General features: G+C 51.5%; 6 protein-coding genes and 1 long non-coding RNA gene across 34 annotated transcripts; 4 read left to right on the top strand and 3 right to left on the bottom strand.

Moving 5' to 3' along the window:
* Positions 1-12,757: 12,757 nt before the first annotated feature.
* Positions 12,758-15,792, top strand: LOC101976419 (alpha-1-acid glycoprotein). Its single transcript, XM_040286205.2, has 6 exons — positions 12,758-12,913; positions 13,302-13,444; positions 13,638-13,708; positions 14,318-14,425; positions 14,576-14,679; positions 15,620-15,792. The coding sequence occupies exons 1-6, from the start codon at positions 12,800-12,802 to the stop codon at positions 15,728-15,730; spliced, it is 651 nt and encodes a 216-aa protein (XP_040142139.1). The 5' UTR covers positions 12,758-12,799; the 3' UTR covers positions 15,731-15,792.
* A 1,472-nt stretch (positions 15,793-17,264) lies between these two features.
* On the bottom strand, positions 17,265-61,914 carry Akna (AT-hook transcription factor). 8 transcript variants are annotated; one of them, XM_078048033.1, is made up of 24 exons: positions 60,469-60,868; positions 60,130-60,178; positions 57,969-58,115; positions 49,194-49,558; positions 45,686-46,743; positions 44,082-44,156; positions 38,916-39,072; positions 38,204-38,358; positions 36,044-36,103; positions 34,996-35,123; positions 34,431-34,602; positions 33,846-33,988; positions 33,557-33,763; positions 32,547-32,775; positions 31,618-31,724; positions 30,729-30,937; positions 29,206-29,368; positions 25,821-25,997; positions 25,112-25,221; positions 24,371-24,517; positions 22,561-22,656; positions 21,115-21,288; positions 20,780-20,972; positions 17,265-18,327 (listed from the first exon to the last, which is right to left on the bottom strand). In XM_078048033.1, exons 4-24 carry the CDS (start codon positions 49,444-49,446, stop codon positions 18,096-18,098), a joined length of 4,245 nt encoding a protein of 1,414 aa, XP_077904159.1. In that variant the 5' UTR covers positions 49,447-49,558; positions 57,969-58,115; positions 60,130-60,178; positions 60,469-60,868; the 3' UTR covers positions 17,265-18,095. The 8 variants fall into 8 exon arrangements, with proteins under 8 accessions (XP_077904159.1, XP_077904161.1, XP_077904160.1 ...); XM_078048035.1 differs by lacking the exons at positions 60,130-60,178; positions 60,469-60,868 and adding an exon at positions 61,825-61,914; XM_078048034.1 differs by lacking the exons at positions 60,130-60,178; positions 60,469-60,868 and adding an exon at positions 61,319-61,400.
* LOC120889872 (uncharacterized) lies at positions 55,078-62,331 on the top strand. 2 transcript variants are annotated; one of them, XR_005734062.2, is made up of 4 exons: positions 55,078-55,216; positions 58,009-58,131; positions 59,228-60,248; positions 60,847-62,331. It is a non-coding gene; the product is annotated as an uncharacterized LOC120889872 (long non-coding RNA). The 2 variants fall into 2 exon arrangements; XR_005734061.2 differs by having other exon boundaries at positions 58,009-60,248.
* Positions 62,332-64,558: 2,227 nt separating this feature from the next.
* Whrn (whirlin) lies at positions 64,559-145,510 on the bottom strand. Of its 16 annotated transcripts, none has more exons than XM_078048039.1 (13): positions 144,044-145,509; positions 121,594-121,815; positions 115,407-115,532; positions 84,256-84,458; positions 83,166-83,202; positions 82,013-82,225; positions 81,152-81,361; positions 78,414-78,446; positions 70,273-70,344; positions 68,590-69,127; positions 66,384-66,562; positions 65,731-65,853; positions 64,559-65,377 (listed from the first exon to the last, which is right to left on the bottom strand). In XM_078048039.1, exons 1-13 carry the CDS (start codon positions 144,659-144,661, stop codon positions 65,195-65,197), a joined length of 2,757 nt encoding a protein of 918 aa, XP_077904165.1. In that variant the 5' UTR covers positions 144,662-145,509; the 3' UTR covers positions 64,559-65,194. The 16 variants fall into 16 exon arrangements, with proteins under 16 accessions (XP_077904165.1, XP_077904163.1, XP_077904167.1 ...); XM_078048037.1 differs by having other exon boundaries at positions 66,384-66,565; XM_078048041.1 differs by lacking the exon at positions 115,407-115,532 and having other exon boundaries at positions 66,384-66,565.
* Positions 145,511-198,379: 52,869 nt separating this feature from the next.
* On the top strand, positions 198,380-206,639 carry Atp6v1g1 (ATPase H+ transporting V1 subunit G1). The gene is made up of 3 exons (XM_005320882.5): positions 198,380-198,551; positions 202,065-202,165; positions 205,848-206,639. The coding sequence occupies exons 1-3, from the start codon at positions 198,470-198,472 to the stop codon at positions 206,019-206,021; spliced, it is 357 nt and encodes a 118-aa protein (XP_005320939.1). The 5' UTR covers positions 198,380-198,469; the 3' UTR covers positions 206,022-206,639.
* Positions 206,640-215,176: 8,537 nt separating this feature from the next.
* On the top strand, positions 215,177-250,092 carry Tmem268 (transmembrane protein 268). 5 transcript variants are annotated; one of them, XM_078048055.1, is made up of 11 exons: positions 215,177-215,295; positions 215,776-215,931; positions 216,284-216,362; positions 219,980-220,167; positions 224,051-224,160; positions 226,262-226,369; positions 227,413-227,562; positions 231,040-231,150; positions 233,273-233,353; positions 234,203-234,385; positions 237,352-250,092. In XM_078048055.1, exons 4-11 carry the CDS (start codon positions 220,059-220,061, stop codon positions 237,529-237,531), a joined length of 1,032 nt encoding a protein of 343 aa, XP_077904181.1. In that variant the 5' UTR covers positions 215,177-215,295; positions 215,776-215,931; positions 216,284-216,362; positions 219,980-220,058; the 3' UTR covers positions 237,532-250,092. The 5 variants fall into 5 exon arrangements, with proteins under 5 accessions (XP_077904181.1, XP_077904182.1, XP_077904180.1 ...); XM_078048056.1 differs by having other exon boundaries at positions 216,289-216,362; XM_078048054.1 differs by lacking the exon at positions 216,284-216,362.
* A 4,238-nt stretch (positions 250,093-254,330) lies between these two features.
* Tex48 (testis expressed 48) lies at positions 254,331-260,640 on the bottom strand. Its single transcript, XM_078044983.1, has 5 exons — positions 260,625-260,640; positions 258,266-258,397; positions 255,871-255,996; positions 254,909-254,960; positions 254,331-254,804 (listed from the first exon to the last, which is right to left on the bottom strand). Exons 1-5 carry the CDS (start codon positions 260,638-260,640, stop codon positions 254,546-254,548), a joined length of 585 nt encoding a protein of 194 aa, XP_077901109.1. The 3' UTR covers positions 254,331-254,545.
* Between the last annotated feature and the right edge of the window lie 21,493 nt (positions 260,641-282,133).

Genomic DNA, 282,133 nt, shown 5'->3' on the forward strand with positions numbered 1-282,133 from the left:
TTGGGTTCTGATTTCTTTCTTTCTTAACTCTCTCCTCCTTCCCTGGGAAGTTGATGCATCTGAACTTCCCAACCTTTTCTACCTAAGAGAAGGAACAGGTCTCGAGCAGTTGGCTTTCTACTGGGGACCGGAGGTGTTCAAACCCGCCTCAGCTGCCCCACTGCTCAGCCTCCTCGAGCTCCCGCTCTGCCACCTGCCCCAGACAGCAGCTCCAGGGGTGCCCTGCCCAGGCCCAGGAGCTGTACCACAGGGCTGGGATGCCTGGTCTGGAAGGCCTTGAGACTGCCAGATCCAGGGCACGCTCCACCCTATTGCATAGAGGGCGACCCAAGCCCAGAGCAGAGCCTGGGTCACAGGGGAAGGCGAAGGCAGAGCCAGGGCCTAGACCCAGCACCGCTGGCTGCTCTGTGAGGTGCACTGACCAGAAGCCACATCCAGAGCTCGTTTAAGCCAGGAATTCTCAGCCTGGCCCCAAACCTGGGAAATCCAAACCCTGAGGCCCCATGGCCTGCGCTGTGCCAAGCCCCTTCGGAAGTTTTGGTGCACACCAAAGTCCCCAGGACAATGGCACTGTGCTATCTCCTGAGGTTTCCGAGTGGTGCACCCCTATCATCCCTGTGGCTCGGGAGGCTGAGGCAGGAGGATCCCGAGTCCAAAGCCAGCCTCAGCAAAAGTGAGGCACTAAGTGATTCAGCCAGAACCTGTCTCTAAATAAAACACAAATTAGAGCTGGGCATGTGGCTCGGTGGTCATGTGCCCCTGAGTTCAACCCCCGGTGCACAAAAAAACAGAAAACAACCAACCAAACAAACAACCAAAGCAACAACAATAAAAAAGTCTTGAGAATGGAGAGAATGTTCTTTTTGTTTCTTGGACAGATAATCAGAAACAAAATTGGGCTGGAATGGCCCATTCCCTCACCCATTCCTGAGACCTCCGTACCCTTGTGCCTTCAGATGGTGGCCTGGGGTCTCAGTGTGCTTCCTGGGTGTTTCCCCACATCGGGGGTGAGCCGTGTTGGGACTCTGGAGCACAGCAGTCCAGGTGGCACCCGGCTGGGGGGTGGGGCAGGACCGGGGGGTGCACCCCAGTCAGCATCCCGGAGAGCAGACCAGCGAGAGGGACAGATGGGAAAGACGAAAAAAAAAGCTGTGGCACTACGATCACTCTGGTCCCCGATCCGCAGGCCCTGTGACCTGGCCAGTGAGGATATTGGGGCGAGGCCAGTTCATTCCTGGCAGGGACAGGGGGCAGGCTGGGAAGGACTTCCTGGACCAGCAGTCCCCCAGGTCCCCATCTCCTGTTGCACAACAGGGGCACCCAGGAAGGGCCTGTGTCGGGAAGTACCCAGGGTGGACTCCCCAGCTGGGCTGGCGCCAGGGGAAAGCCCAGGTGGCCCTGCAAGATCTGTGCCCGTAGACCTGTCCAGCCACAGCGACCAGCGACCGGATTCTGGGAAAGTGAGGGAAAGAGAGCGAGAAGGGAGGGGCTGGCCGAGGAGCAGTCTGACGTCCTGACGGGCCCAGCCCTGGGCGTCCGGCGGAGGCTCCTTCTCGCTCTGGGCCTCAGTTACTCTCTGTGAAGTGGAGACGGGGCCCTCCCCGGCCTGCCAGCCACAGAGGGGCGGGTTTTCCTAATAGGAGGATGAACACGGGGAATGGGTGACCTACCTTCAGCTGCCTTGCGTCCTGTCAAATCCAGTCCAGCCCAACAATGGCCCCCCGTAGATGACCAGGGCTGCAACTCTGCAGGCGCCACGTCCTGGTACTGTGCGGTGGGACACGCTCACACTCGATGGCCTTGCAAGTGACTCTGGCCTTTCACCCGAGGAGGCTGAGTCTAAAGAGGCCACATGGTCCGTGGCTTGAGCACATCTTCCTGCCTGCTTTCTCGGCCCAGACACGGCGCCCGGGCCTCCCTAACTGGGATCCCTGGCTTTGCTCACCTTCCCCCGTGGTCGTCCACGTGGAAGGCGGGGCCGGATGGACCTCAGACTCAAGTTCAGAGAAAGGCATGAAGCGGCTTTTTCAGAGGGTGCATTTCCCGGGTTACCTGCGGCTCACCTGCCGTGTGGTCTGTCACCAGGTCATTGTGCCTTTCTGAGCTGCCTGTACAATGGGGAAACCACCTGCACCAGGTGCTCGTGCCTCTTGGTACCTTTAAAAAGAGACCATAAGCTGCAGTCACTGTCTTGCACCAGCAGAGCAGGCGCCTGACTCCCCCCCCCTCCCCCCGCCCCGGCCCCAGCTTGGCATCAAAGTCAAGGTGACAGCTGTTCCATCAGTGGACCTGAGAAGGAAGTTTGTTTCATGTAATAAACAGTTTGCAAAAATGAACTCTTTAAATCTTTAGGACAACTGAATGAAGTCAGCTTAATATTGTCTCCATTTTACAGGTAGAGATATTCAGGCCCAGAGCAGTTAAGAAACTTGCCCAAGGTCACACAGCTAGCAAATGGTAATGCCCAGGGGATGCTTCATCACCAGCCTGGACTTCCCTGAGGGTTTTTTTCTCTCTCTTTGTTTCCCCCTGAACTTTTGACATTGAGCCCAGGCCGGATGGAGACATAGGTGAGGAAGGGCTGACCCTGGAGACTGCAGAGACCCTTAAGAATCCCAAGGATGAAAGTAAGGAGAAGGGGCAAACTGAACTGAGCCAGGGTGGGCATGGGGTACACTTGGGAGAACTGTCTGCACGACCTCTTGGGTGGAGAGTGAAACCCCCAAAGGGCCCTGAGCAACAGTGGGGACAGCAGGGAGCCTCGTTCCTTCAAGGGAGGCACTGGGGTTACTCAGAGTCGGGCCTTGGGGAGCTGGGACTCCCTCTGCTCACCCCTCCCCTTGGATTTCTGCCCATGAACCAAAATAGGAGCCCAGAGATGTTAGTCTAAATCCCTAAGCATTAAAGTCAAAGTAGATACATAAAGCTGATGGTTTCAAATTAAGCCTTAGGAATTCAATTAATTAAATATTTAAATCTTGTCCAAAAGGTTTGTATAACTGAAGAAATTTAAGAGGATAGCATTTAACCTTTGGTGGCCAACGCCAGGTAACTGATTCATGCTGATGGGTGTGCCCTGGGCCTGGCCACAGATTCAGGAATAATGGGAATGGTTTAATATTGTAAAAGGTTTTTCAGCGACCTTGTGCAACAGCTGCAAATTCTGCCTATTTTTTAAAAAGGAAGATGTCCCCAGTGCATGCTGAGAGGAAAGATGTTATAGTTAAAGCTTCATCCCGGGGTTTCATAAACTGACTTCCAGACCACTCACGTATAATCGAATCAAGCCTTTATTGAAGCACACTGGTGGCGGCTGACCAGAACATAAAGCTGTTCCCCTGATCAGCCCCGAACAATTGCAAGGGCGCTCCTTATAAGCCTGAAAACTGCAAAAGGGATGTTTGGGGGTCCAGCCAATGCAAGCAAGATGGGTTACAGAAGCAGGAGAGTGGGGTCAGGCAGAGGGACGCTTAGCTAATCACAATTAGCTCGGTCACCCCAGTTACAGAAACAGAGCCCCGTTACCCTAGTTACAGAAACAATGTCCCATTAGGTAGTTCGTGTTCTTAAAGGTTTCTATAGCAAAAGGAAAAGAACCTCTTGCCCCAGTCATGCCCTTCTACTTGGCATGGTTGTGTACAGGATGGAGTCTTTGGCTTGACTGTCACATCCCCACTGGTTTTAGCAGGTTTGATGTCAATCTTGCCCATCATTAGACCTCGGTTTTTTTCCCACCTTCCTGTGTCTAAGGGACCACACTGGGCTCCCAAGACCATAAGTCGGACCTCACCTCCACTCTTGCAGAGAGAGTTCTTAAGGGGCAGGGTCCTGCAGTGATCCCAATCAGGAGAAGGACTAGGGGCCCAGCTATGGCTGAGACGATGGTAGTCAACCAAGGGGACCATGAGAATAGGTTTTGGAACCAATGGCCTGAAGCTTCTCGCGCTTTCTTTCTTTCCTTTAACCTGTTTCTCACTAGTGCCAGACTGTCCTTTAGTATCCCAGAGTGGTTTGCATAGAAACAACAAATTTCCCCTAGGGCCATACAGAGTCCTCCTTGTTTTAGAAAGACAAGATCTAGACCCCGTCTGTTTTGTAAGACCATTTCTGCCAGAGAGTCTAGGGTAACCTCGAGTTTGGAGATTGACCTTTCTAGTTTTCCTAAGTCTATATCTATTTGGCAGTTGAGGGACTTAAAAATTTCCAGAGCCTCTGATAAGAGCTGCAGTTCCTAAAGCCGTAGATCCAGCTATTTCCAAATCAGTTAGGAGGGGAACTAAAATGGGGGCAGCCTGTCTGTGTCAGTTAATCAGTGGGCCCTGGCCTTGTAATAAGACCAGGTGTGGGGCTGGGGTTGTGGCTCAGGGGTAGAGCGCTTGCCTACCATGCATGAGGCACCAGGTTCGATCCTCAGCATCACATAAAAATAAAATAAAGACATTGTGTCCACCTATAACTAAAAAATAAATATTTTTAAAAAATAAGTCCAGGTGTTCTTTTCCTTTTACTCCATCAAATTAGTAGGTTTGAGGAAGTAGATGGATTCTGATACATAGTTCAGAGCTCTTGATAGCTTGGAGATTTAGGCAAGGAGTTAGTCCAGACGTGCAGGAAAACTGAGTTCCCTAGGGAGAAACAAGAAAGTATGGCTCAGTGGTTGATTGCAGTGGGACCCCAGAAGCACAATTTTTGGTGAATGGGGAGTTGTCCCACTTATAAGTTGGGCTGTGGAAGCCAGTGTCTCCTTCTGGGAGATCACCCAGGGTGATCTTGGGCGCAGTTCCCCAGGCACATCTTCCTGAGCCAGACATAATTGTGAACATCTATACTGACCGTAATTTCCCCTCTAATGTTAGGGACCTCCCACTGCTGTAAGGAAAAGGGACGATGACCGTTCTTGCTGCTTTGAGCTGAGAGGGGGCCGTGGGCAAGCAGTCTGGAGTCCCTTTTTAGGAATTGCATGGGTCAAGGAGTCCATGGTAAAAATCTGGCTCAGGAAGACCAGGATGTAAATTCACCTGGGGTGGGCACTTCTATGAGAGAAGCAAAAAGACATGAGTGCTGAAGTAAGATTCATACACAACAGCAGTTGTAGCATCTGGAACCTGTCCATGAATATCATGAAAATGACAGGAATTAATAATTGTTTACCCAGGATGTGGAAGACCTGAGAAATTGACCAGACTCAGAGGGCAAGAGCCAAATATTGGTTTTCTTGACCCCTTTATTTTAACCTAAACCCCCATAACAAGGCCTAACAAAGCCTAATAAGGTCCCCTTTTTAGGGAACATAAATCTTTAACATTGTCAGAATTATCAGGAATGTAGACACGACATTTAGTTAAATTAGTTAATGTCATCTGATTTTTGTAAAAATACCTTTTTGGCATGACCTCTGTGTTCAGTAAAGATCCCTTTGTTACTTAGGGTTAGATAATTATATTAATAAATATTGATTACCATCTACCTGTGTAGGAAGTTAGGAAGATCTGTAGGCCTTAAACTGACTAGAAACTTTTGACTCTGGCAGTTTTTATTGCCTAAGAATCTTTTTTTTTTTTTTTTTTTTGTCTCCAGTCTTACTTACTGTTGGGGATGTAAATACTAGTGTACATCTTAAGTTACATTAAAATAACTGTTGTTTCTTTTTAAATGTCCAGGAATGGCTGTGCTTTGGTTTTAACTGTTTTTGCTAGGTGTTTAAGACAAGGCTGGTCCAACTGACCTTGTTCCTATCTATTGGTAAGAGTCAGCTGAGTTTCCTTGGAGGACATTCTTGGGGAACTTGTGAGCAGCATTTTAGCTCTGTTAGTGTCATCTGCATTAGGATGGGTCACGGTCTTGCTGACCATGTGGCTTCCCTTAGAAGCATTAAGCATGTCTCCCTTTTTCAATGACCTCCTCTTTTGCAGCATGCACATTCATTGGCTTTCTGTTCTCCAGGGGTCTCATTAGTCTCCCTTATCTGGAGGTTATGTGGTCCTGAGTTGCAAAGCTTTCCCCCTGTCCTGGGTTCAGGCTGACTCAGAGGGCAAGAGCCAAATATTGGTTTCCTTGGCCCCTTTATTTTAACCTAAATGTTTAAGTCTTGGCCTTAAACATCCAGCAAGTCAGTCTTATCAGCCTTAAACTAAGAATACTGGGCTTTAACTTTAATGTTTATAACTTTACAGTTTTTTTTTAACATAACGCAATATCCTTATTTTATTTATTTTCAGAGAGAGAGAGAGAGAGAGAGAGAGAGAGAGAATTTTTCAATATTTATTTTTCAGTCTTTGGCAGATACAACATCCTTATTTTATTTGTATGTGGTGCTGAGGATCGAACCCAGCGCTGCACCATGCCAGGTGAGTACGCCACCGCTTGAGCCACATCCCCAGCCCCTTTATTTTATTTATTGATTCATGTCATGCTGAGGTTTGAACCCAGTGCAAGGCAAGGCAAGCACTCTACTGCTGAGCCATAACTTTAGCCCCTTTACAGTTAGTTTAATCTATTTTAATTATTATCTGTCTACAGAAGACAGCTTAATATCTCAAATTAATTTAGGTTGTGTGTTCATGAAGTATTACTCTGTAAAACATTAACAGGCATCGGTTATTGTTAGTTGTGGAGAAGGCTGAACAAATATTAGCTTTGCTTGTTTGCCTCAAATCTGAACACTCAACCCCACTCACTCAAGGTCGAACACTGGACTCCCACCCGTCTGTTGCAACGGAAACCCACATCTGACCCCTGCCCAGTCTGCCCGAAGGCAGAAGATGACACCCTTAGCAACTACTGTACGCCAACAAGGCAGCTTGCAGACACACAGACCCCATAAGATTTTGGCTATAAAAACTCTCTCCTGCCGGTTCCCCCTCTCTTTTCCTCTCTCGCTCTTTCTCTTGTCTCTTCTTTTCCTGTTAATCAGACTCTGCCACAATAACGGTCTCTTGGTTGCTCTGAGGGTCGCCGTCACTCATCTTTCAGTTATAATGAAAATACAAAGTGAAATCAACAATAGTAAAAACGTATTTAGCTTGTACATGATTTTGAACCTTGGCTGAGTTATACCTTATATTTCCTATTTGAGATCACAGTAATCTTTCCAATAAAATCAGTCTTTTCAAATCAACTGAAATCTGGCCCACTGTGAAGTCGTTGTGACAGGCTGTAAGGTGGGAGGCAGAGCCTTGGGCAGGGCTCTTCACAATCTTAGGTAAAGTGCTTTGGTACTGAAGCTGAGCTTTGTCTCTCTCTTTAGACATCATTCTGTAAAGTTTAAAGATATTGTTTCCTGACTCTGTGTGAATGTCAGCTAACACAATGTGACATACATCTGAAACATGAATCAAGAAAAGGCTGAGAGCCCTTGACTTCCCTTTTGTGTGAAAAAGTGGCAAAAATGTTTTATAATATTGACCTTTAAACAGGTCAGACTCTCATTACTTTTTAAAATACCTTAAAATTTTTATATCCCAATGTAAAAGGTAACAAAGTTTGGTACAAAACATCAAAATAGTATAAATAAATCCCCAATAAAATCTATTATCCGTATAAGTGTAAAATGACCATTATGGACAACTTTAGTTTGGAGAATACCAGATAAAATGTTTCTTTAACCCTTTTACCTTAAAGACTTTACTGAAAGATATGAACACATGAACACATTTAATCTGTAAAGAAGAGTAATGTACCCCACTTTTAATGATTTCTTATATTAACCAAGGTTAGCTTTTAAAGAAAAATCTAGACTCCGTAATGTAGGGCAGTACTTTAAAATAACAGTTGCTGTTTAACCACAGATGTACAAACCTTAATTTATCCAAGATTAGTTGCTCTAGAGAATAAAACTTAACAGACACAATGTAATTAATATTTTTAGAAGTTTTTGTCATTTTAGCATATAAATATATCAGAACATTAATATTTGTCTGTAGGAAAGACCTTGTATAACTTTAACTATTTATGTTACATATATAATCAACTTAGTTATATATAAACCTTCTAATATCTTTTATCTATAGACCTTCATATTATTTAATTAGACCCTTTTATTGTTTACTTAGATGTATTATACTTTACCACATAAAGAATTTTTTACTGGGAAGCATTTTTTTTTTACTAAATATATTCTTATATTTAGAACCTTTTAATAATTTTTAATCCATTGATCCTTCTTTCTGTTTATACCTTGAAATAACCCTTATAAATTTCTGAATTTAGATAAATTAATCCATTTTAATAAGATGAAATTGTTATTTACAGTATTTTAATTGAAATGCAGTTGAAACCTCTTGACTTCCTGTATGTAGAATTATACCTGCTGGACTTTTAACTTATAGAAACCTTGTTTTTATGATAACACAAAATACTTTTAAATTTTTTGTTAATTTACCAATTTATGAAAACGCCAACATTGTTTAAGTATTTTACCTTATGGAATTTAAGGAGTTAAGAGTACTTGATATCATATTTAACAGTTAGCATTTTAACTTTGTAAACCAATTAGATGTCTCTAACAAACACATCCATGATTAATTTCATACATGTCAGATCTAATTCACGTATTTTTTTAACAAGGTATCAGACAAGTGCATTGAATAGCATTAGTAATTTTTTTTTCTGTTGAAGAAAAATCCTAGAGACAATGAATATTAGATACTTTATAGACATTAACATTTTATTAACAAACAGCTGTTTGATCACCTAGAAACAAAACTGTGTATTAGTAACTTTAAAGACAGTTGTACTTTTATTTATTTTCTCAATTTAAATTGAATATTTTAAATCATATTAACCAAAAGTATTTGGATTCATTTTTTAAAATTTTTAATTCTAATTTATGAGCTCATATGTCAATTTTTGTTACCAAATATATATAAACACGGCAATACATGGAGACGGACAGTACACCGTGTACCCACACAAAGCAAACAGACAAACAAAAGCCTTGTCGGTTTTTTTTTTTTAAATCTATTAGATTGAATAGTTAACCCTTGTAAAATGGCATCACAATAAAGCAGAGTGTAATCAGAAAAAACATAGTAATCTACGAATGTCAGATCAAAGTCATGAATTTAACAAACATAGAATTTTAAAAGTTTTCTGACGTTTTTCCTGAGGTGGTCCTGTTCATTAAAGCTGTCCTTATATTTTCTATATCATCACATTACCTACTATTTAGTCAAGAAACCAGGACATAAATTGTTATAGTTAAACTTTGTCCCGGGGTTTCATAGACTGACTTCCAGACCACTCACGTATAATCGAATCAAGCCTTTATTGAAGCACACTGGTGGCGGCTGACCAGAACATAAAGCTGTCCCCCTGATCAGCCCTGAACAATTGCAAGGGTGCTCCTTATAAGCCTGAAAACCGCAAAAGGGATGTTCGGGGTCCAGCCAATGCTAGCAAGCCAGGTTACAGAAGCGGGAGAGTGGGGTCAAGCGGAGGGAAGCCTAACCAATCACAGTTAGCCCAGTCACCCCAGTTACAGAAACAGAGCCCTGTTACCCTAGTTACAGAAACAATGCCCCATTAGGTAGTTCTGTGTTCTTAAAGGTTTCTGTAGCAAAAGGAAAAGGACGACTTGCCCCAGTCACGGCCCTTCTATTGGAGTTACTAAACAAAATGGACTCACTTTGGCTTGACCATCACAAAGGGGCTTTCGGGGTTATTGGGAAAGCACAGTTGATAATGCAATCGCACAGTTGACTAGGAAGAGGAGTCTGAGCGCTGATTGATCTTCTCTCTTCCACCAAGTTTGCTGTGACCTCCCTGTGCCCTGAAGCCATCTCCTAGGTCAGCAGCAGCGCCCACTAACCACCAGGCAGTGGATAGGGTGTGGGAGGTTGGTTCGAGGACAGCGCTGAGGGTAGAGCGTGGTTTCCATAGGGCCTGAACAGGGCTGGTTGTAAAGAGGCTGTTCAGGGGTACAGGCCACTCCGGGCAGTACCAGGTGCCAGATCCCGAGAGACATGCTTAAGTGCTATGTAATAAAGTGTGTGTGTGTATATGGGGGAGCGTGAGAGGGGAGAGAGGGCACTCAAGGGCCCTCTAAATCTCTGGGTGCTGAGCAGGAGCCCCTTAGTCCAGGTCTAACGGTGGTCCTGCCCCCACACGGAGCTCAGCCTCCTGGCAATCTACAGTCTCATGATGCCACCATCACCTCGCCCCTGGACCCCTGCGACAGCCTCCCCGCTTCCTCTGCCACCCTGTCCTTCCACGGCAGGCAGACAGGGCCCTGCAGCAGCCGGGGACCCAGCGCACTCCCCAGCCCGGCTCCGACCCTGCAGGGCTCCCCCAGCCTCTCCCCAAGTCTGACCCCTGACCCCATCCCCCACCACAGGCCACCTGCTCCCCCTGGGTCTCCCCTGCTCAAAGCCAGGGCATTTCCTCTTTTCAAGCCTCAAAATAGAACAAAGCCAAGCCAAAAAACAAACCCACCCAGCAAAGATTAAAATATATATATATCCAGGGAGACAAGGAGGGAGGGAGGGGAAAACGGGATTTCTGGTTGTCCAGTTCTGACAAGGACGTGAAGAAAGCCTCGCCTGGCGTTGTCAGCCCGTGGAGTCACTCCTGGTTAGGGACTTGGTTTGCCTTTGTTCTGTTTGGAAGAGTTTTTTCCAGAATCAACTTTGCTGAATCAGAATCAATCAAACGTACACATTTATGGTTCAATGAGTTCCACAAACATCCCGATGTGGGGTCAGCCTCGCTGACAATCCGAGCACCCCCACATCAGGAAGTTGTCTGGGGCCCTTCTCAGTCACGGCTTTACCGTAGGCCACCGCGGTGGGCTTTCTCTCAGCGCAGATCTGTTTTGCCCCAGAACAGCAGACAGAGGACATCAGACACCAGGTCCCGGGAATGTCGGCCGCTCCATCGGCATCAGGTGGATGAGATTGGTCCGAGTTGTTTGGGCACCGGTAGTTGGTTTATTTTTATTGCTTGCAATTCTCTTTTGTAGAAAGATGCCACTCTGTCTTCCTGGTGAGGAGCATCTGGGTATTTAACTTGTGGCTCCTTGGACACGCGCCGCTATGAACTGTCACGCACAGGACACTGTCCGTGACACACTTTCTTTCTCTTGGGCAGTTCAGCAATTTTAGAAGGCAGTTTTGGTCACTCTGATACTTAACAGCAGAGGGAAAAAGAGGGGAAAACACGAAATGCCATCGATGGGAAGAAAGGGCAACATTCAACTAGAACGCAGGAAGGGAATGGAAATCTGTGCCTCTTTAAAAATTCTAACTGTGGGGCTGGGGTAGGGCTGTCGGTAGAGTGCTGGCCTCGCATGCAAACCTGACCACAAAGTGGAGAGGTGACAAATTACTGGACATATATGAAATGAACAAGAAAACAACTTGGCAGGGACACCGTGACACCGTAACAATGCCTTTGGGGCGTACTGATGTATTTCTATGGATAAGGACTTGGCCTCATGAGGTAGAGATTCAAAGGAGTGAAGGAGTCACTCAGTCCATGATATTTGCAGAGCATGGCCTTGGCCCAGGATTGAGGGGATGGTAGTGAAAGAGGGGGTGCCTGCTTCCGTGGCAGGAGGTAGGGGACCCTGGGGAGATCATTCCCTGCTTTTTGTTTTGGGGGTGGTTGAGCAATGCATTCACTGAAGATGTCAGCCAACTCGGTCACCTCTTTTGGAAAAGTCCCTGCCTCTAGTGCGGCGTTGGGGGTCGCTGAACCTTTGCTCTTCACAGTTGTTACCAGGTGCACTTGGCACTGAATCCGATTGTCCTCGGCCCTCCCCTGAGCGCCTGGTACCCCACGTCTCCAGAAACTCTCTAGCTGCCTCTGGTGTTGGATTGATGGCTGGATCCACCAAGTCACGCAGCTCCTTGGGCTAAGAATTGGGGAGCAGTAGGAGTGCAGTGGCACCCCTTTTCTCCACAGAAAAGTCTTATCTGGGCCTCTCCAGAAATCTCCACCATGGCTGATTTTAGGACTGTCTGCAAAAGAGTTCAATGTAGATAAACTTCCTATTTTCGTGTCGCCCTGTTTTACTTGGCCACTGGCCGGGAGGAAATCAGCACTCCAGGTGCTGGACACCCCCTTATTAGTTTTTCACAAACATGTGTCCAGTGTAGTAGTTTGTAGAAATGTGTAAACAAGGCCTCTGGCCTTGAACTGGGCTTCACAGAGATGTCTACATTTCTGATAAGAGAAGTTACAATTGGGCTCCACGGTAACAGCTGGCAGGGGGAGGAAAGAAAGGGGAGAAGAAGCTCTCCCCTTCTCAGGTGCTGTCCTTGAAGGGTTAACTTGCCCAAAACAGTGATAGAAAAAGCTGCTTTTATGTGACCTTCTGCAGACTGTGAACTTCTGAGCCCCTCCCCCTACGTGCTGGGTATAAAGTTCTGAAACTCCCTGAACTCGGGGTTCAGGGGATTGATTGATTACAGCCAAAGCTGTGCCCTCTGAACCTGGCTGCAGCCAAATAAAACTGATTCCTGCTGTCTTGGGCGCCTTGCCTCCTCTGTCCCTACAACAGGAGCGACTGCTGAGCGGGTCCCTCTGTTGACATGTGCTCAAACTTTGTTGGATGTCACTCCAGCCCCACGCGCACCTGGGCCTCGACTGAGCCAGGCTAGGGTGAGCTGGGCAGGTGAGGCGGTCGCTGTCCTGGCCTTGGAGGTGGGACTCAACAGCTTTGGGGATTTCCCAAGCCCTGGCAGGATTGGGTCACAGCCATGAGCCGACCTTTGTGGCTCCAAGAGCCCCTCCCACATTTGTTAAAAAGGTCGCTGCGCCCTCCTGCCCTGAGCTCTGCCAGGTGCCTCCTGCTCTCAGCATGGCGCTGCCCTGGGCCCTCGCAGTCTTGAGCCTCCTGCCACTGCTAGAGGCTCAGAGCCCGGCCTGTGCCAACCTCACGGCCAAGCCCATCACCAACGCCACCCTGGACTGGGTGAGTGCCTGGGGCCGGCCTTGCTCTGGGGCCAGAGGCAGCTGCCTCCCCTCTCTGGGCCCTTCTTTCTCTACTGGCTGGGGTCAGCCCCTTACCTCTGGTGCTGCCCTTTTCTTTCCTGGATCTGGGATGAGATTCTGACCAGCCTGGGGGACACTGGTCGCCTCCCCTTGCCTCCAAATTCAGGAGCTCCAAGGCGAAGTCCCTCGGCAGGCTCTGTGCTGAGCATGGCGAGGCCCACCAGGGGGAGGACTTGGTGAGCCCAGCAGTCCCCAACCCCCAGGGCTTCAGTCCCCTACTTGCAGAATGGAGGGTCACCTCTCCCCGAGGCTGGTTGCTGCCGACCTCCAGAGATTCGGCTCAACCCCTGCGCCTGCCCCCTCCCCAGCTCTCTGGCAGGTGGTTTTACATCGGCTCAGTTTTTGTGGACCCCGCGTTCAAGCAGATGGTTCAGAAGGTCCAGGCCTCCGACTTCTCCTTCACCCCTAACCTGACCCAGGACACGATTCTGTTCCAGCAGTACCTGAGCCTGTGAGCCCCGCCCGCCCCCCCCACTCCAGAGGCCGAGCCCTCAAGCCCGCCCCTCCCCTCTGGGCCTCGCCTCCCCACGGGGAACGGGGTCTCCGGCTCTCCTCTCTAGCAGCCCCTTGCCGCGGCCCTGGGGTGGGGACTGTCCCTTCTTGAGGGCCATCTTGTTTCTCTTCCGCCTTCCACCTGGCTTTAGCGAGGACCACTGCGAATACAACTCCAGTGTCCTGTGGGTCCATCGGGAGAACGCCACCCTCTCCAGATTCGGTGAGGGCCTGTCCTCAGGTGGGAGGGTGTGGAAGGGGGTGGTCAGCCTACCGACGAGGGTGGGACTGAGGCCCCGGAGACCTTGGGCACAGAAAACAGAAGGCGGCTCTACCCGCCATGTCCCCCAGGTCTGGTGCCTGGGCGCTGCAGTGAACACAGGCACTGTTTAAATGCGTTATGAAGTGAGCCAGTTTCCTGCCCACGAGTAACCCCAGGAGGGCATTCGAAGGGATCAGATGAAGAAACAGGGGAACAGAAACATCAAGGACTTTTCCTGAGATCACACAGCTTGTAATTAGAACTGGAATCCCAGTCTGGCCCCAGACCTCCTCTCTCTTAAGCCCCTTCTGAAAGTCTCTGGAAGCTCAGGTGGAAGCCTGCACGTCCCCACTACCACCAGAGATGCCACAGAGGAAGGGCACGGAGTGCTGTGGGGACACAGCTGGCACCACTTAGCAGCCCCAAGCCCCTCTCTGGCCTCGTGTCCCTCATCGGTGACAAAGGGACAGACTCCGGAAGCCCTGGCCTATGTGGGGCTCCCATCTGGCTGCGTCTAAGAGATGGGCAGTGGGACCCCCTCCCGTCTCACCTGGGCCCTTTGTCCTGCAGATGGGGGCAAAAAGATCGATGCCCAGCTTCTCCTCCAGGACTTCAACAGCACCTACTTACTGGCCTTCTCGATGGACGATGAGACCAAGAGGGGCCTGTCCTTCTACGGTGGGCCCCCGCAGCCCCAGAGCCCCCCGCCCCAGCCTCTCCCTCGGTGCCCATCCCAGAACCCCAGCCCCGCCTGGCCTCCCGCCTGGCCTCCCGCCGCCCCGAGCTCCTCACCCAGGCCCTCACCAGCCTGCCTGTTGCTCCTCGCAGCCGACAAGCCCGAGGCCACCCCTGAGCAGCTAGAAGGGTTCCGTGAGGCGCTGGAGTGCAAGGGCATGGACAAGGCGGAGATCATGTACACCGACTGGAAGAAGGTGAATATGGGGGACCTCGGGCAACCCCAGAGGTCCAGAGAGGGAAAGCTGCCCACCAAGGTTGCACAGCCAAGCAGATCCCCTGCTTTTAAGAACCTGCCCTCAAGCTGAGGCAGCTGAGATTCAGAGACTAGTGGGTGTGAGATGAGAGCCCGGGGGTCACCAACCCTGCGAGCCAGCTGGACACTGGAGCCGAGAGGAGGACTTGAAAGGCTAGCGGGAGAGGATGGCCGCACCCTGGGGTGGTAGGTCCAGGAAGGAGACACAGCGGAGAGGAGGAGACGAGGAGCACCTCCCACACCCCAGGCTTGGCCTGCCCCCCGTTTCTACCACCCAGCCCATGGGGAACTGGGGTCATGGTCTTCAGTGAGGCCCCGATGGCACGCAGCCCCGGGCTGCGGTCCCGAGTTTTGCTGTACGTGAGGGTGGGCTGCCCGACGGCGCCGCAGCTCTGCCTCCAACCTGCGTTCATTGAAAGGCGTCACTTACCATCCACAAAATCACCAAGCCCTGAGCCGGTGACATGGGACCTGACAGACCCGGAGATTTCCATGACCAGGACAATAGAACCTCGCTGTCCATCCTCCACCTGAGACCCTTCCTCCCCTGACCGCCAGTAGTGGGTCCCGGGGTTTCATAGACCCACCACATGAGCTGCCCCTCCTGCCCCACTGCCTGCCCCTCCCCTCCCTGGCCAGGGGACTCCACTGGGCATCTGGCCACCCCAGCCTCAGCAGCTGCATGGGCAAAACAGAGGTGCCCACAGTCCTGAGCAGACCAGCTGCCGCAGCCTGGGCCCTGTTCTCGGGCCAGCAAGCGGGGGCGCAGGGGCAGGGCCAGCCCCAGGGCCTCTGCTGGGGAGCCATAGAGCGGGGCTGGTGCCGTGGCCCCAGGAGACCCTTGCACCCCGTCACTCGCGGCCCTCCCTGCCCTCTCCCAGGACCAGTGTGAGCCACTGCGGAGGCAGCACGAGCTGGAGAGGAAGAAGGAGCCAGAGAGCAGCCCCAGGCCACCTGCTGGGGGTCACAGCTCAGAGCCCCCGGCACCATGACCACCCCATACCGGCCTCCTCGGTCACAGTCCTCTGCCTCAGTAAAGTTTCTGCTTGGGACAGTTTGCTGGTCACCTGCGCGTTCTTTCATGCCCACTCATTTCTTGGTGGGAAAGTCTGCCCCGAGTGGGGCCTGGCTGAGCCCCAGCCTGGCGGGAGGAGCCGGTGGACGTCACTGGGCCCGGTGCTCTAGGAGCCCTGCTCAAGGAGGGCTCCTCTGCAGGGGGACAGGCTTCCTAGGAGGGGTATCTGCGCCCATCTAGGAGGATGGGAAGCTGCAAGCCCAAAGGGACACATTTCAGGAACCAGAGACAGAGGATGAGGACGACAGGAGGTGGACAAGGGGTGGAAGGACCCTGGCCATCCAGGGAGGTGGGCTGGGCGGGGCCAGGCTGGAGGCAGGAAGGCCCGAGCAGAGGCCACAGAGGGCATCCTGGCAAGAGGCAGCACCTGGGCCGGGCAGGGTGGGTGACGGGAGGACTCGGGCCTCAGCCAAAGGGGCGGGTGTCTCCTTGGAAGTGTCCTCGGAGTGCCCCAAAGAAGACAATGACACCTGGAGATGAAGGTACTCCCCAGAAGCCAGCTCACATCTCTCTGGAGCCTTAGGTCAGGGCCGTGCCCAGGTACAGACAGAGCAAGCACCTGGGGTCAGGAGTCCTGCAAGAAGCCACCAGGAAGTCACGATGGGTGGCCTCTTGGATGTGAGGGTGGCAGACCTCTCGGTTGGCAGAAGGTCGGGGCTGGATTGTTAAACGACCTATGCACACAGCTGCCCACGCCTTCCCGAGGGGCAGCTCGGGATGCCCAGGCCCAGGGCTGCCCCCAGCCTCCTAAGACAACAACCTTGCTGTCCCTCTTCCCAGAAGCCATGGCAACAGCATCCCTCGTCAACAGCTGGACACGGCTGGCCCATGGCACTGAGACTGGGGACGCTGCCCTGGGTCCCCAGCTTAGGCCCCCCCCATCCTGATGCCCCCAGAACATGGCAGAAGAAATGGCCTCTGGCACGCGAGATCTGGAGGCGCAGAACCAACAGGAAAGGGTCACTCTCAGGGACAGGCCTTTTCCAACACTGCCAAGGATCGGCTCAAACCTGAATGAGACCTTGGTGCTGGCGGGCAGGGAGGGGAGACTAAGAGGTGGGGCAGGCCGAAGGAATGTCACTGCCCATTAGGACGCCTGTGTGGAGTTCAGGTCCCGGTCTAGCAGGGGCTCAGGAGACAGCAGTTGTTTCACTACTAAAAAGAGCACTGGAAGGAGAGTCCAGACTCAGGCTTTTGCTGTGTGTATCTCATAACCTCTCTGGGCTTAGTGTAAAGAGGCTTGGCTTCACAGCCAAGGTTTATGGCTTATGGTTCCAAGACAAGTGGGGACAAGCTGCAGGAACAGAAGCCCGCAGGAGGAGGCAGAGTCAGAAAACTCTCACTCAACAGGTCCCCTGGGGGAGGGACTGGCTGGGTGTCAAGTCTTCCCTCAGCCACACGCTTGACTTTAGAAATCACGGATCCGTGACACACACCACAGACGCAGGCCATTTGGGAATGTGGGCGGTTCTTTTTTGGTTGTCCTTTCTATTTTTTAGATCATTATTCATTCTTCTTCATTTACTCTTGTAACGAAAATAGACTTTTAAATGCCTCAAATATACAAACATCTGCCATGCACACACATTCCAGAACCCGAGGGCACTGCTGCAGGGCGGGAGCCCACAGCCCGGCTGCAGGGCCCCGGCTGGGGCCTGGCAGGGAGCTGGTCACCAGTCCAATGCCACTGAGATCCTAGGAAGGGCCCAGGCCTGGGGCGAGGTGCAGCGAGCCACTGGCGGGTGGCTTCCCAGGGCTCTGGGAGGTGTCCTCAGCCCAGCAGGCCTGGGGGGAGGCCTCTGCAGCCCAGCGAGGAGCTCAGACGCCTCAGAGTCCACAAATGTCCCACTGCCCAGTCGCCAGGAGCAAGGCCTCGGACAAGGCCCTTCCCAGAGGTGGCTGGTCACAGGCAGGGGACAGCTCTGCTCCAGACAGCCTGGCCTTTCCCAACGTATCTGGCCTTGTAAGGAGGCCAAGACCAGGGTGACTCCCAGGATGAAGAGCGCCTGGCCATCTGGACATAAGACACATGTTATTAGCTGGAGGTGGACAGAGCAGGAGAGGAGAGTCCCAGAGGCTCTGTGGCCTTGCTTGCAGCACCTGTGGACGGGGCTGGTCCCCCGGGAAGCTACTCCGCCTCCCAGGCTGACGCTGCTCCATCTGAAGGTACTGGGCAGGGCAGGTCCTGGCCCCCTGAGGAGGGGCCGCAGGGCTTCCTGGGCATCAGTGGCTCCTGCCTGCCCTTTGCCCCGGCTCCTCCCCATCTCAGAGACTCTAGGGAATCAGAAGAGGCAGGAGTCCCGCAGGCCGTGGGCCTGGCGCAGGTCGGCCGACAGCGAGCGGGTCATCCTCCGGGTGGTGGAGCGCACGTCCTCCGCGGCCTGCACCGCCTGGTTCAGGGCCGAGTGCAGCTCCTCCAGGTCATCGGGGTCCAGCTGGATGGAGTGCCGGTGTCCCCGGTGTGCCCGCAAGGAGGCCGTGGGGACTGAGGTAGGCACTGTGGGTGCGAAGTACCTGGGGAGGGAGGGGGCGCTCATTAGCACAGGCAGCTGGGCACCGACCCCTTCCACACCCCTCCGTGCTCGGCACACCCACGAGGAGGGCCGAGGCAGGAAAGACGCACAGCCCAGTGCTGGCAGGAACTGCGGCCAGGGGACCCTACCGCGCTGCTGGGGGAAGGGGAGCATGCCTTGGTCCTCTCCTCCCACAATTCAACAACCTGCAGAGCCGGGCTGGCCTCCTTGGCACCAGTCGGCACCGTCACCTCAGGAGCAGTGAAGCTCGGGAGTTAGTGAATGAGGGGACAGTGTCACACACCTCAGCAGAGGCCAGCGGAAACGGCCTGCCCCAAACCCTGTTCCTTCTGCTCGGCCAGCTGCAGGGCCCAGGAACCTCCCCACTCAAAGCCTCTGATTTCCCCCTCAAATGGCCAGAGTGAGCTGACGGGAGAAGTCAAGTAAGGAGCTCGAAGTGCCAGGCCAGGGAAGTGCTCTGTCACGGTCAGCTCCCGAGGCCCAGGGGCAGGCTGGAAAGGGCAGGCTGGAGTCGCCCCAGACCTGATGCCGAGCATCTGGAGCTTGAGCTAGTTAGGGAGCAGCCCCTGCTGACGAGCGGCTCTGGCCTAAGCATGGATGGCAGCCCGCACTCCTGCCTCTGGGGAGCTCCCTGCACCCCACCTTCTGCTTACTGGATGGCCAGGTTGCCAGAGAATTCCCCCAAGACCCTCTAGGGCAGAAGCCCCTGAAAATCCTCTGGGTGCAAAGCTCTGCAGTGGGATGTGGGGGCAGTGGCCAGCAGGTGGCAGCACAGGCCAAGAACGTTCTAAATTGCACCAGGCACCACTGAGCACGCCCAGTCCTGCTGCCCTGCTCCCCGCGCATCAAGAGCACTGTGTTGCTGGCCACCTCGGCTACCACGGGCTTTCTGGGCATTCCTTCAGCTGATCCTTGCCACAAGCCATCTCACACAGGAAGAAACGGAGGCACAGGGGCCTACCAAGTTCCTTGGCTACCACTGCCCCCCAGCTGCTCTCCTCTCCCCCATGGCCCACCCAGGCTGGAGACGCTGCCTGTCTGGCTAGTTTTCCCCAAAGGCCTGAGCTGGAAGGTGGTGGCCTCAGGAGCAGTAAGGAGACCCAGGGCTGCCCGGGGGGCCACAGTTCCAGGCAGAGCCTTTACTGCCATCAAGTAGAAACCCAGCAGGGGTTTGCAGCCCTGTGCTAGGCCCCGGGCAGGCAGAAGGATGCGGCCAGGCGAGGCTCCTATGGGCCTGCCCAGGCTCGGCAAGACGCCCCAGCACAGGACGGCCTCCTTGGGGAGGCCCATGGTGGACGGCACCTGGGTGTCTGCTCCCGCCAAGCGTCAGCCCACAGCGTGACTCTGCCCTCGCTGCCCAGAGCATGGCCACAGAACGCTGGCTGGCTTGTTTCACTATGGGGGAAACTGAGGCAGAGATCTAGCTGGCGACGGTTGGGACGAGAAGACAGGTCTCCTAATTCCAGGGCCCAGGCTTCCTTCCCTCCACAATCCTGCAGAAAAGCTGCTGAGCTCATTTTCCTTCTGACTAATGACAATATCGAGCATCAGCAATGTCGTCTGGAAGGACAAAGCTCCTGTTTACTCAGTGATGAGCTTGTGCCAGCACCTGGGGTGACTCCACCGACACCCCACTTGTCCCCACACAGTGCACATGGCAGAGACCACTCCCCACGGACAGATGGCAAAACTGAGGCTCAGAGGAGGCAGCTTTGCCCTGGCTACGGGGCGAATGTGGGAGAGGGGACTCCAGAGCAGCTCTGCCTGGCTCCGAAGCCCGCCCTGCTGCACAGCTGCTCTGCCATCTCGGTGGCCTGTCCTCCAGCACCTGGCAGGAGCACCTCCCGGTCACCCAGAAACAAGGTGGGTCTGGGAAGCTGCCAGAGCTACAGAGCTGAGGGGATGACAGGGAGAGGCAGGGACCTCCTGGAGGTCACCCAGAAGACAAGCCAGCGGCACTGAAGACATCGTGGACTTTGGTCAGCTGTCAATGCTAACGTTGGCTGGTGACAAATGTGCCATAGTCACTTAAGATGTCAGAACAGGGGTTGTGGGACCTCTCTGTTCTATCTACTCAACTCCCCTAAATCCAAACTGCTCTAAAACAGGAGTCAATTGAAAAAACAAGGGCGTCCTCATGCCTTGCTTGGCCTCAAGGAAATGGCCAAGTCCTGGAGTATAATCAGGGGACATTAGGAGGCTCCGGGGGGCAGCCTCCTTCCTTGCTGGGTCCCCAGGGCCGAGCACTCTCCTACCCAGCAAGCTCTTGGGGTTTGCTGAGTGACTATAGGAGTGCCAGGTGTGGCAGCAGGTGGCCACCTGGGACGGTCCCCAGGAGAGCCGAGCCTGCTGCTCAGCCCCATATTGGGGGCTTCTTCAGTGACTGAGACCGAGGCTGGAAAAGTTGGGGTGGCGAAGTTGGGGGTTCTTACACAGTGGCTGGCGGATAAGGCATGATGGGAACCGAGGGGACGTAGGTGAAGGCCGGGGGTCCCGGTGCTGAGGGTGCAGCTGCCAGGTACCACAGTCCAGGGGGCGGCCGTGCGGGCGAGGGGACCCGCTGGCTCCTCTGCTTGGGGCTGGAAGCCACAGGTACATTTTTCCTTGCGGTGGCCTTTTCTGCCCCTGTGGGAAAACACCAGGACACAGCTGGCCACCCGGCGTCCTCAGCTGAGGATGGCGGTCTGCACGGCCCTCCCTGACCCCAGGCAGGGCCTCCCCTGGGAACAGCTCATGGGGTCCCATTCACGCCACCCCCTAAACTCACCCCTGGCCCCCAGGGTAGGCAGAGCTGGGGTCTGGCCACGAGCAGGTTCTGAGCACTTGTCCCTACCAGAGCCAAGGCCATCTCCCTCTGGGAGGGACTCGACGTGGCCACACAACGGACATCGGAGGGCCTCAGTGGCAGACAGTCCCTGCAGCTCCCTGGTGGCAGTGGTGTCTGGAAAAGGACAGGAAAGGATCCTGTCTAGATCATCAGACCCAGAGCCCCCCCCACAGGCCCCCAAAGCACCAAGCTGCTGTCAGGAGCCACCACAGAGAGACCCGGCAGGATGGTAGCAGTGCACCCTGCATGGGCCAGGCGCTGGCGGGGGCCGTCCTGCAGCCCCAGCCCCACCCACAGGCTCCGGCTCTTCCTGTTCACTCCCCAGATCTCAGAGCTGGGAACCAACACTCATCTCACCCCCCCGCCTGGGCTCTCCTATCGTCTGTCCCCTGCATGGGAGTGGCCAGTCTGGACCTCCAGGGACAGGGTCAGCAGAGACTCGTGGAGCAGGAGGCAAGGGCATCGGCGCTGCTTCCCTTGCAAATCCCCAACTCCGTATCTAGTGGGTTCCAGGGCCGCCTGCCTCTCCCCAGGCTCAGCCTGGCCCACACGCCCTCTGGGGAACCCCTGTGCCCAGAGAGTGCTGCCCCAGCCCCATCCCAGTTCTGCCACTGGCTGCTTGTGGACAGGGCCCAAGGCCTGGCAGGAGTAGCTGCCAAGTAAATGAAGGAAGGAATGGAGGGCAGGTCGGGGCCCTCAAGTCATAAAGTCCTGCAATGAAGTCTTTGCTACTTGTAAGCTGTGTGCCACTGGGCAAGTTGCACCATCTCTTTGAGCCTATTTCAGGAGGTTCAAAATGGACATAATGTAACACTTCACTGAACTGTGAGGGTGGACGCAGACTGTGCACGAGAGAGCACAGAGGGCTGTGCAGATGGCAACTCCATCACCACCAGCGTCCCTGCTTAAAAAGCCTCAGAGACCGTCTCTTTACCCTCTCCTTTAGACATGGAACCTGAGGATCAGGAAAGTCAAGGACCTGGCCTAAGGCCCCACAGCAAGCTAGTGGCAGAACTGGGACCAGAACCTGACGCTTGGATTCTCAGGCCGCCACCTTCCCCATCCCCTGTAGCTGCTGTGTTGGGGAAGGGGGAGGGGTGGAGACAGGAGGGGGAACTACTGCTGCCAGCCGGTCGGCATCCATGCCTGTCCCTCAGGACTTTTCAGGGACTTTTAAAGTCCCAGAAGGTGGCTTCAGACAGTGGCTCCAGGAGCAACAGGGTGGTGGCAGGTACCTGGCAAGGCTGAGAAGCCCAGGAAAGTCCCATCCTTGCCTGTGCCCACCACCCTCCATCTGCTGGGCTCAGGGCAGGCCCACAGGGCCAGCCACAATGGCCCCCAACAGCAAGAGGCTGCAGGGTGGCCACCCCAGTTCCCATCCCTTACCTGTGTCCTGGGATCTGATGGGCTGACTGTGGGGACAGGAGGCTGAGTCACTGCTTCTTGGGGCAGTCTTGGGGGACAGAAGGTGGTATTCCTGGCCTGCAGAAGAAACAGGACAGTTGGCATCAGCCCGGGTGGGGGGTGCAGAACCGGGAGGAGCCCACTCAGGGACCTCACCCCTTCCTTCCAGTAGCTTAACAGTTGCCCCATGTACAGGAGTGAGCACACGAGTGTGTAAGACTCATTAAGTGTGTGGGGTGAGCTCTCTCCTGACTCCTTGCTTCCAGGAGTGGCCGCCTGGCTGTCCCCACATGGAGTGATCAGCACCCCAGGCTGCATTGGGGTCTGAGACGACACTGCTCCCCAGGGGGACCCTGCTGGTTTGGCCCTCAGTGGCCCAGGCAATTCTCCTTGTGCTCTGATTGGTTGTGAGAGGGGACAGTCAGGGGGTGGTTTCCTGGCTTGCTGGGAGGACCAAATGGGCAGTATCTGTGAGGTTTCCACCCAGTACTGGCAGAGGAAAAGCTCTCAATGCCTCTAGAACTCTGGGCAGGCTCTCAGATCCACACCACCCTTTGTTATGTGGGTCCCTGAGTCTCAAGGACAGACCTTCTGTGGGCCTGAAGCCTTGTGAGGGGCACGGGGACTGCTTGCTCTCTGACAGCTCCTGGTAAGTCTCCAAGGGCAGGGGAGGCCATTCCTGCCTCCTTCCAGCACAACAGGGAGCGGAGGGCGGTGCCCCTGCTGCCACAGCTCACTGTGAAGGCTGGCTGGTGCCTCTGCTGGGCAGCCACGCTCATGCAGATGGGAGCACGTGCATTTTCTAAATGTCAAGCACTCTGAAGTGCTACTAGGTGTCACCTGAGCCAGGTGCCCAGTTCACGAGAAGCAGAGGCCCCTTGCAATCAGAGGGCAAACCAGACGCCCTTCAGTGCTCATGCAACACATGAGGTGGCAAAGGAGATCATAGACCTCTTTACCATTGGCTGGCTGAGCTGAAAGGGCACCCCAGAACCAAGCACTGGCTCCATAAAAGGGGGGCCTGGGACAGGTTTGCTCAAGGAATGAATGAATGAACAGATCCCTATGTCAGGGAGGCCATGCCCCTGATGCTTCTCCTATCAGAAAACAGCAGAGGCCACGCCCCTGGTGCTCCTCCTATCAGAACAGAGCAGAGGCCAGCCCCTGGTGCTCCTCCTATCAGAACAGAGCAGAGGCCACACCCCTGGTGCTCCTCCTGTCAGAACACAGCAGAGGCCACGCCCCTGGTGCTCCTCCTATCAGAACACAGCAGCAGCCACGCCCTTGGTGCTCCTCCTATCAGAACACAGCAGCAGCCATGCCCCTGGTGCTCCTCCTGTAAGAACACAGCAGAGACCACGCCCCTGGTGCTCCTCCTATCAGAACACAGCAGAGGCCACGCCCCTGGTGCTCCTCCTATCAGAACACAGCAGAGGCCACGTCCCTGGTGCTCCTCCTGTCAGAACACAGCAGAGGCCAGGCCCTGGTGCTCCTCCTATCAGAACACAGCAGGGGCCACGCCCCTGGTGCTCCCCCTATTAAAACACAGCAGTGGCCACGCCCCTGGTGCTCCTCAGAACACAGCAGAGGCCAGCCCCTGGTGCTCCTTCTGTCAGAACACAGCAGAGGCCACGCCCCTGGTGGTGCTCCTGTCAGAACACAGCAGAGGCCACGCCCCTGGTGCTCCTCTTATCAGAACATGGCAGATGAGATTTGAGGGGTGAATGGAAAAGGTCTGGCCATGGAAGAGCCCTTCCCCTGGACTGCATCCACCCACCCCAGCTTCACCCACCTGTGTACTGGCCCCGGAAGGAGACCCTGTCGGGACGTCTGCTGCTGCCTGTCCCTCTGATTCCCTCCTGAGTGGCCCGGGGACCATTTTCGGAGCTCCTGTTCTTCCCAGATGACAGCTGAGGGGAGGGTGGCTCAGAGTCCAAACCTGGAGTAGAAAGAGGGGATTTAGGGGGGCAGAGGTGGGGCCCAGCTGGAGGAGTGAGCTCATGGCAGGTTGTGATCCTGAGCTATCTCCGGGGAATACGGTCTGCACCTTGGGACCCTGGCCTTGCGCTAAGCCAGTCCAGACACACTGGGGTGCTGTCCTGTGCCTCTGCAGCAATCCCGAGAGGTAGATGCCATCACCACTGCAGTCCCTTTAACTGCTCCAAGGGAGTAGCACCCCAGAGAGGATGATGTGGTGACAACGTGGTGGAATCAGGGACTCAGATCCAGGTTCCTTTAAGCATGTCCCCACACTCTCTAGGCCTCAAGGTCCTTATGTGCAGCACATGTGCAGGATGACCCCTGAAGTGCAGGTCCCTGAGGTGACGTCTGCAGAGCCCTTACGGCTGCCCTGCACAAAGCACGGGCCACACACAGACACGCACCACAATTCAGAGCATGGTGACAGCCACAACGGATGCACAAAGGACTTCCTCCCGGTTTCCTGGAAGTTCTGCTGCTGTGGTCCATGACCACTGAGCAACATGCCCAGGATGTGGCCTCCAGAAACCAGGCCTAGCCAGCACTCACTTACTCAGGGACATTCGGGGCACCTCCCGAGGCACTGAGGAGGACCTGGCTCGCCGTCTTCCTGCAGGTTGCTCTGCACCTTCAGGCTCCCCGGACAACCGCTCTGTGGATTTACTAGCAAACGGGAAGGGAAATAATGTCACTGGATGAGGTTACGCATAGCCTTTACAGATGGCCCACAAAAAGGCCATCTGGAGAACTGTTTATTGCACAACGGGAGAAGGATAATGTAGAGGAAAAATCAAACTCTGTTGCCAGTCTGAGGGACAGTTTCCTCATCTGTCAAACAGGGATAATAAGAGCACAGGCCTCTGATGGCTGTTGGAAGGATTAAGGAGATACTATCCATAAAACCCTTAGCCTAGTGCTCTCCACTGACACACTCAAAAGAAGTGAGTTGATTTTATAAGTTGTCTTCACAGATGCATGTCCACTAAATGAGTACATGAGAATCCTGAAAAAGGTCTAGCTCCTCAGCAACAGGTAGATTCAGGGATATACTTTGCCTCATGCTTTATTACTAACACATAAGCTTAGACATTCTTTTATGCATCAAATACTCTACCACGAAAACTGTGAGTGCATGAATGATGGACTGAGAGAGGGGAAGGGGCCGTGCCTGCGTCCCGTGTCTAGGTGAGCCACAGGCAGGCCGCATCTATCTTTGACAGGTGCCCCAGGGACAGAGATGAGGACAGAGGTGGGTCACCCACCTGCCACAGTGGGAGCCCCAGGTGGCTGAGGAAGCAGCTGGCCGGTCCTGAGTCTGGGCGGGGTGGTCACAGGCAGTCGTTGGGTGCGCCTGGCTGCCCTGGTGTGGCCGGTGCAGGCTGTCCTCCAGTTGCAGACGGAGCCGGGACACTTCTGCCTGCAGCTCGCGGATGGCCTGGCTGGCGGGGGAGAGACAGAAACGGAACAGCTGCACAGGACTGGAGCTGGAGGCGCCCGAGGGCTGCCTGGATACGGTGGTCTTGTCCCTTCCTGGCAGGCACAGGGGCCAACTCTGCTGCTGAATGATTCTAGAACTTTCCTGTGCATCCCCTTTTCTTGCTACGCATCTGGACACCTGAGTTCATGTCCCTGTGCATTCTGTGAGCAAATCAGAACCTTCCTTTGGGGTCGGCCTTCCTAACATGCAGGGCATGAGCAGCTGTCCTCCAGATGGTGAGGAGGAGGACGCACAGGCCAAAGGTCTGCCAAGGTCTCGGCTTGGCACCAGAATCACGAGCCACCACACACCTTTGCAGGTTCAAACAGCAATTCTTTATTCCCGCTCTCACACCACCTCCACACAGGTCCAGGGGCAATCGCGTTCTGCCGTCTCCCGCACAATTCACCTACTCCACGAGGCTCTCTCCAAATCCCATTTTAATCTCACGAGAACTCAACGGGAACAAGCAACAGGAACACCCTAATCCCAGCAATAATCTTCAACCTCTAACTTCCCTAAAACCCATTATCTTAAACTGGCAACGCCTTAAACTCAAGGAGCCGGTTACTTCCTCAAACCTGATCAGCTCTAAACCCGGATCCGCCTTGGTCCTTGAGCAAGGTCACCTTATTAAAGCATGCATGCAATGTCCCATCGAATGTCCTCTAAGCAGCATGGGGTACGCTTGGCAAGGAAATTTCGATGCGTCATTCCTACTTGGTAATGGCCCTCAGCATCAGTCCACTTTACAATTTCCTTCTGATCTGCGCTGGCCCTGGACTGGCCTCCACCCCCATCTCTTCTCCAGAGAACTTAACTTTGTAACCTGGCCTGACTCCATTCTGTCCTTGCTCAGCTGCAACATTTCCTATGTTCCACTCTCTGCTTCCGGCAGAAGATGCTTGTCTATCTGTGTCCTCAACCCTCAACCACTGGCAGGCAGGACCAGGCTGTCCCCATCTCCTGACGTTACTGAGCTGGATCCAGACTTCAGAGGGAGCAAAATATCATGTGTACACAAGGGGACATCAGGTGTGCCCAGCATGCTGAGCTGGAAGGGTAAAGTGCCCGGGTAGGGAGACGCAGGGTGCACCTGCAAGGCCTGACCTCCTTAACGCCCTCTATGACCCCTGCGAGACCCAGGCACAGCCCGGCTCTTGCCCACGGCTATGGCACCGAGCGCTAGTGCCAGGAGCAGATGTTATTGTCTCTCTCCTATCATCCCCTGCAATGTAGGGCCTACTCCACAGGCCGCCCCAGCACGATGGCCACCAGCCCCACCTCTCAGCCGGCAGAGACCCCTACCCACAGTGTGGCGCTGCAGCCCGGCTCGGCATGCTCCTCTGGGCTGATGCACACTCTACGCTCGCTCTGGTGGCTTCCAGGGACTGCCCTCAGGGTCAGTTTTTGCCTGGTGGCCCTTGGACTCCTGGGTGTCTCCCAGTGCTACCTCCAGCAAATTCAGGTCTCCAGTAAGTGTGGAAGGTGGCACCAGAGACCTTTCTCCAGCTCTGTCCCGGCCAGGTTGTGTGTAATGGGATTGGGTCTCCATGACAATCCCCAGGGAGACCATGTTGGCGATTCCAAGGCAAACCACGGGCGGAGGCGGCCAGAGCCAGGCTCCTGACACCGTTAACCCCTCCCTGGAAGGCGGCCCCCTTCTGAGACCTGGGTTTTGGACACACACTGGGGCCTCACTTCTCCTCTCTGGGGTTTGTGTCAAGATTTGGGGCTTCTGACTTAACTCTTTGGTCACCGCGCCCCAGCTGGCACTGAAATTCATCTTCCCCGCAAACCTACCCTATCCCTGCTCAGTGCGTCAGTAGCTGTAGGCATCCAGAAGTCGGAGGGATCTGTCTGGATTCCCTGATCACCCTGAACCTAACCAGCTACTGAGTCCTGTGGCTCAATGGCCGAAGCATCACCTCTCAGAAGCAGAACCAGCCTTCCTCCCTCCGGACCCTGGCTGGAGTCCAGGCCTCCCAGTCCTTTCTTGCTGGGAAGCTTCTCCTCCCACCCTGGTGGCCCAAGACCTCATTCTAAAACAAAAACTCCACCTTCAGCCCCTTGCTGTCCTCAGGATGGGCCCCAGTCCCTCGCAGAGGGTTCCACCAGTGCTTTCTCTGAGCCAAGCCCCCATCCAGAGTGCGACCCGACCCACGGCCTCTGAGGAGGAAGCTCTGAGCAGGGAGTCCCCCTACCCTGTCTGCTCAGCGCCCACCAGCTCACACTCGAGGGCCCAGCTGTCACCAGCAACACTTCAAAGGTGACAGGCACCCTCTCACCTTCAGGACTCCGTACACTCTTCCCTGTGCCAGCTGTCCCCCTCTGGGTCTCAGCTGACACCATGTCCCTCCCTGCAGCTCGAACTCGGCACTGTCTTAGCCTGGGACCTCTCCACTGTGTCTCCCATGCTGGGGAGCGTGGCCTGCTCCTCTCCATCTCATGAGACAGTGAGCCTTACAAGGCCGAGGACAGGGTCGTGTCCACCATTGTGTCCTCAGGGCCTGGCATAACACTGACACATACGCTTCCAGGCCTTGGCAGGGACCAGCGTGGTCAACCCAGCCCTAGACACCACTGATGGTGGCTGGGCCCTAATGTGCACACGGGGAGCACGACTGAGTGGGCCATGGGGCCCCAGGGGTGACTGCAGAGCCACCTCCCAGAACACTGAGGCAGACACCCCGTCTAGCAAAGGCCCGGGCCTGACCGCAGGTCAAGAGCAACGAGGGAGAGGGCGAGGCCTGAGCAGGCTGCTGACTGCTCTCTCCTACCAAGGAGGAGCTTGGCAGAAACTGCCGAAAACAGAAAGAGGGAGAGAGGGAGGAGAGGGGGAGAGACACCTAGAGAGAGACAGAGGGACAGAGAGAGACAGAGGGACAGAGATAAACAGGTGTCGTGGCTCCTGAGTTCACGCAGCGAACGAGCCACCTGCAGAAGACCCCTGCCTGAAGGGTGGACCCACCCTAGATGTTGGGGGGGGGTCTTGGCCCCAGGCAGGTGAACCTCTCGGCCATTCCAGGAGGTCCCACAGAAGCAGCCCTGTGCTGGCTCTGCCTGGCCCCAGCCCGGCCCCTTGGTGTGAGCTACAGGGCCCCCGCCCTGTCACCCCTGCCCCCTGCCACACAGATTTGGGATTCACACAGCCCAAGTGCCTGACTTACTCTCGCCCAGTCCTGGAGAGGATGAGGTTGGGAGTGGTCTCTGGAGATTCACAGGGCAGAGGGGCAGCTGCGGGGGCTGGGGTGGGGGGCAGGCTGGTCGTATTGCTGGGGAGCAGCTGCTCAGAAGTCCGCTTTCGCCCCTCGAACTCTGAGCCAGGGCTCACTAGGGAGGCAGAGAGAGGACAAAGTGAGCGGAGGCAGAGAGGCCACCAGAGGCTTCGGCTGGGTAGAATGTGGTGGAACACGGCAGTGAGGTTGGGAGATGGCGTTCTGCAGAGGCCCCAGAAGTTCCTGAGGTGGCCAGTGACCCGCTGACCTCAGACCAGAGGGCTGGTCTATTCTGGGAGCATGGGGTGCTGTGCTGGGCCTTTGGGCTGCTCTGGCAAGAGGCCCCCTCCCTGTTAGCACACTACCAGGTCCCAAGGGGTCACCTGGGCCCCCTTACTCTGTCACCATCTCATCATGTTGTTCAGGGACAAGCTTTGGGACCTCCATGTCCCTCTGGAATCAGTCACACATTTACTGTGTATGGGAAGTGCATGACAAACCCCGACCTCTCAAAGGGACAGGGACCAAGGTGGACACCTGGTGCCCTTGGGACATTACCCAACAATATATACAGGATACTGTTGACCCATGGGACAATCTAGGTGAACCTTCAGAGAATTACGCCAAGCGGAAATGCCAATCAATCCCAAAAGGTTCGCACACCATCTGGTTCCATTTAATCCACATTCTCGAGATGACAAAATGATCGACGTGGGAAGAGGTGAGCGGCTGCTGGGAGCCAGGATGGGGCAGGAGGGGACGGGCACGGCTATCCAGGGCCAGCTGAGGCTCTTCCTGGCCAGGGTGATATTGCCGTCAATGCCGACAGCTGCTGAGACCCTGCTCTATGGCTGTGTAGGATGTGACCCCTGGGAGAAGCTGGGAGAGACACAGGAGATCTCGTGTATTGAATCTTGAAAGGGCATGGGAATCTAGAGTTTTCTCAAAAATCAAAAGTTTGATTAAATTTTTTGTTTTTAAAGATGAACCAAAAGAAGAGGCAGAGTTCATCTGAGGTGTTTCGAGTCCCAGGAGCGGGGCGGTGGCTGGAAGGGGCTTGAGTTCTGGGGTTCTGATCGTGGTCTGGGTTCAATTTCATTAATGTATGATTTTTTTTCCTGTATGTTTGTTTTATTTCAGTAAAAAGATTGTGTGTATCTTATACAGATAAAAAAATGAATCGTGCATAGAGTTTACAGATGTGGAATGTGTTCGTGACCCAATGTTGAGGGAAAAGAGGTGGCTGCCCTTCACCTACAGGATGTCCCGTTTCTGTTGTAAATAAACACGCGTCTTTACCAGCACGAGAAACAGCTCACAGGTCTTTCTTTCTCCTCTCTGTTCACCCCACCTGTAATTGCAGATTTTCCTACGACGAACCTGTGTACTGCTGTGTATCCTAAGGCACTCTCCTGTCCTTTGATTTTTCTCTCCGTGCAGTTTGGCCCCACCCAGCTCTGGCCACCCAGACTCACCCATTTCAGCGGCCAGCACCCGGTCCAGGTGGGAGCTGGGCTTCCTCTGCTGGAGAGGACAGCTCTGGCTGGAGGGGTGCCTCTGGGCTCGGCTCCTGGGTGTGCTGGGCTCAGAGGTTCTTCTGGGGACCAGAGGACCCCTGGCCTTGAGGTGGGAGGGCCCGTCACGGGGTGCAGAGGCTGTGAAGCGCTGGGCTGTTCCTGGGTGGCTGGGGACCAGGCGGGGACAGACACATTGAGGTTCCACCACGAGAGGCCTCAGGCCCTGGGCACCCAAACCCCACCATGTGCTAAATCAACAGCTTCCCAAACTTTGGGACTTGTGGCCTCCACACCCTGGTGGTACATCTCCAAGGGCACAGCTGGTCACACACCCTCACACACGCCCCACAGCACACCTGCCACACGTGCCTGGGAAACAGCTTGATTTCTGTTGTAGACAATATAAAAGAATGACTCATCTGTTCCTCACGCACACTTGGGACCCACTTTGGAGGCCACCAGTCTGCATGGTGACCCACGTCTCCTCTGCCCTTTCCCTCTCCTTGGGCTTCCCACATGGCCACCCCAGTGCCTCTGTCCCTGGCTCTGTTCACCTCACCGTCCCCACTGCGGTTTTCACTCATTCATCCGTTCAGTTGTTTATTTGTTCAACAAGTACCAACTTCTAGGACTGCCACTAATGGGCTGAGTGACAGTGGGCAAGTGGCTTCCCCTCTGAGCTTTTCTTCCCCTCTAGCAGTCAGATGGCAATAAAGGATGAAGCGGGGTAAAATGCAGGCCTGGGACACCCAGAGCCCCGAGCCCTGTGCTGGGCTGTCCTGGGCACCGGCATCCCTGGCTGTCCCAGGTATGTGCACTGGGGGACAGGGGGGCGGTCCTGGGATACCTGCTGTGGGTGAGTCGGTGCTCTGGGGTCTGGTTGAGGGGTGACACTCTGCTGGTTTCTGAGCCCACGAAGCCACTGTCTGTCTCTGGGGATGCCATCCAGGGCTCCTGAAAGAGGAAGTGTCCCTCTAAGTCGGCGGAGTGTGCGCAGGGCCCAGTCGGAAGCCCCTCCCAGGTGCTCCCACATCGCATTCCAGGCCTCGGGCCCAGGGAGGCTGCCCCGCTCTCACGGCAAGGCCCAGGGTCTGAGGGTCCTCTGGCCCTGACAGGGTCTCCATCCCTGAGAGGACCCCCAAGTTCAGCCTCCCTGAGGAGCAGCAGCCAGCGCTCCTGGGACAGGCACTGCGGCAAGGCAGGAATGAAAGGAGGGTCTCATCCCAGAATGTACGGCAGGGCCAGAGATGCCCCGGCCTCTCCTGACTGCAGACACACTCAGGCCCACTGCACTGGACAAAGACCCCCCGCACACGTGTCCCACTCTCCGGGCTCCAGCAAGGCCCAGAGAACATGAGTGATAGGCGCAGGCCCCCAGTGACTCCATCTAGAGCAGACGCCCGGCCACAGGCTCCTCGGGTGACAGGAGTGTGCGCGCCTCTGCTCACATGTATCAACCATCCTAGGAGAGGGCCTGTCACCTAAGTCACATTCCCACAGTGTCTGCGACCCCTGCCACAGAGTGAGAATAGCTACTTGATGGTGCAAAGGGCACAGAGGCAGGAACTAGCCAGCTATGACACAGCCAAGTTCCCCAAAGGAGGAACAAGAGCTCTAGCTGGAGGGACGGTCGGGGGTGGCCCGGGGCCTAGGCCCTGAGTGACAGACAGGACCGTGGCTGGCAGAGACAAGAGCAGCAGGCACTCTGAGGAGGCCTGGAGGAGAAGCTCAGATGGCCCAGGGAGGGCCCGGGGCCCCTGCAGTGAGGACACTCACCTCTGGGCGGGGCCGGCCAGCGTGGCGCAAAGACTTCTGTGGCAGGTGCTCGGAGATGCCGCTTCCCTCCAGGCTGGTGAGACTGCTCTGGTGGTACGCGTGGGCAGGTGGCACGGCAGGCCCCAGAGGAGCGGCTCTGGCCTTGCTCAGACCCGATGTGTGCCCATCTCTGGTCGTGGAAGTCTGGAAGCTGGGTGGTTTCCCGGGTACCCTCTGTTCTCCGGCCTCCCTGGAGAGAAGCACAGCGTCTCTGAGCCCTGACAGAGCCAGGCAGCCAGGCCTGGGGCTGGGCCTGTGCTGGGAGCCAGGCTGGCCGGGGAAAACTCTGCAGTCAAGACACCCGGGGTCCCCTCCTACTTCTACCACCTTCTCACTGAGTGGCCCCGGGCAAGGCACTTCGTACCTTTGAACTTTACGTTTTTTAACTGTAAAATGAGATCCCAACAAAACCCACCCGATCCACCCCAGCAGAAGTTCTCTGACAAATCAATGAGGTGAAGCAGCATTTCCTAGACCTCAGGATTTTGCACCCCATTCTCCCCACACCAGCCAGGGCTCCCACAGACTCAGAGACCGAGACCACTGCTGACCGTGGAAGGCCAGCACTCACGTTACACACAGAAACTAACTTTGAAAATAAATACCAAAAAAACCCAAAAACATGAAAACCATTCTATTATGGTTGGATCCTCGGCCGCTCAAGGCTTGGTCTCCTGCTCCTGTCTCTCTGACTCTCTCTCCAAAGGAAGACGGGTGTCCAAGACAAACAGCGCGAAGGCTTTGTCCTTGCCGTCATAGATGGTCAGAGGGGAGGGATGCTACTTAACACTGCCCCCGTCCTGCTCGGAATCACATCCCCCAGCACCCACACGCCCTGCACGCGTCCTCCCGCTGTGGAGACCGGAGGGGCTGGCCACGTCCACCCTGAAGAGCATGCAGCAGGCTTGGGCAGCAACCGTCTCTGGTTTCAGAGCAGGGGTGGGACATGTAGGGGAGCCCTGGGGACTTACTGCAGAGGGGCCCTGTGATTCCTCTCCACCTGCACCAGGTATTGCCTTGGGACAGCCCTGGTGGCTTCGTCCCTCCCTGGAGCTGGAGCTGGCCCGTCGACTTCCAGGGTGCAAGGATGTTCCTCCTCTTCCTCCTGCTCCTCCTCGTCCCTCTCCCCCTCCTCCTCCACCCTCAAGGCTTCAGGAAGGGACTTCACACTGAGGTACCTGCAGGACACACAGCAGGCAGTGACCTCACCCCAGCAGGACAGCTGAGACCCAGACCAGCCTCCCTCCTGGTGGTGCTCACCTCTCCAGGAGGCCGTGGAAATCCTGCTCCACCTGCAGTTCCTTATGTTTGAGCAGGGCTGGGAAGTCTGGAGGCCTGTCCTCTACCTCAGTGCCACCAAGACTCACCTCCACATTCGTATGCAGCGGGCAGGTGCCGGTGGGCTGAGTCGGAAAGGTGGGGGGCAGAGTTAAACACGGCTTCTAAGTGTCTGCCTAGATATTCTTGTGCTGGATGCTGAAGAGTGAGGTATATGAGACTCACTAGCCAACACCCCATTATGCGTGTGCCTGGCCCGTGTGACACTCAAAATTGCTGCCATGAATTGAGCAGCTACTACAAGCAAGCACCATACAGTCAGTGCTTCTCAGCAATTCCCCAGTCCACAGCGGCCCCTACAGACAGATTACTAGGTCAACCATTCAGAAACCTCTGCGAGGGAAGAGGTCACCTCCCGCCCTCCCAGCCCTGCTGAACCTCTATCCCATGTGGCACACACTTCACACACACGTACTAAAGAGGTCAATTGGGAAACGAAGCAGCATCCCAGTGTGCCCGGGCAAAGAGGTACCTCTGGGTAGGGGTCTGGAAGACTGGCGTGGGTACCTGTCCAGAAGGAGCGGGTGGGTACGTTGGCGGGTGGGGGAAGCGCGTGGTGGGGGAAGTGTCCAGAGCCGAGTCGGACCCCGCTAGCTCAGGCCCTTGCTGGATGTGGTCCATGTGGCCCTTCAGCTCGTCCAGGCGAATGCCCAGGTGGTAGATCTCCACCTCCAGCTCCCTGGGGTGGGGAAACAGCGGCACCAAGAAGCTGGGCATCAGGGACGAGACCCCAGGGAGGCCCCTGAACGGGCCACTTCATGTCACCAGTTGGGTGACGTTGAGAGCTGAAATAAACAAGCCGAGAGAAGACTCCACGGGAACCAGGAGGCTTCAGCCCAAGTCCCTCCACTGTCCCCAGGCTGCCCCTCAAGGCCCAGTGAGGGGCTCAGCCCTCCTCCCAGGCCCCCACTGCTCTAGGCTCCAGAGCTCGGCCATCTGGGTGTGTCCTGACTGGGAGGACTGCTCTCTGCTGCTTGGTGTGCGAGTTGTGAGGCTGAAGTGACACCCTCCTGGTGACCCAGGGGACCCAGGGGCCTGCCCCACCTGTTTCCTGGGCCTCCTCAGCTTGTACCTGGCAGGATCGAATTTCCCAGTGGTCCCCTTGGAGCTGGCCAGGGGCGGAGCCAGGTGTGGCTCCCTGCAGGCCTGCAGGTACTCCTCCTCCAGGGCCGCATGGGTGGCCTTCAGCTGCTGGAAGCCCTGAAACCAGACCAGCCAGGAAGCCCTGAGTGCCCAGACCTGCAGCTCTGTTCTGCACACAGGAGCCCCGGGGACTGCTGTCCCAGCCCAGGCCTCTGCCCTGAGCTCTCTGACACCAGCCCAGGAGGCAGAGGCCTGACTCAGAGCCTGGGCACCACCCTGCCTGGGCAGACCCTCAGGGACCTGAGGACCACACAGTTGCAGTGTCCAATGTACCGTCACTATGTCCCCCTAAGAATCACACTCGAGAGACTCTGCAAAACTGGGTCTCAGAAAATGAACCTCTCACCCAAGTCCTAGTAGCCCATGATGACAGATGGCACGATGGCAGCACGCTGCCCGTGATGATGACCAGCACTGGCTGAGTGTGGCCTGTGCTGAAGCACCGTGTCCCCCCCGCCCCCCAGCTCCACCACAACCCCAACCAGAGGACAGTTTATCATCTCACTCAAACAGGAGGCAGCTGAGGATCAGGGAGGTCACTGAAGTTGGTGACTAAAGGTCACAGTGACTGAGTGAGTGGCGCAACCAAGATCTGCACCCAAGCGTGGGCGTCAGGAGGAGCTGGCTCTAGGCTCTGCTGCCCAAGACTGTGTGGCATTCTCGTAGCTGCTCTGGGCTTTAATCCCTCCGTAGTTAAATAAGGTGATGGCTGCAATTGCCTTCTGGGTTTTTATGAAGATAAAATAACGGACGTCGGGGGTTTACCATGGCGCCTGGCCGGCCAGGCTGTGGCTGATAAGGTGGTAAGTCCTGTGATACTGTGACCACTGCCCGGGGAAGCTAAGCAGGAGTTGTTCGCTCTAAAAGGAACCCTGTCTGGGACTCTCATCGGTAATGCATTAAGAAGCTGCGAAGACTGTGCTCTGGGGACAGAGCTGTCTAGTGGCTCCATGGGCATCTCCTGGACAGGTCAGTACCTTAAGCTGGTCCTGGGGTGTGAGCTGCCCAGCCTGCACCAGTCCCTCGAAGGATTCTACCTGGACATTGAGAGGGGAAGAGATGTGTTCCGTCAACCCAGAGCCCTCTGCACCTTGCAGACCTCCACGCTCCTCCACGTCGCACTTCCGCCTGCAGGGCTGGGCCTGGCCTGGGGACGCGGGGTTTCTGTGGAGCAGGAGGCAGGTCCTGGAAACGGACTGCCACGGGCCTTGGCCAGGACACCTTGGGACATCTCAGTGGAGCCTGCTGGAACTTCCTGACAACAAAGCATACTCGGTCCTGTGCGTGGGTCCCAGGGACGGCGTCTATGGCAGCCCGTTGAGGGGTCAGACTGTAAGTAGCCTAAATACCTGTCCATGGACAGCACGCAGACCTAGGAGGAGGGGGACATGGGCAGGGTCTCATGTTTAGACACCTTCAGTGTCAAATCCAGGTACCGGACAGTGTTTCTAGTGCACTGCCCTCTACAAAACACATAGGAAACACGGGAAAAAATGGGATGACGTTTTCTTGTACAGTTGTCCCTTGGTTTCAGTGAGGGACTGGTCCCAGGCCCCCAGAGATGTCAACAGCTGAAGATGCTCAAGCCCCTTATGTCAAATGGAGGATTTGCCCATGACCTTCATCTTCCCCTGTGGGGGGGAGACGGCCTTCCCCCTGAACAGACCCTCTGAGCATCGGGGGTGGGGGTCTACACATCCCAGGTGCATCTATTTCTTCACAAATTGTTATTTGTATTTTTTTTACCAAAAAAAAAGAAAGAAAAAGAAAAAGCAAGGGATTATTTGGGGTTCGCTTTTAGGGAGTCTCTAGGAGATCAGTATTGAAGCATGATGCAGAGATTCATATAATTATACTAAAATATGTCATGTATAAATTAGAAATGTACTATGAGTTACACGTACAATTTAAAAATTCCTTAGGAGTCATGTTAAAATGTCAAAAAAAGGTAAAATAAATTTTAATAATATATTTTATTTGACCCCAAATACTGCTTCAACCTGTGTTCCATGTAACAGATGGTGGGGGGATTTATGTCTCCTCCCCACACTGTCCTAGAGGGCTGGTGGGTGTTCTATGACCCTCTGCTTGTCTTCACTCAGACCATCCCATGTCAAGACCCCAACAGTCACAGGGGCCAGCGGCCTGTGTCCAAGAGTGCAGCCCGGATCACAAGGGGTCAGCTAGTGGCCAGCGCTTGCTGGCATGGTAGCTGACTTTGCTTTACGGAAAACACACAGGATGGGAAGCAAAGTCTCTCCAGCCAAGGGACCAAGAATGGTGGAGATAAAGAGGAACGGGGACCTTGAACATGGTACCCGAAAATGGATGCGCCTGGAAAACACCGCGGCAGCGTCAGAACTCATTATGTGAAATGACCAGAGCGCAGGTGAGAAGCGTGCTGGCCGGGACTGTGGGGACAGGGAGGTCTCACAGACGGGATGGGGATGTTTCTCTGAGGAAGGGGTTCTACGGTCCTGGTGCAGGTCGTGACTGCATTTCCATTTTTGCCTTGGCAAGGGGAGCTCAAGGCCAGGGTGGGATTGTGGTGAAGTGCTCAGGGTCCCACGGAACACTTTGCTTACTCATTTCACTAAGTTCCTATGTTTTTCTCCCCCCTTACTTCCTCTCCGCCCCAGTTTCTTAACTTCCTTTTTCAGAATGTGGTTGAAACGTTAGGTATTTTCATAAGCTGCTTTAAGCACTTTTGGAGAAAGGCCAACTGTGTATTTATTAAAAATCCTGCAAACGATTCAGTGACTTGGAGTGTTTGATGAGATACTGAGACCCTGTGGCGGTGACAGAACTGCTTTCAGTAATGAGGTGAACCACGAGGGGAGAGGCACGCCCTGTCACCCCTCCAGAATTCTCAGAGTGGAGTCTCGCTGGGCTCGAGGGGACGCCTGGAACACACATGCAGGTTTCTGGCGGGAGGCGATGCCGAAAAAGAAGGTCACGGTTGCTGGGGTGATGGGGAGGGGGCTGCAGCAGTGTGGCTTCTAAGCCAGGACAGAGGGTCGTGCTGGATGGAGCCAAGCAGACTCAGCGCAGGGGCAGGGGTGAGGGCGGGCATCCTAGAGGCCTCTTGAGACCTCAGGCAGTTAAGTCCTGCTGGGGCAGAGCTGGGGGCTGCTCACCTTGGCCAGGAACCGACTGGTCTGGGAAGCCAGGGCCTGGGTCCACCCCATGGAGGACCGGTCCTTGGTGGTGCCCTGGCTCTCAGGAAGCCACCCTGAGGCAGGCTTGCTAGCAGGCAAGGAAGGGCTCAGGGATCCTTGAGCTGGCGGCCACCCTGAAATACAAAGCCAGGGGCACTGAGACCAAGGACAGTCCTCACGGGCAGACAGTGCCCAACCCCAAGGCCACCACAGCTGGGCCAGCTGGGCCCTCTTCACCGTGGCTGAGGAGAAGCCTGGGCAGCGGGCTGCCCCATCTGCCTGCGAGAACCAGGCCGGAGGTGCCCAGATGGCTCGGCTGGGAGGGGCAGAGCTCCAGGCTCCGGCTCAGGAGGACCCAGGTTCCGGTCCGGAGCCTTCCCCTTCTTGCAGTGCGACCTCAGCGTGCCCCACCTCCCAGCCGTCCTGGGTGACAACAGTGCAGGCCTCAGGCCGACGGGGTGACCCGAGACCATCATGGCACAACAGTGCAGGCGCTACAGGAACGAAGCTCTGTCACAGCTCACCCACCGCCACCGAGATGTGTCTCCCCAGCTGACTGCCTCTTCAGGTCAAAGGGCCCAGGGAGCGCCTGGCTCCCTCCGTCCCCTGCCTGAGGCCAGTGCCATCTCCCTGGCAAACCGAGTCCCCCAGCAGAACCTCAGGCGGGAGCCTGCGCGCACTCCAGACTCACCTGTAGCCCCCGGGGCCTGGGGCTTCTCAGAGGGACCAGGCCACCACTCCACAGAGCAGGGCTGGGGGATGGTGAAGGACAAGGCCTTGGTCCCCTGGGGCATCATCCCCACCTGGACGCTGTGGCTGGGCTGGGGCGGGTCTGAGTACAGGTTCACCTGAGACAGAGGGAGGCGGTGCAGTCAGGCAGCGGACTCACCCGGGAGTCCTCAGGCCACTGGCCTCTGCCAGGAGCCCTGGCCCACCTGGTGATAAAGACAACCAGGGAGGCAGCAGGCCAGCACTGTGAGCAGCTCACGTGCCCTCGTCTGCTTTTTACCGTGGTCCCCAAAGGGAGGCAGGACGGGTAACATCACCCCCAGTTCCTAGAGGAGAAAACTGAGATTCAGAGAGGTTAAGTCACTTATTCAAAATTTCCAGCTGAAAAATCCGTGGACTAGGATTATGACACTGTTTATCTGACCCCAAAGCCCATGGTTTTCCACTATTAACAATTGTTAATAATGGCATTAATAATGTAATTATGCTATATAATATATAATAGTCATAATTATTGATATTTTTAATTAAATAAAATATTTCCAACAATTATTATTATATGGTTAGTGAATAGCAATCAATGGATGTTTGAATGAAAGAACAAGCCACCAAGTGGGCAAACGAGTCCCCTGCTGTAGCAAATTGCCACCATTTGAGAATGGATTTCATGAGCCCCGGGAGGAAGTCTCTGGAGGGAGCACTGACCAGGTAAGACCATCTGAAGCTCAGTGTGGTCCATGAAGGAGCTGTGGTCCATGAAGAGTTTAGAGTTGGGGTACCAGGGTCTGCTTCTGGGAATGGGGCCGCCTGAGCATGCCACGCCCACATGCTCCCATGACTGCCACGGCCTTTCCTTCCACAGCAGCAGTGCTGGGCAGCCGTGGCAGAGATGGCAAGGGCCACAGAGCAGAACCGTCCACCTGGCCTTTTACAGAGTTTCCAGCCCTGGCTTAGTGCACATGCTCGGGAGTCACAGCCAGGTTCCTCCCCATACTCCCCAACCACACCCCTGGGGGTCCTAGAGCTAATGTTTCCAGGCATGAAGTAAGTGCCCAATAAACAGCGGTTCCCACCCTCACATGCATTGTCACCACGACTGTCATGATCGTCATCATCACTAACATCATCAGCACCACCACCACCATCATCACCACCATAATCTTCATCATCACCACCACCATCTTCTTCACCATCACCATCACCATCATTACCATCTTTAATAGCAACACTACTACCACCACCACCATCACCACCATCACCACCATCATTACCCAACCACCACCACTGTCACCATCACCATCACCACCACCATCATCACCATCACCACCATCATCACCAACATCACCATCACCACCATCACCATCATCACATCATCACCATCATCACATCACCATCATATCACCATCACCACCACCATCATCATCACCACCATTATTACCATCATTTACCACCACCATCACCACCATGATCACCATCACCACCACCACCATCATCCACCACTACCACCACCATCACCACCATTATCACTATCACCTTCACCACCATCATCCACCACTACCACCACCATCACCACCATTATCACCATCACCTTCACCACCACCACCTTCACCACCACCACCATCACCACCATTACCATCATAAATAGCATCACTACCACCACCACCATCACCACCATATCACCATCCCCATCATCCCCACCATAACTGTTCACGTGGCCAGGGTGGAACAAGACCCTGGAGGAGCTATACTCCAGTGCTGCCTTGGGCCCCAACATGATGTCGGGTGGGTTATCACGACTGGCTCCCTGCTGCCCCAAGGTCAAAGGCAGTTGAAAGTGGGCCGATGGGAGGGGGCTCCCTGGTGCCCAGGTACACAGCTTCTTATGCTCCTGTTGCTCTATGGGTCCTGGAAATCTAGCCCACGTGTGACTTGGCCCTATGGGTCCCCCTCTACCAGGCTGAGCCCCACCAGATGAGAACAAAGCTGGATTTTAATAATCCCCTCGCCATCTGCTCAGCCCTGCCCCCGCCCACCTGCGCCTGCAGGGGTTGCCCACAGCACCCCTCTCCTCCTGAGGTGACCCAAATCCCAGGGGGGCCCAGCCCTGAGATGCCTTCTCTCCTCACGCCCATGCCACCCCTTCCCCAACCCCAGACCCCACCTGGGGAGCAGCAGGAAAGTGTCCTGGGGGGCCAGAAGAGCCCAAAGCAGAGGCCCACAGCCTGTGCAGATGCCCAGAGGAGGTGGGGAGTGGGCGAGGGGGTGACAGCTGCAACCTGTCCCTCCTGGGACACGGAGACACCGCCCCTGGGGCTAGAGCACCCCTTTCAAGCCGACATCCCATGCTGCTCCCTGAGGCTGGGCAGAAGGCTCCCTGAGGGCTTCTGGGCAGGGTGGGCAGTGAGTTTGGGAAACACTGGGTTAAACTCAGGAGCATTCTCTGCACAGATGGACTCCTCCAGCCTTCAGAATGCTAATGGGCCTTATGAATGGGGTGGGAGGGGAGGGGGAGGGGCGGGGGGAGGGGAGCTGCACCCTGAACACAGCCTCCTGCCCTGCCCCCACCAGGGCTTCTGGACCAAGAACACACTGTGGGGAAGGCCATTTATGTCATCCCTTACTTCCTTCTGGTCACCTCAGCCCTTCTACATCCCCTGCAGCTGAGATGGAGGGACCAGGGCGTGGGGGAGGTGGTGACAAGGCAGCAGATGTGGTGATGGCCTCACACACTCTGGCCAGAGCCCAGCAGACTCCTGGCCATGCTGGTGCCCGGCCCGTGCCACATGGCCCTGGGCGCCCAGCTCCAGATCCTTTGAGGTTTCCAGCCCGGGGCTTGCCCCTAGCCGGTGGCTTCCCTGCTGCAGGTCCTGGGCCTTTACTCTGGCTGTGGTCCTGAGGTGTGAACAGTGCCTCTGGGGCCAAGTCGCAGGCTCTGTAGACCACCAGGACTGCCTGCAGCGAGCGCCGCTCACCATCCTCATCACTACCGCCTGCCTCCACCTGCCTCATGCCCAGGCCTACCCGCCATGCCAGGGTGCAGCAGGCTTCCCAGGATTTGGGGGGGGGCACCTAGAATGTGCAGACAGATGTCACCTCCCACCTTTGCCTCTCAGGCCAGCTGTGGGAGGCTGAGCAAACCTCTCCCCGGCCCAGCCTCGGTTTCTGCATGTGGAGACATCAGATGAGACGACCCTGGGCCCAGGCCTGGCACCTCTGACCAGTTTGGCAAGTGTCGCCTTCCTGTGGGTCCACACCCGTGCCCTCCCACAAACTTCAGGCCTGGTCTGGGCGGCCACAGGTTGCGCCAGCCCCCTCCCCCATGGGCTCTGGGCAGGGCAAGGGGCTCAGCAAACCCTAGGGAGTCACAGCTGCTGCTTAGCCCGAGTGGCAGGATTGGTAGGGGGACTGGGCTCCCTGACGGGGCTCTCTGACCAGGGCTCTGAGCAGGTGTATTCTTGGAGGTCTCCTGAGTCTGCAGAGCAGAGTATACAGGGTCCAGAATGAGGACCCTGTGGGACCTGGGGCAAGGTCTCCCTCACTCTGGGCCCGTAACCCCTGCGGCTGGGACTGGGCCCAACTCCACGGTGCTCTCCCACGGCAACCATGAAAGCAAAAAGCGGTGAGCTACGCTGAGCTGCTCCCAACCTCTCCTGCCTTTGGTCCTGCCAGCTGGACACCTGACCAGGGCTTCAGCCAGGCAGCCCAGTGCCCACGGGAAGGCCCCCGAGTCCTGGGTCAGGAACACCCAGGAGAGGAGGTCCTGGTTGCTCCCAGTGTCCACCCAGCCCATGCCCCTGCCCAGCACATCCCTGGTAACACCCCCTAATCCTGCCAGGTGGCTGCCATGCACGCGCCAGGTCCGTGCCGCCATGCTCACCACTTCCTTCAACCAGTGGGGGGAGGGGAGGAGGTGCTGCAGCACCCGCCTGGGCCACTTCCGGACCTGCAGCAGCCACCCCCCAGCTGGGGCCCAGGTTTCCCAACCTGTAAAATGGGGCTGCTGGCAGCTTTGGGCCTGGTGACCAGTTCCTTTCTCCTGGGACATTCTGGGTCTGCAGCAACTCCTGTCCCTTCCATCCCTGGGTCTGGCTCAGCACTGGGAGGGCCTGGAGGAGCCTTAAGACCCGGGCCCAGGTCACTGGCTCCCAGAAGGAAGGTGTGCTAAGCCCCTCTTACAGATGCGCCCCACCAGGGCAGGGTGGGAAGGGACGCTCCTACCCTAGGTGGTGGATGTGGGTCCCAGAACAGGCCTCCTCTCTTCTCTCACTGTGCCACCTCCACCCACACGCCCAGAAGCACCTCTAAACATGAAAGCCACATGTGGCAGGGGACGGGGCTGCAGCCCAAGAGGGACAAGCCGTGCAGGAGAGGGGTGCACCCACACCAGGTGAGGGGCTGCGTCTGTGCCCTGTAGCTGCCAGGCCTCCACGGCAGCCTTGAGGGGCAAGAGAGGACAGGCAGACAGCAGGAAGCCACCAGGCCGTGACAGCCCCCACTTCCTGCCTCACCCCAGGAAAGAGGAAGGTCCAAGAGCAGGATGAAGCCTCTTCCCAAGACAGGTCGGAGCTGGATAGCACAGCAGCCTGTCTCCAAGGGACAAGTCTGCCCCACATGGTGCTCAGTCTCTGTTGGGTGGTGGGGACCGGATGTGGAGACCGGATGTGGGGGAGAGGGCAAAGGTGTGACCCAGGAAGATGAGGCCCAGGAAACAAGCACCGGGGGCTCGGAAGAAATTCTGTGCTAGTCCCTCGCGTCTCAGAGAGCCCGAGTTCTCTCTTCAAGGTCACACAGCTGATTAATGATGGAGTCAAGAGTCACACCCCAGGCGACTTATCCCAAAGCTCATCTAAGAAGAAAAAGGCTTCCAGTGAATTTCCTGGTTGCCCCACAGTCTGCATTCATGGTATCTAAGCTCATCAGCAGTGAGCCCAGGGGGCAAAGTCATGGCCAAGGTCACAGAGAGACTGAGGTAGAATCAGGGCTGGGCTCCACTATGCTCAGAAGGGACCACTGATGTGGGACTTTCCCTTTTCTAAAGTGAGGCAGGAGGTGGTGGCCCCTCCCTAAGACCATGAGAAAGTGCCCCCTCTTAGAGGACTCGGACCCCTCCACCCAGCCCACCAGGTACCTTGGCCCCGAGGCGCAGCTGGTCGATGGTGTTCTCGGCCTCTGCATACTTGGTGAGGAGCTTGTGGTAGTCCTCCTGCAGGAAGGAGAGCACCACGGTCACACCAGGCACGCAGCACCCCGCCCTGCGAGAGGCCCTGGCGGCTGAGCCCCTCCCTGGAGGTCCTGGGTCCCTGGAGCAGAGTTCAAGGTGGGAACCCAGCAGACATCTCTGGGTGATGTATGTACAGACCCCCCCACGTCCAGATCCTGGGGCACAGGACAGCAAGGCCAGCCCTCAGGGGGCCATGGTGGATGCACAACCCTGCCAGGGTGGCCCTTTCTCTCTTCCTTGTCCAAATCCCCTGCCCAGCTCTGTGGGGTGGGGCCGCCCACCTTCCCACCGGCACGGCTCCTGGTGAAGCAGCCTGTGCTTCGTGACTATTTCAAAATCTGGCTGAACGGGTCACCCAAGGGTCCCTTGGTAGAAACACAGGAGACTCAGAAGTCACAGTTTCATTAAATCAGAATCATCTGCCTTCAATGATCAGTGTCAGTGGTCACCTCTGCAGAGTGAGAGGAGCCCACTCAAGGTTCTGCAGACAGGTCAGGAAAAGGGCAGATGGGGCCTCCTGGTCTTCCCCACGGGAGCCAGACCTTGGAGACCACCCGTGAGAGGCAGGAGTTTACTTTTCAGAAAATTCCTGGTCATGAATGCAGAAGGAGTGGCCATATGAGAATACTGCCATTTTGTCACCCAAATAAAGGGCTTGGTCAAGGGCACGACTGTCGGGCTGCAGACACCACGGTCAGGCCTTCCCTGGAGGGGGCAGGCAGGCCTGCGGGGCCGTTTCGGGCCACACACTCCTTCCACGGAGCCTGGGCCTCTGGCACACAGATGACGGTGGCCCAAAAAAGCATCTTGCTCAGATGGCCAGTGGCCCCACGAGATGCCCGGGTGAAGGTGCAGGATGTGGGCAGCTCCCGGGGGCACCAGTCTCCCATAATAAGTTCTAAGGAAGAAGCAAGAGGACAGACATGGGTGGAAAGAGAATCGAACAGAAGGGAAAGAGAGGACGCGGGGGGAGGCCTGGACATGGGGGAGACGTCAGACAGGAGCTCCTGGGACCACTCCCTGAAGGGACCCTGAAGGACCTCAAACTCACTGAGAGGGACACCGCGGGGCACACAGACCAGGGGTTGAGAGCCGCCTGGGTATCTGAACCACGGTGCCCAGGGTCTTTTAGGTCTCACGTGGCATGGCGGCCATGCTCAGGCAGGTGGTCATTACTGAGGCACTAAGAGGTGAAATGACAGGGGGCAGGGGGTGTCAGACACAGATGGAGAAGGCTCTGGCAGCTGCCGGGGCGCACAATGTGGCGTCCACTGTACGATTCTCCCCTGAGTGTATCTGGGTTTCTCCCAGCAGGAGTTGGCCACGGCAGACGTGAGCAGTCCTGGCTCTTTCTGACCAAAGGGCTTAGGTCTGCCTCATGGCTCAGGGGACAGCTCTCCCACCGCTGGCAGGGGACCCCTGGCCAGACCCAAGGCTCCCTATCCCTGCCTGCCTCCGTCATAGCCAACAGGTGCCCGGGTGATTCGATCCTAGGCAGGAGCCCCGCTCACCTGGAGTTGGTGGACCAGCTCAGTGGCCTGTTCGGGCGTCTGAAACTCCTGGGGTACCCTGGAGACGGGGTGGGCAGGAGGTGGGTCCTTGGCCAGGGATGCTTCTCCACTGCTCAGCAGCACCTCCTGCACGATCTCGGCTGGTGACTTGAAGATCAGGGGCCCAGTGGGGCCCTGAGGCTGCCTGTTATGGCTTCGGGACTTGGGGGGGCGGTAGCTCTCATCTTTGGGAAACCTCACTCGCGGCCCCACCTTGGAGAAATCAGGGAGCGGGTGGTTCAGACGCCCCCGGCCATACTTGGGGGCATCAGAAGAGGAGTGGTTGGCCAGAGTGGCTCCGTGCCTGGGCAGAGACCTGTCCTTCTGAGCTGGCCTAGGCCGGGGATTCTGGGGGCTGACGGAGCCAGTGAATCGGGAGGGCAATGGCTTAGGTGATGTCTTCGTCTGCTTCCAGGCCTGGTCTGCAGGCCGTGACAGGCTGGTGGTAGCTCTTTTCCATGTGCCTGCAGCGTTCTGGGGGCTCTGGGCTGGTGGTGCTAAGGGGTCCTGGAATTCTGTGGGCGTTGCCAGAGCAACACTGCCTCCAGTTCTGTCATCTGGGTTGAGGTGGTGGCGGGGGCTCTGTGGCAGGTTTTCTGCCAGGGTAGTGGGCTGGGGGACATCCGTCTCTCTCTCCCAGGAAGAATTAAGGCTGTCACTGCTGTGGCCCAGGCTCACGGTGCCACTGCTCCAAGACCTGGCACAGCCAAGTTCAACAGATGGGTTGACCTCAGAATGTTCTGGAAGGTGGCTTCCACTGGCTTGTTGGCCAGAGGCCACCCAGCCTCTGGCCTGAGCCTGCCCCTGGGCCACAGCGCAGGTGTTCCCGCGGTGCTCTGAGCTGAGAGCGGCCTCCTGTCCCGGCCGCGGGGGGCTCTCCCCAGGGTCCTGAGCTTCAGGACTCCCAGGGACTTCATCTGACTCTTCTTCGGTCATGTTCAACTGACAGTCCTGCTGGGGGAGCCAGTGGAGAGGCAGGGTGGAACTTTCTGGGCTGTCCACAACCTCTGCTTCAGGCTCTGGAAAGACAGTCATCTGTCACTTAGCGGGGGCTGGTCAGGCTATGTGACTTAACCCCACGTCACTTCAACCTCCTGCTTTAGGGATGGCAAGAATCCCGACGAGCCCCCACAGAGCCAAGTCCTTCTGGGATACCTCTTCAATCTCCAGCCGCAAACCTGGATGGCCACACCCCCTGCAGGGCCTCCCATCTCAACAAATGGCAGTGCCACCTACCCAGCTGCCCAAGACAGAGGCCTGGAGGCATCTCCGTCACTTCTCTCCCCCTAATGCTCCTACTCTGTCACCTGGCCCTGCCCCATTACCTCCTCCAGAGCTCTCAAACTTGCTGATCGCTCTGAAGTTCATCACCACCACTGTGCCCCGGCCCACATCCTCTCAGGCCTGGACATTGCAGTAGCCACCTGCTTACCTCCTCGGCCACACCCTCGTCTCATCTGCACCTCCCTGTGGCTCTAGGGCAAAAGCGGGCCTTACGGCCCCTGCCACTCGGACCCCACTGGCTCCACTGACCCGTCTCTCTCCATGTTCACCTAAGCCCTCCCTGCTCCCAACCGAGCCCCTCGTTCCCTCCTGGGTGCACACGCTTTGCCCTCTGCAGGGCTCCTCCCTCTGCCCAGGGAGTGCCTCCTAGTCGTCCTTGGGCACCAGCTCCACTTGGCTCCACAGGGAAGTCCTGAGACCCCACCACGAGGTCACATTCTCCAGTGTACACTCTCAAGGGGCGGACGGCTACACTTTGTGGCACCCATCTCAGGGGCTGCAGCCCTGAGATGTTTGTTTGTGTCACTTGCTCATTAATGAAGGTCCCTAGGACACTGTAAGCTCTGCGAGGACAATGACAGGCACGGTGGGCACAGTTGCATTCATTGGCAGAACAGGTGCTCAACACCCGGCGCTGACTGGGGAGAAGGAAGGGGAGGAAGGTCATGTGCGTGAAGCCCTAAGGCAGAGGAGTGGCTGGATGACTATACAGTGGGTGCTCAGGAACACCCCCACCCCCACCGTCACTGTCCTTGTCCCCGTCCCCTTGTCACCCCTGTCCAGCCACCGTCTGCAGTGTGCTTGTTAAGCACCTGCTCTTTCGTCTTCTGGGATAGAAGAGTTTCATGAGTGACACCAAGAATATGCTCTCTGCTCTGGCTGGGCACACCCTGGTCACCCCATGTCACTTGTACCTCCCAGGCTCATTCTCCTCCCTTGACGGCCGCTTTAGAGCAGCACATCTGAGGCCCAGAGGCATAAACTTGCTCTTGGGTAACTTCAGAGAAGCCCTGGACCTCGAACCCAGGCCTGGCCGTGCAGTCGACCTTGGAGCCAGGGTTCACTCAGTTCCTCTGACCCCTCCCTGGGGCCTGGGCGAGTCACTGACCTCTCTGGTGACCGTATTCAAACTGGAGGCCTGGCCCTCCTACCTGGCAGAGCAGGGAGTGAAGGGAGGAGAGAAGGCCAGGCCCGGTCCAGTCCTGTGCCCAGCACATGGGATGGACCCAGGGACATGGTGGCAGCTGTTACATCATTGCAGGGGTCAGTTACCATGTGGCCCCAGGAAGGGACGCCTCTGTCCTGTTACACAGGGCATCTCAGTCCCCATTCCCTGAAGGAGCCCAGATGCCCACTGAGCAGGCATGCAGGGCACATCGGGCACAGGACACCCTGGCCTAATGGCTCCTCTCCCACCCACAGGGGCTCTGCTGATGCCCAGGGCCCTGAAACGGGCCTTTCCGTCACCATCTAAGTGCAATCGCACCATGTGTCAAGCCCGGTGTCCAGCGGCACCGGCACCCCCTTCACAGATGGGGAAACCAAGATCAGGGAAGAGTCCTGGCAGGAAAAGCCCGGGGATGGTCTGCGGCGGGCTTGACGCGAAGGGAAACGAGGACCACCAAGATGGCCACACTAGCGAGAGTCCAAGGCCTCGAGGGAACACAACCCCTGCACCAAGCCTTCCCACCACCAAAGGTGTCACAGACCAGGTGTTCCAGGAGGAGCTGGTGACACCGCCATTTACGATCACACGAGAAGCACCAGGACACCTGAGGCGTGGAAGGTCCCGCTGTGGACACCCACCGTGGACCTCCAGGCCAGCGTGAGGGGTGGCTTGTGGCAGTGTGGGGAGGGCGGAGGACTTAACAAGGGGCAGGTGACAAGGAGCACGCGGAACGCTGGTCCACGTCCCATCACGTCTGCACATCCGCGCCCAGGGAAATGGGGATTCTCCGTGGGTGGGATATGGAGCGACAGTTCATTTCACCTCTTTTTTGTGTTTGAGGGTCTGGTGCCACATGCAGTGTCACAGCTAAAGTCGTTTAAGGTCTTGAGTCATAGATTTTATATTATAAAATGAAGACTTTCAAGGCTCCCGGACTCCCTGGAAGCCGGGATGTTTTGGGGACAAGACACCCTCCCCACACCGCCACTGAGGGTGGGAGTGGGGGGTCAGACTCACCTTCTCCTGAAGACCCTCCTGACTCCTGCGGGTCTGGGGCCCACTCCAGGGGTGGCAGATGCTGCTGGGCCAGGCGGAAGTCCTCCAGGAGCTCGGGGCTGGCGGCACTGGGGAAGGGCCGCCCGTCTCCCCAGCCGCGAGTGTTAATCCTCTCTGCATCCTTTTCCTCAACCCAGGCCCAGCGCCGCCGCTGCTGGGGCCCCTTCCCTAGGCCCGGCCCGGCCCAGTGGACCTCAGTCCCCGAGCTGGCCATCAGCCTGGCTCGGGCTTCACCTCCGCCGCTTCATCTTCAGGAGACAGAGCTGCTGCTGGGGACCCCAGAGTCACCGCAGGCTCTTCTCAGCACCAGCCATCCTGCCTGTGGCCTGTTGAGGACACGATCAAGAGACAACGTTATTCTTAGAGACTCCTCCTTGGTTCAGAACAAGAGCAAGTCACCAGGAGGACTCAGGGGCCAGCGGGCCCTGTCTACTCCCGCTCCATCCTCTCGAAGCTGCAGGACCTTGGGAGAGACATTTTGTCTCCACTTGCTGTACTGGTCACACTGGGATAAGAACCTCCTTCTAGGGTTTTATAAAACTCCCTGGGACACTAGATAAGGGCACCAGCGGCTAGCACACCAACCACAGGTGTCTGGTGTCACTGTTATCACTGGCCATCCAGTGACTGTCCCTGTGGACCAGGGTCCACACACAGGCCCTGCTCCCTGGAGGACTGGCAGCCTGGGGGAGCAGAGATGCCCAGGCCAGCACAGCTCCAGGTGACAGGTGGTGACTGCCATTTATAATGGGGAGGAGAATTTAGGTTCAAAGTGGGGAATGCTGAAGAGATCATCCCAGGGGGTGAACTAATTGAAAACAGGCGCCCAAACAAACCCAGGCCCACACCTGTCCACAGCACTGGGCACAGCGGCCCAAGGGTGGAAGCGCCCGTGTCCATGGATGGACGGATGGGTAAACTACGTGGGGCTTCAGCACACAATGAAGTATTAATCAGCCACAAAAAGGAATGAGGGGGCTGCAGTCTTGACACTGGTCCCTTGCACCATGCGAAGTGAGGGGAGCCAGACACTGAAGCCACACGGTGCACCAAGCCACCTACAGGGGTGTCCAGACGGCAGGTCTACACACAGAGGGGAGGAGGGTGGGGTGGGCAGGGGCAGGGGAGAGAATGGTCCAGAACTGCTTGATGGGCAGGGTTTCCATTTGGGATGACAAAAGTGTTCTGGAAGTACAGAGGAGGGCGACCGAGTGCAGTGGACGCACTAAATGCCACTGAACTGCTCACGTAGAAGTGGTTGATGTATGTTCTGTCCATCTCACTTCGATACAGAGGAAAAAACTAACAGGGCATTCCAGACAAGGGGACCAGGGGACACAGGCCAGGGCTGGAGGGACAAGCCTGGCGGGTGCTGCCCTGGACAACGGGAGGTTTCCCACGTACTGGGGTGACTTGGGCCTGGTGACATTGGCAGCAGGGAAAGTGGCGAGGGAAGGGGTGGCCAGCCCCAGGCGGGCCTCTCAGGTCCTGTGTCCAGCACAGAGTGTGTCCCAGTGGGCCTGGGCAGTTCCTCTGGCTGCTCTGGGGGAGTGAAGCAGAGCAGGAGGCCTGGCCAGAGCTGGCTGTTGGGATGGACCCTGGTCAAGGGGATGGTGGCCCGAGGAGGCGCCTCCTCTCCTCCCCTTCTCCCTCTGCGCTTCCCGCTCTCCTACATCCAGCCCCTGCCAGCGCTCCCTGGGAGCCAGGCCTGGAGCGCAGGGCCAACAAGCAGGAGCACAGCCCTGGGAGCCCCCGGCCCTCCACCCTCCACCCCGGCCCTCCACTACGGGGCAGCCCCAGGCTGGCTCAGGAAAGGCCTGTTCTACAGGTGGGAGGACCAGCCCAGAGAGGGGAGGGGCCTGCCCCGAAGCCACACAGGGGTCCGGCAGGCCAGGAGGAAGTGGGTCTGCAGCCCACAGCCTGGGCTCTCCCCTCCGTGCTGTGGCCAGGGGGGTGCAAGGACAGGCCCTCGAGACAGAGGGCAGGAGCCTCGCTTCATTCAGTTGAGAAAGTGAACAGGAGGCTATTTCTGGACACAGAGCTCCCGAGGGAACAGTGTGGCCCAGGAAAGGCCAACTTCTCAGGACGGGGTAAGCACAGGAATGACCCTCGGCTCGGCTGCTGCCCCAGCTCGGGGACAGGGCCCCACGGCTTCTCCTTCCTCCTCTCTGCCCCCAGTGCGCAGCCCCAGAATTTCTTCCCTGTCACCCCTCGGGCCGCCCCTCAGCCCCATCATCCCCACCACGTAAGATGTCCCCACTCCGCCCGCCCGGCTGGACACGTGACATCTTCTCTGCCTCCCCTGCTTCCTGTCACAGGTGAACTTCTTTCAAATGATAAAACCGAAGCTCAGCAGCTGGAGCTGGGGCTGGGGCTCAGGGGTGGAGCGCTTGCCTGGCACGTGTGAGGCACTGGGTTCCATGCTCAGCACCACATGGAAATAAGTGAACAAAATATCTAAAAACCCTGAAGCTCAGCAGAGAATAGTGATGTGTCCAAGATCACCCAGCTGGTCAGTGCCGGGCACAATTTGTGACCATCAGTCCTGGCCCAGTGGGCTACTGATTTTTATTTTTGATCATACAACCCATCAGTAAGAATATATTTTTCTTATGACTTCCCGTATATAACCTTGTGCCAATATACTACATGTATTGGATGAAATATCTCCAAAAGCGGATTTTCAGAAAGTTCAATAGAAAATAAATGTTTGAACAGACGTGCTAGTCCTCCTGTTCCCATGCCTTCGGCAGGAACTGTGGGCCTCCGGGATTCCTTGGCAGTGACCTTGACCTTGAGTGTGTGTGTGAGGATCCTCTGGGCATGCGGATGCCTGGGTCCAACTGCAGAGAGCCCAGCTCTGCCTGGGGATGGCCAGGAACTGCACCTAGCCAGGCCTGGGCAGGGCCCACCCTCGGAAGCTCGCTGGCCTTTCCTGGTTTCTGCGACACACAGGAACAGGGGCAGCAGGTGCTGCCCACTACCTGCTGCTTCTCCCTCTGAGCCCCCTGTGAATCTCACTGTCACCAGGAAATGCAGCACATCAGAGGCAGCTGCTGTCGCTGGCTGAGTGGAAGCTGACCCCAGGAGGACCAGCCCTGTCAGGACTAAGGCCCCCAGGACTGGACCTTCAGGCTCAGGGTCTCCAGGTGCTCTGGAGAGACCACCCCTCTTTCTGCAAATCTGCTCCCTGTCTCCATGTCACCTCCTCAACCTTCCACAGACCCCTGTGATCTTTCAGTTGAAAGATCAGCCCAGGAAGGGGCCCGGGGAGGCGTGTGGTTTTTTGACTTTTTAAAGGGCTTTTTTCTAACCCTGCCTAGAGCAGCCTGACCAATCACAGAGGCCTCTGTGTGCACCAAGAGGAACATCCTGTCTTCTGGGATGACTCAGTCACTGCAGAAATCTCACTGTGACCAGGGGACGCAGCACGTCAGAGGCCACTGCGGTGGCTGGCTGCAGGTTTGCACCTGCCCCTCAGGCCCCCTGCGTCTGTGAGCCTTCCCTGGGCAAGACCTGTGTCCACCACGCCAGCCACAGCCCTCAGTGCCACTGAGCCCGGCACCCGCCAGTCAGCTAGTCAGTCAACAAGCACACAGCAGTGCCCATCATGTGCTGCCCAGTGGGCATCAGGTGCCCGTGCTGCTGCCACTCTTGGCCTGCATCTGGGCTGAAACTGTCCTCACTGTCACACAGAAAGCACCACGCCCTGGCTGCTGAGGGCATGGCCTTGCTGGGCAAGCAGGGAAGCAGGGATAGGGCTAAGGACACCTCAGCTCCTAAGGGCCTCAGAACTGTCACCCCCCACCTCCCTCGGGTCCCATTTCAAAGGACCAAAGATCCATACTGAGCGCCCGGTGGGTACCAATCAATTAAGAAAAAAAAAAATCCTGGGACTTCCTACCTCCTGGAGGCCAGGCACTACTAAAGACACAAGGAGCTGGGCGCAGTGCCCACGCCTGTCACCTCAGTGGTCCAGGAGGCTGAGGCAGGAGGATCTCAAGTTCAAAGCCAGCCTCAGCAAAAGTGAGGCCCTAAGCAACTCAGCGAGACCCTGTCTCTACATAAAATGGGGCTCCATGGTCAAGTGCCCCTGAGTTCCATCCCCAGTACCCCCCCACCCCGCCTCCGCCAAAAAGACACACAAGGAATACAGAAAAGAGTAGAAGCTTTCCAAAATTTCATACAGGATAGGAAGGGGACAATACAGAAGGGTCACTGAAGGAGGAAGCTTTGGGGTGGGCTTCGGGGACAAAGCAGATTTAGGGGAGAGCGAGGAAAGGCATTCTGGGCAGAGGGAACAGCACAGGCAAAGGCACGGGGTCCAAAGCATGAGCTGAACTTGAGAACCAGAGGCAGGGTCCTCAGGAGACAGAGGAAGGCAGGGCGCAGCAGACAGCCTCCAGGGGGGCATGGTGGGGTGGCTGCTCTTCCTGCCAAACCTGAGCTAGAAGCCGACCCCAGGAGGACCAGCCCCGTCAGGACTAAGGCCCCCAAGGACTGGGCCTTCAGACTCAAGGTCCCAGGTGCCCTGGAGAGACCACCCCCTTTCTGCAAATCTGGTCCCCATCTCCATGTCACCTCCTTAACCTCCCACGGACCCCTGTGATCTTCCAGTTGAAAGATCACAGGTCAGATTGCTCTTCCCCACCACCCACACAGAGGGGCTCTCAGCCATTCCAAAACTGAGTCCCCCCTCCCTGGCTCGGTGGCTCGTGCCACCCGACTCCAGGGCACTCCTGTGCATACGCCCATCCACGCCTCGTACCTTCTGAAGCCCCTTCCGGTCCAGCCAGGGACAGCCCCTGCTCTCGCCCCACCCTGACTCCTCCCACGTAAGGAAACAGAGGCGCAGACAAGCAGCCATGGCGAGACTCACAGCCTGAGCCAGGGTGCTCTGGCGCGAGGACCGGGGAACGGCGGCCACCAGACTTGTGGGGGAGCAGGAGGAAGGGGAAGGAAGACTCCCTGGCCCAGCCCCATAGCCAGCAGCCGGGTCCTGCAAGAGACCTGGCCACGGAACTCAGCAGCCCGGTCAGTGGGCAGGCACAGACCACTGCTCTCCAGGGCTGGCCTCGGGCTGCGCAGAAGCTGGTCCTCAAAGAAGTATGGGCCACCGCCTCTGAACACACCCACTGCCCCCAGAGCCCTGGAGCAGCAGGGCTGCGGAGAAAGAGGAAGGGGCCCTGGTGTCGGGGATTCTGCCCTCACCACCCCTGGGCTCTCTGCCTGCCCTTATGTGGCAGAAAGGGCCACTCCTGGGGGGACCCCGCTGCCTCTGGCTGCTCCCCACCCCGCATGTCTGAGGCCCCTTGGTGACCCAGAGTACCAACTCGGCATGTGCAGGAGGGGACGCCCAGGCACAGAGGGAGAGCACATCCAGGTTCACTGGACATGGGATCCAGGCTGGGCCTGGACTCTTGCACCCCGAGCCAGAGGAAAGCCCTCAAGTCCACCCTCGCCTGGCCCGGCCCCCCTAAGCCCGGGAGAAGTGGTAACAGCTGCTGCAGCGCAACTTCCTGGCTGGGCTGGTCCGGGCGGCTGTCCTGGAGTCTGCTCCCGACTGGCCGGTCCAGGGAAGCCGTCCTTCCCGCCAGCCCTCCCTCCTTACCTCACTGGGGATCCACCGTCCTGCAGCTGGGGCTCAGAGGAGCTGCCTGGGAGGCCTTTGTTGTAGGGAGCCCCCTGCTCCGTCGCACCCTCACCAGCCTCTGCCAGGCAGCCCAAGCTGCTCACAGACAGCATCTCTCCCCACCTCTCCCCGCCCCGTGCAGCTGAGGCCACCGCCTGCCTGCCTCCCTCGGCAGGAAGCGCCCGCCTGATTTCCTACAAGTGTTTGTCAGAAGGAGGGGTTCGCGGTGCAGAGCAGAGCCCAGGCGTTTAACCCCTTGCAGTTCAACCGCGGGTCTGCGCTGCCCTGGAGAGGTGCTCACCGGATCTTCTGATGTCACGGGCTTGGGACCATCTTACACACTAGCCTCCAGGTACAGACTGGGAGACTGGGGCCCGGAGAAGTTTAGAGGCTTGGCCAAGGTCACACAGCTGCCAGGGAGGAGGCCTGAAGCCTCTATCCTCTGCTTGCTTCTTCCGTGACCCCTTCCCTCCCGTGACCCCTTTCCTCCCGTGACCCCTTTCTTCTCGTGACCTTGGCCGACTATACAGTGGGGGCTTAGATTGGATGCTCCCTGGGGACCTTCCAGCTCCAATACTGTTTTCTAAATGACAACGGGATCCAGGCTGGGCCTGGACACTCCCGAGGGGGGCGTGAGACTCCTCACCTCCGCTACAGCCTCACCCTGAAGTGGCCACAGCCACCATGGAGGTAGGGACCTGGCTGAGCTGGTGCATTTCCCTGTTGTCAGTGCCCCTGGGGGGCTCCCCAGGGGTCCAGGCACAGATTTATCCAGTGGCCCTGCCATCCTTCCCCAGGCTGCCCAGCAGGCGCCCCCTGAGTGCGCCAGGTGCCGGGTGTATGGCACACACAGTGCAGGTGGAGCACTGACCCCTGCCCTGGGGACACACAGCCAAGAAGCTAGAGAGGTGTGCAGGGGACAGAGTGGGGAGGCGCAGGGTGACCAGTTCTGACACCGGGGCTCACCCCTGAGCAGCAGAGTCTGCCTCTGGTCACCCGTGACTTCCAAGGTCCAGGTGGCTGGGACTTGTCCTGTGGAAAACCTGAGGGACGAAGAGCAGCAGGCTGGGGAGGAGGCCTGGGACGGGCAGGAAGGGCTGTGAGAGCCACAGGGGTGGAAGACGGAGCAAGCCGCAGGAGGGCCACGGAGAGCCGGGGCCACGGAGAGCCGGGGTCGGGGGGCTGGCCCGAGGCCAGCGGGGCCAGCCAGGGGGTCAGGAGCCACGGTGGAGAGGGGCACGGGGTCAGTGGAGAGGGGCAGGGCTGGTCCACGGTGCCAGCTCCCAGTGCTGCCCCACCCTCTCTCCAGAGAGGCTCGAGAAACCAGCAGAACAGTCCTCACAGCTGTCCCAAAGCCTCCAGGTGACGGACAGTGGTGTCCCCATTGGAGAGAAGGCAGTCCCAACCTGCGCCCAAGTCCCAGCCCCACTTCCTGCTGGCTGTGACTTCTGACCTTCTTTAAGCCTAAGTTTCTGGCCATAAAGCAGGGCTAGGAGTAGCCACCTTAGAGCTGAGGCGACACCCGCCGAGCGCAGGGCAGGGGACCCGGAGCAGCTCAGCCCGAGTTCAGTGAGCTCACTACCATTGCGGCCAGTGCTACTTAGGCCCAAGGCTCCTGTGCCCTCCAAGGGCTGGGCGGGACGGCCTCTCCTCCAGCTTGGCACACCGTCCCCAGCAGTGAGTGTCTGCTGAGGGGGGCTGGGGGCAGTCAGTGGGGAGCGTGGCAGAGCCGGGCTGCACAGGCCCCTCTCCCAGCCCGCGCCATGGCTCCTCTGCCTCTCACCCACATCTGGCTGGCGGGCTCCAGGCCCAGCCCCAGCCCACCATGGAGCTGAGCCAAACCCCGAGGAGGCCCCTGTGGGCCATTGTGAGAGAGGCGGGCTCCCCGACTGCTGCCAATCACCCACCACCCTCCCTGCTCATTAATGCGGCAGCCCTGCCAGCCAGGCCAGGTGGCTCCTCCAGCAGGGCCCACCCCCCCAGGCCCCTGGATCAGCCAAGCCCCTCTCAGGGGCAGCCTTAGCACTGGGGTGCAGGCTCTTAGAACCCCAAGCCTTGCTGTCCCTCGTCCCTGCCCTTGCTCACACAGCCTAGGGCACACCCAGGACACGGGAAGCCACAGCTGCTGACCCACTGAGCCCTGGACAGCCAACCCTCACACCTTGTCCTCAGGCCGGGGGATGCGGGGCAGCCACGGGGGGCTTCACTGCCTCCTGGGGGAACTGGGGTGGCAACCCCCGACCTGCTGTGCTGCTCTGTCTCAGGCCCCTCCCAGGCCTGCAGCCTCCCCCTGCCCTGGGAAGCCCCCACCCCCAGTTCACCCACCCTCCTGCCGAGTTGCTGAGCTGACCCCAGTAGTTAAAATCCACAGGGAGTCAGGTGAAGGTTTCAGGAGTGTCCTGGAAGTCCAGAGCCAACCCCACCTGGGAGAGCCAGGACAAGAGTCTTCCCTTCTTAGAACCAGGATTTAGAGATTCTCTCTGAGGCCATCGGAGATTATCTTCTAACTCTAAACCTCCGGGGTTCTTCGATATATTTGCCCCACGGGCAGCACGGCCATGCCGGTGGGCAGCTGCAAGGGCACAGGGCCGGTGGGCAAATGGAAACTGCAGGTTTCCCTCTGGAAGCTGTGTGGCCTCAGGAAAGTCACTTAACCACACTGAACCCCAGATTCCTTTATCCGTAAAATGGATACTGACTTTCCATGGTTCTGAGGATGATAAATGAGGTCATGGGCCTACGGTTGTTGGCCAAGTGCCCACAGCAACTGCTCACAAACGATGCCTTTGGTCTTGGTGAAACACTCATGTGGCTTGGTTTTGAATCCCATATGCTAAAAGGCACAGCCCACCCTCCCAAGGGGAGGGAAACGCTGCCATCTCCTGGTTCCCCCAAACTAGTCCTGGGGGCTAGTGACCCAGCTAGAAATGATGTCCCCACCCTGAGTAGTTCAAGAAGGGAGGAAACAGGCCTCCCTTGGCTAACTGAGGCACAGGTCACAAGGAGGATGGGCGCCCGTGTGCACCATAATTAATGCTTTTCAAGAAATCAAACCAAAAAAGTGCATATACCAGGACGCACTGCTAACAGCAAGGCTTCAATACCTTGTTAATTCTCCTGCGTGGACTCGTTTTCACTTCTCAGTCCTGGGCCAATCCAAGGTGGCAGATGTTTCACGGGTGAGGAGCCCGGACTTCAGCCAGGCAGTCCAGATCCAGAAAGTGCCATCTCCATCACTTCATGACGGAGGCCTGAAGAGATGAGAAGGTTAGAAACAACCTCAGTGTCCAACAAAAGGGGATTCATGAAATGAATTCTATTTCCACTCAAAGGGATACTCTAGCCACCATGGGCATGCTACAGAGGAATAAAAATGGGGTGAAAAATCATGATGCGTTCAGCAAATGAGCTGGATATAAAGTGATACGTATCAAGTCTGAGTCCACTAAAGGGAAAGAAAGTACAGTAAAACATGGAAGAAGAGAGGGAGACAAGGAAAAAGGGAGAAAGAAAATGTTTACAGAGATTATCGCTAGGTGCGTTGTAGGGAAGTTCACCTTTTCATTACGCATATTTTCTAAAACTAAGTTACTTGAACATAAGCATCAGATGAACATCTACTATGCTTGGAACACCTCCCCCCATCTTTCAAGACCTGGGGTGTGTTCCTCCTCAGTGTCCCCACCTATGGGGGCTGGGGAAAGGGAGGGCTCTGGGACCTCAGGGCTCTGGCATCCCATGCCTCCCACGCCTCCGCCGTCCAGGGTCTTGTGCACACTCTATGCACACACGGCCACTACACAGCAAGCACATGGTCATGTGGAAATCACAGAAAGGAAAGGAGCAATCAGCTCCAGTCCCACCCACTCAGCATTCTGGAGCATGACGAGTTGTGTCATTGGACCTTCCTAAGTAATCATGCATGTGATTGAGGGGAGAAGGCCGGAGAGGTTATATGACTTGCCTGAAGTCACACAGCACACTAGGGGCAGAGTTGGTCTGTATCCACAAATAATTATCCTCCAGATTAATTCCTTATTTAAAGGGGCTGAGTGGAGCCCCTAGGACTCTGACTCCTCCCCCCAGTCGTTAGTCCTTGGCTGTGATCCCAGGACTCCAAGGAGACTGACACTTGGGCTCCCATTATGGCTTTGATCCCTGTCTCTCTCCCAAAATAGGGAGGTGCTGGCAAGGACCTGGGGTTGGTGTGGGAGCAGCCCTGGGGTCTCATTTGGCAACCACACTGGAGTCTGGCTGCACCTGGCAGGGGACAGCAGGAGTGGGGAGGAGGGTCCGGGCAGGTGGGGCAGGATAGCCTGGGTCCTGAGCGGGTGGTTCAGACCTCAGCTGGTTTTGCTTGCAGACCTCTGATGGCCTCATCAACACCCGAGGACGAGGCTTCCCTGGGGTGAGCAGGGACAGCAACAAGAGGATGTGATTCCACTCGGGGCACAAGGGGCCCGCATGGAGCAGGGCTGCTGTGAGTCTCTCCCAGCGCCCCCTGAGCTCAGCCTTCAATGCCTCGCGCAGGCTGCTGGGTAACTCTCCTGGGACACCATCCTGGTCAGGCATTTCGCCTGTGAAAGACCACTGAGGGCTACGGTCACCTGGAGGCTCAAGGCCAGTCATTCTGGCCTGGAGTCTGGGCTCACAGCAGTCTCCTCCTGGGCCAGGGGGCCACCACTGTGACTCACACTATGGACTGAGCCCCATGGCTCTCAGGCTGCCTGACCAAAGTACACTGCTGTGGGGGTCAGGCCCCTGAACGACCAGGAACCCCCAATCCCAGCCACTCTGTAGAAGCAGGGCTGGAGGTACCCCTTCGGGCACTCTGCATACAGCTATTGAAAAACAAAAAAGGACAAGAAAAAGGCCCCTGGTGTTATTTACTGATTTCCCTAGTGTACATACCTCACCATGGCCAATTTCAAGGCGCCAACATGAAATTACTGAACACAGCCCTGGGTAGAGGGGCACCATCAGCTTCCACACCCCTGCGCATCCCAAAGTCAAGACAGGATAACCCTAGAGAAGAGCTGCGTGACTTCAGACTTAACCTCTCTGAACCTCAGGCTTCTTGTCTGTAAAATGGGGGCAACAATTACATCTACTTCAAGGCAATATCATGAAATGAAATGTCAGAATCTAGTAGGGCTCTGTACTGGGCACTGGGGAATGACAGTGGGGACAAAACAGAGGCGACCTCCCGCCTTCCTAGACCTCCTTGCAGTAGAACCCAGGCAGAGGCTAGAAGCCAGCACTCACTGTGGTCAGAAACATTGTCGTCACCGTCCCTTCCTTTCTCTGGGCTGACCTTGGAACGTGGGAGCAGAAGCTGTCCAGGATGCCAGATGCCACCCACTCCAGCCTTAGGAGGTGCTCAGGTAAGCCCTGCCCTGCCCATCTCACAGAAGGGACAGCGAGGCTCTGGGAGCTGGAGGACCTGGCACTCAGGGGCCCTGTGGAGGCTTTAAACTCCCTCTTCCTCCTGCTCCCTCCTGGGGTGCACTGAAATGTCCGTGGCAAAGGGGTTCCCAAAATACCCTCCCAGCCGACAGCTCAGCCTGGTCCCGCCCCAGTCGCTGGAAATCCCAGCCCCTGCACCTCGGGAGGCGGAGTCTGCGGGACGGTGGGGGCTGATGAAATCCCCTTGAAACAGCCTCAATCACGTGTTTCAAATGCAAACCAGCTGGCCTTTGGGAGGCGTGGGCACCTTCTTCCTCCCACGAAAGAGCAAACACTGCCTGTGGGGAAAAACCCGAACGCAGTCCCCAGAACACCATAGGTTCCATCCCACTGACAGTAGGTAAACCAGACTTAGGGGCCCGCAGCCCCCGCCCCCAATCCACGGGCACCAATTCTGTTTGCCTAACAAAAAAAGTCAAAAAGTGAAACCCACCAATTCCACAGGAGGCACCTGGAAAATTGTTTTGGGAAGTCCCTGTCTGTATCTAATCTTAGCCCTTTATGCTTCATTTTCAGTCCATTCCTCCTTCTGATCTACAAGAACAGAAGAACAAAGTCTCTTTTCATTGCAGCTTCTTTTCTCAGCCCTAAAATAGCTTGGGCTTGCTATCAGCAACGCTCCTTTCCAACTTTCTCATTCAGAAGCAAAAGGTTTTTAAACCTGAGTAAGGATCTGCTCCACGCTGTCACTTCTTTCAACTAAAGCCTGGGAAAGGAGCATTGGAAAAGTCACGTCCAAGATCAACCCAGCAAGCAGGCTCTGGTTTTGCTAGCGGCAGGCGGCCAGTCCCAGGACGCTTCCCCGCAGTGCGCCCTTGGGCAAGCTGGCCTCCTCTCTGGGCCTCCGTCCCCTGGTGTGTACCAAGAGGTGACTGGCCTTAGTTCTGCTGTTCGTTCCGGCTCCTATCACTGTCCAGACTGCCCACTGCACGCTAGGCCTTGCTCTCCCTCCCTCCCCCTGCCAAAAAAAAGAGGAAAAGAAACTTGCGTTAGGCGTCCGGGGAGGGAGCGCGGCTCGGAGCCGCCGGGCTGCGCGGGCCGTTGCCGGGTGAACCAACCTCGCACAAATCCCACAACTGCAAAGCCCCACCTCCCCGGTAACCACAGCGACCCGGGCCACGCCTCCGGCCCCCGCAGCCCGCAGCCCGCCAAGGACCACCCCCGGCTCCCCGGGGACCCCTTCGCTCCCTGCGATCGGCCCAGCCGGGGGCAAACGGCCGACGCCCCCACTCTGCGGAGGTGGAGACTGAGGCCCGAGGGCGGAGACGCGTCCCTGGGACCGCGCCCATCCCCGGGGCCGCAGTCCGTCTCCGCCCGCGGCGCGCGGGGTTTCCGCGCGGGGTTTCCACGTGGGGAAGACCCAGAGCAGCGCGGGCCCTGGGGAGGGAGCCCACCGCCGCGGCCCGGCCTCCCTCCCCTTGTCCAGGCCGAGAAACTGAGGCCCGCGAGGGGCCGCGCCCGGCAGGAAGCCCCCAGCTCCTCCCAGCGCCTCACCTGCTGAGACCCGCGCGGGAGGTTTCCTGGAGTTGAGCGGCAAACAAAGGCCTCCAATCCGCGCGCGGGGCGGGGCGCGGCGGGGCGGGGCGGCCGCCTCTTAGCTCCCTGCGGCCGACCCACGGCAGCGGGAGGCGGGGCCTGGGGCGGGGCCTCGTGAAGCTCCACCAATCACAGGGAGGCGGCTGCTGCGGCCCGCCCCCAGGGACTGGGACTCGGGGGACCCGGCTCGCGGCTCGGGACTGAAAAGCTCACTTCTGGTAGGCTGCTGCTTCCGACTGGAGTGCCCCGGGGAGTCCCCGAGGAGATTATCGCACGGAGCCACCCGGAGGAAGAAATCACAAGCTTATGGCTGAAATAGGCTGCTTAATAACTAGCAATAAACTTTCCTGGGCCAGAGAGGGACAATAACTGCCCGAGATCGAGATCGCGCAGTGACTTCAGGACAATACTGTCCCCCCAAAGCGCACCTTGAATAATGGCCGTATTATAGGGTGTCAAACTGAACTAGGCTCTTGTGTCACTTACTGCCACTGAACTGCCACAAATGTGACTCATAACCTTCGAGACTCTTCACCATCCCCTCCCCACCTTTGGCATCATGTATAAAGATGTCAGGGCCGCAGGTCCATGGCCTGGGTGGACCTCTGACACCTCCTGCCTCCCGGGATTATTGGTCCTTTAAAAGACACCAGGGCAGCCAGGCACGGTGGCCCATGCCTGTAATCCCAGCTGCTTGGGAGGCTGAGGCAGGATTGGGAATTCAAAGGCAGCCTCAGCAATGGGGAGACGTGCTAAGCAACTCAGTGAGACCCTGTCTCTAAATAAAATACAAAATAGGTCTGGGGATGTGACTTAGTGGTCAAGTGCCCCTGAGTTCAATCCCCAGTACCAAGGGGGGTGGGACACCAGGGCAGGTGTTTGTCCTGGGGCTTTGTGTTGTGGAAAGAGCAGGCCTGGGCCTCGGGCCTCCAAGTCCAAACCTGCCCTTCCTATCTGTGTGCCTTGAGCAATTTGATCTTTCCAAACCACCTGAAATGCAGCTTTTGGGTTTAGAGACCCACAGCAGGGAGAAACCCATACACCCAATGGATAGCAGCACTAGAGTCAGGCCCAGGAATTCTGGAGGGGTCTGTCCGTCTGTCCCCTGATGGTTGGACCAAGTGAGGAGATGGTGGATTCAAGGCAGGGACATCACCACCGTGCTGGAGTTCACAGAGCAGGTCACATTGCTAACCAGTGACCTTGGAGCTCTCTATTCAGCATAGGCACACCAGGGCTTGGGCCCCGGAAGTATGGCATTCACAAGGCCAGTGGCTCCTGGAATCCTCTCTCCAGGGCCGATGTTGGTCCAGAGATTGAGCCCCACATGGCATCCCACCTCCCCTGCAGGGAAGTGGCACTGTCCCCATGGTATCAGTGTCCTTCAGTTGCTGTGACAACTACCACTTTTGGTGACTCTGAACAGTATGCATTTGTTCTCTTACAAAGACAGGTCAGAAGTCCAAAGTCAGGACCACTGGGTGGGTTCTCTGCAGGGAGAAGCATCTGGCTTCTGGCTGTCCATGGCCGCCAGCACCCCTTAGCACCTGAGTCTGTCCTTCATCTTCAAAGGGTTCTGCTGCACCTGCTCCCCTCAGCCCAGCCCCTCTCCTCTTCTGCATCAAATGTCCCTCTGAATCCCTCCCACATCTGCAACTGCTGGCTGAGGTGCTGCTCCCAGATTCCAGGAGTGGGGATCTAGTTCTTGGGGGGGAGGGGTCTATTATTCAGCCCACCCTATATATTATAGGACCTTCGGGGCTCAGGTGAAATCACTCGCCTGTGACCATGGGGTTGGCCCCCCTGCAGTGGGACAGGGCTATTACCTGCAGTGTAACAGACCCTGCGGGAGGGAAAGGGCAAACAAGGCTCCTTGAAAGGGCTGGAGCCTCAGGTGGTTTGCCCAGCTGGAAAGGGAACGGGGACAGCTAAGAGTAGGATTTTGAACAAGACCCTGGAACCAGTGCCCCATAACTACCTCACCACCACCCGGAGCTCTGGACAAAGGGCTGGGCAAAGTAGGACTTCTTACACCTTTCCTTCACCAGACAGTTCCTGGACAGGAGGAAATGGGCACTGGGGCTGGCCCTGAGCCCCTACACCGTTTCCTTCATCCTCCCCAATCTGAGCCTCTAACACCCACTGCCCTTGACTGCTGAACTGCTGGGCCCGAGCCGGCAGGAGACAGCAGAGGTGACTGGGTGTTCACCGCCTCGCCCAAGGACCGGCAGGCACAGAAGCCCAGCCCTGCCTTGAGTGGCTACCACTGCAGGTCTCCTTTGCACTCCAGGGTCCCAGTGGGTAAAGCGGAAGCTGTTCCTGTCCTGCTTCCCCTGGGAGCAGCTCCCTAATAAATCACTTGCATGTAAATCCTGGGCTGAGTCAGCTTCCGGGGGAGCCGACCTACAGCCAGAAATCCGTGCTTGCTGGGTTCTGCATCATGCTATGCCTGTTTTACTCTAAAAATATTATTTCTACACACTTAAGTTTTATCCTCAAACCTTCAAGTAAGTGCTTCAAGATGCAGGTGAGGCTTGGGTGCCCCTGCCCACCCGGCCATGTATCCCAGACTAAGCCATGGGGCAGGGGTTTCAAGGTGGCACTGTGCTTTCCACCTGTCCTGCGTACCCCCTCCACATCGAGCACTCAGAACCCAGCCACCCAGGCCGACCACACAGCGCTCTGGCCCTAACCTTGTTCAGATTTCTTTATTGAAAAATTAAAGTCGTAAGCTCTGTATATAAATACACTGACCCTGCTGGTCATCTGCAAGGCCTCCGGAACAGGCTGGGGGGTGGGAAGCTGGGGCTGTGGAGTCCCCTGGAGTGCGGGGAGGAAATAAATAATAAATACTGTGGGGAGAGGAGCCAGGAGGAAGGGTGTGAGTGGGGGCGGGCTTGATGCTTGTTTGTGGCACTGAAGGTCCTGCAAGATGCCCCCGCAGGAAGCCGTGTCTGAGTTCTCCTGTGTCCTTGCTCCGGAGGCTCAGGCATCTGGGGGTGGGCTGGGTGCTAGCTGGCTGGGGACAGGAGTGCCACCCTCCAGCCAATGGAAGCAGGCCCTCTGCCCTTCCTCTTCTGTCTTCCTTCCCAGAACCTCTCATATTGAGCGCCCACCGGGTCCCCGGCACCCCAACTCTGACCTGCCATCTGTCGGCCTTGCCCAGTTCCCTTTTCCCCCAGTTCTGGTGCAGTGGGCCAGGAGGGAGAGGGGACGCCTTCCTGCCACCCAGGCCACGCAGCCCCTCCCCCTCGAGGAGCCTGGGAGTGGCAGGACAGGGGAGGGACCCGGGGCTGGGCAGTAGTGGGAGGCCGTTAGGCCTCGGCCCCTAGAGCATCACATTGAATTCGGTGACCAGGAAGTCGATGTAGTCACGGTCCTTGGTCTTGAAGGCCTCAGCGATGATGCGGGCAGCCTCCCGATGCTCCTTGCCCCGGAGCGTCAGCCCGTTCACTTCCAGGATCACGTGGCCCACCTTGAGCTGCCCACAGTTGTGGGCCGAGCCGCCTCGCTGCAGGGTGAGACACAGGGCAGGGGTCACCTGGGGCACCTGAGCGTTAGGCGGGCCTGGCTCTGACCACCCCCTGCGCAGCCTGACACTGCCAACCAGCAGCCACCCCGGCTTCTGCTGCCACCCAGCACAGGTGAGGCGAGCTTCCCAGGCCTGGTCCAGTGGGCCAGAGCAGAGTGGGTCGATGTCCTCCTGCTGTCCTGCCCACAGCCCTCAAGGAGTCCCAAGTCCCAGTGCCAGGGCAGGGGCTGTCCTTGGATGCTGTCACCTCAGGATAGCAGCAAACCCCCAGGGATCCTGTGATACGGGCCCTCAGGAGTAGAAAGATGGTCAGCAGGGACCCTTGGGTGTACCTGAATGGTGACAATCCTAGGCAGGGGCTGGCGTGTGTTGGCGCCACCCTCGATGGCGATGCCCAGGGTAGCTGCACTTTTCTTCACGCGGACCAGGGTGGACGTAGGCTCCAGGAGTCCAGGCTGCAGGTGTAAGGAAGGTGACCGTTCTCAGTGGACAGGCCTGGCTGGGGACAGGGCTGGGCCAAAACACACCCCTGGGCCAACAGGGTTCAGACTCCATCCTGTGTGGGGAGCCTCCAGTGTGCAGTGGGTATCCTCGGCTCCTGAGTCCCTGCAAACCTGGGGCTGACTGCCCAGCGTGGCAGGGACTGGAGTCCAGGCTGTCTGACCCAAGGCCTGTCTCAGCCTTCAGGACACGTCAGAGCAGAGGGGAGTCCCCTCAAAGGTCCTGGACCAGCCTCAGCACTCAGTCACCCAGGGCCTCAGCACTCAGTCACCCAGGGCCTCAGCACTCAGTCACCCAGGGCCAGGGCAAAGGTGGGATTTGAACTGGGCCTCCAGGTACCCGGAGAACCCCTCCGAATATCCATTCTCTGGTGATGGCACTCACCGCCTCCCCGGTGGTCCCTGCAAGCTGCACCCTGTCCCTGGGGCCTCCCATTCTGCACCTGGGCACCTCCTCTTGACCTCGGCACCACTCCCCCACTCACCGGCTTGGTGGCCCCCTCGGTGGCTCTCTCCGTCCGCGGCAGCTCCTTGCTACTCTTGTTCTTGGTGGAAGCCATCTGTCTGCCTCTGCCTGGGGCACTGGCCTCCAGCTCTCCGGCATCCACGCCACTGTCCTCACTAAGAGTCTGCCCACTGTCCGAGAGCTGGGAGAGCGTGGAGGCTGCTGGGGGTAGGGACAGGAGGATGGCAGCAGTCAGAGAGGGCTTCCTGGAGGCGGTGATGGAGCTGAAGGCTGGAAGGCGGGGGGAATTCTCCAGGCAAAGCTGGAGGGAGGAAGGAAGGGATGGAGGGGAAGGGGCAAGGACACTCCTCACCGCTCCTCCTCCCCTGGACCCTCTGCCCTCCAACAGGTCCTGGCCTGAAGGTCGCTACTCTGGGGCCATCTGCTGACCTCCCAGTTCTCAGCCACTAGTAAAATGATTAAAAACAGGTCAGCAGACAGACTCAGCCCTCGGACGTAGGTCGCCTGCTTGGTCCTGTTGTTTATTTGTAGTGAGGGACTATGTATCCAAATTAGGGGACCTGAGCCGGGTGTGGTGGCACGCCGGTGATCCCACCCACTCACGAGGCTGAGGCAGGAGGATCATAAGTTCAAGTCCAGCCTCAGCAACTTAGACCCTGTCTCAAAAATTAAAACAAGATGGGGTGGGGCTGACAGTGGTTGAGCGCTTGCCTAGCGTGTGTGAGGTCCTGAGTTCCATCCCCAGGACTGCAAAACAAACAAAAATTAGGACATTTCATGTTAGAAAATGTAGAAGTTTTTAATTTCTCAAGAAAAAAAAGGATGGTCTGCCACACCTGGCCTGGATCCCAGCCCCAGAGGGGCTTGAGCTAAGTGGCAGGAGTACGCCCTCTGGCTCTGAGTCCCAGGGACAGCTGTGCAGGCGCTGGCCAGGATCCTAGCCTCTCTGAGTCTCACCTAACACAGGGGTAGGAGGCCTGTGCTGGGAGTTACCATAAAGACCAGAAGATGGAGAGCAGGTGGGCTGTCAGGAGAGAAGACTCACGCCAGACTGGCCCTCAACAGCTGCTGGCTCTAGCCCAGTCTCTTCACATGTAAAACGGGGCAATGACAGCACTCTCCTGTCTGGGCTGCCGGGGGTTAAGTGGGTTGATGGTGTAGGCAAGGCCCCGGGAGGGACAGTGGCTGGCCCTGGCCCATGGGAGGGCTCAGGAGCACAGCTGTTAGCTCTGATGCACACCCTGCTCCGTGCCAGGCCCTGACGCAGCAGCGGAGAATCCACCAATCCTGCCTCCTCTCCCCACAGCACCCCCCCACCGCTCTTCCTGACCTGCCAGCCCTGCATGATACATGGGGCACTGCAGTCCCCCACTGGGCCTGCTCCCTTCCCCATCCTGAGCGCCCAGTGTCACTCCAGCCACAAGATGGCAGCAGAACCCAACAAAATGTACCCACACCCTCCATCTGGAGACCCACCCAGAGCCCGGCTCCTCCCAGCCTTCACCTCCCGGAGGCTGGATGACCCTGGAAAACCAGGGTCCCCAGGTCCTGGTGGCTGGCCTGCTGGGTGTCACTGTCTTTAGTCTGACCCTTCAGTGCCAGGTCAGGAGCCCTGTCAGGGGTCCAGAGCCTGCGACACACACCTGGACCCCCGCACGTACTCCAGGGCCAGGCCATGGGGGACAGGAGTGACAGAAGCCACCGTCTTCCACAGGGGACAGGAGTGACAGAAGCCACCCGTCCTCCACGGGGGACAGGAGTGACAGAAGCCACCGTCTTCCACAGGGGACAGGAGTGACAGAAGCCACCCGTCCTCCACGGAGGACAGGAGTGACAGAAGCCACCCGTCCTCCACGGGGGACAGGAGTGACAGAAACCACCGACCTCCACGGGGGACAGTAACAGAAGCCACCTGTCCTCCACGGGCTCATTCTTCCTGGAGGGGCTGGGAGGAGGGTGCGGGCACCAGCACTGGGGAGCTGGGGGAGGCGCCCACCCCCTGAGCCACCTCGAAGGGCTGTCGCTGTGGGCCCAAACGACTGTGGGAGGCTGAGGCTCGACGGGGGCAGCTTGTCCAGTGGCAGAAGCAGGACTCAACCCCAAGTCCAAGACCACCAGGCCACCTTACTACTGGACCTCGGCTAGCAGGCCCCTCAGCAGGCACCTGGGCCCAGCGAGGCCAGGGGCCCAGGTCCAGAGCCCGCCCAGCCCGGGGCCGCACTCACTGCGCGTCTGGGGCAGGGCCCGCACTTCGTTCACGTCGGGCTCGCTGTCGGGCCGGTGCACCTCCACCAGGACGAAGTGTTGGTTCGGCTGGTCCAGGGGGTCGGAGGGCGAGGGCGGCGGGAGGCAGCCCCCAGCTCCTGGGGCTTCTGCCGAGGGGCTCCTCAGGTGTGGGGGCGACTGGACCCGAGGGAAGGGGCCGATGGGCTGCTGGGTGACCAGGGCCAGGTGGGCATCCAGTGGCCTCTTGGAGCTGGGTTTGGCCGGGGAGACGGAGGCGTAGATGGGGGAGGAGGGCGAGTCCTGGGTGGAGGGGGGCCCTGGGGAGGGTGCGGCGGCCGGCTGCGGGCTGCAGGTCTGGGGTGCGGAGAAAATGATGCCTGAGTGCGAGGAGGCGGAGGAGGGGGGCTGGGGGTCCTCCCTGGCGGGCTTCCTCGGCTGGCTGGGCGGGCGGTCCTGGCCTGGGCCTTGGCCCAGAAGCGGAGGGGGAGGCGGCAGCTTGGTGTGGGGCAGCTCCTCGGAGCTGGGCTTGACGTCGTCCTGCCAAAAGACCCAGCAGGAGTAGAAGGAGTCAGAGCCCATGGCGGCTGGGCAGGGAGCAGGGAAGTGGGTGCCGAGCTCAGCGCTGGCCGTGCTGCCCTGAATAATGCAGCAGCCCACGGGAAACTGTCAGGCATGGCAGCCACCGAGGAGCGAGCGTCGGGACCTTGGCAGGCGTCTCTGGGGACTGCGCGGTTACCTTTGGGAATTGGAGCTCTTGGCGTCGGCCAGGGATTGTCACAGGCAACAAGACTTAATTAGAGGAGGATGGAGAGGACGGACACACAAAAAGGATTTCCTAGGCTTTTCCTTTTAGGGGATTGTCTTGGCCACTGGAGATGGGAGGTGAGGTAAGACCGGAGAGAGAGAATGGACAGAAGGAGGGACACACGGCTGTGGTGCTGTGTGGCTCTGGGCAAGGCACGGCACCTCTCTGAGCATGTCACTGGGTAACAGCAGAGTAGGTGGGGATGTGGCTGGTGTTGGCATGGCGGGCAGCAGCTGTGGACCCACAATTCCTTCTCCCTCTGCCTGGGCAGGAGCCAACACTCGCCTGGCTCTATGGCCTCGCGTGCACCGTTCTAAACGATGTGCTTCAGTCAGTTAATCTTGCCACAAACTGCTGGGGTAGGTACTGTGTAATCGTCCCCATATCACAGATGGGAAACCAGAGGCACAGAGAGGCTAATGAATTTGCCCAAAGTCACACAGTCCATGGAGGAGGTGGGATTCAAACCCAGGCAACCTGGGTCCCAAATCCAGGCCATTCAAAAGCCACCTGGGTCAGACACACACAGGTCTCATGCTATAATCAGCATCCACGTCCAGCCGAGGCAGAGCTTAGGAAGGCTCATTCACCATGTGCCCAGTGCCTGGACGTGCATGACCATGTTCAGGTAACACATCGAAAGCAAGGTCCCCGGGCGGAACCCCTGGGGTCAGCGCCTGCCCTGCCCACAGTCACCGTGGTGAGCTACCGCGGCCCTGCGGGAGATGGTGGAGGGGCCCTCGGTGCGCAGGTCTGCAGACACAGCAGAGGCCCTGTCCTCCCGCCTTCCCTGTGTCCTCTCCTCGTGGCTGTCACTAAGAGGAGCCCAGGGGACACCCGAGGGACAGGCAGGTGGAACAGGGCCAGCGGGGCTTACCACGGACACGTCGGGGAGCGTGTTGACGCCGCCCTGGACGGCCTGGCCCGACTCCTCCAGGTCCAGGGTGTTCTGAAATGGACAAGAGAGCGAGCTGAGCCACCAGAGCCAGCGGCTCCCGGGAACCACGACCCTGGGCCTCGGCACTGGACGAGCTTCGCCTTCCTGACAGCCGCTGTCCTCTCTATCTGACCCCCGTAATGGGGGTCGGTTTTCCCGCCAGTCCCTTTGAAGCCGGTTTTCCTTGGGGACCTTCTGGTCATTTCTGGCCTCCCTGGACCACCTGGAGATGCACCACCGATGAACAGAGTCCCAGGGCCGGGGGAAGGCCCACGGCCAGCAGGAAGGACAGGGACATCTCACTCCTTCCTGTCTTAGTGGTCTGCATCCCGAGGGGTGGCCTAGGGCTTAAGTGGACCTGACTCACGTTCCTTCTTCCCTTTCTTAATGCTCCCTAAAGTGACACTGAGCTGTCAAAAGGCCATCTCTGGGGACCCAGCAGAGGTCCCCTCTGGGCTGGACTCAGGGGGCCGTTTCCATCCACAGAGCTCGGGATGGCCTTGAGCTTCTGTCACTGATGGATAACTTGGGGTGTCAACTGTACTGGCACAGAGAAGTGGGGGGTCCGTGGGGTGTTTCTCGAAGAGATCAGCGTCTGAAGCAGTGGGCTGAGTGCCGCTCACCCTCCCCAGGGCTGGGGACGTCACCAGTTTGTCAAGGGCCCCAGTGGAATGGGGCCAAGTTTACTCTCCGGAGCCGGGAACCCGGATTCTCCTGTCCTCGGGTCTCACCGCTGGGTGCTGGGATGGAACCTAGGCCCTCGCACCTACGAGGAAAGGGCTCCCACACGGGGCCACCCCCAGCGCTCGCTCGGCCCTCAACCTCCGCCTGCAGCACCCTCGGATCCTGGGCCCTTGGACTTGGAGCTCCAGCCCCGGCTCTCTAGGGCCTCCACCGTCACAGAGCCCGTCTTGGCAGGGGGCTACAGGTGCCCTGAGGGTTCTGCTCCTGGAGAGCCCTGACTAACGAGAGGCCCTGGAGGCTGAGCAGGCTCTGAAGCCCCAGACTGACCCCAGGCTGGGCACAGAGGAGGTGGGAGACCCGGACACCAGGTGGGCCAACGGCACCGGACACCTGGGGGAAGGCGTGATGGGGGAAGGCTTCCTGGAGAAGGGGGCACAGGTCCAAGCCGGGCCCAGAGGAACCATGGGTGTCTCAGACAAAGGAAAGGGTGGACGCAGAGGAGGGGACGGAAAGTGTGGAGAATCTTTGCGCAGCTCCGTGAGTCCAGCGTGGATGTGCTTGGATGCCAGCCTGAGGGCCGCCGGTTGCCATGGAGACAAGGTCAAGTTTGCCTCTTATGGAAATTCCCTTTGCTGGCCGCCCCCCGACTCCTGCAGCCACAGTGGAACACCAGGGCCGGTGCGGGGTCTTCACGTGGCCCTCGCGCCCTGCCTGGCTGTCACGAGGCACGCGCTGCTCCCTCACCTCTAAGATCCCACTCCCAGGTCACCTCCTCAGAGGGGGACCACCCACAGAAAATCGCAGCCTACCCCTGCCCTGCTGGCCTCCTCTCCTCGCTGACCCCTGCCCCCCAAGCAGCCAGGACGTAATCCTGGAAACACGAGTCAGGTAGCGTCTCTCCCTTGCTCGGGGACCCTGGGCCAAACACCACGCCCCCTGTGCCTCCAACTCGGCCCTGTCCTGCTGCTCCTCCAGCACGATGGGACCGTCCCTGCCCTCGCCACCATCCCGTCCACCCTCCTGGCTTTGCTCCTCTGTCTGACCCTGATCGCCATGGGGTTTGACTGTCTGTCCCTCCTGCTGAAACACAGCTCTGAGACGGCAGAGTTCGGATGACCTGGTCCCCTCAGTGTTCAGAACAGCGTCTGCTGGGTAAATATCCATCAAGTTAATGAGTCGATGGGTGAGCGGATCGGCCCACCACCCTAGGGAGCAGGCCCGAGTGGAGGCAGAGGGGGCTGCAGGCCACTGTGGGAGCCTAACGTTGGCTTCAGGGAGGGGTTCAACCTGCAGGCGCCCTGGGCTACAGGCTGGGACAAAGACACGGGGGCTGTCCTGCTCTGGGGCCTCTCCGGAGCCTTGGGGATTCCCTCAGTGGCCGGGCAGGCGTCTCCCAGTCAGCGAGGCGTCTGAGGGAAGCTCAGGAGGGGGAGAGTTCTGGAAGGAACGCCCGGGAGCCACGGACCTGGACCCGGGCAGGCTGGGCCCTGGGCGCCGTTCTCCTTTAATTATCTCATGAACTTTCCCCAGGACCCTGAGGGGTGGCCCTGGAACTCTCCTGGTCACATTTGCCACAACTAAAGCTCCGAGAGGGAAGTGGCTTGTCCCAAGGTCACGGCAGCAGGCCAGGTTTCTCAGCCAGGTCTGGGTCAACCCAAGGCCCATGATGTCCAGCCCCACGGGGGCATCGTGGGAAGGAAGGGCCTCTGAAATGAGAGAGCCCAGCCGCCGCTGGCCCTGCTGTCCAGGGCATCCTGGGGCCAGGACAGAAGGTGGGGATGGACGGGGGGGGGATGGACGGGGGGGAGGAGGAGGCAGGATCCCGCCTGGGAGGGAGCGGGAAGTGGGGCAAGCGGCAGACAGGTTGGAGCCCAGCCCTGCCAGACTCCATGTGCTGAATCCAGACGCTCAGGAGCCCCAACTCCCCGAGCCATGTTCCTTGTGCACCCGAAATAGCTGCAGACAGCAGGCCACGAGCTCGGGGGAGGGGTCAGCAGAATAGGCTTTGAGCAGAGGCTCAAGGTCAGAGTTCGTGCCTGGGCCTGGGGCACTCCGACCACTACTGGGGGTCCCTGCCCCTGCAGCCCCTGGGGCTTACACCAAGAGTCACACTGAGTCCTTCCCCGTGGGACCCTTCACCCACTCTACAGCTGAGGCAGCTGAGGCTCAGAGAGGGAAGGTCATCTACCCAAGGTCACACAGCAAGGACAGGGTAGGAAGCCAACTCCTATCTAGTGCCGGTCTCTACCTTCCAGACCAAAGCCCTGCTTCCCACGAGGGCCAGGACACCTCCAAGCCATGTGCCTGGTCCCCCTCCCTCATCCTTGGCTGGCGGCTGTTCACAAGGCTCCCTTCCTTCCCAAGGGGAGACCTCGCCTTCATGCCTGGCTGGGCCCAGTCAGAGCCCAGCCCCCCCGAGTCTGGTGTGGGGCAGCTGAGAGGGGACAAATGCCAAGTGAGGAATGGTGACAACCCCTGTTGACCCTGCCGCGCACTCTCGGGGCTCCGCAAGTGGAGGCGGGGAAGGCTTTGCTGGGACAACGTCCAGGCCCAGGTGCTGCCCGGGGCCACCTCAGCAGGAAGAGGCTGAGAAAGAGTCGCAGAAGCGGAAGGCTCTGGGCAGCCTCCACCCGAAGCCCCTGAGGCAGGGGGATGGCGGGCATGGCCAGGGCGCTGCGGCCTGTACCGCTCAGACCCCCTCCTCCTGCTGACCCGAATCCTGCCCCCGCCTGGCCCTCCCTGCTGCCCGGGGAAGGAGGTCTCAGTGGAAACTGGGTGACCCAGAATCTCCAGAAGGTCAGGGCTCCAAGGGCCCCGGGACAAGTGTCGGAAACTCGTCTCGGGAGGGAGGGAGGGAGGGACGCGGGGACCTGAGAGCCCGGCAGGGACATCAGTCCGTCTTGTTTCCACTGACCTCTGACCCCAGGGCAGCATTCCTTCCATGACACCTGGAGCCTCCGCGCCTCAGGGGAACCGGCCTCTGTCCCCTGGCAGAAGTCACAGGTGGGGCCTACCTACCCCCAGGTACTGCAAGAGTCACAGCCTCCCGCTTGCAGACACACTAGAAGCTTCCGCACAGTGACCACAGTGTTTCATCACAGGGTTGGGGTTGGTGCCCTTTCCCAGCCACCTTCCCTCAGGCTCTGACCTGGTGGAGACTGTGCCTGCGTCCCTGTCCTCAAACCACTGCAGATCCAGCAAGGCCCTGCCTGGGAGGCACCGTCCTAGGCCACTTGCTCTGGTGAACCGCTGGATCCCCAGGAAGGTGCGGAGGGCCCAGGCCTGGAGCAGAGTGGCCTGTTCCACTCAAGAGGGAAGACACGCGGCAGCCTCGCGGGGACGGGGGCCAAGAACTTCCTGACACTGGGAGGCAGGGTCAGCCGACCCGATGGGTCCCTGCACACTGGACAGTCACAACGGCCTCTCGGGTCACCCCGTCCTCCAGGCCCTCTGCACATGGAAGGGGGCATCTTAGATGCAAACAGCCCTGCATCGCTTACTAAAGACTCCTCAGGAAGCCGGGACCCCAGCACCTGCTGCTCCCCCGCCCCTTCTGCCCAGCAGTGCCCACACTTGGGCCCCAGTGGCCTCTTGCCCTTTGCAGTGGCCACACGCCTCCCAGCTCAGGTCCAGCTCCAAGCCGTCCTGCCCCAGCTACTGCCCTGCTGACCCCCAGCTTCAGATCTTAGCTGGGCCCCCTGTCCTCAAGATCCAGGCATCAGGCCACGCCTCAGCATGTCACTGCCCAGGGTGACCTGGAAGGAATGAAGTGGACCAGCCTCCTGGGGCGGGGGCAGGCCCGGCAGCTGCGGGGGTCTGAGCTGCCACACCCTCGTGGTGCCCCAATGAGGAGGGAGGCTCAGAGACCATAAGGGGCCCGGCCAACACAGCCATGGCCAGAGCTCCCTTGCAGCTCCCTTGCAGTTCCCTGCAGGGCCAGAAGGCGGGGACAGAGAGGCTCCAGGGCAGAGGCCCTGTCCCAGCACCCTGGAGGCCCTGGGAGCCTCTATCCAGGCACATTGGAGGCCTGGCTGCAAAGCCTCCCAAGTCCAGGTGGAAAAGTCTGAAGTCTAGACAAGACAGGGTCCCAGCTGCCATCCCTGACCTCCACGGCATCTGCTCAGGGTGTAGGCCTGGCCTTGACCTCCACGGTCTTTCTCTACGGTCCTCCTTCCAGCTCACGGGGTAGTGAGAGGACGAGCTCCTGCGCCTTGCCACTGTGAATCCACTGACCTCACTGAGCAGCCCTCAGGTGCTGGGTCTTCTTAGCCCAAAACACAGAAGTGGAAACGGAGGCTCAGAAGGCTGTGCCACCTGCCCAAGGTGTCCAGGCTACTGTCATGGAGAGCCGGACCTGCTGGTAGGATTCTCAGTCTCAAGAGATGAAGTCCTTCTGCTACAGACCTGCTTGCCCTAAGTGGAGGATTCTAGAAATGCTGGGCAGAATTTCTTTTACAGTCTGCTGTCCCAGCCAACATCTGTTTTGTTTTCTTTTGGCCCTGGGAATTCAACTCAGGGACACCCAAACAGTGAGCCCCATCCCCAGCCCTATTTGGTATTTTATCTAGAGACAGGGTCTCACTGAGTTGCTTAGCGCCTCACTTTTGCTGAGACTGGCTTTGAACTCACCGCCCTCCTGTCTCAGCCTCCCGAGCTGCTGGGATGACAGGCGTGGGCCACTGCATCCGGCTGAGCCAAAATATTTATGAGGGAAAAGGATATTGTTTGGAAGTTGCCCCAAAAAAAAAAAAAAAAAATGCTCAAGGCTGCCTCTCAGTTGGACAAATGGAAAGTACACGCCATCTGTCCCCGGGCGGCTGCATCTGATTTCCTGTGATCCACAGCCTCTGCTCGGAGGGCAAACGGCTGTGAGTGAACCTCGTTTAGCCTGGGATCGATAACGGACCGCACGACCCAGGGACGGCAGGCAAACAGACACTGGCTCCGCTTGGGACAACTGTCTGGGTATCTGGCTACCCGTGACCCAGATACCTGAAGCTGCCATGTGCTTCTCAATGCCAGAGCAAAGGACATTTTCCTAGGACACGGGAGGCGAGAATGTAGAGGACGATTCTGCAGGTGGCCGGGGGCGTGGCTTCAGTGAGTTCCTGCTCTGCATTTCCTGGGTCCCCACTGGTGCCAGGCCCTGGGCTGGCACCCGCGATGCAGACGGGAAAGATGGAGCCCCTGCCTGCACCCACGTCCTCCGTGCCGACACAGCAGTTACTGCAGCAGAGAGGAAGAGCGTGTGAGCCCCAGGAGCTCAGGGATTGGGCCACGAGTCAGAGATGTGTGCGGCTTTCGTCCCTTGACGGTGATCTGTTGGTCAGCATTACTGAGGCCAAGAGCTACAGGCACCCAGCGATGCTGCCGACGGCACCTGGCACTTGAGGAGGACTAAACAGGGCTCCGACCTCCTTCTCCCCCCGCAGGATGCTGCAGCCCATGCTCGGAGCACGGAGAGCAGATGGGGTGCAGCTGTCTCCTCGCCGTGCTGCTCTGAACCTTTCCCAGCACCTCTGACACAGGGGAGACTCAGACTGCAGGGGCCGCAGGCTCTGCCTCGGGTGGAGTGGGTAGTGAGTGGGCCGAGCTGTCTGGAGGGCACACTGCTCTGCAGGGACAGTGTAAGGCAAGGCTCTGGACACCCAGGACAGGCCCTGGCCACCTGCAAGAGGGGATCAGGGGGAGGAGCTTCCATCCTGTGGCCCTGCGTGCAGGGGGCCTGGCTGCGCTGGGTGTCCAATCTGAGATTTGTCCTATAGGTGTGCAGAGGGAGGGGCTGCCCAGGCAGCAGGGAGAGCTGGTGCCTGCACAGCCCACGGCCACCTCTCTTAGGGACTCAGGCTGGGTAGCCTTCCTTCATGACCTACAGACCTCTTGGCCTGGCTGGTTCATGGGAACAGACCTGTTCATCATGGGACAGATCCATGCTTGTCTATTCCTGATGATGCAAGAGATCAGGCCAAAACTATATCAGACCATTCCAGTCCCTGCTCTTACCTGCTCAGAGCTCTCATGCTGCTCAAAGTCAAAGTCCCCAGCATATAATCTGCCTCTCCTCTTCCCGGCACTGACTCTGGAGTGTGCTCAGGCACTCTAGCTCCTCAGGGCCTTTGCACATGCTATTCCTGCTCTAAAAATTTCTCTTCCTCTAGATGTGGGGTGGCTCTCTCCATCACCTCCAGTCTTACTCATGTGTCCCTTCCTAGCCCCACGGAGTCCCCTTCCCTGCTCTAAGTTTCTCCTTAGCACCTGTCACATAACCTGCTGCGCATTTTCCGTCATCCACCTGGCTAACTGCCTGCGATTCCTGCTCATCTCTGGATTCTGCAGGGGGCAGGGCTCCTCAGCTGCTTTCTACCGACTCCCCAGCACGGAGGGCTGCGGAGAGCACACGGCAAGCACTCCATCAGGATTTAACAGAACGGAAGGAAGAGCAGGAGGAGGGGAGGAAACATGACAGACAGACAGACAGACAGACGGCTGGTGACTCTGAGCCAGAGGCTGGAGAGGTCCACCAGGGAAGCGCCTCGGTCACCAGGGCACCACTCAGAGGCGAGCGGGCCGGGTGTCGGAATCCTCCCTCCACCTCTTCCCTAGCTGTGTGACCTCGAGCAAGTTGCTTTTCCTCTCTGGATTTCTGTAAAATGGGGGTCATAGCTGTGCCGGCCACTCCTGGATCCTGGGAGGGTGCAGAGGACACAGACGGAAAGCCCTACACCACAAGAGCTCTCAGCGGAGGTCAGCTCTAAGGTTGATAAAAGAGCCTTGAATTAGTTACGTGAGCCAGGCTCTGTGCTGAGCAGCAGGGGCTCAGTGGTGACCCCAGACATGGCTGCTGCCCTCCAACAGCTGATGGTCAAGGGAGTAACTGGTCAGGCCTGCAGAGATTGGAAAAATACACTAAGAGCCATGACAAGACTGGAGGAGCCAGGGGCTGAAAGCCACCTCTGGAGAGTATCAGGGAAGGCTTCCTGGAAGAGGTGGCACCTGAGCTTTGCACTGAGACAGGTTGTGTGAGGTGGAAAGGAGCAGATTCCAGCAGCAGCATCGCCATATGCAAAGGCCAAGGGGTGTCTCCACAGCAAGGCCCGACACTGTCATCCTCATTGTGACAGATCTAAAGCTGAGCCCAGAGAGGCGAGACCACTTCCTGAGGTCACACAACAAGGACGGGCTAGAGCGGGGATTTGAACAGAGTGATCAATCCTCACTCCAGGGCCTGAGGGCACCTGGTGAATGGATGACCAGGAGAGACAGCGAGCACCAAGAAGAAAGCCCAGTCCCCAGCAGGGACAGTGCAGACAGAGGGGTGGCCGGAGGGGCCAGAGCCCCCTACCTCTGCCCCTGGCTAAGGGACTCCCACAGTCCCCACCCGGCAGGAAGGACGGTACCTCCATCAGGTCTATAAGCCACAGCAGCCTCTCCTGGGGCGGAAGGATGGGCAAAAGGCAAAAAGAAAAATACATCAAATAAATATGAGGGACAGGCCGCCACGGCACCCCCGCCCCAGGCCCACGCACATGCAGACGAGATTCTCCCCCCCTTCCAGCTGGGGAAGGGGGGGGTGAGGGAAGGGCACACCGCTCCCCACCCCTCCATCCTGCCACGAAGGAGATGGGGTCCCTGCTGCTCGCAAGAAAGATGCTTGTCCATGAACAGGGACATGCTCCTCCCTGGGGCAGGGCTGGGGTCCCTGTCCCTTTTGGCAGGAACAGGTTTAGAAGAGCAAAGTGACGTGCCTGGGCTCCACCGGCTCATGAAAGGCAGGTTCCCTGCGTGGAACCCTCAACCAGGGGAGGCTGGCTCTGGGGAGGCCCAAGCCCCGCGGTGCAGAGACCATAGTGCAGAGAAGTGGGCTCCTGGCACTGCCCCCATGGGCAGCCATCAAAGGGGATGGCCATCCGTCACCTGGTGCTTTCCAGGGGCCTGGGTGCAAACCCCCAGGTGGCGTGGAAGAAACCACACAGGTCGGGAAAAACCTTGGCGGCACCTCTGGGCCCTGGCAGGCTCTCTGCTTCCATGGGCCCCGGGTAGCCTTCCACTCAGTCCTCCCCACAGCTGAGGGACGTGGAGTTATGACCCTGCTGCAAGGGAGGACACCGAGCACCGGGAGGCCAGCTGGCCTGGCCGTGCCCTGCAGCCTTCCCTGGGAGTCCCCCCGGGAGCCTGGGAGCTTGCCCGGGTCTGGGAGTCCCCATCCTGACGTGCCCGTGCTCCCTGCCAGGACGAGGACTCCAAGTGACAGCTGTCCTGAGTCCATCCCGCCTCAGACACAGGAGCCTCACGTCCTCCCCTTCCATCTGGCCCCCACAACTCCCTGCTCCCTGTGGCCTGAGATCCAGCAGCTCGGGGGGGGGGGGGCCCATGTCCAGTGAGTGACTCTAGGCAGGGAAGGCCCGACTGTCACAGCTGGGGTCCAGAGTGGCCGGAGGAAGTGCTTGAGTAGGGGAGATACCCAGGCCAGGCCAGGCCGCTGCTGGGCCCCCTGCGGCCTCTCCGCCTGCCCTCCAGCCTGCCCCGCCCTTGGTCCCAGGCTGCTGTAGCCATTTATGGCCCCTCAGGCCATTTATCCAGGGGAATCTGAGGCCCAGGACACCCAGGATCTAACCCTGTGACCCTTGCCTCCTGGACCAGGAGGCATCCCAGCCACTCCTTGGAGCTCTGGTCCCTGATTCCAAAGGGACCACTGCAGAATGACAGGCTGTGGTTCCCCGGGTTTAGGAACAGTGGCTCATGGCGGCTGAAGCCTTCTGTGGCCATTTCTGTGGCCCATCTCATGGAGTCGGACTCAGAGAAAGCACAGCCCCGTGAGCCAAAGTCCGGCTGCTTGAGGCCATGTGTGCCCAGGACCAGCTGCAGCCCTGTCCCACTCCGGAAGTGATCTGCTCCTCCAGGAACTCAGAGCAACTACGTCCAGAGCCCTAGAGGGACGAATAGCAACTTCCAGATCCCCTGGAAGGGCGAGGACCTTGGGATGAAGGTGACTGAGGATGTTAGAGAGGCAGGTGCAGGAGCAGAGGATCCCTCAGAGCCCTGGAGCTAAAGAGAAGTCACACTGGGCGTCTACGAGAGACAGGGGAGCGGGCGACAGGGCCACGGCTCACCGATGTCCACTAACCACCCGTGTCTACGACCTTGGACCTGCTGTCCCCGGTGAGCTCTCATCTCCCTCCACAGGGACCCATGACCCCGTGTCCTCGTGGTCTGAGATTCCCCTGGTAATGGCTCCCAGCTCAGCACCTGGGGGCAACGGTGCTGAGAAACATGCCTTCCCCTTCTATCCTGGAAGAGTGGGGAGGAGGGGGCAGAGCCACGCCACCCTGGCCTGGCCCGCCTGGCCTGCTCCTCCGTGTGGATGGCCATGACCCGTGGTCTCTGGGAGGGGCAGAGGGCAGAAGGACTCTGCCTGCCTCTGAGCACCCTGGGCCGGGCACAGAGTCACGTCCCGAGGTGTCCAGATGCTGTTCTGTGGGTGGGGCAGGCAAGTCGGTAAGCGGGTCAGGCTGGGCCTGGGGCTCCAGACAAGGGGTGGCCTCTGGATCCGAGTCACCGTGACCACTGCTGTTTACTGAGTGCTCACCCTGAGCCAGGCACAGCGCCAAATGCTGTGTCATCTCTTTTAGATCCCCCACAAATCGTTATTGTATGTATTTTTCTCTTTTCGGTACTGAGGAATGAACTCAGGGGCACTCGACCACTGAGCCACATCCCCAGCCCTTTTTTGGATTTTATTTAGAGACAGGTCTCACTGAGTTGCTTAGGGCCTCGCTAAGATGCGGAGGCTGGCTTTGAACTCGCGATCCCCCTGCCTTGGCCTCCCAGGCCACTAGGATTACCACTCCTGGCTGTATTTTTTTTTTTCTATTTGCCTAATGACCTTTGTTTTAACCTTTCCCCCGGACTCTGGCACCCAGACGGAGAGTCCCACTAGGCCTGCTCGGCCTAGCGCCCGTGCCTGGCATGCTGTAGGCGCTCAGCAACCATCAGGCTTCTAGAGACGAACAGACCAAGGCTCAGAGTGACAGGGCACAACAGGGAAGCAATGGGGCTGGGACTGGAACCCGCCCGGTTCACCCCAAAGCCACCGTCTCCACTCTGCCCCGATCTTCAGGCCAGGCGGGGGGCTCACCCTGGCCGAGCTGACGGTGGTGGAGGTGCCGTGGCTGCCTGTGGACGAGCCCGTGTCGCTGTAGGAGACCAGGGAGTAGGTGTCCCCGGCCCCAGGGCCCGGCGGCTGACGTGCCTTCATGGACTCGATCTCCCGCCTCAGCACCAGGTGATCAAAGCGGTCCAGGTCTTGTGGGGAGATGGTGCCTCTTACCTCAGAGAGGACAGCAAACTGGAGGTGGGGACAAGAGAGGCACTCAGCAGAGCACGGGCACCAGTGTCCTAGTCCTCTCAAGTGGCCTGCCTGAACCTTCTATGGCTCCCCAGTACCCTCAGGAGAAAGTCCAAACACACCTTTGGGCAGACACAGCCCCCTCCTCTGACCCCACTTCCCTGCCTCGTCCTCCTCCTCCTCAGCATAAACACACACGACCCTACGTCCCTGAAGACGCCATGATGTCCAGGCCACGAGGCCCCTGGCTGGTCCCTTCCACCCCAGCACCCTCCCCCTCCAGACCCTGTCTCCCGGTCGCACATCCTGCACGCCCTCCCTGGGATCTCGTCACTGCTTCCTCTGTGCAGCTTCTGAGCCTCAGACGGACTCCTGCGGGAGCAGGGTTGGAGGCTGGTATGTGGCAGGGTCACCTGCGGCTTGTCACAGTTCCTGACAGCGGGGAGGGGCCTGGGCATTGCCAGGAGTGTTCCAGGACACCCCACTGCAGACTGCGGCGTCAGGGTCCCAGTCGGGCCCTTGGTCTGCTTCCCCGGGAGCCGTGAGCCTGCCGGGGGGCTGCCTTGGTCATCGGTCTCTGCCTGCAGCTCAGTGGGGCCCAACTCCTGGGAGGTTGGGGGGGGAAGGAGTGGGGACAGGGAGGCAGGTCACCTTGGCGTGGGTGTTGAGCAGCTCGAACAGGGCCATCACGAGGGCCTCCACGGAGACGCTGCCGCGGCGGTACTCGTCCAGGTAGTAGGTCATGGTGGCGCGCTCCTGCTCCGACAGCAGGTGCCGGGCCTGTTCCTCCAGCAGCACTCGGGTCTGGTTCCCCAGGCTGCTCAGCGTCACCTGGGAGCCGGCTGGGCCCTTATAGAATCCTGGCTGGAAGACAGGAAGGTGGAGGCCTGGGACTCTGCAGACTGGGGCCAGAGGCCCGGCCCCGCCGCAGTGCCCCTCCGTGGTCTCTGCACACCCAGGCACCCGGACAAACCCCACTGTGTGACCTAATCAGGGGCAAAGAGCCGCACAGCACACGTCATCCCACTCAGTCAGGCGCTGTCGCCAGGTTCCCCTTTCCTCCTCCAGGTCTCACCGGCCCCCCAGGGACACTGGGGACGCCAGTAGTGTCTGTATTTCTACAATGTAACTCAGGTCCTCACCATCCCCCCCCACCCACGCCACTGTCTCCTCGTCACCAGCTGAGCTCAGCACTGGTCCCTGGTGTTCACTATCACCTGCTCAGAGCAGCTGGTACAACGTTGTCACCATGTCACTCCCTGCTTAAAAGGCTTTCAGGAACTTCCCAGGACTTGAGGTCAGAAGCCATACCTCTTGTCATGGCCCAGAATGCCCCGCGGGACCTGCCATCCTGCCTGCTGTCCTCTTGTTCCCCGTCCAAGCCTGCTCCCTGCCTCCGGGCTCGGGCACTGCCACTGCTGCTCCCCAAACTGGGTCACAGCCCTCCTCCACCCATCTGAGTTGGAGCCTCATCTGCGTGTGCGCTCTCTCTCTCTCTCTCTCTCTCTCTCTCTCTCTCTCTCTCTCTCTCTCTCGACCCCACCTCCTTGCCTTCATGGTACCAGGCGTCCTTTCTAACCAGGCATTTGTTTGAAGGTTTGCTTTGTTCTTTGACCTCCTGGGTGTCACCCCCAGGGTGGCAGGGGCCTGTTCTGCTCTGTCCCCTGCTGTTAACCCAGGCACCGGGGCAGGGCCTGGATCCTCCAGGGGGTCAGCCACTCGGGCTGAACTGTCTCGGGTGCAGAGCTGCTCGGCACACTCTGCCTCGCCCAGAGCTGAGACGAAGCCCAAGCCCCCACCCTACCTTGTTGGTCCCTTCTGTTGTGACATCCCCTGGAAACCTGTGGAGAAAGACAGCCGTCTTCAGCTGCCCGTCTGAGCAGATGGCCAGGCCCAGCCAGGGCCAGGAAGGGCGGAGCTTTGGAGCCACACACTCATGGCCCCCGAGTGCCGCTGGCCAGTTTGGGGGCTACTCAGTGAACCCCCAGACAGATGGGCAGCTTCCAGCCCCCCCCCAACAACATGGGCAGCACTGCCAACCCCACGCCAGGTGGACTCCTGCGCTGTCTCTGCCCCTGCGGGGCCAAGCGCTCCCAGCTCAGCATCTGGGAGCCGCAGCGCTAGAGGTAACAGCTGGAGAAGGCTCGGCCCAGACGCGCAGCTCAAGGCCAGGACGGGGGACGAGCGAATTGGAGCTCCCAGGCAACCGCAGGGGCGGCTCAGCTCTAGCCCATGTTTTCGGGAGGGGTGGGGAGCGTGGTGAAGAAGGCTCAAGTTGCCATCTTCCTAACACTTCCTCATTTTTAATAGGCAGAAATTCAGATTTTTACGTGAACCCTGATGTCTTTTTAAACAACAACAGCAACAACGACAACTACAACAAAAACCCACATTATGCGAGGGAAAGAAAGGAAAGGAGAGGATGCTCTGGGGTGTATCTGTCCAGGGGGCCACTGGCCGGCCACCAGGCTGAGACATCTGATGAAGACCCAAGGTGACATGTCACATTATTAGCCACTCTGCAGCCACCTGGCAACCGTCCCTCTGGTATGACTTCTGGGTTCACCCTTAACTCCTGGTATTCTCACTGGTAGACCTGGGGTCGGGGCAGGGTCGGTTTTCAGATGAAGGGACTGAAACCCAGGAAAGTGTCACGGGCTTTGTCTGACAGCAAATGAAGAGCTGGTCCTGCGTCCTAGCTGTCCACGGGGAAACTAAGGCCGGGGACAGGGGTTTGCCCAGAGCCACGGCCTGAAAATAAAGGGGACCCTGGTGCGGGGAGGCCCGTCCCAGCTCCAGCTCCGAGAGCGGACAGCGGCCGGGGCCGGGGGCGTCCTGACTGGGAAACCGCGCAGGGTCCCCGCGCCCCGAGTGCGCGTGCGCAGAGGCCAGACCCTGCCGAGTTGGTGGCGCTCTCCCCAATCCGGGAACTGGCGATCCACTTGGTCTCGTCCACCGTGGTGCGGGCGTGCGGCAGCCTCCCGACGTCCTTCACGGTCAAGATGAGGTGCCGAGACGACTTGAGCAGCTTGACCGCCTCGTCGTGCAGGATGGTGAGGAAGCTCCGCCCGTTGGCCTCCAGGATCTGGTCCCCAACCTGTCAAGACCCGCACACAACAGTCACCTGGGCTGTTTGCAGGACAGTGACTCAGGCTGGGGGCGTCACAGCTCTATCCCAATTCTCTGGCCCGCCTTCCAAGGAGGTGGTCCAGGCAGGCTCAGAGAGGTGTGTGCATGCCTGAGGGTCACACAGCAAGGAAGGGCAAAGCTGGCTTCCAATTCCAAGCCTGAGCCCAGAATCCTGATAGGAGAGGGTGCACCTGCCCAAGCTAGCAAGGATTTGAGGGGCAGATCTGCAGCCCCAAAAGTCTCCTTTTGTGGAAACAAGTCATTTTCAGACTAGGACAGGGGTGGGGTGGGGTGTGAATCTCACGGTGGGTTAAGGCAAGAGGGGTGAAGGCAGACTGCAGTATTTCCCTTATACATTTATACACTGTTGAGCCAACTAGGCCTTCCCTGAAAAAATATGTGTGTATGTGTGTGTGTGTGTGTGTGTAGAACAACGAGCCAGCAGTTTCATTTTGTGATGTGGAAGAAACCACATTTTTAATGAAAGCATTTAAAAAATAAAGGCAGAAAACCTAACCTTCTGATAAAAACTGTGTGACAACACCAGAAGAGGCTGGTGTGTGGGGGAAGGGGCTGCCCAGGGGTCCCCACACCCTGGCCCAGGGCACTCAGACGCTGATCATGGCTGGTGCCCCCGCCTGTTGGCAGCCCGTGGTTGACTCCTGGTGTTGCACCAGCATTTTTCAAAGTAAGATCTGGACGAGGGCAGCCAAGCAGCCCCAGAGGAGTGGAGATGTAGGACCTGGCTAGAACTGGCTCCCTGGGCCCGCTTCCCAGGGCTGGTCTGCAGTGCACGCCCAGCACCCCCAGACAGTACTGCTCCCCTCCTGTGCCACACGCCGTGCTGGGATGCCACCTGCTCCTGCCGACGCTGCTCACAGGTCGGAAGCAGACCCGGTTTGTGCCATAAGTGAGTCCGCATCAGCGTCTCTGCTCTGGATACCCAGGGCTCCCTTCCGCACAGCGGGATTCAATGAAAAGTCATCGAATGAATAAAAGTGATCCTGGTCTCGGAAGGGGGTCCTGTGGCCCTGGTGTGGGAGATTAAACACCCGAGAAAAGTGGAGGCAACACAGAAAGCAAGTTTTATTTAAGAGGGAGACGGAGACAGAGATAGAGATAGAGAGAAGGGGCCCAGAGCTGGGTGCCCGAGGGCGTGGGTGTGTCTTGCTCCTTTAGAGACTCCCAGAATCCCCCTTTAAGCCTCCACTCCCTTCCTTCTCTAGCAACCCAGTGATGACCAGCCCTCATCTCTCTATGCTGACCGCCAGGCCTTCCGCCCCTGCCTCTGTTTGTTAGGAATGTGACATTTCCTGTCCCCTCTGGCCAGGCAGGACGGCAGGCAGATGGCTTTTGGGCAAAGAAAGCATGAAGGGAGCCAGTACAGTGGGCTCACCTTAGAGAACCACTCTCTCAACCTCGAGTTCTCACCACCCTCAGCTGTCTGTCCCCCTATAAAAGGACCCTCCTTCCCATCCGCTCCTAGGTCCAGACCATCCCTGCCCCAGTCCAGCAGGGACAGGCACATTCACCGCCGCGTCTGTCCCTTTCCATGACTCTCCTTACTTAGGATCCCCAGCACCCTACGGAGTAGCTGTCCTACTCTTGATTCCACTGGAGAGACACAGGCCCAGGAATCTTCTAGCCTGACCCACAAAGCGTGGGACCGGAAGCCTTTCTGATTTCGGAAGCTCTGGGCTTTGAGATAGTTGCACAGACTTTACTGGTTGAGAACCTGCTTCGAGGTCTGAAGTGCTCTGAAGTGCCCCAGGGTCTGTGGGGTTTCAGAGGACTTCAGAGAGTCCAAGGGCACTCAACCCGCTGCTAGTGAAGGGGAGGGGCGGATGCAGGCCAGGTCGGGTGGCCCCAAGGCCTCTGCTTCCTGCTACTGAGCCGCTGCCCAGCGCTGGCTGGTCTGAAACCCACCGTCCCGCCACCCTTCCCCACCCTGCCTGCCGCAGCCACATCTGAAACCCTGACCCTTCCACAGCTCCGCCCTCTGAGCAGCTCCTTTAGCAAATCCACCCTGTTGGTCCCCTCTCTTGGGTCCCCCTGCCACCTGCTGACCCCTAGGTTCCGGAGGGGGACTCCCCTTCATGTGCATTTACATCTAAACTGGCCGCAGACACAGGACCAGATGGATTTCATCGACTTCTTGCTTTTGTGACATCCCTCCCACTTAAAAATGTCCCACGACCTCCCACATCCAGGACACAGCAGAGCGCTATGGTCACGGGTGTCACGCCCAAGACCTGGGTTCCCTTCTGGGCTCTGCTACTCGTGTGACGGCTGTGTCCCCAGGGGCTTTGGCGCTTCATTTGCCTCAGGGGTGAAGATGGGGTCCCTGTCCAAGAGCAGCCTTCACCAGCGTCATCAGCGGTCAACTTTCCATGACAGAAGCCACAGCTGGCCCCCATGTCTACAGCTCTTCCTCCCCTCCGTCTCCCGGGCACCCTGTGGAGACGCCCAGGCCCATTGCTTGGGAAGAGCTTCAGAGAACCCAGAGGAGAACCAGAGCTTGGCCCAGGCGCTTGCTAAGGGCTTTTGCACCAAGGTGTGGATCCCGCCAGCCCAGCCTTGCCCGCGCCTGGCGTCCCTCCCCATCGTCCTCCTCCGAGGCTCAGCTTCCCCAGGGACACGGCCTGCCTGGGATGGAGGGGAAGCTCACTTCCAGCAGGGCCTCTTGCACCAACCCCGAGAGGCCGCCCCCTGGGGGGCAGCTCCACCTCTGGTCTCCCAGCCCTGGGTGGCCGCCACCCGCTGCTCAGAGCCCCAGCCACAGGGGCATTTCTCACCCGCCCAAGTGCTTTGTTTTCCTAAGTATCTCCCTCAATAGCTTTGGCTTTTGTTGAGCTGAGGGAATCAATTTTAATCTTCCTTTAATACATTTTATTTCATCCCAGCAGCTTAATTAAAGGAAACTCATGTCTAAGAGGCCAGATACATAGGAGCATCCTGTGAGCCAGGCCGGGGGGGGGGAGGGGAGGGAGGGGACAACTCAGTGCCACCAGCATCTAGGAGGCCCGGAGAAGGTTGCAGAAAAATACAGGCTGCCCAGTTAAACCTGCGTTTCAGATAAACAGCAAACACTTTAAAATCCGTGTGTCCCAACCATTGCACGGGACAGACTCGCAGTAAAACAAGTGCTCATCGTTTGTCTGAAACTCAAATTTCCAATGTTCACCTTATTCGTTTATTACCTAAATCGGGCAGTTCTGGGGTAAAGGTGTCATCATAGAACCAGAAGCTCCTGATGGGGGGTGGCAAGGGGTGGCACCTGCCATTTCTGCAGCCTAAGCCCCCGTGAGTCACCGGCAACCCCCGGCTCAGCTGCACGCTGTGCGCTGCTGTCCGTGAAATCCCCTCTCCGTGGTGCTGGTCACGCTCTTCCTGCCTGTTAAGTAAGTCTGTCCCCGCAGCACAGGGCAGATGCTGCGCGGGGCTCTGTGCCACCATCTAGGGACAGCCCTGAACGGAGAGTGGATGGCCATCTGCCCTGCTGGGGACACCTGAGCCCACTCCCCGTCTCCTCCCAGCCCCTGCTGTCCCGTCTCCCCCAGGCCCAGCTGGGTCTGGTTTGGGGGTTCCCCAGGCCTTCCCCAGCACCCAATGCAGTGTCTGGCGGCCACAAAGCCTCCCCAGCAGAATGGGTACATCCCTGCTGCTCACAGCGGCCCCACGGGGCCAGCAGGGCATGGAGATCTGTCCCTGTGACACTGTGACATCGTAGCCAAGTGGTGCCACACAGCCCTCATTTAGACCGGAGTCTCACTGTTCTCCTCTGAGGTGGTATGACAGGCCATCGCTTCCCAGGGAGCTGTGAGAAGCCACGGGAGCTCCCAGCCCAGGGCTCGAGACACGGGGACTCACCACGGCTCTTCATTCACATCCCATCCAGAGGAGAAGGGTTCAGAGATATCCAGTGGCTTGTTTAAGGTCACACAGCAACTGAATAAATGAGCCAGCCCTGGGAGCCCACCCTCCCCGCCCTCTTCCTCGCACCTGTGCCACCTCTCTCCAGCCCAGCACGGGTGGCAGGAGGTGTTCAGAGACTGGTGAAGGGTGGGGGAGACCGGTTCCCGTTCTGTTTGCTTCCTCTTTCCTTTGGGTGGTGCCACGTGAAGTTGGGGTCTTTTTCTTTCCCAGAGAAAACCCAAGAGCTCTTTGTTCCCTGAAAGGAGACTTTTCCTTACCCCCCAAGCCAACTAGGGAGAGGTGACCCGGATACACCAGGTGGAGGATGAAGAGGTGCAGATGCACCTGCTGGGGCAGATGGGGATGAGGCCCAAAAAGGACAGGGACACATGGAGGGGACCTCAAGGCCAGGCCCCGGGGCTGACCAATGAGCACTCGCACCCCCACCCCAGGACTCTCGGGGACAGGACACGCTGCGGCGAGAGGACAGACAGGTGCCCGGTGCGATCGCGGGTCTGACACTGCTCAGTCGCTGCGGGGAGAGCAGAGGAGGATGAATGGATAACGGTGGCTCTCTCTTATCTGTCACCATGGATGTCCTATTGATCTCCGTGACGCAGGAGAGGAGGCCGACCACGGAGCGCCCTTCATCTCACAGCAGAGCCAAGAGCCCTTCGTCACCCACAGCCGCGGGCGACAGGCTGGTGTTCCGAAGCCGAGCGGCCGACAGCCCTGGACCTGGCGGTCCACCAGGAGCCTGGGGATTCACATCGCTAGGTCAGCGGCAGTGATCAGTGCCCAGCCAGTCTCCAGGAGGCCCCAGGAAGATGAGTTTCGATTCTAAAACCTCTTCCCTCAAAATGGGAACGAGACTACCCCCTGTGCAGACTGCAGGAGAGGCCCGGCAAGAGCCCAGACCCAGGAGTCTGGGTCTACATCCAGACCTTGCCACTTATTTGCTGTAGGACCTTGGGGCATTTACTTAACCTCTCTGTGCCTCAGTTACCTCCTCTGGAAAATGGAGATGATATTAGGACCTACTCACAGGTGAATTAATACTCTTACTGTATCCCAGCACCTAAACTGGAACATAGTAGATGCTCAACAAATATCTGCTGAATGGACACATATAAAGCACATTAAAGAGGACCCAAGCTGGATGCGGTGGCTCATGCTTGGGAGGCCAAGGCAGGAGGACCGCAAAGCCAGCCTCAGCAACTTATAGAGGCCTTGCCTCAAAAAGAAAAAGGGCTGGGGATGTGGCTCAGTGGTTGAGCACCTCTGGGCTCAATCCCCAGTACAAAAACAAACAAAAAGAGTACCTAGCATACAACAGGTGCTCAATAAATGTTAACTGCATTTTTAGAAAAGCATGCTTTCCCAGAAGCTGCCCACTGACCACTCACCAACCAAACCTGCCGTCCCACCTCCTTGGGTCTCAAGGCCACACCCACCTCCCCTCCTTCCTGCTTCAGCTGACCCCCACATGGACCACATCATGAAGTACAGATTCTGTCACCCCATCTTGCAGATGAGGAGGCTGAAGCCAGGAGGGGAGGTGACGAGACCTGGGAGGTGGCCTATGTTCCACTGGCCGGCAAAGTCCCTGCTCAAACAGATACCAAAGTCCCCTTTAAGAAAAGCCAACTGCTCTTCTGGTACCTCTTAGCCTGCTTGGCTCTGGGCTTTGGGCCATGCACACAGTAGGTGCTCTATTCCTGGGTGGTGATGGGAACTGAAAACAGACTAGCAAGAAGAAACCGTGGACCGCGGACGGCAGCAGCTCTGAGCGCCCCCTGCACTCCGAGGCTGCTGGAGACAGGTCTGCCCACACCACCAGATCCACCAGGTGCTGAGCCGGGCCAGGACCCTTCCCCGTGGGACGCTGGCTGAGCCAGCCACACCAGGAGGGCACCTGTCCCTGGCCTCCTTCCCCGCCGTGTTGAGGCTGGAGTGAAACGGACTCCGTGGCTCCAGCCAAGGACCCGGCATCACCTCAATGAAAATTAAAATTCTATTAAAGAGGGTTTTTTGGTTTTTTTTTTGCAATTATGAATCTTTAATGGTTTTCCTTGTCAGGTATAAAAGTTTAATGGGTTTTTTTTTCCCCTTTCGGTACAAGTGAACGATGCAGTTTTAATGAGACAACATCAGTTTTTCCCAACAGTTCAGAAGTCAGTAACCCTCGCCCGTGTTTAAATAAATAAAAACAAGAAGATCAAGACGCATGGCGACAAGGTTCCTGGGCAAGCTCCGGGCCAGCGCTGGGCCGGGGGACTTCTGAGTGGCCCTCGGAGGCTTAGCGCTCTCCCGAGGCAGAATCTGGCCAGAAATACCAAGGTCAGCCGGCAGAGCCCCGCTTGCCCACCTCCAGGACAGGGCCCTGCGCTTCCTAGCTCCTTCTCTGACGCGGCAGATGGCTGTCAGTCCTTCCTGACACGGGCACCCTCCTCCAAGGCCTGCTCTAACCCCCCAGGTGGTCAGTGGGAAAGGGCTTGCCCAAGGCTGGACCAGAGTCAGGTTCACAGCCAGACGGGCGAGAGGTTGTTCTGAGTTCTCCTACAGGGAAATCCAGGTCCCATGGTAAACATCAAGGAGTCACAGGGTCAAACCCAGGACAAATAAGAACCTGCGATCCGAGCACCTCACTGGGGACCAGCCACCTGGTAAAATTCAGTTCTAAACCTAGCACCAAACAGGGCACGCAAGGCTTCCTGTTTTAATAGATGAGCTCAGTGAGACTCAGAGAGGGGAAGTCGCTTGCCCAGGGACACCCAGCACACAAGTAGCAAAGCAGAATGAACCCAGCCTGGCTGCTCTTCTGAGCCCCAGACTTGCACCTGCCACCCAACACGTCAACTCAGATGACTGAGGGGCACCCCAGGCCAGCGCTGTCCGAAGAACTTTCTGAAATATAATGGAAATGTTCTCTACCTGCACTGTCCCAGAGAGTAGCCACTGAGATTGAAGCTTAAATTAATTTAAACTAAATGACATTAACTTCCACCATCACACTAGCTCCGTTTGGATGGCCAGAGGTGAACGAGAGCTGCCTGCGGTGGACCTTCCCCTTCTGCCTGCCCAGGCCTCCTCCAGGGCCCCCCATTCTCAAGCCCAAACCTTCAAAGCCCCTGGGTCCACCCTCAGGCCACTTGCCTTCCACAAGGGCCCTGGCCCCGCCCTCTCCATTAGCTCACTGGCCTAGGCCACCCTCACTTGCTGGGCCAGCCACCACCTCGGAGGAGGTTTCCTCTCTCCCCACCCACCCAACATCGGCCTCGGGCTGCCGAGGGATTGAGTTAAAGCTCCTCCCCCACTGGCTCGGGGCCTGAGCTCCCTGTGCCATCTCCCAGTCCCCCCAGCCACCGCTCAGCTCACTGACCACAGTGCCATCCCACCAGGAGGCCTTTGCAGATCCTGTTCCTCTCCCCAAATGCTTTTCCCTCCGTTCTTTGCCTGGATAACGTCCACTCAACTTCAGCTCCTGGCTCTCAGGACAGCTCCTCCGAGGCAGGTGTCACTGATGCCCCTCGGTACCTGCCACTTGAGACCATGCTGGAATGTAAGGGCTGAGCTCAAAGCCAGGCTGCTGCATCCCCACTGAATGGCGCTCAGAAGCATTGGACAAATACCTGGGTCCCCAAACTGATGAACAGATCGTTCCGTGAACGGAGCGGCAGGGACAGAGAAGCAGGCCGTCCCTGTGGACAGGCAGGACGGTCCAGGCTCTGTGAAGGTGCGGCCTGGGAGGTCAGCCCACAGAACGCAGCTGGGAAAGGGCATGCGATTTTTCCTGCAGCCAGAGCAGAGGAAGGGAAGGGAAGCCCCATTTGCCTCGTGCACAGAGTGACAAGGCCCTTGGGAGGAGAGAGCGGTGGCATCAACTGTGTGCAGAGACTTTCACCACCCCGGAGCGCTCCAAGGGGTCCCGACAAAGAGAGAAACCCCCTGTTGTTGGAAGGGGCTCGGCATCACCCAGAAGCAAGTTCTCTGAGCTCCTCTATAAATCCAACTTGTGAGTTAAACAAGAGGAAAGGCAGGAGCTGCTCTCAGATACGGCAACACACATGTTTGTGCAAAAAAACCCCAAAAAACCAACGTGCATGGAGCCAGCTAGACTGCACCTCGCTAAGGAGCAGGAGGTACTGGATACAAGAATCTGTGACCAAGTTCAGAATAACAGACGCCTTCAAAGCTCCCCGCACACAGACGATCCTGTCAGGAGATGCAGCGCTTAGGGCCCTGATCTGATCGCCACACACTGTGTGCACATTTGGACCGTCGGGCCGCCGTGCCACGTCAGGATGTACCAATATCACGTCTCAGTGTAAAAGGACACAAGAAAAAGAGGCTCATCGCTAAGAAGCCCAGGCTGAAGAGCCAGCTCAGCCTGCAGGGCCAGCTCTGTGACATTCAGGATGCAAACAGCATAAAGATCAGCGGTTGCCTGGGGCTGGGGGTGGGGGTGGGGATATGTGGGACGAGGGGAATTTAGGGAGGTGAAATTGGGCATTGCTGCTGGGATGCTGGGTCAGTGGCAGGCACCTGTGCCTGTGTTTATCAAACACAGAACTGGAGCCTGGCTGTGATCCAGCAGCTCTGGCAGCGGAGGCAGGAGGACTGCAAGTTCAAGACCAGCCTCAGCAGCTTAGCTGAAGCCCTAAGCTGCTCAGTGAGACCCTCTCTCTACTCTTTTTTATTTTTTGTGGTGCTGGGATTGAACCCAGGGCCTTGTGCATGCGAGGCAAGCACTCCACCAACTGAGCTCTAGCCCCAGCCCCTGGTACCCTGTCTCTAAATAAAGAACAAAAGGATGCGGCTCCGTGGTTAAGCACCCCTGGGTTCAGTTCCTGTTACCAATCCCCACAGAACTGTGAACCCCGGTGTAAACCACAGCTGGGGGTTAACAATGGTATCCACACTGGCCGGTGTCAGTAACCAACGTAGCCCTCCTACTCTGCTGACACGGGAGGTTAGCAGCAGGGGCGGCTCTGTGCAGGAAGGGTGGGGGGAGCCGAGCAAGATGGGGACTCCAGTTCCATCTGCTCAACTTTTCTGTAAACCAAAAACTGCTCTGAAAATACATCTATTATTATTTTTAAATAATAATGCTATTTTTTAGAAATAACTTTAAAAAATATAAAGAACTAGATATTATTTTTGAATAAGAGTGAGTTTTTGGATCTAAACATCTGCATGAAGGGCTCTGCAGACGCAAGGAGGGAGGAGTCACAGCAGGAGCACGAAGGGGCCTGAAGTCAGTCCCTGCGCCCCCCCAGCAGCTCTGACCATGAGCCACACAGTGGCACAGACTGGAGTCAGGCCCAAGGACACAGGGAAGTGTGGCATGTGACAAACCCCGTGGCAAAGACCGGCTTTTTCGTATGCAGGGCTGGGGCCACCACGGAGTCACTTACAGAAAGAGAACATCTCCCGCCTCGAGAGCATCAACCCCAATCAGATCCGGCTCTGAAAGCGCTGGCGATGTTACGGGGAAAGTGGACCCGTCCCTCAGTTCCCTGGGTACCAGGCAGGGTTTTCAGCTAGTGCTCAGGTTCAAAGAAAGAGCGAGGTTCACCGCGATACAAGGAAACTTTTGAAAAAACTGACCACCATGTAATGGACCCGTGTGCACCCCCCCACACCCTAGCCCTAATGAGACTGTGGTTGGAGACAGGGCCTCTGGGGGTGATAGATGTCACCAAGGCCATCAGGGTGGGGCCCTGACCCAAGAGGGCAGGTGCCTTGTAAGAGGAAGAGACACCAGAGTTCCCTGTCAGCCCCTGGGGACACAGTGAGAAGGCTGCTCCGGCCTCCCCGCCTCCAGCCTGGGAACCAGGACGTCTGTCATCCAAGCCGCCCCGAGGTGGCCTGAGAGCCTGTGCTGACGGGCACCACAGAGAACACGTGCCGTGGATACCACAGACACAGGCGCCTCGGCCTTCATCCATGAGGGATTCTTCGATATTATGGAGAATAAATCGAAAACACTGATGGAGAGAAGATAGGGAAAGACATGAACAAGCTACAAAAAAAAAAAAAAGACAAAAAATGATCCTTAAACATATGAAAAGATGTTCAAGTTGACTTATGGCATGAGAATTGCAAAATGAAGCTACAAGAAGATACCACTTCTCACCTTTCAGATTGGAAAAAAATTTAAACTTGACCGTACTCATCAGCCACAGGGAACAGCAGGCTCAGACGTGCAGAGGGGGGGATACGGGGTGGAACCATACTTATGGAATCCATTTTCTCGATATGTACCATGAAGATATACTTCCAAAAGCAAGAAAATGCATAAACACATGGTTATTCATTGCAGCATTGCTTTTTGTTTAATGTTTATTTTTTAGTTGTACACAATACCTTTACTTTGTTCATTTATTTTTATGTGGTGCTGAGGATTGAACCCAGGGCCTCACATGTGCTAGGTGAACGCTCTAATGCTGAGCCACAACCCCAGCCCCACAGCATTGCTTTTTTTTTTTTTTTTTTAAAGAGAGAGTAAGAGAGGAGAGAGAGAGAGAGAGAGAGAGAGAGAGAGAGTGAGAGAGAGAGAATGAATTTTTAATATTTATTTTTTAGTTCTCGACGGACACAACATCTTTGTTGGTATGTGGTGCTGAGGATCGAACCCGGGCCGCACGCATGCCAGGCAAGCGCACTACCGCTTGAGCCAAATCCCCAGCCCAACAGCATTGCTTTTAATAGCAAAATTTTGAAAATAACCTAAATGTCCATTCATATAATGGTTAGGTAGAATATGGTAGAACCACACATTGGAGTACTATACAGCTGTGAGAAAGAATGGCAAAGATCTGTGTGTATTGACATAATGTGATTGCCAAGATAGTATTTCGAACAATTATAAGTACCAAAAAGTACCTAGAGCATGCTTCTTTTTATATAAGAACTAAGGAAAAGTACAGCTGAAACTGCTTATTTTTGTAAAAAGAAGCCAGAGAGAAAACCCAGAAACTCATTTCTTTGGTGGCCTGTACTGAGCAGGGGAGAGTGGGTGGGTGGGAAGGGAAGCCCCAGCCCTCTGAGAGTTGCCTTATGTCTGGTTTTTTTGAGTTGCTCAGAAAGTAAGATTAAATCAATAAAGCCGAGGGGAAGCCCTGTCGAATTCCAGCAGAAATAAGTGAACTGGTTTCAGATAAATCACACAACGACAATAAAGGGGAAGTGAAATAACGCATCCAATTCTCGGAGCGCTCTGGTGGGGACCAAATGCCAGCAAACCTCCCCCAGCAGGCTTCCTTTCACAGCAGCACGAATGTGGCAACCCAGAACGGCTTGTGTGTCTTGTCAAATTGAGCCCATGAGTGACTGTGTTGAGGGGGGATCTTGACCTCTCGCTGTCGAAGAAATGGGAGGGAGGAGGCGGGAAGGAGGCCCGGGTCACACTCGGGGAGGAGGCCTCGGGTGAACGAGCTTTACACAGACATGGGACTGCATGCACTTCATGTGTGTGTTCACGTGCGCGCGCGTGTGTTCATGTGCACACGCGTGGTACAGGATGAGGTTACGAGCAGGAGACATGCAGGCGGGTTGGCAGACACGCCCCTCCGAGCCTGGTCCACTCAGAGGCCTGCAAGTCGTGACGCCCCAGCAGCCAGGAGCCCACGGAGCCTGCACATCCTGGCTTCTCTGGGAGCATCAAAATCAACAGTGGTGACGGTGAATCATGACAAATAAAGCCAGGGTGCCTGAGCACGTGTTGACACTAAATGCACAGCCAAGGGACAGGCTCCTCCGTGGGAAATGCTGACTGAGTTCTCACATTTTCTGAATCAGGGAAATCTAGTAGGTAAAGACGGACAAGGAACACGGTATTCAGAGCCTCAAAATATCTCCGGCAAATCAGATCCTGATTACAGGACGGAAAACAATGATTTCAGAGCCCAGAAACCTGGCAGGCATTATTTACTCCAGCGATCAACGTCACCCTCCCTCATAACTGATGTGACGGGACCCAGCAAAGACCCGGCACCGTGGCTGGGGTGTCCCTGCCAAAACACAGACCCTGCCCCCACCCCGTCCCAGGAAATGTCAGACCACCCAGAGGGAGGGACATTTGACAACAGAAGGAGCCAGCATTCTCCACAGGTGTCAGTGTCCCGGACGGTGAAGAAAGTGCTCCAAATTAAATGACACTCAGCGGTCACTGGAGCCAACCGCAGGCGTGATCCTGGATTTGCTCCTGGGCCAGAGGAAGAGCTTCTGTTAAAGGACGGCACTGGGACAAGTGACAAGACCCAGACGAGGTCTGTGCACCAGGTAGATGGTGGCACAGCGCTGAATTCCCTGATTTGATGGCTGTGGTGTGATCATGTTAACCGGATGTCCCTGTTCTTGGGGCAGAAAGGGTACTGAAGTATTCGGGATCAAAGGGCACGAGATGTACAACTTCAGTGCAGGGGGGAGGGGAGAGGTGACAAATGGGAAGGGTGATAAGGCCCGTGTGGCCCATCTCTAAACAGCGGTGAACCAGGTGGAGGCACACAGAGGTTCTCGGCAGCTCCGTGGCAACGTTTTGGAAGACTGAGATTCCTTCAAAGAAAAGCACTTGAAGCAAATCCTCCCAGTCCGTGTTGGGCAGCAGCAGGGCACTGAAGACCCGAGTGGGTTTCATGTCTATACTTCACGGTCAGTAAAAAGGATGACGTGCCCTTCCAAATAGGCTAGCCTCCTCCAGCTGTCACCAGGAAGCCAGCAATGCCATTGATGCCAATACCACATGGTGGAGACCATTAGATAAGACCCGAGTGCCTCCCCAGGGTCCGAGCCAGAACAGGTACAGGCAGTACAGCATGTACCGTATAAGTAACCGATAGCTGCTGTAACAAATTACCTTAGTGACTTAAAGCAACACAACTTATTTTCTCATAGATCTAAAGATCAGAAGTCTGATATAGATTCCATTAGGCTAGAATCAAGATGTCAGAATGGCTGGGTTCCTTTCTGGACAGTCTTGGAGACAATCCATTTCCTGGCCTTTTCCAGGCTTTTAGAGATGGCCCACATCCCTAGGCTGGTGACCCCTTCCTCCCTCTCCAGAGCTGGCGTCCTCTAGCCAAGTCTTTCTCACACGGCCGGATCTTGAGTTCTCTCTGAATCCCAGCTCCACTTGGAAGAGCCCTTGGGATTATACTGGATCCACCAGGTTAATCCAGGATCACCTCCCCAGCCCCAGGCAGCCAAGCTGCAACCTAATTCTACCTCTGTGACATCACCAAACGTATTCCCAGGTTCTGGAGATCGGGGTATAGATGATTTGGGGATCTGTTATTTTGCCTCCCACATCTGAGGTGCCAAAGCCTGGTAGACACTCTTGTTTAGCCAAGGAGAGCTGAACACAGAAGGCTTCCACGGCCCCACCTCGGTGAGGGAGGGGTTCAATCCCTGCCAAGGTTGCTGGAGCACCCCTTGGTGACAATTTGCTTAGGGACATTGGACAAAATGACGTAAAAAACATTTGCAATGTTACTTCTAGAAATTAACCCCAAGCAAATAATCATGCATAAGCAAAAGAGGTTTTTATGCATAAGCAGAAAGAGTTTGAACCCCCTCCTAAACATGGAGGAATTAGAGAATAGTCACATACGGTATCGCATATCCATACAGCGATGGCTGTAATTACATTCAAAACATTGTTATTGAACATGTAAGGACATAAAATGTTTTCTTCCAATCAAACTTTTAAAATCTATAAAACCAACATCAGTCATAGTATAAGTAGTCAAGTGGTAAAAATTAGTGCAGACTGACTGTAAAAAGCTCCCCCAACCCCCAACAACACCCCCATCACACCTCAGGTCCAGGTTTCTGGAGCGCCAGGCCTCTGGGCAGAGGCCATTTCTCTATCTGGGAACTATCTTCAGATGCACCCATACACAGATGGACAGACCTCCCTTTCCCAAACAGCAAAGGTGGAATTGCATAACAACGCTCCGTGCCCTGCAAGTCTTTCTGACATGGAAGGATCTGGATGCTGCATTGTCTTGGAGAGCAGAGGAAAGAAAATAGTTTAATCCCAGTTTTGCTAAAATATATTTATCCTTCCTCTCCACCTAAGCACAACACGTTGGAAAGACATACACTAAAACCGCTGCACTGTTTCCGAGTGTGGGATTCTCTACGTGGTCTGCACTGGACACAGTTTGTTTATGAACTTGGACTTTGGATGCACGTCAACCTTTCCTATCTGATGTGTCTTCAACTATACAGAAAGAAATGGGAGGAACATGCTGAACCATTCACGGGAGTTGTCCCTGACTGGTAAATTCCAGGCAATTTTAATTGCAGGCTTTTTTCGTTTTCTGCTGTCTCCAAATTGTATACAAAGACCAGACTGTCAAGACAAAAAGAAAAAAAAAATCCTAAAAAGAAGTGCAAAACTGGATGTAGTGGTGCACACCTGCAATCCCAGCAACTCAGGAGGCTGAGGTAGGAGGACCTCAAGTTTGAGGCCAGTCTCAGCAACTCAGCGAGGCCCTAAACAACTCAGCAAGACTCTGTCTCTAAATAAAAAACACAAAGGGCTGGGGATGTGGCTTAATGGTTAAGTGCTCCTGGATTCAATCCCTGTTACCAAAAAAAAAAAAGTAAAATAAGATATAAAGAAGTGTAAAAACCCAGGGAGGTGGGACAGAACACAGGCTGCCATTCACATCCCTCCATGTTTGGGGGTCCCAGGAAGAGGGGCTAGGCCTGTGGCTGATCTGCCCCCCTCACCAGAGAAGAATCTTCCCCAGGTCCAAGTCCTGCCTTGTAGCCACCTGGGAGGAATGGCGCCTGTGCCCCCCACCCGGGCTCTGCAGCCTGCAGGCACACAGCTGGGAGGGGGCTTATGATTTCCTCAAAAGGCCCTCTGAGGTTTCTCCCATTTGTTGCTCCTCAGCAAACCTTATTTCAATTAGAAACAGCTAAACACGTGACTTCCAGGGAATGGCTAGGTCATTACACTCCAGCCACGGGGTGGAATGTTATTTTGTAACTATTACAAACTGTGCTTATGAGAAGTTTTTAATGACCGCGCATGGGGAGGGGGGGAATGCAAGCAGAGAGCAGAACGCTGAACAGTTGCCACTGTATCCTACCAGTCTCGGGGACAGAGGGAGAAGAACTAGGAAGCCGTAGCAAGATGCTCACAGATGGGAACCACCAACGCCCTCGGCCAGCCGAGAAGCCAACTGTGGCTCTGCCACACAGCAGAATCATGCTCAGCCATAAAAATGAATTTAATGATATAGACGACATTATGTCAAGGGAAAGAAGCCAGACAAAAGGGCCACACAGTCTGATTCACTGAAATGCAATGTCCCACGTGAACCAATCGGCAGAGACAGGCTGAGGGAAGTTTTCAGGGAGTGGTGAGGGTAGGAATGGAGGGGGGTGTTCGGGGGGTGCTTAAGGGGTGCAGGGGTTTTTAGGGGTGTGATAAAGACATTCTGAAATTCAGTAGCAGTGATAACTGCACAACCCTGTGAATTTGCTCAAATGCACTGGTTCGAACAGTGGGACCGGGTGAATTTCAGGGTAGATGGATCATCTCTCAAAACCAACAAGCAGCGAGCGAGTCCTGCCGCCCGAGGGGCGGGATGGCGGCCCTGTTAGGTCTGATGCGTGGAACTTCTTACTTTAGTAGCTGGAAAAAATAAGATTAAATGAAACAGCTTCCTCAAAGGGTTTGGGTCAACACCCCAGTTCTCTTGACACCCCAAACTCTGAAAGTCGCGGCTCCTTGCATCTGCTTTAGAACCAGCTGCTCCCTGACTTTGGAATTAGCAGAAGCAGTCCGGGTGCCACCTGCCTCTCTGGGTCACCACCAGCTGCAGGGTCTCCAGAGAGCTGCTGGGGCCGGTGTCCCTGCCCGGCCTGCGCCCCTCTCTGTGCTGCCCGCCTGGCCCCACTCAGCCTCCCTGGCCCCACCCTGTGTCTGGAAATGGCTGCCCTCCCTTCTGCCCCTGTCACCTATACTCCACGCCACCACCCGCTCATCTCACAGGGCAGAGGCTGTGGTCTGGGCTCATGCCTGCACGTCAGGCCAGGAAGGTTCTCAGCAAGTATCCACTACCTGCACGGACACCCCACAGGGCCAGCTAGCGGCCGAACTGGCCCTCCTCTGTGGGAGTCAAGGCTCCCCCCTGCAAGTCCCCAACGCAGGCAGGGTGAGCACTGGTGACTCAAGGGCGTGGTTCAGCCTGCCTGGCTTCATGCCTGGCTCCACCGCATCCTGTGTGACCTTGGGCAAGTCACTGAACCTCTCTGCATATTAGCCTGAGACCCCTTTTAGAGTCTGTGCCCCTCCAGCTGGCTCCCCCCACTTCCTCACCCAACTATGTGCAACTGAAAAGTCCCAGCGAGGGTTGAGTGTTTGCAGCTTCCAAAACTCGCCTGGCCATGGGTTCCCATTGTAACAGGGAAGGCCCTGCCCTCCCCTCCGCTCCCCTCTCCCATCTCCAGACTGGGAGCCATTGGAGGTCCCCCGGCCTCCTGAGCTTCGGGAATTCTGTCACCGCAGCGCAGACCCCGCCAAGGAGCTGCCCGAGAACCCAGCATCGGCTTCTTCTCTCCTGCCACCATGGTGCCCGGGACATGGTGGCATTCCCATGACCACCAGAGCCCAGAGGACTCCTCTGCAGTCCCTGGGAGGGAAAATGGGACTCACTCCAGGGCCCATGTCCAGCAGCTGAGGAAGGCGCACCCCTGCATCCCACCCCTGCCTGGCCAAGTGGCCGCCTCAGCAGCCCAGGGCTCACGAGCCCCTGGAAACCGCCAGTCCTCGTGCAGAGTGCTGGGCGGAGCTGCGGCCTCCACAAAGCCATGTCCCCGGCTTGGCCCCAGGACCTGTGGACGTGGCTACCAGGAAACAGTGACTCGGCACATGTCAACCCGATAAGGTCTCATTGAGATGGTCTTGGATCGGGGGGGGGGGGCTCACTTCGGAGGCTGGGGTCCTCGTTAGAGGACAGAGAGGGGATCCGCCCCAGAGACACCTGGGGAAGGAGGTCGGGTGGAGACCGAGGCAGAGACTGGAGCGGCACTGCCACCACCGAGGTCCCCAGCAGCCACCGGGAACTGGAAGAAGCAAGGAGGGTCCCATGGAGAGCCTCGGTAGGAGGGTGACCCTGCTGCCACCTTGACTCCGGCTCCCGGAGCTGAGGGCTTCCCCACTGTGTTAAGCACACGGCTGTGGTCCTGTGGCAAGGTGGCTCTGGGACACTCGAGCAGGAGCAAGGGGTCTCCTCCCGTGACCCTGAGTGACCCCTGACAGCTCTGCTGAGTGGTGCCACCTGCCTTTGGGGGCTGTGGCACCTGTGCCTGGGGAGACTCCCTGAGAGGCCCAGGGGAGCAGGACCAGGGCCCTGGCTGACAGGCCACACCGACTTCCAGACCAAGTGACAAGGCACCTCCGAGGACTCCAGCCCTCGCTCGCCGATGAGGCTTCCGGCTGTGGCCACCCTGCCTGCCCTGTCCACTCCCTGGCCATGAGCAGGATCCGGGCTGGTTACGAAGCCACGGTGACCACAGCTTTTGCTTTGATGAGCTGCACTTGACAGGGGGCCTCGGCAACCCCCTCTCAAAGCCCTTCCTGTGGCCCATCCCATGGCAAGGACCAGAAATGCCCACGGGCAGTCATGTCCTTGTGAGTGGGGGGTCAGGGTGACCGCACACCGCAGGGCAGGTCCACCCTCCATACGCGGGCTTCAAACTGGGCACGGCCACCTCTGAAGCCATGGAACCACTGATACCTCCTGGGGTCCTCGACCCCACCCTGGCCCTCTGCTGGCCACGGGGGAACAACAGATTCCACAGAAGCCCGAAGCCAGCCCCAGCGCAGCCTCCCGGTGGCAGGAAGGGTTCAGGGGACCCAGGGCTCACGAACACATGCCCTCGCCTTTCCCGTGGCCAGGGCAAATCTCAGCTGGCTCTGCTCTAAAAGACCTGCAGGACACAGAGGTCTTTTTGGGGGTGGCCCGCCTGGGAGCCAGGTCCACCTGGGAGGGCTGCAGCCGAGGCCAGGCAGAGGACCGGGCACCTCGAATGTTTGCCATTTAGTTAACACCCTCTGAGCTGAGAGTCCAGCTATGGCAGAGTCACAGGAAGGACTAGAATGGCCATGGCCCCCTGGGAAGGTGACCTGTGTCCCCCGGCAGGTGTCTGCTGTCTCAGGAGGACGCCACTGCAGGCTTCTTAGGAGAGTGTGCACCACCACAGCCTGAGGACTTTGAGGCCCCCAGGGGCGGGCCAGGCGCACACCAGCGCACACTCACCCGCATGCTGAGGGCTGCCCTCGCGGCTGCTTACCGTGGCCGGGAGCTCATCCTGTCCTGGCCATCCAGCGTCTAGGACAGGTGGCATTGTGATGACCACTACACACAGCCTGGGCAGGCACCTCCACAGTCCCTGGGAGGGGAAGCAAGAGGCTCGGGGCTGTGGACCCCTGCCAGGGGGCAAGAGGTGGCCACTGCACCTCAGAGGTGGCCCAAGGACATGGCTCTTCAGAGAAGTCCCTAGAAAGGAGGCCATGCCCAGCTCTCCAAGCACAACCTCCTAATGACAGGGAAGTTGTCACCCCACCTCTTGTCTAGTCCCCAGACAGCCAGGGCTGGCAAGGTGCGGCTCAGCCCAGGGTCCCGCAGGCAGGCGAGGGGTTGGAGCTGGCCTGCCCCAGGACTGGCAGGACGGCCTTGGGTTGCTTCTCTTCTGGAGGGACAACTGAGGTGTCCCCTTCCTTGGTAGGAGACCTGGAAGGTGACCTTGGGCAAATCACTTCCACTTCCTGAGCCTCAAACATGACTAATGACTGTGACAGTGACCTTACAGGATTGTGCTGAAAATTAAAAAAAAAAAATCAAAACCAATATCTAAAAATATATTCTTATCTGCGTTGAGTGCTTGCTAGAGACTCTTGGTCACACTGCCACAAGGATCCCTATGACTCCTACTTTACAGATGAGACACTGAGTCCCGGGGAGATCAACGTGACGTGGCCAGGGAGCCCGACTCCAGAGCACGTGCGTTTGCTTCATTGCATCTTGAGATGGGATCTCACTATGTTGCCCAGACAGGCCTCGAAATTTTGATCCTCCTGCCTCAGCCTCCCGAGCAGCTGGAGTTACAGGTATGCAGCACCACCCAGCTCAAGCATCTGCTTTGAACCGTGTGGCACTGCCTGGTAATGGCATCACCGTGTCTGGCACACAGCAGATGTTACTTCCCCCAAATGCAGCTTGAATCATAAATTTCTATTTAAATAGACTGAGTACCAGACTCATCTTGGTTCCAATCCCAGCCCCCTGTCCCAGCTGTGTTACCTTAGGCAAGTTACTTAACCTCTCTGGGTTTCAGGTGCTGGTCTCTAAGAGAGAATAATCCTAGTGTTGCCTCCCAGTGTTAAGTGACTCACTGCAGAAACAGCACTCACTGGGCCTCTCAGTTCACTCATCTTTCAGTGAAGGATAGTATGGCATCTGCCTGGGAGATTGTTTATGGATTTATTAGGGTAAAACATGCTCCACCAATGAGGACAACGTGTGATCCTGGGTGCTGGGGAGGGACACGGCTGCTGCCTCACCACCTGCAAACAGTTCTCTCCAAACCCGGCCCAAGATGGGAGAGCACGCTGGGGAACAACTGTGCCTTCTCCCTCCCATGGTTTCTTCTTTGATGGCAGAGAAAGGTCATCCGATATGAACTCACAGTAGGTCATAATAATGACAAGACCTCTGCGACTCTGGCTGTGACCACTGGCTGGGGCAAACGTCCCACCCCTGGGCAGCGCCCAGCCCTGTGCCTCTTTGCTTGCGGAAGCCCATCTCAGCGCTCTGAAGTGGCCACACCGGAGTCGGAACTTCACGGCTCAGAGACGTCGGGTTCTGAACTGCGCAGGAAACGCCTCCTGAGAAGCTAACAGGGGGGTCATAACAGGACAGGAACGGACATGTCACTGTGACAAGTCACCGTGCACAGCAGGCCAGACCCAAGGGGGCCTGGAAGGAGGTGCCGAGTGATCACAGCTGTCCCTGGGGTTGGACGGGGCAGGAGAGGAAGGCCTTGTCCTGCCAACAGGCCCGTAGGTGTCCTCTGCAGCCAGCAAGGGCTCTTCTTGCAGCTGGTCAACACAGGATTGTTAAAGCCCGTCCAACACCCGGCTGAGGTGGGTGACAGCCAGGACCCGCCACTGTAAACCTATTTACCTTCTGTATTTACAAAACAGACTGGTGGAGACAGGGCAGGCCACGCAGCACAGCCTGTTCTGCTCTCACCTCTGCCCACTGCCCGCTCTCCAGCGCTGCACCCTGCCTGCAGGGACGGTGGCAGAACTGTGACATTCCCAGGTGCTTTCCCTGTCTATGAACAGGGTTTTCCCATGGGGGGCTGCCCTGCCCCACCTCCCCATCTTGGCTTGGATTCCCGTCACCCCCGAGTGAGGGCTCACACTGTTGGGCTCCCCTGTGGCCACGGGGCACGTGGCATCTACTCACCATCCACACTTTCTCCTTGTTCCTGTTACTGCTCGCCTTCCCTCTCCAGAACAAGACAAGGCAAGCTTTCTTCCCTGCCCCGACCTGGAACCCACCCGTCCTACGCAGAGCCCTGGTTTTGTGATTTGGAGAAGAGCCTCTCCCAACCAGGATCTGGTGCTGGGTGCGCCCCCCCTAGAGAGGCGTCCAGGTTCTCAGCGGGGGAAGCGGTCTGCGTGGAGGACACCCCCGCACACACATTGGCTTGTCTCTCTGGGTCGGTCATTCCTTTCTGTGTGGACACACTTCTTTCTGCTTTTCTGTAAGTGAGTCCAATCCGGGTGACCCTCACCCAGCATTGCAGGACTTCCTCCACTTCCCCCTTTCCTTGAAGCCTGGCTCTGCTTATCTAAGACATTCTTATTCTTTGGAAATGAAATAGTCCCTGAATCCCTAATCCAGACCCCTTTGGGGAAAGGAAGGAAAAAAAAAAAGCTTTGCCAACTGGACAAACTGTGCAAAAGTTTTGCATCACAGTGACGATCACACCTGTGTTCCAGAGACCTGGCCCCGCGCCTCTCCTCTCCACCCCTCTGTGTGCTTATGGAGATGATGCGTGGTGAGATTCCTCAACTCCACTGTCTGCACTGCCTCCCTCCCCTTGTTGAGAGCCACAGCCGAGTCGGGATGGCACCTGGTGTTTTGCCAGGGGGAGTGGTTGAGAGGTGGTGCCAGCGAGCCATTAGGATGGTTGGGTTCCAGTTGAGTTACGTTCTCGCGGAGTTCCCGTTGAGTTCCGTTTGAGCTCTCACGGAGTTCCTAGAGAGTTTGTGTGGGTTCGCTGAGTTGCGGTTGAGCTCTTGTGGAGTTCCTGGAGGGTCGCGTGGGTGGCATTCACGTGAGTTCGGAAATAAAGTTTGTTCCTGCTTGAATCTACAAGTGGCTCGACCTTCCAGTTATTTGTGCCCAGCCAGACTGCAGCATTTGGTGGCCCGTATGGGGAACGCCTGAGGGTAAGTGATAAGGTAAACTGCTTGCCCCTGAGAGCAGGGCGAGAGGATAGGTGACGATTTTAAGAGACAGTGTATTCTTCTTTTGATTTGTTACGTTTCTATTTCAAGCTGCCTGCCCCTAGAAATAAATAGGATGCTAGAAAAGTTGTTCGGCTCTGAGGAAGAGATACAGATAGACCACGGATGCACATGTCAAGAAAATAGAAAAACTGATACAACAAATTTTTGTTCCAGTTTTGTTTCGCTCTGTTTTGGTTTGGTTTTGTGTTATCTTGTTGGGTTGTGTTATTTTTATAGCAGAAATATGGAACTAAAAATTAGTAAAAACCAAACCGAAAGGATGTTAAGTAAATTGCTAGAGGAAGGAGGTGCCGCAGTAAAACCAAGAACAGTTAGGGCATACATTGATACCATACAAAAGTGTAGCCCATGGTTTCTTAAGGAGGAGTTGTTAAATATATCACAATGGAACCATCATGGTGAAGATTTAAAAAGATGGAAAAGAAAAGCCTAGGAACTCTGCCAGTTGGCACATTACCATTATGGACGTTGGTACAATCTTGTTTACTTAGTCAAGGAGAAGACATTTTAGATCAAGTAAAAGAGGAAAACTATTGAGTTAGTCAGACAGGGGAAGAAAATTTAGAGAAGGAAGGGCTATCAGGGGACAAGTTACAATGGGAGGTTGCTACTAACACCTTTTATCACCAGAGGGCATGGGTGTCCAACCAACAGCTCCGTCTATGGAGACAACATATGCTGAGTGGCCCTCAACCCTCGTAGTTGATAGATGGGATCCTGAGACAGGACCTCAAAGATTAGCATGCCTTGTATTTGAGGAGGCACGAGGGCAGCGAATTTACCATGTTTTAGATTTCAAAAGAGTGAAGCAGCTGAAAGAGGCTGTAACGACCTATGGTCCTCAAGCACCCTTCACTGTAAGCATGGTTGAATCCATTACCAACTTGAACATGATGCCAGCAGATTGGGCTAGTATGTGCAAAGCTGTGATAAATGGAGGACAATACCTGTTATGGAAGGTTGCCAATGAGGAATTTTGCACTGAGACAGCTAGGCGAAATGCAGCAGCCGGTTATCCTCAGAGAAATCTAGATATGTTGCTAGGAGAGGGACCTTATGAGGGTCAGCTGCAACAAGTTAGATATGATCCTGCCATATACTCACAAATCGCTTCAGCTGCGGTTAGGGCATGGAAAACTTTACAGGGGCATGGAGATTTACAAGGTCAATTATCTAAGGTAATACAAGGAGCTAATGAACCTTATGCTGAATTTGTAGATAGGCTTATACAAACAGCTACCAGAATCTTTGGGGATATAGAACAAGCAATGCCATTAATAAAACAACTAGCCTACGAACAGGCAAACAGATGGTGTAGGGAGGCCATTAGACCATGGAAACATGGAGATTTAAACACATATATCAAATTATGTAGAGACATTAATGAACAAAGGCAAGTCCTGGCAGCTGCAGTACAACAGGTTTTAGATGCCAGGCCAAAACCATGCTACAATTGTGAATAAACAGGACATCTTAAAAGGAATTGCCCCATAGAAGGAGGGTTTAACAAAACTAGGTATCAAAGGAGTAGAATGCAAGGTATTTGCCCACGATGCCGTAGAGGGAGACATTGGGCTAATGAATGCCGTTCTCAAACCACCATAGAGGGTACTCCATTATATTGGGCTAATGAATACCGTTCTCAAACCACCATAGAGGGTACTCTGTTATCAAAAAATGGACAAGGACCAAGTGTTTACCCACGATATCATGGAGAAAAACATTGGGCTCCATTGCCAAAAAACGGACAGGGGGGCCCCATGCTCCGGGGCCCACAACCACAAATATACGGGGCAGTGGAGGAACCCAGAAACACCATCAGGGTAGTACCCAGGACACATTATCCATTAGATCCCTCATTAGACAAACCAGAGGGAGCGCAGGATTGGACATCTGCGCCTCCGTCACAGCAGTACTAACTCCAGAAATGGGAGTTCAAATCATTCCCACAGGGGTAAAAGGACCTCTTCCCCAAGGAACAGTAGGCTTATTATTGGGATGCAGCTCTTCTACTCTAAAAGGTCTTATGATAAGTCCTGGGGTAATTGATCCCGATTATGAAGGTGAAATAAAAATTATAGCCAGTTCTCCAAGGGGTATATCAGTAATTTCACCAGGAGATAGAACAGCACAGTTATTAATAATACCCAGCCTACATGATAAATTTTCCAGTCGTACTGTAGAAAGAGGTTCCAGTGGATTAGGCTCCACAGGTGTAGATTGGGCTATGCTTTCTTTAAATTAAGATTCTCGCCCCATGCTAAAACTAAATATTCAAGGACATGAATTTAATGGGCTACTGGATACAGGTGCAGACCTTAGCATCATATCTCGTCAAGAATGTCCAAAACATTGGCCATTACAACAAGCCACTCAAACGCTTCGAGGCCTAGGAGTGGCAACTAATCCCCACAGAAGTGCAATGGTATTAGATTGGAAGGATCCTGAAGGATGTGAAGGAACTATACAGCCAAATGTATTGGATCATCTTCCTATAAATTTATGGGGACGAGATGTCCTAGATCAATTAGGTTTGACATTAACAAATAATATCAATCAAAATGCACCCACTATTATGGCTAGACAAGGTTTTAGGAAAGGAAAGGATTAGGAGAAAAAGGACAAAGTATAGTGGCACCAATACAAATAGGTCAAGAAATAGATAGACATGGATTGGGTTTTCACTGAGATAATAAAAATTACTTGGAAATCAGAAAGACCAGTATGGGTTCCTCAGTGGCTTCTGATTAAAGTAAAGATACAAGCAGCTCATGACCTGGTCAAACAACAATTAATGGAGGGACATATACAACCTTTTGTATCTCCCTATAATACTCCCATTTTTGTCATCAAAAAGAAATCTGGTAAATGGAGATTATTGCAAGATTTAAGAGCCATTAATAACGAGATGGTTATTATGGGACCTGCTCAATCCCTGATTCCTCAATTGTCTGCTTTACCAAAAACCCGGTATGTTTTAGTTATAGATATTAAAGATTGTTTTTTTCAATTCCAATTCATCCTGAGGATAGTCCACGTTTTGCATTTACTATCCCTGCATTGAATCATGAAGGTCCTGATCAGAGATATGAGTGGAAAGTACTCCCTCAAGGGATGGCTAACAGCCCAACTATGTGTCAAATTTATGTTAACAAAGCAATTCAGCCACTTAGAAATCAAAATCCTGAACTACAAATATTTCACTATATGGATGATGTATTGTTAGCACACAAAGATAAAAACACATTGCTAGAATGTTATTCCACACTTACAAATTTATTAAAAAATTATAATCTAGAGATAGCAATAGATAAAGTACAATTAAATTTTCCAATTAATTATTTAAGAGTTCTATTATCCTCGACCATGGTCCATCCACCAAAAATTCAAATACGAGTAGATCAACTCAAATCACCTAACGACTTTCAAAAGTTATTAGGAGACATAAATTGGATAAGGCCTTATCTAGGCATACCAATAGGAGAGTTGGGACCTTTGTTTGATATCCTAAAAGGTCCATCAGATCCAAATTCACCCCGAATGTTAACACCTGAAGCAAGAAAGGCATTAAAAATCATTGAAACATATATGGAGAATATGCATTTGGATAAAATTGATATAAGTTTGCCTTTATTATTTATTGTATACCAACAAAAAATATTCCTACAAGAGTATTTTGTCAAGAAGGTCCATTATTATGGATACATTTATCTTATTCTCCTAACACTATTCTTACTAGGTATCCTGAGGCTGTAGGACAATTAATACTCAAAGGAATAAAAGTAGCAAAGAGAGTGTTTAGAATTTCTCCCAATAAAATTATTACTCCATATACTATGGATCAAATTGATGAGTTAGCTAATGAGTTAAATACTTGGGCAATAATCATGTGTAAATCTAATGTTTCATTTGATAACCACTTACCATCTAATCCTTTGTTGTCTTTTTGGTCATTGCATCCTGTAGTTTTTCCAAAAATGACAAGAAAAACACCTATCATGAATGCTCCAAATATATTCACTGATGGGTCAAATAATGGTACAGCAGCAGTAGTAGATATTCCCTCATCTTTTATTTTCAGGAAGAGACTGAGCAACATTTCTTCCTTAAAGTTTTGATAGAATTTATTCATGCAAACGTCTGGACCTAAGTTTTCTTTTTTGAGTGGTCTTTAAAATACAAACTCAATTTCTCTTATACATGTATAGAAGGTATAGATTATCTATTTTTCTTTCTAGAGTTAGTAATGTGTGTCTTTCAAGAAATTGGTCCATCGTAGAGTTAAGGACAAAGAGTTGTTTGTAAGATGCCCTTATTACCTGAGCTATTTTTAGCTATCATCAGGAATCAAATAAACATTAGGTCATTATTTTTGTCCTCTTCATGAGGACTGCCATAAAGTCAGCCATAATATGCCCTTATATTTAAGGTTTTTAAAAAATTTTAGCCATTAGTAATCACATAATGTTAATTACACGTACTGTTGGTATCTTCATTAGGACTAAACCAGCCATAATCTCCATCATGGCGATTTCTAGGGAGACTCGATGTCCTTTGTTGCCTCTTTCTCCATTCTTTGATACTTGGTCGAGGGTCCCAGGGAGGTTGGTGCTAAACAAGGATCTTTATTAAACCAGGCCCCTGACCCGTAAGAAAGACCAGAAAGCAGGCTGGGCAGCATGGGGCTTGCTCCCTCCTGCAGAAGTCCCTTGGGAAGCACAGGAAAGGTCAGCAGGCAGGACCCAACTGAACCAAGGGTTCTGTGCCCAGGTCTGGACCCTCATCTCAGCTCAGGGGACACGGTGCTGGGATCTGGGGGTGCAGACCAATGGCTCTGCCTGCCCTGTCTCCCTCAGAGAAGACCAGCGGCTCCTCCTGTGTGATGAGCACACCTCATGCACCCTGGCTGTTCCACCTTCCACAGAGATGCCGGCTCCAGTCAGGACGAAGGAGGGCCTGCTCCACTTCAGGGCTTTGGAGTCAAAGGCACCTGGTTCAGGTCCCACCTCAGCCACCGTCCCTACTTCAGTCAAGAACTATTTCCTAGGCCGGGAGCGGTGGTGCACACCTGTGATCCCAGTGGCTTGGGAGGCTGAGGAAGGAGGATCATGAGTTCAAAGCCAGCCTCAGCAACTTGGTGAGGCCCCAAGCAACTCAGTGAGACCCTGTCTCTAAATAAAACATACAAAGGGCTGGGGATGGGGCTCAGTGGTTAAGTCCCCCTGGGTTCAATCCCTGGTACCAGCAAAGAAAGAAAAGAATATTTCCCGAACATTAGCTATGTGCAGACGCTGTCTTGGGCCAGGGGACACGGGGTGTAAGGGCACCCATCCCTCCACACAGCCGTGGGCTGGGACACTGTCTTTACGTGAACACTGGGTTCAGAGTGACCTCCTCCTGAGCTGTGTGGAGGGTGTTCTGGGAGATGACACAGTCCTCCACTGGCTCCTGACTGGGTGCTCAGCACCGGGTGCATCAGAGGCTCAGGCCTGACAGGCCGCGTGGGCAGAGGACCATGGCAAGACCCCATCTGCAGAGGTTCACACCCAGCGCAAGTGGCTCCACCCATCAAGGTGACATAGGTGGTCCCCTGGTGCAGCCAGCACCCATGACAGAGGCGTGGAGCTGCAGTCCCCAGAGCCACTGAGGCATTGTTGTTGCACCAGACACTCCTGGGAGCCCTGGTCCTGCTCCAGGGACCCTCAGCCAGGATGCCACCTGGCTCTCACGTCCATCCCTGGACAACCTCGGGAATGGAGCGTAAGGCTGGGCAGGCACCAGGACAGCCTCTCCAAGCTCTGGGAGCTTCGTGATGTCTAAGGAGACTCAATGATGGCTTTCCTGATGTTTTAAAACCACTTGGTCAAGTCAGGGTCCTAGAGAGCTGCCACACAGAGCACATGACCTTCAAAGGGCCGGAGGGGCGAGGCCCGGATCCCTGTGTGACCCTGGGCAGGCTGTGTACCTCTCTGAGCCTCTGCTGCTCATCTGTTAAATCCTGTTACTAATGCCCTCCACAGGGCTATGGAGAGGATTAAATAAAAGCCTATCTAAAGTTCCCAGCACAGAGTCTGACTCATAATAACTGGTTAAGAAATGGCAACGGCTATCACGGTGATTATTTTTAAATGCCACTCCATCTCTGCTGTCCTTAAAGGAACAAAAGAGGTTTAATGGCCCGTCCTTTGGTGGGATTTTCTAGGAGGGAGTGGGCACCAAGGAATAAGAGAATCCAAAGACAAATTCTGGAGGGACGTCAGCCCTCCAGGGAGGGTGGGAGGCTCCCAGCTCCAGCCGCCCCCCCATCCCCCCGCTCCGGGGTAAGTGCTGGGAGCCCGGCTGACCCCCTCAGTGCTCTTCCACTTAGGCCAGTGTCGGCCTGCCTGCTCCCTGGACTCAAACTGGGCCTGCGGGAGCTAAGTGGGCCGCGCGGCTGGGAGCCAGGGGGAGGCAGCGTTTCCACCCAGGAGAGCCCCGCACAGCGGCAAGAAGCCCTATTTACAAATAAAGCCTGTTCTTGGCTCTGCCACCCACACAGCCAGCCCTTTATTCCACTTCAATATGCCTAATTCCACTGAAAGTGCGCGGCGATCCACAGGACCATCAGCCGATGCCGAGTGAGTGTGGGCAGCTGTTGGCATAGCTGCATGCCCTGGGAGGAGACAGGAAAACAGGGGACGAAGGGGCTGGGAAATGCTTTACTGAGGAGGGGACTGGAGATGCAGGGGCTTCTGCCGAAGGTGGGCATTTCATGAGCAAATAAAGTCTGGGCACAACCAACACGCCCGAGAGACTTCCAGGGAGCGCTTCTCCTGCCTAGTGTCAAATGCAAATGGCTTTACTGTGGCTGCTTCCACCATCATGAGAGTCATGAGAGAGTCCTGCTTGCTCCCCGCAGACACTGCCCGAGGACACAGAGCCAAGGGAAACTGTCCCTGTTGTAACTCTTGGCATTTTGGAGTGCTGCCTTGGAGGTGTTTCTCTGTGTGTGTTTTTGCAGCACAATCAACACAAATGACAGCCACCTGGTATGTGGCTTTGTGCTGTGCACATCCTTCCAGGTGAGTCACCGCGGTCCTCTGGCTTTTCACGGCTGCAGGGTTGGACGAGGCACGTGCCCTGTGCGATCCATCCTGTTGGTCGCTGGCACCCTCTGCTCCCTGCTCTGTGCAGTCAGCCACAGTGGCCCTCCCTTGCACCCTCAGTGGCCTCCTTTGTACCCACAGTGGCCTCCTCTGCACCCACAGTGGCCTCCCTTGCCCTCCCTTCTCTCCCCGGAGGGGACTCAGCTTCTGCTGACCTTTCTGCCTGGGATTCTTTTTCCTTTTTCACATAATTAGATTTGTTCTCTTTGAAATTGTGACCAAAATACCTCCTCCAAGGAGCCCTCCCAGATAGGACCCAGCCTGGCCTCCCGTGTCACACGTGCTGCCGCGTGATCTGCACCTGGTCATTCATCACAGTTGCAATGAAATAGTTGAGTAACTTCTCTGACCCCTCGACTTCCCACCAGGACGTGAACTCAGGAGGTCACTGTGCCCATCTTGCTCAGCTCGGAAGCTGGGGGACAACGTGTGGCAGAGGAGTCATCAGCATTCATTCACTGACACAAGGAGAGAAGGAAGGAGGCGGCCACGGACCCTGCCAGCACGGGACGTCCACTTCCTGCTTCCACACAAAGGGGGGATCTGCCCCCTGCTTACCACCTCTCCGTGCCTCGGGAGCCTACAGGTGAAGAAGGTGGAGCACGTGGCTGGCCTCTGGCCCCCTCTCAGGCCAGGAGAATGAGCAGAGGCAGAGGAAACCCTGGAGGTCACCCAGCCCACGGCTCCACTGCTCGAGGTTCCAGCAGAGAGACGCCAGCCCAGAGAGGGAGAGGCTGCCCCCACCCACACACAGGACTCAGCAGCAGGTCCCAAAGCACCTGTCCTCCCCGGCACAAGGCAAGCCCCTGGCTCTGCCAGGCCTGGCCTCAAATCCTAGCTCTGCCATGAGAAAGAATTTGACCTGGGGCTAGTTGGCTCAATTCTCTGACCCTGGTCTCTTTGGCTGTACACGGGGGACAGTAACCCCTGCATTCTTGCTAGGAGGGGGTGTGACGTGGTTGCTAAGAACATGGACTTAGAGTGTGCTGGTGTGCGTTTGAATCCTGGGTCCAGCACTTCCTAGCTGGGTGACCTTGGGCAACTTGCTTCACATTGTTTCTACATCTGTCGCCTGGGAAATGGGGAAAGAACATTCCTTCTGCATACATTGTTGCACACATGAGGTCAGAGATCACATCGGGTATGAAGCAGCCGGCACTGTACCTGATACAGTCTCCACTGAGCAAATAAAAGATCCTGCCCACCAGGACCCACAGGGAGAGGAGGCGCTCAGTGCCCTCAGGCCCTGATTGACACACGGCCTCTTTTCATGAACATGGGTCCATCGGAACTCACTCACCCCAACCAGCACAGGACCTGTCTGTGCACTTACTGTCACGAGGGCCCTACGACGCACCCCACAATACCCTCTAGAAGAGGGACGGGGAATTGCTCCGAGGCCCCAGGTTCCTTCCTCCCCGGGCCCCTTTCCCATCTACCTCTCCTCCTCTGCAAGGCCTGGCTCAAATGCCACCTGTGCCCACGGCTGCCACTCGGATCACTGTGGCTGTGGCGTCCCTGGCATCGGGATGGAGCCCAACACTGGCTGCCACCTATTTCAGTGATCCGTGTCCTGGGCCCAGTGTCCTCATGAGCACAGTCTCCGCCTGTCTCTCAAGTCGCCTGCCACCCCCCCCCATGCAGGGTGCTGAGGGTACAGGTGAGATGGCGGGATCCAGGCTCCGTGGGCTCAAATCCTGCCCTCGACCCCCAGCTGTGTGACCTCAGACAAGTCCTCACTTGGCTCCATGCCTCAGTCCCCCCACCCCACACCCCCAGAAAAAATGGGAAATACCCACCAACGGCGTGGGGTACCTGAGGGTTGGTGAGAGGGCACACGTGAAGCGGATCACATACTGGGCACACAGCTGGCCCTCTTTAAAAGGTGAGCCAACCATGTCACGTGAATAACTGTCATTTTAATAACTCACTCTGGGTCGAATGCCAGCCCCGAACCAGCCCAGGATGGCCTTGACCGAGCTCATGGCTTCTTGTCCCTCCCCAAGCACCATGACTAGCTCTGACGTCAGGGCCACCACAGGCCATCAGCAGTGTTTGGAAACAGCAGCCACCGAGGGCGAGGCTGGCCCAGGGCCCAGCCCCATGTGGGAGGCTGCCCTGCGGCTGCCCAGGCTGTGGAACAGGGGCACAGCTGCCGGGAGGGCTCCCCAGCGGGGGCCTGCCCTCAATGAGTGCTGACTGCTGGCCAAAGTCTAGGGAAAATCAGCTGCAGCAGCCCCCTGCACCGGCCCACCCAGGGCTGCGCAGGCGCGGGCCCCCTCACCTTGAGCCCGCTGCTTTCCGCTTCCGAGCCGGGGTCCACACCCGTGATGTAAATGCCCAGGCCGTACTCGGCGCCCCCGCGGATGGTGAGGCCCAGGGAGCGGCCATCCCCCAGCACCAGGTTCACCTGCAGGAGGGAGAGCGGGGGACGTTAGCCAGGAAGCCACACCTGGGGAGGTGGCAGCCAAAGAGCCCTGCCTGGCCCTGGAGAGCACCATGGGCTTGTCAGGAGCCCCGACACCATCCTGCTCACGGTCCCAGGGGGCAGAGGGGTGGTCAGAGCGCAGTGGGCAGCGCAGGGCCCTGGTCCTGCCTGGGGGAGGCAGCGGGGGAAGGGGCCTCCTGGTGTCTCAGATGAGCTCAGAGTCAGGGGCTCACAGGAGGTAGGTGGCGGTGCATCCCAGGGACATGGGACATGGGACAGTATGTGTCACATGCAGGAAAGCAAGCCTGGCTCAGGACCTTGGAGGTGGGTCACAGAGGATGGCCGGGGTGGGGGAGAGTCGCAGATGAGGACAGGCAGGAGTCTAGAGGTTCTGGAAGGTTCCATAACCTCTGAGGAGGCTGCAGGAATGCAGCGATGAGGTGGCCAGGGTTTAAGGCCCTCTCTGGTCCCTCATTGCATGCACGTAGGTCTGTGTATTCGGGAGGTGACAGTGTGGGGGTCACTTGTGTCAGGGCCAGGGCCAGGATACTGAAGCTCAATCCTAATGACACTTGCTATGTACGTGGCCCCGGGCAAGTTGCCTCACCTCTATGTCTCAGCTTCCTCATCTGGAAAATGGGCTGATCACCAGCCACAGCGGGGCTGCCCTGAGGGCCGAGAGGGTCCAGGTACCTGGAGAGCTCAGCGTCCCGCCGGGCCCGGGAAGCCTGGCTCTCTGCAGAAGGGCCTCTCAGGAAGCCCTCCCGGAGCTTCCCCAGGGCCACCTGGTCAGGTGGGGGGAGCCAGGGCCCATACTCCAGCCAGAGCACCTCAGGTGAGCCAGGGCAGTGTGCAGCCAGCAAAGAATCCCAGGGTCCCTCCAGATGCTCCCGACCTCGCAGGTGACAAGACGGTGCACAGGAAGCACAGGGCTGCGTGTGCCTCCTGGGAAGGTGCAGAGGGACCCCTGAAGCCGGGGCTGGGGGTGCAGCCTGCCGATGGCTCACAGAGCCACAGATGGGCCTCCTGGGAACCGCCCTCACCCAGCTCCTGACCCCGCCTAGGTCAGGACACCTCTGCGGGACTGTCCCAGCTCCGGGGCTCCCCGTGGGACCGGCGGACCTCTGCTGTGACCCGCCACACAGCCCACTCCTCCCTCGCCCAGGATTGTGACCCCTGCTCCATCACGGCCTTGGCCCAGGCCACTGCACCTCCATGAACAGACAGTTGAAGCCTTGAGAGAGCCTCGCCTGGACTCCTGGGCTGGAAACCGCGGGAGTCGGGGCGGGGGAGGGGTGTTCAGGGCCACCCCGCTGTGGCAGGGAGGACGGGCTGTTTCCTGAGGTGCCCGAGCTCCCTGTGGTGCTTCCTTCCATCTCTCTGTGCCCACTGTCCGCCTCCTCTGCTCTGACCTCCAGCCTCCTGCCTCTCCCTCTTCCAAGGACACTCAGTGACAGGGGCCACCGATAATCCAGGATCATCTCCCATCTCGAAAGCCTTCCCTCAGTCACTTGTGCAAAGTGCCTCTGGTCTGGAAGGCAGGACTCACAGGTCCTGAGGAGGAGTGGCCTCCCATAGACTAACTCTTCCCAAGTCCACTCCAGGGCGCCGGGCTGGGGCAGAGCTCCCAGAGACAGCGCTCCCAGAGACAGAGCTCCCAGAGACAGAGCTCCCAGAGACAGCCACGGGGAGGGGAAGAGGGAGATGGCATCCTGGGGCACCCTGGGACCTCGCCCTGCCATGACTCTGCCAAGGTGTCACACGCAATCCCAACGTCAGGACTGAGGGGAGTCGCTTCCGACTGCTTTAGCACACGGGGAGCTGGGGGCCCACGGGCCAGGATGGGACCCCGAAGCCTCGTCGCGGCTGGTGGGGTTGGAAACCGGTTCCACCGCGGGAAGAGCACGGCAACGCTCAAAAGGTTAAAAATGACATCTCCAGGGGACACAGCAACTGGCTCCGGGGTTCAGACCCAGGGAATGAAAGCAGGGCTCTCATCTGCAGGCCCGTGACCCCGTGACCCCGTGACCCCGTGATGGCAGCAGCAGCCCCACCCACGGCAGGCGGACAGTGTCAGTGACCCGGCGCCGGCCAACAGGTGAGGGATGGACAGACGCGGCCCCCGCCTCGCCACAGATGAGGGCCTGTGTCCCCAGGGTCACACGATGAGACCTACCCCCAACATGAAGGTGCCCTGGGGTGCTCAGGCCACGCAGGCAGAGCCCCAGTGAATGCAATGAGCCTCCCACAGCAGGGGCCTCCAGAGCTCGCTGGCCTTTCTGACCTGGGAGGACACACACAGAGGCGGCCGTCTGCAGAGCAGGACACACGCTCCCACGCTCCAGACACGGCGTCCTCCCCCAGCCTGGAGTCAGTCTCCCAGGAGCTCTGGCTGCAACCGGGCAGCGTTCAGCCTGAAGGACAGGAAGCTCTGGCACACGCACGGGGGACACTGTGCTAAGTGACAAGAGCCAATCACAGAGGGACGGACACCTTGCCCTCATCTGAGACACCGAGAGGGGCCAAAGTCACAGAGACAGAGAGCAGAGTGGTGGTTCCCATGTGGTTCCATTTGGACCTTAATGTCCCCCAAAGCTTGGTCTCCTGTTGGTGGTGCTAGTGGGGGGGGGAGACTTCAGGAGGTGGTAAGAGGGTCTAGTAGAAGAAACAAGGTCTGGGGGGGTGTCCTTGAAGGGGATATGGGATTTTCTCTCTGCTTCCCAGCCTACATCACACACTCCGCACCAGGCCGTTCTGCTCACCACTAGCCCAGGCGACCTCAGACTGAAACCGTCAGCCAATATAAACCTTTCTTCCTTTTAAGTTCACTTTTCTCTGGTGTTTCCTCACAGCTATGTAAAGCTGACTAAGGCACCAGGGCGGATAGAGGGGGGAGCAGGGTGTTGTTATTTAAAGGGTTTTGGTTTTGCAAGAAGAGGAGTTCCGGAAGATGGGGTCCAGCAGTGTGAGTGCATTACCAACACAGAACTGCACGCCTGAAGCACAGGCAAGGGAGACCCAGAAAGCTAAATCCACCACCATGTGACCTCTCTCACTTTTGAGGACAGGAGGGCCATGGGGGCCCCAGAGCCACACAGGAGTCCTCTCCCACCTGTGGAATCTATTAACCAAGAAAAATCCTCAAGGTCAGAGGCCTGGGAACCTGCTGCCCGTGAGCATCACCTCGCTCGCTGGCCAGGGACACACAGGTGACGGAGGTGAGGAAGTGCTTCTCCCTCCCTGGTGAGTTGGGGGGACACCAACGCCAAAGGCATGACGAGGACAGCTGCTCAGAGGCCACAACCAAAAATGCCAACTCGGGAAGCCATGGCCACACTCTTCTCTGCACTTCTGCAAAGAGCAGCGAGCACCCGGGTCCCCACAGGGTGCAGGGTCCTGTGCTGCCAGTGTCTCGGGCCTCCGCTGTGTTCGGAGCCCCGGCAGATTCCACTTTAATTTAGTCATTTGTGTCATACACACTTACTGAGCATCCACACTGTCCCAGGCACGAAGAAGCCACCCAGACTCAAGACCGAGGTCCTCACTCCACCAGTTTACCTAGGTGGGGGGCAGGGGTAGTCTACTGCTGTGTTCATTCCACAGAGGAGGAAATGGTTAATGGAGGCTCAGAGAGGTTATGCAATTTGTCCAAGGTCACACCGCTGCCAAGATTTGAACCACTCCTGCCATACTGACACGATCCCATTTAATCCCCATAATAAATCCAGCAGTGAAATGGGTGAAGACCCCTCTCTGGTGTTGTCTGGGGTACTTCCATGGGTCCTCCCAGGTACCAGATTCTCTCAACCTTGGCCTTAGGCATTCTTATAGAAGTTACTCCAAGATGCCCCGAGGGGAACTTATCTACCCTCATCCTCCCACCCACAGAATTCCAACAATGATGTCAATGAAGACACTGGGCTCAGTTCTACTTCAGGGCCTTTGCACATGCTGCCCTTGCTGCCTGGGCTTTTCACCTCTCAAAATGGGATGGGAAGCCTCCTTCTCCTTCTGGGGGTCTCAGCTCAGAAGTTATCTACTCAGAGAGAATCTCCCTGAACACCTTCAGGCACCTCCCAGAGCACCTCCCTCTCCACTACTTCCCACAATTACTGTGGTTTGAATGCATCCTTCCAATTGCACATAGGGAAACTTAATCTGCAAATTCATATGCTAATGGTATTTGCAGGGGGAGCTTTGGAGAAAATAGGATTAGATGAGGTCAGTGCAGCTGGTGTGCGGGTGGGTGGGGGCTCCCCTGGTGGCACTGGTGACTTTAAAGAAGAAGCAGAGCCATCTGAGCTGGTGGACTCGCTCTGTCTTGCTATGTGATGTCCCCTGCATGTCCTGGGGCAGCACGAGGGCCTCACCAAGGCCTTTGGGCTTCCCAGCCTCCAGAACAGAGCCCAGTGAACCTCTGTTCTTTATAACTCACCCAGTCTGTGGTCTTTGTTGCAGCAACAGAAAACAGACACCCGTGTCCCTCATCGTGCTCCTCTGGGCTCCTTTCTGGATCTTCACCTCCCTCCCCACCTCCGCTGCACCCTCAGAGCAGGGCCTCAGCTTTATCCCCAGCTCCCAGGACATGCCAGGCACACCGCAGGTGCTCCACAAGGACTGGGGGGCTTATGGAGCACCTCCCGGCTGCCACCTGCTGAGTCTCTATAAGATGCAGGAGGTGGCTTGGAGGACTCAGGGAAGGTGCCTGGGTACAGAGCCCCACCTAGGGAGGAGAGGGCTTGCCAGAAAGACAGGGAGTTTGCTGCCCAGCATGGCAAGGCTGGCCCAGCCACAGGCAGCCCTCGGAGACGGCCGGAGAGCATGCTTCCCTGGTGGGGAGGGCCCGGAGCTGCCAGGAGGCCCAGGTGCCCGCAGACCTCCCAACATCTTGACGTTGAGCAAAGAACACCCACACATTAAATAAATGTTATGGTCTCATCCACAGGAAAGGGAGAGTGGAGAGAGTCTCCAGGGGAGGTGCCTGGCCTGGAGCCCCAAGCCGGGCAGCTTCCTGGCTGTCAGGATCCAGGTCCTAAAACAGCTGGGAGCTGGGCAGGGGTTACCTTCCTGGTCTGGGAGCAAGGCGCACAGGCAGAGAGATGGCTAAGATGTCAGGGACCCAAACCTCTTTTTCCTTTATTTAACAAATAGACCACTTGGAGGGGGAGGAGGGCTCTGTAGGGGGCACTTTTTGATGCCTCTGCCTCTTCCTTCAGGTGACAACACTCCACGATGCGCTGGACAAGCACCCCTCCCCCAGCTGGTCCTGCCAATCAAAACGCCTGGCATCCCGCCAGCCAGTCGGGTGTCCCACCCTGGACTAGGCCTCTTAGCGGGAGGACACAGAGAAGTCCTGGCGGAGATGCAGGTGCCGCTCCCACAGGCGGTGCCCTGAGTGCCCCAGCCTCACCTCCGGGCCTGCCCACAGCCTTCTAGTACATTCCTCCTTGGCAGGAGTTGGCTCAAGCCCCGCTGCCAAAGCTTCCCTGAGAGCGCGGTCAGGGCAGCGGCTGGAGGCCGGGTGCGCGCTCGGGGCCCTCCCCACCAGGGAAGCATGCTCTCTGGCCATCTCCGGAGGGCTGCCTGGGGCCTGGGTCAGGTTCACCGCCCGCCTTGCCATGCTGGGCAGCCATCGCTGGTGAAAGGACACTGTCACCAGCTCTCTCTCCTCTCCTTTCCCAGGAGCTGATCTGGGACCTGGTGCACCAGCCCCCCAGACACCCCTCGCAGGGGGTCCATGCCCTAGTGCCTAGTGGATGGCAGGAATCCCAGGGCCCGTCCTGGGCCCGAGCTGCCCACCAGACTGACTGTCCATCCATTTGGCTACAGCAGGGAGAGAGACCCTCACGACATCCCAGGATTGGGGGCAGCTCAGCCTCTGCTGTGATAAACGCTGCACTCGAAACAGAGGAGGAAAAAGGGCCTTCAAGAGGGACTCAGGGTAAGGACAGAGCCCCGGCCCAGCCCCTGCGGGTCACCGCTCTGGGTCTGGGAGGCGCCTGTCCTGCTGGGCATGCCCACCACCCAGCTGGGTGCAGCTCACCTTTTTCTCATCCCCGCCTTGCAGGAGGCAGAAGCCGCTCCTCCGGTCACCCTCGGGCTGTCTCAGAGCGCTGCTGCCCTGGGGGTTGGGCAGGCCTGAGGGCGGGGAGGTGCTGCGGCCCTGTGGGTCCACCCAGGTGTAGATGTGGTTGGTGACATAGCCTCCAGGGATGCGCCCCGCAGAGTACACAGACAGTACCAGCTTCTTGGAGCCCTTCAGAGCCTAGAGAGAGAGGGGGACACACAGTTAGAGGGAAGGGAGCACTCCCCGCTTGCCATCAGGGAGACCTTGCTTCCTCTCAGGACCCCCATGGAGGAGCCATCCAGCCCCCAAGTCGGCCTCCCCGCCCCAGCCCTTACTTTTGCCCTCTAGAAATGGGGACACCCGCCTCTCCCCTATCTTCAAGCCGACCCAATACAAGAAATCTGATCTCCTGGGATACCTGCAGGCAGAAGCTGCCCAGCAGGCCCAGGCTGCTGTCCCCAGCAGGACCTGCTCACAAGGCCGGCCTCTGTGCACGTGGACCCTGTCTGATACGTGGGGCCTGCTGCGCATGGACCTGCAAACTGGGGTTTGTGCTGAACACTTGCCTTCCCTCTGGGCATCTGGAATGTGGGTGCCAGCAGAGAGCCACCCATAAAACCTTTCTAGGGCTCTCTAACCAGTTTCCTGCGCAGACAGCACCGCGCTCCTGTGGGCACAGTCTGGTGCTGGAGGAATTAAGCCTCGTGACTCACCGAGGGAGGACCCTTGGGAGCCTGGACTTCTTCTGGACTTTGCCAATGTGTCTCTTCCTTATGCTCATTTTGGTTTGTTTCCTTTTGATGTAATAAATATTAGCCAGGAGGACGCAGCAGCTGCCAGCCGCCCGTGCCCGCGGGTTCTGCATCCACAGATTCAACCAACTACGGGCCAGACATATATATTTTTTTTAAATGGCATCTGTACTGAACCCGTACAGACGCTTTCCTTGTCATCATTCTCCAGACAATACAGAGTAACAGCTACTCACACAGCGTTTGCGCTGTATTGGGTATTATAAATAATCTGGAGATCACAAAGCATGTGCAGGACGTGTGCAACTTGTGCAAAACAGAGGTAAGCATCGGCGGATTTTCCTTTCCAGACGGGGTCCTGGAACCCATCACCCAGAGATCCAGGGACAACTGTGTATTCTGAACCCACTGAGCCTTTCTGGTTGATCACTGGGTCTTGGGGACACCAGTAAAATTCTAGGCGAGAGGCAAATGGAAAAAACATTGATCATAACAATAGCTTAACATTGTTGAAGGGCCTGTGGGTGTCGGGTGCTCCACCCTGCATCCGACATGTCCTGTCTCATGAAATTCTCAAGGGATCCAATCTTGGGAGTGGGGAGTGGTCCACTCCTTGGATAGATATGGAGGGAAATCACCTGCCCACATGGCTAACAGGGGCTTCCTTTCCTACAGCTACTCATTTTGAGTGCAGACACCATCTTTGTTTTTTAAAGGCTGGGTTGGAACGACCACACTGAACTCTAGGCCCTGGGTAGAAGCTGAGGTCGCCATATTGCTTTCCCACAATGCACCTGGAGCAGCGGTGACGATGCTGACTCCGAGGAAGTCACTAGGTGCTAGATCAACTGCAAGCGCACCCCACGTTGGGGACTGAATGTGTGTCTCCCCCCAGATTCCAATGTGGAAGCCCGACCCCTGAATGATGGTCATTTAGAGATGGGGCCTGCGGGAGGCAGCTGGAGTTAGCTGGGGTTGGGAGGGTGAGGCCATCGTCATGGAAGAGAGGGACCAGAGTTTGTTCCTCTCCTCCGAGGACCCAGGCATGTGGCCGTTTGGAAGCCGGGAAGTGGAGCCAACCACACTGGCACCCCGCGCTCGGACTCCCCGTCTCCAGAAAGGGTGGCAAATGAATTCCTGCAGTGGAAGCCGCCCCCACCTCTGGCACTTTGTCCTGGTGGCCCTGGCTCCCTGGTGGCCCTGGCTCCCTGGTGACCTGCAGCTGGAGTCTCTTTGAGTTGCTGAGGACATAGACACATACTGAGATTTTTATGCTGCCATAAAAATCATGTCGACAAAGAGTTTGTAAAGCCGTGGACGTGTGATGTATTTTAATGTTAAGTGGGGCCAACCGGCTACAAATCATGTCCTCATGGTATGGTCTCAGTTATTAAGAGAACGAAAAACCATACAGGAAAAAACCAGGGAAGTCCCGTGCCCACGTTCAGTGTTTCTCTGTGGAGTGGGGCTGCGGGGGATGGTGTCTTGCTTTTCCTGCTTCTCCATAGTTCCCACATGACCCCCAGCGAGGGCACACTGCTTTCAATACCCCACACACAAATAATAATGTGCCTCAAAAGGAGGGCTGCCCGGGGCTCTCCAACTCCCAGGACCTGGAGGACAAGGGGACCAAGGGTTGAGCTTGCAGAGTCAGCGGGGGGCCCTGGCTGTGGGGGCTCTGACGGGCAGGCCCCTCCCAGAGGAGGAAAGGCAGGCCCCAAGGCGCTGGGCCTCCACTCGCAGCTCAGTGCCAGCCCTGGCCTGAGGGGTAGCTCGCCAAAACTCTGCTTTAAAAAAAAAAATTATTTCCCTGGTGGAACAGTCAGGAAAATCAGATCTCTGTTAAGTTGGAGATGCAGGACGGAGGAGCCTGAGACCAGGTGTGCTTGTTCCCCAGGTGTGCTTGTGCCGCAGTAAGGTGGGTACCAGGGTGTGGCATCCTGGGCGCCCCACACATCTTCCTGACCCCCCTCCCTGCCCACCACTCCCTCCTCAACAAGGTTTTGACTCGCTGCTCTGCTGCTGCTCAAATGGCCTGGCTCCTCCTCTCCCTCTGAGGGACACTAAGAATAAGCCCCAGGGCTGGCGGAGGGCCTACTGTGTGTCAGGCCCACAGGGAACAAAGCAAGCAGCCTGGTGAGGGATAAATACCACCGGGTACACAGTAGGTCCTGATGATGCTTGCAGTCCCTGAGAGACCAGCTTTGCCCAGCACACAGTGGGTCCTCATGACACTTGCAGCCTGGTGAGAGACGAAGTTTTACCTGTCACATAGTAGGGCCTAAGAAGAGGCTGGTCTGATTAGGTAAGAAAGTAAAGAGTTCTCCTCATAGAAATGGGAACCCCTAGGGACATGTGGTGCAGCCACAGTGAGTCTGGACGGCTGTGTTGGAGTGAGAGCCGAGGAGCGTGGAGGGAAGAAGAGACCGAGGGCCATGGAGTCGGGCACTTCCATCACGAGTGGGCTGCGTGCCCCACAGGCAGCACCGTGAGGTGGGGACGGACGATACCCATCTGTCAGGGGTGAGGGTGAAAGGAGGTGACAGGCAGGAAGTCCAGAGCCATGCGCACAGTAGGTGCTCAGCGGACGGCAGAGCCCACTCGCCTGTCTCCCGGGGAATGTCTGCATGGAGGAGGGGAGCTCAGATGCCACCGGGGAGCACTGTCCCAGGAGTTGAAAGGGAAAGTGGGGGAGAGGATGCAGCCACACGCAGCGTCATTTGTATTCCTTCTCGTGGCCACGGCGGAACCCTCTTGGTCAGTGCTATAAATAGGCCGGCACAACCTTGAGAGGCAGAGGAGGTCAACGCCTTTGATGAGAACACCGTGGAGAGCGGCTCTGCAGAGGGCCCACATGCTGCCTGCCCACGCCCGGGATTTTACAAAAGAGGACTCTGAAGTCCCCAGAGGGGAAGGGACAGAGGGGCACAGCCCAGGATACAGGAGGCCAGCCCAGGGCCAGCCCCTTCCCCTCTGCACCTTGGATTCCCCATCACAAGACTTCAGGGCTGGTAAACCTGCACTCACTCAGCTTAGGTCACACTGGAAGGTCCGCTGGCCACTCTTCTTTGAGGGTAATCGTGGGCCCCCGTGGAGGACAAGGACGCCCTCTCCCTGTGTTGCCTGTTTGATTTCGCTGGCGACTCTGCAGGAAGCAAGTTTCCTGAGTCAGCACTTTCAACACCCAAGCGGGCTCGGAAGATGGCCTGGGCCCCCTGGACTCCACGGGAACGCCCCTCCCTGCTCTTTAATTTAGCTACAACACGTTGAGCATGGCACGCAGGAAAGGAGGGGGCCCGAGAAGCCGGGTTCACCTTCCCACCACCTCCCGGCCTCGTCCATATTCCCTACTGCTTCTTTATTGAAAGGGCATTAGGTCTGGAGGAGGGAACTTCTAGAGCAAGCTCGCTACTGCCTCTCCCCACCAGCCATCCGCCAGGCTTCTGGTACCTCCGCGCCCAGAGAACTGCAAGGTCCCACTCGTGGTCAGCTGTACCTGGCCACTCACCATACTTCCCTGGTCAGCGCGGGCCTCCGAAGCAGGCTGCACTGTGCCCCTGGCTCGCAGGTGGCCTGGGGCTGCTAGCTCCCCTGGCGAGGCCTTGGTTTTGCCCCCTGGTAATGACCAAGTGGTACTTAGTGATCACTAAGGTCCTGCCCCAAACAAAACTGCTGTATCTCCCTGGCTCAGGGAGCCTGGTGGTCAGGGTCTTGACAGCAGAGAGATCAAGGCCTTGGAGACACACAGGGATCAGTCTCAGGCAGGCCTGCAGGTGGGCTGGGCCCGACAAACCACCTCAGCCTTCCCCATCCCAGGAGTGAGCTCTGGGGACTGTGCGGGCCACTGCTCCCAGGTCACTAACCCAAATCCTTGGACCTTGTCCAAAACCTGGGACTCTGAGGTTCCGTATCAGCTGGGAGGGGGCCATGGAGATCTCAGGGGTAGCAGGATGCAAACCCCAGCTCGGCACCATCAGGGGCAGCCGGGGACCTTCAAAGAACCTGAAGGCCAGGGGTCAGTGCCCCCCAATGGCACTATGGCTGTGCCCTTGCTCTGTAGACAGCCACCTGCAGACGGTAAATCACATGCAACACCTGCATTAAAGCAGCCTGAATTCTCAACCTGTGCAGGTGGCTGGCCTCTGTCTCCACATCTCCTCCCACTTTCTCTGTAGCTACAAGAGCCATTCAAATGGGAGGAATCTCGGGGGAGTCCCTGGCCAATGAGGGCGGCCACCAGAGCGCCATGTTCCCACGCTTGTCCTCAGGTGCCTCCTGGTAATACCGACCCTGGGGCTTGCCTGTGTCCACCAGCTCAGATCAGAGCCCTGTCCATCAGACCGGGCAGGTGGCATGGCTGAGACGCATCCATCACCAGAAGACGAGCCACCCAGACAGCACTGCGAGGAAGGAACTGGAAATCGCACGTGGGGGTCGTCCAAGTCAACAACTCGCTACTTGGCTTAATGTGCTCAGGAGGCAAAGGCCCCACTCCGCTCTAGAGAGACAACTCTAAAACCCCCAAATCAGAGGCCAGGCTGACACCCTTCTCTGCAGGGCAGAGGACTGTGGCCCAGCCTGGGGGCCACGGCGCAGGGAGAAGGCCCAGCACAACACATGCACCAAACAAAGCCGGATCAGACCTCAAGAGCACAAGATGGTTGCTACCGAGCATGTGCAAAAGAAGGTCCCCAGAAACCCCAAGTAACGCTGGTGACTCATCCAGCTCACTCCGGGGCACAGACCTTGGGGGGCAGGCTCTTCTTTTTTGGGGAACAGAGATTCTGAACATCAGGAAGGAGAACCGTGCTGAGATGAGGTTCGTGATCTGAAAGGACAATGCGGCCTGCTCTTTCCGCCCCACCAACGAGCATGCCTTTGGGTTCAGAAACTGCATAACGGTCCTCGGGTCTGCTGACGACCTCCTGTGTGGCACTGGGAAAATCACCTAAGCTCTCTGTGCTCAGGTCTGCATTTTGCAACTGTTAGCCAGGTGTGACGGTGCATGCTTCTAATCCCAGTGACACGGGAGGCTGAGATAGGAGGACCGTTCAGTATGAGGCCAGCCTCAGCAACTTAGACCCTGTCTCAAAACTGAAAAATTAAAAGGGGATGGAGATGTGGTAGAGGGCCCCTGGGATCAATCCACGTACCAAAAACAAACAAAAAAGCAAGAATTGTTAGGATAGTGCACACCACCTACACGGTACCTGGCACAAACGAGGGCCTGCGTCCTTACTAGGATGATACCTTCCCGAGTGTGCCCGCTCCTTTTCCCAGCACAAGCTGAAGGCGTTCTGTGAAGCTGACTCTGTATGGACCCCAGTATAAAGCACCCCGAGCTCCTCGCCAGGTCCCCACCTTTCTTCCTTGTAGGAACCATCCTTTCCTTTAATCCGCCTTCCTCCCATCTGCCCTGCCTTCCTCCTTCAGCTTCTCCCTCCACCTCCAGGAAGTCTTCCCAGATGGTGGTGGCTCCTCCGAAGGCACCAGCCTACTTCTCTGTTTCTGCCACTGGCAACACGGTGGGCTCTGGGTCCCTTTCATTCTCCTGTCTTTGAGACCACCAGACAAGTCCCGAGACACACTGGAGCTTGTTTTCTGTATAACCTCCCCTTGCTCCTTCAGACTCATTCATTTGTCCGTCCGTCCGTCCATCCATCCAACAAGTACTGAATGAGGTGTCTATGTGCCGGGGGCCCTGAGGAATCTGTTCCAATTAGGCACAGAGAGCAGCACTTGGGCTTGAAGCAAATCAGACCCAGGCCACCAGCCCACAGAACTCACTGAGGTGAGCACAGAACACTCAGACTCGAGTGGACTCTGGAGAGGGAAGCAGGAGGGGCTGGGACCTCAGCTCTGGATCCAGGTACAGGACCCCAACCTTGCTCTGCCACCTGTAGCCCTGGGCAGTTACAGTGGCACTATCTCACAGGGTATCTGTGAGGATTAAATCAAACCAGCATGTGTGCGTGTGTGTGTCTGTGTGTATGTACGTATGTGTGTGTGTGCGTGTGTGTCTGTGTGTACATACGTGTATATATGCATGTGTGAGTGTGTATATGTGTGTGTCTGTGTGTACGTATGTATATGGGTGTGTGTGTGTGTGTGTGTGTGTATGTGTGTGTGTATCCTCCATCCCCACCCCCCCACAGTGTTTGGAATATAGGGAAGAGCTCCAGAGGGTCAGGCAATATTCTTTAAAAGAACACAGAGACCTCGCTGTCTGTCCGTCCTGGCCTATTCTAGCCTTTTATACACGTGTCTATGGACATATGCAAAGCTGTCTTCCGGGTGTCACGTATATTGACTCACACTGCACATCTTCTGCTCCATCTTTTTATTTTAGATAAAGTTTATCTTGAGGGTCTTTCCTCACCAATTCAATGGCATTAAGCTCATCTCTTCCCACATGCACGCAGGGACTCGCTACCATGGGATTCTCCTCTAGATAGACATCTAGGGCGTTTCTCCTTTTTTTGCAGCACAAACATCTAGGCAATGAAGACCCTTCTCAGTCCCATCTTGAAGCATGCTGCATTTGACTTTCTAGATGCAGCGGAAAACGTGAGGCAGCAGGCAAAGCAGCCCACGTCACTACAGTCAGCATCTGGATGTGTCCTGGGGCTGGCCTCTCTCCCAGCTGTGGTTCCTACAGCCACCTACAGGGGGCAGCACTGTGCCTCCTCATCCTGTAGTGGGCCCCTGGATGGGCCTGCGTGGAGGCTTCACCACAGTATCCCAAAGCAGTGCTCCCCTTCCTTCCTACTTTCAGGCTCTATCTTCCAACTTCACCTGGGGGCTAACTCTTGGGTCCTAAGTAATACAAAACACCAATATAAAAAGGGTAACGTGGTGGAGGCTTAGGGTAGGAGCAATGACCTAGGGTAGTTTTCCAATGGAAGTTCCCAAAGGATGTCCCACCCTTCCTAGCTCTGAGACTTTAGACAAGGTACTTGGCCTCTCTGAGCCTGTTCTCTCACCTGTTAAATCAGGCTACTCATGCCCACCCTCAGAGTTATCCTGTGGGCCAAATGAGCACTGATGGATATTCTGCACTGGGTGATGCACAGGAGGCCCTGGGCAAATGGAGGTTAATGCTGTTAGTAAGAGAAAGATTACAATGATCGAATCTTGGGTGGGGGGCATGCTGGGGATGGGACCCAGGGCCTCACGCATGCCAGTCAGGTGCACTACTGCGCTCCATCCCCAGCCCCTTTTTGAAATTTTATTTTGAGATTAGGGTCTTGCTAAGTTGCCAAGGCTGGCCTTGAACTTGCAATCCCCCTGCCATAGCCTCCAGAGGTGCTGGGATTACAGCTGTGCACCACCATGCCCAGCCACTGCACAGATGAGGGAAGAGATGCTTGGTGGTGAAATGTCCCATATAAGGTCACAAAGAGGATAGGGCTTGGATAGGAATCTTGGACTCTCGAAACCGGTGCCTCCCCTCCCACAGCCCTCACCGCAGCTCAAGGGGGTACAGAGAACACAAGGCTGGTCCTACACCTTGTCCCAAAACAGACATGGCAGGTACAGGTGAGAGGCCCTCAGACCCCGGAGCCTTAGGCAGATGACAAACCACAAGCCCTGGAAAGACCCTACCCATCATCCCGGCCTAGAGGGAAGACAGAAATCAGCAGTGTGGTCTCTGTGCCCCAGGAGCATATTTTAATGTCATGGGGAAATAAATCCCTAATTAGCACGCTGTCTTCAGGGTGCCTTCCACCTGCACCATCTTTCTGTGTCAATCACCTCTCACAGGGACCACTCCTGCATGGGCCCCAGCCTCTGCTCTCAGACCCCAAAACCAGCCTCTGCAGAGCAGCCAAATGATCCTTTTAAAATATAAGCCAACCCTGTCCCTTATTGCCCCCAACGCTCCTTGTTGCTTCTGATGTAAGGTGCATCTCAGGCCTGGGCGGCTGCCCCACACCTGACCAGCCCGTCCCCGCCCCCGCCTGCCACCTGAGCTTTCTTACAGTATCAGATCACCGGCTCTTTCCACTTCAGGCCCCTGCACGTGCTGCTCGCTGCCCCTGAGAGGTCACATCCCACATACCTGTTCAAGTTCTCCTTCTAGCTCCACCCTCTAACAGACCAGGAAGCCAGGACCTCTGGCTTCATCACAGGCGGGTCAACAAGCAGAACCCCACAAGGTGGCAGGTGACTCCACTGAAAGCGACAACGAGGACATACATGCAAGGAAGCCCTCCCCAAGGAACGTTCTCTCCGGAAGTACCAAGGAATCCTCTAGCGGGATCGAAATAATCTATTCATTTCTCTTTCTGCCTCGGTTTTTAGGAAGCTCAGAATTCAATTTAAAGATGAAATACTCTTTTTTATCCACACAAGCACTCGCAGACTGTCTAACTTCACTTCTGATCCCTTTGCCTTTTCAATAATGCGCTTTTCAGTTTAAGCCTCTCGGTTGCTCTTGACATAAGAGCAATCTTAGTTATAAATATGTGAACAAATAAGTAAATGATCTATGTAGAGGCTGAAGAATGTGTTAAATTACGCCAGTCACAGGGCAGGTGCTCAATAAAACAAATGCTGAGCAGATGAATAAATGCTAAAATCTACACCCGTCTCTACGATCCGACACCCCTTCCAAGCAGCTGGAGGCTGAGATCCTTGCTGCAGATGCTTGAACGATAAAACTCTGCTTTCCGGAGACTCCTGTCCCTCTCCCACCACTCCTAGGAAACACCTGGCAGCTGCCGAGTGTGGTCTAAGATACATGTCATTTGTAAACATTCCCTACATCAAGGTCCCCAAATAGCAAATTCCATATTCTTTCCGATTGGCAACATAAGCAGGTAGGAGTGAGATAAGGCTTCACCATTTCTCCAACACCCACAGCTGCACAGGATCCTCACGGACATCTGTGTGCCTGCTGGGGCCAGGCTCTGGGACACAGCTGTGACACTACAAGGCCTGCCCATTTTGCTCCAGCTCTCTGCAGCTATGGCCTGGCTCTGGCTGCTGCATCCCTGGGGAATCACCAGGACTGCAGGGCAGGGTGCCCTCCAAGACCCTCCCTACAGACAGCTCAGCATGAGCCTCCAGAAGCAGCTGCAAAAAGTATATGAAAGACCCTCAAGAGAACAGGGGATCCAGGAACTGTGGCTGCCAGGAGCAAGCTGGGGCATGGGAGGGAACCCCTGGTGAGAGGCTTAAGAGGAGGCAGGAGGGAAGCTCCTCTCTGCAGACCTTCCTTCATGCTATTTAAGTGCCTTTCACTGGCGCCTCCCGCAGCGGTATTTTAAAAACCAATGGTTCATTCCCTGCCCTTCTTGAACAAGACTTTGACCTTGTCCAATGGCTCTGTGAGTAAGAGGAAAACCTCACTTTCATCTTGGAAACATGGAGGGATCCCAAGGGCTGGGATGGAGACCTGAACTGAGAAAGCCCCTGTTCTCCCCTGAATGTCTTACTGAGTGCAGGCTGTGTGAAAATGCATCCCCAAAGGAAGGGAAAAACCCGACCTGGGGGACAACTCTACAAGAAATTTGCAAGAAAGTGATAAGGTGACCACCCCTTTGCAAAACAACTCACAAGACAAAGCCAGCGCAGATCCCAGAAAGATATTGATTCCTTTTTAATGCAATTCTTCCATTACCCACTAAGCCTGACTTTTAAGCCCCTTATAATTTAAGTAAATTGCTTTACAAATGTTCTTTTCTCTTTATTCTTTTTTTAAGGAAGAACTAACATGACTCTAGGAGTCATAAATATAATGGCTCAAGATGAGGCTTGATGGGTTTGCAATGGAGTATTTTATTGTCTGGGATTAATGTCCAAAGCACATAGATCCATCAGGAATATGAGGGTATATCAACGTCATTTTCTCAGCTCATGAGCAGATATGTTGATGGGGCTTCTTCCCTTCCCAGACTCCTTATATCCCTGTCCCTCAACTCTTTCTGACCATTCTCAGTTGAAAGAGTGAAGGGTTTCCAGCTGAATTTGAATTCACACTGAAGAATCTGAATTCAAGGTGGAGGATCAACCGTGCTTCAAAAACACACTCAGCAGCCAGGTGTGGTGGCACACGCCTGTCATCCCAGCGGCTCTGGAGGCCGAGGCAGGAGGATAGCAAGTTCAAAGCCAGCCTCAGTAATGGCAAGGTGCTAAGCAACTCAGTGAGACGCTGTCTCTAAATAAAATACAAAATAGGGCTGGGGATGGGCTCAGTGTTTAAGTGCCCCTGAGTTCAACCCCTGGTTACCCACCCCCTTCCAAAAAAACAAAAAAACAGACTCAGCAAACATCAGAATGGAAAAGACAGACTTGATGAGATTCAAATATAAAACTTTGAGATTAAATGGCATAGGTTATCAGTAAGTTATACACACACAGAACATGTAAATACATATACAAACAACAAACACCTAAAGGAGTTCCACCTATTTATTTTATTTTTTTTTACACAATGAAGTTTTATTTAATCATAAAGAAAAATGAAATTATGTCATTTGCAAGCACTAAAGACCATTACAACAAGCAAAATAAATGAAACTGAGAAGACAACCTATTTAAATTATTCGAATTAAAATAGGATACCTTTTTCTTTGTCTGTGAGATGGGGAAAACCATAATACCCAATGTTGGCATGGCCAGGGGAAAATCGGGGCTCTTGCAGGCTGCTAATATTGGCAGGAGGGATTATGCAAAATAATTCCCTTCCCAAGAACTGTTTGGCAACTGTTATCAAAAGTCTTAAAATTATGCCTTTCCCCTGAGCCAATACCACCTCCAGAAAGACAGCCCCAGGAGTTATTAGAGACGCGCTTAAGGATTAATGTGCAAGGATGTGAAAAGCAGCAATATGGATAGCACCGAAAAAACAAACTGTCCAACAGGAAGAAATTAGTTAAATAAATCATGTATCTCTTTGCTGCAATATATTATGCAGTCATTAAAAATCACGTTCTAGAAACATTTATCAAAGTGGGAAAACAGTCATGATGCATGGCTTGGCGAGGAAAACGGGCTAGATAACGACGTCCAAACTGGCAGGTGTGTGGAGAATTCCCAGTGCAAACACACTCAGGCTACCGGGAAGATGGGAATCCAACCGCCAACAGTGATTACTTGGGGGTCGTTGGGCTAGCCACAATTTTGCGTTTGTTTCTGGGCTTTCCAAGTTTTAAGTATTGAGCCCATATATCTTAGTTTATTAAAATAAATACAGAAAGACATTTGCACACATATGCAAACACACACATTTAATTTTAATTACTTTTTTTTGCAGTGCTAGGGAGGGAACCCAGAGCCTCATGCAGCCAGGCAAACGCTCTGCCACTGAACTTCACCCCAGAGTTTTCTATAAGCCAAACAGAATGGCCCTTTCATTTGTCCAGTGTGTGGCAGGGTTGAGGACAGACAGCCTGTACCCCAGGCCCAGAGGCCACCCTGTTCTGATCCTCACTGTGTTCCGAGGACCTCAGGCCCCGCCGGGAAGGAGAGGACTTCGCCAGACACCAGTTTATTGGAAAGGGGGTTAGTTGAGGTGACAGTTCCCTATCAGGGGATTTTCACAGGACAGTGCACAAAATAAAAGGCTGACAAAAGTCAGGGCATGGGGGAGACAGATAACAGAGATGTCCCTGAAGCCTGGGGATGACATGTATGCATCCAGGAGGGCAGGCGGCCAGGGCGTGGGTGAACTGGCTCCGCGTGGGTTTTCTCATCAAATGTCTACAAAGTCATTCCCCCCAAGGAAAACCTGGGGAGGAGACACACTCACAGAGCCCCTCCTATTGCCAGCACCACCCCGGGCTGTTCACCCTGTGTCTTTCTAGACAGCTAAGAGCCGAGGCAAGGAGCATGCGCTTTGGAGGCACATGGACCTGGGTTCCAATCTCAGTCCAGCTGCCTCCCATCCATGTGCCTGCAGCTGGTCACCATTTCCTCTGATTCCCAGTTTCCTCTCCCTCGGGCTACAGGGAAGAGTCAGAGGGGGATGCAAAGAAGCCCAGCAGAGGTCACGATGGCACACACAACTCTCCCCAGCGGTGACATTTATTCGTGTGCTCTCTAGTCTGTGCTTCTCCAGAGCCAGGACAAGCCTCGTCCAGTAGAAGAACAGATCCCAGCGCCGTGGTCTGAACAACGCAGCAGGCGATTGTCACCTGCTCAAGTTCACTGACGCGCCCAGCGCTTTAACACATTGTCGGCGTAGCCATCGCACCCGTCTTGGGGATGGCGAAAGCTTGCCTGCCCTTTCCCTACCGTTCACACCCCACTCTGTGGTGGGGGGATCCCAGAGTCAGAGGCTGAGAAGCTGGTTCCAGACGACACAGCTACAAAGCAACAGAGCTGGGCTCGGAACGTGGACAGGCTCCAGGGCCCAGGCCCTGGCGCAGTGAGATGTCACCTGTCTCTGCAGTCTCTAGGGGCAACAACGCCTGGGTTTCCAAGCAGGCTCTGCCACTACCTGCATCTGAGACAAAAAGGCAAGTGACAAACTCTTTGCCAGGCCTGCTGTGGGGTTTCAGTGAGTTTATACGGAAGCCAGGGCTGGCTCGCTGCCAGCGTCACTCAGGTGAAGGTCATATCACTCAATGACAACAAGGAGGAGGAGGGGAACACAGGTGTGTCGTGGAAGAGGGGAAGCGGCTGGCAGACAGAGGGAGGCCAGGGCCTGATGAAGGTCTCCTGTAGATGGGAGCAATGGGGGGCGGGCAGGTCTGTTGGGGACACAGTGGAGGTCGGCCTAACGGGACACGGGTGTCGAAGGTGGAGAGAAACAAAGCCTGGTTCCAGGGGAGGCTGTTACGTGTTGGATCAAGTGTGGTCCCATCCAGGGAACAGCCGGACAGGAGAATCATCTGTAGGTTTAGGGCTGAGACCCTGAGCTGCCTGAAGGCTCTCTGTGGGTTCCCAGCTCAAGAGCAGGTTCCGGGCAGGCACTTTAGAGGGTTCACCCTGCTTCCAGGATGGGAAATGGACGAGATGGGTGAGACGGTCACTGTGGCTGAGCAGCAGGGATGGCAGGGAGGGGGACAGACTGGGGACAGGGCCATCCTGAAGAGCCAGCCACACTGAAGGTGGTGTGGTCCCTGAGAGAGGAGGAGGGGCAGGTCAAGGCGACTAACTTGGGACATGTCCACAACTTGAGGGTGGGAGAAGGGCCATCAGAGGGCTGAAGATGTGCCAGGATGTCCAGAGCAAATAAAGATTATTCCTAAAGCTGGAGAAGGCTGGAAACACAGGTAGAAACAGCTGCCCTCAAAGGATGCACGATCCTGATCAGAGACGGCGAGCTGGACAGCTGGCAGAGATACAGACGCTGGGAGAGGAAGGAAGGACGTGGAGGGAGATCTGTACGCGCTGACCTTTGAAATGACTTAAAATCTCAGCACTGGACTCCTGGAGGAGGAAGAGGGCTCCAGAGAGTTGGGGAAACCTGGGAAGGCTTTGGGACTCCCAGAGAGAACAAGGTAGCACAGGAGAGAAATGAAGGAAATGGGATGCTGGGTCCAGACACACCAGAGCTGCCACCCCTCCCCGGGGGCCAGGAGGACGGAGTGGTCAGCAGGGCTCACCTGCATCCTGAGCAGAAGCTTTCAAACCTCCACAGGAGGTGAGTTCTGAAAGCTGGACCACACTGCTTAATCCGAAAGCATCTCTCCAAGGCCTGGCACGTCATTTCAGATGCGGTTCAAATAAATTACAAGTTGTGTTTTTTTCTTTCTTTTTCTTTTTTTAAGTGCAGAAGCTGTGTTATCAAAGCACCACTCCTACCTGCATTAATTGCTTTAATGGTTCTGGAAATAGCTGTCTCCTTTTCTTCCTCTCTAAGGCCCCCCGGGAGCCCATCAGGGAAGGATGGTCCAGGGGACAGTGCAGTCACACGCTGGGCCGCTGGGTCATGCATCTGTCCTGTCTGTCTCCTCTATTTTTAAAGGTCTCGAAGAAAATCAAGGAGGTGAGGACATGCAATCCCATTCATCCACTGGCTTTATTACTGCTATAAAGTAAAAATGAAGACACCAAAAGCCAGATAGGAGCAATTACATTTTTAAAGAAACTCTGCCTATGCGGGAATATTGACCACATTTAGCAAATGACTCTGCAATTCAAACAGCTACGACCAATCTCCCAGGCCCCGAGTCCTGGTATTTTCTTCCAATGACAATTTAAAAAAACAAAACAAAACTGAGCAGGCACACAGAAGGTCTTCAAAGCCAACTGAATTGAGTTGATAACATTTTTCACTTTAATGCTCGCTGTGGGACTTCCACAGGCATATTTTTCAAACTTCTGATGGCAACAGCCAGGTGCAGTGGAGAGAATATGGGAGTCTCAGAGCAGCAAGGGGACCTGCCCAAGGTCACTGCCAAGTAACACTGTCAGGTGAACAATGGCCACCTCAAAACTCCACCAGGAGCCTCCCAGGCCTTTCCCACATATCAGCTGACCTTGCACGTCTGGATACTTGCTCCAAAATAGCTAAGGACGGGGACAGGGTGGGTGCAGCTGTCTGGTCAAATTTTAAGAAGGACAAGGTTGATGGGGGAGTGGGCGGAGCCCAACCCTCAGGGCGGTTCAGACTTGCTTGGGAAGCCTGTTCAATCTCCACCGAGCTAACATTTGGAAACTGCCACGTTCCTGCAGCCCCAGCACTCGGCGTTTGGAAACACTTCACTGTGGTCCTCCTTGCAGCTGCAGCTTTAGAACCCAGGGAAGAAGACACCTGGGGACTGTGTTGGGAAGGCTGGGCCGTTGGCTTTGCATTCGGAGTTGGGAGGACGCTGTCCTGGGAAACTCAGGTAGGGAGGGAAAAGGAGCCCGAAACCGCTGCCAGATGAAGCAAAGCCACGGCCAATTTAGCAGAAGGAACAAGAAATCTCAAAGGAGGGAGCAGGCCAAGGTGCGGGGACTGGAAGAAAAGAAAGAATAAACCCGCTCTGCATTCTCCATACAGAAGAGAGCAGCTCTGAACCATCCACGTGGTAGCAGGGAGTCGGCCTCCATAGGAAACATGGGGCTTCTGAAAACCTGAAGGTTTTTTTTTTTTTTTTTTAAACAAAAAGCCAGAAGATGTATCTTACCCCCAAATCAGCTCATTGATTGCTTTGGAATGCATAAATGATTCTATTTTGGAATCCCAGACCCAATCAAGCTGCTGAAATTACCCACTTCTGGGAACTTGGTTTTAAGACTGAGAGCAAAGTGACAACGAACTTGCCAGAGGGGGCTCACGGGTGGATCTGGGCCGCAGAGGAGGGAAAAACTGCTGCCACTCAGGCACAGACCACATTTTTTTTTTTTTTTTTTTTTTTTTGGCAAAGGTCTTTTCCTAAAATAGCAGCAGAGGGTTTCACATGTTTTCATCCCTAACAAGACATTTGATGCCCACGGTCCATTTCATAGCTCCAAAGCCTGAGGTTCAGATATGTCATGGGAAGTGCCCATGCCACACAGCCATGGTGAAGGTGGTAAAGCACACACCACAGATTTGGGCTTTCCTTGGTTGTTCCATCCAGTGCCCACCCCACTGCCACACGCACTCTCTTCACATCTCCCACCCAGGAGCTCGGGATCCCAAACTCACCAGCGCTGGATTAAGAGGTCATTCCAGGTCAGGCTCAATGACTCATGCCTATCATCCCAGCAACTGGGAAGGTGGAGACAGGGGAATCACAAGTTCGAGACCAGCCTCAGCAACTTAGTGAGCCCTAAGCAACTTAGTGAGACCCTGTCTCAAAATGAAAAATAAAAAGGGCTGGGGTTGTAGTTCAGTGACATAATGCCCCTGGTTCAATCCCCAGTATCAGAGAGAGAGAGAGAGAGAGAGAGAGAGAGAGAGAGAGAGAGAGAGATGCTATCATTCCATTCTGTTGGTAAATATTCATTTATTAAAGATCCTACTGTGTGCCAGGAGCTGGGCATATGGGAATATGGGAACAAGACATATCCAATCCTAGTTTCCGTGAAGCTTATTTGTAGTGGGGGAGGCACACGATAAACCAAGAAAGGTTTTCTGGTAGCAACAAGTGTGCTGAAGGAAATCAAGGAGGGGTAGGCAGGGTAGAGGTACTGCTTTGGAGAGGATGACAGGGATGCAGGGGCATGAGGACGTCACTTAAGATGCCACTGACCTGTAACCCTTGGCTGGGTCTATAATCCCCTCCAAGACTCCTGGGGGCAGGGACCACGTCCAGCTCATGTCTGCAGTGTGGTAAGCAGTGCTCAGAGAAATAAGGACAAGTGTCTCCAGACAAAGAAAGGGTGGAGTCACGCCACTCTCCCTTGGTGAGGTCTTAGACTCCTTGCTTAGCAAAACCAAGTCTGGGGTGGCTCTCAACAGGTCCCGGATATCAGGCACAGAATGAACATCGCCTGCCTTCCAGTTGGGGGACAGGCCCTGTCCTCTAGGAGGCTGCCTTCATAACCCTGGGGTGGGGTTCCAGGCAGGGGGGCGCTGCTGGATTCCTAATCCCAGGGTTGGCAGGGATTCCCACTTCTCCTGGGGAGGATGGAATGGCCCAGGAGGGACAAAGTACCTAGCACACAGTTGGCACCCACTAAGGTTAGACTCCTCTCTTCTCAGTAGTGTTCTAGTAAAGCAAAGTTGAATGTCAAGTGCAATGTAAACTCCAGGTGACAAGGTCAGGTCGAGGCAGGTTCCTGGATCATGACAAGTGCGTCCCTCTGGGAGGGAAGGCTGATCATGCCGGGAGGCTATGTGTGTGTGGGAGTTGAGTGGGGAGAAACCTGTGTCCTCAATTTGACTGTGAACATAAAACCTCTCTCAAAAATAAACCGTCTATTAAAAAACCCCACAGAGCTCCAGCCCCACGGTGCTGCTTCCTGCAGGTGGTACCAGGGAGGCGTGGGACAAGGAGTGAGTTTGCATCCCACTCTGTGGCCCCTCTCCACCCACCAGGCTGCAAAAGGAAGAAGGAAATGTTGCAGCACAGAAACTTGAAACACAGCACCCCGCCCCGCAGCGCAATTAGAAGTCTGCGTGAGCTTCGAGTTAATATCAGATTCCTGCTTGGGGGTTCAAAACAAATGAAAGAAAGAAAAAGAATCCATTTTGAAAGATTTCTATTTCAGCCTCCAGCCACCTCCAGACATTTAATGTCCTGTTCCTTCTAATCAGATTCACTGGTCCCAAGCAGTATGGACCAAAGGCTGTCCCTTCCAGGCCCTGAAAGAACCCGGGAGAAAGCCAGCTGGAGCCTAATCCCGTGAGAACACCTGCTTCAGTGCAAAGCCCTTTGCAGAACCAAAGGAAGATTAAGACCGGAGGAGATGCGCACATGCTTCAGGCAAGACAGGCGCATGCGTGAGAGCTGCACCTGCTCGACAGGTGCACACGGGCTGCCTTCCCTGCGTGTGGCTGGAGGAGGCAAGCAGAGGAAGGCGGTGACTCCGCGCATGAATCCCATTGATCAGAGGTTAGAGGAGCACGTTCTAATTTACCGCTCCCTCCAAAAGGTGAATCTAGGCAAGTAATAAGCAATCTGGGTTCCTGGGCAGTGGCAGTGGAGACTGAAGGGGAAACACGACGCTGAGCGGGGCTGATTCTGTATCTCGTTCAAGTCCAGCTTCAAGTCCAGGAGGCGAGAACCTTCCACTACAAAATAGCAAGTCTTAAAGGCAAAATAAGAGCATCCCCTTCCACCCTACGGAATGCTTCTCTGATCTGAAAGGTAATAACCAGTCGGAAGAGCATCTGGCCCTACACGGGCGGCACAGTTTTCTAGAACCTTGAGCTCAGCTTGGACGAAATGAATATCCAAGGCTACATTAAAGAATCGGGCCCTCTCCGCGGACTGCGCCAGCTCTGAATTTGCTGCAACCCAAAGTCTACTCACTCAAGAGTTTATGAATAGGGAGCTTTCCAGGTGTCACTGCTGACAGGAGCCAGAGAAGGGGAGAATGAATGCAGAGCCCGAGGAAAGCCTGGCTCACCTTGGTTTCCAAATGTGGGCCCAGGAATGAGGCCAGTGGGAGGAGCCCCAGATCAGACACAAAGTTGGAAGTGGCAATCATCTGTAATGGCTTCAGCTAACCATGTACCATGGTCAAGTGACAAATGTGTCATTTAGTAGGTGCTGAACCAAATATAATGACTTAGATTAATACAGACAGGTTCTTCCTGGGTTATTATGCAAAGGAAGGAGAGTGTGATAACTCTAATTAATGCAAGGGCCAGTGAGTCTTTAACTTCTGGAACATTTCAGTTTTTAACGTGCTCTGTGGATGTGGGGATGCTGAGATGTGCAGAGAAGCCATTTAATTTTTACCCAGATGAAATACACACTCGCACACACACCCCAAGTTCTTCTATCCACAAAACCAGGGAGCTCAGAAAGCAAGTGGAGAAGTGAGTTTGGTTTTGAGAGCTCCCAGGCCACGGCTGCTTGTGCCAGAGTCCTATTGTGGTTTCTCATTTCTTCGGGAATGGCACCAGGGCTGGTGTTCTTGGGTCGAGAGACAGCGTGCAGCTCTCGTCAGTACAGTGTGTAACCCATCAATTTCCTGATTTAGTAGGATGCTACACAAGAATGCCAAGACGCTCATCTCCCAGCCCTTAGCCAACTTTCTTTGCCTTAAACGAAGGCAATTCCAAAAGAACAAGAAAACATCAGATTCGACATTTTACGGGCCTTCTGTGTGGCACACAGTAAGCAAGTCACAGACTGACTGAGCTGGAGAGAGCTCTGGATAGCCCCCAAGCCACTCACCCTAGAACACAGAGAGGATCAGTAACTTGCCAAGGTCACACAGCAAGTGTGCAGCAGAGCTAGGGCAGCATCCCTGGTCTGTGGATTCCTTGGCCGATTTGTCAAACACATTTGGCTGAAAACCTCTGAACAAGTACTTTATTATTACTAGTCTGGCTCCTGTTCATTCAACATAGACTTTTCAAAAAATCAAACATTTCAATCTAATTGCAAATAGTAAATGACTTGCCTTATCTGGACCTGTCACTGCTGATTTGGCAAATGGACCTTAAAAGAGGAACGGAAGCCCCACTGGAGGTAGGAAAAAAATCCTCAGTAAACTGCTTTGAGGAACAATGGATGCTCCATTTGTCAGAAAAAGAAGTGGAAAGAACTGTGTTTGCTTAATCCCTTCTTGAAGAAGCTTGTGACCCTCTCTGAGTTGTCAACTCTCAAGTAGTTTAACTCCTAACATTTATGTTGATTTTTTATTTTCATTTTTTTTTTCATGTCACACACACAGACATACAGTTAACTCCTCCTTTTGGGAAGCTCAGAGGATCTCTTCCCCTCTTTCTATCACAGAAGAAAAAGAAACATTTGAAGACTGAAAAGGCTCCTACGAAACACAATGTAGTAAAAAGTCAGGAGCAGACAAACCAGTGAAAATTCCAAGACAGTTGATTCCAGGTAAGAGCCGTGCACCTGTACCACTGAACCCCTGATGGCGGACCTCCAGCACGGTGGCTTGCAGGGACAGCTCACAGGGAGCTCCCAAGCAGGGGCGGTTGGTGCCTGGTGGGGGAGCCTGGTGCCTGGTGGGGGAGCCGGGCCTGTCCAGACTTGCAGCTAAGGGACTTTACCCTCCTAATTTTGGAAATGCATCAACAAACAGCTCTGCAGGTGTTCTTTTAACTGTCCTGAAACCATCTGCACACCATGCAACCCTGCTTTGGCCTCCTCTGTTTTGAATTCCACCCACCAAAAAGTCTGTCCCCTTGTCCCTCTGGAGTTAATATGACAAAGCAGCATCTTGACTGCTGCTTCCTAAGGGTCCAGAGGGGTCCACTGCAGGCAGATTATGTGTCTGACATCGGCCAGAAGAAGGGCAAGCCTGCTTAGGGGCCGCCTTGCTCAGCTCACACAGGTTCCTGTGACACAGGTGCCACACTTCAAGGACAGTTCTGCTCCTATTATGCGCTCCCAGGGTGACAGCAGGTACTCTCTCTGGGCTTCAAAAACTATGCCTGGAGAGCTGAGGTTTTGCTGTAAAAGCAACAAAAGTAAAGAGCCAAGGCCTGCTGTTGCCCTCATCACAGCTCCACCACCACAGTGTAGCTGAGAGACGTCCGGAGAAGGGCCCCAGGGTCATCAAAGAAATGCCTGGAAACTGAAATTCACAGCCAAGCAGTGAGGCCCACTGGGTCTGGGGTGCAAACTGAAGGGAGAGACAGTGTTCTTACTATTCAGGGGGACCGATGGCCTTTCCAAAGTCTATCACCTTGTGATGATTAAGTTAGTCCAGTCTCCTTAAATTGCCTCTAAAATTGAATCCACGTTTATAAATGACCATTTGGATCAAGTATCTTTAGAGCACAAATTTATCATCTCGGAACTCTGACCTTTCAGGGCCAAGGCTAATGGACTATTTCTTTATAACTCTATAGAGTGCTAGATCAAGGGAAAGATGGATGTGGGGGGAGGAGCCAGGGACGACGGTTGCATGGAAACCCACAAAGAGCTTTGCTGGCTCTACTCTGGAACAATCTACGCTGATCTGCCTTTCCCCAGAAACTGCAAAGAAGTTTCTAAAAGCGCTGGGAGCCTGCTGGGGGTCCATGGGCTGGAAGGCAAAAGAGGAAGCCAAGGGCAAAACAGATCCTGGTGTCCCAGGTACAGTCAGTGGGAGTCACCTGGCCACAGGTCACTGGACAGTCCCTGGACAGTCAGCACCCAGGAAGTAGCCCTGGAGCTCTGCTGCCTGGAGTTCCCAGCAGCCAGCAGGCATGGGCACCTGTGCATGGGGGATCAGGAGGGTATGGCATGGGGAGGAAAGGGGGCCACAGGCCAGCCCAAACCCTTGAAGCATTTCTCTGCAGAAGCAAAGACTGTTCACTTCTTGCCCACAGAGGGATGGGGTGAGGGCCAAAGGCTTTCAAGGGACCCTTGAATTCACCAGGGGACCAAACAGGCTCCATCTCACACTCCAACTGCTTTTCAATTGCCCTGGGCCACGAGATCAGCAAACACACTCCTTTAACAGCATGATTAAATCCCTGGAAGCTGGTTGTCAGGAGGTTATTTTTCTCAATTAACAGTCACAAAAAGCACACACACTCTCCTGGGGATAGGGGACTTGTTTTTGACATTCAGGCAGTAGATGCATTCTCAACAAGGTTAGGGACCACTTATCTGGTCCAGTTGCCATATTTTCTAGGTGCAGGACCAAAGGTTCTAGGAGGGCGATCAACCTGTTCCAGGATCTCAGACTGCCCCAAACAGCAGGGTCAGGCCAAAGCTCTGTGGGTCACCCCAACAGTCTCCTCCAGCCACTGATGAACTAACAAAACTTTCAGAGCAGGATCATGAGCACAGCAGTAGCAGCAGCGCAGACCACCTACTGATTACTAACTATGCCAAGCAGAGATTTTATTTATTTATTTATTTATTTATTTTTGAATGCTCATAAGAATCCAAAGAGCCTTTCACATTTTGTGATCATACATTTGCTTGAGTATTTGATACTGTCCTATCTTCTGCAATAGCAGGTAAACCCCACGAAGGCAAGGCATCACCATATGCCCAGGGACTGACAGCTCTCTGTTCCACAAACTAGATGCTCCTGCTTTAAAGTTAGGAAAAATGAAGCCCAGCCAGGTCAAGCGATTTGCCCAAGAACATACAGCATGGAGCTACTGAAGGAGCTGCCCCACTGTATTGCAGATACTTTCACCCTTATTCTTCCCGGAACCACAGCCCTACCTTGACTGCCTCTGCGTGGGTCACCCGGGCTAGGGATTTATCGTTGACGCGCAGAATCTGGTCCCCGACCCGCAGCCCTTCTTTCTCAGCCAGGGAACCAGGCTCCACCAAGGAAACGTAGATACCCACGCCGTGTTCTGAGCCCCCTCGGATACTGAAGCCCAAGCCTTCGTGGGCCTTAGCGCGCCTTAGGCTGACCAGGCGCACCTCCCCAGGCCCTGCGCCGTCGGGGCCGCCCCAAGCAGATTGCCTGTAGGGGGTGGTGGCAGGCAGGTAGAGACCCTCAGCCGTGTACTGGTCGAAGAGCAGCTGGTCTGAGCGCGGGATGACCAGACGCAGCATGGGCAGCAGGCGCCGCTTCACCGGGCTGTCCAGCAGGACGCGCAAGGTGCGCACCAGGTCGAAGACGTTGCGGCGCGCGTGGTATGCGTTTAGGCAGTGCGTGAACTGCTCCCGCTCCGCCTCGCTCAGCAGCGCCGTCAGCGCCTGGTGCAGCTGGCGCACGTTGGCAGACAGCAGCCGCAGCCCCGCGCCCCCGCCGCCGCCCGCCCCGGCCGCCGAGCCCAGCGAGCCGGTGGAGGACGAGCTCACCGACAGGCCGTCCAGCTGCGCGTTCATCTCCCCGCCGAGGCCCGGCCAGGCTTGAGGTGCGCGGTGGGGCGCTGCTGCACTTGCGGGAACTGGCGCGACAGCGGGATTCGGGGGAGCGCGGAGATCACGGCTGGAGTCTGGGTTTCGGGGACGTGGAGACGGGGGCCAAAACCCGGGAGATGCGGACACAGTGCTGGAGTCTGGGTTTGCAGGAGCGTGGAGACGACGGCTGGACTGTGGGTTTGGAGGGGTGCAGGAACAGTGACTGGATCCCGGGGGGTCGCGGAAACGCTGCTGGAGTCCCGGGGGTGCGAAAACGGAGGGGGTCGCGAAACTGGAATCCGGAGGACGAAGAGACGGCGGCTGGAATCTGCGGACGCGCAGACAACGGCGGGATCCTGGGGCACAAAGAGTTGGCGGCTGGAACCCGGAGGTCGCGGAGACTGCGGCTGGAGGCCGGGGGGCGCGGAGAGAACAGCTACATTCCGGAGGGCACAGAGACGGCGGGTGGCTGGAGTGGGGGGCACAGCAAAGCTGACCGCCCCGTCACACCATTCCCGGGGCTCCCCCAGCCGGGCCGCCGGTTCTTCTAGGGCTGGGGGACCCCAAAGTCAGAAGTTGGGGCGGGGGTCGATCTAGTCCCGGAGCCCCCGGAGTCGCAGCGGATGGGGCCACTCGGGCGTCCGGTGGGGGTGCGGGGCATGTCCGGGGCAGCCCCGGGATGCAGCAGCCCCGGGTCCCCGCGCCCCTGCGCCGCCCGGGCGCAGATGGAGCCGCGCCGCCGCGAGCCCGGACTTTGCGAACTGTTGAGCAACCCTGGGCCGAGTCTTCCAGTGAGTTCCGACGCCGTCGCTGTCGCCTGCCCAGCCTTAGCCCCGCCCCCTCGCCCCTCCCCCTCGCCCACCCCCTCCCCCCGCGGGCTCTTCAGGAAATGACGTCCCGCCTGGCGCGCCTGGCGGTTGCCTGGAGACGGGGTGAAACAGTCCAGCCCTGAGGAAGAAAGGGGTGAAAGTGGGTGTAGGGGCAGGAGTCGACCCGGGCGGGGCCCCCGAGAGCCCCGTGTTGGTCTCCAGCCCTGGGAGTGGAGAGGAGGGGGACTTAAAAACTGCTCTTCGGGGATCGCAGCATGTGCACCAGGATCGCTTTGAAGCAATTAGCCAGCTAGCTAATTCACAATTGTGGAGAAAAATAGCCAACTTTTTGCATTTTTCCTCTAAAATACTAGACGCCTCAGATTCTCTTTTCTACCTTAAAACGTTGCGCCCCCCTCGTGCACACGCACTGACATACAAGTTCAAGTCTTTATATGGATGAGTGTTGGTCACCTGCTGTGTGCAAGAAATGAAGGCAAGCATATGGAGTGCCTGCGGGCGCCAACTCCTGTGAGCCGATAGGTCAGACTGGACCCCTGCCCCGTCGTTCATCCATGGGGAGGAAAGCCGTTTACAGAAATAAAAAGTGTACAACACACACACACACACACACACACACACACACACACCTCGCGAAGTCTGAATAAGGTGGGTGGCTTGAACTAATGTCAATGTCCTGGTGGTGATCTTGTCCACCCTGGGGGAGGCTGGGCAAAGGGTATATGGGATGCCTTGTTCTGTTTCTCACACGTGTATGTGGCTCTACAATGATCTCAAAAATCTTAAATATAATACATGCACATATACATGCATGTATGAAGTGGGTTGTGAAAACAGTGTTCTATGTCCTCCTATCCCAAAATAAAATGGGAAGGCACAGCCTGGACTCTGTCACCAGGCACCCACTACCCCAAATGCAATCTAAGGAAAAGCCCTGGGGTGTTTTGTTTTGGTGTGTGTGGGGGGTCCCAGGGATTGAACTCAGGACATTCTGCCACTGACCCACATCCCCAGCAAAATCCTGTGTTTTTATTCAAAGGTGGCTTTTTTTTAAGAATGAGAGAGACAGACAGAGAGAGAGAGAGAGAGAGAGAGAGAGAGAGAGAGAGAGAGAGAGAGAGAATTTTTAATATTTATTTTCTAGTTCTCGGCGGACACAACATCTTTGTTGGTATGTGGTGCTGAGGATCGAACCCGGGCCGCACGCATGCCAGGCGAGCGCGCTACCGCTTGAGCCACATCCCCAGCCCTCAAAGGTGGCTTTCTAAGGAAAGCCAGAGCAAAAAGCAAAAACAAAACACACACACACACACACACACACACACCTGCTAACCTAACTAACCTGAATTGCCTCCCCTGTTTTGTTTTGTTTTCCCCCCTCCCTCTCCCTCTCCTTTAAAGTGTTCTGGAACTGCCAATGCAGAGCCAGCTGATGCCTACCTGGAGAGGGGAAGCTGGAGAGGGGCCAGACCCAAAAAGAACCAATCACACACTTGCTCATTCATTTTCCTATTTGTTTATTTATTTGGTCACTCTTCATTCAACATTTGCCAAGCACCTCCGCTGCCCTGGGTCATGTGCTGGGTGCTGCAGACCCAAGTTCAAGAGATAAAATCTCTGATCTCCAGGAGATCACAGTCCAGCAGGGAGAAAGATCGTATGAGTGAAGTTAAAAGCCAGGACAGTGTTGCCATGGCTGAGGGGCACAGTCTGAGGGGAGGAGCATATGATAAGGACTTGACTGAAGAGGGGACCCCCTGGATGAAGAAATCCTGAGAAAGAAGAAGTTTCTTCTTTGGACAATGGGAAACTGTGAAAAGAATTTCAACACTGTTGCCTTAATGCATTCCCAAAACTCAGGTTAAGAAATGAAGCTCTATTTTCCCTAAAGATCCTCAGTTCTCCTTCTTATTTCTCTAACACAGAACAGGTTAAATGAATGCCCAATGGACACATTTGGCAGTGACAGAGGAAGACTTTCTAAATAGCCAGTTAAGCTACCTTTGACATTGATCTTCCAGCTCTCCACTTAGCCGTTCGTACCATGTCTCCTTACCCCTCCTTCTTGACGCTAGTTGAATCTGCTAATGCAACTAGATCAAGATACTTAAGAAAAAAATTGATCTCCATCCCTAAAATGTATTAATGGAATACCTCAAAATGCCACCAAACATGGCTTAATTGTATGCGGTTCAGGTTTTCTGCAAATGTATCTCATGCTTAGCTTTCATTTAGTTAGTGTTCTAATTATAATTACTGTGATTGGCTTGATAAATGCATCCCAGGAGCTAAGATCCCTGTTCCCAACATTTTATTTCTGTGCAAAGGATGTTTTCGAGAAGGTATTTTGCTTTAGGCAGCAGAAGCCTCAATGCAGACAGTAGAAAAAAGAAACACTTTCTCCTTAAAGCATCTGAGACCATCTGGGATACTGTGCTATTGTTTAATTTCAGAGGGGCCGACTGAGAGGGCAGACAAGTGTGAGAGTACAGAACAAGAAATCGTTGGGGATACTTCCAGCCATCCTGCAACACCTTGGTGTCAGTTTGCAATGTGTACCCTCAGATGAGAGGCAGTGTGTAGCCCAAGAATCCAATTTCACATTTGAAGATGCATTTGTCATTCAGAAATAAGCTCTCGGAAACCCAAGCTGCCTGGGCTCCTGAGGGCTGTGCTGCCTCCAGCCTTCAGCACCTGCAAGGAAGCTGTGAGCAATGACTTTGGCCTTGGTTGCATACTGCCCTCTTCAGAGGGAAAATAGTACTCTCCTGTGTGTGCTGCACATGGCCCTTTGCATTCTTCACTAAAGCCACTTTTAACTGTTGGTTACAGCTCCTCAACTCAAGCCAGTCAATGTCCTTCCCGGATGGATGTTTCTGGAAACTTGAGCATGCTGGAGCAGTAGAAAAGACAGGGAAGAAGAGTGGATCGTGTTGTTTTGTGCTCAGTGCTTGGTGTTGAACTGGATTTTTGTTTGTTTGGCAACATGATAAGTTATGCTCTGGATACCAGGCTTAGAAAACCATTACTCCGGTCTTGGAGCTTCCCTTTAACCAATTATGTGACTCAGGGCAGGTGGCTTCACTTCTCATTTGTGAGATGGCCTCCTAACATTTCCCTGTCCCTATTCCCCTAGACGGCAGCTGCAATTGGCATGTCTCCTGTCCTGTGCAGTAAAGAAAAGCAAGTTGTCACAAGTTGCTGGTTATGTCCCCTCCTTTTTCATGGCAATCTTAAAAGGCCTTCCTCTGTTTCATAGTCATTTGGAGCTTCTCTCTTTCCCTCTTACCTCCCTGGAATGTATCTTTATAAGATAGAGATTAATTTAAGATGCATTTCCCATGAGACATATAAAAATATAACCAATGTTTATTGAGTGTTGCCGTTTAATTTATTTGCTTGTTTGTTCTTGGTACTGGGAATTGAATCCAGAGGTGCTTTACCATGAAGCTAAATCCCCAGTCCTTTTTATTTTTAATTTTGAAACAAGATCTCGCTAAGTTGCTGAGGCTGAACTTGAACTTGCAATTCTCTTGCCTCCCTTTCCCTAGTTGCTGGGATCACTGGAGTGTGCCATCATGCCCAGCAAACACTGCTGTTTTAAACTTACATCTTAAATAACTCAGCTCTCCCACTACCCAGTAAAGGAGATACCATCACCGTCATCATCATCATCATGATTCTCCAGGTAGGAGAGAGAGATACTGAGATATAGGCTATACTTAAGGTCCCAGAGGCAGTTAAAGGTATAGTTAAGATTTAAACTCAGACTGTCTAGATCCAGAATTCTTCCTGTCAACCACTATGCTGTGCAGTCTCCCAGCATTTAGTTCGGAGATGCAAAACTGTACCAGCATCCCTGGTGGAGGGCCACATTTCCCCATGGATGGGAATAGTATGAGGGCATCGTCTTCTCTAAAGAGTTGGGCTGGGAGCTCAAGGCTTCTTTTTAAACAAGCCACCTACTAGTGATTCCCGGTTAGTAAGCTGCTAATTAGTGGTGGGAGAAATAAGGAGGGGTCGGCAAAGAAAACACCCCTGAGAGAGATGGGAACCTCCTGGGTCTCTCAGCCTGGGCACAGGATAAGGAGATTCCAAGCTATCTGATGCTGGGTATCACAAGGAACTTTTCCAGTTGGGGATCCTTACAGAAAGGACACCATCAGCCGGAGTTATGACTTCTGCTCCAGGATCACAGCTTGTCTCCTCCCAACAACGTCAGTGGGGATGGATGGGATCATCAGTGAAAAGGGGAACAGTTACCTCAATGGCTCGTAGGTAGTGCCGACAATATTGATGGAAGTGCAGGGAGATGAGAGAGGTGAGAGAACGAGAGAGCATGAAAACATCAGGAGAGGAGGAGAGGTCCCAGTATTTATTTATCCTGACCTGGTATGGTCCGTAGAGACTGTTTGGTGGTCTCAGAGCATCGTGGGATGTGTGTGCAGGAAAGTGTGTGTTAGGGCTCAGAGCTGATGTGTGTGTTAGGGCTCAGAGCTGATCTCTAGGTTCAGATACTTTCTATGTTCTTTGTTATCTTTTTGATCTTGGGAAAATTGTGGCCAGCCTTGCCCAGCCTCTTTCATTAGTAACAAAAAGGAACGTGTATGGATCGCTTGCCAAGGGCTAAGTACTTTAGAGGTATCCCAGTCCCGTGATTATTACTTCCACTTTACAGATGAGGAAACCAAGTGTCTGGGCTCAGAGTGGTTTCCCCCAAAGTCTGTCCTCTCACTGAACTTTGTAGTAAGACAGATGGAATGGATGCTGTCTTCTCTCACACAGCTTTGGGGGAAACAGCAAACTATCATGATGGCAAATACAAATCACAGGAAGCCAATTTGTGATCTGGAAAGAAGCAGGGATGTAGGAGCCACCTTATCAGGCATGCTGTGCTGTAATCCCATTGCTAAGAGCTCCTTTAATCACAGGATTAGGTATTGGTGATGGGGGACACTCGCTCGAGCACCTGCTAGGTTCAGATTAGAGAAGCCTCTAGAAAAAACATCCTAGCCACGCCCACCTTGGCAGGGCTAACGGGGACATCCGTTTATGCACCCACTCCTCTCTTCGGTTCAGCTTCAGATGGTACCTTGCTCCCCTGCTCTGCCAGACGATATCCTGGGGATTCAGGAGGAGGAAGGCTACTGTAGTCCCTGCCCTCCTAGCACTGACAGAAGTGTCGTGTTGTGCACATCAGATGTGATCATAGGTGCCTGGAAGGGAGCCTTGTGAGTTATGAAGCGAGAGTCCCCGGCAAGGAGTCCCAGATGGTGTCCCCTTCTCTGAGCCTCAGCCCCCATCATCTCAGCATTCCAGCACCGTGGTCAGTCCTGCAGACTTGGCTAAACAATTCCTGGTTACGTAACCCTGGAGAAATCGCATCATCTCTGGAGCCCCGGTTTCTTCACCTATAAAAAAAACGTGAGCTAAAAAAGACCCAGGGGAGAGCGGAGGCTGGAAAGCAAACAGGGATAGTGCTGGGTAAAGCACGTGGCTCAGCACTGGGACTGGTGCAATGTGGAACGAGGGGTGGCTCCGGGCTGACCCCAACAACTCTGCTTTGAGAAAATCGCTCCTTAGCTTTGCTGATTTATACAGGTGCCGTCAAAGTCTTTTAAAAAATATGAATGAGGTACCTCACTTTCTGTATAGCTGCCTCATTTCCTCACTAGAGAAAGTTTTTGGTTTGGGTTTTTTTTTTTTTTTTTTTTCCCCCTTTGGTCAACTCCGAGTATGAGTCCTGTTCCTGGGACCCTCCTGGGACCTTGGCCATGTCCTTTCTCTCTGTGCCTCTGTCTTGCCATTTGCAAGGCGAAGGGGCTTGGAGCTGGTGACCTGCAGGCCTTCCTGGCTCCAAGGATTACGGTTTTGTTCCTGTGGCCGAGGAGGTGGGGAGCTGCACTGAAGGGCAGGACAAGAGGGACGTGAAGAGTTTTCTGGGGTTCTCAGCCGAAGCAGATTAGGAATTCTGTCCCAGGCTCCGCCGCTGACTGATGACTCTTCTTTGACTGGTTCCAGGCTCTTAATGTCTGTTTGCCTCCGGGTTTCAAATAGCAGCTAATGATCCTAGCTGTCTTTCAGCCAGTTTTGTGATTTTTGCCTTTGACTTTGACTATCTTCAAAGGCACTCGGCAGACATTATTATTACATTTACAGGGCCCAGTGTGCCCAACTACTTGGCAAATTGTGTCAAAGAATCTATAACTGTTACAGAAGAATGCTTGCTCGCTGCATTCTTCTTTATTCCTCAGAAATTTGATATTCTCGTTGACCTTCCATGAAGGTAACCGTAAATGGACTTTGAACATCCTGGAATCAGAGTCATTTTTTAAAACCAGATGGAACCTTAAAAATCAGGTTGTTTTTTTTTTCATTCAAAAATGCATTTATGCCTAGTGCAGTGGCACATGCCTGTAATAATCCCATTGGCTCAGGAGGCTGAGGCAGGAGGATCGCAATTTCAGAGGCAGCCTCAGCACAATCAAGGTGCTAAGCAACTCAATGAGATCCTGTCCCTAAATAAAATACAAAGTGGGGCTGGGGATTGGCTCAGTGGTCGAGTGCCCTTGAGTTCAATCTCTGGAACAAAAAAAAAAATTAAAAATTGCATTTATAAAGTGCTCACTCTGTTCTAATCTTGTTCCTATCTAGTTTGGGAATAACACATAAAGAATAATTCTGGCCAAGTTCTTTAGTAGACTTTGTTAGTTATCTGTTGCTGTCTAAAATTATTCCTCGCTTGATGGCTTACACGATGCAAGCTTATTTTATCACGGTGTCCAGGTGTCAGGAGTCTGCTCTTGGTTTAGCTGGTTCTTGGTTCTTCTGCTGAGGGCCATGCCAGGCTGCATCCAGGTATTGGTGGAGCTGTGTCCTCATTTGAAGTCTTCACTGGGGAGGACACACTTCCAAGCTCACACAGTTGATGGTGGAGGTCATCTCTTGGGACCACGTGGCTGATGGCTAGAGATTGCTTTCCATCCCAACAAGCCATTCATGAATGTTTGCCATGTAAACTGCACAGATTAGCTGGCTTCTTTTTTTGGTGCTGGGGATTGAACCCAGGGGAGCTTAACCACTGAGCCACATTCCCAGCCCTTTTTAAAATATTTTGTCTAGAAACAGGGTCTCACTGAATTGCTCGCTAAGTTGCTGAGGCTGGCTTTAAACTCACAATCCTCCTCCCTCAGCCTCCGGGGCTGCTGGGATTATAAGCATGCACCACTGTGCCCAGCTTAGCTGACTTCTTTGCCAGGTTTCTGTTCCTGTGACTAAAAGGCTCAGGGGTCACTCTAGTTAAACTGGGCTAACTGGGCTGCACGAAATAACCACACAAGAGACATAAATACCTTTTTTGGGGGGGTTGCTGTAACGGCTCCTCTGACCTTAAGGGTCTGCAGGAAGAGAGAGAGCGAGAGCACGTGCTGACCTCTTTTATTGAGGAGAAGCTATTCAAATGAGGCAAGGGGTCAGGTTTCGGGGGCTGATTCTATCTTCATGATGTCCACTGTCAGCAGGTTGACTGACACCTGGGTAGGCCACACCCAAGGGCACAGTAAGAGAAGGGGACACACACAAGGCACTTCCATGGAAGATTCTATCCTAAACAGGGCAAGGGGTTATATTACAAAGGAACAGGTGAGCGTAGCTTCACCCATGGGGCTGTAGCAAGACACACCCATTTCTGTGACTGAGGGCCTCAGCACCCAGCTGGGGAGTGTAACTCAGTCACCCATAAGGTTGGCCTCCCACACTTCTTCAAGGTCAGAGGAGGTCTCTAGAGAGAGACTAAGATGTACCTTAAGTAACATGATGTAATCAAAGAAATGACATTCCCTCACCTTTACCATACAAAGTGACCTAAGCAATGGAGTCGCACCCTCTGCACCATATTCTATAGGTGAGAAAAAAGTTACTGAAGGAGAGGAGAATATACACAGGTGTCTGTCCCTGGCCGGATCACCTTAGGGCATGTCTGCCACTTAGAAGATGGCAATGTGCAACAAGTACTCAGAGGAAGAAGCCTCTTGACTCTTCCAAGATGACTTCCCGGAAGAGGGAACAATAGAAGGTTGACTCTTGCGTGAGTAGGGGTCATGCACTGGGCAAAGTGGGATGGACAGAGGGCTGAGGGCACAGTACAAAGACACGACAGGAAGCAGGGGGCCGGGCTGAGTCTTGCCAGCCGTGGGATCCCAGGCTAAGCCGTCTGGCAGCACTCAGGAAGCAACAGAGGGCCACCAATTTTCAGGTGCAGGTTCTGGTTTTTCCTGCAGGAGCATCGGGAACCTTCTCTAACAGCTCACAAAGATTCATAGACACACCTGAACTCCATGAAGTCCCTCAGGGAGAGTATGAGAGACACCAGAGTGTGCTAAAACATGTTGGATCCCCTAGGGCATGCCAACCACGGGCTGCTCCTGTTGGAAGAGACTTGGAGCTCCACCTGGCCAATGGCAGCCTTGTCCCAGGTCTATGTTGCCCTGACACAGCTTGGCAGGGGGGTGTGACAGGCTTCGGAGTCGGGCTGACCTGGGTTCACATCCTGGTTCCATAACCTGTCGCCTGTAGGATCTTCAGTGAGTGACTAATCCCTCTGGTTTCACATCTTCTTCCATTCAGTGGAGATAATAAAGGGTGCAGTAAGAACCAACGCAGTTGCCCGTGCCACCCACTCACCTGGCAGACAATGTCCATAGTAGTTTGCTAAGGCCGCCATGGTAAGACCGCAGACTCTGTGGCGGAGACAATAGATGCTTATTTTTCTCGCAGGTCTGGAGGCCAGAAGTCTGAAATCAAGGTGTGTGCAGGGCTGGTTTCTTCTTCTCTCCTCTCTCCTCTAGATGGCTGCCTTCCTCCTGTACCTTCACAGGATCTTCGAGTTCTGGGGGTGCACATGTCTGTGTCCAAATTTCTTCTTCATGTTGAATTCAGGCTCACCCTAAAACTTTGACTTAATTACCTCTTTAAAGATCTTATTTCCAAATACAGTCCTATTTTGAGGTACTGGGGTTTAGGACTTCAACCTATAGATTTAATCCAATCCACTTAGTATATTCTCCACCAAAGTTACATACATACTCCTTCCTGCACCTCCGACTGCTGAAGAGCCTTATGTCCCAATTCCAGGGAGGATTTCTCAGCCTCCCCCATCCTGTCTGCTCCTTGAGAACTAGTTTGTCTCATCAATAACCTTCTAGAAGGATGTGCCTCCGTTCCTCACTCCCTAAATAACCATAACAGCAACAACAGCCCCACCGATGTTGAAATATGCCTGGCGAATCAGTTGAATAACCCTCCTTTAATGTAATCCGATGGCAGTAATTTTCTGGAACACACCATTACAAGGGAACAGTATGATCTCAGGGGCTTCGTGATGCCTAATTAAAAAGCGCTGTAGCAAGAAGGAGGTTGCAGTTACACTTCAGAATCACATCCTTCTGATTTCGGAGTTGGGAGGAAGGAGTTTTTACTGAAGTGTGAGGAGGTGGGGAAGGATGGCCCAGGGAGACAGACAGTGGGAGTCCTCACTGGTCTCCTGCAGAAGGCCTTGGGCCATTGTCTTTGCCTGTCAGAAAAAGCCAAGGTCACCCCACTGGCTGAGTGTCCTCTTTCCTTACAGGCGATGGGCCAGGAGCTTGACCATGGGCTGAGACACGGTTGGCGGAGGAATTTCAAGGGAACTGATCCATCTTCAGAATTAACCCCTTCTGCAGCGCCCTCTTGTTAAACTTCTATTAGCTGCTGCTGATAGTGGGCACACGAATAAAAATAATCGACATTTATACATATCTCTAAATTATGGGTCCTTAATTTGGGCCCTCTGTGAAGTCCCTGGAGTTAAGTACAATATTTTGTATCTGTGTGTGGATCCGTGCCTTATTTTTCTAAATTCCGTAGTCCCTGACCCCAGAAGATGAAGACCTCCATTTTCTAAATAGTACCTGCTTGGATTCGTTGAGAGCTTATTATTTGTGAGTACATTTTGTTCCTTTGTTCATTTAACACGCGTGGCCACTCTCAAGATCTCTGTATCATCCTCATTTAACAGGTAAGAAAACTGAGGCTGGGAGGCTAAGCCTTAAGAGGTGGAGCTTGGGTTCCGCCCACCCACACAATAAGCATGGGTTGAATTCTCTGCTCTAGAAAGAGAGTGGGGCGATTACAATATGAGGTGGAGCCAAGCAAATGGGCACAGAGGGCCCCTGACCCAGCCTGGGGGCTGAAGTCAGTAAAAGTCCCTGGAGGAGTTGAAGCCAGGGTGAGCCTCAGAGAAGGCAGGTCACAGAACCGAGGAGGGCACTGCAGAGGTGGAGCCTTTTCTAACACGCAGCCTCATTACTTATTTTAATTACTGGTGCATATTAGTTGTACAGATTAATGGGTTTCATTGTGGCAGTTCCAGACGTGCCTCATACACATCTTAAAGAAACGATGGGACTCTTCCCGATCAAGAAGGGGAGAAACACAAATCAGAACAAGGTCATTTCTTTTGTAAAACCCTCATCCAATCAATAAACTTCAGAGAAGATATTCAATGTCACTTGAAATCAGGGGATTGCGAGTGAAAACAGCAATGAGATACCACGTCACACATTACCAGACGGGCAAAATCAAAACGTCTGACATTACCAAGCATCAGCAAGATTGGGATGCAAGAGGAAGGTTCTCGCGGGGCTTGTGGGAGTGTAAATTGGCACGACCACAGCTGCTTGGCAATACTTAGTCGACTTGAAAACATTCCAGCCTGATACTCAGCAGCTCTATATCCTGAGATGTTTCCTGGAGGAATTCTCACACATTTGTACCAAAAGCATGTCAGTTAGTCGCTGCTGCGTAACAACCACCCCACGATGCAGCATCTTCAACAACCATCACGGCTGCAGCTCCTACCTCTGCGGGCCAACTGGTTGGTGCAGCCTGGCCCTGCCTGCCTGAGGTCTGCCAGGATTTTTCACATATCTCTGGTCAGTGAGAAGGCCAGCTGGCAATGGAATGATCTAGGAGGGCCTCGTCTGTCAGTTCACTGGTGGTTGGCTAGCATTACAGGGACAGCTGGGCCACATGTCCCTTGCCCTCCAGCATCATGTCATCATTAACTCCCTTGACTGGGGTATAGGAGAGGCCACCTTCTTATCAGGACACCTGCCATATTGGATTAGGGACTCATCCTACTTCAATACGACCTCATCTTAACTAACTACATCAACAGTGACCCTCTTTCCGAATAAGGTCACATCATGAGGCACTGGGGGTTAGTATCTTAGCGTATTTTTTTCCTTATTCAGTAGTAGGAGGCACAATTCAACCATAACAATGGTATCACACTGTTTTTTTGATTGCTGGTAGAGTGGAGCATTTTTCACGTATTCCATGAGCTGCTTTTTGGAGGAGGGTTTGTCTTTTCCTTATTTATAAGAATTTTTTATGGAATAAAACTATTTCCATTCAAACCCCAGGGTTCTTTCCTCTTTCACTCAATATCAAACGTAACAAGATCAGTCCAGACATTGAAGGGTTTGTAAATTGTCAGAACATTGTTTGTCCTGGGGGTCACCCTCTGCCCACTGGTACAGTGAGTGAATTCTCTCCTTATAGCCCCGGGTGGAGGACAATGTGATTTTTGTAGCTTCTGTAGCAGCCAAAATAGGCTATATAAAGGTACATCAAAAAAGTGACCCCAGAAATCTTAGTGGGTCACAAAGTTTTATTTCTTACAAATACCACGCGCATTACCAGATGTGGCCCCTTCGTCTTGAGTCAGAACCGTAAACCAAAATAAACTTACCCAGCCTGTGGTGTTGTGTTGATGGCCACAGACTAAGAAGCCAGGCAGAGTACTACATGGTCATACTTCCAGGGATTCAGGCGGCTGTGAAAGAAGGATCATAAATTAGAGACCGGCTGGACATCTTAGCAGCCCCTATCTCAAAATAAAAAGGGCTGGGAATGCAGTTCAGTGGTAGAGAGCTTGCCTGGCATGCACAAGGCCCTGGGTTCCATCCCTAATACTGAAAAAAGAAAAAAGAAGAAGGACAATGAATGGACACAGTCACCCGGGGTAGCTGTTCCCATGCACCTGTATCAGCAGCCCTGAATCAGTGTCAATTCCTCCCAGATCCTGACCTTCACTGGAAAGCCCATCTGAGTTTCCCACATTGGTGAGAATTCTCTCTTTCTCCCTTTTCCTGCCTGGTCTTAGGATCTAGGGAGAAGTTGGGAGGACCACCTGAGAGTCACCACCAGTTGCTATCTTCTTGCAGTTTCTTGCCTCGAAGTCCCTGGTGCTAACTTGCCTGACTCCCGGTGGGTAGCCTCATGCCAAGGCCTTTCTGTATGGCTCCAGAGAGGTGTGGTACTATAAATGACCACAAACTGGGTGACCTTCTGCAGCAATGTATTCCTCTCACGATTCTGAAGGCTGAAGCCCCAAACCACAGTGTCAGTAGGGGCATGATCCCTCTGAAAGCCCTGGGGGCAGAATCTGTCCTTGCCTGTCCCTCGCTGCTGGTATCCTGGCAACCCTGGCTTGCAGATGCACACCCCAGTGCTGCGGGAGCTTTCGCAGGGCCTCTTCCCTGTGTCTCCACACCCTGCATCTCCATGTGTGTCCTCTTCTCTTCTTAAAAGGACACCAGTGATTAGATGGAGGGCCTGCCCTAAATGCAGGATAATTTCATCTCTAGATCTTTAATTAATTACATTTGCAAAGACCCCATTTCGAAAAATGGTCATCTTCTGGACATAGGTTGGGAGGAGGCATCATTCAACCCATTATATGTGGGGAGGAGTCTCCGCAACTTACAGTAAAAAATCCACTAGTTGGCTCCTTGGTTCTTTCACACTGATGTCCCTGAGCACCCTGTCCTCCTGTCCTAAATCTATGCCAGGGTGTTGCAGTGACAAGAGGCAGAGTCCCCCTGAGGCTGGGATTGCATTAAACCTCGAATGCAAATACTGTAAGATAAGTTAATTAAGAGCAAATCTCTTTGCCTTTACAGATTGCAAATCCATGGATGTCTGCAGCAATCGACTCTTCAAAGCCAATTATTTTTTAAAGTGCTTTTAATTGCCATGTGCTGTGGGTGCACCCCTTCAGCCCCAAGCAGCAGCAACCTTGGGCAGCTGAACAGCCAGGCAGTGGACGCCAGGCATTAGGGTCCCAGGGCGCACTTCTCCCTGCCTCGGGGCTGTGCCCACAGAGTGATCTGCAGACAGAGGGCCCAGAACCATGTGTTCCTTCCAATCTGTAAGTTCTTGGTGGGGGCAGGGAGGCAGAGACCACATCTTATTCTTTTTTATACACATGGAAGTTTCCAGAACACAGCAGTTATCCAGTCACCTTCAGTGGGTTTACCGTAACTTTATGGACGGGTACGTGGTTTCCTACTGAAAGGCTTCCAGGAGAAACCCATGGAGATAAAAAGGAAACAGACGGGAAAGAGAGGGAAAAGCAGTAAGCAAGGTTGGGGCTAGGGGACAAGGGACGTGCCCACGGTGTCGATGTAAGGGACCAGGAGGCGAACCTTATTAAATATGCCCCGGGGGGCTCACCCCCACATCCCAACACCAGCCCTCTGGAAAGGATGTGGAGTCAGACACAGCCCTGCAGAGCAGCTCCAGCCTGGTCCTGGGGGCCCGGAGTGTAAGTTACATCTAGCGCTTTCCTGAGTTGAAGTTGGGGGATCTGTGTTCCTCGGACGGGGCGGATGTGAACAGTCTTCTTGAAAAGAACCCCAGGTGCTGGCTGTTGGAAGGAAAGCACCCTGAAGAAGAGGGTTGTGGGGGACAGAACCAGTAAGAAGAGATCTGGACGGAACATTCATGATGTGCCCCGCAGATATTTGTTGAGTGAATGAGTGAACTGAAGGCAGGAAGAAATGTACAAAGTCAATTAATGAAGGAACAAATGAAGGAATGCAGGGCACAGCTGAGAAGGCTCACCCTTCAGCCAGCCCCAGCCCACCTGGCTCAGCCAGTGGCCCGCACAGAGCTGATGCTAATTAAATGCAAGGTGTCGGGCTGGGGATGTAGCTATCCTTGTAGCAAAGTCCCGCTCTAGAAAATCTCATAACAGACGGATGCCCAGAATGCCACCAACAGGATCCAAACATGGTAGACACCGCAGGAAAGAGAGCAGAGCAGAGTGTTTTTCTGCTCCCGGGGAGAAGTTCCTCAGAGAGAGGAAGGATGGAAGATTGAAGTCACTGAACAGTTAGCACCTTGGCCAGGGGCTCTGGTTCTCCCTTCAACCACCCGTTAGCTGGAGCTTCGGAAAGCAGCCCTGCATCCTACGGCACCATTTACATCCGACACGTCTCCCTACTGACTCTCATTATGCTTCCAAATATTTATTCATTTGATGGTTCAGAATTATCTATTAATCCATTCAACACTTACCGAGCATCTACTTTGGGACAAACTTTGTGCTGAACGCTGATTCTGTTCCCGAGCTGTTTGATAGATCACCTGTACCTAAGTGACTTACAGTGCCCAGCACAGAAAAATCTCCAAAGAAATGCTTGTTGGGTGGACAAATGGATAAACAGATCCACAGAGGGATTAATGGTTGGGTAGCTGGGTAGATAAAAGGATGGATGGGCCAGAGGGTGGGCGGAAGGAGGGAGTGCTGGAATTTGTTGGTCATGTTTCTTTGGTATCCTTTGCCTCATGTTGTGCAAATAAAATCCCATTTTCCTAAGGGATGCACATTTCCTGATGTGACTCAATGGTGCTGAACTTGTCTTACATCCTGCCCAGGTCATGTGTCCCAGGCCCAGCCAATTAGACTATTCCAAACTTTTGGCCACAGAAATCGGTGTCAGTCAAGGACACATGACCCAATCCAGAGCAGAGTCCTCCCCGGGAATCTCTGGCTGGTGCCAACAGTGCACGGGCTCTCTTCCCAGGAGTTTACCAGAGGTTACTGGATGCTCTATCTCGTGCCACTGGAGAAAAGGAAAAAAAGGAAAGGAAGAGGAAGAGGAGGAGAAAGGGGTCAGGAGACAGAGGAGCCACACTCAGGGCCATAAGTCAGCCTCCAACGTGGGGAGCCCATTGAACTCTTGGGCTTTCCAGCTACATTTGCCAGTGAATTCCCTTTCTGCAACTTATTCCCTTTCTCCTGTGGTTGGTTGGTTTGGTTTGCTTATTCATTTATTTTTCTTTCTCATAACCAAGAGGATTTTGTAGTGCAGACTGCAGAGTGGATAAATGAGGGAACGCCTGAGTGAAGGAATGAGTGAGCCCCGTTAATCTCACAGTGGTTAATGTTTTTTTTTTTTCCTCCCTTGGGAGCTGAACCTGCAAATACAGGTTTTTAATGAGATATTCCTGGTTTCTGCTGGGGCCGATCTCATGGCTTCTATTTTGACTCTTGTTCTTGAAATGAAAAATGAGAAGCAAAAAGGAGAAAACAGCCTGCTAAAAATAACAAATTTCTGGGGCAGATGCTTAACTCTGGCCGTGGATTCCAGACCGTAGTAGTTCTCATCCAAAGAGGACTGAAATGAAACAAATAAAATTCAGCATTCCTCCAAAGTCCTCTAAAGTCCTCCTATTCACCCCCATTCAAGCCAAGTAGGAGTGGGTGGGCTGCACATCTGACCACACATACGTAGCTCCTTCCCCATTTTCTAGAATTTTCTCTCCATCAGGACGTGTCAAGTGCTTCTTAATGACTGACAACAAGCACAGCCTGGGGGAAGGGTCATGAGGGTCTTTCTAGATGATGCCAAGCTGCATCCTACAGACTAGAAAGGATCCAGGTGCCAAAAGGTAGGAAGGGCCTTCTGGATATGGAGCTAGCACAAGTCAAATCCTCAAGGTCAGTTTTGGGTGAGCACAGGAAAGGGAAAATGGCCAGAGACAAGGCTGAAGAAGTTGCAGAGGCCACTTTCAAAATTCCCTGTAAGTCCAGAATGTGTGTGTGTTTCTTTAATTGTCTAACTGTGATTTCCAGAATTTGATGTTTCTCTCCTTATCCTCTCATGGAATCTCTGAGCTCTCCTGGGTGCTCGGAAACAACATGCATCACAGGACCCACTGCAGATCCGTTTAGGAGAGAATCTGTTGGAGGGCTCCCAGTTCTGAAAGGATGTCAGGCGCCCCAGGAGAGAGACTGAGGCTGCTGAAGTTTGTGAGTTGCTCCTGTATTTGGTGGGAGAGTCTATCAGCCAAGGCTGAGTCTGACTTCTGCGACAGAAACCAAGATGCATGCAATTATTTCATCAAGCAGGGATTGCATTTCCTTGCATAACAAGAAATCTGGTGCTAGACTGTCCTGGGTTACCGCAGCTGCCCTAGGATGTCACCCAGGAAACAGCTTCCTCCTAGCTTCCAGCCACACCATCCTCTGGGGGTCGAGATGAGGACTCCTCCTGCAGGCATCAAGCTGTATGTCAGACAGAAAGACGGAGGGAAGAGCAAAGGGTGCCCTGTACCCATTGATTCTACCCCTGATTGTCAGGAAAACTATTGGTCCCCAAAAAACCCCAATCTCACCCTTCCATCTCGCTGACCAGAACCTGGTCACCAAGTTGTAAAGCAAAGTTATAGCGGAGCAAAATTAGGAATCTATTAGAAAAGAGGAGGGGAGACTGGATGTAAAGTGAACAGGGAGGAGGCTCTCTAGGGATTTTGGTCATTATCACTGTAGAGCAGAGGACTGACAATGGGTGAAGCCTGCTGCAGCCCATCATGGGAAAGATGACAGTGACCTGCACAGGGCAGTGGCTGGTGGACAGATCCTGGTGAAATTGATGGATTGTGTGGGATCTGCTGGGGCAATGGTCAAGTTGGGGGACAAGGCAAGGCAAAGGAAAGGAGGGAAGGGGGACATTAGGATGTAGTCAGGTTCTAGCTTCGATCCCGGGAAGATGGGGCCATTCCTGAGTGTGTTTGCAGCCACAGAGAAAGCAGGAGTTGGGACAGCCGTGTGGTCCAGAAATAGGAAATGTCGGGTGCAAGTCCAAACTGCAAGGGTGGGTATGAGTGTTAAAGAGCATAGGCAGAGAAGAACAGTGGTCCCCAGAGCTGTGCGTCCCCCACTCTAAGGCTGCTCAGGTCTCTTGATGGAAGTAGTACACTTCAAACTTCCTTAAAATAGCTGGGTGCAGTGGCGCACGCCAGTAATTCCAGCAATTCAGGAGGCTGAGGCAGGAGGATCGCAAGTTCAAAACCAGCCTCAGCAAAAGTGAGGTGCTAAGCGACTCAATGAGTCATTGTCTCTAAAATTAAATACAAAATAGGACTGGGGATGTGGCTCAGTGGTTGAATGTCCCTGGGGTCAATCCCTGGTACCAAAAAAAAAAAAAAAATCCTCAAAATTTTTGTACTGCAGGAAGAAGCATCAAAATGTCTCAGATTTCAAAGCTTCAGCTATCTTTGTCCCATAGAGCCACTAAGCGGTTACCACCACTCCCCTCCTTGAAAGATCGCCTGAGATCTGATCTCCTTGGAGTGAAAACAGGAGCTAAATCTGACTAGAGGCTGACTTGAGCAAGGTCCCGAGTACTTACTTCATCTGGTGTATCAGATGCAACGTTCATAACTCTTTGTGGTCCAGATGTGTGTCGGACTGTCCTCCTGGAGGCTGGGGAAAGGCAGAAGTTCCAGGCAGGCCAGATGTGCAAATCGTACATCTCTCTCTTACAGATGAGGAAACGGAGGCTCAGGAAATAGGATGAACCTTCCCAAGACACACAGTCAGTCAAGGTCAAAAGCAGCTAGGCCAACCCAGGTCTGATCCCTCAGTTTTCCATCTTCACCCCTCTGCCATATCCCTTCCTAACCCGTTTTCTGCTCAGGGTAGAAAATGCGTAGCTTGTATCTCCCACTGAACTGCACCTTTCTGAGAGTAGGAGGTGACTCTAGGCCTCGCTCTAGTAACCACTGAATAAAAGAATCACCGCAGGCCCCAATGACAGCCCCCGGCTTGGAAGTGCAGACCCTTCCTCCCTTCCCTGGATTCTTTCACGTTCCAACCCTAACACCTGCTCGGAACCTGACGCAGTCCTGTTGGGTGGGTGAATACTTGTGAGAGTTCTGCTTGCGATTATCTGGACTTCAGAGACGAGAAAGAGCAAATGCTACTTTGTTCATGAACTGCAAATACCACATGAGAAGCCTGCGTGCCCACGGTCGACCGCTGAACTGAGCATTGGATTTTAGTTCTTCATGACAGCGAAACTCCTTTTCTTTTTTAGTTGATCATGGACACAATACCTTTGTTTTACGTATTTGTTTTATGCAGTACTGAGGATCCAGTGCCTCACTTGTGCAAGGCAAGCACTCTGCCACTGAGCCCCAACCCCAGCCCCACGAAACTCCTTTTCTTAAACAAGAAAAAGCAGTTGAATAAATACGAGTGGGTTTCTCCTTCTAAGGAGGGTGTTGGGGACATGAATCAGCCCCTGAGGCACCACTTGGGTGGAGAGGGACCTGGGGGAAACAGACCCTGTTGACTGACACAGGGAGAGGAAGTTCTCACAAGAAACCTGCAGGGGGCGCTGTGTCTGAGCTGCTGTGGAGCACACCTATCAGGTGACACATGGTGCCTGCCTGGAACTTCTGCCTTTCCTCAGCCTCCAGGAGGGCAGTCCAACACACGTCTGGACCACAAAGAATTATGAATATTGCATCTGATACCAACCACGCCGTCACTGAGGGAAGGTGCCTAAAGGTAGGAGTAAGAAATTAAGGGGACTCGGTGGGGGGCACTATTTCTTTCTTTCCAATTGCAGATCCCCAATAGATTTCTTTCCTTGTTAAGGGCTGAGTTCTCTATCCCATTTGGTTCCTGGGAAGGATTGGGATATGCTCTTTCTTTCCTGCCCTGAATTCCTCCAGCTAACCCAGAGCCCAACCTCCAGGCTCATATGAATCAGCCTCTGGTTTGCTCTTCAGAATACCCTTGTTACATTAATTTAGGGAGCATAATAAATCTGGAGTGAAATATGTTTGCCTCGGATGCTAATTTGCTCGATGAGAATATCAATTAGATCTGCGAGGCATAGAAATTAGGGCTATTAAAGATCTCAAAGGTCATCCTCAGCCTGTTCTAAAGTAAGATGACAAGTCATCATCTGCCAGAGGGGTGGGGGATAGACTGAGGAGGTGATGGACAAACACCAATCAAATGTCAGGTACCAGGCTGGGGACCAAATATTCTGGAGTCTCAGGAACCCACCTTCGGACCCTAAGTCATCTCTGACTGTGACAGCCACAGTGGAAGCTATGTACTGAACACTTATCATGGATTCGATGCTAGATGAACAGTTTCACTAGTGCTAACTTATTTAACCCTTGCAACAGCTCTGTGTGATACTAGGTACTATTATTATTCCCATTTTTACAGATGAGGAAACTGAGTCATAGAGGATTTCAGTAAGGTTCCTGGGTTCTACTTCTGGCTAAAGTGAAGCAACAGCAATGGTATTTAATTTTCCTTCTCAAAAAAAAAAAAAATGAAAGAAAAAAGAAAAGAAAAGCCAAATAACAGCCTTCGAGACCTTGGGCAAAGGTCAATGGAAGTCAGAGATCTCTGAGACAGGAACATTGAAGAGATCTGGAGCTTGCCTGGCTACTGCCGGGGAGAGGGTCCAGTCCATGCTGCAGGTTGAGGGGTCCCGGGAGAGCCCAGTATACTCCGTGAGTCCAAGATACAGAAGCTTGAGTCCCAGGAAGTCGAGGTGGCAAGAGTTGGTAGGGAAGAGTACCAGAGAGAAGCCAGCTGAAGAGCGCGAGACCTCCAGGACTCCGCCGATGTCACTCAGTCTACCCATCAGTGCCCATGTGTGGGGGAACCACCATCCAGGAAGAACAGGGCTCAGGTTCTCATGGGACTGGAATAGTGTCTATACCCGTGGCCAGATTGGAGAACTCTGTGACATACGGCGCACTGGCATGAAGGCTTCATTGGTGGGGAAGATGAACACGTCACTACCTGCTGAGGTCATGCGTACCAAGACTTAAAAGAAAGCCCCGAAAGCATCGGGCTGCTTCCAAGTATCTAAACCACATCCCAGAAAAAGAGCTGGGCACTATATTAGAAATACAGACTGTGCCCAGACTAGATAAAATGTTCAGATAGATAAATGTGAACAAAGTTAAAAAGCTAGATCACTTCTGAGTATACTGTCTCAATCTGTGCAGTTTTAACAAGATACGCTAGCAGCTTGGTGTCTGAGAACACAGCTGTTTAGAACACACCTGGGAGGCCTAGGTCCAGGCGTCAGCAGGTTGGGTGACTGGTGAGCTTTTACTTTCTGGTTCAGAGATGACCCCTTCTTGCTGTGTCCTTACACGGTAGAAGGGGCAAGGGAGCTCTCCTATTTGTGAGGTTCTTCTTCCATGACCCAGTCACCTCCGAACACCATCTCCTTGGGGTGAGGATTCAACATGTGAATTTGGGGAGTGGGGGTGGGGGGACACCAACATTCTGACTATTAAGATAGTCTCTATTCAAATTTGCTTGTCGGCTTGTTTGTTAGGAACACAATGTCCATCATACAGCAAGGTAATATTTACAATCTCTAAGCATCTGATAATAAAGATCAGATGTTCAGAAGCAGGAGCATAAGAAGGCAAGTCAATCAAGCCCAACCCAGAAATGACATAGATGATAGGATTAGCAGATGAAGATACGATAGCCATCATTACAACCTATCCCATATGTTCTAGAAGCTAGAGGAAACATTGAGCATTCTAAGTAGATAGACGGAAGACCTTTAGACATTCTAAAAACCAATCAAATGGAAGTTCTAGAGACGAAAACTACAAGGTCAGAGATGGAAATATATCAGGATTCATGGAGGGTTAGACATCAGAGATGAGTGAACTTGATGACATAGCAACAGGAATGATCTAAAACTAAACATACAGAGAAAAAATAACTTTTCAACATGAGCAGAAGAGCATCAGGAACCATGAGGCAATTTCAAGAGGCAATATGTGCATGAAACTCCAAAACCACAATGAGATACTGCATCCCTACCAGGATGGTTATGAAAATTTATAACTTGATGTGCCTATGGGAGTGTTTTGGTTTGGATGTGAGGTGTCCCCCAAAAGCTCATGTGTGAGGCAATGCAAGGAGGTTTGAAGGAGAAGTGATCGGATTGTGACAGTCTTAACCTAATCAGTGAGTTGCCCACTTGATGGGATTTACTGGGTGGTAACTCAAGGCAGGTGGGGTGTGGCTGGAAGAGGCGGGGCATTGGGGCATGGTTTGGCTGTACCTGGCAAGTGGAGATTCTCTCTCTCTCTCTCTCTCTCTCTCTCTCTCTCTCTCTCTCTCTCTCTCTGCTTCGGATTGTCATGTGAGCTTCTTCCCTCTGCCACATTCATCTACCTTGATGTTCGGCCTCACCTCCAGCCTGCTGTATATGGACTAAGACCTCTGAAACCGTGAGCCCCAGATAAACTTTTCCTCCTCTACAATTGTGCTGGTCAGGTGTTTTAGTCACAGGGGCGAAAAAGCTGACTAAAACAGTTAGAAAAGAATAAATGTCTCAAAAACATTACAAGAAAAGAAAATACAGGTCTGGGGTGTAGCTCAGTAGTAAGGTGCTAGTTTAGCACGTGTAAGGCTCTGGGTTCGATCCCTGGCAGGAGGAAGGGAAAGAGAGAAACTGCAGAGCACTATACCCAGGAATATGGATGTAAAGATGCCCAATGAAGTTTGGTTAATTGAATCCATCCACTTATAAAAAGGATAAATATATCATGACCAAGTGGGGTTTATTCCATGATGTCAAGATTGTTTTACTATTTAAGAACCAAGTAATAAGGACTGGGTTTGTGGCTCAGTGGTAGAGTGCTTGCCTTGCACATGTGAGGCACTGAGTTCAATCCTCAGCACCACATAAAAATAAATGAAGGTATTGTGCCCATCTACAACTAAATAAATATTTTTTAAAAATCAAGTAATTTAACTCACCAAATTAATTGACTAAAAAAACCCTATATAATCATCAATGGATACAGAAAAAGTATTTTACAAAATCAAACATCCATATCTAATAAAAACTCTCAGATACTTAGGAATTGATGAGAAAATCCTCAATCTGAAAAAGAGTATCTATTAAGAAAACCTTCGGTGAACATCATATTCAATTATAAAAGCATAAATTTTCCCTCTTAATGTCACAATTAAGGCAAGAATATCCACTTTCATCACTTTTATTCAGTACTGTTCTAGCCAATGCAATAAGGCTAATAATGATAATAGGCAGTCCAACTGGGAAGAAAGAATTGAGACTCTCTTTATCAACAGTTACTGTGATTATCTATGTGGAAATCCTATGGAACCTAAAAAAGTCAATAGTTAATAAATGAGCTTATCAAGGTTGCAGAATATAAGATCAATATTTAAAAATCAATGATATTTCTACATATAAGCAATGAGCTATAAAAAATTGAACCTTAAAAATTACCATTACAGCATCAAAAATATGAGCTAATTAAAGATAAATCTGAGCTGGGCACAGTGGAGCATGCCTGTAATTCCAGCAACTCAGGAGACTGAGGCGAGAGGATTGAAAGTTGGAGGCCAGCCTCAGCAACTTAGAGAGACTCTGTCTCAAAATAAGATTGTAAAACGGATCCCCTCTCAAAATGGTGTTTTCCCTGGAACTTTAGATCAAGAACTTATTTGGACATAGGGCCATTGCAGGTGTAATGTTACGTTAAAACAAGACCATCCTGAAGTCGAGTGAAGCCTTAATTCAATATAATTGGGGTCCTTATATGAACAGACTCAGACACACATGGAGAGAATAACATGCCAAGACCAAGAGTGGACTGCTGGGTCTAGCCAAGGAATGTCGAGGATGCCAGCAACCACCAGAAGCTGGAAGAGAATTCTACAACACGTTCTTCCTTGGAGCTTCCGGGGCTCTGAGAGGATCAATCTGTTTTAAGCTGCCCAGTTCTTTGTTACAGCAGCCTTATGAAACTAACAGACTTGCCTTGAGCTAGGAAAAGATTAGTTACAACACCAAATGCATATTCCATAAAAATGAATCCACAAATCGATCTTCGTGAAAATTTAGGGCTTCTGCTCTTTGAAAGACACTCTTAAAAAATGAAAAGAAAAGCCACAACTGGTTTTTGCAGAAACAGTTGCAAATCATACATTGGATAAAAGATATGAATGAATGTTTGCTCCTCCCCAAAATTCAAATTGAAAACCTAGTCCCCAGTGTGTTGGTTCCAGGAGGTGGGCCTTTGGAGATGACCGTATCAGGAGAGCAGAGTCATCATGAATAGTGTCCTCAGCAAAGAGGCTCCAGAGAGCTCCCTTGCTGCTTCCACTGGACGGGGACACCACTAGAAGGTGCCATCTCTGAACTAGAAAGTCAGAGGTCACTAGACGGAATCTGCCTACACCTTGAACTCAACCCTCCCAGCCTCCAGAACCGTGGGAAATGAAAGTCTATTGTTCACAAATCACCTGATGCATGGCATTTTGCTATGGCAGCCCCGAGTCTTAAGTCACAGATGATGAAGACGTTGTGAGATTGGAACTCTGGTAGGTGGCTGGTGGGAGGAAAAGAGGTACAGCCACCCTGGAAAACATTTTGGTAATTTTTTTTTCCCCAGAGCTGGGGATCAGACATTGCACTTGCTGGGTAAGTGCCGTATCCCCAACACTTACTGATCCTAAAAAGTTAAGCATACACATATGATATGACCCCTCCATTCTTATTCTAGGTATTTCCCCAAATGAAGTGAACGCATATGATATTTACCCAAGAGAAAGGAAAGCGCATGTCCATACGACAATGTATGCATAAATTTCGTAGAAATATTACTTGTGATAGCCCCAAATTGGATATGAGTCCAAATGTTGACTGACAGGTGAACAGGTTAACAAATTATTATGTCCACATGATGGGATATTACTCAGCAATAAAAAGCAACTATGGATGCACAACATGGATGAATCTCAAAGTAAATTATGCTATTGTATGAAAGAAGCCAGTCTAAAAAGAGCACATGTGCATGGCTTTAATTACATAACTTTAAAAAAAAATTATCAAGCACGGTGATGCTCACCAGAAATCTCCGCTACTTGGGAGGCTGAGGAAGAAGGATTGCAAGTTTAAGGCTGGCCTCAGGAACATAGCAAGACCCTGTCTCAAAGTAAAAAAAGAAAAAGGGCTGGGGATGTGGTTCAGAGATAAAGTGCCCTTGGATTCAATCCCCAGTACCACAAAAACTTTTTTATTTAAATGCAGGTTAACCTATTGTGTCAGAAAGCAGATAAGTGGTTTTCTGAGGATGTGGGTGGTAGGAGTACAGGAAGACTTTTGGAAGCAATGGATGTGGGGAGCCACATTGAGATACCACGCCTTCCAGTCCTGATACACCTCGGGGATCTGAAAGATCCCTGTAGTCTGCCACGTGACCCGGTCTTTTCCCTTCTGGTAGCAAGGCCACTCTTCTGAGCAGGCACACCCCTGGGGAGGAGCGACACTCACCTGTTCCTTGGTAATCCCACCCCTTTGCCCTGTTTGGGATAGAATGTTCCATATGTGTCCCCTTCTCTTGCTCTGCCCTTGGGTGTGGCCTTCCTAGATGTCAGTCAACCTGCTGACAGTGGACATCATGAAGCTAGACTCAGCCCCCTGAAACCTGATCGATTGCCTCGTTTGAATGGCTTCTCCTCAATAAAAGGGGTCAGCAGTGCACTCATGTGCTCTCTCTCTCTCTCTCTCTTTCTCTCTCTCTCTCTCTCTCCACAGACCCCTAAGGTCAGAGGAGCCATCACAGGACCCAAAGAAAAAGGTACCTCTGTCTCTGTGTGATGATTTCGTGCAGCCCAGTTCACCTGGAGTAACCTGAGTGTTTTAGTCGTGAGAAACGCGACAGATGGTTACCTTCATTAGTTTTTAACACGTCAAGAATTATTAAGTTATACACTTTGAAGCGTGTGCTTTATTGTCCGTCAATCTTACCCCAATAAACCTTTTACAAATTAACGAAGGTACAAAAACAGGCAAATTGAGAGATGTCTGAGGCCGTCCTTCCACTAAATAACAGTCCCGCTCCAGATGCTGGACATGTGAGGGTTACCTCATGCTGCTCGGTGGATGTTCTTACTCCCATTTTATAGATGAAAGACTGAGAATCCAAGAGAGGGTGTGACCCCAAGGTTGCACTGCGAGTAAGTGACAGAGTTAAGGCTGCAGAGTGGGAAGTGACTCAAGAGCTGGAATTTACACCCACGTCTTTTTCTTTTATTGCAAATCTAGTACACTTGCCACTTGCGTCACGCACTCCAAGATCTGCTGTTTATTTGCAGTCTGGGGACACTAGGCTGGCGGCTGCTGCTGTCCTGCGGGCCCTGAGCCCTCCTCCTGACTGCACCCCTCTTCCTCCACACAGGCACCCGCCCTCCAGCCCTCCCACACAGCATCCCCTCGCTGCTTACCTGGAGACGGGGGACGGACCGATTTGTAACTGCCCAGAAGAGAGCAGGACTCTGAGTAATTGCCAAGGCATCTTTGTGAAAGCAAAAGCTTGCTGGGCAGTCCTGTTTTAAAGAAATAGTCACCCCAAATCCAAACAAATGGCCCAGCTGGGAGGAGCACCTCCCAGTTACAGAGCCCTTTCTTCTCTCCTCCTTGTGGGCTTAGTATTGTCACACCCTCTCCTGCCTTTGATTCGAGGCTGAGAAAGCTAAAGAGCTGAGCCTGCGTTCACACTTTTCCTTGTTGGGGGACCGGGGCTACTTTGAAGTCTAGATCTCATCATTTAGGGTTACAGTGGAATGAACATCTGACCCCTGGGTTCGGTATAAGCCCAAGCTCTATGCAGTCAGAGTCGTTCAAACAAACAAAAAGCAAAACGCCACTCAGGTTCCTGCGCGGGGAAGGGGCTTCTATCATAAGGGGTCCACTGGGATCCAAATGGCTGCCCTCAGGGGTTATGCAGAGGTGCCCCTGCATGGAGTGGAAGCTGGAGCTGGTGACTTCTGAGGTCCCTTCCCCTGGATGCGGGGGGCCTCTCAATGACAGTCCTAAGCCCACTTGTAGAACACTGGTGCTGTTCTCTGTGGGGGTGGGGTGAAGGGCATCTCTGCCTTGTCCCCCTGTCCTAATGCAGCAGGCTCACCCACAGGCTGTGTTTCCAGGCATGGTGCAAAGCTTTAATCGTTATGTAAAATCATTGTTATAATTGAGAAAAGACGCTAGTCTGCATGGTTGTCGGATGCAACAGGAGTGGAGTGTTGCCAATGTAGGGCAGAGCCAGGCACACCTCTCTCTCCCTGCACTCCAAGGACACGTGATGTAGGTCTGAATTTTGTGAGCTATAAATATTGTGATATGAAACATATTAAGTAAGCTTTCATTGTGTGTGTGTGTGTAAAATTTGAAATAATGCAAATTCTCCTAAATTGGAGAAATTGCATTGTGAAAAGAGTGATTTCCAAATTGGAAAGGAGCTGGAGCAGATTGTGTGCGAGGCTCCCGCTGAGGCCAGGGCTGAGCCTCTTCCCCAGTTGGCTGGAGTTCCACCCTCCCCAGGGCGGGAGCGGCCCTGTGGATGCGCATGGGTGTCTCCCACGGTTTCATGTGTTGAAATCCAAGCCCCATTGAGAAGCCTCATCTGACCATGATATTCATAGATGGGGCTGTTGGGAGGCGATTAGGATTAGATTAATCATCAGAGTGGAGCCCCCATAATTAAGTCCTTTGGCTTTATAAGGAGAAGGGAGAGCAACCAGAAGAGACATGGATGTACACCTGGATGCTCCTGTCCCTTGCCACATGATGGTCCATACTGCCTCAGAAAACTGCTAGCATGAAGGCCTTCACCAGGCCCCTCCACCTTCAACTTCCAGAACCATAGGAGCCCAAATGAACCTCTTTTCTTTATAACTTACTCAGCCTGAGGCATTGTGTTATTGGCAATAGACTAGTCTAATGCACAGTGTCTATCTGTTCCAAGTCTTCAGGAACAACGTCCCTCAGGCTGCCCTGTTAAGAGATAAGAAATGAAGGGTAGTTGGATATGGTGGCGCATGCCTGTAATCCCAGTGGCTCAGGAGGCTGAGGCAGGAGGATTGTGAGTTCAAAGCCAGCCTCAGAAAAAGCAAGGCATTAAGCAATTCAGTGAGACCCTTCTCTAAATAAAATACAAAATAGGGCTGGAATGTGGGTGAGTGGTGAGTGCCCTGGAGTTCAATCCCTGGTACCCCCCAAAAAAAGAAAAAGAAAGAAAGAAATGAAAGGCAATATTGTGCCGAGGAAGTGCTGTGTATTTTCTGGAACATGGAAATACTTGGCCCTAAAGCTGTACAGCCCAATAGAAATGTCATGTAAACTACATATGTCATTCTAAATTTTCTAGTAACCATATCTAAAGAAGTCAAGAGAGGCGAGTGAAGTTAATTTTATATTTTATTTAAACCACTACAGCCAATGTTATTTTAATATGTAATCAATAAGAAAAAATGCTTTTGAGTTATTTTACATTGACTTCATGCTACATTTTCAAAATCCTGTGTGTATTTTACCTCTGAATTCAGGCGAGCTGCATTGCAGGTACTCAATAGTCACCTTTGGCTCAAGAAGTTTATGGGTGAGGGGCACTGTCAGGGAACTGTGAACCCAGAAACAGTGTGACAACTGCTTCCTTTAACAATGCTCTAGAATGTTCTTCCACCCTAGCAGCCATTGTACCTTAATTGCTGCTCCTTTTACCTTATTGTTTTAGGTCTTTTAATCCCTCCAAGTGGCCTGCTTCCGTTCCTGTATTCAAAGGCATCTGTCACACAAGAAGACAGAGGACCACTGGGTATTTGATGGGACAACCACAAGTTAGTTAACCAGTTTTGACAACAACTCCCTTCTGCAGAATGGTGGTCTACGACATCACCCCAGGAGAATAACATGAGAAATGTGACAATATTTCAGGTCCTTTTTAGGCAGGTTCTGGACCCATCATCTTGGGAAGATACAGTTAACATAATTTGATGACCATTATGAATGGTTAAAATGCCAGGTTCGACTGTGGTGTGTGTCTGTGATGTTGTGTTGCCTTCTGCTGTCAAAGCAGGCATTGAATTCAAGTTCACCAAAACAGACAAACAAAAGCCCCCAATGCACTACTTGAGCTTGTTGAAACCAACAAACCAAATCCATTTTTTAAAAAAGTTTAACTAAAATCAATTCCGAGAAAAACAAAAACACTATGATGACCCAGTGAGTTCTTTTCTACTAGTCAAAAATATTTCTTTGCCCTTTTGGGGGGAGGGTCTTCCCCTTTGGTGCCTGACTTCAGCCTCAGGTTGCAGTACTCAGGCTCCTTTCTCTAAGGAGAAGTCAACCTGTGTTGCTCAGGCAAGTGGGAGATGGAGTTGTGGCCGCATCCACTAAATAACCATCATTTTCTTATGATGTAGGTGCAAAGGCAATGAGGCTTGTGTATTTATTTTACAGAATGTGCAAACGGGAATCATTTGAGGTGAACTCCCAAGCTGCCAGGACAGGGCAATCTGTCCCCAATCAATCATCACGACATTCCAGATACCCTGACTGAGAACTTATGTAAAGGCAATGGCCCTGAGCAAGAACCCATTCAGTCACCGGGTCCACTCTGTCCTGCTAGAACGCAGGCTTTTCCTCCTCAATCAAATGACAGGTTATTATTATGCACCTGGAGAAAGATTTGAGGCCACTGAACGTGGGTGTCATACAATCTTTCACTCAAAGCAGTTAATGAGGAGCTACTGGAATAGCTGTGTTTTAAACAACCTTTGCTTAAACAACCAATGGCACATCTAAGTCATTAAGTGCTAAGTCGTTAAGGACCAGTTGCTGTGCACAGTGGAAATTTTCACAGGCTTCTGGAATAAGTCAAAACTGCTTCACATCCTGCTTCTTCTCCTTGCATCGTATCTTAGTTTCCCCATCAGTTGAATGGGGATAATCATGGCTGCCCAACGAGAGGTAAGATGAGAGCATACCAGTAATTTCTTGGCACATAGAAGGTGCTCAATAAATACTTTTCCAACCCAGCTGGCAAGCCAAATCACCTTCCATGCAGATCTTTCAAGTAATTGCTGGGCCTTTTCCAAATGGGACAGCAGATAATGAACTTGTTGACTCTCTATAAATCATGACCAACCATCTTCTAGAAATGTTCCCATAGGCTGGTGGCCAACATTCAAACCACCATCCCACTGGACCAAACATTTTCTGCTCTTGTCCCTAAGTTAGTGGTCAGATAGTATCAGCTCCTGTGACTATAATGGTAGTCTGTTCTTAGAGGTAGAGAGATCCATCAGAAAGTAATGAGGAATTAATGAGTGTTCTCTGTGAAGATGTGTGGGGACCGATGATTAACTCCTTGGAATAAGAATTCTAGAAGTAGCATGGCTGGTTAGCAGAGCCTGAACATTTTAAAGGCTTTTGAACATATCATACATCAGAGCTCAGGAGCAGGCTACCAGCAGGGCAAGAATGACTTTTTCCCCAGCAAGTGTCCCTTTCTGCATAACCTCATTAAAACCAAGTATTGCCATTTCTCCCTGTTTTTGCTCATATGAAGTATGAAATTGTATACAGTCTAATTTATTATGCTTTGTTAAACATTTCCCCCATATGTTCATTGGAAATTTGTGTCCCTGCCGTTAGCTCATTATTCTTTGGAGGTTAAGTTTTTGTTCATTGCTCTGTTAAAAAAAAAAAAATTAGTCTTGATCACATATATAACAACTGTTTGGGTTTTTTTTTTTTTCTTGTGTGTTATTTAACTTTTATAATTTTTTTTTTACAGAATTGTCTAAAAAAAGTAATGAGCAGCTATTTTATAGCCAATCAACATTTACTGATTGCCAACTGTATGCCAGGCATTGGCATTAGAAGAGCAAAAAGCTCAAATCTCTGCCCTCTGAGAGCTTAATCCAGTAAGAAACAGCAAAACCTAGCACCATCCACATACAGGTTGAGCAGCCGTCATCTAAAAATCCAAAATCCCAAATGCTCTGAAATCTGAAATTTTTGAACACCAGCATGATAGTGGCCTGTCATATAGCAATAGAGAAATGGAGGACTGGGGTGGTGGCTCAGTGGTAGAATGCTTACCTAGCATGTGTGAGGCGCTGAGGTCAATTCTCAGCACCACATGTAAATAAATGAAGTCCATTGACAACTAAAAATAAAAATTTAAAAAAAAAAAAAAGAAGAAGGGAAACATCACCTAATTGGGATGGTGAGTTTTGGCTGGATGGCTGGATTTGGGCCACCACCTATTTGACAGTTTTCTTGCACAATAATGCCCACCCATGCATACATGTCTTTGATACTTTTGTGCATTGAGTCGAGCAGTTGTGACGGAGCCCATGTGGCCCTCAGAGCCTAAAATACCTACTCTAAGGTCCTTTACAGCAGAAGTTTGCTGACCCCTCCCTATTTCATTAGAAAGAAGCCCAAGAGGAGAGAGTGCTTGCTCAAGGCTACACCCAGTTAGGGACAGAATCCAGCCAAAACTCTGTAACCCCAGGACTGGGCTATTTTCACCATTTTCTGATTCACTAGGCACCTTCGAGATGGGAGGCCTAGAGCTACAGGTTTAAAAATGACAGGGTTGGCAGCTGTTCCCTGAGAGCACGTAACCAGCAGGGAAATAACCATCCAGAAAAATCTATCATAGATGTGAACGCAGCCCAGGAGAGGGACCTGAAAGTCCTGTCCATTCCTGCTGTGGTGGGGGAAGAGCTCCCGAGCGCCTTCCCAGCATCCGGCCTCTAATAGCACTGGGCTGTCCCCCTAGGTAGCCAACTCCACCATGGCAGTTCAGTGGTTAGAGTGAGGCTGGCCTTGCCATGCAGCTCTAGCCCTGGTCACTGTGCTCAGGGGTGTCCAGGGGACAAAAGCCTGCCCATGAGGTTCCACCCTCAGAGTTTTTCTGGATGTCAAGGATGAATAGGGAATTTTTTCCCTGGAGTGGCCATGCTGGTGGACCATCAGCCTGAGCCTTTGGTGGTCACCATTTTGGAGGGATTGGCCCACATGGAAGCCCCCATAGAAGAAAGCAGAACCAGGAGCTGGGGGAGATTCCTTACTAGGGAGATGGAACGCAGAGCTTTTCCATGACCACGGAACATTTCCTCTCTGCACCTCGTGTTGACACTCTGTCATGGTAACTGTACCCTTGTTTTCCTAGGCAACCATTCCCAGCCCACTTCCTCCCCCCACCCCGACCCCCCTGCTCACTGCCCGCTGCCTGCATCTGCCTCCTCCATCTAGGAATGCAAATTCCAGAAACCAATAGCGCCAGAGGCACGTCGGAGCGGAGCGCAGCCAAGTCTGATAATGAATTCCTGCGTGCTGTGTGAACCCATCCATGGTTATTCAAAAACCCATTCAATGTTTTTCTCCAGCGATAATAAGGACAGGGTTCTTGATATTGTGTCTGTCATCAGCTAAGTAATGGAGATATTTCCACTCAAAATCTTGCTAGACTCATGACCGGCAACAGATGCAGCGAGCAGACTGCACTCTCAACATCTGGAAGCAGGTGCTGCTGCCCTGGGACAGCCTGTGAGGTCTGGACCGATTCTTTCTACAGATTTCTGGCTTTAGAAAGCATTTCCTTTCCTTTAGGATCCAGGCCTGCCTTGGGGATGGCCATCTCCATTGTGTCGGGAGAACAAGGAAGGGGCAGAGGGCAGCCCACCAGGTGGTTCAGAATTTGGGTCTCCAACACCTGCTGATTTAGAGTTTCCTGGGGAACCTTCTGGAAGTCCAGGTTGCAGTCTCCATCCCCTGCTAGACTGCGAGTCAGTAGGTCTGGGAAAGCAATCCTGATTTTCACAAAGCTTTCCAGTTTTTTTTTTTTTTTTTTGGTACCGGGGATTGAACTCAGGGGCACTCGACCACTGAGCCACATCCCCAGCTCTATTTTGTATTTTATTGACAGACAGGTTCTCACTGAGTTGCTTAATCCCTCACTGTTGCTGAGGCTGACTTTGAACTTGCGATCCTCCTGCCTCAGCCTCTTGAGCAGTGGGGATTACAAGCACACACCACCACCGCGTCCAGCAAAGCTCTCCAGTTTTAAAGTTCAGCCTGCTCACATAATAATCCACTTGAAATGTCCAGAGGCTAGAATCCTTTCTCTTCAATGAGGCCAGCCTGCCCCAGCCTCTAGGACCCCTCCCTGGAACCGTCTCCCTTGAGGGATGTCAAGGATGAACAGGGAATTCCTGCCCTGGAGTGGCCACGCTGGTGGACCATCAGCCTGGAACCTGAGTGCAGGCAGCTTTGTTGAGAAGCAATATGTAGAACCACGGATGATCTAGTGCTGGCCTGTCACTTTCCATTATGGAAACCAATTGAGGACCAGCGAGGCCAAATGATGTTCCCAAGATCCCCTGGTGAGCCCAGGGCTTAGCAGCTGGGATGCAGACTTGGGAGCCTGGATGGTGAAAACGCTCCAGGGCTGGGTCTCACACCCTTGGAATTACCAGTCAAGGGTGTGACCCACTGACTCAGCCTCCCAAGCAGGGCTCAGCCACCTTGCTCCACCCTGATGGGTAGGAAGTTGTTGCCACTGGGGGATGGCAGGGCCTTCTTCCCATTTCCCCACCCACATTCTATCAGCTCTGGGGGCTGCTGGGAATTCTAACATGGATCAGGTTGCTCACTGGCTCTAGAATTGATAAATCAACTCCCCTTTCCTCCCCCTGGGGATAGGGGGTAAATCTGGATGATGGGCACCAGCTCTACCTCTACCCCAGCCCTTCCCTCCCCCTGCCCCTCCCCTCCAGGGCTTCATACCCTCACCCCACCACTGACAGAGGGCCAGCCCTGTCCACTCCAGTGCGTCAGCAGAGTGAGCGGCAGAGCCGCAGACCATTACTCAGGGGAGGATGGCGGTGAGTCACCATGAGAGGCTCCTTCCCCAGTCTGTCCGCTCTGCTCCAGGCTGTGCCAAGAGACAGAGACTAATAACACCCTTTGGACCAGCTTTTTAAAAATAGAGCCAAGGGAGTCTGCAGCCATGGGAGGAGGAGTCCTGGGGATCAGGGGACCTAGGTGCTCATTCCTGCTGCATTGCAATCTCTGTGGGCCACTGGCTCCTGCTTGGTGTTCTGGTTATTGGAGAGGATTGTCCTAGGCCATGTCAGGGTGGGATTTCCAAGTCTTTGCAGAATATTTCAGGATGTCATGTAAACCAGAGACACAACCTACCCCAAATTCATACACACGTTGATGCCAAATGTTCCATATGGTTTCAGGAGTTCAGGAAGTCACTAACAACCTATCCTGGGCCTGACGCGGTAGTGCACCCCTGTAATCCCAGCAGCTCAGGAGGCTGAGGCAGGAGGATCATAAATTCAAATCCAGCCTCAGCAAAAGCAAAGTGCAAGAAACTCAGTGAGACCCTGTCTCTAAATAAGCTACAAAATAGGGCTGGGAATGTGGATCAGTGGTTGAGTGCCCCTGAGTTCAATCCCCTGTACCAAAAACAAAAACAAAACCAAACCAACAACAACAACAGCAACAACAAAAAACCCATTCTGGGCTCCTGGCAAAGAACTCCTGATCCAGGGGTTCTATTCACTTGATAAGTCTATTAAATACACTTCTTCCAAATTCTGTATTCCCCCTGCATAAAGCCAAGCTATATTTGGGGTTTCCATTTATTCATGAAACATATAGCAAGTACTATCACTGGGTGTGTGTGAAAGAATGGCTGGGGCATTGGACACACAGATGCACTAAAGATTCTACCAGCAAGGCAGATAGATGGTCAAGGTTGGCCAACCCCAGAGCCCAACAGCTTCACCCACACCCCTCCATCCCCTTCCCTGGCTTGTTGTAAGGGAGATCTAGATCTGTGCCTCACTGAAATGAGTCATTATGTGTTTAAGCCAGCCCTGACAATCCCATTCCCCCCACACTTTTTTTTTTGTACCAGGGATTGAACCCAGGTGTGCTTAACCACTGAGCCACATCCCCAGCCCTTCTTAGGTTTTATTTTAAGATAGGGTCTCACTGAATTGCTCAGGGCCTCACTAAGTTGTTGAGACTGGCTTCAAACTCACGATCTCCTGCCTCAGCCTCCCGTGCTGCTGGAATTACGGGTGTGTGCCACTATGCCCGGCCCCATTCCCTTTTGTGAGAATTTCCATGTCCAGTTCTGACAAAGGGGCCTAAGGGAACTCAGCTTGGGGTTTTCAATACCTAGAAATAAGACACGACTCAGAAGGAGAAAGCTTTTTGCTTGTGCCCTTCTTTTTTCTTTGAGGGGTTGACCAGATTTGTGCCTGACTTCTATGACCATCTTGTGACCTTGAGATGACTTGAATAAAAATGAAAAGCCGACAGCTTAAGAAGGAGAAGCCAAAAGTTAGGAAGAGACTGCATTCTCAATGCACTCATTGGACCTCTGAGACCCCAGGATCCTGGGGTCCCTAGTCTCTTTCTCTAGGGGTACAATAAGCATTTGCTACAGTTAAGCCACAGCAAGATTGGTTTTCTGTTACTTGCAGCCCAAAGCATTTCACAAAGAAGTAAGTGAAGAGCCCCTTATATTCTAATAGGGATCTGGATTCTGTGCTCCTTTAGGGCTCAGAGAAGGAAGTGATTCCCTCTATGTGGAGGAGAAGGAGGGACTGAGGAAAGCTTGAAGAGGTGGTGGACTTGGACCAGACCAACAGAGCTTTCTCTTTTTCCTCTTTTACTGAATTCAACTGAAGTGACCCATGTTAACACAAAGCAAGTGCTCAATAAACATGTCAGATGAATACACAAGTATGCCTATAAATGAATGGGTAATTCAAATTTTAATGCTGTCCGTGAACCCAGTGAAGTCATACCTAATTTTTCTAAAAGCCCCCTTGGGGAGACTCACACATGCCTAGGGTAGAGGACTGGTTAGCCTTGGCTTTTTTCCCTCTAAGATGTGGCTTTTGTTGTTGTTTGGTTTGGTTTTGGTGTTGGGGAATAAACCCAGGGCACTGTACTGCTGAACTACATCTCTAGTCCTTTTTATCTTTTATTTTGAGGGTCTCACTAAATTGTTTAGGGCCTCACTGAGCTGCTGAGGATGGCCTTGAACTTGCAATCCTCCTGCCTCAGCTTCCTGAGTTGTAAGAATTACAGGCGTGTACCAGGGCACCTGGAGGCTGATGTATTAGTCAGTTCCTCTGCCCCGAGGGTTCCCTTCTCAGAGCATGCGTATCTCCACAAGTCTTATTGGGAAAAGATGGAATTGATCCACACCTTCCCCAAGAAGTATTAGAAGGACTCCGAGAGAGGGGAAGGTGCTTGGCCTTGTGGACAGTGCAGTGTTTGGGCAGGGAGGTCCCCTGACCTCTTCCTAAGGCCAAGACAAGCAAAGGGTGTTAGTGGGGTATTTGTAAGAAAGGTCACGGACATTTGGTTTCACAGCTGGATGTCTGTGTAGCCACAGACATCCCATCTATTACTTCCCATCTATTACCTGACAAAGAAAAATAACATCCCATCTATTACTTCCCATCTATTACCTGACAAAGCCACTTCCCATCTATTACCTGACAAAGAAAAGAAAGTCCTTAGTAGATGGCGTGGTGGGGGCTGGTCAGGTAGGGTGCTGGGGGGGCTGGGGATGTGGCTCAAGCGGTAGCGCGCTCACCTGGCATGCGTGCAGACCGGATTTGATCCTCAGCCCCACATACAAACAAAGATGTTGTGTCCGCCGAGAACTAAAAAATAAATATTAAAAATTCTCTCTCTCTCTCTCTCTCTCTCTCTCTCTCTCTCTCTCTCTCTCTCTCTCTCTCTCTCTCTCTCCTCTTAAAAAAAAAAAAGAGGTTGCTGGGGGGAGGTCTCTGAGCTCCTACTTCCTAGGAGTTCAAGACGGACTCCACACTTAAGCTAAAATACACTCTGAATTATGCCCTAAAAGGTGTGCAAAACACCTGTCCTGAGGCAAGGGAGGGGGTGGGAATCAAGAGTCCTTCTCAGCCTGGCATCTGCCACTACCTCTGTCCCCAGGCCATTTTCCCTGCATGTACAGGTCTTCTAGAGGGGGTTGTCATTAAAATTTGAAGAACACTCTCTGATTCTCCAACACCAACTGGGTACCACAGTTCCTTCCTCTTCTGACACCAACCACCCGGAGTCAGCCTCCAACCTCACAGTACGGCGCTGTCAGTCACTCCAGCCCTTGAGCCTACCTCCCCACCAAGTTCTTTCTAGACTTGTTTACTTCCCTCCATAAGGGAAAAAAAAACCTGTTTTACTTAGCATCTTAAGATGCTTATGGCGGGGTGCAGTGGCACACTTCTGCAATCCCAGCTACTCAGGAAGCCAAGGCAGTAGAATCAAAAGACCAAGGCCAGCCTGGGCAACTTAGCAAGACTCTGCCTCAAGATAAAGCTAAATTAGAGAGGGCTGGGCATGTAGCTCAGCGGTAGAGTGCTCCTGCAGTCCCCAGCACAACAAAATCAGACAGAACAAAGCCCGAAGCTGGCCGACACTCCCATTGTTCTCAGTGCCACCCTCCAGGTGTTCTCTAAACCATCAAAGATCCAGAGGCAGCTTCGTGCCCAGGGAAGACTGATGGAATCTTCTCTACCTGTCCTGTTTGGTTGTGGTTTGATCCCCAGTAAAACACACACACACACACACACATACACACACACGCTTATAAATCTCGTGGTTGAAGCCTGGGATTCTGCAATAGTCTCCCTCTCCCCTAACTCCACTGCTGTTTGCAAAAAATTGTTTAAAATCAAAGTTGCCTTGCTCTGTCCACATTTTGGACTTGACATCCTACCACTCAGTTCAGCTGCTGCAGTTTTCTGCTCTCACCTGATGTGCCTTGTGAGACACATCACACACAGGCAAATGCAAAATGGGCTCAAATTGTTCTCTAGTATATTAATTGTATTTGAACCATTTGGCATTTTCCAAACAAGCATTAAAACAGAACAGACTGTAGATGTCTGGTTCAGACATTCTGAACACAACTTATTCACTCGCTAGGGTCTCAAATGTGCTAGTTTTTAAAAATTACAGGAAGAGAAATGCCAGGAGGGCAGGCGAGTATTTTTTTTTTTTTTAATGGGATTGAACCCAGAGGCACTCGACCACTGAGCCACATCCTCAGCCCTTTTTTGTATTTTATTTCGAGACAGGGTCTCATTGAGTTGCTTAGTGCCTCGCTTTTAATGAGTCTGGCTTTGAACTCATGATCCTCCTGCCTCATCTTCCTGAGCCGCTGGGATTACAAGTGTGTGCCACAGTGCCCAGCTGATCCAGGTGAGTATTCTGACAATATTCTCAAAAGCCCACCACCTTCCCATTCTCATCTCTATCTTCAAGTGAAACTGTTCTTCACAGGGCTTTCTCTAAGAATCGACTGCTCATTCATGAAAATCACAGAAACTCCAGGTGAAAGGGGATTTAAAAATCCCTTGATCCCTTATCTTACAAAGAAGGAAAGTGTTGTTGCTGGCCATGAGCTTCTTGAGGCAGGTGCTGGACCAGATTGATACCTGAGACCCCTGTGCTCAGCCTTGGACTTGAGACACTCAGGTACACAGGGTGCACCTGCTGCGGGGAATCAGAATGAATCTCAAACCCAAAGGGGAGGTGGAGAGATGGGCAGCAAGGCAGGAGAGCTTGCTGGATGGCCTCTCAAATGGCCCCAACTGGCCAAGGGCTGCTCTTCCCTCTAGATCGTCCAGGGCAGGGGTGCAGCTCAGTGGTGGAGTGCTTTCCCAGACACATGAGGCCATGGGTCTGTCTCCCAGCACAACAAAAGCAAATAAAACAAACAAACCCTAAAGCTGACCAACCACCTCCACTGTTCTCAGTCCCACTCTCTAGATGCTTCCAAACTCACCCAAAATACAGCAGCACCTTTGTGCCAGAGAAGACTGACAGGGGCTTCTCTACCCCTCCTGTTAGATCATTTTTGCCTATATTATGGTCATCATGGTCCATGACACAGATTATAAATGGTCAGATGACACACTCTAAATATGACTCCTCTGGGAGTTTTTAATCCATCCAAGACCCAGACAGACACAGCAGGGGAAAGTGAAAATATCTCAGTTTCATTAGGAGAAATTTATGGCTTGCTTAAGGTTGCTATAGTGACCGAGGAGACAGGGACGATTTGTAGATGCCAGGGTCTGTCGAAGATCTCAGGTAAGGGACAGAGCTAGACTGACAGCAAACTGCACAGGTCCCCGGTCCACTTAGCACCTGCTACTTTATTTAATCCTCACAAACTCCCACGAGATGGCGAGTATTGCCTATTTAGAATGAAGGGAATGGAGGTCAGAGGTGCTCAGCCGTTTATTGAAGACCACATGAAACTGATCTGCAGGTCCGTCTGGTCCTGAAGCCCCTGTGGGTTGGACTTTGAGAAAGATTGTGAAGATGTTTAGGTTGACACTGGTGATGGGAGATACAACCGCTCACGTCCATGAGCCCAAGGGAGGCACATCCGTAGGGAAGACACCAGCCTCCCCAATGATGCCACCATTTCTAGGAGCCAGCTTGCTTGTCTGCTGCTGTTTGCCGCGGGTCATCTACACCCCATCAGTGGAGCCTGGTATTGGTATGGGCTCTATTGGAAGCAAGGATTGGAGCATGAATTTTCGTCTGGGAGGGCAGGCAGACTGGTAAGAGAGGACAGAAGTGACATGAGGAAGGAGAGGCACACAGCACTTGGCCCCACTTATCTGCAGTTTCACTTTTATGGTTTGAGTTCCCTGTGATCAATTGAGGTCTGAAAATGTGAAATGGAAAATTCCAGAAACAAAGCAATTGATGAGTTTGAAATGGCTCTCTGTTTGGAGTACTGTGATGAAATCTCCCCTTATCTCACCCGAAATGAAGCAGACACATCTCCTTCCGAGGTCTAGTTCAGAAGGTCAATAGCGCCCTGTGTCACAAAGCCCAGGTCATTCACGGCAGGTCATCCCATCACACGGGCATCGCGCCATCTCATGTCACCCAAAGATGGGGAAGTGTTAGCACAAAAAGACTGGGTCGGATGCAAACTTCATGGATCAGCCAAAAGCCTTTATTCAGGAATGGAGTCATGGTTCTGTTGGACCCACTTTCTTGGCGGAAAATGAGCCACTGTTCAAAGGAGGAGTTCAGGCTTATCTAGGCTACACTGAGAGGTGACTTAGTGAGTGTGTCAGTGGGGACACTAAGGAATTTGGGTTTGGGTTTGGGGGTGGGTGGCCAGCACCTGGAGAGGATTTATCTTGGAAGAGATTAGTGTTTCCTAGAGACCATTATTCTAGGTTTGATGGAACACTTTCTCCCCACCAGTGGCCACCATCTGAAAAGGATTTATCTTGAAAGGGATGAACGCTGTCAATGGATGGCTTTCTTTGTCATTACCTTTTCCCAGGCCACACTATCTCGGGTGTTTTTATTTTTCATATCCAATAGTCTGCGTCACAGGATATTTTGAGTGTTCGAGAGAGAGGCCAGCTACAAATAACTTTTATCATAGTATATTGTTATAATTGTTTATTTTGCTATTAGTTATTGCTCATCTCTTACTAGTTCTAATTTATGCATGAAACTTTGTCATAATTATGTATAAAATCATAATCCATATGGGGTTTAGTACCATCTGAGGTTTCAGGCATCCATTGGGTTATCTCCTCTATAGATAAGGGGACAACGATATTAAGCCATTTAATTCTCTGAGAGAAAGGCCAGCCCCAAACATCCGCAAGATTCTCGTTCCCCCAAGTGGAGGAATCGATGCCTGAGGGCTGCTCTCTGGGACTGTTAACTCCCAGCCTCATTCTGGTCAGAAGCATTTCCTCAGCCCTGGGAAGAAAAAGGCTTCTGGCTGATGGGTGCAGATACTGGCAGGTGGAAATGGGATGGGGCCCACTATATGGTCACAGGGAGCTGGGCGTGGTGGCATATGTCTATAATCCTAGCTGCTCAGGAGATGGAGGCAAGAGGATTCCAAGTTTGAGGCCAGCCTGGGAAACTTAGCAAGACCCTTTCTCAAAATAAAATACCAAGGGCTGGGGGTCTAGCTCAGGGACAGAGCACCCCTGAGTTCAATCCCTATGTCCCCAACACCCACACGCAGAGTCACTGGGAATGAGTGGAGCAGTGACAATCACTGCTGCATCAGGGCTAGGCTGCCGGGTCCCGTGAACAAGAACATGATGGTAACCTGTGTGCAAGATTCTGCCTCCTAGGCAGGCTGAAGGAGTGGCAAGTGCCCGTGTGGTCTAGATTCTTCTTATGGTACTAGGAGGAACTCCTTTCTCTGCTCACAACACTCTTAGCTTCTGACGCCTCATGTGTGTGGCGTTTTCCTTTGCATTAAACAAAATTCTCCCACTGTTTGCACATCAGGTGGGTGTCCTACAACTCAGTGATGACCCTCACTACCTGGGGTTACTGCACACCCCACAGTTAAAGGGCCTGATCCCACAAGACTGCCCTGTGTCAGGTGCCAAGAGTCAGTAGTGAGTCCGCAGGTTGTCCACAGTTCTGCCTAACGTGGCTTCTAATATGGCTTCGTTGAATGTCTCCTAAAGATCCATGTGTTAAAGGCTTGGTTCCCAGGGTGGCACTAGTGGCACTATTGGGGTGCATTGGAACCCCTAGGAGATGGGGCCTTGTAGTTCTTAGGTCACTGAGGCCATGCCCTTCAAGGGGGTTGTGAGACCCAAGTCTAAGTCTAAGCCCAAGTCGGTTCTGCCACACCTTCCCACCCTTCTATGTTGCCCCTTAATGAGCCCCAAAGCGAAGGGGCCACCTAATCTTGGCTTGGGATCTTCATAACTGTGAGCCAACCCTTTTCTCTTTGCATTTGGTTGCCTCAGGTGGACAGAAAGCTGACTAATACAGCTGCAAACCGGGGATTCCATGGCTTCCTTTTTAGGTTCAATAATTTGCGATGGGAGCTCACAGGAATCAGGGAAGCACATTGTTGTAAAGGGCAGGACAGGATAAAGGATTCATTTGAACTGCAAGAGGAAGAGGTGCACAGGCAAGTTTGGGAAGGGTGTCCCGTGGAGGAGCTTCTGTTTTCACAGAGCTGGGGTACACCACCCTCCCTGCATGAGGATGAGCTCACCAAATCTGAAGCTCTCCAAGCTCCAACCTTTAGCGATTTTTATGGAGTCGTTTATACACAGACACGATGGATTATTAACTCAATCTTTAGTTCCTCCGCCCTTCCCCGTGAGATGGGAGATGGCACTCAAAGTTCCAAGCTTATAATCTGGATTTAGCTTTTCTAGTGATCAGCTCCCATGCGGAAAAATGTGAGGATTCAGCCAGACATCTCATTAGCGTATGAAAAAACTTCCCTCTGGAGATTCTAAAAGTCTTGAATGCTCTTGTGTCCAGAACTGGGGTCAATGATAAAAACATCAGGACCAAAGATGATCCTAGGACTCCCATCTTGGAACCAAAATATACCTTCCCTCTTACTTCACACACATACAATGGCCTCTCACCCCGTCTTAGTTCATTCTGCCCTGACAAAATACCTTAGAATGGGTAAATTGCAACAGAAATGGACTCCTCAGCTCTGTGGATGCGGGACACCCAAGCTCAAGACACCAGCGGATTTGGTGGTGGGGGAGGGCTCTCTGCTTCCCAGATGGTGCCTTCTAACTGTCCAAGCACACGGAAGAGTCGGGACTGCCCTCTGGGGCCTCTTTGGTGAAGTTATTAATTCCATTCAGGAAGGTGGAGCCCCCATTGCCCCATTAGCGCCCCCCCCCCAGCTCTATTGTAATCCTGTCGCCTTGGCCATTAGGTTCCAACACACAGATTTGGAGAGGACACCCACAGTGAGACCATATCCTGACCTCCCCGACACACACACACACACACACACACACACACAGGGTCACACAGCTCTTCCAGCATGTTCCCAGGATTGCAACAGATGATCCTCTTGTAACGGAACACAGTGGGCTTGCCCTTTGGTGAGTGCAAGGCCAATCAGCACAACCAGGAGATGAGAGAGTGAGGAGAGGTTCGTTACTTCAGCAAGGAAGGAGAACACTGGAGCTAATTCTCCCAGCAGTGCCTCCACAACAAAGAAAGCCAGGAGCTTTTATGGAGGAAGCATACACATACTCACATAGGACACACTCATCATCACATGCTGAGGTGGGCACACTCCTGAGCATGCTCAGTTCAAGTCATAAGTCACATGTTTAAAAATACAGTGAACAGGAATGCCCCTGGGCAGAGAATTTGGTCTTATGATCAACAAGTTAAGTATACTCTAGGTCTCCTCAAAAGAGTGAGTCAGACTTAAAACCAGCATACTATAGTGAGGCAGCCACATCAATGTTTATAACAGCTCAATTCACAATAGCTAGACTATGGAACCAACCTAGGTGCCCTTCAATAGAGAATGGATAAAGAAAATGTGGTATATATGCACAATGGAATATTTCTCAGCTTTAATGAAGAGTAAAATTATGGCATTTGCCAGGAAATGGTTGGAGCTGGAGAATCTCATGCTAAGCGAAATAAGCCAATCCCACAAAACCAAAGGCCAAATGTTTTCTCTAATATGCGGATGCTAATTCACAGTAAGGCTGGGATGGCGGGGGAGCTAGGGAAGAATACCTTAGATTAGGTAGAGAGAAGTGATGAAAGGGGAGAGGTGGGGATTGGGATAGAAAAGATAGTAGAATAAAACAGACATTATCACTTTATGTGTATATGTGACTACATGACCAATAGGATTCTGCAACATGTGCACTCAGAAAAATGAAATTATATCCCATCTCTGTATGATATACCAAAGTGCATAAATGTGATCCACTGTCATGTATAACTAATTTAAACAACTAAAACATTTTTGAAAAAGAGGGACTCAGAGCGATTCTTTGATTTTTGACTGGTTCCTTTTAAGTTTCTCTAAAGGGCCTTAGCTAAAACAAAAAAACAACTTTGAAGGAGCTTTAATAGTCATTTAAAGGGTAGACCCGCCCCGTTCCCACCCAAGCACAGGCACTTAAAAGTACTTGCCTAGCAGCTGACAATTTGTTCACTGTGTCCTTGACCCTCCCCACCTCCCTACCCAGGCACTGCTGTTCTCATTTTACAAATGAGAAAACTATGGCAAAGATCATAAAAATAATAACAACTATCTGGGATTTTTTTTTTTCCAGAAGGTTGTTAGAAGAGCTCAATAAAAATTGTGCTGGTGATAATTTACTTAATGGGTAATATATTGCTTCTGGCAGTTTTTTTTTTTAAAGCCCACAATTTATTGCCTAACAAAGTGCCTTGTGCATAAAATATGTTCAACCAATGGTGTGTTCTGCTGAGTCGAATCCACCCTTGCTGCTCTGCACATAAGAGCCAGGATTCTATTTTCCAAACCAGGAAGTTCTGATTTATGAATTCATTTATCTGAAAGATGATGTCAAAGAGAAAATGTGAGGGACAATTAAGGGGATGATTTTATTCAGGCTACTGCAGGAGGAAGAGCCATCCAGATGTGACCATCAGAGCGCTCTGGTCAGGTGGCTTTGCCTGAGACATTTCCATGGAGGAGGAGGAGAAGGCCAGGTGGGGTGGCATACACGGGGATAGTTTTGCAATCACAGGAAGTCTCAGCCAGCAAAACAGGAAGTGCTTGTCCATGGGCCTGGCTGCTTTCAGAAGGACATACAGTTGTTCTAACCTTAGGTAGTTAGTGGCTCATGAGACAGAGAACATAAAGGTGAAATAAATATCTCCCCACCTAAATTAAAGGGAGGAGTGGCTCTCGTTTAGTAAATCATTTCCAGAAACACAAAAGGAGAGGGAGAGTTGGGATGGCAAGAGGTTGGGGGATTTCTTAACTGTTACAATTTCCAGGAGCACAGGCCTCAAATCAAGTTCAATATTGTCCATCTCTTAAGAAAGTATGAAAATTCAACTATATTTAGCTACATACGAAACCTCACTTACTCCAACAAAACAAAAGCCACACTGTCTGTCTCTCTCTCTCTCTTGCCCCCTCCACTGCAGATGGCAGCACAGGAGAGCAATATTTTCAAAGGCATTTCTGTCACCCCCTGATGCCTTCCTCTGCTTTTAAGAGGAAGATCAAAGTCCTCAGCTTGGCCTCCAGGCCCCACCTGAACTGGCCCCAGCCCGCTCCTCCTGCCTCATCTCAGAGACCTCTACCCTTCTCTTTGGGCATCCCAGCCTCATTGCTATTTCTGGAAATTTCTGTGTTCTCTTTTGCCTCCAGGCCCTCACCCCAGTTGTCCTTTCTGCCTCTAAAGTCCTCTACCCCTCCTGACTTCAGGCCGCTCACCTCATAAAGACTCCTCCAACTTGGCTGGACACCTCCCTGGGTTCTCCTGACTGCAGCAAGTTCCTTTGTTAAAAATCCTTCAGAGGTGAAAATTATTTTCCTTTAGAGCAGTACCAACAGAAATGCAACGTGAGCCACACATGGGATATTAAATTCTCCTATTGGCACATTTCAACAAATAAAGAGAAAACGGGGAATTGCTTTTTTTTTTTTTTTTTTGCTTTTAAATAAAAAAAAAAATCTGTTTAATTGTGGTAAAATATACCTAACAAAATTTACCACCATTGCAAGGCTTGGTGGCACACACCTGTAATCCCAGTGGCTTGGGAGGCTGAGGCAGGAGAATTATGAGTTCAAAGCCAGCCTCAGCAACAGCGAGGTGCTAAGCAACTCAGTGAGACCCCGGTCTGTAAATAAATGCAAAATAGGGCTGGGGATGTGGCTCAGTGATTCGGTGTCCCTGAGTTCAATCTCTGGTGAAAGAAAGAAAGAAAGAAAGAAAGAAAGAAGGAAGGAAGGAAGGAAGGAAGGAAGGAAGGAAGGAAGGAAGGAAGGAAGGAAGGAAGGAAGGGAAAAGAAAAGAAAAGAAATTTACCACCATGACCCTCAGAAATAGAACTGAAACTCTTCATTTATTGAGCACTAATTCCCTTTCCTCTCACTCTGCTTTCTGTCTCTATGGATTTGACAACTCAGACAAGTGGATTTATGTAGTATTTGTTGTCTTGTGACTGGCTTGTTTCACTTAGTAAATGTCTTCAAGTTTCATCCGCATTGTAGTACATGCCAAAAATGACCTTCCTTTTTGAACTTGAATAATCTGTTGCAGGTAGATATGTGCCACATTTTATTTATTAATTCATCATCCATTGATGAACACTTGGGTTGCTTCTTCTTTTGTGTTTTGAATATAATGTGGCTATGAATGTGGCAAATATTTGGGATACTGCTCTCTTTTTTTTTTTCTTTTCAGAATATACCCAGAAGTAAAACTGGTGGATCAAAAGGCAATTCTGTTTTTAATTTTTTGAAAAAAAAATGGCTTACTGTTTTTCATAATGACTATACCATTTATATTCCCACCAAAAATGTACAAAATTCTCATCTTCAATTCGCCAACACTTAGTGTTTGCTATTTTTTTTCTTTTCCCTCCCTCCCTTCCTTCCTTCCTTTCTTTTTAAATTTTTTTTCTAATTTGTTATACATGACAGAAGAATGCATTTTGATTTATAGTATACAAATGGAGCACAATTTTTCATGTCTCTGGTTGTACATACACCATTCCTGTATTTATACATGTACGTAGGGTAACGATGTCCATCTCATTCCACCATCTTTCCTATCCCATGCCCCCTCCCCTCCCTCCCTCTCCTTTGCCCTATCTAAAGTTCTTCCATTCCTCCCATGCTTCCCAGCCCCATTATGGATCAGCATCCACTTATCAGAGAAAATATTCAGGGCTTGGGTTTTGGGGATTGGCTTACTTCACTTAGCTGGATATTCTTCAACTCCATCCATTTACCTGAAAATGCCATGATTTTATTCTCTTTTAATGCTGAGTAAAATTCCATTGTGTGTGTGTGTGTGTGTGTATACATACCATATTTTCTCTATTCATTCATCTATTGAAGGGCATCTAGGTTGGTTCCACAAATAGCTATTGTGAATTGTGTTGCAATAAACATTGATGTGGCTCTGTCCCTGTAGTATGCTGTTTTTAAGTCCTTTGGGTATAAACCGAGGAGAGGGAAGCTGGGTCAAATGGTGGTTTCATTCCAAGTTTTCTAAGGAATCTCTCTACTGATTTCCATATTGGCTGCACCAATTTGCAGTCCTACCAGCAATGTAAGAGTATGAATGGAGGGCCAGAGGGAGGCTGCATTCCTATTGCTCCATAACCTTTCCTTCCTTCTTTCTTTCTTTCTTTTGAGATGGGAGGTTCAGTATTTTGCCCAGGCTGGTCTTGAATTCCTGGACTCAGGTAATCCTCCTGCCTCAGCCTCCTGAATGCTAGGACTACAGTTCTGCTCATCAAGTCTGAATTTTCTTCTTCTTCCTCTTCCTTCTCCTTTACTTCCTTTTGATAATGGCCATCTTAAGGAGGATGCACTGGTTATAGTTAATTTTTGTAAGTCCTTTTATTCATTCCAGTATATCTGAAATATCTTCAGATCTACCTGAAATCAATAAAAATTATTAATGAAATGTTTTACATTCCTTCTTTTTCGTATGAATTCTTTGAAACTTGTTGTGTGCTCAGAGAGTATCCAATGAGGACTGGTTACATTTCAAGTGCTCAATAGCCACATGTGCCTAGTGTTTGTTCCTGTGTTTGTCTGCTTTTCCATCACTGTGACCAAAAGAGCTGACACTACAATGCAGTGGAGGAAAAGTTTATTTTGGCTCGTGGTTTCAGAGGTTTGAGTCCCTAGATGGTCAACTCCAGTCCCAAAGTGAGGCAGAACATCATGGCGGAAGGACTTGAAGGAGGAACCAGCTCAGGACAAGCCAACAAGGAAGCAGAGAGTTCCACTCACCAGGGTCAAAATATACTGCCTAAAGGCATGCCCCCCCCTTCCAGCCACACCCTTCCTGCCTGCAGTTATGGCTCACTTAATCCATATCAGTGAATCAACCCATGGATTAAGTTACAATAACCTAATCATTTTACCTCTGAATGCTCTTGCATTGTCTCACGCGAGAGCTTTTGGGGGATGCCACATGTCTACACCATAACAGTTCCCAAACTGGTTATTATACCTGTAGAGAATTTGACATTTCATTATACATTCTGTGGGGGTTATTTCTGTCTGGCTGTGGATAATCCCTAAAGAAAAGGGGACAGTAAAGCACCATGCCCCTGAATGCTCCCTTTCTGTTCCCCCCAATCCCCCCAAGGGAACAATGTAGGCAAGCCTGGATGGGAAAGTCCAACTACATATTATCTTGAAGGACACTGGCTTTCTTTCACGTCCCCAGAGAACGAGGGCAAGTTAGTATGCTCTATAGAAAGATACGTTCTCATCCACAGCTGCTCCTCAGAATGCTGGTCCTACCAGCAAACTAAGCAAACTCATGTTGATAATGTCACTGCTTCTGCAGCCCAAGATATAAAACCCCTGAGTGGGGATGGGTACAGCGTGGAAGAATACGTGTCACTCATCTGGTTGACCACCCTGGACAAAGCACGAAGGGAGAGAAGGCACTGCTTGGCAAAGCACCGTGAGGGACAGGGGTGCCATCTGTCAGCCTATTGTCTCTGAACTCTTTTGGAAGCAGTGACTGATCTCTTGAGCTCTTTCCCCAATAAGCCATATGTCTTCCATGCTGTCTTGGGGTACATTCTTTGGCCTGTCTACACCCCACACCACTGCCCTGGCACAACTGTGGATAAGACAGGCTGCTCCTCCCATTAACTCCAAACTGCAATAGGACAGGGAATGGGTCTGTTTTACTCACAAGATACCACTTGGCCAAAGGTTGGCACCTACCTTTAGGTCATTACCCAAATGCACATTTTTAAATAAACAAATGAATGGAAAGGAGTACTATTAATATATCTTTGCTTATGACTTTGTTCAGACTCACTGGTAGTTAATTTCAAGGAATAATTTGCAATTCTTTATTTCCTTGATCCCTTTCTAGGCACGCTCCTCGGCTCCTGGGACAAGAGAGGAAAAAATATTATCCTGGCCAATCCTGGATCTTTAACTGTGTGGAGACTGAAATAGCAAGTAAATGTCATCATAGCAACATGCAGCTGAGTGGCTCACTGGGGATGGATATTATCTCTCCAATGCTGGTAAAATTGAGGAACCGAATCTCAGCCTTTTTATTTTCAGAATAAATCGGGAGGAAGGGCTTTTTAGTTATCTTTTGCAGTACTGGGGATTTAACCCAGGGGGTGCTCTACCACAAAGCTACACCCCCAGTTTTTTTAAAAAAAGTTCTTTATTTTGGCACACTGTCTCACTAAATTTCCTAGGTTGCCTTTGAACTTGTGATTCTCCTGCCCAGGCCTCCCCAGTTGTTGGGATTACAAGTGTGCAGGCTCTCTGGTAGGTAGGCTATTTAATTCTCAGTATTTCACTGTGGAAAGTGTATATCATGGTGACCTGAGGCAGGGACCAGGAAGCTGTCTCCCAGGAGGCCCCATGGAGCAGTTAATTCTCCCTTGAGTTTCCCATGCGATAGTCAAGCCTTCACCCTGGATTTTGTCATGGTCCACTTCAGGTCCCAAGGAGACTTTATATAAATAAGGAAAAGGTGTTATTTCTGAGCATAATAGGTGGAGCCCAGGCTGGATCTTAACAGTCTCACTTTGTGTGCAGTGAGCAACCTGTCCAAATATGCAGTGGCCCTTCAAATCCTCTGGAAGCAGTCTGTCAGAGGTGAGCTTCCACTAACCACAGGCACCAGGCGGATATATAAAAGTGAAAGGCCTATGAGTTTTGGTTGAGAAATCGCTATTATAGGGTCCAGATGTCTGTGTTCTTATAAGTTGTGAGTATGTTCTGTAAAGGTAAAATTTATAAGCTGATTCTAAGCCACAAAGCCTGAGTTAAAGTGTAAAAGACCGGGCATTGTAAAGTTTCCAAGCTGCAGGGCCTGAGTTAAAAAGTAAAAGACTAGGTATTGTTAAAATTCCTCTGCTACCCCCAGAACCTGTAATCCCTGTAGCTGTTAGGACAATACTGGAACTGCCCAGTAAATATTCTCATTGACTCCCTGGTTGTCTAATAACCTGGGATTCTGTGTAGTATGGCACGTAGTCCTTTAGGCCCTAAAACCAATCAGTTTGAATGTGTACCCCTCTTAGGAGTGACTAATCACCCTTGCCCAGCCTGTTCCCGCCAATGAATGTACTAATCGTGTCTCAGAGTTGTTGTTCAATTTTCCCGCGCCTCATGATGATTTGTTCTGATGTATGCAAAGCCCCCCACCCTCCCCAAAAAGTGTACTTAAGCTCTGCTTGACCTCTTCTCTGAGCTCTGGGCCGTTCTCCCTTCCTGAGTGAGCCTTGAGCCTCAGCATGCTGAATCAATAAATCCCCTTCTTCCAATTGCATGAAGCCAGTCTCTTGTGGTCTCTTCCTCCGATGCTTTGCCGGACCCTTACAGTTCTAAGCTATGTATTAACTGGTTTCATTCTCCTGACAACGCTACTGCATTATCACTAGCCTAATTTTTACCATATTATGAAATAATTGTTCAAGGTCAACCAGCAAGTGAAGGACAGGCTGGGATTTTGAAGTATGCATGGCTGGGATTTTCAACTATGCAGCCTATTCTTTTGGCCTCTCTGAGTCACAGCTAAACTGGACCTGTAGAGACCACCCTTGTTTCCAACTTGTGTCTGAACAACCCACCTCAGAGTGTGTACATTTTTTTTCTAATACATTCCTTGGTCAAGGGAAGGAGGCCAGCCATCTACTCTGTACCCTTGAGATGACTTTGTGAATTTTTGCTCTACTGCGCTGCTCAAGACTTGAAGACCCACCTCTGAGGGCAATTGCTTCACTCTCATTTCCTTGTTATGACAGGCCGCCTCCTCAGGGGACCCAAGTTCTGATACCAAACACCCACTCTGATCTTCAGAAAATCCAAACCAGTCTGACATTTCAGAGGAGGGATTGTCTAGTGTTTCTTTCTTTACACAATAAACTTTTGGAATGCTTCCAGGAAACGAATTCTGGAATGTGTAGATATTTAGATGCTCTGAGGAAAACTGGGCTGTTATAGGAACCCTAATGTGAAGGCTTTTGTTAAGTGTAGAACCAGATTTGCAAATTGAACAATTATCCCCTAGCCAGCTAAAACAACAGCTTCCATTTGCTGGCGCTTATTAGACTAGAAACTGTGCAAAGGATCCACGTCCAACTTCTCATCCCTCTCTGCTTTTTAAGTAAAAAAACAAAAAAACAAAAAAAAAACTTTATAGAGATATAATTCACATACCATACTGGTTACACTTTAAAGTATACAATTCAGTGTTTTTTATATTCACAAGGATATGCCACTGCCACCACTATTTAATCCTGGAACATTTCTATTGCCCTAAAAGGAAATTCTGTACTAGTGAGCAGGCCCTCCCTATTCCTCCCTTGCCCCACCCCTGGTTATAAGTAATCTGGTTTTTGTCTCTAAAGACTTTCCTGTTCTAGACATTTTGAAAAATATATATATACACATATATGAGAGAGAATATATATGTACATATATATATATATATTAAAAATTTTTTTAGTTGTAGGTGAACACAACACTTTTATTTTTGTTTATTTTTATGTGGTGCTGAGGATTGAACCCAGTGCCTCATCTGTGCCTAGGTGAGCTCTCTACCATGAGCCACAACCCCAGCCATATATTTGACTGGGTCTTGCTACGTTGCACAAGTTGGTCTCAAACTCATGAGCTCAAGTGATCCTCCCACCTCAGACTCCCAAATAGCTGAGACCACAGGCATATGCCACCACACCTCGCTTGGACATTTTATGTAAATGGAACTGTATGTATGTGTTTTTTTGTGCTGGCTTTCTTTCACACAGTATAGTGTTATCGAGGTTCATCTGTGTTGTAGCTTATGTCAGTACTTTATTCCTTTTTAGGTCTGAATATTTTTCTATTGCATGGGAATGACATATTTTATTTGCCTGCTCATCTGTAGGTGGACATTTAGGTTGCTCCATTTTGGGCTACCATCATCTTTTTAAATCTTCATCCCTCTCTTAGAAAAGAGCATATTGTCCTTGCTCATTAACTGACTGAACTGAGTTTTCTGAGAACACTAAAACTTACAAACCTTCTAAGGAAATCACTGAATGGACTTAAAAGTTGCAGAGAGAAATCAAGTTTGGGTTCACAGATGAAGAAAGAAAAGGAATTCTGAATTGTAACCATCTTTCCAGCCCCATTCTCAGACAACAAATAATTGAAAATATACTGAGCCATAAATCCACCTCTTCCTGGAGTGCAGAGATATTTCTAGTAAGAAAAATTCTGGCATCCTCCTATGTTCTCAGTACTTGGTGAACTCTAGAGGTCATCTTACCCTTTCCATAGACTATAAGAGCCCTGAGAAAGGGCACAGCTGCTCAGAGTTTCCAGTCTGTAGCCTGACTAGACTGAAATACCCATCTGACAGTTAAGAGGGGGGTGACTATGGGCAAGGTTACTCATCTGCTCAACTTCAGTGCGGGCATGATAAAACAGGATCATTATTTATTTCATGGTAGTCCTGAAGTTGCCCTGGGGTGTAAGCCAAGTGTTTAGGACAGTGTCTGTCATAATGTAAATGCAACCATTAGCTTTCTTGAGGGGTGCCAGGGACCATATCTGTGCCAAGTCAAGCTCCCCCCAGCTCTACACATAATGGTCCCTTTCTCCTAATCATTCCTAACTCATTTGCCACTATACATTCTTAGATAATTTATCATTCTTCAGAGCTCATGTCTCCCACAGTGCTGAGCCAATCCAGGGCACGGTGCATGCCAGGCAAGCCCTTTATCACAGCCTCGGCCTTCTGATCTCTATTTATTCCTGTACTGGGGACTGAATCCAGGGGTGCTCTGTCACTGAGCTACACTACCAGCGGTGTCCCTTCCCCTTTTGAGATAGTCTTGCTAAGCTGCTGGTCTTGAATTTGCCATTCTTCTGCCTCAGTCGCTGGGATTGCTTGCTGAGATCACAAGCATGGCCACCACGAATGGCATCCGGCTTCATTTTACATGTGCCACTTCACTGGGCAAGCCTTCACATCCCCTTCTGCATCCTCCTCCCCTTTGTAAAGCAGCTTGTGTATTTCCTTCCTGACTTTACTACGGTTTGTCATTGTCTACTCATTTTACTTAACCTGTCTTTTGTCTGTAAACTGTGAGCTCCATCAGGGGACTTTGTCAAACGCTCTGCTGTGGCCTTACTACCAATCATGCTGGATATTCATTTATCATTTATGGAAAACAGTGCAGTCCTTTCCTGAACTCGGTTCAGAAAGGGGCAGTGACCCGGCTGAACACCACTCTGCAGATTACTAATGGACTTGGCTCCAACCCCTTCCACCAGTACCACCTTGCGGGGCTGGGGATGGAACCTAGAGCCTCACTGCGTGCTAAGGAAGCGCTCTACCACTGAGCTATGTTCCCAGTTCAGTGTAGGGGCCTACTTCACCCGGGAACTCCTTCCCCCAAACTAGCAAAAATTTTCCCAAAGTGCTCCTAAATAGACTGTAGGAAATTTCCAGAAAGGCAGGGAGTAGACCGGCAGTAGAGCAGTGTGGAAAGTAGGAAAAAGCGATATTCTTTGGCTCTGAACTTTAATGTGGGCATACTAGAAAGGGAACAGAGCAATCACGACAGAGCGGAGAGACTACAAGGACCTCCAGCGAAGTGACAGGATTTGGCGGTCGGTGGGCCCGGACCACGGAAGACAGCCCTGACACCGCGCAGGCGCAGTTTCGGCGCTCCATTTAGGCTCCTCCTCCCCGCCCCATACTGCGTGAGCCCAGGACTTCCAAACCGTCAGCTGAGGCGACGCTGCTGGGGTCACGTGACGACGGGGCGGGGCGCCGTCTCAAGGCGCAGGCGCAGAGCTTGGGCGGTGGGTCAGCTGACCCGGGGGCCGTGGCGTTAGTTAGGCCGTTTTCCTGGCCCTCAGAGTCGCCGCCGCCATGGCCAGCCAGTCACAGGGGATCCAGCAGCTGCTGCAGGCGGAGAAGCGGGCCGCAGAGAAGGTGTCGGAGGCCCGCAAGCGTAAGTCTCAGGGCCCGCCGCCAGGCGTGGGTGGAAGCTGGTGGAGGCCGCGGGCCTCGGGAGGTGGGAGGCGGCTGAGGCCCGAGCTGCGAGGAACGGGGTCACTGTCGCGGCCCTTTGAGTGGAGCCGAGGCTCAGGAAGGCCTGGGTGTCGATGTGGGATAGTAAATGGGGTGGGAACACGGTATGGATTCCCGTCCTTCTTGGGATCCAGGCATGGGCCGTCCAGACGCTCTCTCTCCCCACCCACCTGCGCCTCTGGAAGGCTCCGGCCCAGTGAAGGGAGCCACCATCCACAGGATCGCTCAGACTCCACACCCGAGTTTTCTTCCTTATTGGTCACGTTTAGTTCTAGATACGCCAAGATATGTCTGTCCGTTCACTTTCCCCCCATCTCTACCACCAGTATCTGAGAACATCAACTTCTTTGAGGCCTCGTAGAAGCCTAACTCGTTCATTCCTTTTTTTTTTTTTTTTAATTTAATGCGGCTAATAAGCGCCAGCACAGTATGGGTGCAGCATCATCATGGTATTCCACCCACTCTCGAAGGAAGCAGTTATTGGATAGGGTCATTGTTGGTAAGTGGAAGTGTAGAGTTGCTCAGGAGTTTAACAGGTGCCTCTGGTCTACACTAAGGAATGGAAGAAGCCAGTGCTATACTTTGTACTCACTCCGGACTTCAGTCATCCGTGTAAAATGCAAACGTGACTGCCCCACCACGTTTCCAATCAACAAATGTCCAGTGGCGGCAGAATAAAGCCCAGATTCCCTAATGGGTTGGAGGTAGCGCTTCTGCGTCTTGCTTTTGTGTTCTTGCCACCTGTCACTTTGAGTTACTCCCCTTCCATCACAGGGGAGCTGTTTGATTCCTTTAAGACAACTTCGTTTTTACCTGCTAGTCTTGCATAGGTCTTCTGATTGGAAGAAGCTTTTCCCATTCCCCCCTTCTTTTCTGTTAGTTTTCCTTCATTTATTTATTTATTCTTTGTCATTCTTCCTTTAGACCTCAACATTTAGTCAGCAGTTCTTCCTGGAAGCCTTTCCTGATTCATCTTCCAGCTGATGAGGCTAGGAATCCCTTGCAAGTGCTTATTTCTGTCATAGAAGTGCAGTAACCTATGTATGTACATGGCTCAAACACAAGACCAAGTTCTGTGAAGTGGGGACTGTGTCTAATTTAGCTTTATCCCATTTTTCATCTGAAGCAAAGATGTGTCTGCTCCCATTTTACAGATTGTAAAATGAGGCTGTAAGAAATGATTTGACTACATGCTGGAAAGCAGCATAGTTGAAGTTTAGAGTCCTCCTTTCCTATGCCAGGGTAAAAGTACCAAGAAATTACTTTGAGTAATTCCTTAGAGTTTGTTTTAGTATAAGACTCTGATAGCCCACCTCCAAGTGCATTTCAAGCATGGATGTGGGTAGGATTATGATACTCTTTATTTCCCAGGAAATGCTTTTTTTTCTAGGGTGCTAGGGCTGGAAAGAAGCTCCTGGCACTGCTTTGGTGACTGGAAGTTTTGTGTTCTTTGTAGCATAATTTCAGTCATGCCCTTGATACAGTATTTCCAGAATGACTTCTTTAGAGTTTGTCTAGTGAGTCTCATCAGGAACAGAAGTTTATTTATTGGGAAGCATGGGAGGCTATTTAGGGGAAGTGCAGGGACAAATACTTGGAAAATGGTAAGAATAGCTGACTGAGTTCTTTGGAAGTAGGAGGTCATGTTTTACATCTTTCTCTACTGTTAAGCCTGGTGCAAGGTCTTGTATCTCTGAGAGCTCTTATTTGCCGAATATGTTTGTTTTAAGTGACAAATACACATTTTAAAATGTTATCAATAGTGCTTTGAAATTTGAAAAAAAAATTTCCTTTCTGGATCTGTGACTATGGTTGGCTGGCTCATTTAAGAGTTGGGAATAGGTAGCACATGATGTAAAATAAAATGATTTCATGAAGTCATTGCTTTGGACCTTAAAATTAAAAAAAAATGTGTTATGGTTTAATCTCATTGGGGTGCTGAAAGTTAGAAATGGTATTAAGTGATTATTCAGGAAGCCCTGGGAGTTGGGAGTGATATACTGTGAAATGAGGTGGAGCTACTTCATAAAGTTTGGGCCATAAATGTTTTGTAGCTTATTGGTTTGGAAGATGTTTTTGGCTTTGAAATATGGCTTACTATACTTATGGGGAGAATATGTGTGAAGGAGTGAAGTTCAGGTGAATTGAAGCCTACAGTAGTAAGCCCAAAATAGTACTGTCATAAATAGGAACTTGCAGAAATAGTTTAGAGAGACTTGTTAATTGTTTTAGAGTATGGAATGTTGATGTCATTGGGTCATTACAGGTCCAGGGTTGTGTTCTTAATCAGTAGCTGGATAAATCAGTTTCATTCCTCCACATAGGTTAACTGGGCTGGACAGTTGATACTACCGGGATATATATAATAGCTTAGTTTTAGATGCAGGGTGTTGTCTTTTGACCTGAATTATATAAACACTAGTTGATAATCTGGGACTGCCTCCTTTTTTTTTTTTTTTTTAAATTCCTTCTGGGTATCCAAGAAGCTTGGTGAGTAGCTAGTCAAAACAAACAATACGTGTTAGCTAGACTTGTGATCTGTTTTCACATAGGTTCTAACAACTTAGAGGTTTTTTTTTTTTTTCCAGCTGTATAGTAAACTGCTGTCTCCTGGAGACCAGAACCCCTGGTTCCCCTGGCCTCTCACCTCCTCCTGCTGTTTCACTCCCCACTCAGCCTTCTTTCCACTCAGTACTTTGCTTACTTCCTTGCTACAAGTATGTTTTTTAGTTTCCAGTGTTACATCATCTGTTTCATTAGTTATATTTTAGTTTATGTCCCTTGGGAATATATTAGCCTCTTCTGTAAGTTAAGCAGAGCTCCAGTTGCCATCAGCAAGTTAGGTGTTTACTTCTTGGGCAGTGAAAGAGTTCCCCAGAGAGCTAATGCCACACATCTTTTTTTTTTTTTTTAAAAAAGACAAGGTCTTGCTCCTGCCCAGCCTGGTCTTGAACTCCTGAACTCAAGTGATCCTGTCTCCTGTCTCAGCCTACCAAGTATCTGGGACCATAAGCATGTGCTATCATGTCTGGCTTTATGTTGGTTCTTAGTAGTTGAGATTGAGAAAATATTCTGACACATCTTATTTTTATTTCCCCTGTCATTTTTATGGGATGTAGTTATGGAAGACCGCCCCCCCCCCAATTCCAGGGGATCAAACCCATTGCCTTGGGCATGCTAGGCAAATACTCTACCACTGAGCTTCAGTGAATCTCAGCCAATGAAGGCATTCATTTTTATCTGATCACTTATAACCTGTAGAAGGCAGAAACCTAAACTGTTAGTTCTGAATTCCCCCTTTCCTATGTGTACCTCTTGGGGCTGTGCCTTAAGTTTTTTTCTTTTCACTGTTAAAATTCACCATCTCAGTGACCACTTGCTTTTTTACTTGTCTTTTAACATTTCCTGATGTAGCTTTCTCCTTTGAAAACAGGAAAGAATCGGAGGCTGAAGCAGGCCAAAGAAGAAGCTCAGGCTGAAATTGAACAGTACCGCCTGCAGAGGGAGAAAGAGTTCAAGGCCAAGGAAGCTGCGGTGGGTCCTGTTTCTTCACGTTTTTGCTTTAATTTTCTGTGCCCCCCCACTCTAAAAATAATTCTTCATGCCTTAGATAGAGATTCTAATTCTGGTAGTTTAAAAAATTTAATTATTGTATTTTATTTACTTACTTACTTGTTTATTTTTTTTCTTGTGCTGGGAATCAAACCCTGGATCTTGCTGCTAGCAGGTACTCATGCCACTGAGCCATACCTGGAGCCCATGATTTTTTTTCTCTCTTTTTTCTTTCTTTTCTTTTCTTTTTTCTTTCTTTCCTTCTTTTTTTTTTTTTTTGATACTAGAGATTGAACCTATATCCCCAGTCTTTATTATTTTTTATTATGAGACAGGGTCTTGCAAAGTCGCTGAGGCTGTCCTCAAACTGGCAGATTTCCTGTCTTTAGCTCCCCAGTTGTAGGGCCTCGCTGAGATTACAGGCACGCACCACTGTGTGCCTGGCTTGAATGTTTTGTTTGATACTCAGGCTGAATCTTTTAAGATGATCAGTTTTATCTATTTAGTTGTTTTTTTGTTGTTGTTGTTTTTGTTTTTGTTTTTTAACATTGACTCCTCATCTTCATTTATTCAGTCATTTATCAAGTAATCTGTTAAACAGTTAACATGTACCAGGTAGTATGCTGGGTGCTGGGGGATTAGCAGTAATTAGAAATAACATGGTCCTTGCCCTCATGGAGCTTAGCTTACTGTCTGAGAGACTCAATAATAAAATGCAAGTCATGCAGACGTAATAGCTGTGAAAAGTACTGTGATGATCATGAACATAAATGGAATGGAGCCCCCATTAGTAAAGTACGTAGAGATGTCTACAACCAGCATGGACTTCTGTGATGCTTGCAGTCATGGTACAAAACCAGATCTCAGCAATACAAAGGATGCAAGGAAAATTCTATAAAGGGAAATGAATGGAGGAGAATTTCACAGTGAAAAGAAATGCTGCCAGGATTCTCAGATCCAGGTAGCAGAAAAAACACAATTCAAACTGCTTCACAATTTATTGGCCTATATAATTAAAGATCCAGATGAAAGACTCTTGATCCAGGAGCTTAAATAATGCCTCAGGACTCTTTTCTATCTCTCAACTCTGCCTCTGCCTCTGTGTGCTTCATTTTCACATTCTCCACTGGCTCCCAGTAGTTTGAGGTACACACTCTTCCAGGTCCAAGTCTAGGGAGTGAAGGCAGATGCCTTCCTCCTAGCATTGAGATACAAAGTTGCAGTCATCTTTGCACTGGGAAGTTACAGAGCTTTTAAGCTTAAAACTGTTTTTTCTGATGGGGCTGATTATTACTGCAAGTTGTCAGCACACAAAATAGTAATCTTCTGTGTCAGGTCAGCCATCTTGTGTCCATATTTTTACCTTTAGTGCTACAGTTGCTTATGGAGGTGGTATTAGTGTTACATTGTAAAGCACAAGCTGTGTATTTTTCTTAGTGTTCTGTGGTAACAGTATTCTATGACAATTTACTGGAGCTTGGCCTAATACAGTTTATATTTGTGGAACAGAGGTAATAGTTTTTTCCCCCTATAATCCTGTGTAAAAATCTAAGCTGTTTTAAGTATTTCAGCTAAGCAGTTATGAAACAGTTTATTTCTGAATTACAAACACTCATAGTATGAAGAGTCCCAAGTTTGAACTTGGAAGACTTTGAGTTTGAATCTTTGTATATTCATTTTGCCTTTTGAGCCTTAGTTTCCCAATTTCTAAAAAGTGGGTTGATTGCTTCCTCAATAGGTTCTGGAGAGAAGTAATGTGCATGAGTGCTTTGAAAACTAATATTATACAAACACGAAGGGATATTGTTATTAGCTTATATATGTGTGTATCTTAATAAAATGATGCAAGAGAAGATTAGGCAGTGAAAAATGTCAAAATTAGGTCCTCTGGAACCTGATTGGTCAAGTTATGGTAAGTAGGTATGGCAGTTAACAAAAAGCCAACTATATTTTAAAGACTATAGAAAGTAAAAGGAGGGCTGGAGGCTGTACTGTAGCTCAGTGGCAAAGCGCTTGCCTAGCATGTGTGAGGCACTGGGTTCTATCCTCAGCACCACATAAAAATTAACAAAATAAAGGCATTCTGTCCATCTACAACTACAAAAACAAAAAACAAAAAAAAAAGAAAGTAAGTGAAAGGAAACTCACAAATCATTACGTGTTAGTTTGTGAATAGAAGAACTGAATAGTTAACCCTGGTGTCATGGCATAGACCTGTAATCCCAGCAACTACGAAGGCTGGGACAGGAGGATCACAAGTTCGAGGCCAGCCTCAGCAATTTAGCAAAACCCTGTCTCAAAATAAAATGAGGAAAAAGGGGGAAAAAAAAAAAAGGCTGGGCTTGTACTCAGTGATAAAACACTCTGGGTTCAGTCCTCAGTACCAATAAAAAAAAAAAAAAAGCGGGGCGGGTGGGGGAAGAATAGTTAAGATACGTACTTATAACAAGAGCACCAATGAGAAATTAGTTTCCCTCTCACCTAGCCTTGGATCCTCCTCAAAGCAAGTCACTGCTGGTGGTGTTTTTGTTTGGTATTGGAGATTGAATCCAGGAGCACTTTACCACTGAGTGACATGCCCAGCCCTGCCACTTACCATTTTAAGTTTTATTTCTGAGGCTGGCCTCTAACTTCCAATCCTCTTGCCTCACACTCTTTTTTGTTTTCTTCTGGGTATATTTGAAAGAACAGCTGTCATATTCATGTCAAATTCAATTGGTGAATTTGCTGAACTTTAGAGTTAAAACATCGGTGGTGGTAAACCTCCTTGTATATTCCTCTTAAGTTTTATCTTCCTTGTGTTTATTATAGTTTTTTTTTTTTTAAAAACATAATGCTTCCCATTTTTTAAAACCACAGCAAAAATACATGAATACTAATCACACTGATACTATGTCTTACTTCTCCTCCCCCTTAACTGCATATTTTGCAGTTCATTTCATATTGCTGAGCAGTATTCTCTTCCATTTGTTTGTTTATTTAGTGTGTGTGTGTGGGGGGGGTAGTAAAGATTGAACTCAGGTGGTTCTGGGGATTGAACTCAGGGCCTTGTGCATGCAAGGCAAGCACTCTACCAATTGAGCTATATCCCCAGCCTCCACTCCCCGCCCCCCACCAGTCCTCTTTATTTCATTTTGAGACAGGATCTCACTATGTTACAGAGGTGAGCCACAAACTTGTGATCCTCTTGTGTCGCTGGGATTACACCTTGCACTATTCTGCCTGGCTAACAGTATTTTGTTGTGTAGAAGCTCTGTGATTTAACCAGTCCTTGGTTGTTGAGTCTTTCTGTTTGGGACTCCTGGGCTCAAGTGATCCTCCTACCTCCTAAGATGCTAGGATCCCAGGTCTGGGCCACCGTGCCTGTAGCATTGAGTCTTTAGGCTGATTCTAGTCTTTAGTTAAGGCTATATGATGGACCTTGGAGAAGTGTGACTGTGTCTTTGGGGTGACTTCCTGGCAGTGGAGCTGCTCTGCAGCTTGCTTTCTGCTGGATGTAGTTCCCTGTTCACTCTGCATGGGAAGGCCTGTTTCTTCACCTGGTCTTCAGTCGCAGGGTCACAGCACCTACTACTGATTTATTCATTGATGTGCTTGGTTTCTCCAGAAGTTAGCTTGTTGCTTACTGAATGGTATTCCCTGTGTCATTACATCTCCACTCCAGGCACTGGGATCCCATGGCAGCTGCAGCACTGAAGTGGAGAAGGAGACCCAGGAAAAGATGACCATCCTGCAAACCTACTTCCGGCAGAACAGGGACGAAGTCTTGGATAATCTCTTGGCTTTTGTCTGTGACATCCGACCAGAAATCCATGAAAACTACCGCATAAATGGATAGGAGAAAGAAGCACCTGTTCCCTGGTTAGCACTTCAGAAGATGAAGTGCCTTGAGGAATGTGGAGCTTTAGCAGAGCCTGGGTTCTGTTCTTAGAAAGGCATTAAATTATTTCTCTGTGATATAGTAGGTCCCTTTTGGAGAGTAGCAAATCTAGCTTCTTTGTACAGCCTTAGTCCTTATCCAAAGGTGTCATCTTTTTACCTCATCCTTCTTAGGAATTTACTGAGTATGTGTTGTTGGTTTCCTATGCCTTCTAGCTCAAGCAATGGATGTATCAATGTTGACTTTTTCTTTCTTAGATCTAGTAGAAAAAAAACAATTCTTTGAAGAAAGAAAGGGATTAAATAATTTTTTTCCCTTATACTTTCTTGAAGGTCAGGGGCTTTATCTATGAAAAAGTAGTAAATAGTTATTTGTTACTTGTCTGAAGCAGTAGCCAGCCTTAAAGTCGTCCATTCTGACTAAGGATTAGAACAATGAATACTAACATACTTGTTTGGGCTGCTGTTAGTTTATTTTAATCAAAATTACTAGATGATAGGACTCAAGAATTTGTTACATGTTATTATTTGGTGTGATGATAATCATTTAAAAGTAAAGACTTTGCCATACATTTTACCTCTTCTGGTTCATCCTTTTTGATAATGCAAAATACACTTTGGCCCAGATGTTGTGTGAAATTTCACCAGGAAATTAACATAGGCATCACATTTACATACATAATTAGAAAACATTCAAGGTGTACATTTTTAGCAGGAAGAAAATTACTCATGATTTCACCTTCTAACTGTTCTTGAAAAATAACAAAGAGTCTGATGTTTGCCTTTTCTTTGAGGGACCTGTGGTGGGTCCCTTGGGCAAGTTACTGAGCACCTTTCTTTCCTGGTGGGCTAAATGATGTGGGAAATACTGTAGTGACTTCATTAGCTCTTAAGAGTTGAATGCCCTGTGCCTGTGTAAGCTGACAATCTTTCTTTGTTTGCAGAATAATTTCTGAGGTAGAGACAGTTGAAACAGAACACAGGGGGATTTCCTTGCTTATTCTAAAACAGTATAAAATAAGTTGATGGTATTTTTTTAAAAGTCTAGAGTGCTTCAGGATGATTAAATCTTAGGCCACTTCTCTCTAGTTACTATTCCAATTTCTCTGTTCCTTTTTAGAGTTGAAGGTCTCAGAAGGGTTTACTGTATGAGCTTTTCAATTTTGTTTAAAATATTGTTTAAAATACTTCAGTCTTGCTGAAACTGTCAGATCCAGCAGTGACGTCCATATTGAGAAATACATGCTTTTCCTGCTTGACCTTCAGTCAAGTTTTGACCACTTCTCCCTTGGATCATTTTCTTTGCTTCCATTATGCAATGGTGTGTTTCTTCTAGATTTCTTCCTGATTGCTCATTTCTTCCCAAGGTTGTGTGTTTGGACTTTTCTACATTTCCTTGGTGAGAACACCTTTATTTCATTTCATTTCTTTTATTCTTATGTATTTTTTTTTGTGGTATGGGGATTGACCTTGGGGGCTCTATCACTGAGCTACACCCTTTTTAAATTTTATTTTGAGACAGTGTCTTTCTAAGTTGTTGAGGCTGGCCTTGGAACTTGGGAACCTCCTGCAGCAACCTCCCAAGTCACTGGGATTACAGACCTTCACCACCATGCCTGGTTCTCATTTCGTAGATTAAAATAAGTTATGTTGAAGATTTACATATTTATCCCATCTTTCTCGAACTCCAGTCTTCAAATTGCATATTTGACATTTAGACCTGGGAGTCTAATAAACATCTCCATTTTAATGTGTTCCAAACTGTACTCAGGTTTGTTAAGGCCTCATGCTTGGCATTGCTGAACATAGCAGTTCTAACCTCCACTTATACCTCCGCCAATACAGATTTCCCAGTGGAAGAATGTGAATAAACACTTATATTCACTGGTTTGAAGCCCTCCCCACCTTTTTGGTGCTTTTGCACATGCTAGGCAAGTACTGTATCACTCGAGCTGCCCACCCACCCTCCTTAGACCCATTTTTTTTTTTTAATCTTGTCTTCAATATGTTGATGGATTAGTAGGGTTGAGCCAAGCAGATCAGTATTGCTACTCACAAGCTAAAAGGGGAATATTTCAAAAGGAGTGTGCTGATTAGACAAAAGTTAAAGAGTTGGCTGACCTAATTGATTTGAAAAGTGAACATAGGAGGTATGATTATGAGGAGGAGAGGTGCGGGGGTCACTGATGGAGTCGCTGGCTGGAGGGAGGTGGTAGCATGTTTAAATGCTGGAAGAGAGAGAATAGAGAATCGAGAAGGTCTGGGAAGAGTGAGGTCCCAGAGTGGTATAAAATCCTTGAGATCCAGTACGTAGGTAGACTGATTCATTGTAGTTCTCAGTCCTGGTTGTTCCCCAGGGAACTGGTAGGTGCTCTGGTCCTTCCTAGTCCGTTGAATCTCTGGGGGTGGGGCCTGAACTAAGGTTTTCTTAAAACCCTGGGAATTCTCAGGGAAAGGGCTTATGTTATGGTCTTCCCTGAGAAATTGGCATCTGTAAGGCACTTTACCAGAGAGCAGAGAGGGTGAGGCAGGCATGGTGGTGATTATGTGGAATGAACTTGAGTATATCTATACAGATCAGTGTGTGATTTGTTCCACCTGGGTAAAAAAGGCTAGAAAGGACATACAAGTGCCTATAAGCAGAGTATATCTGGAAGTAGAAGAAATGTCAGAAGAATGTTTATCTCTGGAAAAGGAGGTAGGGTCAGGGCCTCAAAGGGAGGCTTTTTATTTTTATGCATTTAATCCACAGTAGGGCTGTTGAGCAGAGACCCTGTTCTCTAGCCACTAAATGCCAGTAAGGGACTCTCCAGTTGTGACAATCAAAAATGCCCCCAGACAGTGCCAAATATCCCCAAAAGTGTCCAAAAGTGTCCCCAGACTAGAACTATTCTAAAGCAAAAAGAAAATGATAAATAGAAAACAAAAACCAAAGCACTACATATGGTGCCTGAATATTCCAGGTGCTCAGCAAATGCTTCCTTAGTTAACAGTACAACAGAGGTTTGTTTCTTGCCAAGGATGATATAAGTTGGGTAGCATCAAGGAACCTTGGTAGCTTTACCATCTCAGCACATCATTTTCATGATTGCAGAGATGGGAAGAAAAAGTTGACACAGACATCGACTCTTGTATGCTGCAGCCCTTAAATGACACATGACACTTGCTCTTAGCCCATTGACCAATGTGAGTGATGTGACCAACCTAATTGAAAGGAAGACTGTGCAATAAGGGGGGACTATGGACATTCAGGGAGTAAAAATTGTTGCTTTTATCCTTCTTTTTCTTTTTTGTGTTGCTAGGATCTTGCACAGGTTAGGCCCTCTACCACTGAGTTACACCCATTAGCTTTCTACCTACCAGCTAGTGTTCTAGAAACTTCTGCATTTATACTAACCAACTGAATCCTCAGCGACTCTTACTGGATTTGAGGCAGAGAGGGGTTAAGGAAGCAGCCCAAGGACGTGCAGTGGAAGAGCCACGTTTCCTGAGCATCTTTAGAGTCTCTGCATGCTTTCAGGACTATGATTTGTAACTGTTCCTTCACTGTATCTCATCCATGTGGTTCTTGACCTCCAGTTTCTGAATGGATGCTCCTGAACTGCACATTGGGCAGTTCTACAGTTGCCTGGAGTGGAGGGTGTTCCTAGTATTGCTTGTTACAAGGCTAAAAACTGACCATTCCATCTGGGCGTAATGGTGCACGCCTGTGATCACAGCCAGCAGCTCAGGAGGCTGAGGTAGGAGGATGGTGAGTTCAAAGCCAGCCTCAGCAAAAGTGAGGTGCTAAGCAACTCAGTGAGACCCTGTCTCTAGATAAAATACAGAATAGGGCTGGGGATGTGGCTCAGTGGCTGCGTGCCCCTGAGTTCAATCCCCAGTAACCCCCCCCCGTCCCCCCAAAAAAGAAAGAAAACCCTACCATTCCATTCCATGCCATGGCTCAGACTTACTCAAGTTCTCCCTGATGGACAGCATAAAATAGCTTACAGTAAGGCATTGTGTAACCTTATGGGTAACATCTTACACAAATTCCCTGAATAACCACTCCCATCACTGATAGGGGAAAAACTTGAGAAAGGTGAAGTAACTCATCAGAGGCCCCTAATCAAATCTCTGCATGTGTCTAGTGAGGGAGGCTTATTGTGTTCTGAGCACTTCAATTACGGAATTTTAATTTTGCAGTACTGGAGATTGAACCCAGGACCTTGCACATTTTAGGAAAGCACTCTGCCACTGACCTACATCCCTATGTTCTCGGCACTTTGTACAGCCCTGCAGGTTAGGCATTATAATTCCACTTCTCTGGATGGGAAAATTGAGGCCCAGAGGCTTAGAGGATATTTAAGGTCCCAGAGCAAAGAAGTGTCAGTCTGATGTCAAGGGTAGCCTGCAGGTTGCAAGCAAAAATTTGCCTTGTTTTCTGGGTGTGTTGGTATTTGCCTGTAATACCAGCTACTGTAGGGGCTGAGGCAGGAGGATCACAAGTTCAACGCCAGCTCGGGTAATTTAGGGTGACTGTCTCAAAATAGAGAGTACTTGCTTAGCATGTGGGCTGGAGGCACTGGTTCAGCTCTAGCACCAGAAAAACAAAATTTACCATGCTCTGTCTTAGGCTCTGGGGTACTGAGCTTCCTCTAACTCTGGTGAGCTTCTGGGACTGGTTGAGTGAGGCCTGCAACTAACATTCTGCTTTTCTTTTTCATTCTGGCCTATTTGGCCTTTCTACTCAAGAAGATTGATGGTGTTGGAAGTCAACTTCAGCTGTCTGAAGGAAAGGATGTGCTTTGATGATTTCTACAGGCCCCTCATTTTTCACCTTTTATTTTTTCCTTTCCTTCAGAGATGATCTGGCAGGTGTCAGAGTGTTTTCCTCCTGTCGACTGATCTCCCGTCACTTCAGTGAAATGACTGACTGAAATAGCTTCCATTCAAGCAGGCAGTTCTAGTTTTGCTTTTGTTTCTCTTCCCTGGGCAAACAGGCAGGTCTTAAGAGGCCAGCTAGGCACGCTGTTTACTGAATGTTTTGGCCAGTCTAGTGGTTTGGGGAGAGGAAGCTGACAGATCATGATGTTAACATCTGCCTTCTCTGGCTGTTAACTTTAAATGACACTGACTGGCTCCTAGGTCAAGTGTGAGGTGAAGGCTATTTTTTACTGTGTTTGTGGGGATGATTGATGGGGAGGGGTAGGCTTGGAGAGTCAGGGGACAGGCAACCCCCCTTTCTTCTTGAAAATAATTTATAAAGGGAAAAGTGGCAATGTTTTAGAACAGATGGCAGCAGTTGAAGATCAGGAGAGGAGCTGGCTGGGGTGCAGGGTGCATGATTGGGTTGCCTATTGTTGTCTTATGTTTTTAAGGTTGAGAAAACAATCTAGTCTCTAGTTAAAAGCTCAATTTCCTTTTTTGTATTATTATTATTAATATTGGAGGTATGGAAATTGATCCCAGCAGATCCTGTGCATGCTGGCAAGCACTCTATCACTGAACTACATCCCTAGCCCTTTATATTTTGAGACAGTTTCTTACTAAGTTGCTGAGGCTGGCCTCAGACTTGGGATCCTACTGTCTCAGACGCCTGAGAAGCTGGGATTATGGGTGTGTGCCACTGTGCCCAGCCCAGTTACCTTCAGTTGTCCTTCTCTTCCAATGCTCCACCCTACCCTTTATTCCTGTCCCTGGCACTTATCTTTCTGTATATAGTGTAGAAAACAGACCCTTGACACCCCCTAGATGGATTATTGGCCTTCTGACAGGAATTCAGAGTCATTTTTCTTCTGGTTTTGACCCAGTTTTCTAATAACCAGCATGTGATTTGTGTTAACCCCAGCACACCTCCTGACAAGGACAGCTGTGTGTTTGAGTCCCAAGCTCTCAGGTGCTGTCAACCTACATCATGGATATCCTGGAGATGAATTCATTATTTGGTGATGTGAATTCCAGGAATTGAAATGGATCTCATGGAGTCACTAGCCATAGAAGTTTCTTTAAGACACACTTTTGGAAATAATTTTTAAGTAGTTCACATTGAAGAACATCCATAACAATTCAAGGTGCTTTATATTCATAACTTAATTATCTCACACCTTTCTAAGGTAGATATTATTTTTTCTATTTTATAATGAGGAGACTGAAGCTTAGAGAGATCAAGTCGATTGCACAAGGTCACAGCTAATTAGTGCCAAAGCTTGTATTTGAACCTGGGTATGCTTGACTTCCTAGCCTGAATTGCTGTATGATTTAGTTCAGTTTGTACAGGCTGTGGCTACGTTTTGTGTCAAGTGATGTTTTTAAAAGTCAGTGAATATGTAATTGGCAGACCAATTCCAAAACACAAGATCTAGTTTTTGATCTTTGCCTTTCACATACTCACCCAGCAGTCCTGAGGCTCCCTCCTCTACCATCTGCTGCAACAATTTTAAGGTTCTGCCAGACTGGAAAGAAGTTCATTCTGTTACTTCATCCAGGTTGCCAAATAGTGTTGGCTGCTAGCCCTTAGACAGGAATCTGTAGCCCTTGCTGTAAACACAGCAGGGAGAGGAGAGCCTTCTGAGAAGAGTGGCTAAGGCTGGGGCTCCTGGTTATTTGGATTTGCCTGTAGTTGAGGCCCTTCTGATTTCATTGTGTGTGTTCATTCACTGCAGCAGATGCATTTAACACCTGCTGAGGGCAGAGTGCTGGGACAGCTCTGCCCAAGGGCAGCAGCAGCCTGTGTCCAAAAGGTTCATTCTCTTTTTGGGAAAGGAGAAGTGACAATGACCACACCATGTGAGAGGGTATAGGTGTAGGTTGGATGAGTGAGAAGAGGGACTGCCTGGGACAGGAAAGGGCTAAGCCCTGAGAATGAGCTGGTTAGTCAGGTGCTGAGGTGGGGTAGGGTTTGGGGACAACCTTCCAGATGGACAGGGGATGGCAACCACAGAACTGGAAGTGAGAGAGAACATGAGGTGTAGGAGGAACTGAGAGACGGTGATCCTGGAGCTTCGGGTATTGAGGGACTTGTTGGGGAGGGTGGGTAAAGGTCAGTCCTGGGTAGGCTGGGGTGGGTAGCAGCTTGAGATCACCACAAAGGCCCTTGTGAGTCCATCAAGCTGCCGCAGCTGACAGCTGACGTCGGCTTTCCAACTTTGGGATTTTATTGCCCTTTCTCCATTTTACACGGAGCTCCCACTCCCTCCAGGCATAGTGCCAGGATTGTCACATGCAGGACATTCAGGGATGCAACACACACGATGCCTTGCTCGCCAAGAATGTGCCTCACTTTTATGGACTACGTTCTGCTCGGCACCTCGCCATTTCAGACTCCCACTTGGGCAGGCAGTATCTCCCTTCCATAAAGAGATTGAAGTTCACCTGTCAGTTATTAGAGCCTGGTCGGCTGGCTCTTCTGTGTCTCTGTGGTGTAGACGCTGATGTGTCAACATGAATCATGGTAAAGTGACCAGCAGTGAGGATGAAGTGTGAAGGCAGCCCGGCCAGAAGCACCAGAGGACTAGCTCTGGCCTTATGGAGGAGGTAGGCCTTAGGCCTTGGCGGAGAGGCAGGGTTTAGCAAGATGGGGATCCTTGTTGCAGGATCCCTTTCAACATCCTATGAGCATTTAGTAAAGCTCCTATATCCTTGGGTCACTTCTTTCCATGCCCCTAAATTGCTCACTACTGTCCAATATAATGCCTATATGATTCAGCAGGTACTCAATGCCAATTTTATTATTTTATTTTTATGTGGTGCTGAGGATTGAACCCAGTGCCTCACACATGCTAGGTGAGCGCTCTACCACTGAGCCACAGCCCCAGACCAAATGATGATTGATACTTCTTTTTATTTTTATTTGTATTTTTTGTGGTGCTGGGGATTAGAACCCAGGGCCTTGTGCATGCAAGGCAAGCATTCTACCAACTGAGCTATATCCCCATCCCCCAATGCCAAAAATAAATTAACTGCATGTTTAGTAGCCCACTGCCTGGACCCTCACTTGCCCAGTGAATGAGGGAGCCTGGGAGCTGTCTGTCTGCTATTTAGGTTTTCAAGTTCAGCTCCCTGCCTCCAGGCACTCTGCTTCTGGGCTGGCTGAACTTGCAGCCAGTAGTCCTGTGGTCTGAGGGTCCCCCCAACAATCTGACAGCATCTGCTGAAATTAAAAATGTGTGGAAACCCACCTGTAGAAATGCAGGCTGTGGCGTGCCTGCAACAATGTGACCATGAGCATCCAGCACATTCAGTCAGCAGGAAAGAGAACCACCCAACACGTCCACAATGAGGAAGGGGCCAGGAAAGACCCTTTCTACACGGCATGGAAGTTTATGAACCCTTTCAAAAGAAAGCAGAGTGGAGATGAATACCCAGCCAGAAACTGTTGAATGGAAGAGCAGGATCCCCTGTAAAATAGAATCTGCTGTAAAGACATGTACTTACTTGAGGGCTCTAAGGAAAATTACTCAAGGTTAGTGCTCTACTCAGGGGAGGGGGCACTTAACTTTTCATTGCAGACCCTTTTGCAATTTTGAGTGATGATGGAGGGGGTGGTGGCTGACACAGTAGGTAGCCCTTGTGAATACCAGCAGAACAAGGTGACTGGTTGTTTCGAACACCTCACAGAGATTATCTCATTAAATCTTCACACAACCCTATGACATCGTTATAATTAATGATTTTTAGGAAAACAAGAGGCGGGAGGGTTACATTATTTACGAAGATGATATAATCAGTGGAGAGGCCTGGATTGGAGCTCAGGCAGCCTGATCCCCAAACTCCTAATTTTTCATTAAAAACAGGTCCCTGATAACTTCTGGTCCTTTAAACTGCCTCATCCACGGGACTCTGTGACTTGTGTCATAGGGGACTTGACCTCCCAGGTCCGCCGCTGCTTTACCGGGGAAACGTGTCGCAGGTCCCGGCGCGGGGTGCACGGCAGAGCCCCAGGTCCCGACGCCGCGGTGGGCGCGGGCGCGGAGGCCCTAGGCGTCCCTGGGTAGCCGGGCTGATGAAACGCGCCTCCCAGCTGGGCTCCGCGGCCAGGCACGCGTTCCCTCCAGGCCCGCGGCGGGCCCGGCGGGCGGCTCCTCCCGGTGGGGTGACGGGCGGGTGACGGGGGCGGGCCCGGGAGGGCGGTGCCGCGCGCTGGGGCGGGCAGGCGCGGGCCGGTGGCGTCGGGAGGCTGCGGCGCGGAGGGGCGCGGCGCCCCCGACCTTCCGCGTCTCCGGGCGGCGGCGGCGGCGGCGGCCGCGGCGGCGGTGAGTGTGCGCGCGCCCGTGCGCCCGCGGTCCCGGGTTGGTGCCGGGCGGCGCCGGCGTCTCGGCCTGCGCTCGCGCCCGGGGCCGGGCTGGCTGAGCGACTCGGAGATGCAGCGCGCTCCTGGGGCCTTTCCTCTGGTCTGCCCGGAGCCCGCGGACTGGGGCGGGGGTGTTTTTTGGGGTGAAAAAGGCCCCCGCCCACCGCCAAGCAGCAGACCTGGACGAGATGGAAGGGCAGAGACCAGGGCAAGACACCGCTGCCCCGGCCACGGCCACCGCGTTCGGTGGGACCTCCTAGGCCTGGAGGAGCCGGGGTTTCAGTTCTAGCTCCGTCCCCGACTGGCGCCTTGATCCCGAATGGCTCACTTTCTTTTTCGAGTCTTAATTTCCGCATCTGTGAAATGGGGAGCTTTGTCTCATTTACTCCAGGCTTGTCCACCCCAAAACTTCTGGGGCGGGCCCTCCTGTGATCTCTTGTAGGATTTCCAGTTCCACAAACAAACCTGACCCGAGGGAGGAAAACGGGGTCGTTTCTCTTTCCCTGTGAGGAATCTCAGGCCAGCACATCGCTCTTAGGGAGGCCGGGCCGTGTCAACAGAGCTGGGGACCTCTGGGCATCCAGCTGGTGCGGCGTAGGTGAGTGGAAGGTCTGGTTAGCCACAGAATCCCCAGAGGGAGCCCAGAGGCCAGGACTCTGGAACTAGTGGCAGGAGTCCCAAAGCTCTGCTCCCTCCCTCAGTGCGCCTTCATCCTGGTGTCTGACTCTCCCACTGTCACCTGGACTGGGCTGAGTGGGAGAGGGCCCTCATACAGGGCTCTGGGTGACAGTTTAGTTTCTGCCCCTGGGGTCTTGCCAGCTCCCCTCCTGTCCTTTGCGCCTCTGGATCTGGATGCCCAAGGTGCTGGGGGTGGGGGACGGGAGCAGCCCTGCCCTCCCCTGATGGGCAGGTCCTGCTCACTAACTTCTCTCCCCCTCACCTTTGCCAAGCCAAGGAGCCGCCTTCTCCCCCAGAAAGCCTGGAGAACGCTTCCCACCTCAAAGCTCCCTCCTGTTCCCTACTTGTCTGGTAATTTTCTTTCTTAGTTTGTCCTTCCCTCAGATAGTGATCCTCAGCAGGGCGGACTGGACAGGGACCTCAGATTTTTATCTCTGGTTTGATGCTCAGGGCCTGGCCCTAGAAGGTTCTTAGGGCTATATTCCTTCAGCAACTGCTGCTTCCCAGTGCTATTCAGAGTGATTTATGCCTGTGAAAGCTAAACCTCACAACAGTCTAAAGTCACCACCATTATCTCCACTGACACATGAGGATACCAAGGCAGAGAGAAGTCCAGTAACTTGCTCAGGGTCAGACAGGTGGGAAGTAGTAGGACTGGGCAGGTTACTTTTAGCCATCAGAGAACAGCTTCAGGTGAATGAATGAAGCCTGCTGATTGGGACTCCGAAGGTGGCTGATAGACCAACTAGGGTGCTGTGATTCCCCGCCCACACCCCACTCCCCCAATCCTGGAAAGACAGTGCCTCATTGTGGGATTTTGCAACTAAGGGAACCTCCTGTGCAGTCTGAAAGGAGACCTCAGATCTCAGCAACTCCAGCTCCTGTGTTGTTCTTCCTTGATACTAGTTTGCCAGGCTTTTCTGAGACTCCAGAACAGTTCCTCTGACTTACAGGCTCCCAGCTGCAGTGTCCCTGGGTTTTGTCTGGAGCCTGGGTGATGGGATATTCTCTGCTTTGTGGGCCTAGTCGGTGATCAAGTTAAGCAGAGAAGGGCTTCATTGGTTGTGGGTTCATCTATTTTTGTTGCTTTCATGCCTCTTGGGGTACAGGGTAAGAGGAAGGAAGTGAGGCAGGATGAGATTGGCTGGTAAATGCTTGTCAGATTTGTGAGTTTTGCTGTAGCCCAGGACTCAGGTTAGGTAATGAGGGGAGACCCTGCCCTCCCAGCAGAGAGCTTTCCATCTGAGTGGAATTTGTTTCTAGATTAGGCCTGGGAAATGCGGTCTCTCCTGACCCACTCATTTTTTTAAAAATATATTTTTTTTAGTTGTATATGGACACGATACCTTTATTTACTTTTACGTGGTGCTGAGCATGGGGCCTGCTGCCTCACGCACTAGGCAAGCGCTCTACCACTGAGCCCAAACCCCAGCCCTGACCCACTCATTTTAAAGGCAGTTTCAGGAAGAGACAGTCAGACCAGGGTCCAAAGGTGCAAAGGCCTGGAAACTGTGGCCTTGATTCCAGAGCTGGATAGCGGGAGCTCTTCTCTGATTTCTTGGCTGTTAGACACCCAACTTTGTACAGATCACTTCACACATGTGACCTCAGTTTTGTGCCTGTGAAGCAGGAGAAACGTGTTGAGGAAAGGGGCCTCATGGTGGGTGGACCACTGGAGGTCATTTGGCATCTGCTGTTACATCCCATAGCAGCTTAGTGAGGTAGGCCCCACACCCCCATTTTAGCAGTGCTCAGGCTGGGTGCCTCTGCAGCGAATGTCACAGCGTGTGAATGACTGAGCAGGGATTTGAGTTTAGGCCTTCTGGATCCAAGGTCTTCAGTCTTTCCCTCACATTTTGTTGCTTTGTGGCATTTGAGTGTGGCACAGGCAGGTTGAATTGTTAGTGAAAAGCGCATCTTTTATATATTCTTGGTTGGGAGAAGGGGCTCCCAAATGACTTTCTGCAGCTTAATGTCAGGGCTAGCTTCAAGTGCATGTAACCTCCACAGTCACTCCAGGCGTCCTACTTAGGAAAGTCCCCAAATTTGGCTTGACGTTCTGCTGTCAACATTTTGCAACCCTTCACCATTTCTGAACCAGGGGCCCTGCGTTTTCGTTTTGTACTGGGCCTCACAAATTGTGTAGCTGTTTCTATTAAAAAGTACTGAGAGAAGCAGAAGGTGGTGAGCACAGGAGGATCAGGCTCTTCCCTTCACACAGTGGCAGTGTGTCCTGGGTCCAGCTTGGAATCAAGCAGATGTGTATCGACTGGGAACTTTGTGTCTTCCCCAATATCGCCAACCATGGTAGCAAAAAGGAGATTCTAGTTGTTGGGCACCCTGGTGCACACCTATAATCCCAGCAACTCCGGAGGCTGAGGCAGGAGGATCACAGTTTGAGGCTAGATTCGGCAACTTGGCAAGACCCTGTCTCAGAATAAAATTCAACAAAGGACTGGGGATGTGGCTTACCAGTAGAGCTCCCCTGAATTCCATCCCCAGTATCACTCCTATACAAAGACAACTTTAGTGGACTTTTTCATCAAGACATTTAACAGGGCTGCTGTGCCATCCCATGGGATTCTGGCATAGTTTTCCTTGGCAAGGGGCAATTCTCAGGTTCCCAGCTGGACACATAACAGAGGTGAACAGCGCAGGTTGCAGTCATAGCAGATGACATGCAGATTCAGATTTTTACCAAGGAAACATCCACCAGTGGGTCCTTGTGTTTTGCCTATGAAGGTGGCCAAGGGTGATACTAGCTATCCTCTCAGTGACCTGGCCCTGGAGGCCTTAGAAGCCTTTCCAAGATGGGTTGTAGCCCGGAAGGCACATTGATCACTACACTATCTTTTTTTTTCCTATTTCTAGATGACTGTTTTATAGACAGCATTTGCATGTTTGCTTTGGCTGCCTGGAAGCTCAAAACTAAATTCTTGACTTAGGAAGAGCAACTGTGTTAAATCTCAATATAGCAATAGAAAAGGTTTTTTTTGTTGTTGTTTGTTTTTGGTGGGGGGGTACTGGGAATTGAACTCAGGGGCACTGGACCACTGAGCTACATCCCTCGCCTTATTTGGTATTTTATTAGAGACAGAGTCTCACTGAGTTGCTTTTGCCAGCTGAGGCTGCTTTGAACTTGCAATCCTCCTGCCTCAGCCTTCTGAGCTGCTGGGATCACAGGTGTGCACCACTGTGCTGGCTTTTTGTTTTTTTTTTTTTTTGGTAGAGCTGATATTCATGGGATAGGTTCTTTGTTCCGATGCTGCTGTGTGTCTTTCATGTGAATCACCCATTGAGTCTTTGCAGCTACCCTGCAGGGAAGGTTCTGTGATTGAAGAGCTGTAGCTCTGAGGTTGAACTTGCCCAAGGTGGAGTGGTGAGCCTGCCATTTACCCAGTGAGCCTGGCTCTGGAGTCCATGTTCTTGAACGCAAACCTTCCCTGACAGGGAACTAGGTATTTTTACCTACTAAATTTGAATTTCCCATCACCTCATTTTCCCCTGTGTTTTCCCCCTTGCAGAGCTGGCCATGGAACCCAGGGCCTCATGCATGCCGGGCGAGCACTTTACCACTGACCACACCCCCGCCCCTGCCCTGTGTGTCTTGGCCATGTCTGTGGGAAGTTGGGGGAGATCCTTGGTGTAAACAAGGCTCCTGTGACAGATGTGCCTGCCTCGTGCCTGGTTACCTGGGCTTACTCAGTGAGGGTAACTGAGAAGGCCTGGTCAGCTCTGGAGTAAGAGCTGGAGAAAGCCCCTGACCAGAAGGGAAGTTCTCAGCCAAGGCCTGGCCTGGGGGACATGTTTTAGTTCCTCATCTTCCCTCCAAGAAGTTTCTTCGGCATCATCAGAAAGACTAGAGTCAGCAAAAAGACTCCCGTGGGCCTTGGTGACTTTGGCCTCCCAGAGCTCCAGGAAGCGCCCGCCCCCGGGCCCAGGCCTGAGGTTCCTTCTCTTTCCTGAAGGTGAGTGAAGCCTAGTCGGCTGCTCCAGGATGAGCCACAGCTCCAGGAAGGGGAAGTAGAAGCCCAGCTGGCTCTGGCCATGGCCTGTGAACCGCAGATGGACCCCGGCGGGGCGGCCGGCCCGTTGCCCACCTCCTCCCCTGGCTGGAGCGCCCTGCAGCGGGGAAGCCCTCCTGGGTGGGGGCAAGGTAAGGACCCTTCATTCTCTCCTCCTCCCTGAGGCTCACCTAGCATTCTAGGTTAGGGGCAGGGATGGGGCACAGAGCATTCTTTAGATAAGGGTGGGTGACCTTGGAGTACATTTCCAGGCTGCCTTCTAAGAAGGTTTTATTTTATTTTATTTTTTGGTACTGAGGATTGAACCTAGGGGTCCTTTACAACTGCGCTACATTCCCAGTCCTTTTTTTTTTTTTTTTTTTTTTTTGGTGCTAGGGATGGAACCCAGGGCCTTGTGCATGCAAGGCAAGCACTCTGCCAGCTGAGCTATATCCCCAGCCCCACCCCCAGTCCTTTTTAATTTTAATTTTAATTTTGAGATAGGGCCTCACAAAGTTTCTGAGGCTGGCCTTGAACTTGTGATCCTCTGGTCTCAGCCTCCTGAGTTGCAGGAATTACAGGTGTGCCCCACCACGTCCGGCTACCTTCTGCCATTTCTGCCCAGATCATTCCATCACCATCTCCTGTCATCATCCTCTGCTTTTCAACTGATATTCTCCTTCCTGTCCCTCTGGTCTCTCCCTGGCAGCCAGAGGGATCTTTTTCAAATGCAGTTGGGTCACTTTCTACTTCAGGGTTTCCCATTTGGCTTGGCATGAAAACCTGTCATTTGCCAGCTTGCAAGGTCTGTCTTAATGACTGTTGCTGCCCTTGTTCTTTGTTCTTTGCCATGCTGTTCTGCCTCAGGGCCTTTGTACATCCTGTTTCTTCTGCCTCTTTACTTTGTCCCTGCCTACTTTCTATTGCTTAGTTTCCATTCACCCTTCAGAGCTCAATGCAAATATCCGTCCTATGAGGAATCTTCCCGATGACTTTGCCCCAGTCAGTACCCTCTGATGTGTTCTTCTGATGTATTTTCCTCCCTATTGTACTTACTACAGTCTGTAGATAATTATCTGAGTAATGAACATTGCACGTCTAGCCTCCCCTCTGGAATGTAAGCTCTAGGAGGGCAGGGCCTCTGTGTGTCTGTGGTCCCAGCCCACAGCTTGGCCCATTGTGGATCTTCAATAAACACTTTGGTTGAATAAAAGGTGGAATGAGTGGCTGGGACAGGCAAAGGGGAGCAGCGCTCTATTTTGTGGGAGGGCCACAGGAGTGTGGCTGGTTCCTTAGCGGGTCTGAAACCTGGCTGCTTAAAACAAGGGTTTCTTCTATTACCCCAGTCGTCAGGGAAGCAGTTCCTAGGCATGCACCTACGGCCACCGAATGGAGTGGAATGGGGTAGCTTTCCTTCAGGACATTTAAGACGCTGCTCCACTGAGCCTGGGCAAGCCAGTTCTTGTTCCTCTGAGGGAAGAGGGCTCTTCCCTGTGCGCATGCACACACGTGAATACACATGCATCCTTTCCCTTTTGGTAGCTTTTCTTAGCCTAAGGGTAAAAACAAGTATTTCTAAGTGGAGGACTTGGTGTGCTTGTCTTAAGGAACAGATGAGCAATACTATTGCCAGGAATCCGGGAACTCTTGATTTGGAAGGCAAACAGACCCCATGAAACTTCTTTGCATTGCTCCTGCACACACTTGCTGTGCAGAGGGCCAGGCCCGGGAGGGCCTCAGGGTCCTGCGTGGAGTCCACAGGGCCATGTGTGCGGGGAGGGGTGGGTCAGTCGCAGGCCCCGCCTGCCGTGCTGGGTCTCGTGCACTCCTCCCCTTCTTGCTTCTTTCCACTCCTGTCTTCCCTATTAAAACAGAGCAAGTTCCTCTTTTCAGAGGTTTGGTTTCCTTTTCTCTGTTAATGGCACCCATCCTTTGGGGTGCTTAGAGGAGTCGGTGAAATCCTGAGAAGCCTCCACCCAGTACCTGGTACACAGTAGGGGCTCAATATCCAGACCTGTTGTTATTATCTGCCTTTATTTTGTTTCTGTCTACTCTTCCTAATTTGCATACTCTTTGATTTAATCTTATCATTCTATTTATTTATTTATTTATTTTTGCAGTGCTGGGGATTGAACCCAGGGATGCTCTACCACCAAACTACATCCCCAGCCCTTTTCACTTTTAATTTTGGGTCAGGATTTTGCTAAGTTGTCTAGGCTGGCCTCAAACCTGCAATCCTCCAGTCTCAGCTTCCTGAGTTGCTGGGATTATAGGCGTGTGTCACCCCATGTGGCTCTGAATGTGTGCCTTTACCATATGAGTGAGTAGCAGATGTGCTTGGGGTGCTGTGCTCTGCGTGCCTCCTTCAAAACCACGTTGAAATGAGTTGCACCATAACAGTATGAGGAGGGGGCACCTTTAAGAGGCGATTAGGTCAGGGTAGGCTCTGCCCTCGTGAGCGGTGTTGAGAAAAACAATTGAGAGGAGGAGGGTTTATCCAGGGTCACAGTGATGGAGATGTCAGCCTGTGGCCACAGGATCCTCGGCTTTGGGCCTGGGGAAGCAGAACATCATGATGGGGAGGGCACGGTGGGTTAGATCTGCAGAGAGAGGGAGGGGGAGGCTGGGGCTGGGGCTGGGAGGAGAAGTGGTCTCCAAGGGCACCCCTGGACCCCGCTCCCTTCATTGAGGGCCCGCACCTCCAGTAGATTACTTGGCTCTGAGTCCATCAGTGGGTCAGTTCACTGCTGAGACCAGAGTGTGTGATCCGGTCACTTCTGAAGAGCCTTGTTCCTGCACGTTGCTTCATTGGAGGCCAGGCCTTCCACAGGATCATGTCCTCCTGACCTAACCGAGCATGTTACTGTCAGGCAGTGAGTTATTGAGAGTGGGTTTCTTGGATTCCCAATAAACAGGATGAATGCAGGCCAGTTTTCCTATCTGTCCCTTGCTCACTTGCCCTGCTTCAGGTGCTCTTCAGATGCCTTGATCTGGGACTTCCTGGCCTCCAGAACCGTGCGTGAGCCTCTGTTATGTAGAATTTGCCCAGTTTGTGGTATTCTGTTAGAGCAGCAGAAAATAGACTGAGACAGGAGAGATCACCACGAAGCCAGTGTGTTCATTCTCTACTGCTCCTGTTACAAAGTGGCCACTAACATGGAGGCTTCAAAACCACAAATGTATTATCTTGCAGTTCTGAGGTCAGAATCCTGACCCTGGGCTCGCTGAGCTCGCAGTGGTACCGGCAGGACTCCTCTCCTTCCTGGAGGCTCTCGGGAGAATGTTTCCCTTCCCAGCTCCTAGAGGCTGTCTGCATTCTTTAACTCTTGGCCCGCTTCCTCCGTCCCCAAGCCAATGACTGTCCTTCCCTCCTTCTTCCCTTGTCACATCTGCCCCTGCTTCCGCCTGCCTATCCCACTTTTGAGGGTCTTTGTGATCATGATGGGCCACTTGAGTGTCCCGTATGTGCTCTCTTTGTAAGGTCTGTGACCTTAAAGCCATCTGCAATCTTAATTTTTGCCATGAAGGCAGCATATTCACAGGTTTAGGGAGTTAGGGAGGGGACGTCCTCTGGGCCCTTGTTCTCCATGTCATAGCTGGTTGTCACTAACTGAGAAGCAGCTAGGAATTCAGGAGACATTCACTGAGCGTCCTTTGCAGTGCCGGAATCAGCGTCTGCTACGTAATCCCCTCGATGTCATCGTTCCCCTCAATGTTGGTTGTTCGGTCGCTATTTAAGTGGCCCTGGTGATGGGACTCACCCACCCTTTCTTTGAGAGGTCAGCTTTCCGTTTGGGGAGGTTAGGTCTCCTTGCCTGGTCTCACGTAGTATCCCAGTGGCTTCCTTGCTCTGGCCTCGGTTCTGTCTCCCTGGGGCTTCCCAATCAAGTCCAGTTCTTAGGGATTTGAGGATAGCCGTGTCCTTTCTTGTCGTGAGAAGGTTCTCACGGCCAGTGGGGTGATGCCTTCGTTTCTGGCCTCCTCCGAGGTGACTCTGGTGCAGCCAGATGAGGCTTCTTTCTGCTCTTTTCTCAGAGCTCCACAATGGCCAGGTCCTCACCGTCCTCCGGGTCGACAATACCTGTGCACCCATGGCCTTCGACCTGGGAACCGCAGAGGAGCAACTGCAGACCTGGGGCATTCAGGCAAGTGCTGTGTTCACCAAGCCCCCACTGCTTTCCCTTCCATCCGTCTGTCTACCCATCATCCACCCATCTGTCCTCTCACCCAGTTATTCTCCAATATTAATGAATGTCCCCCTGCCTGCTGTGGTGGGCGACGTAAGGAAGGTGTGTGGGAACTGGCCTGTCTTCTCGATGGACTCACTTCCTGAAGGTGTGTTTGGGGGTGTCCCTTCTGTGCCAGGCGCCTAGCTGGCTCAGCAGTGTAGAGGCAAGCAGGACCCCAAGCTCACACTGCTCCCAGAGCCCACTGGGGAAATGGACAGGGTTGGAGGGGTCAGGACTGTAGGGGTCAGGACTGTGGGACACAATGACGCAGCAAAGCATTGAAGACGTGCCCAGGGAGATTGGTGAGCCTGCCTGCGTGGGGGGTTGGGAGAGCCTCCAAGGAGACCTTGATGTGGGGCCTCGAGGACAAGTGGGAGTACACCAGGTGGGCAGGAGGAGAGGGGCTATTCTTGCCGGCAAAGGAAAGTTTGTGTGAACTCACCTCCCAATGCAGGGAACGCAGGCCCAGGCTTCCCAGACTCCCTCTTCTGCACTCAGACCCAGCTCTGCTGCCCACTGCCTCTGTGAATTTGGATAGGTAGCTTAACCTCTCTGAGTCTGTTTCATCTGCAGATTAAGACAATATCAAATCCCAGCGGCTCGGGAGGCCGAGGCAGGAAGATCGCAAATTCAAAGCCAGCCTTAGCAATGTAATGAGGCCCTAAACAACTTAGCGAGATCCTGTCTCAAAATTAAAAAAAAAAAAAAAGATTGTCAGTTATCAGTTATCAATACCTATTATATTGGTGTTTAGTTAGGAGCAAGTGAAGTCATGTCTGAGGAAAATTTGCCCTGTCTCTGGCACATAGATAAATTGAAGCTCTTGCCGTTGGTGGGAAGTGCCAGGGGCCAGTTTTCCCTTCCCAAACCCCAGCAGGATGAGGGTTTCCTGCGAAGGCCAGGTCGATCAGGCACGGATGGGGAGCATGCACTGCTCATTTACCCGGAAGATTTCAGAATTTATTTCTTTGAAGCTGAATTGCATTTTTGTTCAGAACATATTGGGTCACCATCAGATGAAGACTTGACAATCGAGCTAATATCATGTCGGCACCAGTTGGCTTCGTCATTCTGCATTTCCTTTCCACCTTTGTACAGATTTTTTTTTTTTTTAAATTGGGAATTGAACTCAGAGGCACTGTACCACTGAGCACGTCCCTAGCCCTTTTCATTTTTTATTTTGAGACACAGTGTTATTAAGTTGCTTAGGGCCCCACTAAGTTGCTGAGGCTGGCCTGGAACTTTAGATCCTCCTGCCTCAGCCTCCTGAGCAGCTGGAATCACAGGTGTGCACCACTGCACCTAGCAGAAGAGCATCTTTCTCAAATAGTCATCTTGGGGTTGAGTTTTCTTACTGGTGTACAGTTTATATATTGTTGTACCATGTTCCTAAATGTAATTTTTAATTGGTAAATTATTTTTCCTTGGTCTACTTTCATAGGGCGTTCTGCAGACACTTTTGTTTGGGCAGGGAGAGCATGTGGGACTTTGGGCTGTGCTAGTGGATGCTGATATTGCAGTATTGACAGTAGCACCTGCGTATCTGGTGGTCACCATGTGCCTGGCACTGTGCCAAGCACAGTTTGTGTCTGATCTAATTTAATAAGAATCCAACCCTACAAGGTGGGTTCCCTGCATTTTGTAGAGGGGGAAACTGAGGCCCAGAGAAAGGGTAACTTGCTCCAGTTCACATAGCACAAGAGTGGCAGGGCGTTGGGCCAGGGCCGCCTGATTCCAGGGCCTGTGCCTTGACTGTCAGCCCATGCTGTGCCTGCCCCAAGGTACTGAGTCTCAGGCTGTGGGGACAGACCCCTTAAGATTCTCCTGGCTCTCAAGCTGTTCACCTTCTCAGGATGGCTGTTTCTTCCTGAGCCTGCACCTGTGATTTCCACCCAGGATTCATTCTGCCCCCTGGGGCGGCCTAACCACCCCCCCACACATCATGGGAACAGGCTGGTGGGATGGGGTGGAGTAGCCCTGTGGTTGACTAATCTCTTTCCCTTGGGTGGCCGAACAGGTCCCTGCTGACCAGTACAGGAGCTTGGCGGAGAGTGCCCTCTTGGAGCCCCAAGTGAGAAGATACATCATCTACAATTCGAAGCCCATGCGGCTGGCCTTTGCCGTGGTAAGGAGCGAGATGGGCACACACTGGCCCGGCCCTGGCCCTCTCCCACTGCCAAATGCAGTGTTGTATCCTGCAGCAGATAAGGGACTTGGCAGCTGGTGACCCATTTAATTGCCTGGGGAAGAGTGGTACCACATGGGCCTGGATTTGGCACTGGAAGAGATCTGTGGGAGAGAGTTGTAACCAAGTCCCTGTATACAGGGTGGGAGCTGGGGTTTCCTATGGGCAGATCCTGGACTGGGAATCTGCAGACCACTGGGCTCTGAACTCAGTGTCTGACCTTGGCTAAGTCTTTTCTCCTCTTTGGGACTTGGTTTCCTCTTCTGCTCACAGAGAGGTCCATTCCAGCTCTAGTCATATACACATGTATGTATATATGTATGTGCACATGTGTGTATGTGTACATGTGAACACATACATCTGCATACGCATACATCTACACTTATAAACACATACATTCGTTTGAACACAAGCCGTCTGGCCTTTGCATCTGTGGTCTTAACCACCACGACTTGCTTCTTTGGTGAATCCTCGGTCAGATGGCATGGCTGACTCTCACCTCCCTCTTCTGGGGAGAAGGGGAAGGAGTGAGAATCAGTATTTATTAAATTCTCTAGTAAGTACTGGGCTGCGACCTGTGTTACCCTGTTAACTCTTGCAGCAACCCCCCAAAGTAGCCGTTATTATCATCACTTTACAAATGAGCAAACTGAGATTCAGAGACAAAAGGCTGAATGGCCAGTTAAGGATCACTGTGGGTTTCAGACTCAACCTTATCTTTCTCCAAAGACCTCTTCTTTTTCTGTTTTATTTAAAATCAGAATAAAGAGGGCTTGGGAGCAGCTGAAAGCCCTGTGGTCCGCTTTTGCTTATAAACAGGGAATACATGTCCATTCCCATAGATCCAGAGTTGGTCTCTTCCAGCCCCGTGAGCTGTTTGAACCCAGGAGGGTGTCGGGAGCCTATGCCGGTGTCCCTGGGAGTGGAGCTGCTTCGTTTGAGGACGGGGGTTCCTGACTGTGCTCTCCCCTGGCTTCCCGCAGGTGTTTTACGTGGTGATCTGGGCCAACATCTATTCAACCAGCCAGATGTTTGCCCTGGGCAGCCACTGGGCGGGCGTGCTGCTCGTGACCCTGGCCGCAGTCAGCCTGACCCTGACTCTCATGCTGGTCTTCGAGAGGCAGCAGAGGAAGGTGAGATGTCCAGAGGCCCCTGCCATGCTCCCTCCAGAGGCTGGGTGGGCCTGAGAGTCCCAAGCCAGCCTTTCCTCTTGCCTGCTTTTAAAGAATCCCTCCTGCCATGAAAATTCACTCTGGCCCACAGGCACCAGGGTTGAAAGAAATCAAATCACAATCAGGACCAAGTCCTCTTTTTCTTTCTTTTATTTAATCAACTTAAAAAGAGAAAAGGTTTATTTCTGCTCATAGTTTGGGAAGTCCCAATCCATGATTGGCTGCTGCTTTGGGGCCTGTGGTGAGGCCGCTTGTCCCAGGAGCAGCACATGAGGAGGGGAGCAAAGCTGCTTGCCTCATGCCAGAGAGCTAGAGAGCTTTGTTTTTCTCATCTAATCCCTGTGGGTTTTTTTTTTTTTTTTCCTGGAAGCAAGCTGTTTTAAAGAGCTTGAGCTTGGCAAGAGGGTGCTGAGTCAGTTGAGCTGACTGAGCTGCTCACTCACCTTTCCCTGGGTGCGCATGAGAGCCCTGTGAGAAAGCTCAAGGGGGTTTCGAGCCCACCTCCCTGCAGCACTGGGTGCCTGAGATGAGGGTGGTCAGACTTTAGGTAACTTCTCCTGGATTCCACTATAAGTGGCAGAGCCAGGGTTCAAATCCTGACCCTCTGAAGGTTTTGATCACCTTTGAAGAGGAGGTCAACCCCTCCCATCGTAAGGTATGGCTCATGAATTGTAGTTTCTTTGAATGTGTGTCTCTTGTTATGGGTTGAGTGCTCTTGTACAGTAATCCTTCGTTCAGTGCTTTACAGTCCTCTGGGTGGACTCTGTTTAAGGTGGGGAAGCCGAAGCTCAGGAAGGCTCTGTGGGCAACCCACAGCCGTGTTGCTAGTAAGTGGCCGAGTTGGAGTTCAAGGCCGGGATGCTCAGATTCTGAGCCATGTTCTTAGTGCGAACTCTACAGTGGGGAACTAGAGCCACTGTAACAAAATGCTGTAAACTTAAAACAATGTTATGAATTAACTTATGCTTCTGTGATCATCAGCCCAGGCCTCAAAGGGCCAGAATCGGGTGTGGCAGACTGTGTTCCCTCCAGAGGCTCTAGGGAACAATCTGTCCACTGGTCTTTCCCAGCTCTTCTAGGGCTCCTGCATTCCTAGGCTCGGTCCCTTCCTCCTCTTTCAAAGCCACACCTCCTCTGGCTCTGATTCTCCTGCCTCTCATTCCCTTTGAAGGACCCTTGTGATTACATCGCACCCCATGGCTAATCCAAGATAATCTCAGCATTTGAAGGTCAGCTGAGCAGCAGCACGAAGTCCATCCTGCACTCCAGTCCCCTTTGCCACCTAACAATAGTCACAAATTGGCCCAACAGCAGGGTGCTGACCAAGAACATGACTTGGAATCTGAGCATCCTGGCCTGGGATTCCAGCTCGGCCACTGATCAGCAGCATGACCTTGGGCTGCTCCCAGAGCCTTTCTGAGCCTCAGCTTCCCCACCTGTAAACTGCAGTAGCCTCCACCCAGAAGATGGACAGGATTGGGGAATAGGACTCAGGTGTCTCTGAGGGACCATTGTCCTGCCCAGCACACCGATGCTGTCTCACGGTGACAGGGAAGCTCCTGTCCTTGCATCCTGCAGCCCTGGGCACAGTGCTGGGCCTCCGAGGTTCTCAGCAGGCGGGAGGCTCCTACTCAGAAGGGGAGGCAGGATGTGGGGAAATTAGGACATGTCTCCTGTTCACTGGGACAAATAGGAATTTTATGGCTGAATCATTCTGAAAGGATCTTTGTTGGGCTTTATAACCAGGCTGACAAGATAACACTGCCCTCGGGCTGTGCTGAAACTTCCCCCCAATAGCCCTTGTGCTTGGCTGGTAAGAAATGAATGGAGCAAGCTGCTCCTGAAGCAGGAAGCTTCTTTGGGGAGAGGAAAAAGCAAAGTGGTGTGCTTGAGCAGAGGCAGGAGAATGGCTGGCACCTGGCTGCCTGAAGGCTGCAGATGCAAGCCATGTGGTCAGGGACGCCTGTGTGGGCGCCCCGCCCCGCCTCTCCCCTCCTTTCATTCAGCTGGCAGCTGTGATGCCCCTGTGAGTTCCAGATATGTGCTAGGCACAGGTCACAGGCATGAGCAAGGCCCAGCCTCTCACAGGCATCACAAAGGCCCAGGGGCACCGAGGGAGTGTTCTTGGGCCATCTGCTCACTCTGGAAGCTCCTGACAGTGAGCCCTGTGTCCTGAGCACCCGCTATGTGCCCTGTGCTTAGGGCCTGAAGTATGTGCCCAGGACACTTTGGCCATTTGTTAGCCCTCAGCTTGGAGCAGGTTACCATTTTACCTGCAGGGCTTCAGTTTCCTCACCTCTAATGTGGCAAAATAACTGGGATTTTTGTGCAAATGAAATACTTTAATTCATGAAAAGTGCTTACGGTAGTGCTTGGTATACTGTAAATGCTACTTAGGTATTACATGTCATTACTGTCGATCTTGTCTGCCGGTGGGGAACCTGGAGCCCAGCGAGCTGAAGTGACGAGTCTGTGGCCACACAGCTCTCCTTAGGTCCTCCTCTGGATCTCAGTTCAAGGGCTTCAAACCTGTGAGGCTTCTTGGTCCTCAAGACCATACAGATCCCTGTTCCCAGGCTCCTGGCCGGTGTTGCTATTGGTGCCCCACCCACATCCCTTGCACCCACAGGAGCCTCAGGATTCATACCTACTGCCTCATTTTCCTCACGGGCCTTGCTGCCCTTCCCTGAGAGCAGAAGGTTCGGGAGGGCAGGCGAGACTGTGCCCAGCACCCCTGTAGATACCGCTCATTGCTAAGCAGGTTCCTGAGAATGTGTCTGTGGCCAGTACCACGTGGGAAATACTGCATGCTAAACTGGGTTTCGTCATCCGAAGCTGTCGCTAGTTGACTGCAGCCCATTACCCCCAGAGTTCCACCTGGACCAGCTCCTTTCCTCCCTCTTGTTACCCAGTATAGGAAGGGCTGAGGGGGACAAGGCCAGGCCCCATCTGGGTCTTCAGAGGCAGGCCTTTTACAGACGCCTGCTTTCCGAGAGCAGGTGCACAGGCCATCCGCGCCCACCCCCGCAGTGCTGTTGCCCATGCGCCCCAGCCTGGGTTAAGAGCTTCATCCACGATCCCAGTGAAACCTCACTGCGTTCCCGGGAGGCAGGGACAGTGGAAATGTGATGTTTTGAATCCAGTTTCACTGTCAATGACATTGTTTACTCCTTATTCTGTAACTGAAGACAGCAGGGCCCAGGGAAGGGACATCACTCCCAGGGCCAGACCTCTGGAGGTAGAAGAGGTGGGCTTTGCCCTGGGCTGCCTGATATTCTTGAATTTACTGTCCCAACAATGGCCCCATTACAGGGGAGGAGGTGCAAGTCCTGAGGGTGAGGGCTGCTGTGTGGTGTCCAGGGTGGGACAGTGTGGCCATGGCCCAGGAGCTCCCTGGCAGCACAGGGGTCAACCCTGGGCCTGGCATCTGTCTTACAGGCTAACACTAATACAGACCTGAGGCTCACGGCTGCCAACAGAGCCCTGCTGAGACACCGGGTGCTGCTGGGGGTGACAGACACCGTGGAAGGGTGCCAGAGTGTGATCCAGGTACTGTGGCTTGGAGTGGCCTCTCTCTGGTGGCCACTTTTGATCTGGGCTCCTGAGGACAGTTGGCCTTGTATCTCCCAGCCTGTGCAGCAGGTCCAGGAGCCTGCAGGTGAGATGATGTCACAGGCCCACCCTTCCTCCCTGCTCCAGACAGCTCCTTGGGGCTGAGCCCCCTGTGGGCACTGAAGGATACCAGAGGTGTCCAGCCAGCAACAGCTCACAGGCTTGTGAGGATGGCAGGCATGTGGTCACATGGTCACAATGCCTTGCTGGCCCTGGGGCAAAGAAAGGCCCTGGCAAGGCTGAGATGCAAGGCAGACAGGGCACTTTGAGGGACCATGAGGAGCCACCAGGGAGGACAGAGCTGGGAGAGATGAGGCTGGAGGGGCAGATCAGGTGCTGAAGGCCTTGTCTACCTGGCTCGGTCATTTTCTATATCCTAGAGACAGAGGGGAGGCCTTAAGGTGACAAGTACAAAGTCTCACAGTGGGTTGGGACACAACTGGGGCTGGCGGTCATGATCCTAGCTGGACTCTGCCCAGTGGGGTTGCCACATCTCCTTGGCACTGTGTCTGCTCTCCCCCTTGCACTGAAGAGCCTGGAGGAGCCTGGGGGTGGGCACGCACAGGGCCTGGGGAGAATCCTTATGCAAAGGCCTTGTCTATCCCACAGGAGTTTATTGAGAGCCTACTATGTGCCTGACATGTTCTAGCTGCTGAAGCAGCAGCAGAGAACTACATAGATCTCTGCCTGTGGAGTTGAGCACATGAGCCCAACGTCAGGGGGTGAACCAGGTACATCACCAGAGTGTGGCCTTGTGGACAGGGAGCTTCTGCTGGTCCCTTTAGCCTCGCCGAGCTCTGGCTCTGCTTTATCAGTTGGCATGGGGAGGGGTGACCTGGTATGTCAGATGGTGGTGGGCTGGAGGCCGGGTGCATGGACACTCCTTTTCAGGCAACTGTGTCTTGTCATTTTCAAAATAGCATCGGGGGATGAGGGGACCTAGTGTCAAAATGGCCAGGGTGTGCAGGGGTGTTTTGATGGGTCAGGAGAGAGGGTAGAGAGGAAACAGGAGTGGCCATGAGGGGACAGTAGTTGACACAGGAGGAGGGAGGGCTACTGCCTACTTTGGTACCTGTTTGGAAATCTTTAGAGTAAAAAGCTTTGACAAAACTCCTCTCCTTGGATGAGACAGTGGGAGACCAGCAGGCAGTGGGCGGTGTGCTTGGCTCTCGTGGGGCAGACACTGGGTGGAGGGCCGTGGCCAGTGCATGGAGGTGGAGGTGAGGGGCACCCCTCGTTTTTTAGAACTTGGATTGTGATTATGGCAAGGTGTTATATAATGCGTGGCCCTGGAAGATTCGGCCTGTGAGTGTGGCCTGGCCTCCTGGGGACTTCTGAGGTCGAGGTGGAAGGTGAGGTGGAGGTGAGGTGGAGGCTTACCCTGCTCCCTCCCCCAGAGCACTCAAGGTGATGACCTTGGATCTGGGCATGAGCAATGGAGGTGTCGTCTGTGAAGGGTTCCACTCATTTGTCCATCTGGGTTCCAGGCAGAAATGTGCCCTGACTACAGAGTTCTTCTGGTGGCCCCAGAAGAACAGTGATGGCCCAGAGGGTTTATTCATTTATTTTTTGATTTTTAATATTTTGTACTGGGGATTGAGCCCAGGGGTATTTGCCACTGAGCCACACCCCAGCCCTTTTTGTTTTTCACTTTGATTTAGTGTCTCATTAAGTTGCTGAGGGCCTCACTAAGTTCCTGAGGCTGCCTCCAACTTGAAGTCCATCTGCCTCAGCCTCCCAGGTTGCTGGGATGACAGGCGTGCACATGCCCTGCTCTAGGAAGGGTTAGCTTCTCTCTGGGATGCTCGGTGACCTGTGGGGATAAAGCCACTGCCATTTGGTACAGGACTGGACATTTTCCAACTTTGAACGCAAAGTCGTTTTTTTCCTGGCGGCTGTACAGAGGAGACGTGGTCATGGTGGAGGGCTCTGGGAGAGCGGAACAAACTGGGTGTTCCTCAGAAGGGTGGTCCTTGGTGAGGAGCAGCGGGTGGGCCCCCGGCCTGGAGTGGGAGGCTGCTGGCAGGCGAACCACGGGGCCTGGCTCTTCCCTGCACAGCTCTGGTTTGTCTACTTCGACCTGGAGGACTGCGTGCAGTTTTTGTCTGACCACATTCAGGATATGAAGACTAACCAAGAGGTAAGCTCTCGTAACCATACAACACCAGCAAAATAAACCAGGAGGCCAGACTGTGTAGACCACATTGCCTTAACACTGGAAAAATATCCAAGAAAAAGTACCTTAGAAAGAAGAAGCCCTGCATGAAATTCATGAAATTGGTGGTTGCTTTTCTGCTTTCCAATTTTTTTGGTGGGGTGGGTACTGGGGATTGAACCCAGGGGTGCTTACCACTGAGCCACATCCATCCCCAGTCCTTTTATTTTTTATTTTGAGACAAGGTAGTTTAGGGTCTCACTACATTGCTGTGCTGGCCTCAAACTTGCAATCCTCCTACTTCAGCCTCCTAAGTCACTGGGATTACAGGTGTGTGTGCATCACCAAGCTTGGCTGAATATGTATTTCTTTATACTCAGAGTCATATTAATGATCAACTCTGGTGGACCCAAAGGTATAATGGGTTTAGGTGACTCACTTCTTCAAAGTGCTTTCTACCATTTATTCAGAAAATGGGGAGATCTTACTGATTCTGCAGAGGAGGAATCAGGCTCTGAGACCACAGCCTGTCTGTGGTCATGGTCTTGTAGCTGGTGGGGGATTGAGCCTCCGGGCTCTGAGCCCTGGGCTCCTTGCCACTTTGAGGAGCAAATGAGAGCTTGGAAGGTGAGCCCTTTATAAGGCCATTAAGGGCTGGGCTCTTATGGGGGAGGAGGGGCCCTCACCATGTGACTCAGTTCCAGATATTTCTGAGGCCAGCATCGAGTCCATAGTTAGCTCATCCTCCACTGGGTCTGCAGCGCAGGCAGCCTGCGCCTCCCAGCTCCCACCCAATTTAGGAAGCACCCACACTCCTCTCTGTTTCCTTTGCAGTCCTTGCTGAGAAGCAGACTGAGCCAGTTATATGTTGTCCTGGAGACGGGGGTGAGCCCCACGATGGCGGAGGGCCCCGAGAGCTCGGAGGAGGCTCCTCTGCTGCCCAGCAGTCCTCGTCCTCAGGAGAGACCGCTCCTGCAGACGGAGCTCCACCAGCTCGTTCCCGAGGCTGAGCCGGAGGTAACAGGCACTGAGACTGGGGGCCATCCTCCTCCTGAGAGGAGGTGGCCATGTAGGTGTGGATTCCGCGGGGAGTTGGTAGACACCATCCAAACCTTGAAGCCCGAATCTTTGAACTTTCTTTTTGCCTACTCAACACTTTAAAAAATAATTTATAGAAATTGTTTTGTACTGATTAGGATTTTTGGTTTTGTTTTTCAGTGTCTTGGATTTTTTTTTCCTTTATTGAGGATTGAGTCCGGAGGTGCTTTACCTCTGAGAGCTACTTCCCCAGTCCTTTTAATTTGATTTTTAAAAAAATATTTTTTGTTTAGTTGTAGTTGAACACAATATCTTTATTTTTATTTATTTTTATGTGGTACTGGGGATCAAACCCAGGGCCTTGCACATGCTGGGCGAGCGCTCTACCACTGAGCCACAACCCCAGTCCTTCATTCGATTTTTAAACAGGGTTTTGCTAAGTTTCCCAAGCTGCCCTGGAGCTCGCGATCCTCCTGCCTTAGTCTCCCAAACTGCTGGGATCCCAGGCGCGCTTTGCTGTACTCAGCTTGAATATTGGATGGTAGTTTCATGTTCACAGATTACAGCTTACTTTGTCAATACTGATCTTTAAAACATGTTTATCAATCAATTGATGAATCATCTACCCATCTGTCCTACCACCCCTCCATCTCTCTACTTAAACTGCCGTGGGATATTTGGATTTGATATGAGTCTTTGAATTCTGTTGCAGTCTCGTTCCCATAGCTCCCCAGGTCTGTGGGTCCTGCTACCCAAGCTGCCTCTTGGGTCAGGCTAAACCAGGAGCACAGACCCACAGTCAGGGAGACAAGCAGCAAGGAGTGACCTTGGGGGACATTTGGAACTTTAGGAGATCACTTTGATTTAATTTCAGCCCTAATCTTTAGGACTTCAAGGTTCAAACCAGCCCCGACTCCCCTCTTTTGCCCCCATGGGAATTGGAGGCCTGCCAGTAGGACTACTTCAAAGAGAAAATGATGACTGTATGAATCTTTTCACTTGGATCCTATTGACTTTTTTTTTTTAAAGAGCAGAAAAGATTCATAAGGTCACATACTTTATTGTGGCATGCGTGTTTGGGCTTAGATGCAATAGCCCATTAAACCTGGGTCTTTTAAATGATGTTTTCAAATCCATAGAAGTAAAATTTCCTGTCCTGAATATCAAGTGTGTATGTGTGCATAGTTTTAAAGGAGCTGCTCTTGTAATTTAGCTAGGGAAAACGCAGTCACTCCCCAAGTCTCCATATAGTCTGCACGGTCCTATTTCTGTGAGCCCAGAGTCTGTAAAAGATAGATAGTTAAAGTGACCTTTTCCATTTTTACAGATTTTTGTCCTGCATAAAATGCTTTAGCACACTCTCTGTGGTGGGGGTTACTTTCCCTTTTTGATGGGCAAAGTAGGTTCTGTGAGGTCGGCTGACTCACCCAAGGTCATGGAGCAAGGGAGAATGTAGCTTAGCCAATTTTCTTGCTACAGTTCTTAGCTTCTTATGTTATTGATTCTAGACCAAATTGGTGAGAAAACCAATCTGATGAGTGATAGACTATTTGACATTTTCAAGCACAAAGAACAAGTCAAACAAAAAGCTGTTCTCTGAACCGGGTGGTTTCTGAGTTTTATGTGTGATAATGGTAATGCTATTGATGTTGTTTATCAGGCCCTGGCTAAATGCTTTCGATCTTTTGGCTCCTACAGCCCTCCCCCACTCAGGTAGTAGGTGCGAGGGTTCTCCCTGTTACTCAGGAAGACTTGGGCTCAGCAGGCGGGGACACCACTCAGGGTCAGTGTAGAGGGGAGGACCTGCCTTTCCCCGTGGCCTTCTTGATTGGCATGGCTGCCTTCATTCCTGACTCTATAGGCACAAGTTGCCTGGATGGAACCCGCATCGTATTTCATTACATTTGGAGTGGACAGTGGTCTTGTGAAAGACCTTGGATATGCTCTAAGAATAAGCACGTTTCCCTCGAATCTCACCTGCTAGACTAGTGGGTGTGTTAACAGCATGCATTAATTCTAATTTTTAAAATTCTTGAAATTCTTCAATTCTTCAAAGTACATTTTAATTGTTTTCATTTTGGTAAAGTATAGATAGTATGAAGTGCACCGTCTTAATCATTTTGAGTATACAGCTCAGTGGCTTTGATTATGTTCACGGTGTTAGCACCACCACCTCCAGAGCACCCTCGGCCCCCCATGCTGAAGCTCCACACCCGTAACACTTGCCCCTCCTCTCCCCGCAGCCCCTGGGGCTGCCCTTCTGCCTTTTCTTGCTGTGAATTGACTGCTCCAGGTGCCTTATGTAGTAGAGACAGCATTTGGACATCAGCGGACCGTGTTTGTCCTTTTGGGTTAAGTCCAATTTTTATAAGCAACCTTTTATACATTAGGAGTGCTTGTATAAAGAGACCTACCAGGTACTCTGTGTGAATTGGAGACTCCTGCTCCATTGGGAAATTTCCCCAGGTCCTCATTTTCCTCTTCTTAAGTGATCACCTTGACCTCACTTACTTTTACAGACTCATGGACATTCGAAATGGGAAGAGTGTGTGAGGAGGGTTGGTAATTTCCTTAGTGCTTTGAGGTTATGTGTCCATTATTATTATTATTAATTATTATTATTATTGCAGAGGATTGACCCCAAGGCCTCACGCATGCTAAGCCCGTGTTCTACCACCCAGCCACGCCCCAGTCCCTGTGCGTTTTATCGTTCACACACATTAGTTACCCCCTTGGAGATGAGGAAGCCCAGCTGCGCCAGCCCCTAGCCAGGGAGCCTTTGAGCTGGGTTCTAGGAGGGGCTAGAGTCTTTGAGAGCCTCGGGTGCCAGCCCCGCCTCTTCTCTCCCAGAGAGCATCACTCCTGGGCTGGGGGCCAGAGGCCCCCCGCTCACCTCCCTCAAGGTGTGTCCCTGTGGCCTCACTCTGCTTCTCTGCCTCTTCCAGGAAATGGCCCGACAGCTGCTGGCAGTGTTTGGTGGCTACTACATCCGACTTTTGGTGACCTCCCAGCTGCCCCAGGGAGTGGGGACACGGCACACAGACTCTCCCAGGATCCCGTGCCCCTGCCAGCTCATAGAAGCCCAGGTCCTGGGCACAGGGTGTTGTCCATTCCTGGCCAGGTGACCTAGGGACAAGATCTTCTTCATCTGCTGTCAGGACTGAGAAGTGGAGGAGGCCTCAACAGCCCAGGATGGCCAGGGGCAAGCCCCTGGTGAGGAGAGAAGCACGGGGGCCGCACCAGACTGGGTCAGTCACACGATGCCAGGCTTGTGCCAGTGTCCCGCACCTCACCGGCGTCCCTTGCTGATCCCTGGCGGGGCTGAAGCCGGTGGTTGTGAGCTGGTCCTGCCCCTGCTGTTCTCTGTGCGGCCTGGAAGTGTGGCCATGGCTGAAGGGCCACCCTCATTCCTTTCACCACCCAAAGAGCCCAGGAGATGTGAAGAGGACCCGTTGGGGAAAGTCTTGTGTCCAGAGCTTGGTCTCATGATGCTCCTCTCCCCAGCCCTCTTGTGTCAGGTGGGGAAACCAAGGCTCAGGGTGGGCACCGCTCTTTGCCTCTGACTCTGAAGTTGTGAGACTGCCTCTCTCCTCCCTGAAGAAGAGAAGCAGCTTCTCCGACTTTCCTCCATTCCTAGGTTTTTCTCCCCATGTTGTCTCCACCACAGTGGCCCCTGGTTTGTGGTCTGCTAGCCTCGGGGCTCAGGACAGAAGCAGGAGTTAAGGGGCCGATGACCCTCCAGCAGGAACGCTGGGAAGGGATGGGTCCTGTGGTGGCAGGACTGGTGTCGCCTGCCCGCCATCGCGGTTCACACTGCAGACATAGCACAGCTGTGTTTTCTGACACTAATGTTGAAATGTGATCAGTCACTTGTGAAATTCTGTGAAGAGTTCCAAGACCTCCGACTGTCCTGCTCCCCCAAATGTTTCAAGACCACTCGTTGCACAGATGCAAGTCCCCAGGCCCTGGCCTAGCATGGAAGGCTCCCAGCCCCCAAGACTCAGCCTTCGACTGTCTCTCAAAACCCTTTTATAAGTTGGAATCCCTTTCTGAACGGTGTACCCATTCCTTTCTGTCTCGTGGACTTGTATTCATGCTTTAAAACCCCGCCTTCCCGATCCCTCCTTCAGGGAGATTAGCAACAAGCCCCATTGATGTCTCCTTTAAATTCTTGACACAGTTGCTGCTTGGGTTGAAGTTTTATGTTGCTGATCTGGTTTTTCTGTGCACATGCCTGTTTTTTCTTGCTAGATTGTAAACTTCTCAGGGTCCCAGATGGCACCTTATACTTTTTTTGTGCATGACTTACACCTGCTAAAGAGAAAAGAAAAAAAAAAAAAGAAAACACAAAACCCTGTGGATTGATTTCTTTGCCGATTCCATATCAGATTCCTCAAATCTCTCTCCAGATTGCTGGGGGCTGAGAACCGGGTCATGATGGACCTGCTTTCTGGTCTTGGTCTTCCTCTTCTAGGTGTTTAACTTTTGGCAAGTTGCTTTCTTTGACTGGTCCTCAGTTTACCCCTCTGTACGGTGGGTGGATTGGATGATTGTTCAGGGCCCTCCCAGGACCAAAGTTTGTTCTGTCTGTTTTGGCTTCATCTACATTCAGAGAAGTCCTGCCACCCTTCATGGCTTTGGCGTGTAGGTTCTGTATCCTGGTGTCCCTCCTCCCTGTCAGGAGGCCTGGATTCTTGTCCCCGATCTGCTGCTTCCTAGCTGTGTGACTTTGGCTAAATCACTTACCCTCTCTTGAGTGTGATTCTACTCCTTCATCAAGTGGATCTGGTGAACCTGAAGTCTAATAATGCAGCTCGCTTGCCACCTGGGAGACAAACCTGTTAGTTTTTTTTCTGTGCTGGAGAAGAGGGGTCAGGTAGGTGCATAGCCCCGCCCCGGGAATGGCTGTGTTAAGTGTCTGTGTTTAGCCGTGTCCCAGGGCAGCTTTGTTCAGTGAAGATGTTTACAAAGGTGATCACTGTCCTTCTGATCTAGTGTCACTCTGGATGTGATCAATAGAAGCCTGTAGTTATCATCCCATCATAAAATCCACGAAGTATAACAACAGAATAAAAACGGGTTTGCTAAATGACAAGACAGCAGTGTCTCAACTTCAGGGTCTGTATCAGGTGGCCTTCCACCTCTCCTCTCTTTAGGGTTCTTGGTGGTCTCACCTGGTGGGTGGGGCATGCCCAGGTGTACATTTCTCCGTCAGAGACACCTGCCCCCTCTTGGTTTCCTCATTTATAAAGCCCTGTGATCTCTGTGTCACTGACTCCTCCGGGTTGCTTTGAAGATCAGCTAACCTGCTAGGAGGGTGCCCCGTCTCCGGGCTCCGTCAGGGGCCTGGTGATGCCGGGAAGGTGTGACATGGTGATGTGGTAGAGAAGCCTCTCACCGCTTGCATTCCAGGGTCACGTCTGTTCCAGTGTCCCGACACTTAGGAACAGTGTCCTTCCTTTGTCGAGGTCATCTCGCTCCTCATCAGCAGGAGAGGGATGGGTCTGCCTGGCAGGTGGTCGTGAGGGTCCATGGTGAAAGATGTTAGCGCTTGCAACCTTGAGTTACCAGCTGGTGGACTCAATAAGCTGTTGCTATTTTTAAAACTCTCACCGTCTTGTATACAGTAGGTGCCTGTTTCTATTTTTGTTGCTGTCTGCTTCAGACTTAATTACTCCAGCACCCTGGTGTCTTTTTATGTGAACAAAGATCCTCGTCAGATTTATGGAACTAAGCCTGGAAGATGGTGCACAGGAGGGGTTCAGAAGCACGCTAGTGACGCTAGTGACTTGGGGCCAGACACCCTCTGTGCAGGCCCCACACCCCCATTTCCTCAGCTCTTGAGAGAGGTGTGTTAACAAGGGGAGTGGGTGGAGGTGCTACAGCGCAGACCTGGTCCCTGCTGTGTCCATAGTAAACGCTCAGCCAAAGGCGACTGACTTACTATTGATTTATTTGTTTTGTGGATGGAACCCAGGCCTCAAGCATGTCAAGCACTTGCTCTGCCACTGAGCAACGCCCCAGCCTCCGTGGGGGCCTTTCCTCAATGGCTGCTGGATCTTTCTTGTGTATGTAGCACAAACTTTTAATTATGTTTCTCAAATCTGTATCCTTTTTTTTTTTTTTTCCTTTTGGTGGTACTGGGGATCGAACCCAGGGCCTCTTGGTTCCTAGGCAAATACTCCACCTCTGTGCCACACCCCAACTCCTCAACTCTGCCTCCTTACTGATTTTGGTTTGTTGTATCAATGATCCAGAGAGGGGAAATCTTCAATTATTTTTTGTTTCCTTTTATTTCTGACAAGTTGTTTTTAAACCATGTATTTAAAAAAATTGAGATATAACTTATATACCAAGGAGTGCAGTTGAGTGGTTTTTAGTGTGTGTTGAAGGCTGCATAGCCCCCACTGCTGTTTAATTCTAGAGGATTTTCATTGCCCCTCCTTCCAGAAAAATCCTGAATACCTCCCATACCCACTAGCACTCCCGGCTTCCCTTTTCCTTAGCCTCTGGCATCCACTAGTATACTTTCCTGTCCACAGATTTTCCCATGTGGACATTTTGGGTAAATGTTTATTTGTATGAAAGGCCTGTGTTTCTGGCTCTCTTCATGGTTTTAAGGACATCCATGTTGTACGTATCACTACTTGGTTCCTTTTTATGGCTGAGTAATAGTCCATCACGTGGGCACACCACATGGACACACCACAATCCGCTGACTAATTGGGTTGTTGGTACTTTTTGGCTATTGTGAATAATGCTGCAAAGAAAGCTTGCATACAGATTTTGTATGAACATATTTGATAACATGTTTGGTGCTGTTGTCAAGTTTTGCTCTGTTGTTACATGGTTACAAATTGAGAATCATCCCCCATAACTTGGGGATGAGTTGACTTTTATCTTTGTGAAACTTCCCCCTTCATCCCTAGTAGAGTTTCTGCCTTAAGATCTACTTTGCATTGCATGGTAGATCAGTTTTCTTTTTTCTTTCTCTTTTGGAATGATTTAACGTTTTTAGAGGGATTTCACAGCAAAGGAAGGTAAGAGATTTCCATGTACTCCCCAGCCCCACACCCGTTTAGCTTCTCCATGATCAGCACCCCCTGCCAGTGATGCATGATATTGAATTTGATGAACCCACATCGACACAGCGTAATCACCCAAAGTCTGTGGTTAGCTTTAGAGTTCACTCTTGGTGGTGCACATTCTGTGGGTTTGGACAAGTGTATGGTGACATGTACCCACTGCAGTAGAAGAGGCTTTTCACTGCCCTAAAACCCCTCTGTGCTCTGCCTGTCCATCCCTTCTACCTCCTCACATCCCTCACCCAGTCGTTTTTCCCATCTCCACGGTTTTGCTTTTCTGGAATGTTCTACAGTGTGGAGTCTTTTCAGATTGGCTTCGTTCACTTGGTAATATTCATTTAAGGTTCCTTCATGTCTCCTCAAGCCTTGATAACGCATTCTCTTTACCAGAGAATAATATTCCATTTTCTGGATGTACCTCAGTTTATCTATCCCTTTACTTACCAAAGGATGTCTTGGTTGCTCCCAAGTATTGGCAATTATGAAGAAGGCCATTACCAACATCCCTGGGTGGTTTTCACTGCACACCCCACAGGAGCATGATTGTTGATTGCATAATAAGAGTATGTTGAGTTTTGTAAGAAACTGCAAATCAAACAGTCCTCCAAAGTGGGCGAAGCATTTTGCAATCCTTCAGTAATGAACAAGGGTTCTTGATGCTCCACATCTGGGACAGCATTTGATGATGTCAGTCTCCTGAATATTCTGAACTTTGACCATTTTTTTGTATGGTGCTGGGGATTATAACCCAGGGCCTTGTGCATGCAAGACAAGGACTCCACCAACTGAGCATTCCCAGCCCATGGCCATTTTAATAGGTGTGTAACCATATCTTATTGTTCCATCTCCATTTTGGCATATGATGTAGAGCATCCTTTCTTCTGCTTATTTTCTATCTATAGATCTACTTGGGTGGAGGGCCTGTTAAGATCTTTGGCCCATTTTATTAAGGGTGGTTTGTTTCATTATTGTTGAATTTTAATAATTTGTGTATTTTGGATAATAGTCCTTTATTGGATGTATCTTTTGCAAATAGTTTCTCCTAGTTTGTAGCTTATATCTCACCCTTGCTATAATTACTCAGTTGTTCTAGGAGTCTCTACATTGATGATCATGCCATCTGCAAACAGTTATATTTCCTCTTATTATGCATACCTCTCATTTCCTTTTCTTGTATTATTGCATTGGCTAGGACTTCTAGTATGAAGTTGAAAGTAACAGTGAGAGGGAACATCCTTGCCCTATTTTTTTTTTTTTTTGAGAGAGAGAGAGAGAGAGAGGGAGGGAGAATTTTTTTTAATATATATTTTTCAGTTTTTGGCGGACACAACATCTTTGTTCGTATGTGGTGCTGAGGATCGAACTCAGGCCGCACGCATGCCAGGCAAGCACGCTACCACTTGAGCCACATCCCCAGCTCCCTTGCCCTATTTTTGATCTTAGTGGTCAAGTTTCTAGTTTCTCAGTTCTAAGTATATTGTTAGCTGTGTTCTTTTAAAAATTTTTTTTTTTATCAAGTTGAGGAAGTTTTCTATTTCTAGTTTACTGAGAGGATTAGCTTTCTGTTGAGTACTGACTACATAATACACCTTTGTTCATCTTTTTACATTAAATTGTCTGCATTCTTATATTTAAGGTGTCACCCTTATAGGCACATAGGATTTTCTTTTATGGAATTGTTTTTATTTATTTATTTTCTCACAGTGCTGGGGATTGAACCCATGGCTTTTGTGCACGTTATGCGTGTGCTCTGCTACTGAGCTACACCCCAGCCCTGAGTCTTTTTTTTTTTTTTTTTTTTGAGTATTTGCTATGCTATGTCTAAAGGAGTTACTAATTTGGGCTTAAATAATACCGTCTTACCCTCTACTTTCTATTGATTTCTGCTTTTAGTTTTTCTCTCTTGCTGACTTTTGGATTCAGATTTTTGAAACAGTTGTATTTCCTCTTGTTTGTCTATTTGTTTTAGGTGATTGGTCCTGCGTCAGCCTATGAGGTGTATGCTTCTTTCAGTGGTCACCCTAGATGACAACACCCTCCCTGATTGCTTGGCGTCATTGTACATGAGGACTCCCAGCACTTCCTGGACAGAGGCCAGCCTATTCATCTTCCTGCCCGCAATGCTGTTCTTTAACAGCTTCTAGTTCTTTCTGTATTGGAAATGACAACAGACATTGCTGTTAATTCTTTTCGCAGCGACTGTTCATTAAGCTCATTATCCATGTGTCTCTATTACTGTTACCTTTTAAAATTACTATTTGTTTATTTCTATACTTTCATGATCAGTCTTACATTCGTCTCTTTCTCATTCTCCTGGAATTAACTACAGAGCTTTTCTTGAGTATGGTATGGTGTTTCGTATAGTATATTTAGAAATAGCTTTAGTATTTTCCTCCTGGTATAGATCTTACAGTGACAATTCAGTTTTTGTTTGAAAAGTCTCTATTTTTTTATTTTTGAAAGATAGTTTTGGTAAGTAAAATTTTGGTAAGTAAAAAATTCTTCAAGGATTCTGAGTCTTTTGGTAGATAAAGAATTCTCTAAGACTATTCTTTTTAAATTTTGAAATAGGGTCTCTCACCAAGTTGCAGAGGCTGGCCTCAAACTTGAGATCCTCTTGCCCCAGCCTCCTGAGTTGCTAGAATTATAGGTGAGCAGGACCACACCTAGTTTAAGACTACTTTTTCTAATTTCCATTCTTTTGTTTGGCTCCTGTGATTTATTTTCTTTTCCGTTGATATTGCCTTTATTTGTATTTAATTGGTTGTTAATTCTGTGATTTTTTTATGTGATACTGAGCAGTGAACCAGTAGTGCTCTACTACTGAGCTATGTTCCCAGCCTGTTTTTTTTTTAATTTTAATGTTTCTTTAATATATATTTTTATGTAAATTTAAAAAATTTATATATGATAGCAGAATGCATTATACTTATTACACATATAGGCACAATTTTTCATATCTCTGTTTATATATAAATATATTCACACCAATTCATGTCTTCATATATGTACTTTGGATAGTAATGTCCATCACATTCCACCATCATTAATTACCCCATGCTCCCTCCCATCCCCTCCCACCCCTCCGCCCTATCTAGAGTTCATCTATTCCTCCCATGCTCCCTCTCCCTACCTCACTATGAATCAGCCTCCTTATACCAAAGAAAACATTTGACATTTGTTTTTTTGAGATTGGCTAACTTCACTTAGCATTATCTTCTCTAACTCCATCCATTTACCTGCAAATACCATGATTTTATCAGTTTTTGTTTGAAAAGTCTCTATTTTTTTAATTTTTGAAAGATATTTTTGTTGCTGAGTAATATTGCATTGTGTATATATGCCACATTTAAAAAAAATCCATTCATCTGTTGAAGGTCATCTGGGTTGGTTCCACAGTTTAGCTATTGTGAATTGTGCTGCTATAACAATTGATGTGGATGTGTCCCTGTAGTATGCTGTTTTTAAGTCCTTTGGGTATAGACCGAGGAGAGGGACAGCTTGTCCCCAACCCATTTAATTTTTTGTTTTTATAAAGGGCCAGACTAAGTTTGCCCAGGCTGGCCTTGAATTTGTGGTCCTCCTGCCTCATTCTCCTGAGTTGCTGGGACTATAGATAGGCATGTGTCACCATGCCCAGCCTCGTCAACTGAATTCTTAACATCCTCTATTGTAGTATTCAATTCTATAATTTTAATTTGAATTTTAAAATAGTTTCATTTTCAGATGAAATTATCCATATCTTCATCTATTTTCTTCAATATTTAATTGTACTCATTTAAAAGCTCTTATCTTCTGTGTCCAATATCTGATTACTTTGCAGATTTTTTTTTTTTAATTTAAGTCACTTTAATATGCCTTTTTTTCTATTGCTTTAAGTCAGTTGCTCTTATCTTTTGACATTCCTGGTAAGTTTTGATTGAATGATAGACATTTTAAATGAAAAATTAACGCAATATTCAAGGGTTTTGAACTTACTTTAGAGAGGATTTACTGCTGTTTCTGGGAAAAGTCGGGTTGAGATAAATTTGCTCCTGGCGGGGTGGGGGGGTGTTCCCATCCCCTATCTGCACCTGAGATCCAGGCCTTGAATGTTCTAGAAACATGCCCACTCAGGGGCACTCCCCCATTGGTGGAGGACACTAGGAGAAGTTGGTAGTTGCAGAGTGCTGCTGGTCTCCACTTACCTTAGGATACCTGTGCTGCAAAAGCTGCCTCCACTACAGGAGCCAGGCACTGGGGAATCTGTCTGCAGAAGCCTGCTAAAGTGAGTGCCTCAGACCCAACACTCTACTGGCCAAGTTGGACATAGCACTTCCTACCAAGGAAAAGTAAAGGGCCCAGCTCCATTTCTGAAGAGCAGGCAATGAACAGTCAATATGAGGCCAAGAGTAACAACTGAATTTCATTCCACAATTACTTGGGGACAGCCTAGCTTTGTGGTTTAAGAGTGTGAACTACAGAGTCAGGTTTCCTGAGTTCAAGTCCCAATCTGCCACATCTTAGTGTAAATCCTAAAAGATTTATGTAAACCTCTATGAGTCTCAGTTTTTTAATCTGTAAAAACAGGGCAGTAGTTGTACTAACCTCTTTGGTTTATTGTACTGCCTGGCTTGATATTTATGAAGCACTTTGAAGAGGATCTGGCACTGAGTAAGCAAGGTACCATACTTTACAAGTTGCTCTTCTCATTATTCTACTCAAATCCATCCTTCACATTGCAGCCAGGATGGGCCTCCCATAGAAGGTATGAATTTTACCCACAGTATTGCCACATAGACAACATAGTTCTTTTCCCCTCCTTTTTGGAGTGGGTAGGCACAGGGACTGCTAATATGTTATTTTCCAACTCCCCTTGTTTATGATATTCTGAAAGTCTGTATCCCCTAAAATTCATTTTGAAATTATAATTCCTTTGGGAGGTGACTATGTTATGAGCCCAGGGCCATCAGAATTAGTGTTAGTACCTTTATAACAGAGACCCAAGAGCGACTCCTTTCCCCTTCCACCACATGAGGACACAGCGAGAAGATGCTCTCCATGAGGAAATGTGTCCTGATGAGACACTGAATCTGTTGGTGACCGAAATGTTTACTTGCAAGAGATGCCAGGGTCAACTAGCTCCATGTTTTTGGGGATCTCAAAAGCAGCCTGGGAAAGGGGGAAAGAGAAAGGGACAGATCTTCTGATGCGACCAAGGACTTTAATTGGAGGCAGATCCTCCCTCCGTGACTATTCCAGGAATTGGAATGACTGTCAGGTGACACAGAGATGGCTCAGACATCTTCTCCTCCTGCAGGGGAGTTTCTGAATCAGTCTTCATGACTCGTGCCCACTGCCTTCCTCTTCATGGAGACCCTCCATTAGCTGTGCAGCTTAGAGACCCATGTTCCTAAATGCTCAGGGTCTTGCAGGGTTGCACTTCTTGACTATTACCCGTTTGCTGCAGGATTGATGTGAACGTCTCTTCTGATAATCACTTTGGTAAGAATTTACTCTCAGATCTGAAAGAATGAAAGAAAAATATTATCTTGGATAAAGGCTTTGAGGGGACATATGAATGAATGGTCTTAATTTTATCCTACATTGGGATTCTTCAAATTCTTCCTTGCGTTAAAAGAAAATTGTTTGAGCTAAGAATGACTCCAAATTGTGTTAAACAATTGAGATTTGAGAGTTTGCTTGTTATTTCAACCTAACGTGGCTGATCCTGACTCACACACACACAGAACATAGTCTAGGCCTTTATATCCATTACATCATTTAATACTTCCGAGAGCCTGCAAAGTAGGTAATATGTTATTGCTATTCCTATTTTGCTGAGAAAGAGGGAGGGTCAGTGTGGTATTCAAGCTTAGTAACTAGCCAAGGAAAAATTTAAACTGCCATATATGAGTAAAGACAGTGATCTTAACTAGTACCCAATAACTAATATCTAACAATGAATGTAGTTTTTGGCTGTCTTGTTATAGGTTTGGGTAACTCTTCCACTTCCACACCCCCAAAGGATGAAAGAAACCAGTGTGTCCCAGAAGGTGAGGGCTGGGAGAACAGAGCCGTGAGAAGGAAGAACTTGGGTGTTCTTGCCAACTGTCCCACACTGAGGTCTGCCACCTACTTAAGGACGGTGGATGACACTGTTGGGACATTCTTGGCTTGTGGGAGACAACAACAGTGCTGGAAGTTCCGTTACTGTCCTTGCAGCAGCAACAGAAGATCTTGGCTGCCATGTTTTGGGAAGAGGAAAGGACACTGGGTGTCTGACTCTGCAGCCCCAATCCCAGAAGCCCATTATTATTTAAGCAGTGGGTCATACTGAACCCCCACCCCAACCCTCTGTAGCTCCCCGTGACTGGCAGGTCCAAGCCCACTGCCTGGACCTGCCTCTCTGGGGGCCAGTCCTTCCTCTACTAGCTAAAATGTTCTACCTGTGGGAAGTACTTGGAACTTCTGCTCTGCCGGTCTCTACCTACAGGGGTGCCATCTTGAATCAGCAGATCTTGGGGGGTCTGGTACAGTTCTCTGCACAGGGCTCTTTCCTAAATGAACATAAGACTGGCGGAAAAATGTCTGACCCTTCTTTGTTGAGCCCTGTGGTAGCAGAAGGAGCACGTGGAGCAGCACACACAGGCAAGCTTGCCTTCTGCTTTCTAGGTGAGTGCTCTGGATGGGCCTGTAATTTCTTTGGATCCCCCTTTCTTATTTGGAAAATGGAGAGAGTAGTGCCACTTCACATGAAGCTGTGTCTGTAACCAGCCTCGGTGCTGGCTGGTGCTCAGAGCACTCAATCTGCTCCTTGTCTCTCCATTCCTTCTTCATATGGCTTATGGGCTCCAGTTTCTTCCAGCTGGGCCCAGTTCCATGGGGGGGGGTGATTATGAAGTTCAGCTTTGCTGGTTTAACTCCTGGCCCCACCACTAACTCACTGCGTGACTTTGCATGGCCCAGGTGTCTTTGGACTTAGGCTCGCCATCTGTGAGAGGTCCTTGGACTGCATTGTCTTTCCAAGGATCCTTCCAGCTCTAATGACCAAGGTTGTAAGTCCATCTTATTCCCAACCTCTTTCAGTCTCTTCTAGGCCCTGACCATCTCCTCTTTCTGCCCTTTTTTATGTGGCCAAAATCTCACCATGAAAATTTCCATCATGATGGTCGTAAGTCGATCCCAGCCCTCGGGTTCACTCCCTGGCCGGCCTCCTTGGACTCTGACTTCCCATCCCTCCAGTCTTGTCCCAGCCCTCATCTCTCTTTCCCCTGGACTATTGCCTAAACTAGAGTTCTGCTTCTCCCACCTGGTCTTCCTTAAGTGTGTCCGTTGGAATGCGTCACCTCTTCCCAAAGCAAATTGGCTTCCCATATTGTGTGGAGTAAGAGCCCTTCCCTGGGCCTCCCCTGACAGCTCACAGCCTAGCCCTGACTCCGAGCAGTCCCCCCGGGCTCTCTTTCCACTCCCCCTTTCCTCTACTTCAGCGGCACCAGACACGACTTCCATAGGAAGTGCTGCTCCTCTAGAAATGCCAGGGCTCCTCCTCAGCCCCCTCCAGCTGTGGGTCACTCTAGTGAGGGCTCCTTGGGCCTGTTGGCCTGACCTCATTCTCCTGTGTATTCTTCCTCTTTAAGTCCCCTTCTATCTCATGGTGTTCCCTGTTCCCCTTCCACACATGGTACTGCTCCGGCCCTTGTTGCACTCTAACATGTTCTAGAACTTACTCATTGACATGTGCCCTGGCTCCCAGAAGGTGCTGTTGGGTCTCCAGCACAGGGTGTAGGGCAGGTGTTCCATAGATACTTATGTGTGAATGAATGAACCAAATCTGTCCCACTTTGGGCCTGGGTACAAGCAGATGATGTCATTAGGGAGTAGCAAGGGGTGAGTGAATCATTTCTGTTCCAAGCAGGTCACAAGCCATAGCACACTGCCAGCTTAACCCACCGGCCAAACAGATGGGTGGCTTTTTGGATGACTAATAGGGTTACTCTAGCTGCCTGTGGGTGGGACCCCTGTCCCCATTTCCAGCCCAAACCTGCTTCTCCTCTGCCCATGGTCCCTATCTGAGGACAGGTCCTACAATTCACTTTATGTCCAGAGCCAGAATGGGGGCGGAACCTGTCCTCCTCTCACGATCCGTCATCCATCTGGCCTTTGACTCTAGCTCCTCCACACCTCCCCCATCACCTGCCCCCATCCCCACTGCCTGCTCTGGCCTCTGGGTCATGACACAGCTTGCCTCTGTTCTGTGGGCTCACTCACAAAAGTCCTGCCACTCTGATTCAGAGACCCTTGGTGGCCCGTGTCCTGCTGCTGCCTGTGGGCTAGCTGTTCCTCTGCCCCTACATTCTTTCCTCCCATCTCCACCCATCATTCCTGATGAGGCTCCAGTGTCACCTCCTCAGGAAGCCCTCTCTTGTGCTGGGACAAATTAGGGATTCTCACCTGTGGTCCCACCATCCCTTCCCTGAATCATGGCCCTTCCTGTTCCTGCACAGAGTTTGCCCAAACATGGCAGGTGCTCAGCAAATATTTATTGAATGGACTGTTTTCACTCTCTGTTTATTTGCCTATGAAAAAAATGTATGATTAAAAAAATTTTTATTTAGCATATATATTCATCACTGTCCATGAATTCAAGCCACCACAGATTGAAAATATTTGAAAAAAATGACTGAACATATACAGGCTTTTTCTTATTATTCCCTCAACAAATAATGGCTTTGGCCCAACATTCACATTCTGTTGGGTATTATAAATAGCCTAGAGATGATTTAAAATTCAGGGGAGAATGCGTGTATGTTACGTGCAAATACTAGGACATTTTCTAGGACTTGAGCATTCATGGATTTTGGTAAAGCCAACCCCACCATGGACGCCTGGGGACAACCACATTTACCAAGGATGCTCTGGTGCCAGGCATCATGTGGGCGCATGGAGGATCCTGCAGTGAGCAAGAGTGACAGTCTTGCTCTCAGGGAGACAGGGATGGGTGCAGGTCCCATTTGGACCCCAGCACAGGGCTTTCCACAGCAGGCGTCCTTTCCTTGTTGAATGACGCAGGAGCCCTCCTGGACGGCGGGACAGCACTGCGCTCAGTTCTCCCCCACTGTCCCTCCCGTGAACATGCTTTTAGCTCTCATAGAAATAGAGACATCCTCTCTCAGGTTCTCCCGAGCTCCCCGAGACCCCAGCCTTAGAAGGGAATGGGAGGAGAAACAGCCTCAGTGTCAAGGACACTGTTGTCCATCAGTCACCTTGGGCCTGTGACATCCTTTAACATCTGGGGGCTCATTTCTTTTATTTCTACTGAACGGTTAACTGGGCCTCAGAAGGGTGACTTGCTCAAGAACCAAGAGGAGCAGCTAGGATTTTCCTAGAGTATTTTTTTCTTCATGCTGGACATGGAACCAGGCCTTGCTGTGCTGGGTGAGCGCTCCGCCCCTGAGCTGCTCCCCCGTGCTGTTAGTGTCCTTTGGTCTGAAGCTGGAGCCTCTGCTATGCCGTCCATTTTTACACCTGCAGGCAATTCCAGCAAGAGATTTCAGAACTGATTTGTTCTCTGAGGGTTTTGGGGGGCGGCCGTTTAAATGGCAAGGCTTCACCTGAAGCTTGGCGGAGATGCGTCACAGTCCAGAGCACACGTATTTCACTTCAGTGGACTTGGGATCCAAATTCTTGCTGCACCTTGCTGTGTAATTTAAGGCAGTTTTACCTCCTTGAAGTTCAGCTTACTTCTCTCTACAAATGGATGGTCAAAATCTACTCCAGAATGTTGCAAGGATTGGATGTCAGAAAGATGGCAAGTGCTTAGCGTGGTGTCTTATGCATAGCACAGTGAGTGCTTAGTAACTCAAAACGTGGTGATATAGGGGACACGTGCAGAGGAGCCAGGGGGCAGTTTCCTGCACTACCAGCACCTGCCTCTAGATGGAAGCAGGAGCCAAAGAAAAGGCCCTGGGGTGTCCCCAGTGGGCTGTGACCTTGGGTCTCTAGTGACCCCCACAGTGTAATATCCAGAATAGGCAAGGTCAATGAGGTCTAGCAGGAAGGCTCCTGGAGCTGGGGTGGAGAGACTGGACCCAGAGACAGAAAGGGGTCAAGGCAACTGAGGGGCTGCATCTGTTTTCTAGTGGTGTGAATAGGCGCCAGGAGAGGTGGGGACATGCCTTCTTCCAGTGCAGAAACGACCCCCCCACTGTGAGGTCTGACCTTGGAGCCTCACTCACCTGCTGCTGGCAGAGTGGACAGGAGGCTGTCTGTGATGTCACAGAGCCGGGAACCAGGGAATGCTGAGCCAGGGGGGTCTGGACTGGACCACAGAGGCGGGAGGAGGAGGGTATCTGCTGAGGCCCTCTCCAGGGGTCCTTCCCGCTGCCCATCATGTCTGTCAGGTTGGCAGTGTGGCCCTGCCTCCTGTGGCTGTCACCCTTCTTGGTTGGAGGGTGGCAAGGGTATTCTTGTCATGGGGTGCCAGAGGCAGGTGGAGCAAGCCTCAGACCCTGTCAAGTTCTGTGCACAAACAAGTCACATGACAGAGCCCAAGAGCCTTCACCCAAGAAGATACGGCAGAGAAGGGGGAGGAATTTGGGACCAATAGTTCCTTATGCCGTGGGTAGATACTGTTACTGAACAGATGAGGCACAGAGAGTATGTTAGGTCTCTTGGCCAAGGTGACACAGTAAGAGGCGAGGCATTTTAGGTCCAGTTTGATACTGTCCAAATGCATTGTGAGTGGGTTGTAATAACTTAGTTCCTTCTCCCATCGGGAGGGAATGCTCGTGTAGAACCTGTTGCTGCTAGCTCCTCCCTTCCTCCTGTCCTGCTCTCTGTGCCCTAGTATAGACACTTGCCCCAGAGCTGGGCAGGAGATTCTCTCCTTGTGATTAGACTGGGCCCACCCTGATAATCAGGGATTATCTCTAGCTCAAGGTCACTGGTTAGCAAACTTGATTGCATCTGCAGCTTTAATCCCCTTTGCTATGTAAAGTACCATGCTCTCAGGTTCCAGGAAGAGGGGGGAGGTATTTTTGAGAGAGAAAGGGCATTTTCTGTCTTTGAACTCTTGTACCCAGAAAATCAGTGTGCAGTGGTGCTGTAATCCCAGCACCTGTAATCCCAGCTACTTGGGAGACTGAGGCAGGAGGATTGCAAGTTCAAGGCCAACCTAGGCAACTTAGTAAGACCCTGTCTCAAAATAAAGTTTAAAAAAGGGCTAGGAATCAGGGAATGCAAATGAAAACTACACTAAGATTTTTGTCTCGCTCCACTCAAAATGGCAATTATCAAGGTCTCAAATAAAAAAAATATTAAAAATGCTGACAAGAATGTGTGGTGAAAGGGGTTCACTCATACATTGTTGGTGGAACTGCAAATCAGTGCAACCACTCTGGAAAGCAGTATGGAGATTCCTTAGAAAACTAGCAATGGAACCACCGTATGACCCAGCTATTCCACTCCTTGGTATTTACCCAAAAGAACTAAGATCAGCATATAATTGTGATATGGCCACTTCCATGTTTATAGCAGCCCAATTCACAATAGCTCAGTTATGGAATTGGCCCAGGTGCCCTTCAATCGATGAATGGATCAAAAAAATGTGGTATGTATGCACAATGGAGTTTTATTAATCCATAAAGAAGAATGGAATTGTGGCGTGTGCTGGTGAAGGGATGGAACTGGAGAGCATCCTGCTGAGTGAAATAGGCCAGACTTAGACAGTCAAGGGTTGAATGTTTCCTCTCATATGTGGAAGCCAGGGCACAGCAAGGGAAAGGAGGCTATGGTGGTGGGGAGGGGAGCAGCCATCATAATGCACAGGGAAGATCAGTGCAGAAGGTGGACCACAGGGGCAGGGAGAGAGGAGGGGACAGGGGAGAGGAAATATGGAATGAATCGAGTTCTGTGCATACATAAATGTAGCACAGGGAATCCCACCTTTATATGTAGAGAGTGCCAGTCAGAAATAAATAAGTAGGAGAGAAAGGAAGATCAGTGGACTCCACGGAGGCGAATGGGGAAGGGAGGGTGGAGGGAAAGAGGGAAAGGGGGAAACGAGGATTGAAATTAAATTTCAAGTGCATATGACTTCAAGTGAATCTGACTCCTGTGTATAACTCTGATTTCTAATAAAAAAAAATTAAGAAGGGCTGGGGATGTAGCTCAGTGGTGGGCCACATGCCTAGCGTGCATGGTGACCTGAGTTCAATCCTCCATACTGCCAAAAAAGAAAAAGAAATTCCCAGTTCAAACATCAAGAAAAAAAGAAGTAACCAAAAGAATGTATAAGAACAGAAATTAATAGAGTATAAACAAGTAGATCTAATTAGTTAAAAAAAATAAAAACAATTAACAAAACAGAAGACTGGAGAAACCCTGCAGCAGATGCGACCCCCACCAAGGGTCTGAACCCACCCATAGCACGTGCAGTTCTTGGATTAGATCCTGGACTAATCGGGGGAAAAAGGGGATATTTGAACACTATCGTATCAATGTTCACTTTACTGCATTTGATAATTGTACTGTACTTCTATAAAAAAGGCCTCCTTGTTTTTAGGAAATACACACTGAAATATTTCAGGGTAAAGGGGTGTGAAGACTCCCCCTCCAGTGATTTGGAAAAAACTGGGAGGCAATGAAGCTCTTGGTGAATCTGGGTGAAGGGGAGACCTGCGTTCTTCCTATGATTCTTGCAACTCTCTGTATGTTTGAAACTATTTCAAAGTTATCCAAAAGGTTGGAAATTTTTTTTTTTTTACATTAGATGTGACAATATATTTAACAATGATGTTATCTATAGGTGACACTCCCTGGCCAGGGGGAGGGAAAAAGAAGAGGGACGTGACATCTAATGCAACCAAGGCCTTTAATTGGTGACAACTTCTCCTCTGTGGCCATGTCAGGGGCTGAAGCTACTTGGTCAGGGGGCCCAGGGGTGACTCAGACATCTTCTCCTCCCCTTCAGGGGAGTTTCCAAATCAGTCTTCATGACTCCTGCCCACTGCCCTCTTCCTCATGGGGACCTTCCAGCAGCTTGGAGACTCTGGGGTGCCCCCGACTAGAATGTTCAGGGTCTCCCGATGAGGCATGACTGGTAGGGCCACTGCTCGTGGCTGTAGCGGTTTAGATTTCTCTTATAAAACCCTTTTTGATGATCTTGTGCATTCAGCTCTGAAAGGAGAGAGGACAACATGGTGAGCGAAGGCCTTTTAGGTGGGCTTGGAGCAACTGTCCTGGTCATTTGCATCCCTCTCTGATCTTTCTTCAGATTCCCGAGTCCCCTGGGAGCCAACGCAGACCCGAGCCTAGGAGCTTCTGGCAGTGGTCTGGGGTTGAACTACCCTGGTGGATCCAGTGACCACAGAGAGTCTTGCTCAGGCAGTGGCATAGAGGGCAGGAGATTTGGGCCCATCCTGCCTTGGATGCTAACATCAGCCCCTGGTGGGCTTGTGGAAAGTCTCTTCTCTTTGGGGGCCTCAGGCCTATTGGGGTGGGGAGGACAGAAAGAGGTTGGGGGAGCTAGTGGGACCCCCAGCTCCTCCCCCTTGATTCAGGTAAAGCAGGTCTCCTTGAGACTTTTATAGGAATTCACCTTGAGTCTGATGTGATGTGGTATGCAAGGAGGTTTGGCTGATAGGGCAGGCTTAATGACGGGGCTGGGTGATTCTCAGCATTTTTTTTTTTTGGTATTGGGGATTGAACCCAGGGGCACTTGACCACTGAGCTGCATCCCCAGTGCCCCAACCCCCTTTTAATGTTTTATTTAATTTTTTTGTAGTTGTAGATGAACAGCATGCCTTTATTTTATTCATTGATTTTTGGATACTGTGGATTGAACTCAAGGGTACTCAGCCACTAAGCCATATCCCAGCCCTATTTTGTATTTTATTTAGAGACAGGGTCTCACTGAATTGCTTAACACCTCTCTTTTGTTGAGGCTGGCTTTGCACCTGCGACCCTCCTGCCTCGGCCACCCCAGCCACTGGGATTACAGGTGTGCACCCCTGTGCCCAGCAATCCTCAGCTCCTGAAGATCTGCCCTGGGGTGGGTGTGCCTTGGTGCACAGGTGCTGCCTAGTGACATGGCTGCATTTCTTCTTTCTGGTTTGTGCCCCTGTCCTAGATTGGACATCTGTCCTTCCATGACCCAGAGGCGGTTGCCCTGACTGAACTGTGCTCCGTCCACAAGCGTTCTCTGACCCTGTTCCCTGCCACACACCTGGCTGGGTTTGGGGGAACAACAGAGCTCCCTTCACTGTGCTCTGAGCCACACTTCCTGGTGGGCGCGGCCACTCTCTTTGCACTCCACTTAGCTGAGGTCAGAAATCTATGGGGCCCGGTCATCAGGACCTCTTTCCCAGAAGTCTGTTAGGACCCCAATTTGGGTCTCACCTTCAAACTCGGTGCTGCTGGAGGAAGATTTCTTCTGTGGATAGAGCAGGAGTTTCCCTAAAGACAAGGATGTGCTCATGCGCTTGGAATTTTGTCTGTTGAGCTCACTCTTCTGAAGCTTCAAATCTGTCAATGACAATTCCACAAGGTCACCTGGGAGGCTCCGAGGAATCATGGAAATGAAGGTATTTGTCCAACTCTGAAGTAGCACGTGGACATGTGGTGGGCATGCTGCAGTGGCCAGTTTCTGTGTCTCCCTCCTCCTTGAGTGCTTCCCCTTGGAAGCATGTGCTCCATTAGAAGTATGTATTCAGGGCTGATATGACAATCACTGAGCCTTTATCACATGATAGAGCTCAGTAGATAGAGTGCGTGCCCGGCATGCACAAGGCCCTGGTTTCAATCCTCAGCACTACACACACACACACACACACACACACACACACACACACACACACAGACAAAATGTATTCATTTAAAACACTAACTTTTTAGCTGGGCATGGTGGTGCCCACCTATAATCTCAGTTATTTGGAAGTTGAAGGAGGTGGATTGCAAGTTTGAGGCCAGCCTGGGCAACTTAGTGAGAAACTATCTCAAAAAAAGAAAAAAAAAAGAAAAAAAAAAAAGAAAAAGAAATTGCCCTCCATTAACATTTTTTCTATTTGTAAAAATGATGCATGACTGTTATAAACAAGTTGGGAAATATTTAATAGTAGGAAGCAAGAAGAAAATGTCCCCAAATGTCTCTCCCCCAGATATTCTTTTTTTTCCCTATGAATGTTGTTACATCACCTACCACATCCTATGTATTACCTATGCACTTTAATTTTTCATAGAATATCTAAAACATTTTTCTCATGTCCCTAAATTTTTAAAAATAATGGCTGTCTAATGTGTTAGGTGATGGATGATTGGAGGTTGATTTAACCAATGTTCTACTGTTGATGTTTAGACTCTTCAAATTTTGCTTTTATAAAGACTTGTACATAAGGTGTGGTCTGTCTTAACTTCTAGAAGTCTAACACAGGATTTTGCCAACAGACTGAGCTCTATTCTGTGTCAGGATGAATTGTACTGCCATTTACTAGCTGCTCACCTTAAACAGATGGCTCTTCCTTTGTTCCTCCTGGCAAAATGGTGTGCTCATTTTGGATAAGAATGTCCACTTCTTAGCATGACTATGCAGAATAAATAATAGTCTTTTACTAGTAGCATGAACCACTGCAGCAGCCGGGGTTTATCAGATTGCAGCTGAATGTCTAGACAGTACTTTGCATGTGATAAAGGCTCAGTGATTGTCATGTTGGGAAAAGGCACCAGCAATATTAAGGTTCTTGATTTTTATTGGGAAGCTATTTCCAAAAGAAGTCTTTAAAAAGCCCTCACTTATGGATTTCTGGCAAAATGAGAACATTTTCTTGCCATTTTACTGTCCCCTCTCCCAGAAAGATGGCCCTGTCCCACCAAGTGCTCATCAGTCTCAGCTTTGCCTGATTTTGATAATGATTTTTTTTTCTGTCCAACATTACTGATTTTGACCCCTTCTCTGCTATGACCTTTTGTCTTAGATCATCAAGATGGATGTGTTATTACAAACTGAAGGCCAAGGGTGCTTTCTCTCTTTCTCTCTGTATCCTTAATATGCTGGTCAAGGAAGTCTTGTGTCCAGATAGCTAAATATGAAAAAGAAATGATTTATGTGTCCTAGGCTTAGCATGAACAAAATATAAACTTCATTTTGTAAATCATTGAGATGTCAAGGCTTATTTGTTTTAACAGCAGAGCCTACCCTAACCTAACTGGTTCCCATATAGTGTCCATTTCTTGAATGCTTGCTTTGTGCCAGGCCTTGTGCTAAGTGCTTATGTATATGCCTCATTTTATCCTCCCAAAGATCCTTAAAAGTAACAATGAATTATAAATGTTCTTATTTTAAGGTGAGAATAATTGAGGTTCAGAGTGGCTAAGTGACTTGCCCAACTTCTGTGGTAAAGCTGAGATTCAAACTAGTGTATACAGACCCAAAAGTAGTGGAAATCTTATCTACTATATTATCTTTAGTCTAGTGTTTCTTGAAGTATAATATACCTACAAATATACCTGGAGATTATGTTAAAATGCAGGTTCTCATTCAGTGTGTAGGACTGGAGCAGGGTCTGAAAATGATCCTAACAAGTCCCTAACAAGGTGATGCTAATATTTCAGGTCCATGGTCCACAAGAATTTAATCTCTCTTGTTTATTGGTTTGGGGACCAATGCACCTAATCTCCATCTCATTTTAGGTTGGAGAAACCATTCAAAAGATGTAGGAAACCCAGGGGCGCCTCAGCAGGAGGGAATGAGCAAGCAGAGGTCTTAGGAGGCCAGGCGCTGCTCTTTTCTGGTACGTACCCACTGTTGATGGCTGATTCTCCTGGGTTTGACTGGGAACCTTAGAGTCATCAGAGGCTTGGGTATCCTCACAATACCTGCAGCATGAACAGAAGATCTTCGAGGCCAAGTTTTGGTGAGTTTCTGTGGAAGCTAAAGGAATGGGGCCATGGGTTCTGGGGTCTGAATTCTACATGCCTATTGGAAATTTACTGTGGTGAAGGTTATATTGGGTCAGCTTCTCTCAAGGCATGATAATCCTCCCCTCTGCCAATCATTGCTAGCCTCCCACAACCTGGAGGTCTCTCCTAAAGTCATCTATCCTATCCCATCCCAAATTTTCTTACCCATGGAAAGGAGTTGGAAGCCTCTATTCTGCCAGCTTTATCTGCAGGATGCCTTGTTGTGTCAGCCGATCTTGAATTAGAGCCCAGTTCCCTGGGCAGGGCTGTTTCCTGGATGAACATAAGACTGTAGCTGAAAAACGCCAGCCCTTGACCTGTGCTCACACTCTAGCTAGGACCCACCACAGCCAAGTGTCAGGTCCTGCAGAAGTGGGCGGAAAATGCTCAGGCTTCAGATAGATTACATTCTTCCCCATTTCTAGACGTATGTTCTGGGGCAGATTTCTTCATAAGCTTCATCACGTGGGAAATGGGAATAACAGTGCCTACTCTGCAGAAGTACAGGGTTAAATATAGGCAAAATGGCTGCCATGCAATAAGTGCCCAATGGACATTCTACTCCATTCCATTCCCTTCTCTTCCCCTCCAGAGCTCATTGCTTCCAAATTATCCCAAATAGTCTAGCTTCTATAGGAACCTGGTAAGGAAGCACATAGTTATGCAGACTTAAATCCTGGTTTTGACACTAATATGCTGCATGGCTTTGGGTAAGTCCATGCTTGTTGCTGTCTCAGGCTCCTCTGCAGAGATAAGAGGAAATTAGGTTAAATGATATCTTCAAGGATCTTTCTAGTGCGGATGGTCTAGAAGTACAAGGTCTTATTTTAGTCCTAAACTCCCTCCTTTGTGTATTAACTTTTCTAAAACTCCAGATGCTTTCTGTTTTTGCTTTTTGTTCTATGGAAAAACTTCCTTTTAGGAAATTCTTTTCATGGTATTGATTAGGTGTCCCTCCCACACCCAGTTCACTGCATGCATTGCTTTTCTCATGGACACCTGCTTCACTTTTTCAGCTGCTGTGCCCTTGTCCAAAGTGCCATCATCCCTTGCCTGAATTATTTCAATAGCCTCCGATCTGGACTCCTGTTTCTTTTACCCTTAGTGATTAATCCAAAAGTTAGGTAGTCCCGTTCAAGTGCATCATGTTGCACTTCTCAAAATTCCCATGGACAGAGAGAAATGGACATGACAGGTGAAGAGATATAGTATCAAGGAAATAAATGAAAACTCTGAACTAGAATCAAACAGAAATTCTAGTTCTTAAAAAAACAGTATCTGAAAGAAAAATGTATTGGGTAACATCAATACCACTCTGGACAGCAGGAAAAAAATGGCGTGTAAACTTGAGAAAAGATCAATAAAAATCACCCAAACTGAAGTACAGAGTGTAATAAGATTTTAAAAGTAGGATAAGGGCAATAGTGACCCAAGAAATATCACAAAGTTACCATACATGGATAACTGGAGTCTCAGAAGGGGTGAGCGTGGCAGCAAAACTTTTTTTTTTTTTAAAGCAAGAATAGTTAAATCTCTTCCAAATTTGATGGAAAACATCAACACAGGTGTTCAGCAAACTCCAAACATGAAAACCATAAAATGACACTTTAGCACATTGTAGTATGAAAGCTAAAAGTGAAAGAGAACACCCTGAATCTTTAAAGCAACTAAAAATGAAAAAGAATTAAAGAAGAAAAATAGGACAAGAATGACACCTGATTTTGTGCCAGAACAATGCAAGCTAGAAGACGATGGAGTAACAACTTTGGAATTCTGAAAGAAAAAAAATTGGAGTACGCCATATTTATTGAAAATATGCTCATTAAAGTGAAATGAAAATATTTTAAAATATAAAGGACTGGGAATTCAGCTCAATGGTTGAGCATCTGCCTAGTGTAGGCAAAGCCCTGGGTCTGATCCCTACACTGCAAGAAAAAAAAGTTAAAAATAAAAAAAAAGAATACAAAAGATGCTTAAAGTTAGAAGGAAAATGCTGTGAAATGGACATATCTACAAATAGGGATGACAATGACAAAATGGTAAACAAATGGGAGTAAATGAAAAAGATATTTTTTTCTCTTAATTCTCCCCCCGACCCCACACAAACTGTCTTTTACTCCTCAGAAGAAAACTCAAAAGTTCTTACCTGGTTCTTGAAGTGCTCTGTACTCTACTCCCCACTGCTATTTCCTTCTCACCCTCAGCTGCTACCATGACGCCACCTGTGATCCTTGCCCTTCCCCCGTGGATCCCATCCCAAGTGCACCAGGCTCCTGGCTGATTTGAACACCCTCTGCCAGCCATGCTGGTCCTTAGGTGGCTATATTCCTGTTTTTACCTTCAAGGTTTTGCTGGAGGGTTACTTTTTCTAATGAAGCTTTCTTTATCCACTGCATTTAAAGTGTCTCCCTTCCCCCGCCCTCACAGGTCTCCTTTCCCACACGCATTTCTGTCATTTTCTAGCACTATCGAATCCTGCTTCCTTTCCTTATGACATCGTAAGCCACAGGGGGTCACACATTTCATCTGTTTTGTTTTTGCTTTATTCTCAGGGTCTACAACAGCATCTCACAGAGTGTAGATGAACCATAAATGTTGATTTTTTTCTTCTTTTTTACAGTGCTGGTGATTAAACCAAGGCCTTACACATGCTAAGCAAGTGCTGTATCATTGAGCTACATTTGAAGCCCAATAAATGTGTGTTGAATGGACCAGCATGGAATCCTCTTTGTCTTGGGTGAAACATTTGCAGACACTGGAGTCAACTGGGAGTTGGGTGGTAACTTTTGCTCCGGGAGTATTACAGCCTGTAGGACCCAGCCCACTACGTGACTTGGATGGTTTTGGGAATCAATTATAGTTCTGCTCTGTTTACTGGTGGGGCTGCCAACCTGTCCACTGCAAACCCACATTCCCTATTTTGCAGAAGGATCCTATTCTCTGTCTCCAGATCCAGAAGCCTGCCAGTCTCCTATTTTCCTCCCACATTCACCAGTCTTTTGACTTGATTTTGCAGATAACTTCAATCTGTCTGCTATCATCCATTGTCATTTCCCTCACCAGAGTCAAAGCCACCATCACCTCTCACCTGGACCCCGGCTCAAACTTCCCCATTGGCTTGTTCACCTCTCCAGAAAGCCAGAGTTGTGTGGCCCCAATGTAAACCCCAAGTGACAGTCCTGCTCAGACCCTGCAGGGGCTCCCCAGGTCTGCAGAACCCAACTGTTTTTGTGCTCACACTGCCAATCTCTTCAGCCCGAACTTCCTCTGGTTTCACTCACTACAGCTGTAAGATGCCACCCAGGCAGCCCCCTCGCCTCTCACTGAAGGATTCTGCTTTTACACTCTCCCTGCATCTGGGATGTTCTCAGCTCACTCCTTTACTCATCAAACTCCAAGACTCATCCTCTTACTCCTGGGGTGAAGTTAGGGACCTCTGCCTTGTGCTCTCCTATCACCCCCACCCCACTCATCATGTCACATTGTTGTAGAGCGACTGCCTGACTCGGGGTCAATGTTGCAAGACTACTTGTTGAAAACATTGTAGCTGCCTATTTAGTTGTCAGCCATCTGGGTGGTAGCCCATGTGCTCTTCCCATTTATGAAGCATGATTTTATTGAGAACCTACTCAGTGCTAGGTACTGTTGGTGCTGAAGATACTGCAGTGAATAAAATACAAGATAGACAAATGTACCCCCATGTGGAGGGCAGGAATAGTGTTTTTCTTTTTTCTTTTTCATCTTTGTATTCCCTCTACTCTCATCCCAGGGCTGAGCACAGAATAGAAACTTTACAAGTGTTTGTTGAACAATCTCATGAGCTTTCTCTGATTGTTGGATAGATCTCTCTCCCCTTCTGCTAGCTGATCTTTCACTTCCTACTCATAAGCTCTTCCTTGTGGATAGGTGCACTCGTAGGCTAGACACACACAGATGTCACCATGTGTGGGATCCTGGGACCAGGAGCCAGTCTCATTGGGTGCATGGACCCCTATATCTCCAGTGGTCTTTTTGGATTTCCTGCCAGATGAGTTTCCAACATGGTTTGAGTTGTGATGTATCTCCCTGAGCTCTCTTTAAGTATATGGTGAGCTCTCTTTAATGAATTTATTTTCCTTTTATAAACAAATAGAAATTTATATCAGACAGTCGGATATTTGGTTTTGGAGATGCACCATTTAGCAAATGTCCTTGCCGTTAATCTGCTTGATCTTCTGCTAATTGCCTTAGCAGAAGCAATTTTCTTCATCCACAAATGTGCCTGCCGGGGTTTGCTTTGTTCCAGATTGCCTGTGCTCGCTGGGCGGAAGGAAGTGCCTCACAGGCCAAGAGTGGAGTCATGGGCACAGCCAGCCAAGCCTCCTCGGGTTGGCCCTGAGAACTAGGGCTGGAGTGCAGGTATTCTGATGATCCGTGTGTATGAAGGATTTGGCTCAACTGTTGGCTTGGGTCCTCCAAAACTTTTGTGAGCACATGTTCTGTCTTTAATCATAAAACGAGACCCCTTCTGAGGTCTGCATCCTGGTGGGTGATTTCCAGGTCACTGGTCATAGGGCCTCTTTGGGCTCTGCTTGGCTCAGGGATTCCAGGCGCCATGCAGTGCCTGAGTGCATATAGGAACTCTTTCCTGTTGGTCCTGGCCTCCTTTACATTAAAACTGTCACCCTTTTCTGGGAAAACTCCTGCTTCCTACACATTCTTCCACTCTATGTACTCTTCTGTGCTTATTTTGATAATTTGCAAAATTTTACTAGATGGCTTAGAAGTACCAAAGCCCTTATGAAAGATCTTTGATGTAAAAAATAAAATAAAACAAAACAAAGTGAGATTTAAGAGGGTCTCTAGAAAAGAGAGAAGAAAAAACATATCAAAACAAAACAGCAAATGCTCAATTCTGGGTTTATACACAATGGAGTACTACTCAGCACTAAAAAATGTCAAAATCATAGAATTTGCAGGGAAATGGATGGCACTAAAGCAGATTATGCTAAGTGAAGCCAGCCAATCCCTAAAAAAACAAATGCCAAATGTCATCTTTGATATAAGGAGAGAAACTAAGAACAGAATAGGGAGGAAGAGCATGAGAAGAAGATCACCACTAAACAGGGAGGAGAGGAGGGAAGGGAAAGAGAGAGAGAAGGGAAATTGCATGGTAAAAGAAGGAGACCCTCATTGTTATACAAAATTACATATAAGAGGAAGTGAGGGGAAAGGGGAAGAAAACAAGAGAGAGAAATGAATTATAGTAGAGGGGGTAGGGAGAGAAGATGGGAGGGGAGGGGAGGGGAGGGGAGGGGGGATAGTAGAGGATAGGAAGGGCAGCAGAATACAACAGACACTAGTATGGCAATATGTAAAAAAGTGGATGTGTAACCGATGTGATTCTGCAATATGTATAACGGGTAAAAATGGGAGTTCATAATCCGTGAACTTGGCATGCTCTGGCCTCAGGAGGAACAATAAAAGAAAAATTAAATAAAGTTCAAACTCCTACTCAAACGTTCTGAAACTGACTTGCTTTGCCTTTTTCTTTCTCTCTACACCCAACTTTTTCTTTACCACCCACTTATTCTCCTCCAATACCCTCCCCTGGCTGCCTGAAGACTTTCTTCAGGGGGCCTCTTTCTAGAAAAGAACAGGCATAAATCCCCATATGCCCCCCAAACGCCTACAGCCGCAGGTGGGTCTGGAGGGGCTGGGTCTCAACGGCAGGTGAGACTCCAGGGCAAATATTTAGAATCTTCCCAAACTGCAGAAGGGCAGAAGGTTTCTGTGAAATTCAGGAGTCTGCTACTTCTTGTCCTGGTATATTTGTAATAGTAAGTTCATTTAACTGTTGGGTTCAGTGATGTGGATACGTGTTTAGAAATGGCAGGATGGAAAAGACCAGGATATTTAAATAATCCACTTAAGCACAATAAAAAACAAACAAAAAAAAACACAACAGAATTCAGAAGGGAAGAAAAATAGGAAACACACCATATAAGGCTATTTTGAAAACTTTCTCTTAGGGACCAAGATTTAGAATCTCTCTCTCTCTCTCTCTCTCTCTCTCTCTCTCTCTCTCTCTCTCTCTCTCTCTCCCACCTCTCTCTCTCTCTCTCTCTCTCTCTCTCTCTCTCTCTCTCTCACACACACACACACACAAAAAAAAATCACCATCAATCATCATCACCATCACTTTCATTAATGGGGCACTGAAAGGATTTCAGAATCCTTTTGAAAAATATTCTGAGGTAGATCAAGACTTGAGTAAAGGAAGTCCTTTCTTTCTTTCTTTTTTTTCTTTCTCTCTTTTTATTTTTGGAAAGGATTAAGACCTGAAATAATAATTATTAGAAAAAATAAATAAGAGTGGGAAGTGTCAGTGTTGATCTCTTGATCATTTTCAGAGTCCTCGAATATTAACTAGAATTCAAAATCATCTTGTGGTCTCCTGCATAAAACTGGTCCCTGAGGTAAAACAGGACCCAGATTTCCTGTGTTGTAAAGAATGTGGAGTCTGAGCCTAAGGACACCGGTGTGCACTGCGGCCAGACAGGCCACTGGAAGGAGGGATTCTCCAGGTCAGAAGGACAGCTGTCCACATCTGTCCAGTGGCGTCTGTCTGAGGAGGCCTTAGCACTCAGCACCTTCCTGTCCCACCTCCTAACTCCCTAGGGGCACTGTCTGCAACACAGATGGACAGGGATACTTGTATGGCAGCTTCTAATGTGGAAACCAGACTCTTCAGTGCCACCGGGGACCAAGACTCACTGTCCTGTGTGGAATACTTAGCCCATTCCAAGTGGATGGCTCCCCCGCCCTGTTCAGTTGACAATGGCATCTTGCACGGTCGGAAGGAAAGTTGGGACTGTCATCTCCCTTCCAGTGACAGTTCAGATGAGGCAAGGTTCAGCCCTGGGCTCCGGGGAGCCGCCACTTTCCCCTCCATGGCGTATTTGGGGGAGCTAACCCCTGACCAACCTCGGCTCGGGGTGCAGGTAAGAAGCCAACCTGGCAGCCCCCCAGCAGGGGCCCTGTAGGTGCTGGTGGACCCACAGAGGACAACCGGGCACTACCGGGCAGGGTAGAGGGGTCCATGGTGCAGATGCAGAGGGGCCTGGCCTCAAGGCAACAGCCCTGGACCTGCTCAGAAGTCAGGAAGGACCTGCTCTGCTCACGTTGGGTCTCACTTTCCTCATCTTTGAAATGGCCTGGGCTCCGCTTGGTCCCTGGCTGACCTAATCAATAGCACAGCTCATCCCCCGGGAACAACTGACCCACTTAAAATCTTTAGTTCAAGTAACTGTGGCTGATAGGACACCCTTGGATTTAATTTTGGCCAACCAGGGAGTCTGCACCCTTGCTAATGCTCCATAATGCACCTGGGTTAGTGCCCCAGGTGAGGGAGATCCATATCTCAGCCAAAGGAACAGGAGACCCTGCTCTCTAAGGCAGAGGTCATCCTGGGGAATCCTGATAGTGATTCCAGAGAGCCTTTCGGATCCTTCTGAAAATGTTTAAATGATCATAGTTTGTTTCCTGTCCCTCGGTATGTGTTGAGGGTCGAATGCTTCCAGGCAGCCTCTAGTCCAATGGAGGGTGCGACAAAGGATTCCAAGACCAAAACAAGAAAGGCCAGGCTGACGACACTCAGCTGGAAACTGCATGTCCAAGAGTGGGTTTTCAAGGAAGACCAGCAACAGTGGCAAAGATCTGGACAACCTTGGAGAATCCTCCCTGCAGTCATGGTTGAGGGGAGACTGTGAGCACAAAGAAAAACGTCCATGTTCCTGGGTGAAGCTGGAGTGCCCTGAACAGAGGGTGGCAGGTAGTCAGCACCATCTGTGTCACACCCACGTAGCCATCAGTGACACTTTGCCACATGACCAAGCTCCTGGAAGGGACAGGGACATGCTGGCAGCTGCACCTCCCAGTGGAAGGGCCCAGCTGGAGATCTCCTGGCTCAGCACCTGTCCAGCCTGGACATCAGCCACCATCTTTGCTCAGAGGCTGGGCCACCGAGCCCACCCTCTCTTGTTCCAGCAGAGGCACATCCTGGTTCTGTTTCACACGTGGCATGGAAGTTTCTTGCTCTACAGCAGCTTAGGTATGTATAGGAAAGTACAGGTGTCAGCCACTTTCCACCCACCTCTTTTAAAGACCAACGGAAGCTTATTGCACACTGAATTCCGAGCCTTGCTTTTTTTTCCATTTATAAACAGACCCAGCAGTGGGGACTCCAAGTGGAGGTTTGTCTGGATCCAGGGTTGAAGCTCCCAGTCTTTACCAGGTAACTTCACAGGGAAAAGGGGGAATAGGACCACTTTTTGCTCTAGTGTTGAGAGCACAGAATTTTGAACTTTTGGACCATCTTCAGAAATGGAAATGCTCTTAGGGAGAGCTGTGAAACAATTATGGGCACATTGTTTGAGGTGTGATTCTTGAAGATCTAGTTATTAGAAGGATAATTTAGAAGAATTTATATCCTCCTCAAACCTCAGTTTTCTGATCTGTAAAATGGGAAAATAACAGCATCTACAGCAAGAGGTGCTCGTGAGGATTAATTAATGATGGAAAGTGCCTAGCACAGTCTTCTGGTACTTCCTGAAGACTTAGTAAATATAAATGGTGATGTGGAGGCTGAAGGCAAGGTGCGGGGAGGGTGAAGCGGGGGAGGGTGGGCAGTTTCCTGCACTACCAGCACCTGCCTCTAGATGGAAGCAGGGGCCAAAGAAAAGGCCCTGGGGTTGTCCCCAGTGGGCTGTGAGCTTGTATTGACCAGGACAAGCAAAGTCAATGAGGTCCAGCAGGGAGGCTTCTGGAGCTGGGGGAGCCCTTTGGGCACAGGTAAGAGACTGGGACCCAGAGAGAGAAAGGGGTCAAGGCAACTGAGGGGCGGCGTCTGTTTTCTAGTGGTGTGAATGGGCGCCAGGAGAGGTGGGGACATGGCTTCTTCCAGGGCAGAAACGACCCCCCCACTGTGAGGTCTGACCTTGGAGCCTCACTCACCTGCTGCTGCCAGAGTGGACAGGAGGCTGTCTGTGATGTCACAGAGCCGGGAACCAGGGAATGCAGAGCCAGGGGAGTCTGGACTGGACCACAGAGGCGGGAGGAGGGAGGACCATTGACCCTGACTCCAGGATGTTAGGCTGTCCACCAGGCCTTCATCGGGACACCTGAATGTAAGTCCTGGTGTCTCTTGTGAAACCATTTTGAGGGCCCTGGGCCAGAAGTGGGTGGTACAATACGAGACTCGGAAGGCCTGGGACACCCTGCCTCCCTTCACCCTCTGGGTGGTAACCTTGGTCCAGTGACTTCACACCTCAGTTTCTCCCTCTGCCAAATGGGAATAATCGCAATTATGTGTGCCCTGTGTACTTTTAGGATTCAGTGAGATCAGGTCAATAAACAACACGGTACTATTAGTAACTCCTCCAAGAGAGGGAAGTTGCTAAACATAGGTGGAAAATAAAGTGACATTCCTTCCCAGTCTGTCTTTCAGAAAAAGGGGAATTGCTTTCTAGCTGAGTCCTGACAAAATCTCTCACCCTGTGGGGCACGCTTTCAATTCCTTGATTTAGGACAACCCAGGACTATTTTAGGGAAGTCAGATTAGGTTAAAATGTCTTCTGTCAGTGCTCTCTTGGATGCTTACAGGGGTCACGGATACAACAGAAACAGAAAAAAAGAAAGAGATTCAGCTCACTTTGGGAGACTTCAGCGGGTGGGGTGGCAGGGGAGGGTGATGTAAAGTCACCACCATAGACGTTCGATGGTGGGTAAAACAGCTCTCAAAAGCTGGCTTGGAGAGGAAACTTACCCTTAAGTTGTCATATTGACGATTCTCAACTCTGGCTGCAAATGTGATTCACTTGGGGTGTTATTAAAACTAAGAATGCTTGGCGCCTAATCCCAGAGAAATTTAGAATCCTGGGGGGAGGTGGGGCCTGGCAGCAGTGTTTCTACACAGCTTTGCAGGTGATTCTGTGGTCCATCAAGAACCCCTAAATGGCATTGCTCAGGAGCACTTGTTACACCCTTAAGAGGTGGCTCCTAGCATGAGCCTACTTATCAAAATCCCTAACAGAGCTTTAGACACCCCAGTCCTAGTACCCAGTCAGTAAAACCACTATATATATATATATATTTTTTTTTTTTTTTGGGGGGGGGTGGTGGCGAGAAGGCACAAGGACCAAGGTGTTGGCAGATTTAAAAACTCCATCAAGAACCAAAGAATATTAGAAACAAATAATTTAGTAACAAAGATAATTTCCCCTGGAAATCTGTGTTGATGCAAACTGGGGCTACACTGATGTCCAACGTGTGTGTGTGTGTGTGGGGGCATTTGAATGCAGTTGCTGCAGAGTGTGGGAGACAGAGATGGCGTTTCAGATCAGTCTATTTCATATATGCCACGTATGGTCTATGAATCCCTTTAAGTTGGTGCTTTGGTTATAACACTGAATATTTACATGTTTAAGTTGATGAAAATACTTTTAAAAATCTTTGCATGAGGAACTGAGGGACTGCCTCTTCTGTTTGGAGTGGTTTACCATTCAAGTGTGCATGGGTGCTGCTTCTTTCTGCTGGGGCTTAGGACAGAAGACCAGTCCAAGGCTCCTATGTGGGTTTCTGGTTTAGGCAAAGAATCGTGAAACTGATCTAAGGCCCTGGGCTAAGGTCAGTGGCTGGCTTTGGAGTCTGGTGGACTCTGGGCACAGAATGGCTGCATCACCCTGGCGATAGCCACCGACTCTCTGATCCTGGCTTTACTTACCATGAGAATGGGCATCTAATAGAGGTGGTGTGAGGGACCGATCAGATCAGGCATGTGAAAGTCCTGCCCAGGACAGAGGAAACACTCAGTAAATGTGCTTATTATTTTTGTAGCACCCTATTACCGTGTTACTGTGCTGTTGAGAATGAGGGCAGGTCTGGGCAAAGATCCCTGGGGCTTCCACATCTACAGATATGAAGTTAGGGAGTTCAGAAAGAGGAGCCAATTTGAAGATGAGGATAAATTTTGATTTTTTGGAGACCTATATTTTGAAATAGTTATAAATCCACAAAATGTTTCCAAGAAAGGTACAGAGAGGGCTCATGAAACCCTCCCCCCCCTCCCCCAGTGTCACACCTTGTCTCACAACAGCACAAGTTCAACCCTCCCCCGCCCCCCCCCCCCCCCAATAACCTTGGCGTAATGCGCAGGAAGAGTTCGAAACCCTCACCTGTGCGGGAGGGGGTGGGGGTATGCGTGTGTGTGTGTGTGTGTGTGCGCGCGCGTGCGTGCGGGGGGTGTGCAGCCACATGCCAATCATCCCCGTTGACCTCTGCAGACAAGATCCCCAAAGCCCTCATCACCCCACCCGTTTTCTTTGTGTCCTCCCCTTGCAGCCATGCCCACCCTTCCCCACCCTCTCCAACCCCGGGAAGCCAGTGTTTGGCTCTGTTTCTCGGGTTCTGTCATTTCACAGATAAATGGAAACATGCAGCCTTTTTTCTCTCTGAGGCTGACTTTTCCCACCCATTCCCAGCGTGATTTCCAGTTCATTCCGGTTAGCGTATGTGTTAATGAGTTTGCTCCTTTTTATTGGTCACCGGTGATCAATGATCTGAGTGAACCACTCAGATATTTTGGTCAGATATTTTGGCCATCTGCCCATTGAAAGATGTTTGGATGGTTTCCTGTTTTGGGTCATCATGAAGTTACTACGATGTGAATATTTGGGGACTAGTTTTTACTTCTGTGAGATGAGTGCTCAGATTACCATACCGTAGCTGGGTGTATGGTAAATCCAGTTTTAGTTTTGAAGGAAACTTCTAAATTATGTTTCAGGGTGACTTTGCCATTTGGCACTGCCAACAGCCCTGGGTGAAGGATCCCTGTCTCTGCACCCTGTCCCGTATTTTAATTTCCCCCTGCTATTCTGTGTGTTAGCCATTCTAATAGATGTGGTCTGTCATTCAACGGTGATTTTAATCTAATGGCTAATGACGTTGAACGTCTTTTCATGTGCTTATTACTCATTCATAATCCTCTTTGGGGAAATGTCTTTTCATGTCTTTTGTCTGTTTTCTAATTGGATTGTTTTTTTTTTAATTCAGTTCTAAAATGATTGAGATCTCATTTATAAACCAGAAGATTCGCTTTTTATTTTTATTTTTTTGTGGTACTGGGGATTGAACCCAGAGATGCTCTGCTATGGAACGACATTTCTGGTCCCTTTTATTATTATTATTATTATTTTTTATTTTGAGACAAGATTTCACCAAATTGCAGAGTGTTATCTCCAGTTTGACATTATCTTCCCTCAGTTCTCCTGAGTAGCTAGAATTATAGATGTGTGCCACTGTACCCAGCAAAAATTCACATTTTAAATAATCTTTAGTATATTTCTGAAGTTGTGCAACCATCACTGCTAATCCCCCCAAATGACTGTTGTTCCCCAAAGAAAGTCCAACTCATTAGGAATTGCTCCCCACTCCTTCTTCCTTCTCATTCCTAGCAACCAGCAAGCAACCTTCTGTCTTTATAGATATGCCTATTCTGGACATTTCTTATAAATCTAATCATAGAACATGTGACCTTTTGTGACATTTTCAAGGTTCACCCATGTTGGAGTGTGTATCAGCCCTCCATTTCTGTTGATTGCCAGACAATATCCCACTGTTTGAACATACCATGTTTTGTTTATCCATTCATCTGTTGATGGATATTCAGGTTGTTTCCACTTTTTGGCTCTATGAATAATGCTGCTGTGAATATCCATGTGAAAGTTTTTGTGTGGATATGTTTTCATTTTTCTTCGGTATCTACCTGGAAGTGAAATTTCTGAGTCATATGGTAATTCTATGTTGAACAGTTTGAAAAATTGCCCGACTATTTTCCAAGTGGCTGCACCATCTTACAATGCTGTCAGCAAAGTTTGAGGGTTCCAACATCTTCACATCCTTGACAACACTTGTTATTATCTTTTTTATTTTTAGCCATCCTATGAAGTGGTACCTCCTTGTGGTTTTGATTAGCATTTTCCTGATGATTAATAATGTGGAAATTCTTTTTATCTATTATCTGTTTGCATATGTTATTTAGGGAAACGTTTATTTAAATCCTTTGCTTACTTTAAAATTATTTGCCTTTCTGTTGTTGAGTTCTTATATCTAAATACTAAACCTTTGTCAAATATATGGTTTGCAAATATTTCTCACATTTTGTGGGTTGCCTTTTAATCTTGATGGTGCCCTTTGAAGCACAAAAGCTCTTCATTTTTTATTTTAATTACTCTATTTTTGTTGTCATGGTTTGTGCTGTTTGTGTCATGTTTTATAAACTGTTTGTGTAACCCAAGGCCAAGAAATGTTCCTCCTGTTTTCTTCCAAGAGTTGTGTAGTTTTAACTCTTACATGTGGGGCTGTGGCACAGTTTTAATTAATTTTTATATGATATGAAGTTAGGTCCAACTTCTGGGCCTGTGGACAGACAGTGGTCCCAGCACCATTTGTTAAAAAGATCATTCTTTCTCCACTGAATGGTCTTTGCGCTCTTGTTGATTTAGTCAGTTGCCCATAAATGCAAGAATTTGAGCACGTTGCCTTTGACTATAAGGGAGAGGCAAATGGAGGTTTCCAGAGGATCGAATGAGACCTAGAGTGTGATAGACTGCAATATTGATCCTAAATCTTTATTCCTGCCTAAGGTTGTACCTTTGCTATTGCTTAAGCAAGGGAAGAAAGTATTCACTTGTTTTCAACTTTGGATTTGACTAAGTGACTTTCCTTGATCAGTGCTTGGTGGGCAGAAAGGACAGGGTTCGTGTTCTGAGGGTGGCAATTCACGCTTCCGTGTAACCATTTATGCTCTTGCCTGTCCACCATTGCCGTGAAAGGACAGGTCCCCATTCACTCATTAGTCCCAGGAAGATGAGGGACATGGGTTAAAGTCACCCAGACAAGCATCCCAATTGAGTCCAGCTTAGACCAGCCAACCCCATACTACATACAGGTAAGGGAAGAATGATAAATGATAATTGCTACTGGGTTTTGGTGTGGTTAAGTGAGACACAGAGTGTGAGATGTCTTTGTGTACTATGAAGTATAGTTGGCCCTCTGTGTCTGCATTTGTGGATTCAAACAACCATGTATTGAAAATATTTGAGAAAAACATTGTACCCATACTGAATGTACATCAACGTTTTTCATGTCACTATTCCTTGAACAATACAGTGTAAAAACTATTTACAGAGTATTTCCATTGTTTTAGGTATTGTAGGTAATCTAGATAGAACTTGCAGTACACACGGGAAGATGCGATAGGTTATATGTAAAAAATACTCCATCATTGTGTATAAGGGACTTTTGAGCAAGCATAGGTTTAGGGATCCTAGGGGGAGTCTTGGAATCAATCCCCAGTGAATACTAAGGGACTGTATTGTTCACATGACAGGAAGGATAGAGATCACTTTCTCCACTTTCTGTATCAGTTCACTTCTTTTGAAAAGAGCTCTGATCCATTGGAGACCAAGGGCCATTCAGCAGGTGCAGGCATTAGGGAAATGCTTCCCTCAGAGTGTAGCCCGGTCCCCTGGGGAGAAGTAGTTGACTTAAGGTCTAATGTGAACGTGGAATTATGGTGTGGTGGCATTGAATCGTGTCATGGAAGAGTGACTCCCCTTTCAATCCTTTTAATTACACACAGGGAAAGGTCTCAGGTGATACCCACTCAGAATGCCAGAGAGCATATGCCAACCTCCCTTGGTACAAAAGGAAACAGCCTTCGGACTTGGAGTCTTGCCGGTTTCAGCAACAAAGTTTGAGCACACTATTTTGTTTTTATTATATTGATTTTTGTGTTGACCTTTTTCCATCACGGCAGTGATACGTGCATTTATTTTACTGCAAAAGAATGAAAAAAAATTAATGAAATAATGTTAGAGGTGATGGGCAGAGTCACAATGAGGTGTGAATACCTGGAGTTTAGGAAACACTGACTTAGCTTGGGGTACATCCTTGCATTAGTCAGGGTTCTTCTGGGGAAGCAGAATCAACAGGATGTTATCTATCTATCTGTCCATCAATCATCTTAGCTATGTCCTTCCATTCATACCATTCGGTCTTGTCTCCCCATCCCCATCAGGGTCGGGTGATAGAATAGTGCTTTGTGAGCACAAAAACGTCAGATGGGTGGGTAGCTACCCACCAGGCAGCACAGCATGACATCAGGGAAGGCACTGGAGTCCTTCCAAGATACACAGTGCAGTTTGAAAAGCACCTTCAGGCAGGCAGATTGTGGCCCTGGGCAAGGTAGGAACCGTAGATCCTGTTTTAGAGATTAGTACACTGTACTCAGGTGGAAAGCGATTCGTCCTGAGTGGTAAAGGCAGAAGTCTAAGTCCAGCTGCGGACCATGGACCTACCAGATGAGCTGGTGATCAGGGAAAAACATCCTGGGGAGGGAAGAGGGAGCCACATTTGATGGCCCATCCCAACTGCAGGGTGCATCCTCGACTCCAGCCCCTCCTCCAGAAGGGAGGAGGAAGGACCAACCAAGACCAGGAGGGACTGCCCGCCAGGAGTTCCCTGAGAGGAGCAGCATCCGTGAGGTGACTTTGTCCTCTGGGTAGTGCGGGCTCTGTGGAAGGGGACCTGCGTCACCTCTTCAGAACCCCAGCCCTTTGAGGTGTGGCCCAGGAAGATGCAGGAGGACGCTCCACAACAAACACTGTCCCCGCGAAGTTTCACTGCAGTCAAGAGATGATTCAGTAATTACTCAGAGAAACCATAGAGCCCAGGGGACATTTCCCCTCGACCGCAGCGCGCACAGCGGTGCGAGCTCCGTCTTCCCGTGGCAGCCTTTGCGTTTGGTGTCAGAGCTGAGTAATAAGTGACAGATTAAATGACTGGTGCCAGCATTCGCCCTTCCTTCCTCCCCGGCCCCAGTACACTCAGAAGTCACCCAGGGTGGTGAGATTTCAATACCAGAACTTTCAAAAAGAACAGTGAAACTCTTCTTCTCTCCATTTTCCCACAAGTCTCAACTCGATACTGAAATTCTTCTTCTCAGTCTCTAATGTAATCGAAAAATATATTTTTTATTAAGCAAAAATCCAAAGTCAAGTCTATTTTTAGAATGTGAGATTACAGAGGAGCATTTCCACCGCCCCCCCCCCGCCACCCCCCAAGGGCTCTTATCTGTCGATTTTGTAAGAACTGAAAAGGGTTTTATTTGTGACATTCCCCTTGGGGTTTGGAAGGGAGTTCAAGGACGAGGATTCTCTCTAAATCCTTGGAGAGAATAAACCGAATTTCTATCTCAAACATGGATGAGACGTGATTCAATACCCAATAATGAGTCCAATCTTCTTAGGAGGGAAACAAACAGAAAAATTCATCCCAGAACATTTTTATAACGGTCATAGCTGTAATGGTTATGGTGGCCAATTTTATGTGTCACCTTGACTGTATCATGCGATATGCAGATAACAGGTGAAACGTTTCCAGGCACGTCTAGAGGAGAGTGGTATTGGACGTGTAGACTAACTCGAGTCGCCCTTCCCGGCATGGGTGGACATCATCCAACCTGGGGTGGGCAAGTGGAATCCAAGGTAGGGGAGGGGACAGTTCTACCTCTGTGCCTCTGCAACTGAGTGAACCGGGCCACCTCTCTGCTGCCCTTGGTGCTGTGGGTTTTCAGTCCTTCAGACATGATTGGATTCCATACTGCGTCTCTGTCTATAAAGAAAAAACAAAAGTTGACAAATCCTTTGGCTCAGTGGGGATGTGGGAACCCCACAGGAGGCCTGTGAGCTTCTTCAGTGGAAGTCAACTCCACCCTGTGGGTTAGGGGATCCCTGAGACCACCTTGCCCAAATCCAGGCAAGAATCATTTTTAGGGGAGAAAGCAGATAGAAACAATTCTAAGTGTGAACTCTGTGCCAGACACTGTACTAAGTATATTCTCCTGGAGAACCTGCCTGGGATGAGATCCCAGCCTGGCCTCTTGTTAGCTGTGTGGCCTTGGAAGAGTTACATAGCTTCTCTGAATCTCAGTATTTATGCCTGTAAACAGGATCATGATGCCTACCAGGATTTTTTTTTTTTAAGGAGTCGTTGATTCATTAAATTCTTAAGTTTTAAGCATAAATGCTTGATATCTTATGTTAGTTTTCTGTTGTAATAATTTATATATTTCATGCAAAATCCAGGACAGCCATGACATTTGTGGCAGATGACACCTCTCCTGGCTCTGGGCTTCAGAGCTAGTTTGATTTTTTTTTTTTTTCCCTCTCAAGGGGAGAGATAAATACTTGAGTTCTAAGTAACAGGATTTCGGAGCTGTAAATCGTATCAGTCTGATTTATAAAGTATAAAGTGAGGAGTCCCTTTCGTCATAGAATTTTAAGGCTTATAAGACTCTCAGAATTCCCTCGTTAGACTCCGAACAAAGATTTTCCCCTCTTGATAAAGTGCACCTACGGGCTGTATAACTTCATGGTGGTGAGTTAAAATGTATCTTTGACCACAAATTCAGCAACAGCGATTTCAAAGTAGATAAAGACAGAGCTGTCTGCCTTAGCTTGTTTGGGAGACGTTCTCATGTTTTTATGCATATTTGATAGGAGAGACTTTTTCTCTTTGAGATTTGAAGCCTCATAACATTGCCCCGGCCCACAGGTGAGTGTGTAGTGTCTTTCACCTCAGAGCTCACCGGCTTTACGAGGCCTTGAAGCCTGTGATCAGACCTGAGCAGAGTTCTTTCCTCTTTATTAAGCGCACAGACGGGCAGTGTCCTTTGATGGGGGTCAATTAAGTGTATTTGTACTCTGTTCTTACTCCAAACAGGGCCTCATACATGGCGCCTGGCTGCACTTTGAATCCCTGACCACTTCATTCCTGATTTTGGGGGGTCCTATAGCTTCCTTGGACTGGTTCAGGGGCCCAAGGATGGCGGCTAGAGATCTGTGCTTTGGCTGTCAGATGGAAGGGGGACGCCATCTGGATGTATAAGTAGGTCCACCTCCACTGGCCTCCAACAGAGGGCCAACCTCTTCAAAATCTTCATTGGGATTTCTGGAAAGTTCCAGAAAGGCTGAAGAGACCATGCAGAAAAGGTCTCTCCCTCACTCCCAAGGGTACAGATAGAACACAAGGCCAAAGAAGGAGAGGATTTGCCCAAGGTCACACGAGGTGTTCCTGGCTGAGCAGTGACACAGACCTCGGTCTGTGGACACCTGGGTCAGAAACTTCTAAAGGTTTCTCAGCTTCCATCTTCGGCTTCTCCCCGTAGCAACAGGACCTTCGCCTTGTGGCTGGACGTACAACTGTCTTGAGTACAGACTGCTGCTTTCTAGTCTTCTGTGAGTGGCTCGGAGACTAAATTCTGGCCAGTGACAAATAAGCAGTGGTGTCCCATGTGCTTCTGGAAACATTTCTCATCCTTCTTCCTTCTGCCGGCTGGAATGTAAGGGGTGACGTGTTGGCATAATAATAACCGCCGACCTCCGTGGCTGAGCGGGGGGCCTGTTGACTGCTCCTGGGTCTCAGCTGTTCTGCGGGTTGGTGGGCGTGGCCACATGGAGGGCATGGCTGGCTCCTGGAGCAGGTGTAGTGTCCATGGCTAGATCACCTGGGATGGCCTGCCTGGGCTTCACCTGGGTCTTGCCTCCCGGAAGACCAGGCCACAGGGACAAGTGGCCTCTGCTTGGGTCATGTGGGCTACTATTCCATTCACCAAAGTCACCTGGCTGGGCCCAGAGACAGAATAGGGCAGGAGGACACTTCACTGTCATGTGACAAGGTATGGGACAGGTTGGGGTGAGACTTTGGGCCTTTGATGGGTTCAATCTATTGCAGGTGGTGACTGGAGAGTGAACCGGGGATGGAAACAAGACAGGTGGGGAAGAGGTTCTCACAGTCTCCAACCCCAGGGGACGGGAGGTCTCCAAGCCCAGTGCTAGTCTCTAACGCTCCCTGGGCAACTTCCCCAGGGCCATCTTGACTTGGGGACTGCCCGTGGCACAGGAAGCAAAGCCGGGGGTCTGGCTGCCAGGCGTTTGTATGTGACTTGCTCTTCTGCTGGGGAATCTTTGCTTCTGAGTCATTGTGAAAACATTCTCAAGCTTCACGCCACGGTTGGGAAGGATCTATTTTGGAGACGAGAAGCCTGTTCCCGGAGGCCCTGCGTCTCAACATGAGAACACTTTGGCTGGGGCCTGAGAACTCAACTACGAAGTCTGGAACCTGCATAGGAGCCCTGCCTCTGCCAGATCATAAAAAATAATCACAGCATCAGCAACACGAGTCTCTCCCGGGCAGTCTCTAAGCAAGAGAGAAAGCTTAAAAAAAAAAATGTTTTAAAGAATATATTTCCTTCCTGTCTTCATGGATCTGAGGGTTCCTAATAATATCTATTTTTAAAGAAGATATTTTTTTTGATGACCATAAATTTAATGATTCTCTTTAGTTTTGATGTCCACATTGAAAGTCTTTTGCCATTTTTTTGGGGGGTGGAGGCAACTTTCAATAATGCTCAAGTATTTATGTAAGTCACAAAATGATGGTTAGTGTGAAAATTAAAGCAAAACATTGTGTGAAAATTAATGATGATTTTAAATTTCATGATTGTAAGGGTAACCAGTTTTCCTGAACAGCCTCAGCTGGTTTTGACAGTGTTGGGATCCACAGTTGCTTGGCCCCTTTCCTTCTGTAGTAGACATAAAAGAAATTCTGGCAATTTTCTGGAATCTTAAATGTAAATACGTTGTTTGCTTACTTGGCTTAAACACAAGCAAAATCAGGTCCAACCCCTCATAGGGTCAATGTCAAAGGCATTAAAACAGACCCATTTTTGAGTGGCTACACTCTGAGATGGGTGTTTCTGATGGATCCTTTAGAATATGCCCAATGTGACTGTCATCAAATTCCAGTATGTGAGAGGAGGGGTATGGAAGGTAGAGAGTTTATCCGACTGCTTCCCCCACCATGCAATTCTGAGAAATGCTGAAGCCTAGAGGGGAGGGGAAAAGAGAGAGAGACAGACTTACCTATACAAGTCTTGGGGCCACTGGGAACACTGGATCTTCATCTTGGTTCCCTGCATATTGCGTGGAATCATCTCATTCCACCATATACAGCTCTTGACCTTTTAAATGGTGACTTGCCAGTTCCTAGTTGCACTAGTTCAACACGTATTTCTGTATCTGCTTTCAGAAGAAAGAAAAAGATATTCTAGAACACCACCCCCTGGGGCCCATTGCTGTTTCATTTCCTCATCACTGAAGTAGAGAGCCCAGCCTAACTTCCATAAGTTTGCCAAAAGAATCCAGAGCCTGTCTCAATCTGTCTTCATCTTATTTTATTTTATTTTTTTTGGTACCAGGAATTGAATCCAGGAGTACTTTACCACTGAGCCACATCCCCAGCTCTTTGTATTTTGAGACATGGTTTCACTAAGTTGCTCAGGGCCTCGCTAAATTGCCGAGGTTGGCTTTGAATTTTTGATCCTCCTGCCCCAGCCTCCCCAGCTGTGGGATTACAGGCATGCGCCGACACGCCCGGCCGTCTCTATTATCCTCTTTCTCCCTGGCATATGCTGACGTAGGTAGAAGAGATGCTTCTTCCTCCTGGTGTGTGGTTTGTGATTTTGAATTCAGGGAGCTGGTGCTGGCAGCTGTGAGATGGAAGGGCCCCCAGGGAGGGCTGGATGGATCCCAGAGGGAGCAGCCCGGGACTCTGATCCTGCCAGTGTGAGTCACGTGGATAACAGTGCCTGGAGACAGAGATGGTGCTGTGCTCCCTTGGTGAAAGCCTTGGCTTGTGTCTGGCTTCTTTAGAGAAGCAGAGGTCCCTAACCCCCCTGCTGACCCGGGATCAGGGGTGCCCTGGTGCCAACGTTCATGGCCACTTCTATCTTGTGTTTTTCCAAATAAGATGGAGGTGACGACCGCAGCCCCCAAGCACGGAAGGCCTCCAAGGTGCTGGTTTTGGAGTGAGTGCTCAGAGATCCTGAAACCCCTTGGCTTTCTTTTCTTTGATACCGGGGACTGAACCTGTGGGCACTTTACCACGGAGCTACATCCCCAGCCCTTTTTATTTTGAGACAGGTCTCACTAAGCTGTTCAGAGTCTTGTAAAGTTGCTGAGGCTGGCCTCAGACTTGGGATCCTCCTGCCTTGGGCTCCCTGGGGTTACAAGCTTGGGATTACAAATCACTGGGATTCCAGGTGTGCGCCACCACGCCTCATGGTGTTCTTATTGGATCTCTTAGAGTCATTTTCCTTCTCTGAGGCTGAGGCTTAAATCCATGTGGGTATCACCGGGGCATCAGGGAAAGTCTGAACAGGCTCAGCTTAGCTCCGATTTTACCAATCGCACGCGTTGAGGACGTGCGGCACACTGCATCCCCCCACCTTGGTAAGCCTGCTCTGTGCGTGGAGAACTGTGGTTCTGGGACTCCCAGGGAAACGGGCCGGGGAGGGAGGGAGCGAAATTCCCCATGTCCCCAAGGGCTCAGCGCGTGGAGCTGACCTTTGCAATACTTTTGTTTGTTCTCTTGAAGGTGAATCTATTTTTCATCTCTCAGGTCGTTGACCCTAGTTTGAACTCCCAGATTCCGAAAGTTCATAGTTGTTCAGCACATGCTAACACAGGGGGTTTGGTAGCAAACTCATTTTTTCCAGGTTCATAACAGACTGATGTACAAACGAAATGCTGTGGGGTTGGTTACAGCATCTCCATCATAACATGCCCATTTGGGCTGGGGCTGTGGCTCTGTGGTAGAGCACTTGCCTAGCATGTATGAGGCACTGGGTTCGATCCTCAGCACTACATATAAATAAATAAGTAATAAAGGTTCATCACAACTCAAAAAATAATCATAAAAAAATCCCATCTGTCTGTTGTCGTCAGGGCTGAGTCTGGATCCCGGGAGCTTTGGGAGCATCTTCCTTGTCTGACTTTGGATGCTTTTACAAAGTTTCCTCCCGGAAAAAGGGAAAGGTCTTGTGATCTCATGGTGGGGTGAGTGTGAGGGTGGGTAGGTGGGGAGGAACCCCCCCAGACCCCCCAGGTTTTCTACCCACGGCAGGGCCTCTTCTGAATCCCTCTGCAGAGAGAGCAGGGAAGCCCTGAGACGAGAGAGTGGCAGAGGATGGAGCCCATTTGCTCCCCACAGTTGGGCAGTGTCTGCTCAGTCATATGAGGAATCAGGGGTGCAGGGGCTCTGCCCCGCGGCTGCTTCAGGGCCACACCAAAGCCAGGTTGCTGGGAAACCAGCCCAGCACCTCCATCTGCGGCTTCCCTGCGCCTAGGGTGTGGGTCATCATTGGGCTACCTGCCACCCTGCCTGGTCATACCTCCCTCTACTGCCCACCCACCACCCCTGCCCCAGAGCCCCTCCTCGAGGGCTAATTTTCCACACTCAATGGCTTTGCGTTCCCTCCCCTCTTTTTGGAGTATTCAAAAAGTCTGTTGGGGCCAACTTACCAGGGGGAACAGGGCAGCGGCCCGAGGCCATGGACACCCCAAAGCCAGGGCCTGAAATCAGAACTTCTTTTGCATGAATTCAATCCCAGGCAGGAAGGAGCCCTGGCCTATCTGGGCAAGATCATCTGCTCTCTCTCTCTCTGTCCCCTGAGTGTGGAAGTGGAGTCACCCCTGTCCCTCCCCTGAAGGCCCAGGACCACTCAGGAGGGTGAAGATAAGTGACTTCTGTGAGGCACGTGCTGTGGGACAGGCGTCCTATCCACATCGTCCCATTTAAACCTCGCAGTGGGCAGCAGGGAAGGGATCACCACCACCCTGTTTTGCAGGGGTGACTCAGGGACAGTAAGGGACATGGCGGACCAGAGAGAATGAATAATCCTTTCTCAACCCCCATCTTAAAAAATATGTGCTGGGGAGGGTACGTGCCAATCCCTGTGTGTCTGTATCTCAGGAAAACCCCTTGTCTTCTCTGACCTTCTGTTCTGTAAAATAAAGTTCTTGGTGATTTTATTTTGGTGTAAAATAGACTTGAGCTCAAGAACGACACATTCAGGGGCCCCTTCTTAGTACCTATGTGAGTTCTCCTTCTCTCAGGAACAGGCCACCTGACTTTCTTGGGGGTTTTTATGTCCATCCCAATGGCCCCATAACGACTCTGGGGCTCTGGGTAACACGGCAGAGATAGGACCTGGCGTCTGCACTGGAACACGGGGTGTTTGTAAAGGGGCCTCTGTGCCTCTCGATTGTAGCCTTTGAGCTTTTTAAAACTCTGTGCATTGTAGGTAACTGAGCGCCCTGAAGATAGTTTTTGCCCATAGATATGCAAATGAAGTTTTCTGGTGGAAATGCCAATGACTTAGGACACCTCCTGGGGACAAGCCCTTTAGCATCTGTTTGTGAATTCACTTTGGCTTTCTTGTTTGTGTACGCTGTAGATAGTTCTTTGAATTCTTCTCTGAATTATTGTGATATCTTACACGTTCCCTCACAAATTAATGAGCTAAGTAAAATTGACTTTGATGAGGGCCATGATTATACTCTTCTAGCAATTATCCTTTATGGTCTTAGTTAACGCTAGCACAGATCCACTCAGCATCTGGGGAGCAGGTGGGTGTGTTGCTGTAAAGGGGTTTAGGAGGTCTCTCCAGAGCCAGAGGAGACCTCCTCTTGGACCTTCCAGATGCTTGACATGTCACAGAAAATAATTTAAGGAGACGTCAGATATGAAGAGCAGAGCAAGAGAT

This window comes from Ictidomys tridecemlineatus, chromosome 4, assembly GCF_052094955.1.
Source record: "Ictidomys tridecemlineatus isolate mIctTri1 chromosome 4, mIctTri1.hap1, whole genome shotgun sequence".
NCBI lineage: Eukaryota > Metazoa > Chordata > Mammalia > Rodentia > Sciuridae > Ictidomys > Ictidomys tridecemlineatus.

Bases quoted from the DNA above. Each gene is read 5' to 3' on its own strand.
- LOC101976419 (XM_040286205.2), top strand. From the start codon at position 12,800: ATGGCGCTGCCCTGGGCCCTCGCAGTCTTGAGCCTCCTGCCACTGCTA. The intron at 13,709-14,317 runs GTGAGGGCCTGT...TTTGTCCTGCAG, and splicing joins CGCCACCCTCTCCAGATTCG to ATGGGGGCAAAAAGATCGAT. The intron at 14,426-14,575 runs GTGGGCCCCCGC...TGCTCCTCGCAG, and splicing joins GAGGGGCCTGTCCTTCTACG to CCGACAAGCCCGAGGCCACC.
- Akna (XM_078048035.1), bottom strand. From the start codon at position 49,446: ATGGCCAGCTCGGGGACTGAGGTCCACTGGGCCGGGCCGGGCCTAGGG. The intron at 31,725-32,546 runs GTGAGTGTCCTC...TTCCTCTTTCAG, and splicing joins CTGGCCGGCCCCGCCCAGAG to GAGCCCTGGATGGCATCCCC. The intron at 25,222-25,820 runs GTGGGTGACCCA...CCCGTTTGCTAG, and splicing joins TGGGGCTCCCACTGTGGCAG to TAAATCCACAGAGCGGTTGT.
- Whrn (XM_078048037.1), bottom strand. From the start codon at position 144,661: ATGAACGCGCAGCTGGACGGCCTGTCGGTGAGCTCGTCCTCCACCGGC. The intron at 69,128-70,272 runs GTAAGCCCCGCT...GTCTTTTGGCAG, and splicing joins CGCTCCCCGACGTGTCCGTG to GACGACGTCAAGCCCAGCTC. The intron at 65,378-65,730 runs GTACACCCAAGG...CTCACCCTGCAG, and splicing joins CTAGGATTGTCACCATTCAG to CGAGGCGGCTCGGCCCACAA.
- Atp6v1g1 (XM_005320882.5), top strand. From the start codon at position 198,470: ATGGCCAGCCAGTCACAGGGGATCCAGCAGCTGCTGCAGGCGGAGAAG. The intron at 198,552-202,064 runs GTAAGTCTCAGG...CTTTGAAAACAG, and splicing joins GGTGTCGGAGGCCCGCAAGC to GAAAGAATCGGAGGCTGAAG. The intron at 202,166-205,847 runs GTGGGTCCTGTT...TCTCCACTCCAG, and splicing joins TCAAGGCCAAGGAAGCTGCG to GCACTGGGATCCCATGGCAG.
- Tmem268 (XM_078048055.1), top strand. From the start codon at position 220,059: ATGGCCTGTGAACCGCAGATGGACCCCGGCGGGGCGGCCGGCCCGTTG. The intron at 224,161-226,261 runs GCAAGTGCTGTG...GTGGCCGAACAG, and splicing joins TGCAGACCTGGGGCATTCAG to GTCCCTGCTGACCAGTACAG. The intron at 231,151-233,272 runs GTACTGTGGCTT...TTCCCTGCACAG, and splicing joins GGTGCCAGAGTGTGATCCAG to CTCTGGTTTGTCTACTTCGA.
- Tex48 (XM_078044983.1), bottom strand. The intron at 255,997-258,265 runs GTACGTACCAGA...TGTCATTGACAG, and splicing joins GAATCAGCCATCAACAGTGG to ATTTGAAGCTTCAGAAGAGT. The intron at 254,805-254,908 runs GTTAGCATCCAA...GTTCAACCCCAG, and splicing joins CAAGCCCACCAGGGGCTGAT to ACCACTGCCAGAAGCTCCTA.